The following is a 274,798-nucleotide window of genomic DNA, read 5'->3' on the forward strand; positions in this document are numbered from 1 at the left end:
GGCACCGAGCCCGGCACCGTCTCAGATACGACAGACCCCAGAGGAGCGCCCAGTTGGTGAGGAGTTGCAGGAAGAGGAGGACGCTCAGAAGGCCCTAACCTCTTCCTCCTAACCAGATGAAGCCGTGGCAGGCATGACGGTGTCCGGCCCTCCTCTGATTGACCATCGGGCGCACCAGGAATTGCTCCGCCGAGTAGCCATCAATCTGGGATTGCAGGTGGAGGAGACGGTAGAGCAGGAGGACCCCCTGGTTGATATCCTAAGCCCGGAAGGCCCCTCCAGGATTGCGCTCCCACTCATAAAAACTGTACAATCTAACTATAAGACAGTATGGCAAACACCGGCCTCCAGTGCACCAACCGCGAAAGGAGTAGAGGAAGTACTTCACCCCCTCCAAAGGGTTCTACTTCCTCTTTTCACACCCAACACCCTGTTCGCTGGTCATCTCGGCGGTCAACGAATGAGAGTGGCATGGCCAGCAAGCCCCGGCCCCCAAGGCCAAGGAGGCAAGGCGCTTGGACTTATTTGGTAGGAAGGTCTACTCGCCCGGGGGTCTCCAGTTGAGGATCGCTAACCAACAAGCGATTCTGAACAGACACAATTTCAATTCTTGGGCATCAGTCTCCAAGTTTAAGGACTCCCTGCCCCAGGGTTCACAACCCGAGTTCGCTGCCTTAGTGGACGAAGGGAAGGCAGTAGCCAAGACCTCTCTGCAGGCCTCGCTTGACTCCGCGGACGCAGCTGCTAGGACAATTGCGTCAGGAGTGGTGATGAGGCACTCGGCGTGGCTACAGGCTTCCGGCCTTCCCCCAGAGGTGCAAAACACCCTTTAAGACCTCCCGTTCGAAGGGTCAGGCTTGTTCTCAGACCAGACGGATGCCAGATTACATAGCCTCAAAGACTCTCGAGCAACCCTCAAGTCGTTGGGAATGCACACCCCAGTGACTCAGAGGAAACCCTTTAAGCCCCAGCCACCGCAGAGGCAGTACCATCCTCATCCTAGACAGGAACCGTACCGCAGAAGGGGCCGGGACAACAGGCGTAGACGGAACAACATGCCTAACCAGGGCCAAAGCCAAGGCCAACGCAAGCCGCAGCTGGGAAATAAGCAAGGGTTTTGAAACTGCGATCGAGGACAACGTACCGACCCTTATACCGGATCCTCCCCTATGTTTCAGGGACTGCTTGTCCCATTTCTACCGTGCTTGGTCCCATATAACATCGGACCGCTGGGTCCTTCGCACGGTGGAGGCGGGATACAACCTTCAGTTCTCCTCGCCCCCTCCCTCCCACCCCCCATCCCCATCCCTCTTCAGGGACCCCTCTCATGAGCAACTCCTTATGAAGGAGGTGTTGGGCCCTCCTCGAAGTAGGAGCGGTGGAAGAGGTCCCTTTGGACCTAAGAGGGAAAGGGTTTTACTCCAGATATTTCCTTATTCCCAGAGCAAAAGGGGACCTCCGTCCTATTTTGCACCTACACAAACTAAACAAATTTTTGGTCAAGGCACGTTTTTGTATGGTCTCCCTTGGCGCTATTATCCCATCCCTGGATCCAGGGGATTGGTACGCTGCCCTCAATATGAAAGATGCGTACTTTCACATCGCCATCCGCCCTGCCCACCGGCGGTTCCTGTGCTTCACCATCAACCAACACCATTTCCAGTTCGCGGTCTTACCCTTCGGCCTAGCAACGGCCCCAAGAGTGTTCACGAAATGCATGTTCCTGGTGGCAGCCTTTCTTCGAAAAACGAAGATGCGGGTATACCCATACTTGGACGACTGGCTCCTCGCGGGCAGGTCGGAGAACGAGGTCCGCTCCCATGTGGCGCTGGCATTACAGGTGTTCCGCAAGCTCGGCCTACTGGTCAATGCTCCCAAGTCCTCACTGATCCCCACACAGAGACTGGATTTCATAGGAGCAGTCCTGGACTCGGTGGTGGCACGGGCAAGTCTTCCAGTTTCCAGGTTCCTGGCCATTCAAAAGGTCGTAAGCTCCATCCAACAGTTTCCCACGGCCAGATGCTGTATGCAACTCCTGGGGTACATGGCGGCTTGCACACACGTAGTCAGACATGCCCCCCTGAGACTCAGACCCCGTTACAACTGTGGCTAGCCCAAACGTATCGCCCCAACAGAGACCCCTTGGACCTAGTAGTGACAATCCCAGCTTGGGTATCAAGCTCCCTCCGCTGGTGGCTCGATCAGCAGCAAGTTTGCGAAGGGGTCCCTTTCGCCACACCACAACCCACCCTGACGGTAGTGACAGATGTGTCAGACCTGGGCTGGGGGGCGAACCTAGGGGACCTGCAGACCCAGGGCTTATGGTCCAGGGAAGAAAGGTTGCTGCACATCAATCTGAAGGAGCTGAGGGCGGTTCGCCTCGCCTGCCAGACCTTTCACGCTACCATAGAAGGCCACAGCGTGTCAGTTCTGACGGACAACACTACTGCCATGTTCTACATAAACAAGCAGGGCGGGTCCCGATCCTCTCCCCTCTGTCATGAGGCTCTCCGCCTATGGGACTTCTGTATAGCCCATTCAGTCCAACTACTGGCAGCGTATCTCCCAGGGGTCCAAAACGGGTTAGCGGACTGCCTCAGCAGGTCGTACCACATGCACGAATGGATGCTGAGAAAGGACGTCCTGCATGCAATCTTCCAGAGGTGGGGGTTTCCCCAGGTGGATCTCTTCACCACCAAGGACAACAGCCAATGCCCTCAGTTTTGTTCATTCCAGAACCTCAGCCCGGGCTTGTTGGCAGATGCCTTCGCGATTCAGTGGGGAGGGAGCCTGAGGTATGCCTTCCCACCATTCCCACTCATCCACAGGGTCCTGCTCAAGACCCGCAGAGACAAGGCGACAGTCATCCTCATCGCATCGGCGTGGCTACGCCAGCATTGGTTCACGACCCTGCTGGAACTGTCATTGACTGCTCTGATTACCCATAACAACACATCTCGAAGAACAACAGTTACAGAAGGTGACTGACAAGCTTACCATGGGAGGAGGGTAGGAGCCAAGGAACAATTGATTGAAGCACAGCCCTGCCGACCACTGCGTCCTCTCTGGTCTGGTGATGGATTGCGTAATGGGCTGTGAACGTATGTACCGATGACCAGGTGGCCGCTTTACAGATTTTCTGGAATGGAACCTGCGCCAAGAAAGCCGCCGAGGATGCTTGGGCCCTAGTCGAGTGAGCCCGGATCTCCGGGGCTGGTACGTTGGCAAGCTCATAGCATGTTCCTTGACTCCTACCCTCTTCCAATGGTAAGCTTGTCAGTCACCTAATGTGTAATGGACGTGAACAATCACTCGAAGAAGAAAAAACGGTTACCTATGTTCTGTAACTGTTCTTCGAGATGTGTTGTTCACGTCCATTACTCTCCCCACCCTCCTTCCCCTCTGTCGGAGTCTCCAGCAAGAAGGAACTGAGGGAGAGTCGGGCCCGCAGGGATATATATACGCTAGAGCGGGGCGCTGCTCTGGCGGGAGGGGGGGTCCCTGCCGGCCCGACGGGAGCCACTGAGGGAGGGAAAAAGTTTCCGACATCCGTGCACACGGCGCGCGCACGCCTAATGTGTAATGGCCATGAACAACACATCTCGAAGAACAACAGTTACAGAAGGTAGGTAACCGTTTTTTCCTTTGTCTAGGACACACTGGTTTATTACCTTTGCCTGGGCGTACAGAGGGAATTCAGACCTTTGCATATAATGCTAACGTGTATTTTACACTGATATTAATAATCAGCATGTTATTTAGCTTTCATATGGTACCTGATGGAGGTATCTTTTGAATAAACATTTTTGCAGTAGTGTATGAGGTGTGAATACAAGGGTGGCTAGGGTCACACCTCCTCCCATACAAAACTGCAGGATTAGCCACTGGCTAGTCAGAGCCTTCCTTACTGCACAGGGCATTGGCCACAATATTTTCTTTCCCTTTAATATGTACAGTCACCATGTCCTGTTCTTGGAGTATGATGCTCAAGTGAAGCGGTTTAGAATTAGTACCCTTGGTTTTGTGTAACCGGACTTTAATAGAGAACATTGTTTACAGTGGTGGTGTTGCCATGTGGGTCCTAGGATATTAGAGAGACAAGGTGGGTGAGGGGATTCTCTTATTGGACCCACTTCGGTTGGGGAAAGAGCTTGAAATCTTGTCTCTTTCCCCAACAGAAGTTGGGCCAATGAAGGATATTACCTCACCCACCTTGTCTCTCTAATGGAGAGGGGTCAGTCAGTACCTGGAATTTTTTATTAAAAAGATGGGGCCTCCGTTGCTTGATAGTCCAAGTTATAGCATAAAACTTACTATGGCCGAGTTATTCTGTGCAGCGGGTGTCAGGTTCTCGCTCAGGAACAGAACGGGGTGCTGCTTCTTGCATTCCCCTGCTTGCATCAATACTTGCTCCTAAGCCAGTGTCTGATGCATCAGAACAAAGTTCCGACATTTTGTTAAAGGTGGAGTAGGTAACTCACCACATCAGTGTGATACGTAACTTGGTTGTATCTAAGGTGACCATCTGTCCTGTTTTTAAAGCCCTTTTGCAGGTGTCCAGCTTTTTTCTTCTGTATCTTCTGCCTCCCCCCCCCGATTAGTACTGGCGGGTCCCCGTGGAGGCTGGCTGGATCCCTGCTCGCCAGCTGCCGACCCACCAGCAGTGACCGGGGGGCCTGTGGCCAACAATGGGGGTAGGTGCGCAAGGCTCATGGTGAGAAGGAAGCTGCAGCGTGCGGGGCCGTGTCGCTCCCCGGTCAGCGCAGCCCCAAGCACATGCTGGCTCTCGGCTAGCAGGGCCCAGCCCCCTGTCCTGTTTGCGGCCAGCAGCTGGTGAGCTACCCCCTGCCCACACCCAGCCTTTCGCTACCCCCTCCCTGCACCCCGAGCTACACCCTGAGCTACCTCCTGCCCACACACAGCCTTTCGCTACCCCCTCCCTGCACCCCGAGCTACCCTCTGCCTGCACCCAGAACCTGGCTAGCCCCTGCCTGCACCCAGAGCTACCCCCTGCCCACACACAGAACCTAACCACTCCCTCCCTGCACCCAGAGCTGCACACAGCCCCTCCCTGCCCCCTGAGGTACCCCCTGCCTGCACACAGCCCAAAGCTAGCTCACATTGTTCGTAACTGTCTGCAAACAGCAGCTGACGGTCTTCTGATTGACTTGGAGTCCTTTGGGGTGAAAGTTTATAAATACTGTCACACTGACACAGTTTGTGTCGAAGAACGGAAAGACTTCTGCCGATTTGTTAACCTTGAGCACTTTAAATGGTCAGAGTGCAACAGCAGCACATGATTCCTTTCTCTTGGGCCAGCGCTCGACAGAACGTTGTTGATTTTTGATGGGCTCAAGGCATATTTTCTCTCTCAAGACAAATGCTCAACACTGTTGAAGAAAGTCTTCAATGACCCTTGCACGAAACTGGGGCTTGCTTTTGCTAGTAAATAAACAGCCACCTTTCAGAAGACGGTAGACACAAAAGAGAAAAACGACTCACCGGTGACAGAATTTGTGCTGTATGTTTGTACCCTTCAAGGGAATTGAGCAGAAAGGCTCAGAGGAAGATTTGTCACGTCACACACAAAGCTCCTGTTGCAGGCTTTGGTTGAGGGTGGGGAAATGAAGGAACAGGAATTTTACAATGCAGTTGAGAATTTTTACTCAACATCTCTGAAGTACTTGGAGCACTGGAAACCTGCCCGGAAAAGCTTGAGTGGGCCCTGTTGAGAAACATGCCAGTGGGGAATAATATACAAAGCAGACTTCTCACACGAGAATTCCCACCCAAAGTTTGATAGACGAAAATCATCTTTTTGATGAATGGGCAAATGCAAAACCAATAATATCCCGTCACATGTCTGACTGGAACACTCAGAAAGCCCCTGTTTCGGAAAGGCGGCGGAACGTTTTTCAAGAGATGGCCAATAAGGCGGGAGCATACTCAGATCTGGCATAGGCAGTTGAGTTCGTTTTGTGTTTGCCAAGCACCACAGCCCCTGTTGAACGGGTCTTTTCAGTAACCAACACAGTTTGGTCACCTGAAAAATCATGTCTGTGTTTCTACCACGAAGGCTAGTTTGTTTATGCGAGTGAATTTTGACCTCGACTGAACTGCGTTCTGTGACAAGCTGCTGAAAAACAAGCGGCCCCTTGGAAAAATTGCTTCAAGCGACAAATAGTCCACAAGAAGCATTGCGCGGTGGAGGACAAGAAGAGGAGGACAGGGCAGGCACTTCTAAAGAGCAGTAACCACTTAATTGTAAGCACGTACATAGCATTTTTACTTATTATTTTATTAATGCTATAATAACCCAGTATTTCTTCTTAATGGGGGCTCAGTCAACTTGATGTTAATTTGAACGTTTGTACTACATAGTTCTGAGCAATTGCCATTGAACTCGCTTGAATGAGAGTAATTCAGCCTAGGGAAATATGGTCGCCCTATTTGTTTTGTTGTATAAAAGAGAAATCCGAGGCAGGGCACCTTTGTCCAGCCGAGGAGCAGCAGAAAGTCCTGCTGCTAACTGAGCTGGGCCTTGCCACGGGGCATGAATGTGTTCGTAGACCCATAGCTCCTGTGGGATGCTGCTGTTGGCAGTTGGCTTGTGTGTGGATGCTTCAGTCTCGTTCGCTCCACTACAGCTGGTACTGGGTCTTGAGGGCAATGAACTTGGCCGAGTGCCTTTGCCACTGAACCGAGCCTCTGGTCTTTCTGGGTAGTGCTATCGAGGGCCGCTGCACCAGCCATTGGCGCAGGGCTAAGACAGCACACAGAGAGAACACACGTGCATGCTGACTGACCACGGCATTTTGTAAAGGCTAGGGATGCAGAACTCAAAAGGGGCGATGTAATGGAATGCTAAACTAGTATATTGTTCAGCCACTACATGGTGCTGTGGGTGACATACCTTACTCGCGCTCACCAGAGCCGTGCCTGGCAGTGCATTCAGAGTCCCTGATGAAATCCAGGGGTCTCCTCACCTTTCTTCCATTCCCGTACAGGAGATCAAATGGGGCAAATTTGTGGATTCTTAGGGAAGCTTCCTATAAGTAAACAATAGATAGGATAACATTTCACTCCGGTGACATGCCCTCTAGTTTGTATAAATTCCCAGCATAGATTTCAGTGCCCCATTGAACTTATCAACCAAAGTGGTTGTCTCTGAGTGATATGGGGCAGCCGTCAGCTGTTTTACATCCCACGTCCTCTACAGGACCCTGAGTAACTGGGACAGGAAACGTGACCTATGATCTGACAACAGCTTCTTAGGAAAACCTACTCAGCTGAAAATAGTGAAAAGGGCTTTTGACACTGTATCAGTTTCTCTGTTAGAGCAACTGCTTCTGGATAGCTAGTGGCCTAATCCACCACCACTAAAATATAGGTCTTTCGCCTCTGGGTTGGCTGGGTCATAGTGCCCACGCTAGTCATTGCCACCCTAATAAACACCTCCTTGATTGCAGGTAAGGGGCATAGGGAAGCTTTGTGACACCCTACTGGCCTCTTCTGCATCTAAGGAAGTCGCAATAGCTGCATTCTGACTATCTGGCCAATGAAGAGTCCTTTTTAATCTTTCATAAGTCCTCTGCGGCCCCAGGTCACCTGCAAAAGGACAATCATGGGCTGACATCATTACAATGCTTACCAGCACAACCAGCAGCTTGTAAGGCTGTCTAGGACTTTTATTTTTCCCCATAGGAGCTTCTCTTTTCATCCTTCTCCCCTCTTCAAAAACAAAAAACCTTCCCCCGTTTCCTCTCTCTGGTGTCCACCGAAGCTATGGCCCCTTATGCTTCCTAGGGTAGGGCGTGCTCTCTGTTCTTCTGCAAATTCCTGCCTGCTCTCAGCTCGGATAGTTGCTTCCTCCACTGAGTGTTGCCCCCTCCCCTTTCATCCCTGGAGAGGCACCATCTCCCTCTGCGAAGCACAGCTGGGGATGTCCCCTCCCTTCGGTCCTCACGATTCCCTCCTGGGACCACAGAGTACTATTCCTTTTGACTACGTCACATTCCGGGCTGCAATCCAGACCAGCGAGGGACTCTGTCACCATCTTCCCTGCAACCTTGGGAGCCTCACAATGACTTGGTGCTGTAGCTCCCAACCTACCTGCCAGTGTGCAGGTTACACCCGGAGTGTCTGTATGGTGGGCAGCAGCTCTGACTCCACCAGCCTGACTACAGCCCCACTCTGGCTTCCGCCAGCCTTGGTTACTACGTGCAGGGTGACGCCAGCACACTCCCAGTCCCTAAAACCATCTGCCCTCCAATGTCCAGGTCTCTCCAGGATAGTTCAGAGAAATAATGTGTTTTGTTTGTTCCTTTAAAGACACAAAAACACATCAAAGCCTAACTTAACTGGGGGCAAATACACCCTGCCCTTTAAACACAGCACAGAGTTGGTTTGTGGTAAAAATGAAACAAATGTATTAACAAAATAGATGTAGGATTAAAGGTGAGTTCAAGTACAAGGAATGAAGGAAATAGCTACAAGTAAAACAAAATATGCTTCTAAAAGTAAATCTAGCAAGATACGGGCTTTGTTCAAGATGGTTTTTCTCACCAGTTTTTCTTCTTCCCAGCCTGGCTGACTTTCCCTCAGTCAGCACCTTCCACAGAAGTACAAGGTGCTGGCTTCCCTTGTCGTCTTAGGTGGAAGATCTTTGCCGAAGAAGGTTTCTTACCCATAATTAGATTTCAGTCTCTGGTCTCAGGTGCATGGAGCGCATGTGCACCCCTCAGTGAAATTCTCATATAGCCCCGGGCTCAAAGAACTCTCAGTTTTGCACTGTCCAGGAAAGGGCTGGGCAGTGGATTTAGCATTGAGGTGACATTCTCAGGTGCAGACAATGTCAGGAGGGACAGAATAGGCTGCAGTACTTACTGTCATCGTCAATCCCTCAAGGCCGAGGATGGTGTTCACAGGTTTTATTTTTCATGGGTCCTTTGGTGACTGAAGAGTCTGATCCTTGAGCCACAGGCTTGTTGGCAGACATTGCAGGTGGTGTTGGAAGACAGGGTTGGGTCGTGATTGCTGCGTGACAGTCATCCTTCCTTTCTTTTCTGGTGTTTTTCTGCGACCAGGGCAGAGCGAGCTTCCTCAGAAGTGGAGGTTCCCTCTGACAAGTCTTCACCAGTTATCCCTATCCTGGGATGCTGTCTCCCAGTGTGCGGTGTCATAGGATCATAGAAGATCAGGGTTGGAAGAGACCTCAGGAGATCATTTAGTCCAATCCCGATGCCACATCTCTTGATGTTTATCTTGAGGGTGTCTTTAAAGTGTTTCTTTTGGCCTCCTTGTTTCCTTTCTCCTTTGGTGAGTTGGGCAGACAGCAGTTGTTTTGGTAAGCCCACATCAGGTGTGCGCACACAATGCCCGCTCCACCTCAGCTGGGGCTCATAATCAGGGCCTCAGCACTGAAGATGTTGAGGACACTGACATTAGTGTGATGATCCTCCCACTTTGTTGATGATCTGAAGAAAGTGCTGGTGCTGGAGTTCCAGGTTTTTCAGGTGTTTTCTGTAGATCACCCAAGTCTCACAGCCATAGAGGAGAGTGGGATTACCATCACTTTGTAAACTAAAAGTTTAGTAGGTAGTCTCATGTTGTGATTGTTGAACACCTGGCGAGACAGTCAGCCAAAGGCAAAACTAGCACAGCGAATTCTGTGCTGAATCTTGACGTCTATGTCTGCCCCCTGTAAGACATGGCTGCCAAGATAGGCAAAGAATTCTACATTTTCCAGTTCTTCTTTGTCGATATAGATCGTCCTTGCTGAGTCTGATGATTGACCAGGGACTGGCTGGTGGAGAACTTGTGTTTTGCCGATGTTCAGTGTTAGCCCTAGGCTTTTGTAAGCTTCAGAGAAACAATTAAGGGTTGTTCGAAGATCCTCCCTTGAATCATAGAATCATAGACTATCAGGGTTGGAAGAGACCTCAGGAGGTCATCTAGTCCAACCCCCTGCTCAAAGCAGGACCAATCCCCAACTAAATCAACCCAGCCAAGGCTTTGTCAAGCCTGACCTTAAAAACATCTAAGGAAGGAGATTCCACCACCTCCCTAGGTAACCCATTCCAGTGCTTCACCACCCTCGCAGTGAAAATTTTTTCCTAATATCCAATCTAGACCTCCCACACTGCAACTTGAGACCATTACTCCTTGTTCTGTCATCTGCTACCACTGAGAACAGTCTAGCTCCATTCTCTTTGGAACCTCCTTTCAGGTAGTTGAAAGCAGCTATCAAATCCCCCCTCATTTGTCTCTTCTGCAGACTAAACAATCCCAGTTCCCTCAGCCTCTACTCATAAGTCATGTGCACCACCCCCTAATAATTTTTGTTGCCCTCCGCTGGACTCTTTCCAATTTTTCCACATCCTTCTTGTAGTGCAGGGCCCAAAACTGGACACAGTACTCCATATGAGGCCTCACCAATGCTGAATAGAGGGGAATGATCACATCCCTTGATCTGCTGGCAATGCTCCTACTTATACAGCCCAAAATGCCATTAGCCTTCTTGGCAACAAGGGCACACTGTTGACTAATATCCAGCTTCTCGTCCACTGTAACCCCCAGGTCCTTTTCTGCAGAACTGCTGCCTAGCCATTCGGTCCCTAGTCTGTAGCAGTGAATGGGATTCTTCCGTCCTAAGTGCGGAACTCTGCCCTTGTCCTTGTTGAACCTCATCAGATTTCTTTTGACCCAATCCTCTTATTTGTCTTGGTCCCTCTGTATCCTATCCCTACCCTCCAGCATATCTACCGCTCCTCCCAGTTTAGTGTCATCTGTAAACTTGCTGAGGGTGCAATCCATGCCATCCTCCAGATCATTAATGAAAATATTGAACAGAACCGGCCCCAGGACCGACCCTTTGGGCACTCCGCTTGATACCGGCTGCCAACTAGACATGGAGCCATTGATCACTATCCATTGAGCCCGACGAGCTAGCCAGCTTTCTATCCACCTTATTGTGTTGTAGATGGCTATTATCTTTGAAAACTCATGGTGATTCATCCAGCCCATACTTCTTTAACTTGCCGGCAAGAATACTGTGTATCAAAAGCTTTGCTAAAGTCAAGAAATAACACGTCCACTGCTTTCCCTTTATCCACAGAGCCAGTTATCTCCTCATAGAAGGCAATTAGGTTAGTCAGGCATGACTTGCCCTTGGTGAATCCATGCTGACTGTTCCTGGTCACTTTCCTCTCCTCTAAGTGCTTCAAAATTGATTCCTTGAGGACCTGCTCCATGATTTTTCCAGGGACTGAGGTGAGGCTGACTGGCCTGTAGTTCCCCGGATCCTCCTCCTTCCCTTTTTTTAAAGATGAGCACTACATTAGCCTTTTTCCAGTCATCCGGGACCTCCCCCGATCGCCATGAGTTTTCAAAGATAATGGCCAACTATAACACAATCATCTGCATACTGTTGTTCGGTTATTGTGCTGATATTACGTTAGTTCTGGCATGGAGTGCATGAGTGGGGTACTTACAGAATTCCATTCACGAACCTCTAGTGCCATTCGTGTGACTTCCGGAATGCATGTGTATTGGAGCTAGGCCCTGCAAGTCCCAAGCAACTTTATCACCATTTAGGCCCCATTGTGAAACCCTGTTGCCAGTATAATTATGAATCAAGCAATGAATACCTCCCAAATGAATTCCAGGTGAGCTGCATTTATGCCTCTGGGCTAACGGGTGAGGCAGATGAACAGGCAAAGGTCTGGAAGAGTGACAGACAATAGAAGGACTTAAGGGCACATTTCTACCTTCATGTAAGTGCTAATTTGCACTTGAAACATGTTTGATTGTAGCCAGCCCATTGAATGGTGGGAGCGGTGCTGCTCTGCATTGTAGTGTGACACACCCAGGGTCAAGTCTCCTTTGCGGTCCGTAGTTCTCTGAGCTGGAAGGAGCGGAGAGGGCCATGGAAGCAATGCAATCAGCTTCAGGTACTGTTGGGTAGTTCTTAATCTTAGGCTACGAGTGGGGGAAATGAATACCTCCCCCACTACTGGCAGCCACTCTGCGTCCCTCTGGTCCGTGGGATTTAGCTCCTCACACAACTCTTCCTGGTTACAAAATGGAAGTGTAGTGTTGTGTCTGGGCCAATAGCTACACAACAGCAATGCAACAGTACTAATACAGAGCACAGTATTCTTACCTCAGCCATGGGTAGCCGCAGCCAGAGGGAGGCTCGGATTGTCAGCACGGCGTACCCTTCTGGTGCCTTCAGCCTCACAGAGCCTCTCATTCCAGCCTGGCGCCTTCAAAACTCAACTGCAGCAGATGCTGCTGTTTCCGAGCTGCGATTCTGATGTTACTCAAGGCCAGTTCTGAGGTCATCGCATGACACAGCCTGTTGCTATAACAACCTCTCACACACACTTGCTAATGCTCACAGCACACAACTACTTACAGAAGTGCCTCCAGCTTGAAACTAACTTTCAATGGAGTATTTTCAAACTGTCACGCGTGTGCAATACATATTTTTTTTGGGGGGGGGCGGGGGGAAATATTTTTAGAAACTATTTTGGTGGAAAATAGTTGTCAACAAACACGTTTCAAAAAATTAAATGTATGAAAACACAGGGAAAATACTTTTAACTGGGAGAAATTTAGCTCCTTTAAAAATAATCTTCTTGCTGGAACATAATTCATATTTAGTATAAGCACATTTACTAAAGCCTCTTTGTAGCAAGCTTTGAAATGCTGTGAGCAGCTTTAGAGCTTTTTGGGGGCCGAGACTTGCTACCATTCATCTATTACACACGTCCTGTGCTGTATAAATAATACTGTTTCTCGTGTGTGTGTCTTGTGGGACCCACCTGTTTCCAGGGATTCCTTTCACTGCAGCTTTCTTCCGCTTGGGGCGAGGCACGCCTGAGCTAGGCTTGTTTTGTGGTAGTGACTTGTACTTGATGGAGCTGGGGTGGGGCGGAAAGGGGTTTGAGGCTGGAGCACAAGGCATTGTGGGAAATGTAGCATTTTGCTGAAACAAGGCTTAGAGGGGGCCAGATTCAGGTCTCAGTTACCCCACTGTAAAACCGCAGTAAGTCCACTGACAGCAGTAGCGTTACTACTATTACAGCTGCACCAGTGCAGAACTTGGAACTAGAGCTTTAGAGAGGACGTGCCCCAGAACTAGAGATGTGCTTTTCCCCTCGTGTTCGCTGATGGACAATGCAGTGCGACAGCCAGGAGTGATCATGCTGTCACTTACCGTCTGATTTCATTGGTTTGTGAGTTGTTCTATTCCTGAAAACTAGAGATTGGCTTAAGAGCCCTGAAGCATGAGGCTTAATATCCCTTCCACAACTTTATCGTTAATAATAATAGATATGCTTGTTATCCATATAACGGTCCAATTGCTTTTTTGTAACTTGCTAAGTTCTTGGGTTCAATGCACTCCTGTGGCAATGAGTTCCACAGTCTAATTACACACTATGTAAAACAATCCTTTTATTGGTTTTGAATTTCCCCATCTTGGAATTTCAGTGTTCTTGTGTTATGAGACAGGGAGCAAAGACATTCCCGATCTATATTCTCTAGAGAGCACCCAGCACTACCGCATCTGAGCACCTCCCAGTCATTGACGGGGTTTAGCCTCACAACCCCCATGGTACAGACAGGTAATTTCAGCACCAAGTAGATTAAGCAACTTGCCCGAGGTCACACAGGATGTCTGTGGCTGAACCGAGTCTCAATCCTGTGCCCTACCATCTTTCCTCCCTTAATGAAAAGGACCTAGGGGTTACAGTGGACAAGAAGCTGGATACGAGTCAGCAGTGTGCCCTTGTTGCCAAGAAGGCTAATGGCATATTGGGCTGCATTAGTAGGAGCATTGCCAGCAGATCGAGGGAAGTGATTATTCCCCTCTATTTGGCACTGGTGAGGCCACACCTGGAGTATTGAGTTCAGTTTTGGGTCCCCCACTACACACGGGATGTGGACAAATTGGAGAGAGTCCAGCGGAGGGCAACAAAAATGATCAGGGGGCTGGGGCACATGACTTACGAGTAGATGCTGAGGGAACTGGGCTTATTTAGTCTGCAGAAGAGAAGAGTGAGGGGGGATTTGACAGCTGCTTTCAACTACCTGAAAGGGGGTTCCAAAGAGGATGGAGGTAGGCTGTGCTCAGTGGTGGCAGATGACAGAACAAGGAGCAATGGTTTCAAGTAGCAGTTGGATATTAGGAAATACTATTTCATTAGAAGGGTGGTGAAGCACTGAAAGGGGTTACCTAGGGAGGTGGTGGATTCTCCATCCTTAGAGGTTTTTAAGGCTCCGCTGGGATGATTTAGTTGGGGTTGAACTAGATCACCTCCTGAGGTCTCTTCCAACCCTAATCTTTATGATTCTATGAATTCAGAGGACTTCAATTGCTTGACTGGGCAGCTACCTAAAGCATTTGCAGATTTCAAGTGCATGCTTGCTGATGTGGTTAAAAAAAGATGTGGCCGCCCTTTATACCTGAAGCTCAACAGGAGGGTGAAAGTCCACCAGCTTGTGCATGTGTGTTAGAATAGAGATATTCAGGCCTGCCTGTAAAGGCCTATACTTTAAGAACTTAAGTGTATTTTTATCACTTGGCTAGTTACAGGGGTATAAGAACAAAGAATCAAAACCACAGTCTGCCTATGTCTGGGCCTTGTTTCACTAGGATAGTCTGAGGCCTTGTTCTTAGGCTAAGGCCTTTGGCGAGGCAGCCATAAACTGGGAAGCGACCGGTCACATCCTCACATCCCAAACCAGTCACACTGGAATAAGGTGGTGTCGGGCTGTTAGGAAGCCAATCCTGTCCTGATAGTGCCCATCACCAGCAGATAAACAGATCTTAAGATGGTTGAAGAAAACGTAGTTTGATAGCATCTGTCTGGCAAGAAATCACTTATCAATGGTTGTGAAACCCTCATTTCTGTATGTTTTATCTTTATGGCCCCCACTTTTCTAGTGTCAATCTGTCTGGTTCTCTAATTGTTTCTGTCTGCTGCATAATTAATTTTGCTAGGTGTAAGTTAATTAGGATAGTGGGATATAATTGGTTAGATAATTATGTTAGGATTGGTTAGTTAAATTTCTGTAAAATGATTGGTTAAGGTATAGCTGAGACTATTACTATATAAACGGGGGTCAAACAGGAAGTGGGGGGGGAGAGAAATTGGAATCATGCTTACTAACGGGGGGTGAACGGGGACTAGGGACACGGGGTAAATGCTCTGCGGCATCAGAGCCGGGAAGGGGGACGCGGGGTAAACGCTCGGCGGCGTCAGAGCCGGGAAGGGGGATGTGGGGTAAATGCTCTGCGGCGTCAGAGCTAGGAAGGGGGAACGCGGGGTAAATGCTCGGCGGTGTCAGAGCCGGGAAGGAGGACACGGGGTAAACGCTCTGTGGTGTCGGAGCCGGGAAGGGAACAGACTCTATCGGCGCATAGAGATAAGCCCGATTGGTGTGAAGGGCTTCAGAATATGCTTGCTTGGAAACTAACCCCAATAAATATTGCATTGTTTGCGCTTCAGACTTTTGGTGCCTGTGTGACAAGAACCAGGGAAAGCCCTCTAACATCTTGGTGCCGTGACTCGGATGCATCACGCTGGACAGGTAAGTAGCAGCTAGGTAGGGAGACCAGACAGCAAATGTGAAAAATCAGGATGGGTGTAGGGGGTAATAGGAGCCTATATAAGAAAAAGACCCAAAAATCGGGACTGTCCCTACAACATCGGGACATCTGGTCACCCTACAGCCAGGTAAGTCCCCCTCCCCAACTGTCCACGCAGCTGCTTGGAGGGAGTATGGTAGGCTCTCATGATGGTAGTTGTGGGCCCTTGCAAGCTGGGGTAATGGGCTTTTTGGATAAGTGCATACGGAAGAACCAGGGCCCATTCCAGGTACGGGGGTGCAGTGTTAGGGGACCCAGAGGGATGGGGGCTGGGTGAGGAGCCCACCCTCCTTGGTAAATGGGTAGCGGAAGGAGATCTGTGCCCATGGGGACAGGATGCCTTCCAGGGCAGGAGGCACTCAAGTCCACTGGTAAGAGGTTTGAAATAAAGGCAGCATTATGGGAAGCTGCCAGTAATCTTTCAAGATTGGTGCTACTCCAGCGAAGGCTACCGGAGGATTGTAAATTAAAGTTAGGGGTGGTTAAAAATGATTTGGCACAACAGGGTTTGGAGTCAAAAGCAGAGTTAACAGACCAGCTTAAGAGACAGGAACTGGGACTTGGTCCTAGGGGAGTGGAGGAAAAAAAGTTTCAAAGTGTAAAACAGCAGGTTTGTGGGAGTGGGTACCAACCCCCACTTCTCCCAGAGCCAGAATACAACCTGCGGGGAAGGGTTCCCAACTGATTACACTTAGGGAGCCCTACCCTTTGCTCAGAGCTAACAATATCCTTTTTTCCGCCTCCTAACAGACTAACACGGCTACCCCTCGGAAAAGGGTCACTTCAGGGGATTTTTCAATGTACATTTGGGGATTGTTTTGAATATTCTTTTAACTTTACTGGGACATTTTCCCCCCATCCCTCCCCGCCCATGTTATGGTTCTCAGATTTTTCCAAGCTACCTTCATCCTTTTGTTGGTGACACTTTCAAAAACAGATGCTAATCGGTGATAGTGTTAATGTTTTAATAGAAGGGAGGTGGTTGAAAGGTTAAAGTGACGGACTTGGTGGTCTTTGGATAGTTTCCATTTACAAATTAAGCTTCCGTAATGTAAATGGGTGTGACACATCTCACCAGATAATGGAGGTGTATGCTAGGAAGGGAATGCACCAGAGCGCGCTGCAGGCCCTGAGTCTCTAGGAACAGGCTGATTTATGAAGATGTTTGTGCTGCAATTATTAATAGGAGACAAGAAACAGAAGCCTTGCAGTTCCACTTGTCTTGGTTTGATTGTTGTCACCTGAACTCCGAGGCGAATTGTTGGATCTTCACGCAAACCAGTAGGATGAACTTTCTAGGCTAGTTTGGTGATGGTGCTGGAATATTTTTCACCTTTAAGGGAAACTTTTAAGGAATATTTCTAGTTTTCTTTTTAATTTAATAAAAATTGTTGGGCTACTGTAGACCACTGACAGTCCTTTCTCAATCTTGGGAACTTTCTTGGGATGGTCACTTTTTAGATACATTTTGGACATTTCTGGTAGAATTTTACGACTTTCTAGATAACGGAATATTTTTGGAGGTGCTTCAGGGGACATTTTTTAGTTCTTTCTAAAATGCTTTGAAAAGGATCCCAAAACCAATCACCAAAGAAATGGCCAGAGAAGGTTCCAGTCCTGTTGGACCATTTCAGAATGTTCTTCCATTTTGCAGGAGCAATTTCAGTCATAAAGCTGGAAATACACAGGACCCATACCAGGTCACAGTTATGCACCCAAGTAACAAGCCGTTCAATTAAATTAAATGATATTATCACAAGTGTTCGGAGGGGAGACTTAATATTTTTGGGACAAGGACCAGGTCGTCTTACATTCTCTGGGAAGGGTTTAGCACATTTTCAGGTAATAATATTCAGATCTTTTCAAACACTTTGATTGGGGGGCATGTCAAGACTTTTTTTGGACACTACTGGGACTTCTCTCAGGGTTCGTTTGAGGCCAACATCCAGACCTTTTGGAACAACTCTGAGTTAGGGTTTCGTCTTGTGTCAGAGTCCATTTCTAACGTAAGTTTGGATATTTGTGATTTTTGCGGACCTTTTTGGCCTTGTCTTGAGCACATAGGGAACAATCAGACATTTTTCATACATCGCTGCACAAATTTGGAACTATTTCCTGGCCTTTCTAGGACATCTTAACAGCCAAATTGACATTTCTGGAGTACACTAAGGACATTTTTAGAACTTTATTTTATGGGCCTTTGCTTGGAAATTTGTCACTTTGGAACTTTTTGTCCCTTCCCTGGAAACACTGGCTATTAGCCAATCTTCTTTGATTCTTCAGAGACATCAAAATACATCATTTCTTCCATTATATTGTTGCCCAGAATTTGTTTGTTATTCCAATCCCTGTTGCAGTCTAAATTTTGGTAATTTCTTCACTACCTCAACTTTCTCTTCTGGCCTCTTCCTCAACCATCCCAACCCCTCATCTCTCTCTCGAGCATCTGCACTGACATCTACTTTCCACGTTACATTCAAGCTCATGTTCACTTTCAATTCATTCCATACATACTTAGACTTTTGACCTCATCTCCAGGCCTCTCCCTGCCTCCTTTAGCTCGCTCCTTTGTACTTTCTTCCATAAGCCCCATTTGGTTAAGCCATATTAATGTACACTAAGCCCCCTTTCTTTTCCTCCTAGCCAATATTTCTACCTGTTGAGTGAAGCATTCGAGCTATGACTAATGACCCTGACCTCACTGTTCTGTAATTTTACTGTGCAGTCTTTAGGGCGTGGACTTCTTACCCAAAGTTCACCTTTTGTACAGAACTCAGACACACTGTGCAAATATGGTATGTACTTCTGGAGGGTGGCAAGTACTGGAGGGGGGCGAGGAAGGTCCCTGTGTGGTAGGATGTAGGGCCAGCTCTGAGACCCTGTAATGAGTAGGCCTTAAAGTTTTAATTAAATTGTATTTAATAATCTCAATCAAAAATATATGGCACTACTAGCTTCTTGTTACAAAGGACAGTTGCAGACTTAACAAATCCACAATTTTAACAGAAACCTCACTCTGTGCACTTTCTCCAATACAGTAACAGACGAGAAAAACAAGATATTCCATTTTATATAAGCCTTTATTTACAACTTGTTTAACAACTGTACACTTTTTTGTAGCCTTGGAAGCATTATTGTATTTGACTGGGAAAAACATTATTAAAATGTTTGAATTCTTCTGGCCATTATCTTGTATTTTTGTCTATATACAAATATGTATATTAATGCCACTACCATAACAATCTGGTAGTTACAGGATAAGAATTCATAGGTGAACTGAAAAGGAAAATGAATGCTTGACACTCTAGAAATCCATTCTCTGACAGAAAATATATTATTGGCAATTTCACAAACAGTTATTTTGATAACGTGTCAACACAAATTAGGACAGTCAAACAAGCTGCCACTGAGAAAATAAAAGTCTCTTATGCAGCACACATCAAGTTAGTACATTAGAAACATGCTTGGGATCACCCTCTGGGGGAGAGATGCTAGGATAACTTAGTTAAAAGAAAGACAGCACATTTACTTGAGGTTACTAGCTATCTGACATTTCTTTACTGCACTGAGTAGACTCAAACAGTTATGTCAAGCTAAAAACTTTTCAGGAAGATACAAATGCCTTGGCTTCAGAACAGCTTGAATAGTAAACTACTAATCTACACTGCCAGGCTGGGGGTGTGGAGAACAAATCCAATACACCCAGAGCCACTACTCCAGAAGTCTCAATGTCTAATCCCTCAACAGTCAAATGGCATTGCCAGCCCAAAACTACCAACTCTGGAGACATGGATATCCAGCATGGGTTGGGGAAGACATCACCAGCTGCACTACAGAGTTGGAAAACGCAGCTCAAAGCCACTCATCCAGTTCCCAACAAGGAGAGAAGGCATGTTTATACAGTACCTCCTAGCAAGGGATCGATGGTTATTAAGGCTGAAATGTCACATACCAAGCCCAAGAGGCTCTTCGCTGTGCATTGTTCAAGAATTGCCTGGCCCACCCCGATCAGATCCTAAGGCCTGAACATTCCTCTGTGTGGGACAGCTGAGACACACTTCTGATGCCACCCACATCCTGAGCTCCGCTGGGTGGTGATATCTGTAACTGTGCTGCCCCAGCAGGCTGGGGGGCTGTTAGCGATGAGCCCCCACCTCTCAGATGGCAGTGATGAGGGCCCTTCGTGGTAGAGGACTGGGATCCCATAAGGCTGAAGAGCCTCCTGCACGGCCCTCAAGAGAGGGAACGTGGAGGGATGAGTCACCCTGCCCTCCCGCAGAGAGAGAGAATAAGGAACACAGTTTGGGATTCCATCCCAGTCCTTATTTTCTCCCCTACCTCCTGCAGAGACCCCAGTCCTCATCTCCCTTTAACCCCCGCAGAAGAGTCAGTGATTCAGAAAGAGGGGCAGTGGCAGTGAGCTACATGTTCCTTCCAGATCAGGTACAGATTCCCTCCAGGCTGAGCAAACCCGGTGTGTATCTGACTGGGCGGGCTGCCTGGGACTTGCACATGACAATTAGGGGCAAGGTGAGAGCCCAGGTGCTGAGGAGGCTAGTGGGCCCCAATACTCCTCCAGCCCTGCCCCGCCGATCCCTGTACACTGATGTGAAAGGAGGGTGCCCAGAGCAGGCCTCTTTACCAAGCAAGGGTTGTGCTGCCCCTACCCAGCCTCCCAAGTCCTTTACAGGCACAAAGACAGGGTCAATTTGCCCCTAAGGCCCTGGTGCTTAGTTTGCTCATGAGTAAAGTTAAGGATATGTGTAAGTTTCTGCAGGATTGAGAGCTAGGTGAGGAAGCGTGGGGTTGCTCAAGAACTGGACTGCTAATCAAACCGAACGATGTACAGTACTAATGCTTTCAGATGCTCTTGAGGCTTTTTAGCAAATAGTGTGGCTTACACGGTCTCACCTTTGCCCCACATGTTAAAATGACAGTATCTATACAATAAACACATGAACTTAGAATACTATAAAACAGCATTTCCTCACGGCTTGTATCTTGCCAGTGCTGTCTGGCCGAGTACAAAATGAAAATACAGTGATACAAATGTGTGGATATTTAAGAATTTAAAATTTTAAATAAGCAGCTTTTTAAATTAGTCAATATAGGCAGCACCAAAGCATTTTGAGTTATACCGTCTACATACCGCAAATCTTATAGCAATACTTCAGAATACAAAGTAACAGGCATGCTAGTGCAATTGGAAATGAAATAACTAAACCGGGGATCAGAAAAAGACAACTAAAATAGTACAAGTAAAATATAAACAACCCAAATAAGCTGGCAAGGACATTTTGCATAATACTGTAAGTCAGCAAGTGTAGACTGCTTTTATACTAGTTCTCTCCATTCATGTTCCTGTCTAGAATTGTTTAACATTTGTACACAGATAGGAAAAAAAATGTTACTGAAAGAAACTGACGACACAGCTAAATGTAACAGTCACAAACTACTGTGTATATACATATTAAAGTATGCAAAGTTTGTAAATAAAATATTCCATGTTAGTTTGTCCAGGCTTGGAGCTTAGCAGATATACCTTGCTTATTTTTTAAGGAACATGGGTGGGTCAAACAACCATTCATAATCGGTTTTTCCTGCAAGAAAACTTTCCTGGCTTTACTTTAAATATTAAAAACCTGATTAAAGCAGAGCCTTTAAAGGGGGCAGGAGCTTTAACATATGAATGATCAGAAAGATACATTTATGACCTCATTAAGACTAGCTGTTATCTAGCTTAGCAAATGGAAATGTAGCAGAAGGTTGTGTGTTAATAATCAGAATGAAGTAGTCAAAGGGGATAGACAAAGTAAAACGGAGTGCGGAAAGGGAACTGTGTCAATTCACCAAATACCCTCTCAGGAATTCTGAATACTGGCTTTTCCCCTGCCCCAGTCTCCTGGGGAGACTTTATTTTGCAGGGGAGGGAAAAGGTGCAAGAGGGAGATGGTAAAGCCACTCCCCAAGATGGCAAGCTTCTTTGCGAGTGGATCTCTCTCTTTGCAATCAGATGCCATGAGTCTTAAGTGGCAGAACTGGTTAAGTTTTGGGTTATGCAGTCTGGACAGAAAAGTCATGCACTGAACAGTCCCTGTTTGATAAATAATGCTGCAGGTCATGCAATCACATCACTGCAAATAAAACAAAAATAAAGAAGAAAGTTAAAAAGAAGCCAACATTTCATTACTGTTAAAAATGAAAACAGAACATGTATTTTCTCAGCAGTTTAGTAAAGCTGGGTCAAGTTATAGTTCAGCGAGGTCAAGGGGCTGCAATTGTTATTTTGTTAAGGTGACTAAAAGCATTCACAATATGTTTAATGTGCTCACAGCTGAATGGAGGAACAAAAGCTAGTCTTGGTTTAGACCAGCGCTATCCCCTGGGGTGGGGGGACTAGGAGGGAGGAGGGGTTGTCCCCAGCCTCCCCCAAGCTTTTTGCATTTGGTCAAAAATCCACAGGCCATGGAGCTAGGGATGGCTGTGGCCTGGTCACTTTTCAGCAGCGGTCCTAAGCTAGAACAGTCCGACTGCTGCCAGAGTGGTCCAGAGCATCACTCCAACTTTGTGGTGACAGCGCCACTGAAATCTGAGCAGGCAGCGACTGGGCCAAAGGGTGCTGTGCCTGGCCCATGGGGTGAGAGTTCCTTTACGGCGGAGCTCAGGGGAGTCTGTTGAGAAAGCCAGGCCTGGCAGCATAGGCTTATGCATGGTGTGGGTAAGAGAGAGGGGATACTCCGCAGCTGAGGAAGACCTGGGGTGGAGTGGGGTGGGGGGAAGAGACAAGCAGTGACAGGAACAGGGTCACTGCTGGGGGGGGGGGGGAAGCTGGAATTGCAACCCCCCCCCCAAATATCAGAATTAGGCACCATTGGTTTAAAAGGGAGTCTTGTACAACTCCTAGTAACAGAGCAAGGCCCAGATCCTCAAAGGCATTTAGGCACCTAATTCAAATCAATAGAAGTGGAGCACCTAAATACCTTTGGGGATCTGCACCCAAGTGGCTCTACCCAACACCTTAGTGCAGAATGCCTCGGCAGACACACGCCAAGCTCAAGAAATAGTTATGAAATTGGCCTCCACAAGTTTCACTCATTCTTGCTGCCTGTCAGCACAATCAGTAAAAAAAAACATTTCCAGAAGTAAAAAAGTGCCTCTCTCCCATCATACGTTTTAACCATTGAAAAAGGCAATGGAGTTATAATTTCCATTCTCATCTGTGAGAAATTCCACATTGTGTTACAAGATAAAAACACTGATGATTAAGCATTAGTTTTTGATTAGCTGCACCAAAGCAAGCCTGTGTTTGATGCCTAGCCAACACATCCCGGGTCACGTTCGTTTTACATTAACAAGCTTTAGCCATTTGATGTAAAATAAGTTTTTGATCAAAAGCAAATTTTAGACATTACTGCAGATATATGCAGAATAGGAGAGAGACTTGTTTCTAGTGTCCGCTCATTCTGATTTTCAATAATTCCAGCACAATGTAAACGGCAAATGCTCTCATCTGATAGAAGACATGCTCTGTCTTTGTTTTTTTCCCCTCTAAGAATTGCCCTGTTCAGTAGCTGATTCTAATAATGCTTTTTGTGGCAGGAAAATCTGGACTGAATTTATTAGAGAAAATATTTTTATGACTAAACGTTAAGACATGTCTTTCAAAAGTTATAACTACAGCACAAGTCCTGTAGCTGATGATTTAATTCTGCGGAAGCCAAAAGAATACAGTAACTCAAGTTTGCTGCACGTAATACAAGTGGACTCGTTCAAATTTCTGTAACAACAAAATGACCTTACTGTGCGCCTCCCTTCTCACCTGTTTCCTCCTAACCAGAATACTTTTTATTTGGGAAAGTGAACACAACAGAGAGAACAGACTGTAACAAATCAAGTGAAATAAAATCAAGAATGCACACATTCAAAGCAGAATCCTGATAAAGTGTGTTTTGAATAACACATCCCTTGGATGAGATGCATTGTTATCCACTCAAGCACTGCACACTGGGGTGTGGATGATTGGAAATAATAAAATGAACAAATAATTTTAGTAATGCCATAAAAAGTTAAAATGTTAAAGCTGAGATCAGAGTTTGCTTCTTTAAATGGAAAATCCTGTTTTTTACTCTCATCAGAATGTGAGAATGCCAATCTGCTTGTACAACAGGACTAAGTGAAATATAAAGGTACACAGCTAATGGACATTAACAGAATGGAGATAATGTACTCTTCAAGGCGTTAGTGGGAGTCCTTCGGAAAAAAGGGGTAAAGTCTGGCCAAGGACGCTACAGAATACACTATGGTCCTAGTGCCCTTCCGGCTAGAACAGTGCAGGTTTTATTACTAGACAAGGATCTGCTAACAACTTCTTCGAGGAAACATTTCAACAGCAGGGAATTTTTCAATCATTTTAACAGCAGCTTGGTTTTGCAGCATTGTTTTATAAGACCGGAGAAATCCAAAGATATAAGGGCAGATAATTAGGTGCTGGAATATGTCCTTGTTTCAGCTAGGAAGGAGCTATGATGATTCCCAGCAGTTGAGGACGAAGAGGTTACATCCAATGGGGTTGGGAAAGTTCTCATCAGGCCTTTCCAGAATCAAGTGGTTAGCGAGTGTGCAAAAACAAAGTTGCCCTCCCTAAGGGGATGTGACACACTAACAGCCGCCAAGTGGACTTGCATGGAACTGAGGGACAGGCCCGATGTCTTTAAAAATAGGATATAGTCTAGGATGAGTGGAATACCCATAGTTTTTGGTAGAATGCTGTGTCCAGGATGAGAAGCATTTCCAGTAGATTGGTAAGATTTCCTAGTCGAGTTTTCTTTTATAAGAGAGAATGTCTCGCATGGCCGAGGAGCACACCCATTCTAGGGCTGACAACCATCCAAATACCATGCCCTGAGGTGAATTGTTAGTGGATTGGAGTGTCTGATCCTGACATTGCACTGGCCCAGGAGCACAGGGAATATTGGGAGAGTAATGGGGGAGGGTGTGAGCGACAGGTGCAGGAGGGTTGGGGAACCAAACTGCCTGGGCCAGAAAGGGGTGATCAGGATAACTGTTGCCCTGTCCTGTTGGCTCTTAAGTAACACTCGTGGCAGAAGTGGTAGCAGGACGAAGGCATAGTTGAACTGGTATGACCAGGAAAGGAGAGCGTCACCCTGAGGGTTCCTCTGGAACAATATGTGGCACACTTCTTGTTGGCCTGGGAAGTGAACAGATTCCTGGTTGGGGTCCCCCATTGCGTGAAAATGTTGTGAAGCACAGTGTCGTGAAGTTCCCACTCATGGTCGATTGTGAAGTGTCTGCTGAGGGAGTCTGTGAGCACATTTTGCATCCCCGAAAGGTAGGCTGCAGATAGGGTGATCTGATTCTTGATGCACCAGTTCCAGAGATTGATTGCTTCTGTACACCGGGAGGCAGATCTCGCTCCCCCTTGTTGCTGATGTAGAAGACCACTGTAGTTTTGTCTGACATTATGAAGACATGGTGAAAGGGGATGAAAGGAAAAAGGGACTTGCACACCTTCTGTGCTGCCCGTAGTTCCAGGACATTGATGTGCATTCTGGACTCTCGAGATGTCCACATTCCCTGTGCTATGTAGAGATGCATCCGTAATGATCGTCTTGTCTGGTGGTGAGGGGAGAAAGGGGACCCCTACACATATGTGATGAGGATTTGTCCATCACAGGAGGGAAGACAGCACCTTGGTGGGAACGGTCAGCGTGAGGTTCATGGAACGGTGGCTTGGGGATCAAACCGACTGTAGCCATTCCTGAAGGCAATGAAGGCACAGTCTTGCAAATGGAGTGACATAGGCAGGGCCGGTGCTACCATTTAGGCAAACTAGGCGGTTGCCTAGGGCGCCAAGATTTGGGGGCGCCAAAAAGCGGTGCCCCCAATTTTTTTTTACAGCGTTCCTACGCCCCCTCCCCAAGCACGCGGTCGCCGCTCCACTTCTCCCGCCTCCCAGGCTTGCGGCGTCAATCAGCTGTTTGGCGCCGCAAGCCTGGGAGGGGAGGAGAATTAGAGCGGGGGCGGCGTGCTCGGGGAAGAGGTGGAGCAGAGGTGAGCTGGGGTGGGGACCTGCCACACGGCTCCCCGGGGGGGAGCTGCCGCGGGCGGGGGCACCTCAGGGCGGGGAGCTGCCACAGGTCTGGGGGGGGGAGAGGAAGAGGCACAAAGTGGAAGTTTCGTCTAGTGCACTAAACTTCCTTGAACCGGCCCTGGACATAGGTGCATGAGGCCACGTGGCCAAGAAGGGACTGACATGTTTTGACCTTTACCCTAGGGTTGCTCGTGACGTGAACTATGATATCATTCATGGTCTGGAACTTGTTTGTGGGCAACTACGCCTTTGTAGTGAGAATTCAAGGTTGCCCTGATGAAATTCAAAGATTGCATAGGGGTAAGAACAGATTTTTCGATATTCATGCTGACCCCTAGTGAGAAAAGGAGATTGACACAAAGGCTTCATGGCAAGATTTGACAGCGAAGCATCAGTCATCAACATAAGGGAAGACAAGGAGGCCATAACATCTGACGTGAGCTACTACCATGGAGAAAACCTTGGTAAAGACTCTGGGGGTCGTGGCTATTCCAAAGGGTAGAACTTTGTATTGGAAATGGTCAGAGACCACCGAAAATCTGAGAAATCCTCTGTGGGCCGGATGGACTATTTACGGCTAAAATAATGTTATTTTTCAGAATGATGTCAGAGCTGAGGACAGTAAAGGTTGCAGTGTCAACCAGGAAGAATTGATGGCATACTCTCCCTTTTGGCTTCTGTGTCCCGTTGCAATCTGTCATCCATCACCCCTACCCTATGCCTTTCCCAAGTATTTGCATGCAGCGAGTATGTGCTTTGGATATACACCTCTACCTCAATATAATGCTGTCCTCGGGAGCCAAAAAATCTTACCACGTTATAGGTGAAACCGCGTTATATTGAACTTGCTTTGATCCACCAGAGTGCACAGCCCCGCCCCCCCGGGGCACTATTTACTGCGTTATATCTGAATTCGTGTTATATCGGGTAGCATTATATCGAGGTAGCGGTGTATTTTCTCCAGAATTATTAGGTTGCATGTTTCCATGTTGAATCCCATTTCATTATCTTCCTCGTTCCTACTTCTAATGGGGTTTCCTTCCTCACTGGTGTTTCCAACACTTCCCCACATGTGGTTCTCTACAAATGTATTAATAATACTTTGCATTTATATAGCTACTTCACTCTAAGGATCTTGAGATACTTGACCACTTTATTAATATTCTGCCTCACCACGTTCTTTACTTCCCATCCCAGATTCTCAAAGTTGATAAATAAAAGCAGGCACAACCCCAATCCCATTAAAACTCCACTGGACAGCCCCAGCCCTCATCCAGAAATACATTGATCCACTTCTCTTTGCTTACTAGCCCCTCAGTTTTAGGCTTAAAAAGTCAGTGCTCATACACAAGCCAATTAGAATTGTTTAGTTAAGAGTTCATGAAAATCTATATAAAATGTTTTATTAAAGTCTAGTTAAAACTAAATTGAAATTCTGTTGCTTTCCTTGCATCTAATAATATTGTAATTCCATAAATACATTATCTGATTTCTTTGTGATGATATCTTTTAAACCATGCTTGCTTATTGATCACGGAGCTACTATGATCTCAGTGCTTTGTTCTCTTAAAATTTATGCCATTAGGGGCATTCAAGTTACACTTGCAGGATAGCAATTGTCAGGCAAGAGCTTGCTTTCTTTTGTAAGATGAGTGCCACATTTAGTTTACTCATCTTTTCTATTACTATCTCCCTGTGTAATTATTTCTGTCACAGCAATTCAGATCTTTGGCATTTTTGTTCCCATGCCGTTTTATAACAGTGACAGTGTAGGACAGGCTTTTAATAATGCTGATAAATTAGCAAGACATGGAAGCATAATGGCTGAATAATAAGCAGTTTCTGAACTGTGGGCAGCACTGATTCCTCCAGGGAGAGGTCACCTGAGCAGCTGTGCTGTTAAGGTTAGAAGTCGCTGCAATCTGTAAGTGCGTTTTCAATGGTGGCTCTAAAACTGGCACCACAAAAGCAAAGTTAATTGCCATGAGGATCCACAACTGGAAGTAAAGGCTGAAACTTTCACTTTTTTGAAGATGAAAATAGCCATTTCTCCCTAACCGTAACCTTCAGCTTCTGTTCAAAAATTGTTCCCATGCCTAGCTGCAAAACATGCCAGCACCTAGCAGTAAATAAGGCTGCCACCAAATACAAATGATTTCCCGGTTGTCCCATCTCTTCCCCTATAAATAACACTTTCATTTTGTCTGGACAGTGCTTCAAGCAGCTGTCTCAAATCCACGGCAACAGAACAGCACACAGAGAGAATTCCTGTTATCCCATGAGATGGGGGTTTACTTTAAATTGTGGTATCAACATATAGTACTTCAGGGTATGCCTCCTTTGTCAGGTCTCCAAGTGGCTTCACGTACACAATGAACAGCAGCAGAGAAAATCTCAAATTCTCCATTAGCACCTACCAATGCTCAGAACCACTTTAGAGCAACCCCATTCTCTCAGCTAGTCTCTTCAAATGGGTGGCACTGAGATCAGTGGCAAAATGCCCATACATTTCAAAAGGGTCAGCCTCTCACCCAGACTGTAGGGCATTTGTCATGAACTGTTTCTGATCCATCAGCTGTTTTTCATATCAAACAATTAGATTGCCTTGAATCCACTGTTAGGTGTTAATTTGATGTCCCGTAGGATCGTGCAGTTTGGGAAAAAATACATATTGCTTTTAGCAGAGTTTTTGAGGGCTTTCTAGTCTACTTTTATTTGTTAAATGTCACCATCTGTCCAAATTAATGACTGGATAATTTTAAAAATGACTCTCATGTCTCAATCTCCAATGAAAACATTAAAGTCAAGAATGGAAAAACAAGAGAAGCATTCAAATTCTCCACGTATGGTGCTGGTTGCAGAGTGACTCTCCAGAGATCTATTGTGACAAATGGGAAAAATCTGAGGTTGGCATGGCTGAAAAAGACAATCTTACTCTCCTGGGAAAAAAGCCCTTTTCTAGAGTTTCTTGTTTAGTCACCTGTAACTCAAAACAAACTTAAATCAGTGCCAGGAGTCCAGGTGTTCAGTATTCTACTTCATACGATGCACAAATTGCAGTGAAAATCTTACAAAGAAAAACACACTGCTCCTTGCAGTTCTATACCTTGGAACAGATGCTTGTATCTTCCTTCTTTTTTCAGCTGAGGAAAAAAGTCCTCTTATTTTCACTTAGTATTGGCTGCAGAGTCACTAACAAGCTTCAATTGCCTTCCTATGTTCCATACAGGGAAGAAATGTCAACTGTTCATGCTTGAGGAGTTCCACTGCCGAGAACCCACAAGATCCAACTAGGATCTGAAAGAAAACTGCTGAGAAACCTTCCAATTCCCTGAAAGTGGCAGCCAGTGGCCTATATATTCCAACACTCGTTGCTTGTTTTAGGGGCTTAGTGTCATTAGTAGACATGAGGTCGAGGTGTTTCTGATTCAGTGAGGATTTGCCCCTTGAGATGTGATGGGCTCACATATCCAGGCACACCAGATCGTGCCAAACTGCATCTATTTTTAATGAGAAAAGACAGGTAGGCAGGAGAAGTGATTTTATTCCTAACGGTGAAGTGTGCTGGCAGAACTGTGCAGGGAAGTGGGCAAGAGTAAACTAGGATCGACTTGGCTCAAGCCATCATTAATCTAATTCCTCAGTCGAGTGACCATTAGATTCACCTTTTCAGTTTAAAGTGAAAAATCACATGCAAGCTTCACGCAGTGCAATAATTTTAAGGAAGGGTTGTTTTGCTATCAAGTGCAAGTGAGCTCATTTTAGATCTTGCTGAGAAGAGGCTTCACCAAGAGTAGTCTAGTTCTCTGAAACACTGTAGATCACGGCTCTCACCCTTTTTCTTTGTGATGCCCCCCATACATGCTATGAAAACTCCATGGCCCATCTGTGTCACAGTAACTGTTTTTCTGCATATAAAAGCCAGGTTTGGAATTAGGGGGTGAGCAGGGCAATTGCCTGGGGCCCCATGCCATAGGGTCTCCCACAGGGAAACTACATTGCTCAGGCTTCAGCCCTGGGTGGCAGGGCTCAGGGCCCTGGTCTTAGGGGAGCAGGACTTTCTACCCTGGGCCCCAGTGAGTCTAATGCTGGCCCTGCTTGGTGGCCCAAGGGACCCCGGACCCCTGGTTGAGAACCACTGCTGTAGATGACACCATAGGTATGTGACTGCCTAAGTCCTCATATATAATAATTTTGGGGATACCTAATTATTTGAATGACAGACTTATTGTAAAACATAAAGGGCCAAATTCAATTCAATTTACACCCATGCAAAGCTACCTGAAGTCAGATTTAAGTATTTGGCCCTATGAGCGCAAAAAGATTTTCCTCCCAATCCTCTCCAAGAGTAAAAGTAAAGAGAAAAATGCTCAATCAAAGGCATCAGATCCAGGTGATGTTTTATGTAGGTTTCACAGAAAGTGAAAAATTGGAAAGACACATTCAGGTTAGTCTTCCTCAGAGTCACCGTCTAAAGGGAGTGGTGAGAGAAAGTATCATCTAACTACTACAGCTATGCCAAAGCATCAAAGCCATTAAAAAAGAACCATTACAAATCAAGCAGGAAGCTGCCAAGTGGACAATCTGATGTAGAGTAATATGGGAAATGCGGAAATCATTTGAATGCATCTTAGCCACTTGCACACACCGCTCCATGTTAAGGAGATACTAGAAAGGGCAGGCAGAGCAGTTTTAAACAGGATTTTAAAAATTCACCTTTCGATACATTAATGAATGTGAAGTTGCTAATGGAACCCGTTGGAACAGAAAACCACTAGCAATCTTTGTTGAAGTGAATGTAGAAATAACTTTAGTCATCTGCTGGTGACACTAAAATTGCAAAGGATTCTCAATTGCTTAATATCAAGAAGGATACAGTGAAAAAATAATTGGCAATTTCCTATTTGTATTATTTTCATTTTAAAATGTTTATAAATGTGTATTTCTATATGAGACTTCTCTTTTGTGCTACACTTTGGCTAAAAGTTAACTTTACAATCAGTTTGTTACTGTTTATACAGCACTTTGAAAAATGTAAAGCATTACTCAAGTGCTAAGATATTATTAGGAAAAAATTGGATTGTTAATATTCTTCTTTATTATGTATCAGGGGGTAGCCGTGTTAGTCTGTATCTACAAAAACAACAAAGAGTCTGATGGCACCTTAAAGACTAACAGATTTATTTGGGCATAAGCTTTCGTGAGTAAAAACCTCACTTCTTCGGATGCATAGAGTGAAAGCTACAGATGCAGGCATTATATACAGACACATGGAGAGCAGGGAGTTACTTCACAAGTGGCGAACCAGTGTTGACAAGGCCAATTCAATCAGGGTGGATGTAGTCCACTCCCAATAATAGATGAGGAGGTGTCAATTCCAGGAGAGGAAAAGCTGCTTCTGTAGTGAGCCAGCCACTCCCAATCCCTATTCAAGCCCAGATTAATGGTGTTGAATTTGCAAATGAATTTTAGTTCTGCTGTTTCTCTTTGAAGTCTGTTTCTGAAGTTTTTTTGTTCAATGACAGTGACTTTTAAATCTGTGATAGAATGACCAGGGAGATTGAAGTGTTCACTTACTGGCTTGTGTATGTTACCATTCCTGATGTCCGATTTGTGTCCATTTATTCTTTTGTGGAGGGACTGTCCGGTTTGGCCAATGTACATGGCAGAGGTGCATTGCTGGCACATGATGGCATATATGACATTAGTGGATGTGCAGGTGAATGAGCCCCTGATGGTGTGGCTGATGTGGTTGGGTCCTCTGATGCTGTTGCCAGAGTAGATATGGGGACAGAGTAGGCAACGAGGTTTGCTACAAGGATAGGTTCCTGGGTTGGTGTTTCTGTGGTGTGGTGTGTAGTTGCTGGTGAGTATTTGCTTCAGGTTGGGGGGTTGTCTGTAAGCAAGGACTGGCCTGCCTCCCAAGGTCTGTGAGAGTGAGGGATCATTTTCCAGGATAGGTTGTAGGTCGTGGATAATGCGCTGGAGAGGTTTTAGCTGGGGGCTGTATGTGATGGCCAGTGGTGTTCTGTTATTGTCCTTGTTGGGCCTGTCCTGTAGTAGGTGATTTCTGGGTACCCGTCTTGCTCTGTCAATCTGTTTCCTCACTTCCCCAGGTGGGTATTGTAGTTTTACGAATGCTTGGTAAAGATCTTGTAGGTGTTTGTCTCTGTCTGAGGGGTTGGAGCAAATTCGGTTGTATCTTAGGGCTTGGCTGTAGACAATGGATCGTATGATGTGTCTTGGATGGAAGCTGGAGGCATGTAGGTACGTATAGCGGTCAGTAGGTTTCCGGTATAGGGTGGTGTTTATGTGACCATCACTTATTTGTACTGTAGTGTCCAGGAAGTGGATCTCTTGTGTGGACTGGTCCAGGCTGAGGTTGATGGTGGGGTGGAAATTGTTGAAGTCCAGGTGGAATTCTTCAAGGGCCTCCTTTCCGTGGGTCCATATGATGAAGATGTCATCAATGTAGCGCAAGTAGAGGAGGGGCACTAGGGGACGAGAGCTGAGGAAGCGTTGTTCTAAGTCAGCCATAAAAATGTTGGCATACTGTGGGGCCATGCGGGTACCCATAGCAGTGCCACTGACTTGAAGGTATAAGTTGTCCCCAAATCTGAAGTGGTTGTGGGTGAGGACAAAGTCACAAAGCTCAGCCACCAGGCTTGCTGTGGCCTCATCAGGGATACTGTTCCTGACAGCTTGTAGTCCATCCTCATGTGGAATATTGGTATAAAGTGCTTCTACATCCATGGTGGCCAGGATGGTGTTTTCAGGAAGAACGTCAATGCACTGTAGTTTCCTCAGGAAGTCGGTGGTGTCTCGAAGATAGCTGGGAGTGCTGGTAGCATAGGGTCTGAGGAGAGTGTCCAAATAGCCAGATAATCCTGCTGTCAGAGTACCAATGCCTGAGATGATGGGGCGTCCAGGGTTTCCGGGTTTATGGATCTTTGGTAGTAGATAGAATACCCCTGGTCGGGGTTCTGGGGGTGTGTCCATGTAGATTTGTTCCCGTACTGTAGCTGGGAGTTTCTTGAGCAGATGGTGTAGTTTCTTTTGGTATTCCTCAGTAGGATCAGAGGATAGTGGCCTGTAGAATGTGGTCTTGGAGAGTTGCCTGGCAGCCTCCTGTTCATAATCTGACCTGTTCATTATGACTACAGCACCTCCTTTGTCAGCCCCTTTGATGATAATGTCAGAGTTGTTTCTGAGGCTGTGGATGGCATTGCGTTCTATACGGCTGAGGTTATGGGACAAGTGATGTTGTTTGTCCACAATTTCAGCCTGTGCACGTCTGCGGAAACACTCTATGTAGAGGTCCAGTCTGTCATTTCGACCATCAGGAGGAGTCCACGCAGAGTTCCTCTTCTTGTAGTGTTGGTAGGAAGGTTCCTGTGGGTCAGTGCACTGTTCAGTGGTGCGTTGAAAATATTCCTTGAGTCGGAGACGACGAAAGTAGGCTTCCAAATCACCGCAGAACTGTATCATGTTCGTGGGGATGGTGGGACAGAAAGAGAGTCCCCGAGATAGGACAGACTCTTCTGCTGGGCTAAGTGTGTGGTTGGAAAGATTGACGATGTTGTTAGATGAGTTGAGGGTACCATTGTTATAGCCCCCAGTGGCAGGTATTAGTTTAGATAGCTTACAGTCCTTTTTCCTCTGTAGAGAAGTGAAATGTGCATTGTAAATGGCTTGTCTCATTTTTGTAAAGTCCAGCCACGTTGAAGTTTGTGTAGAAGGCTGGTATTGTATGAGAGTCTCCAGTTCTGAGAGCTCATTCTTGATCTTCTCCTGTCTGCTGTATAGGATGCTGATCAGGTGGTTCCTCAGTTTCTTTGAGAGTGTGTGGCACAGTCTCTCACCATACTCAGTGTAGTATGTTGATTGCAATGGATTTTTTACCTTCAGTCCTTTTGGTATGATGTCCATCTGTTTGCATTTGGAGAGGAAGATGATGTCTGTCTGTATCTGTGCAAGTTTTTTGTTGAGGTTGATGGATTTCCACTCCATACGGCTAAATTTAGTGCCTTGCATGTTGTCAAGTATCAGGGGGTAGCCGTGTTAGTCTGTATCTACAAAAACAACAAAGAGTCTGAACAACCGGACAGTCCCTCCGCAAAAGAATAAATGGACACAAATCGGACATCAGGAATGGTAACATACACAAGCCAGTAAGTGAACACTTCAATCTCCCTGGTCATTCTATCACAGATTTAAAAGTCACTGTCATTGAACAAAAAAACTTCAGAAACAGACTTCAAAGAGAAACAGCAGAACTAAAATTCATTTGCAAATTCAACACCATTAATCTGGGCTTGAATAGGGATTGGGAGTGGCTGGCTCACTACAGAAGCAGCTTTTCCTCTCCTGGAATTGACACCTCCTCATCTATTATTGGGAGTGGACTACATCCACCCTGATTGAATTGGCCTTGTCAACACTGGTTCGCCACTTGTGAAGTAACTCCCTGCTCTCCATGTGTCTGTATATAATGCCTGCATCTGTAGCTTTCACTCTATGCATCCGAAGAAGTGAGGTTTTTACTCACGAAAGCTTATGCCCAAATAAATCTGTTAGTCTTTAAGGTGCCATCAGACTCTTTGTTGCTTCTTTATTATGTATCTAGTATCACATGCACGGCACTTTACAAGCTTGACTCCATCGTGTCCTTGAATAGAAAAGAAGTTAAGTTCCAACCGCTTGACAGCGCTGTAAAGTAGCAGTCTCAGTCTGGAATCTTGTGGACTTGCTTGTGCATTAGACCGTTTGCTTTTATGTTATTTAACACAAAGCTGACAGAAAAAAGGTGCCTGCCTGACATTGCCACAGTTGTTAGGAAGCCCTGAAAGGGCTCGTATGGACTGCTCAGCTCTTCTGTCATTATCAGTTAAAAATGCTGCTGCCAAGAAGGGCTGTTTACCTCTTGCAGGAATGCAAATTAGTTCTCCCATCAGGGAAGTAACGTTTTTAGGTGAGCAGGGCAGTACTGTATGTATACTTGATTCAGTACTAATTTATGGTATTAGAACAGGGGTTCTCAAACTGGGGGTCAGGACCCCTCAGGGGGTCATGAGGTTATTCCAGGGGGGGGGGGGGTGTAACAAGCTGTTAGCCTCCACCCCAAACCCCACTTTGCCTCCAGCATTTATAATGGTGTTAAATATATAAAAAAGTGTTTTTAATGTATAAGGGGGGGGGGGGGTCACACTCAGAGGTTTGCTATGTGAAAGGGGTTACCAGTACAAAAAGTTTGAGAGCCACTGGATTAGAAATAGTGATGGCAGTTTTCATAGAAACTTGTAATTATCCACAACAGCAGCAAAATATAGGCTCAGTGTTAGTCTCCGCTGTTCCTATCTACACAGTGTCCTCTGTAAAAGCAGCATACAACTTAACAGGGAGGCACCTCAGATAGTGTCTGATCTTGTGGGGAAAGGAAGAGAAAGGCCAAAATAAAAAGAGAACGGGCTCAAAAAAAAAAAAAAAAAAAAGGAGACCTGAGGAACGCGAGACAAAAACCCAATGGCAACAAAGAGGGGGAGAAGGAGCCAGAAAAGAGAGAGAGAAAAATAAAAAAACAAAAGCAAGTTGTTTAATTTTAGGATGGAAATTGCATCTGAGTTTCTTCCGGATACACATCTAATGAACAGTAATCTTAAACTGACTTAGTAGCTTGGAGATGTAGCCTCCCCATTACAATTCTGGAATCCCCTTCATTCACAAGTGGATTTTGGCAGATGGTGGTGCAAAGGAAGAGGCTGACAGACAAAAATAAAAATAAAGCCTTAAATATTCTTGGGCTCCTTCCTAGGGGCTGAAAAATGCTGCACATACTTACTCAAGGAGACTGACTAACTCTTGCTCCCTTACACACACAGTACACACAAGAAAGGTTCCTAACGTGACCCGTCTGAACTCCACAAAAGACATGTGTCTGAATAATCATATTGCTAGACGGTGCTTATGAAACTTGTCGCGTTAGCATTGTGTTTCTCAACAAAATACAGGAAGGCAAACATCAGTTTATGCCTGAACTACCTTTACATTGTTAGCTTTACACATACTACAGGAGATATTTTTCGTACCTAACCTAATTTTAGGCACAGTACAGTGGGCAGACAACAGCTATGTAGTCTTTTCAATCTCTACTCTACATATAACACTACTAAACAATTATTTCTAGGTCTTTGGAATAAAAGACAAATGCATTTTGCTCATGGACTTCAGAAGATGTTCTTTGTATTGCTGGGAAAATCAGGGTCAAGATAAATGCTTTCAACATATTTAATGGCCATTAGGTATGAACAGTTGGATGTGCTCTGGAATAAAACAGCACTTACAAATGTAACTGTCTTTGAATCCATGTGTACTGATCCTTCAGGATCCTTTGACCATTTTAAACCAAAAGGTTAGATTAAAATATACCTTGGGATGCTTAAAAAAGCCAACGTGAGCTACTTTTGAAGGGATTTATAGGAAGGAAAGTCCTGCATTGGGCAAGAGATTAAAATAATTTTACAAAATTTAAATTTAGAAACTAGATTGTATGCACACTATATTAGGAGCAAGATTTATGTTGAAGGTGATGTCACAAAACACATACACACACACACACACACAGCTCCCCTACTAGTAAATCCGTAAAGGCTGATCCTACGAGATGCTAGGTGTTGCGCATCTTCAACTCTTCAAGAAGTTATTGGGAGTTTAGGGCATTCAGAACGCTCAGAAATACTCAGCACTTTGTTGGAGGATCTGTCCTAAATTAATATCAGAAGTGAGAACCACTCACTTGTCTTACCAGTCAAAGTGAAGATGCAGCGAAGATGCTACTTATAAATGGACAGGTATGTGTTAAAAGAATTAGACTACAAACAGCCAGTCCTCAATAAAGTAAGCAACAAACTTGCCTAAGGGCATGGCTACCATTATACCTATGGAGATATACCTATCTATCTCACAGAACTGGAAGGGACCCCGAAGGGTCATAGAGTCCAGCCCCCTGCCTTCACTAAGCAGGACCAAGTACTGATTTTTGCCCCAGATCCCTAAGTGGCCCCCTCAAGGATTGAACTCACAACCCTGGGATGCTCAAACCACTGAGCTATCCCTCCTCCCGCCCCCTCTGTCATTAGTAAGGCAATTGATATAATCATCCTCCTAATTAACATATTAAAAATAAGTCTTTCAGTGATTGATGACCATTTGAATACATTAACCTCAACAATATTTAGCTGGGCCTTGATCCTTGATGTATGGTTAGTCCATCATTACAAAGCTTTAAAATAAATGCCTTCTTTTAAACCAACGATGCTGTAAGCACATTAAAGCATTCCAAATAGTTCTTGATTTTTCTTTTTGGATATACTCAACCAACCAGAGTGGGGAGAACAATCTGAAATATTTCACCGGTGGCACCGAACAATAGACAATACCAGTGGAGAAATGAAAGCAGATCTGAAGCCTTTTAAGAGAAAAAGAATGAAAGAATGGTCTCCAAATCATCCTACTTCCCTATTAAATGCCAAATGCCAAGAACAGGAGCAACCTCTACACATGAAAGGAGAAACTCATTTTTGTTCTGTAAACATTCCACAGCAGGTGTCACAGGATGTAGCTAGGTTAGCACCTATACTAATGTCTACGGTGGCGGTGTTTCCCCCCCCCCCTCCCAGGAAATATGTTTTATAACAATTTTATGCAGCAATTTTGCATTTCCTATAAAGGATTTTCAGCAATTTTAAACATTGATTACTACATAGTAAAAAGGAGACTAATTCCCTTTCAATGAAGAGAGTTATAAAGGATAGTAACACGTAGGTACATGTATAGCATTTGTGACAGAAAATTTATGTGCGCTACATAGCCTATGTCAGACATTAGGTAAGAGATGACAACTTCATACAAATTTAAAAAACTCCATTATAATACAGCGCTCCTCTGGATGTTTTCAAAATTTTGGCACATTTAAAGAGAAAGAAAGATGACGACTCCAAAAAAAATAAGAATGAAGGGCATTAAAACAAACAATGAGAAATCATAATAAAACCCCTTCCTGAAATGAGAAATAACAGTGGTAACAAGGAATAAAGATAGAGAAAGGATGCTAGTTGCATTTCCTGAAACGTCACGTGGAACAAAGTATGCCTGGATCACAGGGCTGATTCCTTTCTAAAGGCCAGGCTTCTCTACCTTGCTGTAGCTGGTTGGACATGCCCAGGGTAAGATCTCCTTGTGCTGGTGGCTTGCCTTTGTCTAGCCAGGAAGGACTGTCCGGAGCCTGTACTAGCCAGTCTATCTTCTGCAGCTTTTTTATGCAGAGTCATTCCCTATGAATAAAGACAAACTCATTAGTGAATATTAGTGCATACTACTCAACATGGTGTCCATTTGCCACTTGTCTTTCCTTTGCGTTATCAGCACCATCTAACCTGTTTGAGTCTTTGACATTTTGCCAGAGAATTGTGTGAAAAATGTGTATTTTTGCAAGCGTAAAAAAAGGCTGCTTTACTTTCAAAGTTTGTAGTAATCACGCAAAACGGTTTCAAGGATAGTAAGTTATGCCCTCCCATACTTGGGCATGCTTTTCTGCATGCAGCCATACATTGCCTGGGCACTCTCTTTTTTTTTTTTTTTTTAAGTTATTTTCAAATAAAATTAAGGTGCATCTCAACTTTTAGAAATACATTTCTCCCACATGGAAATATCAGCAAATGATAAACGGCGGGAATTTGTTCTGAGAGAAAACACAGATATGTTTGCTGTTGATGGTTGCAGCAGGAGCTAATTGGCCAGGCTGTCTCCTGACTGCTGATTGGCTGGGAGAGATGAAAAATGAAAATTCCTGACAGCAGGAGCTCAGACAGGCCGAACTGAGAGAAGCAGAAGACAGAGACACTGTCCTGGGCAGTGGAGAAGAACAGAGGCCTAACCTGGAAGGAAGAAGCAGCTGACGCTATAGCCACCCGTCTGGACCTGCAGAATAGAAAGCCAGCTGAACTAGCAGCATTCCCACTTGGGCCTTGTCTGTCCCAGCAAACCATCCCCGGGCAGACTCAGCTTAGACCAGCCGAAGAGTTCTTTTGCCAGTATGCTTTATGACAGTCCCTAAACAAAATAATCCATATCAGCAAAAGCACTTTTTTGCTGGTCTAACTGCATCTCCACTAGGTCTTCTGCTACCATAGTTATACTGGTTAGGAATCGGACTTTTTCACCCTCCCAACAGGCATAGCTATGCCGGCGAAACTTTAAAGTGTAGACAAGGCCTGAGAAACAAGGAGGCTTAAAGGGACCCGGTCATTTCAGAGAAAAAAAGAGCAACAGAAACTTGTGAGTGGAACAGGAAAAGGAGCAATGTTATTTCCATGCTGCTATGTCTATATACAGCCCTTCATAAACTCGTGCCACACAAAATCTCTGGCACATGGAATTTACAAACCAACATATACGATATAACAGGCAACACTTTGAACACAAATGGGGAGGGGAGGTCTAGCAGTTTAAGTACAGGATTTGGAATCAGGGATTCCCGGGTTCAACATCCAGCTGTCACTCACTTGCTGTGTGACTTGGGGCAAGTCAATATCTTTCGGTCTCCGACTCTAAAATGAGAATGGTAATTCCCTCCCTCAGAGGGGTTTTGTGAGGATTAATGGGATGATGTTTTTAAGAACATGAGAATGGCCACACTGGGTCACACCAAAGGTCCATCTACCCCAGCATCTTGTCTTCTGACAGTGACCAATGCCAGGTACCCCAGAGGGAATGAACAGAACAGGGAATCATCCAGTGATCCATCCCCTGTCGGCCGTTCCCAGCTTCTGGCAAACAGAGGCTAGGGACACCATCCCTGCCCATAGGGTGACCAGACAGCAAGTGTGAAAAATAGGGACGGGGGTGGGGGGTAATAGGAGCTTATATAAGAAAAAAAGACCAAAACATCGGGACTGTCCCTATAAAATCAGGACATCTGGTCACCCTCCCTGCCCATCCTGGCTCATAGTCATTGATGGACCTATCCTCCATGAACTTATCTAATTCTTTTTTGAACCCTGTTATAGTCTTGGACGTCACAAATTGCAAATTGTTTTGAATGTGTGAAGTGCTATTCAAGTATGTTGTGAGATGAGAACTCATTTGTTTATCCTTAACCATTGCTGCTGTATCTGAACTATTAACATCATACATATATAGGTAATTGTGAATGCTTGTATGACACAGCTTTCAGGCTCATGTCACATAGAGGAGAAAAGGCCTGTCACTACAACAGACTGAGCATTCCCCTATAGTTTGTTGACTTTGATAATCTGAGGGCATTTGATGTACAGACCCTTTCACTGGTTTGCTGGTCAGCTGCACTGCTCTGGGGGGAGTTTATAGATTCATAGATTCTAGGACTGGAAGGGACCTCGAGAGGTCATCGAGTCCAGTTCACATGCACATTATTCCCCAGGCCTGCAAATAGGGTATTGACAAGTCAGGGAACAAGGGAAGAGGCAACAGGCAAGCATGGGCACAGAAAAGATGGGAAAGTGAGTGGTCTCGAGGATGTTTGGTGCTGTCACTCTCTACAAGAGCCTTCTGAATACTGCAGGCAAGAAAAAAAATCCTTAGAAGTATAAAGAGTGTTTACAAAACTATTTCAGACCACACTATTTAAAACGTGATCTGTTGGGGACTGGAAAAATACAAAATGATTCAATTTGAAAAAATTAAAGTGGTCATTGTCCCTTTAAATGTTAATTGGATGTTTTATCTCCAAGTGAGTAGGCATAACATTAGGAAATTGTGCAAAGTCATCTGAAATTGCTTTCCCATACCAAAGGTTCAAATGATCAAGCTAGGATGTGGTGGAGCACTGTTTCCTCTTTCCTATTAATGAACATAAGAGAGGGAGCATATTGGCCATCAGGCATCTTAAGGGAAGGGACCTGGGAGGGATTCAAGCTCCATTTTGGGACATTGACATATCACAAGGGTCAGAAATTCCATCTGTCAGGAGGGTGGTTCTGAAGGGGCCATGGCCTCTATCATGGGTAACTCTGGTTCACTCAGGGTGCAAAGAGCTGGCAAACGCACGTGGCCCTACTTTATGCTGTACTTTGAGGATGTAAGTGGTGCATCAGCCTTGCGTTTTGTGCATGTTCCCTTGGATGTTCCTTTTATATACTTCGGGGACAGCTTCACGTATTGGAAGGAGGGAGTGTTGTTTTTACCTGTATAACCACCATTACTGTACTCTGGTTAAATTCCCCCTTGGTTTTCTCAAATATGATTCTCTCTGCTATGTTTGGAAAAACTGTCTGTACCATTTCTGATTAACAAAACTAATTATGCATAACTTGGCTAAGTGCCATGGTAGGGGACTATAAGAGTCAATAACCAATGCCTAGAGCCTCTTACAGAGACATTTTAATGAAGTATAAATAAATACACTGAAGGTTGTAAGCAACCAAGGAAGGAAACCCAGCTTGACTTTTATATTGTGAACTCATGTTTAACCTGATTTCTGTTATCAACATGATCTCTTTCAGCATTTTGTGTGTCTACTTTAAATTATGGCAAGCATAGCTAGAAGGTAAAGGTACATGGTTTATTTATTTATATTTTTTAGTGTTGACTTGTTTATAGATTACTAAGACAAATTCACCCATCTGTCTGTGTGCACACAGGGCAGTTTTTTTCCAAACAACTATATTGTAATTAAATGAAAAGGGCTCAGGATAAATGCCACACAAACACCACCAACAAAGACTGACAATTATAACCCTAATACAGTTTGGAGCATCTTACCATATTGTACCAGGCACTCACAATAAATTTCTCCTCCATCTCTCTTTGAGTCTTTGTTTTCTCATATTCTTTCTGGGGGGGGGGGGGGGGGGGGGGGGGGGGAAGAGAGGAGAAGGGGGAAAAACAAAAACAAATTTAAAGCTGTATGACAAGAATGGATAATATGTATTAGACAAACACTGCTTGAACCCCAAACGTCTGGATTCATAGATTCCAAGGCCAAAGGGGACCATTGTGATAATCTAGTCTGACCTCCTGTGTAACATAGGCCCGAGCATTTTCCCAAAACAATTCCTAGAGCATATCTAGCAAACATGGCAAAAATTTGGAAAACCTAGAACCACCAAGAGAAAACGTGCAGATGGTTACCTCTAATGAATGAAACATTCGGTCCCGTTCCTGCAGTTGATTTTTCAGAGCCTGAATCTCAGGAGCTGTGCCCTGGTTTTGTTTAGGATCTAAAGTACGGATAACCTGCAAGATGCAAACACAACAGTTCATTTAAGTGAACATCACAAAGCGATCTCACCAAATACATCTAGATAACATAAAAGGCACCAAGCGCCAAGGGAGTATAACCATCCAAAATAGGTCTTAAGAAACATTAAAGTCCTTTAAAGTAGGTACTTGTGTTAAGTTTCTTAAAACCATCTCATATAGTTACCACACAATGTGAGAAGAACACACTATTCTAAGATGCAGTATCCTTTCATCTAATCACATCCACCCTGCTAGGTCAGTCAGTGGTGGTGAACATCCTGCCACTGCCTGACTTCACCATGTAGGGTGATGTAAACTGAATCCCACTCAAGAGATGCCATAGCATCTGCTCTCTGCTGCTTCTTAAGGGACTCCATCAAAACAAAAATCTGCTGGTGGGAGAGAGAAAGCGCGAAGGCTTGATGTCTTGGACTCAAGAATATAGAGTCAGAGAGAACTAGTTCTTCTCCAGCTTCCAGTGTCAAAGAGTGAGGGTGAAGGTTATCCCTCCCTGAAGCCATTCTCCTCAGTGCTAAGGGATACATGCAGGAAACATTTCCCTCAACTTTCCACTCTGCACTCAAAGACTCCCTCTTCCTGGAAAGAAATGGCTTACGGTGACCATGACTCAGGGACTTGGAGCACCACTGTCAGTTTCTCCTGGTAGCTCTGCTGCAGCCATTAGCAGAAATCCCAGGGGAGTGCCGGGGAGATGAAGAATCCCCATTAAGTTTGATGGGGAGATATCTATCTAGTTTCGTATGCGGCACCTACCACAGTAGCATTTGAACACCTATAAAAATTGAACTAAAGCAAGAGAGAGTCCAGCAAGTGGCCTAGATTTCTAATTCCATCCAAGAAAGTTGCTGGAAACTTTTTAACAGTAAACGTGTGTGGGTGTGTGCTCGTATGTACACAGCCACTTCACTTCCTCTTCCTATCTTCTACCTACTTCAGAACTCTGCACAGGTAATGAGGATGAAGTGATGTCGGACGCTGAAATGTCAACTAGAATATGCTGGAACAAAATCATCATTTAAGTTTTAATAAACCTCCTTTAATAGATGATATTGACGCAAGAATCCTGAAGGAAATTAATAATGAAGTGGCTGAGCTACTAAGAGACTGTGTACTCAGTCATTAAATCTAGCCACTACTCCGGGTATAATCACTGTATCCATTTTTTAAAAAGGCTCTAGGGAAGGCTCATGGAAATATCAGTAAGCCACAAAAAAGCATAAATTAGCTGAAAAATAATTAAAGCTAGTGTTATATAAAACTCTGATTAACATGCTATGAACAGGACAAATCAGCACAGTTTATGCAAAGCGAAAAGCTTGCCTCTCTGACTTGTTAGAATGCTTTGAGAGAGTCAGTAACATAATGGACAAAGGAGAAGTGAAAAATATCATTTATTTGGACTTTCAAAAAGCCTTTGAAATTCTTCACAAGAGACTATTAAGTCACAAAAGAGGAGAGGTAAACTTCTGTCATGGACTAGAAACTCACTGATCGGTCCTAAATTAATTCTTTTCACTTAGGAGAAAGACCTGGGCATCATCACAAACAGCTCAATGAAAACATCTATCAGGGCATGCAAAAACACCAACAAGAGTTAGGGTGTATTCAGAATAGGAAAGAGAATAATAGTGAAAATACCATACTGCCATTATAACATAAGAACGGCCGTACCGGGTCAGACCAAAGGTCCATCTAGCCCAGTATCCTGTCTACCGACAGCGGCCAATGCCAGGTGCCCCAGAGGGAATGGACCAACAGGCAATGATCAAGTGATCTCTCTCCTGCCATCCATCTCCATCCTCTAACAGACAGAAGCTAGGGACACCATTCCTTACCCATCCTGGCTAATAGCCATTAATGGACTTAACCACCATGAATTTATCCGGTTCTCTTTTAAATGCTGTTATAGTCCTAGCCTTCACAACCTCCTCAGGTAAGGAGTTCCACAAGTTGACTGTGCGCTGCGTGAAGAACTTCCTTGTATTTGTTTTAAACCTGCTGCCTATTAATTTCATTTGGTGACCCCTTGTTCTTGTATTATGGGAATAAGTAAATAACTTTTCCTTATCCACTTTCTCCACATCACTCATGATTTTATATACCTCTATCATATCCCCCCTTAGTCTCCTCTTTTCCAAGCTGAAGAGTCCTAGACTCTTTAATCTCTCCTCATATGGGACCCGTTCCAAACCCCTAATCATTTTAGTTGCTCTTTTCTGAACCTTTTCTAGTGTCAGCATATCTTTTTTTAGATGAGACCACATCTGTACGCAGTATTCGAGATGTGGGCGTACCATCAATTTATATAAGGGCAATAATATATTCTCAGTCTTATTCTCTATGCCCTTTTTTATGATCCCTAACATTCTGTTTGCTTTTTTGACTGCCTCTGCACACTGCGCTGACATCTTCAGAGAACTATCCACGATGACTCCAAGATCTTTTTCCTGACTTGTTGTTGCTAAATTAGCCCCCATCATATTGTATGTATAGTTGGGGTTATTTTTTCCAATGTGCATTACTTTACATTTATCCACATTAAATTTCATTTGCCCAATCACTTAGTTTTGTGAGATCTTTTTGAAGTTCTTCACAGTCTGCTTTGGTCTTAACTATTTTGAGCAGTTTAGTATCATCTGCAAACTTTGCCACCTCACTGTTTACCCCTTTCTCCAGATCATTTATAAATAAGTTGAATAGGACTGGTCCGAGCACTGACCCTTGGGGAACACCACTCCTCTCCATTCTGAGAATTTACCATTAATTCCTACCCTTTGTTCCCGGTCTTTTTAACCAGTTCTCAATCCATGAAAGGACCTTCCCTTTTATCCCATGACAACTTAATTTACGTAAGAGCCTTTGGTGAGGGACCTTGTCAAAGGCTTTCTGGAAATCTAAGTACACTATGTCCACTGGATCCCCCTTGTCCACATGTTTGTTGACCCCTTCAAAGAACTCTAATAGATTAGTAAGACACGATTTCCCTTTACAGAAACCATGTTGACTATTGCTCAACAGTTTATGTTTTTCTATGTGTCTGACAATTTTATTCTTAACTACTATAATATAATATAAAACTGATGGCATACCCACACCTTAACAAGGGGTGATGGCCGAGCGACTAAAGTGCTCAATTCCAAAGCCAAAAGTTGTGGGCCCGAGTTTCGCTTGATCTCATTCTGAAGGGCTGCCTCCAGTTCACCCAGGTGCAAAATGGGTACCTGATCTATAGCATTAGGGAAGTAAAAGGCCACAGCAGTCCCTTGTGTACCGTTGGCTATGGAAACTGACATGTCTATAAAACTGTATCAGCCTGATGAGCCATCTGTGGCTTGAGGAAGACACTGATTTTTTTATATCAGTTTTGGACACCCCATCTTGAAAAGGATATAGCAAAATAGAAAAGGGGTATAGAAGGGAAAAGAAGTGATTAGAAGCATGGGACAGCTTGCATATGAGGCTGTACTAAAAATCCTTCGTTTGGAGAAGAGAGAAATAAAAGGTGACCCAATAAAGGGGGATATAAAGGAATCAATGGCATAGAGAATGCAGTTGGGTGCCCCTATTTACCCTCTCAAATCAAGAAGAAGGGGAGACCAAAGAAATTAAAATTGATACATTATTTTTTGACACTGTGCATATATAATTAACCCATAGAACTCACTGAGGCAAAGAGCTTAATAGAATAAGCTATTTCTATGAATAGTAAGAAAATCATCTCAATTATAACTGTCATAATAAACATTAAAAAGGGAAATTAACCCTTGTGCTTCAGACATAAACCAACTCACTGACTAGAGTTGGAAGGAACTTTCCCCATGAGGCAGGTTATCACATAACTGTTATCTTACTAGGTGCCTCTTGGTGCTGGTCACTGTCAAGGGCAGAATACTGGTCTGGGTGAACCACTGGTGTAAATGAATATGGTGCTTCCAATGGGGGGGGGGGGGAGGTGGTGTTTGTATAAAAGACAGATAGGTGAAGACAGGCAGGGGGAAGTTGGTTTGTACAAACATGAATTTGAGGTAGAGGCTTCTGCAGGAAGAGAAACTTAATACTATGTAGCATATTGATATCAAACTGAAAACTACAACAAAACCCATTAATTACCTTCCTCTCCTGTGGTGATTAACATTGTTAGATCTGTTTTATTTATTTTCATTACCACGGAGAGTGGGTAAGCAACATAAACCTCAGCTCAGAGCACCCTGCACTTACACTCTTGGCCTTTTCCAAGTACTTTTTGTATCGTTCCTCCATTTGCTTCATTTCTTCCTCTTTTTTCCGTAAAGCTTCTTGCAATTCTTCAATTTTGAGTGCTTCATGTAGGGAGAAACACATTTAAAAAAAGTCATATTACAAATAAACACTTTAATATTGTTTGTTTAAATATAAATTAAACCCACAGCTAGTACTTATTTTTTAGTGAAGGAGAACACAAGTCAGGATAGCAAAATGTTCTACTAATTCAGCAGACACAGTGGTTAAGTATTCAACAACTCAAACACATGAAGGGGGAGACACAGTGTATTCTACTCCACTGTATACACCAGTTAAATAATTACCCTGTAGACAACATTACTGTCTGAGCATATGGAAAATTAAAGGGATAACTAGTGCCCTACATTAATGCCACTATTGGCCAACTCATTGTTAATTCATAAAAGTGAGGGTTAGCAATGCAGTACACGTTCCAAAACACTGTGGCAGCATAATTCACCTAAGCCAAATATATGTTAAAGAAATCTACGGGAGAAAAAACCCCTGTACATGTTTCCCCAAAGGTAACACTGAAGAATTTCACCAAAAATGTGACAAAAGTAAACAAATAATTATTTTAACGTTTTATAAATAAGTTTTATTGACCAGCAGGACAGTTTCATTGTACAGATACCTGAATGGGTTGATTTATGGGGATAGCTAGCCAACAGTATCTGTATAGATTATCGTTCGTCCAAGGACTTGTCTGAAGAGACTGATTTTGTCATCCCTGATCAAATGGTGCACGACATCAGTGTTTGGTTCTTGGAGAATCCCAGATCAGGCACAACTCCTGATCATCTGTTTTGCAATAGCACTTTGTTGTGGCACTCACTCCCATTTATCTTACTGGCAATGTCCTCTCCAAGTACTGGCCTAATATTGAGCATGTGACCGGACAAAGTAAGATCTACTTTATTGATCATTACTAGAGGCAGAAAGGGATACTCAGAAATGTTACATCTATTTTAAAAACTTTGCTTCTTACTTTACCCAACAATCCTAGATATTTTCAGTTGTTTCCACTCATGCCTGTTAAAAGAACCCAAAGAATTTAATTACAGCCACAGTTTTTACTGGGACGCTTCAGAGTAGGGTAACTCTCAACGTACAAAAACTTGAGAAGGTTCCATAAATGGCATTTAGCCTAAGCTTTTATTTGGATAGGCCTAAGATTTTCAAAAGCTGCTAGTGATTCTGGGTGCTCAACTTGAGACATCTTTATGAAAAAAATTCCAAGTACCTGCCCTCTAAAAATCAGGCCCCTTTAAGGTGTCAGATACTTTAATATTGAGATTCAGGGAGTGGGGAGATGCTGAATCCCCATATTCTTCATTTCCAGACTTTTAATCATTTTTTAAGGTGTGGCATTTTTATAAAGTGTAATATTATTTTGCGGGCTGAAAAACATTTTCTACTTTAACTCTTTTTGAACAAAGTTTTTCTCTTGTATGAATATACTCAATTTGTAATATTGAACAACTCCCAGATTGGCTTTTACTCTAGAAAAATCAGAGAAAACCGTTGCTGAAATGGCAGCTTGACTTTTCTCGGAGTGTGTGCATGATGTAGAGGGAGGGAAGGGGAACCAGTTTAAAAATGTCACTTCCTCCTTCAACTCTTTACTGTCATCTGCCACTCACTCCTACTGCCTATTTTTCCTCCCATTCCCACAGATGCATAAGTGTGCCCTTTCCCTACCAATGTATCCCCCCTCAAACCCAGTGGGCATAAGGATTATGTAGGCTGACAGTTTACAAAGGCCTGACTAGTCAATTCCACATCTTTGAATTATCAGAGTCCCCCAGCTATATGCTTTATATTATAGAAGATAAAAAAATAAGGAACATGTCCCACTCAAACTAATACAGAACAAAACAGTGTGTAGATCTTACAGGACTCTTTCATGAATAAAGCCTGTCTGGTACCTTCAGATAGATGCTGGCGTTGTTGTTTGAAAGATGATGGGGCACTTCTTTTTTTCCAACCTACTCAATGTAATGGCGGTACACATTTGCCTTTTTTTAAAAAGCAATATACCATTTAGAGTCCTTTACAATTGGGCCTTGGTGTGTGGCTGTGAAATCCCAAACTGGCCTACTTGTCCAAAGCCACATTCTCATTGACCAACTAGTGTCCAAAGATTTACTCTAATGATTTTTCTGATCCTCCAACTGTCATCACCATTTCAGTCTACAATCTGAACACATGTTGAGGCAACATGTAGTACATATCAGCATACTGCAGGAGAGCTAATAAGCGTGGAGGGATTTTTAACATAACAGATACCAGGGACATGATCCTATTGCAGATAACAGCAACAGATAACTGAGATTAAGATGACCAATCAAGAACTGTATTAACTTGACATTCCTCTGGACATCAAGATTTTAGTAAACTGGCCTCTGCTTCCTTTCTATAAACATTAGCAGTATCTTTTGGGTCAGTAAATCTTGATGTTCTCCTCTGCAAGAATTAATATCGGCTTACCATTGTCAGACTTCCCTATAATTTTGTATTAATAAAACATTTAAAATTTTACAATTCATTTTTTAAAAACGTTTTACAGTTTTCTCTGTTAATTATTAAAGACCCTCTGTACATATAAGCTTTTTTATGTAAAGACTGTGTGTTCTAATGGAAGAAAACTCACAACTGCTGTTATATCTTGGTTCCAAATCTTCAATAATAGCTCGTTTCCTCTGTATTTCATTGTTAGCCTCATGCAGCTTCTCCCTGTTACAAATTGTGTAAAGATACATTATTGTTCCAACACTCTTCTCCATCTCAAATGAAAATTAAGCAATAAAAAAAGTCCATGTTCTACAATTCTGGGAAATTATAACAAAGCTGACTTTTGGCTGTGAGGCAGTAGGGCATGTTGAGTGATATCAATGAACAAAGAATGGAACTGTTTAAAAAACAGAAGAAAAAACATTACTGTATATGCACAGCTGTAACATCAGAAAGCTCCATTCTTGGTCCAAAATTCTACAATTATTTTATAATTTACAATAAGCTGTACAAAGCCTGCTTGAAATACATAATTTTGACAGCTATGATATTATTAAAGACTGGCTAACCCCCCACAACACCCCAAATAGAGGCTATACACTTCTTGTAAGCCAGTAGGTCATCATATGAGGAGGTTACTTACCTGTAACTGGAGGTTCTTCAAGAAGTGTGGTCCCTATTTGTAGTCCATACGTGGGTGGCATGTGCACCATGCACCTGAGTCCGCACGTATTTCTAGCAGTGTCCACTGACCCGCATGTGTTTGCAGCCGAGGATATAATAGGTTGTGCGGGTCGACGCCTTTCCAGTATCCCCTCTTACCTCTGTGCAGGCCGGTCTGCAGCAGAGGGGATGGTGGGCGGGCATTGGAATACAAATAGGGACCACTTCCTCCTCCTCTTCTTCGAGTGATGGTCCCTACACAGATTTCATATGTGGGTGAGTAGGAAGCAGTGATCAGTGTAGAGGTGGGTGAGAGGATGCGATGGGAAGTGCAGTCTGCAGTACGGCTTGGCCCACAGCAGTGTTCGTAGCCACTGCTTGTGCAATGGTGTAGTGGGACGTGAACGAGTGGACAGAGCACCAGGTTGCTGCACGACAGATGTCTTGCCACAAGATGTCCGTGCGGCAGGCCAGTGTGGCTGCTTGTGCTCGTGTACAGTGGCTGTGACTACATCTAGTGGTGGCATGTTGGATCATACTTAGGATTCGTGGATGCACCCTGAAGACCCATTTGGAGATTCATTGGGAGGAGAGGGCTTGGCCCTTGGATCGGTCGGCAATGGCCACAAATAGCTTTGGCGATGAGTGAAAGGAGCGAGTCCTGTGGAGGTAGACTGGCACTTACACGGCAGACGTCGAGGGAGTGCAGGATCCTGTCCGAGTGGGAGGCATGTGGTTTGGGGCAGAACACAGGTAGGTGGATGCACTGATTTAGGTGGAACTCAAACTACTTTTGGAAGGAATTTAGGGTGTAGCCACAAGGCAACTTTATCCTAGTGGAATATGGTGTGTGTGTGTGTGTGTGTGTGTGTGCGTGCGTGGGGGTGTGTGTGTGTGTGTGTGTCTGAAATCACAGTCACCAGTTCACTGACCCATCTAGCTGAGGTAATGGCTACTAAGAATGTCGCCTTCATGGAAAGGTGGGAGAGGGAGCATGTTGCCAGAGGCTTGAAGGGTGCTTTGTGAGGGCAGAGAGAATGAGATTAAGGTCCCACGGTGGTGGGGGTCTTCAGTACTGGCAGGAAGGTTTTGAGTAAACACTTCATGAAATGGACAGCGGTAAGGTGTGAAACACGGAGGTGCCATCCACGGGGGGCAGTGGGAGGAGAGGAGGAGGAGAAAGGCATTGAGCGCTGCCAGGTGGACCTATAAACAGCTGAGGGCAAGACCTGATGTTTTGAGATCGAGAAGGTGGTTGAGGATGATAGGTATAGATATCGCACTGTTGGGTGGTGGTGACAGTGAGCCCATACGGTGAAGTGTTGTCATTTAGCTTGGAAGCAGGCCCAAGTGGATGCCCTCCCTACTTTGGTTAAGAATGTGTTGCACTGGTGTGCTCTGTCTACAGTTGAGCCCCATCCAAAAACCAGGCCGTAAGGCAAAGAGGGCCCGGATTGGGGTGCCGGCACTGATCTTGTATGAGGAGATCCAGGAGTGTTTGGAGGCAGAGTGGTGTGTGGGTGGAGAGTCTGAGGAGATCCGTGAACCAAAACTGACGGGGCCAGAATGAGGCTATGAGTATTATGGTAGCTCGGTGCCGGTGGATCTTGCGTAACACTTGTGGGAGGAGGGGAATGGGGGGAAAGACGTAGTGGAGGTCGCTTGTCCAGGGGAGGAGAAGAGCGTTGCCGTGCGAGTCCTCTCCCATGGCCCCTTTGGAACAATAAAGGGGTAGCTTTAAGTTCTTACGAGTAGCAAAGAGGTCCCATCACCAGATGTCCCATTTGTGGAAGAAGTATCGGAGTGTGGCCTTATGTAACTCCCATTTGTGGTTGAGAGAGAATCCTGTGAGGGAACTGAAGAGACATCGGCCTGCACACCTTATTATATCCTTGGCTGTGAACACAAGGGGACGCACTACGTACGTGCGGGTCAACGGATACTGCTAGAAACACTTCTGGATTCAGGCACATAGTGTGCATGCGCATATACGTATGGAATACATATAGGGACCACCACTTGAAGAACTTTAGGTAACAACTGCAGTTCAGAAAAGTGTAAAATTAAGACAAGTGCGTAAATGGTAAAACAAAATGATCACATTTATTAAGATGTTATCTTTTATTCTGTTTGTCGTGTTGTAACCCTGTTGGTGCCAGGCGATGGGAGAGACAAGGTAGGAGAGGGTAATATCTTTTATTGGACCAAGTTGCGTTTGTGGTAGGTACAAGCTTTTGAGCTACACAGAGCTCTTCTTCTGCTCTGGAGAAGGAAGCAGAGTATCTGAGCTAAATAGAAGTTGAGACAGACTGTTAAAGCAGATGGGGTAATGACTTTTGGAGGTGGTCACTTGAAATGAAGTAGGCAACTGGGAGTTAGATTGGTTATACGTGAAGGGTAGTAGGCAGTGTGCTATGTTACAGTTTGTTGTCATGAGCCATAAAATCACTGTCCCTGTTAAGTTCATGGTTTTTGGTGTTCAGCAGAGTTCTGATTTTAAGTTCCCAGGCTCACCTTTTGAAGGTGTTGTGCAGGTTTCCTTTGAGGACAAGGATTGAAAGATCAGATATGGAGTGATCACTTTGTGAAAAGTACGCCCACAGATGATAGGTTTTTTTAACATTTTCCTGTGAGAGTCCACTGAAGAGAGTAGTCAACATCTGGTTTCACCCACATACTTATTGGGTATTCGATGCACTGGATGAGGTACACCATCTGTTCTGATAAGCATGCATAGGATCCATGAATCTTGAAAGCTATGTTATGGGGGGTATGATATCTCCCCTGCTGTGTGTCTGCAGGTTTTGCATCTGTTTTTCTGGCAGGGTCTGGTGCCGCTGTTACTTGGTGCGTCCTGGTCTGTGGGGAGCTGCTTCTGATGAAGGGGGTAGTTTGAAGGCCAGAAGAAGGGGTTCAGGAAACATTTCTTTCAGGATGTAGTCCCTATCAAATATGGGTTGTAACTGTTTGAAGATACCCCGTATGGGTTCCAGTATGGTGGTAGGTGACAACTAGGGATGTGCAGTCAGTGTGGTTTTTTCTGGACTAAAGCAGGTTCTCTTGGGATATTTGGGAGGCTCATTCCATTATGTGATCTACTTCTCTGGTGGAATGTATTTGTTTAGAGAAAGCAGATTATAGTGTGTTTAGTTGTGTAGCCCAGACTCTTTCTTCCGAGCAAAGTCAGTGGTATATGAGTGCCTGGCTGCAGATAACAGATATTTTGTTATGTCTGGGTGGTTGCTGGATCTGTGGAGGTAAGTGTGGTGATCAATGAATTTCTTGTATATGGTCATTTGTAGGATTCCATTGTTTGAACTAATTGTGGTGTCCAGAAAGTCAAGAGAGTTTTCTAGAGATAGTTTGATGGTTGGGTGGTGGTGGTTGAAGTTGTGGTGGAAATCTATGAGGAAGTTTAGGACTTCTGTCTAGATGATGGAAATATCATCTATGTATCGCAGTTATATCATTGGTTTCATGGTGCATTTTTCCAGAAATTTTTCCTCGAAATGGCCAATGAAGAGGGTGGCGTATTGGGAAGCCAGTTCTAGTCCCATGGCTGTTCCCATGGTTTGGCCAAAGTGTTCATTGTTAAATGTGGAATTGATGTGGGTGAAGATGACACGGATGTGTTTTGGGTGGATTTCCAAGCATTGTCCATTATTTTGTTTGTATTTGAGGTAGGCAGCGATGCTGTCATGGTGAGGTATGTTGGTGTATAGGGAGGTGACATCCATGGTATTCAGGGGGAGGTTGTTAACGTGGAGTTTCTGGAGGCTAGAGTTCCCTGTAAGCTGCGCGGTCATGGAGCAGCCTATTAAGCGCCGTGTTGATGCTCAGGGCCGCAGCGGGGAGGGATGCCTCTCCCCAGCCCTGGACCTGCCACGGCCGGGAGAGAGGCATCCCCCTCCTGGCACCAACCCAGTCTGGACCTGCCGCAGCTGGGGAAGAGGTACCCCTCCCTTTTCCCCTCCCCCAGCCTAGCCCCAGACCTGCTGCGGCCGGGGGAAAGGCACCTATCCCGTGGCCCCAGTGCCGGAGCTGCTGCAGTGTGGAAAGGCACCTCTCCCTCACAGCCCAGGTGCTGCTGTGGCGAGAGAGTGCTGTGGGGAGTTCTGTCCCCCCGCCATAGCCCCGGGGCAGCCTGTACACCAAATCCCTCATCCCTGGCCCTGCCCCAGAGCCCACAGCCCTCACTCCCCTGCCCTGAACCCCTCATCCTACTTCATTTAAAGTGACCGCTTCCAAATGCATTACCCCTTCTGCTTAACAATCTGTCCCAGCTTGTATTGAGCCCAGACACTCTTCTTCCTTCCCCACACATAAAGAAGAGAACTGTGCTTGAAAGCTTGTACCTTCCACCAACACAAGCTGGTACAATAAAAGCTATTACCTCACCTACCTTATCTTTTATTATATAATGCAGTGGCTCTCAACCTTTCCAGAGTACTGTACCCCTTGCAGGAGTCTGATTTGTCTTATGTACCCACAAGTTTCACCTCACTTAAAAACTACTACAAAATCAGACATAAAAATACAAAAAAGTGTCACAGCACACCGTTACTGAAAAATTGCTAACTTTCTCATTTTTACCATATAATTATAAAATAAATCAACTGGAATATAAATATTGTACTTACATTTCAGTGTATAGTATATAGAGCAGTATAAACAAGTCATCATCTGTATGAAATCTTATTTGTACTGACATCGCTAGTGCTTTTTATGTTTCCTGTTGTAAAACTAGGCAAATATCTAGATGAGTTGATGTACCACCTGGAAGACCTCTGCATTCCCCCAGGGGTACATATGCCCCTGGTTGAGAACCACTGCTATAATGTATACTTCAGAGTGGACAAGTAAATACTGTTTATATTGAAGTGCTTTCTTTAGGGCAACATGAACTATTCCTCTTGATTTAAGCTTTACAAAATTTTAAATCAAATTTTTCTACCACCACAAAATCATTATTCTTCCTTAATTATTTTTCTTTGGCAAAGACTTTCTCTACAAGATGTAAATAATACTTGAATAATGGCTTCCTTAGGTATATTTAGCTGTCTACACTTCTGTTGCTTACATATCTTCCAAATCATTAATGAGTGACTACCTTCCCGCTACTGGCTAAGCATTCTCCAGTGTACAGAAAGTCAGTATTTTTATTTCATTATTACAAAAAAAATGCTGGAAAGTTTTATTACTTACAGATGTTCTTCAAGCTTCTTTTTCAGAAGAACTGACTAAAATAGAAAGTTAAGTGTGTTAATTATTTTAAAACGTGGAACTTGAGATTATATCAGTTATGGTGAAATACATAATTTTACATTTATGCCAAAGCTGCCATATTTTCATTGCATTCTGTTTATACCAAACATTTACAGCAGTTCTCTATGGTACTGTAGTAATTATCCTTCCCTTGACAGTTCTATGATCATACTGAAGTTAGGATGCTTTACAAACATTTCTCTGAAATTGGATCAATACTGAATAGATCAATTTATTAGAAAAACAATTCTATTTCATTTGTTTTCTTTTCTCCATGCTCTGGTATGCTTGCAGGTTAATCCAAACTTCTTTATCTGAAACTAAAAGACAGTGCAGCAAGCTTTCCTGAAGAGCTGCTCTACTAAAGCATTAAAGAAACATCAGATTAAGTCTAAAACCCTGGCCCCACCAAAACTGTGGAAATGTCACCACTGATTTCAGTAGGGCCAGGAATTCAGCCTCAATGGTTTTTCTCCCTGTTCTTTGTTCTCATGTCTTTGTTTGACTACAGATGCACAAATATCTTACACCTGTGGTGTCCTGAGCTATACCTCGTGGTTAAGTCACAGCTGAATAAACATTTTTTTTTTTTAAAGCTTCAAAGTAAGTTTTCATTTGTGACAAAATGTCACTTAACATATTTAAGCATCTCATTTTTTATCAATGCCTAAACCATGATAGTGTTAAGGAAACAGAAAGCCATACTCACAATAGCCTTGAGCAGAAACCCATGCCAAGAGACAGAGAGAACATATTAGTATGAAGCAAAAACAGCAGCCAAGAGAAGAAACTATTTAACTCATGAACAGAAAAAGTTAAAACTATTCATTGGGGGAAAGGGGGAGGGGGGAAATATATGCACATTTTCCCTTCCTCTCTGTACTTAGTCGTTTCATTATCCTGTCTCATTTTCTGGGGACTTTTACAAAGCTAGCACAACTTATCCATACTGCATTCAACTGTGTGGGTATGTCTACACTGCAGTCTGACACCCGGGGCTGACCCATTCCAGCTGCAGCCTGTGTCTGGAAGTCTACACTGCAACGAAACAGCCCCACAGCCCGGGCGCTGCGAGCCTGAGTCAGCTGTCACAGGCCTGCTGTGGGTTTTTATTTGCAGTCTAGACGTACCTGATGAATGCTTTTCTGCCTCCACACTACAAACAAACAATATAAAAGTAGTAAAGAAGCAAATACGTGAACCAGCATACCCAAACTAGAATGTCATAGGAGAGTAGTTGCTGTTTTTAAGAGTCATTTTGAAGGTGTGCCCATGATGTGACAAAACAGTCAAACAAGACTGAGTCTGTTGGATGGGCCTGTGGGCCATGATGTAGAAAACTATTTATTTTGGGGAGGGTGACTGAGCAGAGCATCTCACGTCAAATTAATCTGCATTTCTATTTTCAGTTCACACTGATTATCATTCTATACAAGCCAAACAATGTAAGCTCTTTGGGGAAGAGACCACCTTTTTATTCAAATAATAACCAGCACAGGTACAATGATGAAGTCGCTGCTCTACCTCCAAATTCCCCTCAACAGGGGATTAACTACACAGCCAAGTATGGACCATTTAAGTGCAGTCCAAGAAAAACTCTCAGCTGGGCTAAGCATTTTAAAATACTGTTTTTACACTCACTCTCTTCCTTGTCTCTGAGGATAGGCTCTGATTATTTCAGAGTAGGACTTTCTTGATATACTTCCTATTCTGGCAAAAGGTTGTGTGGGCCAGCTGTTCAAGTGGTACAAATTGGTGAAAATCCAACTTCAATGGCGTTACAACAATTTACACCAACTAAGGATCCAACCCTGTGTGGTTTTTGGTTCCTTCATCCTTGGAATTTTTCCTTTTACTTTCGCAGTCTCTGTACCAACTGTAATGGAAGACAGGCATATGGCTCCTTTAAACAACTGTTACAAACTGTTGTATATATCACCTGGGAAAGGAGATATGGTATAGTCACAAGGTATTTTATCCCTGGACACTTAGGACTCAATTATTCCCATTGATTTCAAAGAGGAAGGATCAAGCCATTAGTAGTGTCTAGTCTCCTTCAGGTCTTGGGAGTAGAAGACTAAACCAAGATTCAAATCTGGGTGTCCCACTTAGTGCTCTGATCAGTTATGTAGAGACCACAAGTGGCCGTTTGACTGAGTTGATTTTGCCTGCATGCACTTGCTTTTATTTTTATTACTTGCGCAACACCAAAGATGTGAATTGTGCTTTAGAAACACAATTAAGATAGGTTCCTACTGTAAAGGACATGTAATCTCATTTGGATAGATACAATATAAACAATAACAAGAAGAGGCACAAAGGTGAGAACTGAGTTATACTTTATCAGTGATGGAAGATTAGGCAAAAGGATGCATTATGCATCCTATGCTTGAGTTCTGTATTGCACTGTAGTGAAGCTGATATTTATATGGCACATTTTACCCATTCTAGATTGCTGCATAAACCTACAGCACCATATAAAGTTTTCAGGGACAGTAACAAATATATTTGAGTTAAATAACTAAGTAAAGAAGTGATGTATAGCAAACCCTTTTAAAGGGCATTGCCAAGTTGAAAAACACATTTCTGTCTCAAAATGTTGTACCTATTGGTGTTACAAGTAACCCTTAGGATTACTATACTGAATAGGAGGAAAAATTCATTTTCTCCTTTTAAAAATAATTGACATTGACATCGTCCTCTTCATTTTTTGAAAGTTTCACAATTGTTTGCCATTAGCCCTGCTCAAAACCTTCATCCACAACAACAGAAATTTCCCTACAGCAGCTAGCAAACTCCCACCAGCTGTTTTGCCTTTTTCTCCCAGGTGGGAAACAGTTTATTCATTTATGATAAATACTCAAAGGTAATTAGAAGTCAGTTTTATCCTACTGTCATTACACAAAAAGCATTTGTAGTCTGAAACACCTGTACACAATCATCATAAAAAAAACGTTGGCAAAAATATTCAGGAGGTGGATTTAAAAAAAACAAAACATTTAATAACTAATTTATCTCTGTCTCAAAAAATATTAGGGAAAGAAAACTGCTTTGCCAATGATTTCTTACCTGTATAAAGAAACAATGGAAAAAAATTCCCAGGTAATTCTGTTTTTGCCCTGCACCCTCAAAATGAACTATTTCTGTCTCCATGTGGATCCCATGTTAGGAGTGCATGTACTGGGTTTGCACAAGTGCCTGACTTCAGAAATAAACAATATTTTTACTGCTTTATGGGACAAGCAATGGAACTACTTAAACTTACAACAAACAACAACAACTAAAAAACATCACACATTTCCGCATGGTTTACAATACTGATCTTCCAATTTTCCAGGTCCACCAAGAAAAATTTTGGCTTTGATCCATGTAACCGAGGGCACAGAGTAGGTCTTCGAATCACATAATGGCACAGACCTACCTTCAAAATAAATTATCTACACTACTTATTTTTAAAAAAAATATTCTATATATGAAACCTATAACTAATAAGTATGGTTTATTTTGGTGTCGTTTACACTTGTAAAAACTAGATTAAGCTAAATTAACATAAGAAATTCAAAGCAAAATAAGCAGCGACATAAAAATTTGCACTGGTTTCACAAAGGGCTTGTCTCCACTTACAGTGGATCGACGCCGCGGCGATTGATCCACTGGGGGTCAATTTAGCAGGTCTAGTGAAGACCTGCTAAATTGACCACCAATTGCTCTCCCGTTGACTCCAGTACTCCACCGGAACGAGAAGCATAAGGTAAGTCGATGGGAGAGTTTCTCCCGTCGACCCACAGCAGTGTAGACGCTGCAATAAGTCGTCTTAAGGTACATATCTGGAGTTGCATAACTTAGGTCTACTTAGCCCCGTGGTGTAGACCTGCCTAAGTCTGCTTTAAAACAACAACAGTGAAGAAGAAAGCAACAGCTTGAAGACTTGTGACTATGGGTTAGAAAGTAATATACATTTGGATATGCAAGAGAGCATACACACAACCCCAAAAGTTACTGCTTTCTAGAGAGCTCTGGCGCTTGTGGCTTTTAAAGCATGTGCTCTCAGAAGTGGGGATCTCCAAAAAGAATTCTCAATGGAGAATTTTAAGCTATGGCGCCACAGCAAATGTACCTTTTCCCCACACTGCATTAAAAAGGCAGTCAGGTTTATCAAGGCATGCACGGAGGGACAATACTGCATTAGTAAGAGTGGGTGATCATTTGAATTTCTTGGCTCTGGCATGTGTAAAATCTCAACCCTAATTTGCACTATGCAGGTACATTTATAACAGCAATTCCTGGGTTTTCTTTGGTAAGGAAGGACTTTGCTTAAGGAAAATAACACAAAACAAACAAAAACCACGGTATATTTTACTAAATGGTACTGAGAGTGGTGAATTCATATAGTGTGGCCTTGATTTTCTAAATCTCACTAATCTACAGAGTACAAACAGAACTGTAATCAATGTTGAATTTACCAAAGGAACAGGGACACTAAAGATGACAAGACAGGGAATGCACTTCACTTCTTTTCTACACGTGATAATTTGTTTACATTTATTTGTTTTAGACAAAAGTCTCACTTTACAAGAAGTAGGCATAGTTTAATTTTAGGCCACGTTGCTGAAATCTAAACTTGGGAGAATGAAAAACTGCCAGAAATCCGTATCTGGACTATTTCCTCATGATATAATATGTAGCTGGTATCACATAAAGGGTAAGTTAGGATAACTGTGGGTACTTTAATATGTACACTTCTACTTACATCTTCAGCTTTTGAACCTTGCTCCTGCAAAGATTTCTGCAATTCTTCAACCTGTGACTGCACCTCCAGAAGTCTCTGATTTACCAGCCTAGAAAACAAGGTACAAATTTTACTTTTCAAAGGGAGTGAATAATTATGTCTATGATTTTTGTCTCTCTTTTAGAGCTTATTTTTCAGAGAGTTTATTTAACTTTAAATATACTGACACTTCAATTCATTCCAAAGTCTGAGACACACATTTTGTGCCCACCAGTATTGGCCCACTTACATAAGAGATGCAAAGCCACATTAATTTATTCAAAGTCTACAACAGCCTTTAGAGAGATTTTGGCCATACTCGTCTGCGGTTTCCTACAGCAGTGGTTCTCAACCTTTCCAGACTACTGTACCCCTTTAAGGGAGTCTAATTTGTCCTGCGTACCCCAAGTTTCACCTCACTTAAAAAAGCTACTTGTTTACAAAAATCAGACAAACATACGGAAGTGTCACAGCACACTATTACTGAAAAATCGCTTGCTTTTACATTTTTACCATATAATTATAAAATACATCAATTGGTGTGTGATACTTGAGCCTCTTTTTCTCTTGTGAACCTTATTTGAAACCTGAGTCCCACTGCCTGGGGCTGAAGCATTTAACTTAGCTTCATGGGGCCCCCAGTTATGTGGGGTTCCAGGCAACTGTCTTGCTTGCCACCCCCTAACGCTGGAGGTGACCATCTTAAACCCATCCGGCATCCCATCCCCAGCTTGAGAAACTCTCATCTAGATGAGTTGAGTACTCCCTGGAAGACCTCTGCGTAACCCCAGGGGTACGTGTATCCCTGGTTGAGAACCACTGTCCTAGAGCATCTCTGTCCATGAACACTTCAGGTATGGATATGCCTCAGATGAGTTTCTTTCCAGTTAGACATCATGGGAAGCTGTAACACTCATTATTAGTGGGTCAAAGATGCCAGCTTTTTCTCTTATGAACCCACATAGTGATGACTTGCCTCCTCTTTCCTATTCCCCCCCAAAAGAATAAATGTAAAAAATATGTCATTTTAAGCTTATGTCTTTTTCTCTCTTTTTTTTTTTTTCTTTCTTTTTTTTAAAGGAGAAAATGACCTAGAAGATTAAAATAGTTCTACCATTTAACAATTATGCAGTATATTTGGTAACTTCAGGTTAACTCATGATTATGAGTAATAGTTTAAAAAAAATCAGAGTAACTAAAACAGTTATTTTTTCTGTAAAATACTGTGAAGCCTTGTGGATGAGCCATGACTGCATAACTTATATGCCAAAAAATGTCTTATCTTTTGGACAAAAAGGACAGTTACCTGTTCTGTAACTGGCGTCCTTAGAGATGTGTTGCTCCTGTCTATTCCACAGTAGGTGTGCGTGCTCGCCACATGCACCGGTGCCGGAAGTTTTTCCCTTAGCAGTACCCGTACTGGGGGACCACCGCTGCGACCCCTAGAGTGGCGCCTGTATATCGCGCTATAAGGGGAGCTACGGGCTCTCCCCACCCTCGGTTCCTTCTTGCTGGACAACTCCGACAGAGGGGAAGGAGGGTGGGGTGTTAGGGTGACCAGACGTCCCAATTTTATCGGGACTGTCCCGATATTTCCTTGTTTGTCCCGCATCCCGACCGACGTGCGGTCGGACACTGGACAAACAAGGAAATGCCCCGGAGCCTGGAAGTGCTCGCACCCGCCCCCCCCGGCCCGACTCCACCCCCTCCTCCCCCGATTGGCTCCCTCCCCGAATCCCCGCCTCTTCCCCGGGCTCACCATTCCCCCTCCCTCCACAAGCGCTGGAAGGAGGTCCGGGAGACTCAGGGGAAGCGCGGGGCTGGGGTGAGTAACAGTCCGGCCTGGCCCCCAGCAGGCAGGACTCAGTCGGGCGGTAGGGAGAGGAGGGGGGCGGCCCGCGGGGCCAGGTGGCGGCTGTTCTCACCCCCGGGCAGCGGGACTCGGGAGCAGCCGCTGCTGCAGCTCCCACTGCCGCGGGGCAGGAAGAGGCCATGGCGCTCCACGGCTGCGGCGCCTCCGAACCCCCCGAGCCGGGGCCTGCTGCGGGGACCCAGCAGCGCGCACGCTGCGCCCAGCCCCTGGCCAGTCGCGTCTGGACTGCTGCCCAGCTGGTGCTATCCCGCGGCGGCCCCGGGGCGGAGGCATCGGCAGCCCAGCCCCGTTCGTTCCCCTGCGGGACCCGAGCGGGACGGGGGGGGCTGGGGCCTGCTGCCCCCACTCCGGGGCCGCCGCGGGATAGCACCAGCTGGGCAGAGCCCAGACGCGACTGGCCAGGGGCTGGGCGCAGCGTGCGCACTGCTGGGTCCCCGCAACAGGCCCCGGCTCGGTGGGTTTGGGGGCGCCAGAGCTGCAGCCGCGGAGCGCCATGGCCGCTTCCTCCCCCGCGGCAGTGGGAGCTGCAGCAGCGGCTGCTCCCGAGTCCCGCTGCCCGGGGGTGAGAACAGCCGCCGCCTGGCCCCGCGGGCCGCCCCCTCCTCTCCCTACCGCCCGACTGAGTCCTGCCTGCTCGGGGCCAGGCCGGACTGTTACTCACCCCGGCCCCGCGCTTCCCCTGAGTCTCCCGGGCCTCCTTCCAGCGCTTGCGGAGGAAGGTTTTGTTTTTGTTTTTTGTTTTGGCCCCGCCCCCCGCGTGTCACCCCCCCTCCCCCCGCGTCCCGATATTTGTCTTGGGTGATCTGGTCACCCTATGGGGTGTGGAATAGACAGGAGCAACACATCTCGAAGAACGTCAGTTACGGAACAAGTAACTGTCCTTCCTTCTTCGAGTGATTGCTCCTGTGTATTCCACAGTAGGTGATTCCAAGCAATATCTGTTGGAGGTGGGTAGGAGTTCACGATGGTTCGGGACGAAGTACCGCCCTGCCGAACCCGGCGTCATCCCTAGACTGGGAGACGATCGCATAATGCGAAGTAAATGTGTGAACAGAGGCCCACATGGCCGCCCTACAAATGTCCTGGATGGGGACATGGGTGAGGTAGGCAGCTGATGAGGCCTGAGCCCTCGTAGAGTGTGCCCTTACAATTGGTGGCGGGGGAATCCCTGCCAAATCATAACACGCGCGTATGCACGAGGTGATCCAGTGGGAAAGCCGCTGGGTGGAGATGGGTTGTCCCTTTGCCCGCTCGGCCGAGTTGAATAAAGAGTTGAGCGGATTTCCGGAACGGCTTAGTCCGATCCAGATAAACAGCCAACGCCCTACACACACGGAGCGTGTGGAGGTGGTGTTCCTCGCTAGAGGGGTGGGGCTTGGGACAGAGCACGGGGAGGAAGATGCTCTGCTCCACATGAAAGGCGGAGACCACCTTTGGGAGGAACGTCGGGTGTGGGCAGAGCTGGACTTTATCCCTATGGAAAACCATATAGGGGCGTTCTGAGGAGGGTGGGAGGAACCCGTAGCTCCCCTTACAGCGCGATATACAGGCGCCACTCCAGGGGTCGCAGCGGTGCTCCCCAGTACTGGTACTGCTAAGGGAAAAACTTCTTGCACCGGTGCACGTGGCGAGCATGCACACCTACTGTGGAATACACAGGAGTAATCACTTGAAAGGAATCACCATTCCCCGTATCCTACCAACTCTTTGTAGCTTATGGGGATGAAACCTTAGATAGAGCATTTTCTACACAGAGACTCTTCAAATGGAACTAGCTCTGCTAGGATCAGACTGGAGTTCCAGTTCCTGAAGGTCTAAGGACATATTCCACATGGTGCATGGCTGCTTCTGCTGGCTTGGTCCGGAGATGCATCTATAGATGAGATCTGCCAGGCTGTGCAGGGGAAATCAATCCATAGAATCACAGACTATTAGGATTGGAAGAGACTGCAGGAGGTCACCTAGTCCAACCACCTGCTCAAAACCAACTAAATCATCCCAGCCAGGGCTTTGTCAAGCCAGGTCTTAAAAACCTCTAAGGATGAAGATTCCAGCATCTCCCTAGGTAACCCATTCCAGTGCTTCATCACCCTCCTAGTGAAATAGTTTTCCCTAAAAGCCAGCCTAGACCTCCCCCACTGCAACTTGAGACAATTGCTCCTTATTCTGTCATCTGCCACCACTGAGAACAGCCGAGCTTCATCCTCTTTGGAACACCCCCTTTCATGTAGTTGAAGGCTGCTATCAAATCCCCCCTCACTCTTCTCTTCTACAGACTAAATATGCCCAGTTCCCTCAGCCTCTCCTCATAAATCATGTGCCCCAGCCCCCTAATCATTTTCATTGCCCTTTGCTGGACTCTCTCCAATTTGTCCACATCCTTTCTGTAGTGGGGGCCCCAAAACTGGATGCAATACTCCAGATGTGGCCTCACCTGTGTTGAACAGAGGGGCATAACCACTCCCTCAATCTGCTGGCAATGCTCCTACTAATGCAGCCCAATATGCCGTTAGCCTTCTCGGCAACAAGGGCACTCTGTTGGACTCATCTGGTTTCTTGTCCGCTGTAATCCCCAGGACCTTTTCTGCAGACCTGCTGCTTAGCCAGTCAGTCCCCAGCCTGTAGCAGTGCATGGGATTCTTCCATCCTAAGTGCAGGACTCTGCACTTGTCTTTGTTGATCCTCAGATTTCTTTTGGCCCAATCCATTTGTCTAGGTCACTTTGGACCCTATCCCTACCTTCCAGTGTATCTACCTCTCCCCCCAGCTTAGTGTGCCCCTTGCTGAGGGTGCAATCAATCCCATCATCCAGATCATTAATGAAGATGTTGAACAAAATCGGCCCCAGGACTGACCCATGGGGCATTCCGCTTGATACCGGCTGCCAGCTAGACATCGAGCTGTTGATCACCACCTGTTGAGCCTGAAGATCTAGCCAGCTTTCTTTTTACCTTCTAGTCCATTCATCCAATCCATACTTCTTTAACTTGCTGGCAAGAATACTGTGGAAGACTGTATCAAAAGCTTTGCTAATGTCAAGGTATAATTTATACATTTATAAAGCACCACCTTCTCAATTCTAGGACTTGATCAGATGCCTGTTCGAAAGGGCAGTTAGTGCTACAGTCTTTACTAAAAATAACTCCTAAGGCCTCCTGTGGGAGTATAATACTACCTGCTAATCAATACCACCTTCTGCCAACCGTGGAGATCTGCAGAGGTAGTTCATTAAGGAGAAATTTTAGTTACCTGTAAATGGACCTCTCTTACTGTACTATTACCTCTGCAGACCCATACTGATCCCTCTTCTTCAGAGTCCTTGATAGGACTGTAGTGGGGCAGCTGCCCCACTCCAGTAAAAAGGAGTTAAAAGCAGTCATGGAGAGGGCTGCAGCTGGGAAAAGCTGGGCTGATTGGGGAAGCAGCCACAGCTGGGGCCACGCCCCAATCAGGCCACAGCTGGCCCTACAAAAGGGCTGTGAGCCAGAAGCTGGAGGACTCTCTCTCCAGTCTTGGAGGGAGAAGGACCGGGCTGCCTGGGAGCTCAGGGTACAGGGAACAGAGCAGGGCTGGGGAAAGGCACGAGGAGCTGGGGAGCTCCAGCCTGGTAAATCCCCAGGCTGTGGGCCTTGCTAAAAGGGCCAAAACAGGTACTGGGGTTGCAGAGGCAGCAGCCCAGAGATAGGCAGAGGCAGCTGGTCCAACCTCCTTGTCAACGATGAGTGGCCATGACAGACGGCAGTTTGCCCCAGGGAGCGGGGGCTAGATGATGACTGGCAGTAGCCACTGAGGCAAGGTCGGTGAGAGGGTTGGGGGTTCCCCTGGGAAACCCAGAGTAGGGGTACTGCGGAGGGCAGAACCCCAGGGTAAGGGGCACCAGGAGGGACATGGGGGCCTGAGGCAAGTGAGACATCGGCCTGCAGAGTGCGCTCCGTGCTGGTATTGAGCTAGTTCCCAGGACAACCAGCAGGAGGTGCCGTGCCGGTGAATCTTGCTTCGCTACATGGACACACTGAGGCAGAGAAGAACTGAGAATGCGTTAGGGAGCAGGACCATATTGCTTTGGTCAAGGAATACTGAGAGGCCAACTAGGCAGGGAAGCGACCAAGTGACTTTAATGCTAGCATCAATACCATGGTGCTCGTCGTATAAATCCAAGATTACTCATGAAAAATGAGTATGTCCAAATATAAGTAAAGAAAGATACTGCTGCAAAATGTCATAACCTACATAGAAAACTTCAGTCTTTAGGATTCTCCTAACTTGGAATCTGAGCCAACTGTGTGGAGCAGATATCTATTTGGTCAAAGGTTTCTTGGCACAACTTTTGAACCACCTGCTTAATCTAGACTCAGGCCTGGCCTAGCAACTCCACTTTGACGTCCATTTCACTGAATGCCTGTTTTGAAAAGGAAAATTTATGACCTCTCAGTTTGGGATTTGAGGCATAACTCACAAAATGCAATACATGCCTCATTATTTAAAGTAGGCCTGACTGACCAGATATAAGCAAATCCAAAGACTCCAGGAACTGCCAGAGTTGCCAAGCTGCAACCTTCTCAATGACCCTTCCTAAAAAAGGCAGATGTCCCATTGGTCAATCATTAGCACGTAGTCATAATCAAAACGGGTTTCTTGAGCACAGACCTCTACCAACAATGGACCCAGTCCAGTTCCCCCTCCATTCAGATTGGATCCCAGTGATTTTATCCTCAAAGTAACATGAAAATTCTCCACAGTGAGAAAAACATGACTGTTTTGCTGACTGGAGGTCACTAGCATTTATCAAGCTATCAACAGCTCAGAATAGTTCCACTGTCAGAGACTGAACAGCCCCTCTTTACCTCCTATATAATAATAGCATACAGTCTTAAAAATCGGTATGTCAGGATCAGTTTGACTCCACATCAGACTCCAACCCACAGCACTCTAGCCATCTCCCTTCTTGCTTCATCAATGAACTATGGTGATCACCGAGGACAAAACTGGGACAGAGAGCGTTAGAAGCCGCTGTACTGATAGTTGAGGACAAGAGATTATTATGAAGTCCTATGTCCTACTAAACTATCGAGAGCATGGTCAGTTGGTAGAACAGTATTTGCTCACAAAGTTACCAGGAAACTCACTGTGTTCCATCAACCTTTAAGGTCGGACCACCAAAAGAGGTCCCACATCTAACCTACACTTTTAAGACAGGTGCACAACCTCACGGTAGGGTGGAAAAGGCGCGTCCCTGATACTAGTACATATTGCAATGTTTGAGCTGCAACTATGGCAGGATAATGTCCAAATTCTAATAATTTCCCTGGAATTATTTAAAAACTCATGAAAACATTTCTATTGCTCTAAACTTATGTAAAATCTTCATTTTACAAAACCTAAATCAACCTGACAATCTCTAACAACGGGCAACAATATTTATCGGTCTTTCCTTTTGGAGATACTTGTAATGTCTTCAAAAAGACAGATGGAAGGAGGAGATGGAAGAATGGGTGGGAAATGAAGAGGGGAAAAGAAGGGTAGTAGAGAGGATGCAGGATCATCTTTTGTTGTAGCAGTACTGGAGAAGGGGATTCTGAAGCAATACAGACTGCCCGTTCTGACCTTGCATGTGTCAATATCCTGAATACTCTACCAAGCTACGCCTATAATAGAAAAGTGATAGAGGCTCCAAATTCTGGAAAGGTTTAGGTATGCTCGTGTGTGGACTGAGTTGCTTTTTGATACAAAATGACTAGATTCTTTGACCTGGGTAATGTAATGCTGACAACAGACTTCACAAGACAAAGGTGTACGAATATTTAGAAAAACAGTTATTAGAACAAAGGAATGTATTTTCCTACCTGTTCTCTGTCTCTAGTTCATTCTTTCGTAGATTTGCATCATCTAGCAGGCTCTGCAACAAGGCAATCTTTTCATTGTCGGAACCTTCTTGGTTAAGCTTCAGCATCTTGTTCTCATGCTGAAGACGAATGAGTTTCTCCCTGGAGAAACAAAATAAAAACTGCTATAAAAATCTTATAGATCGCGACAAGAAGCAAATCACAAGAAGTGTGAATATAATTTTCTCTTTACCAGTTTTAGAGATGATTAGAGATGAAGTAACAGTTACTTCACTTGAACCACCAAAATAGTAACATGTAATAGGATTACTGATTCTGTTTGGAACCTGAAGTTTTAGATGGAGATTAGGTCATTTTCAGAAAATAACTGCTTGGGATTTTATTCAGTATTCGTCAGCCTATATATAATCACTAATATATCTTAAAGACAAATATAATACACACAAAGGAAAATTACTCACCCATAGCTGGCATTCCTTGAGTAACTTGTTACACAGATCCATTCTCATCGAGCGTGTCTATATATTGCACCAACACCTGCATCAGTGGGGAATGAGTGGGCTTTGTCTTGAGATATGAAATATTCCAGGCAAAGCTTTATAAAGAGATGTGCATCCCCTATGTACTTTCATTTGCTTCTACTTCATTGGAATCCAACAGACTTAAAAGAAGTGGGGATAGAAAATGGGGGTGTGGATCTGTACTCCATCTACTGAGGTATAGTTGAACTTGCCTTTTTCTTTTTTTGCACTGTTAGTTCACATACCCACACTTGGAAGACTGACAAGTGGTAAACCCAAGAGAACTGATTTGAGGAGAAGACTAAATGACAGCAGGACTCCCTTCTCAAACTGGATTTTGAGAGTAATGAGGTGAATAAAGCTGTGTAAAAGGTACAGGCTGAGCTCCAGATAGAAGTGCCAATGAGTCTTTATCAGGGACAAGAATATCCATCGATTCAACCTTTCAAAACAGGTTTTAACCCATTTTGACAAAGGAAATTGATTCTTGTTTAACCCACAAATAGTCTGGGGGATTTAAGGATGTATTTCGTACTGTTAAGATAGTGAACAAGGGTCATCTTAGGATCTAAAGTATGCAGCATACCCTTCCTTGGCAGTGAACATTGCTTGGTGAAGAAGTCAGGCAAATTTGGTGACCTCATTCAGATGAAAATCAGTGGCCACTTTAGGGATAAACGTGGGGCAAAGATGCTACTCCACATCCTCCTTTCAAAACACAAGAGTGAACGGGTCAGCCACTGAAAACCAGAGCTCACCATTTCTGCTGGACGATATAAGGGGCACAAGAAGCATAGGAGTCAATCATAAGACCCATTCTGGCATGTAAATGGGTCAGAAAGCTGATGGCCCTGCCCAGCTAGGGATGCATCTTGTGAAGAACAAGTCAGGGATGGTGTAGGCACATTAGCTTCTACGCTACCCCCTGGAGACTCCCAATGGCAAAGGGGGGATACACCAGAGAAGGAGTGTGTACTCTGGCAACACATGGCTGGAAGTTGAGGACTGCCCTTGCATTCGGTCAGTCCTGGATTTCTGATTGCTAAAATAAGATTACTTTTTACAACAGTCCAATGAAAGAAAGAGCTGAGAGGAGCTATGATATCTAAAAGGCGGTGTTTCTCCTGGAAGTTCATTGTTAAAGGAACAGTTTACCTAGAATCTCTTCCTTCTTCTAACAACCTACCTCGGTAGCTGATGGCTCTTTGCTGTCAATTCCTGCTGGAACCACTATCCCTACATCTAACAGAGGAGGAGTGGTTCTCTAGGGAGTGATGGTGCTGCTTTTTCTCATGATCTTGCAATACCAAAGAAGAAACTTTCAGTACCAAATCTGAAGTTACTCTTCAAAACATTCCAGTCCCTCGCAGAGTTGAACTTTGATTTGCCTCAAGGATGGGGCTTGAAAGAAAGGCCCAGAGATGGCTCAGACTCTGCCCTGGAAGTTATATCTTTTTCCATCAGCATCAATCAGAGTAGACACCCAGGTAGCTATGGGCCCAAGTAATAAACTGCAAGCACCCCTCACTAAAGCCCTGAGGATCAAGGTCTGTTATTATGTGTCTATACAGCCCACGACAGTGAGTCTCCCAGCCTGGGTCGACAGATTTGGGCTTGCGCTACCACGCTAAAAGTAGTTGCGTAGACATTGCAGCTTGGGCTGTAGGTTGGGCTCTGAAGCCTAGGGATGGGGGTGGGCATCAGAGCCCAAGCTCCAGCCTGAGCTGCATCTTCAAAGCATTGTCTACACAGCTATTGTTAGTATGGCACCATGAGGCCAAGTCTGTCAATCCAGGCTGGGAGGCTTGCTGGCACGGGGCTGTGTAGACATACCATTACATATTTCCTGCCTCTACAGCAAGGTTAGGTCTTAAAGCTCATCTTTCTTCCTGGCTCTGCCACCATGGCAGAATGACTGTCACACTGAGGATAGGAGAGATTACCATAAAACTGAAACAACTTAATCCCTAAATACTTGTAAACAGAAAAATGAACTCTACCTATTACTATGCTTAGTTGACTGTTTACAATAAAAACTAATTCTTGACCTAGGAGAAATAACAAAGGAAAATGACCAAAGGACTGAAAGTGAAGGATTTCTAATTTGCTGCCTTGGAGACTGGAAGGAACAGAAGGCATGGCTCCTTCTAAAGCCCCATCTCAAACTTTTCATAGCTCAAGGTGAAATCTGCATGGCCCCCAAAGAACAAAGCTTTCCAGAGGGTTCTGGGAATAGTATGGAACATGCAGGTACATCACAAGAGTGTGTATTGCTGACAATATTAGAAGGGAAAGGTCTTTTAAAAAACTTAGCTTGGAACTGACAGCATAGTTTTATCAAAGGGTACATCTACACTACCTACTGGATCGGTGGGTAGTGATCGATCTATCAGGGATCGATTTATCGTGTCTAGTGTAGACGCGATAAATCGATCCCTGATCGCTCTGCCCTCGACTCCTGTATTCCACCGTGGCGAGAGGCGGAAGCAAAGTCGACGGGGGGGCGGCGGCAGTCGCCCCTGCGCCATGAGGATGCGAGATAAGTCAACCTAAGATACATCAACTTCAGGTACGCTATTCTCGTAGCTGAAGTTGCGTATCTTAGGTCGATCCCTCCCACAGTGTAGACCGGGCCAAAGTTATAGTTGATGAACTCTCACTGTATCATAATAATGTGCAGACTGTGTAATATACTGATTAGAGTGTATGCTTACCATTGCCTACCACTGCTAAATGGCACTTTCCCCAAGACCTTTTCTGTCTGGTTTTAAAACATGGTAGCTGCCTATTTACCATAAGTAGCCTATACCAAAGGTATTTTGTACTGCTTTTCCAAAGCTTCTATATGAAAATCTCCTTTTTATTCAGAGTTCTGAATCAATAGAGAAATAAGTGATTCAGAACTGAGGGCACTTAAGGGCCTAGCCCTGCAACTGCTTGCTTGAAAAGCACTTACTGTTGCGTGTAGTTTCCTACACATCACAAGCACTATTTACCATAGTAAGCACTATACCTGGCAGTAAGCATCTGCAGAATTAGAGTCCAGGGGTTTGAACGACAGTGCACACCAAAATGCTGTGCTGTAACTGCCCCCATGTGAATGTTTTGGGTACAAACTAAATGACCCCTACTTTGCATTAATATAGTCCTCTTCAAACAGGACTACTTGATTGTACAATAAGAGTACAATAAGAGTATAGCAGTAGGAATATACTACCAACCACCTGACCAGGGTGGTGAAGGTGACTGTAAAATGCTCAGGGAGATTAGAGAACCTACAAAGGCAGAAAATCCCTTCCAGGTGGCAATGAAGGACCTGTATACTTGTCATACTGCAACATTACAGGGCAAATTAGATGAGAGAGGAGGGGCACTTTTACCTGGAAGCCCATTTTTGACATTGCTATTAATTATTAAATCATGTTTATTATGGTAATGACTGAGGGCCAACCAAGAATTCTGACACAACAAATCCTGCATCTTGGCAGAGGGTTAGACTAAATGACTCTTGTGGTCCCTTGTAACCCTATGATTCTGATTCTATAATGGGGCCCCATTGTGCTAAGCGCTGTCCATCCCCGAAAGAGCTTGCAATCTACTGGTTTCTTATGAATGTAGTCAGCATTCATTCAACTACCCCGACCTGCCTTTAAAGGTAACCTGCAACGGATTTTTTAAAAAAGGACTTATATGCCCCCGTTTGCCTCATCATGACATATAAAGAAGGCCTGAAATGTTTTTTTGTTTTTTATTTTAAAAAGAGGTTCTCCTGCTGCCCTCCGCTTGTCTGTATACCTTAGAAAGTGACAGGAATGTCAACTCCGCTCTTCCTGCATTTTCCTGGAGGATTTGCAGGAGGATCTCACAGGGAGTATATTGTTCTGACATCTTAACTGAAGGGGTGAAGGTGCTGAATCTTTAAGATATTCTTCTCTAAAATCTTAAAGATGGCGTTTTAAAAAAACGCTGAACCGTATGACTGAAAATTCCTTCCTCACTCAATGGCTCAACTTTCACCCTTCTTGTCTCTTGTGATGTACTATTACACTAGCTTTCCTGGCACCAAAAGCCTCATCTAGACTAGGAAACTTGTTTTTTAAATATTGGCTAATATGATTTTATGCATCACTACGCCATAGTCTACATGAGGTGGTTGGTGATGTTTAAAGTCATTTTAATTAACATGCTTAAAAAAATGTTATTTTTTTCTAGTCTAGACAAGACTAGTGTCTTTCAAGCTAGAAGGTATCTGATTTTCAAGTTTAACATTAAATAAAAACCTGTTTCCTCCAGGAAAAAACTACTTTCAGACCTTCTCTATTAATAATAAAGAATCAACCTCGCACAGGTCACAATGAAGGAATGTTCCCTGTGGTGTCCAGATTAGTTATAAATGTTGAAGGCTGTGTGGCCCGGTGGATAGGGCATTGGAACAGGAGTCAGGAGACCTAGGTTCTATTCTCAGCTGTCACTGAGCTGCTGGGTATCCTTGGGCAAGGCATTTCACCACTCTGTGCATGTTTCCCCTCCCACCCTTTGCCTAGGTATGACAAGGCCCAGAGCTCCATTGAGAATGCTGAGGTTTGTTTTCTCTCCTTTGTAGGTCACCTTTAAGGCTCTTGTGATAAATGCCTCTTTGAAAACACTGCTTCAGAAAGCATTAATCCCCTCTTCACTGCATTTTAACTAACCCGGAACCAACTCATGTCACAGCAATGTACAGTAAAATAGACAGAAGGAATCCTTTTTTGTTAGTTGCCATCCAGTACCACCATTAGTACCACCTTCACCACTCCAGAGAAGAGTTCTCAAGCTCATATGCATCTGCCCAATCACTGAAAACAGATGTACTGTCATCTCAAGAGCAAAGAGTAATTCCAAGGGAGTTGCATTGTATTTCTTAGAGATGTGGGTCCCCTAATTACTCCAGTTTCAAGCTGTAGTGATACTAGACTATCTGGACAATATTAAATACACCCTAGATGGTCTTAAACCATAATGATTTTCAATTCTGACTTTATTCTCCTGATTCTCCCTGTTTTCTGATAATTGCATGTCTTTCCCACTTGATAATACAAATGATTTTTAAATCCAGTTTCTAATTTGATATTTTAATTGTTTTCTCTTCAACAACATGAAGTCCCATTGCTACAAATCTTTTTCTTTTTTAACATGCCTAAAAATAGTAATATCATGAACTCTTTTTAAAAACAAAACAAAACAGTATGATATAGGCTGAGGGCAGGTCAAATAAACTTAATTGCAAGTGTAAGAGGAACGGCTTTGTAGAAATCCAAAGGAGGAGAAAAGAACTACTGTGAATCTTAGTGATCAACTTAAAAACTCTGAAAAAGAACTAATTGTGTGTATAGACATCCTAAGCTCTATGGAGACAATAAGCATGATTTCACTTACTTGATTTCAGGAGTAACAATTTCTGCTGCTAGACTGTCTGAAGACTCCTGGCTTCCCAGTGGCATCAATCCTGTTTCAGACATAAACAAAGAAAAGGATGAACAGAAAGTACAATAATTTTTTATTTCAGAAGGCTATGGATAAATATTGTTCAACAGGATTAAATTTTAAGAGAACATTAAAAACAGTATGCTCCTTGTGAATATGTGAGAAATAATACAGAGTCATGCTATAATAGGAAGGAAAGATGAACATAACTCCATTTTTGAACAGGTTTTCTGTTCCCATTTTCCTCCATTTTAGACAAAGGGTTTTTTGTTTGTTTTGTTATTTTTTTAAATAAATTATGGTTTATTCCTTGGCTTATGTAACAATATAAATATTTGCATGATGTGATATATGCAATGATTTATATTCCATATGTACCATATGCACAACATAATTTTAGGAAAACTATGTTACGACATTAATGCTAATTTTTTGGAGATAAGTGAGTTGGTTTCTTACTGCCATTACTTAGAAATCAAACTCCTAAAACTTTTTTAAAATATTACATTTCAGGAGAGACCAAGCATGGAAAATTTCAGCCAAAGGTTCGAAGTTCTGAACGTCTAAAAATGTGATTATAGCAGAAGTTGTTTTGCAATCTCAAGTTAGTGGATGTTACATTGGTCAACTATAAAACAAGGGTAAACCTGTCTACCCTGCACCTATGAAGCCTCTGTGCATGTTCTTTAGAAAAAGGTAACTTCGGTTTCTCCTTCTCCATTACCTGAAGTGGTGAGCTGCCCTTCTTGTGCTTGTACACATCGAAGCTCTTCGATGGTTTCTTTTAGGGAATCTCTTTCCGTTCTTAACCTCTGAGTGATTGGAAGGACAATAAATATTAATCTCAGCTCTACAAATCCATCTTTAACTCTAGGCAAGTTGCCACTATGCACATCGTTGTCAGCACTTTATCAAAGAGTTTCTCATCTTAACGTGCACTGCTAGAAATACCTTTCATAGCAAGGAATCCCAATTCATTCCTTGGGCAGAATTTTTTTTTTTTTTTTTTTTTAAAAGGAGCCACTACTCACCAATAACAGTGGTTCTTTGAGAGTCCTGTGTCTGAATATCTACACTTGTGGGGTCAAGACACCTGCACCATGAACTTCCAGAAATTTAAGGAGAGCAGTATCCCCATCAGGGCCACTCACACTGTCCTTCCTCTCCTCTTGTGCAGGGTTCCTAGCTAGCCAATAGAAGTGGGCCAACAGACTTTCAGTTCCTTCCCCTAATATGGGAATTCTTAACGCTGCTCAGAAATAGTCAGGAAGGCAGGCGTGGAATGGGATATGCAGAAGCAAAACACCTGAGGAACTATGGTTACTGGTGGTGAACTATGGTTACTGGTAAGTAACTTCTCTTTCTTCTTCAAGGGCCTCTGCATACGTCCAGTGGTGGTAGATTAGTGAGCAGCATAACCCCTAAGAAAATCAATGGCCTTGACCTTTAGTTGAGCATTCGGTTGAGACTGGGACATGGATGAAAACTAGCTGCTTGCGGCTCAATCCAGGCAAGATTGAAGTAATGTTGGTTGGAAAATAAAATCATAAAACATGGCAAGGATAATATCTGTCCCTCTGAGTGTTTCTCATCTGTTAGTCTCCTGAACGTTGCAAATATTAACATTTAGATTCCCAGCTTCTTGATCAGGGAGCAGCAACTCCCAGGATGACATTTTATTTAACAGTGGCTTAGAACTGATCAGTCACCAAACAGGTTTTTAAAAATTATTAAGCCCTGTCTCTTCCAGGAGATCGGTGGTATTTAAAAACATTAGACTTAATTGTGTCAGCGAACATATTTCAAAAACACTAATCATTTTTTTGTCAAGACACTGCACAAGATTCTCCAGCCTAATGCTTTTTCTCATTGGCCAGTGTAATTACCTAACAGCTCAGGTTTGTAGGAGTTTAAAAATACTCATGTCCTTCTCAGGAACCTGATATAGATGGTCTGCACCTCCATGGGGGAAGAAATTAAAGTTGGGGTTATTGAGGCCCTCTCAAATGCCAGGCCCAAATGGTCAATTAGATCACAGGAAGGTTCAGTACAAAGGTGTCATAGCTATAAAGGGAAGGGTAACAGCTGTCCTGTGTACAGTACTATAAAACCCCTCCTGGCCAGAGACTCCAAAATCCTTTTCCCTGTAAAGGGTTAAGAAGCTCAGGTAACCTGGCTGACACCTGACCTAAAGGACCAATAAGGGGACAAGATACTTTCAAATCTTGTGGGGGGAAGGCTGTTGTTTGTGTTCTTTGTTTGAGTGTGTGTTCGTTCTCGGGACTGAGAGGGACCAGACATCAATCCAGGTTCTCCACATCTTTCTAAACAAGTCTCTCCTATTTCAAACTTGTAAGTAAATAGCCAGGCAAGGCGTGTTAGTTTTCCTTTGTTTTTCTCAACTTGTAAATGTACCTTTTACTAGAGTGTTTATCTTTGTTTGCTGTACTTTGAACCTGAGACTAGAGGGGAGTCCTCTGAGCTCTTTAAGTTTGATTACCCTGTAAGGTTAATTTCCATACTAATTTTACAGAGATGATTTTTACCTTTTTCTTTAATTAAAAGCCTTCTTTTTAAGAACCTGATTGATTTTTCCTTGTTTTAAGATCCAAGGGGTTTGGATCTTGATTCACCAGGAGTTGGTGGGAGGAAGGAGGGGGGATGGTTAATTTCTCCCTGTTGTAGATCCCAGGGGGGTTGGAACTGATTCACCAGGAGTTGGTGGGAGGAAGGAGGGGAATGGTTAATTTCCCCTTGTTTTAAGATCCAAGGGGTTTGGATCTGTTTTCACCAGGGATTTGGTGAAGGTTTTTCAAGGCTTCCCAGGAAGGGAATCCATTGAAATGGTGGCAGCAGAACCAGAGCTAAGCTGGTAGTTAAGCTTAGAAGTTTTCATGCAGGCCCCTACATTTGTACCTTAAAGTTCAAAGTGGGGATCCAGCCTTGACAAAAGGATGGGAGCTATTCGGTGTCTCTGGCATCAACAGGTCTCACTACAACCAGAAATGGCTATCCCAGACTCCAGGACCATGGGAACTGTGGACTCTTTGACACTGACAGCCCTGGATAGCTGCCCACTCCATACCAGAGTTACATGACAACTAGATCTGCAGGTGGAGTAGAGGATGGTCTAGGGTAAAAATCCAAGTGCAGTCTGCCTCAGAAGAACTAGGATGTGAGTTAAGTGACCAAGAACTCCAGTACAGTCTTCAACCTCCATCCAGGTACAAAGCTAACATTGGTGAGCAACTCTTCGCAGCTGATCTTCATGAATGCTCTCCACCATGCCTTATCGACCCAGGTGCATCTGGGGGTCTCGGGCACTTTGGCAAGCAGTTCTCTGCTGCACCTTTGGTGGTCAGAAGCTATGGAAGGGCAGTTAAGGCTTCTTCTCTTTTTCTGCCCTCTGAGCCCTGGATGGCAGGAGGGGTGAGTGGACCCAATTGAGACTGCCCTCCAGAAGATTCCAAAAGTTAGCAGCACATGCACTTTGATCCCACAAATGGGACTATGTAGAGGCTACATTGAAGATTTTTTACTTTAAAAGAAAACTTCTGAGTTAACTCCAGAGGAATATTCTGAATGTTTCAAACCCAGTTTAAAATTAAATACACTTTACAATTACATTTGAGATTTCTGAGTCTTCCCCTGCTGAATGCTCAAAGCAAAAACTTGTTACACTGTTCACATGAGGAATCTATGTAGGAGGTTAGATAAACACAGCATGGGGAGGGACAGGAGAAAAGGATATTGAGAAGAAAAGACAAAAATGTGTCTTCTTGGCTCTTCATTTTTAAAATCTATTGCACACATTTTCGTAGTTACCTTGAAACCAGATGATTGGTTTATCAAACTCCATAGTTATTACATGTATATAATATTTTATCCAGACAACAGACAATTGGAAGTGAACTAAGAAATATAACAGGTAATTTTGACTGGCAGGTCCAGAGTAATAAGGATACAAATTTGTTTCCACCACCACAAAAAAAAAAAAAGCAACATCTAAACACTTACATCTTTTTCTTTTTGGAGGCTGTCTACTTTTTCTTTCAGCAGTTTGTATTCAAATTCTAATTTATCAGCTTTCTTTGATTCTTCAGATAATCTGTTTTGTAGTTCAACTACCTGTGAGACAAAGAAGGAATTGTTTGTCAGTGTTAAACATAATACGCATGAAATAAAGTTATTAATTACAATGCAATGTGAGATCAGTGTTATAACAAATGGAATATTCATCTCTAGCACAGGCAAAATGGTTTGTTCACCTATCTATTGTTTCAATCATCAACATCATTGAAGGGATCAGAATAGTACCACTTCAATGCAAGTAAAATCTGAGACGACAAAGCTGTGAAGAAGATACAAACTGTTCTCAGATTGCCGAACTATCCAGCTAATTATACTTGAAATTTAAATTTGAATAAAATGTCTAGGTAACCAACGAATCACCATAACTATACAATTGAATGGATCAGAGAGATGAGGAAATTGATAATCGCCCTTCTCCTTCCTCAAAAGTGTGGGGAAATAAATCAGTGAGAAAAAAAAAAAATCAGATGCATTCTCCTATTTTTCCTCTCTCTGTTTTCCAAGCCTCACTTTGAGAAGTCAAGCCCAATCTTATGTGAACAGGGAACTTTTTGCTCATTTGTAAATTTGTTTTCTCATGGTTTTTGAATCCACTAATCTGGAGCTTCACCTCCAAGGAATGATGGCCAAATCCCAAAATCCAAAGGAACAGAGGCACTTTTAATTATTTAACAAGAGGAAGTAATGAGCTATCAAGGTCCAGTCAAAGTTCCCATGGATACTACCATGTAGAAGATCAATGAACAGCTATTTACAACTAGAAGAGGAGAAAACGGAATAAAGCTTTCAGAGTGGGCACGCAAGTCATGAAAAACAAATCAGCAAAAAGTTGACCATTCAAAGCTTTATACCTCTATTAACAAAGGTTCAGTTCTAGGAATGGAATTAGTAGCATGTAACAGAAAGAGCTTGGATAGAACTGCACTGAAGAAAGATCAGCATGCAAACTCTATAGCTGAATGGAAACTCTGATGAAGATACACCCACTTGAAGCTTCTTGTGAAGCAATTTATAAGGAACCAATCAATGTCTGCTTTGTTTTAGAGTTAGAGAAAGACGTGTGTAAATAAAAATATGTTTTAAATAGGTTTGTTGATTAATCGCAGTTAGCTCACGCGATTACCTCAAATAAAGTAATTGCGATTATTCGCAGTTTTAATCGTATTGTTGAACAATAGAATACCAAGTGAAATTTATTAAATATTTTGAATGTTTTTCTACATTTTCAAATTTATTGATTTCAATTACAACACAGAATACGAAGTGTACAGTGCTCACTTTATATTATTATTTTGATTATAAATATTTGCACTGTAAAAATAATAAAATTGTGTTTTTCAATTCACCTCATACAAGTACTGTAGTGTAATCTCTTTATCGTGAAAGTGCAACTTAAAAATGTAGATGTGTGTGTGTTACATAACTGCACTCAAAAACAAAACAATGCAAAATTTTAGAGCCTACATGTCCACCCAATCCTACTTCTTACTAAGACAAGCAAGTTTGTTTACATTTGTGGGAGATAATGCTGCCCACTTTTTATTTACAATGTCACCTGAAAGTGAGAACAGGCATTTGCATGGCACTGTTGTAGCCAGCATCACAAAGTATTTACGTGTCAGGTATGCTAACCATTCATATGCCCCTTCATGCTTTGGCCACCGTTCCAGAAGACATGCTTCCATACTGATCATGCTTGTTAAAAAAATAATGCGTCATTTAAATTTGTGAGGGAGGAGAATTGTATGTCTCCTGCTCTGTTTTACATGCATTCTGCCATATATTTCATGTTACAGGAGTCTCGGATGATGACCCAGCACATGTTCGTTTTAAGAACACTTTCATTGCAGATCTGACAAAACACAAAGAAGGTACCAATGAAAGATTTCTAAAGATAGCTATAGCACTTGATCCAAGGTTTAAGAATCTGAAGTGCCTTCCAAAATCTGAGAGGAACGAGGTGTGGAGCAGGCTTTCAGAAGTCTTAAAAGAGCAACACTCTGATGTGGAAACTACAGAACCCAAACTACCAAAAAAGAAAAATCAACCTCCTGCCGGTGGCATCTGACTCAGATGATGAAAATGAACATGTGTCGATCCGCACTGCTTTGGATCGTTATCGAGCAGAACCCATCATCAGCACGGACATTTGTCCTTTGGAATGGTGATCGAAGCATAAAGGGACATATGAATCTTTAGCGCATCTGGCATGTAAATATCTTGTGCCATGCAAACTGACATTTGTCAGGTGACATTGTAAACAAGAAGCGGGCAGCATTATCTCCTACAAATAAATGTAAACAAACTTGTCTGTCCGAGCAATTGGCTGAACAAGAAGTAGGACTGAGTGGACTTGTAGGCGCTGAAGTTTTACATTTTTTTAATGCAGTTTTATTTTGTACATAAGCTTGTACTTACTTTACATTTGTAAGTTCAACTTTCATGATAAAGTGATTGTACTACAGTACTTGTATTCGGTGAATTGAAATACTATTTTTGTTTTTTACAGTGCAAATATTTGTAATCAAAAATAAATATAAAGTGAGCAATGTACACTTTGTATACTCTGTTGTAACTGAAATCAATATATTTGAAAATGTAGAAAACATCCAAAAATATTTAAATAAATGGTATTCTATTATTAACAGCACAATTAATGGCGATTAATTTTTTTAATCACTTGACAGCCCTAGTTTTAAAATTCTAGTGTGAACAGTAGCAATGCCTAAAGTTAAGGTTGCCTAACGCTTCCTATGTAATCTTTTGTTTCCAATTGTTTGTATCTTTGGCATAAAGAATGAAGTACCCCTGTGGTCAGTTGGCTTGTTTGTGTGTGTTCTTTCCGTGTGCTTGGCACAGACGGCTGGTTCAGCCAATCTCAACAGTACTACCCAGTGTGGTTAAGTGTTGAAGGCTGGAACGTTGTTGCCTCAATAATGCTGTCGAGGCTGCTCAGTGCTTCTGTCCTTGGAGCTCCAAATGTTATCACTACTAGCAGCAGATAAGGCAACCTGCTCATTCAACAGACACTGATGTTACTCAAAGAAAAATCACAGGCACGTTTCGGTGACAAAGGTCTTTGGCCAGGTTTATTGTCAATGAAGCACGGTACTGGCTCCCTGGATCAATATCTAGTTACATTAAAACATGTTTGCTCATTACAATGGACTCAGTTCAGTCAGTGGTCGGACTTGCCGCTGCCCCCGAGGCTGGAAAAAAAGTTAAGGCGAAGTATCCTAACATTTATAGATGAGACAGACAACAGTCTATAAGGACCTAAGTACCACCAGGCTTATTTCCTGACCTATGTTTGTTACCTCTCCTTGTTCCTAATATCTTGGATGAAACATCCCTATTCATTATTTTGTCAAACCATCTTGTCTTGTACTAGATTGGGATGTATCTGTACAAGCTAGAATATATTTACGTAAATATCTAGTGCCCAGTACACTAGCAGCAACTTTGCCAAGTTCATCTACTGGACAGTGAACTCATAAGCATCTGCTTTAATATATGGCCTGACTGGTTCACAGCCTCTGGTTCAGGCCTCAGCCCAGACCCAGAGCTCCAGGCTCTCTCTCTCTCTCTCGCTACTACACCCCTTTCCGTTGCCCAAGGCTCATCCCAGGTTAATGGGGGAACAGGTATGATCAGGTGCAGACACCAGTGCTAATGTGCATGAGGTCCTGGCAAATCAATATAGAGTAGAAGCACAAGCTGCCTCGGGGAGTTATGCACCTTCCTTCCATCCATCTTGAAATAAAGTACTTCACTTCACCTCTGGTAAACTGGAGAATGTACATGCTCTTCATTTCAGAGGGTGCTGGTAACAAGAGGGGTTACTTACCCCTTCCATGGCACATAGGATGAGAAATACATATCCTCTCAACTCGAGGTAAACCTGCCAGGGCTGGCCCTTAGGGGAACTGAAAAACATCCCCAAGAGTCCAGACGCAGAGCAAACACTGCACTGGGGCTGAGAACAACCTCTCACAAGCTAATGGGAGACTACCTATCACAAACTGAGTTTGCCAACGTGTAAACCAGCTCCATGGGATGATCAGAGACTAATAGCTGGAAAAGGGTCACCAGGCAGGGGAAGAATCTCAACAAATCTCCTCTTACCTTCTCTGTTCCTTCTCCTGCAAGGAAGAAGAAAGACGGAAAATGCAGACAGTGCAGAGAGCTGACCTGCTTGCTCCATGGAGCAACAGGACACTGAAGACTGAGGGGAAAAGAGGTGGAGCCTGTGCAGAGCATGAACTGGTGCAACTGCTACTGGAATACTGTGTCCAGCTCTGGTGTTGTTGAACAATTGGAGGTTTCAGAAAGCCATGAGAAGGATTAAAGGATTGGGAAATGTGCCTTATAGTGAGAGATTGAGCTCCTTTAATCTATTTACCTTATCAAAGATAAGGTTAAAGGGTGACTTGACCACAGTCTATAAATACCTACATGGGGGATAGAAATGTAATATGGGCTATTCAATCTAGTGGACAAAAGTATAACAAGATTTAATAGCTGGAAGCTGAAAGACAAATTCAGACTAGCAATAACGTGCACATTTTAAAGTGAGAGTAATTAACCATTGGACCAACTTACCAAGGGTTATGATGGATTCTCCAACACTGGAAATTTTTTAACCAAGACTAGATATTTATTCTAAAAAAATTACTCTAGTTTAACCTCAGCTATTGGACTTGAAGCAGGAATTAATTCAAGTAAGTTCTATGCTTTGCATTACGCAGGCAGTCAGACTAGAAGATCACAGTGGTCCCTTCTGACCTTAAAAATCTGTAATTTTATATATTTTGTCTATCCACGAGAGACAGATCTTGTTGACTTTTTTCCTACTTGGTAGGTGGAGTTACACCAGCTCTATATGAGCTATACGAGCTGGGGGGGGGGGAGGGATATTTACAATAAAGTAGATCCTTTACATAGAACATAAATTAGCTCTTTAATGAACTCATGAATGAGTTCTGGAGGTATTACCCAAATTAATAACAATTATTATTATTATTATTATTAACAACAGAAAAGACTAAGAAATCAACAAATCAATTGCAATCACTATTTCTGTTCTCACCTGTCTCTTGTAAGTTTCCAGCTGGCTACGCGCTGCATTGGCTTTCCTGAGTTCTTCCTCCAAGCTTACAGTGTTTTGCATATACATAGTGTTCTTCTCCTCTAAGAGTTTCACTTGCCGCCGCAGATCACCAAGATCTTCCAGCTTCTTTTTGTATGACTCTACCTGGCTTTCTAACTTAGCCACTTTATCAGAGGAATGCCTGGATGAGAACCGAGAAGGAGAAGCTGCATCAAATCTGTTCAGATTGTAAACTTTGGGGCATGGACCATCTTTTTGATCTTTGTTTGTACAGTGCCTGGCCCATCGCTAGGATTCCTAGGCACTACAGTAATACAATAATAGAGACTAATAGTCAGCATGCTAACATCATAAGTGCTCTGAAGTCTCCTCAGTATTAAACTCAATACAGAAGTGGTTCCCAAAAACCAGGAGGAGCATAAGAAAGCAAACAACTTATCCTCACTGCTGTGTTTCTTGGCTTTCTCTTTGCCAGCCTCGCTGCTTCTCCCCTCACTAACCTATCCAAAATGCTGTAGTTTCCAACGATATCACTTTTCCTGCTTGAATTCATTTATTGTATCCTTGTCTGTTTCCATATCAAGTTCTATTTTCATGCCATCCTCTCTCTCAAGCAATCTCCATCTCAGACTCCTAATCCATCCTCAAATCTCACTTCTTTCAGGCAGCTTTTCAATACTATCCCTACATCTGCTCTTGTTTTCATGCCTACCAACAGATTGATTTGTTTTTAAAACAAACAAATAAATTTGAACTACTTGAGCATCTTTACTGTCAGTGAAGGAAAACAGAGTGGAACACATAGAGAGCTGTTATACCCATTTACAGGGCAGCTTGTGCCCTCTCCGCACAATAGCAGTTCAGTAGATTAGATGAAGAATTTTAGGAACATGGATACAGGAGGGGGCTCAGTTTATAATGCTCACATTTGAATAAACAGCTCTCACTGCTGAATACCACAATTTAGAAACACGACCAAAGAGATTTTTACCAAAATTTTCAAAGAAATTTACCATTTGGTTAAGAACAAGCAAAAGACATTTCAGACCAAAGGATAATTTTTTACAAAAAGTTGTAAATGCCTTAAAACAGGGGCTTATAATGAAGAAGGGCCACTGCAACCATAACACGGATAGTGTTGCAATACCACGCATACAGTGCTTAATGATGTGAGATCAGGTTGCTTGACTGGCAGAAAATTCGCAACCTCATAATTTTGATGGTAACTGGATGCACTTTGGTGCTTGTTGATAAACTACTTTAATGTATGCAAAATTCTGAAACTATATGAATGCTAATGGAGATGAATTGATAGAACAAACTTTGTTTTAGGAATAAAAAGAAACATACACCCTAGTGGTTAGAGTAATATAGTTTACCTAAGTACATCCATCTCATCCTTCAAAGACTGAGCCTCTTCTGCTAAAGTGGTTAGCTCTTCATTCTGCTGTCGCAATTCTGCAATTTCTTTTTCCAGCTCTTCACAACGTATTCGATAATCATCTTTGGCAGCCTCTAGCCTACAGAATTGAAATAAAACAGTAGGAAAGAAAGGGTATGTTCTAACCACAGGCCAGTGTTACCTTCTTCCTTCATAGCAACTTTTTGGGACACTAGAAAAAAAAAAAAGCCAATGAACATCATCATGTTGCCAGTTTCTCTTACATTTTCAAGGAGGTGGAGGGAGCTCCAGCTTTATGGGTATACATGCTTCCAAGTCAATGTCATCAACAACTCTGCTTGCAGTGCAACAAGGAGATGTATACTTCCTATCATCGTTTTATTTGAAAGAAAGAGAAATCCTAAGGCTTTCACTGTGCTACTGAAAATCTTTGCTAAAACACTCCTCTCAGAATGCCTGGGGCACAAAAATATAATCTTTTCTGGTGCACAAAAAGGATTACCTTTACTCTTTTTTTTAACCCCAGCGTAAGCAGGATTCTGTACAATGGTCAACATTTTCCAAATGCAGGTACCTTAAACAACATACTCTATCCATATTTGGGCAGCTAGATAACTAGCCATTTTTTAATGGAAGCTGTGGATGTTCAGCACCTCTGAGAGATCCCATTTTGGCCAACATAAAAAACGTGCTGAACAAACAACAGAGCTTCTGCCCTAAGAAATTATACCATAAATGCGTAAGAGAATATAATAGGATACAACAGAAGTGGGGTGTGCTCTTTAATAGATGGAACACAATGTAAAATATGGTAGATCAGGTTTTTGAAGGAGAGAGGTTGCATGGTGTAGGATAAATATGAAATTAAAGAATTAAAGTTAGCTTAAGTTTGGTTAAGAAAAATGTGCTGTAAAGAAAGGCCCAGACTAGGAAGTAGAAGGAAGGTCTTGAAAATAAATTATAAGGTCAGAAGGAATAAAGCAGAGAGGATGTCTGGTTCAAAGAATAATTAATGAGATAAAAGGAAGTTTCTAAAAAGAAGACCTCTGGCCAATAGGGGTTTTAAATAAAAACATATGGTTTTAAATAAAACAAAGAGAGTCTGTCTTAAAATGAGACAACAAGACCCTTTCCCAACCCACACACCAGTGGTAAAGCCCGTGTGAACCCAAGTGCAATGGGCAAACTGTTGGACAGCAGTTAGGGGAGGAAAGGGCTTGGGAAGAAAGGAGGTTGTAAATCTTATCTGGATTAAGACTGGAAGTAAGAGTGAACTGTCTCAAATTGGTTGTTACCTGAAGTCAGTAATTGGCAATGATATCACTCGATTGTTAAAGGGTATAAAAAGTAAACTCTTACAGGATTCATTGCTTATACCTGCCTGAACACGTTGGAGCTGACCAATGTGGCCTAAGCACCCCTGGCTTTAGCCTGTTTGTAAGTATCTTGATCAAATGCTTATAAATGTTTTGTTACTGTTTGGATGTAATAAATTGTTTATTATTTAGGCTTTTTAGGCATGTTTAGAGCAATTGTATAAATACCATTTGGACTTTGGCTTTAATAAAGGAATTTATGAATAAATTAGTATTTGGTGGTTTACTGTATTAATATTAATTCAAATATTATTAATAATTCCAACACATGGCCAATAGTAACGGGAGTGGTACAAAGCCAAGAGGGCGATGTGAAAGAAGGGATGAAACTGCAAAGGGATGCCGGGAATAATCAAGAGTAATTTTGGTGAAGCATCCTGTTTGGGGGGAGAAGGAGACAACATAGGCAAGGCAAAGCTGTGCAGAGCCTTGGAAGTGAGAAACAAGAGCATGAATTTGATACAAAAAGAGAATGAAAGCCGGCAAAGGGAGCTAAGAAGGGGATGGGTCAGGAAAGATAGAGCAGCAGTTAATTTAATGAGATCAATGAGAAATGGGTTATGAGATCTGAGACAAGACATGGTCAGTGGGAGGGGCAAGAGAAAGAAGACAATCAAAAATGACACAAAGTTTCCAGGACTGACAGACCAAGAAGGCTGATGATGTCATGGACAGAGGAGAGAGGAGAGGAGAGGTTTTGGGTGGGAAGAGAACAGGTTTAGACATGATGCCCTGAATTCAGCCCAGGTGCACTGGGTACTAATGAGGCTTTAGCACTGGGTACTAATGAGTGGGTACCCACTTTAAATCTGATCTACTGGAGTTTGCAGTAGTAATATGTCACACAGGCTTGAGAATTAAACTTGGAAGATATAACATAGAGAATGCAGAAAAGAGGACACTGAGGGCATAGTCCTGGAGGATAGATGGAGAGGTGGCAAAGGAACAGGCCCCAGGGAAACTCTTGAAGGACAGGTCAATATGCTGAAAGGAGAATTAGCAGGGGCAGACCTGAGCAGAAGTGTGCGGAGGAGAATGAATTGATCAACAGAGTGAAAGAAAGTGCAGAAATTGAAAGAGAAAAGAAGAAGCTGATCAACATAACTAGGAAGTGGTCATTAGTGAATGTGGTACGTACAATTTCAGCAGAATGAAGGCAGTGATGTCAAGACTTAAGAGAGTCAAAGCATTAATTAGCAGGAATATGTGTACACTACTCATACATAGTGTGGACGTATGGAGGGAAAAGGACACTAGTTGGAGTAACAGATACAATACAGTGAATTTTTTTAGGATAGTGGAAAATGAGAGCATGTTTGAACACAGATGGGAAGGAGCCAAGACAGAGGGACAACAGCTAAGACAGACGAAGCAGTGGGAAAAGACTGGATCAAAGCCACTGGTGCTGAGGTAAGAAAAGGATAGAAAAAAGACTTCAGAATCAGAGATGGGGCAAAGGAGGAGAGGGTGGGAGTGGCTCGAGAGAATAAGAGAGGGGGTTGTGGATTTTACCCTTATTGAAAGTGGCATGATTTTGAGCAGAAACAGAGGAAGGGGACAGGGTAGGAGGCTTATGTAGTTAAATTTGGTGAAGAGTTGTCAGGTATTAGATGCACAGAACTAGAAGAGGGAAGAGAAAGAAAGAACAAAGCAGAGTTGAGGCAGGATTCTCTAGGTTTTAGTCAGGAGGAGAGGATGGAAGAGGATAAAGTATGGGCCAGATCACACGAGAAACATTCACATAAAAAAAGAATCTGACACATCAGAAAAGGGCAGACAAATAAACAGTGACAAGTTTTTAAAGTGCTTGTACACAAATGCTAGAAGTCTAAATAATAAGATGGGAGAACTAGAGTGCCACGTGTTAAAGGAGAATATTGATATAATAGGCCTCACAGAAACCTGGTGGAGTGAGGACAATCAATGGGACACAATCATTCCGGGGTACAAAATATATCAGAAGGACAGAACAGGTCGTGCGGGAGGCACTATATGTGAAAGAAAATGTAGAATCAAATGAAAAAAATCTTAAATGAATCCACATGTTCCACAGAATCTCTATGGATAGTAACTCCATGCTCTAAGAAGAATACAACAGTAGGGATCTATTATTGACCACCTGATCAGGACAGTGATAGTGACGATGAAATGCTAAGGGAGATTAGAGAGGCTATCAAAATAAAGAACTCAATAATAGTGGGGGATTTCAATTATCCCGATATTGACTGGGTACATGTCACCTCAGGATGAAATGCAGAGACAAAATTTCTCGATACTTTAAATGACTGCTTCTTGGAGCAGCTGGTACAGGAACCCACAAGGGGAAAGGCAATTCTTGATTTAGTTCTGAGTGGAGCGCAGGAGCTGGTCCAAGAGATAACTATAACAGGACTGCTTGGAAATAGTGACCATAATATAACAACATTTAACACTCCTGTGGTGGGAGGCAGCCCAATACTGTGGCATTTAATTTCAGAAAGGGGAACTATGCAAAAATGAGATTAGTTAAACAAAAATTAAAAGGGTGACTAGTGTGAAATCCCTGCAAGCTGCCTGGACACTTTTCAAAGACACCATAATAGAGGCCCAACTTAAATGTATACCCCAAATTAAAAAACACAGTAAAAGAACTAAAAAAGAGCCACTGTGGCTTAACGACCATGTAAAAGAAGCAGTGAGAGATAAAAAGGCATCTTTTAAAAAGTGGAAGTCAAATCCTAGTGAGATAAATAGAAAAGAGCATAAACACTGCCAAATTAAGTGTAAAAATGTAATAAAAGACAAAAAGGAGTTTGAAGAACAGCTAGCCAAAAACTCAAAAGGTAATAAAATATTTTTTAAGTACATCAGAAGCAGGAAGCCTGCTAAACAACCAGTGGGACCCCTGGACGATCGAGATAAAAAAGGAGCACTTAAAGACGATAAAATCATTGCGGAGAAACTAAATGAATTCTTTGCTTCAGTCTTCACGGCTGAGGATGTTAGGGAGATTCCCAAACCTGAGCCGTCCTTCAAATCTGAGGAATTGTCACAGATTGAAGTGTCATTAGAGGAGGTTTTGGAATTAATTGATAAACTTAACAGTAATAAGTCACCGGGACCAGATGGCATTCATCCAAGAGTTCTGAAAGAACTCAAATGTGAAATTGTGGAACTATTAACTAGGGTATTGTAACCTTTAAATTATCTTCTGTACCCAACGACTGGAAGATAGCTAATGTAACACCAATATTTTAAAAGGGCTCTAGAGTTGATCCCGGCAATTACAGACCATTAAGTCTAACGTCAGTATCGGGCAAATTAGTTGAAACAATAGTAAAGAATAAAATTCTCAGACACCTAGAAGAACATAAATTGTTGGGCAAAAGTCAACATGGTTTCTCTAAAGGGAAATAATGTCTTACTAATCTATTAGAGTTCTTTGAAGGGGTCAACAAACATGTGGACAAGGGGGATCCAGTGGATATAGTATACTTAGATTTCCAGAAAGCCTTTGACAAGGTCCCTCACCAAAGGCTCTTATGTAAATTAAGTTGTCATGGGATAAGAGGGAAGATCCTTTCATGGACTGAGAACTGGTTAAAAGACAGGGAACAAAGGGTAGGAATAAATGGTAAATTTTCAGAATGGAGAGGGATAACTAGTGGTGTTCCCCAAGGGTCAGTCCTAGGACCAATCCTATTCAACTTATTCATAAATGATCTGGAGAAAGGGGTAAACGGTGAGGTGGCAAAGTTTGCAGATGATACTAAACTGCTCAAGATAGTTAAGACCAAAGCAGACTGTGAAGAACTTCAAAAAGATCTCACAAAACTAAGTGATTGGGCAACAAAATGGCAAATGAAATTTAATGTGGATAAATGTAAAGTAATGCACATTGGAAAAAATAACCCCAACTATACATACAATATGATGGGGGCTAATTTAGCTACAGCTAATCAGGAAAGAGATCTTGGAGTCATCGTGGATAGTTATCTGAAGACGTCCACGCAGCGTGCAGCGGCAGTCAAAAAAGCAAACAGGATGTTAGGAATCATTAAAAAAGGGACAGAGAATAAGACGGAGACTATCTTATTCCCTTTATATAAATCCATGGTATGCCCACATCTTGAATACTGCATACAGATGTGGTGATCTCATCTCAAAAAATATATACTGGCATTAGAAAAGGTTCAGAGAAGGACAACTAAAATGATTAGGGGTTTGGAACGGGTCCCATATGAGGAGAGATTAAAGAGGCTAGGACTTTTCAGCTTGGAAAAAAGGAGACTAAGGGGGGGGATATGATAGAGGTATATAAAATCATGAGTGGTGTGGAGAAAGTGAATAAGGAAAAGTTATTTACTTGTTCCCATAATATAAGAACTAGGGGCCACCAAATGAAATTAATGGGCAGCAGGTTTAAAACAAAAAAAAGGAAATTCTTCACACAGCGCACAGTCAACCTGTGGAACTCCTTGCCTGAGAAGGTTGTGAAGGCTAGGATTGTAACAGGGTTTAAAAGAGAACCAGATAAATTCATGGAGGTTAAATCCATTAATGGCTATTAGCCAGGATGGGTAAGGAATGGTGTCCCTAGGCTCTGTTTGTCAGAGGGTGGAGATGGATGGCAGGATTACCTGTTAGGTTCACTCCCTCTGGGGCACCTGGCATTGGCCACTGTCGGCAGACAGGATACTGGGCTGGATGGACATTTGGTCTGACCCAGTATGGCCATTCTTATGTTCTTATGAAAGAACAAAGTGGTAGTGGAGGAAATACGAATGGGAGTGGAGCTCTCTCAAGCACTGTTTTTATCTTTGAGAAAATCACAAAAAAATTGTTTTTTCAAGGGGAAACATTATTATTAAGGACACTATCCATACCAACCTTTCAACTGGGAATTTCTTGTCCCAGAACTATGGTTAGAAGTAAGTATATATATTTTATCCTCACTGAGCTAAAAAAATGTTTGCAGGGATTATGTACACATTTTGTAAACTACTACTCTGGGCAGAGAGTAAGCATGGAAAATTTCAGCCTAAAAAGCAAATGTTTATATAATCTAAGCTTATAAAAAGATGGGTCATAATGGCAACTTATCTGTAAACTTAACTACTGTGGTCATTATGGGCACTCACCATAATAATTCAACATAACTGTCAATAGGAACAAAATGTTTACTAGTTAAAACGAAATATCTGCTTTCTGGAATATTTCATAAGGTGTCTGTTAGTTCGAAATGAAATTTACTGACTCTGGATCTCTTTACCTAAATGTTTCCTCCTGGAGCTGTTCTAACTGTGTCTGCAGTTGCAGGTGCCTACGCCCTGCAGGGCTGTTGGGATCTTCTATAGAATCAGATTGGTTCAAACGTTCCATCAGGATCTGGTTCTCAGCTAGTAAACTACTTTTCTCCTCTTGAAGTGCTGCAACCTGTTACAACAAAAGTGCAAAACTGGAACAATGGAATTGTCAGCTTAAAGAGCAAAACTTGTGTGCAAGTGATGGAGCTAGTATGACCCATAACTGGCGATAGATGGACTCCTAATAAACTTATATGAGAGCAATGCATCCTAGCCTTAATATTTGTGATGTACCCAAGATATTATAACAATGGGGGCATAACACCATTAATTTTTTAAAACTTAGATTAAATTATATTTATTAGAGACATTAAAACCAAACACAATTTAGCCAGTTATCCCCCAAACAAAAAACTTTAATACATTAAAGTCTTAGTCTACCTTCAAAACCAAAATGCTAGTATCCTGTAATAAAATCTTAGTAAAGCGCACTTTTACTCTGAAAACTAATTTTGATAAAACAGGATTTCTGAGCTCCAGATTTATTCTCTTCATGTCTTCCAGATCAAGTTTGCTCAATTTACTCAAAAAAGATGACCTAAGATGTGTTTTGCACACAATTTTTGTATTGGTGTAACTATTTTGGTAAGGGGCACAACTTCCCCCACCCCAAATAGTTATATCTAATACAACTCCTAATGCTAGAATACCAGTATAGCATATTCCCTTCCTGTATGAGAATAGCTAAACTAGTATAAAGCACCTTTATACTACAACCACACTCAGGAGGACTGTATTTCTTTAATTAAAGTGGTATAGTTAAAGAAGTACAACTTCGGAGTATACTTTTAAAAAGACCGGTCTCCGAACTGCTTCCTTTCTTCAGCTGCCTTAGAATCGCCATGCCCCTTCTTTCTCAATCTAACTCCACAATTTCCATAAATGTATTGTGCACATATAATAAACTACCTACCTGCATATCTAATTCATGGCACCTCTGGGCAATTTCTTCTTTTGTTGCTAAAGCTTCATTTAATTCTTCTGTTGTTTTCTTCAACTATTTAAAATTAATATAAACATTTTTATTTTCACAATAACATTACTATAATACATGTAATTCTCTGTAACCATAAAGGATGTTGAATGATATCATCACTGTAAAGTCTGTTTTTATGATCATATTAATTTATTTTGAAAAAAGTTATTGACTATTCTACTTTTATAAGACAAAGGGCACCTATTATCATTCAAGAGCTCAGATCATTCATATGTGAGAGATGAACATAGAATCATAGAATAAAATCATAGAATATCAGGGTTTGAAAGGACCTCAGGATGTCATGTAGTACAACCCCCTGCTTAAAGCAGGACCAATCCCCAGACAGATATTTGCCCCAGATCCCTAAATGGCCCCCTCAAGGATCGAACTCACAAACCTGGGTTTAGCAGGCCAACGCTCAAACCACTGAGCTATCCCTCCCCCCAATTCTTTGTTCTGAAGACAATTCTTTGTTCCAAAACAAAGTATTAAGGCAAGCATTTTCATTCTACATGTTGCGCTCAAGAATCCCCACAACCTGAATGTTGTAAAATATACCACTTCTATACATTTAAAAAATCGTCAACACCACTTTTCTTTACAAGAGTGAATAGTTTCAGTTTTCACTATGTTTGCAAATACACAAGGGACTGGGAGATGGATTACAAGGAATAGACAATTAAGGTAAAACCTGTCTAGCCACTGGGTACACTACTTTGCTCACAAAGGGGAAACAAGTGCTGTGGTAGAGGAAAAGTCTAAATCTGAATGACATCATTTAATATATATGTTTGCATTTATTCAGTTATGTCTCTAAAGGATTTTATAATAATGGGAAGCTTTATGGCTTCCAAGTTTCTCTAGGATTGTAAAATTAAGTACATGGAAAGAAAATCAGTCTGAGAAGCAAACACAAAGACACTATGTATTTTTGGAATAAATGTGAAGAATTCTTAGAAGCCTTACAAGGGCCTCCTACTTCTCTCGATCTGATCTATTGTAGAGAATGGCATCCTTTTATGTGACAGCTGATGCATAAAAATTAACTCCATCTCTTAGACAGTATGTACAGCCACACAGATAATTTATGATATAATGATTCAGTAAAAACAGTACCATTCCCCAGGTTATACATCTACCATTTTAGGGACTGTGATTGAGGCTGTAGAAACAACGTAAATGACATTATGTGCTCTCAAAATGCGCACACAATAGCGGACGTACATTTGGTCCAGCCTTTTTCACAAATACTTCAGCCACTGAGGAATTTTCCCAAAATTTCTCAAAGTAGGAAATTCACAACAGTTCCCAGAACTATTGCAAGGATATCTGAGCCTGATCTAGCCCACTAAAGCCAAGTGGGATGTCTTTCTATTGACTTAAAAGAGAGTTGGCTAGAGCAAAAAAGTTTTGTCTACAGCTAATAAATGTCACTAATTCTATTTAGTTTCTTCCTGATTATCCTTTGACTTGTAAGGTCTTCACTTTTTGCTATGTCAGAAATAATGCCAGTTTTGAGCATAACAACTACAAACTATTCATAATGCTTATAATGAATTTTATTTTCCAAAGAAATATTTTTGTTCTGCACATGCATTGTGAACAATCATATTCAGAATTATATATACCAAAGTTCTTTTATGTACTTATTTGTTTAAATGTAGCACGTACTACTGATGGACATAAGCCACAGATAAATATATGTAATTGAAACTTTTGATTAACTGACTTTCTTTTAAAAAATTGTACTTTAACAAAGAAAAAATATTACATTTAAAACTTTGAATGTGTGTTCCTTTGTTTGAATTTTCCCAAAAGATTTTCAAAAAAAGAGAAGAAGAAGATGAGGCAGCCTGCTTACAACATACCATATACCAGACTGACTACACACTGATTTCCTATGATTAAAGAAAAAGAAACATCTGGTCTTAGGTACCTGACGATCAAGGTCAACGTAAGCATCATTTCCAACAGAGACTGGAGATTCTTTACTCATCAACTGCAATTAGATTACACTGGATTAGAAAAAGCAAAAGATTTATTTGTATATTAAAAGCTAAGTTTTCATTTATAAAAAAACCCAGATCAATCTTAAATTTAAGAAAGATTTGTTCTGAAGATAAGGCCTTAAGTTTTCAAGTCCCATTTTTATGTATGGTATATACAGAGAGAATTATAAATCTGTAGGACAAACACTATAAAGGAATATGAAAAAAAAACCCTCTTATCTGGTACATTTCCCTCTGTAAAAGCATGCCTACCTATCATCCATCATGAAAAACTTGGGATGCTTTTTTGCAGAATATTGGCAGCAATCCATATGGTAGTAAAGATTTACTCTGGAATTTTCACTCTAACACTGGTTCTAACCCTTTTTCATACTTTGACCCCATGTAACACCAAAACAAAAAATCTGGGGCTCCTGCTCCTTCCATTTAATTACATATAAAAAAGAGGGGCTGATTATGACTCCCCCTCCTGACTTGTTTGCAATTCCAAGGTTAAGAACCCATGCTCCGGAATGAATATTTTCAAAACTGAAACACTGCAACTTGCATGATATATGAACTGAACTTTATTATTTGGAGAAACATAACCTGTGGATTTTTTTAGGGTTGGTGGAAAGAGCAAATTAGATCTTTTTTAGTTATAGCTTTCTAGGGAGGTTCCAGATTGGCTGACATGCTTCTCCAGAGGAAAAAATTAGCAGATAAGAAAATAAATCCTCTTTCTGGACACACATCCAATCTGTTACAATATCAAAATGGCTAGAGGGGTGTTCAAACATAAAAAAAAAATGCAAAAGGACTCCAGACTGAGGAAAAAGAAAAAGGAAAAAAAAAACCACTATGTTAAGACAGAAGTTAAAATTGAGATACATACTAGTAACATAAAGGTAAAAATAATTAGTTATGTTGTAATTAACCCAAAATCAAGTACGACAGGTTTGTACTGCTTGTTTTGGGGATTATTAGAATATATTCATTTTTGGTTTGTTTTTTCTATTACATGAATAATAGAAATTAGAAATGAAAAAGACTAATCAATCTAACCATACATCTAATCAATCCTGATTCCAATGCAACACTGCTCCCTTCAGTGTAATTCCTCATGCTTCACCCAGCCTGGGGTTAAAAATCTCTCTGCAGCCCACTTCCACTACATTCTGTGGATGCCCACTCTGTAGTCATACAACTCATTGTCATAATTTCTTCGGCTATTTAGCACTCTGTTTTCTTTTGCTTAAATGCCATCCCATAACTTCTGGTTACATTACAATGTACAGTAACAAATTGCTCCCCATCCTCAACATTCATGCCACTCACATATCTGCACACTTTTGCACCCCACTCTCTAGCTGTCATTTAGCCAACCTATAAATATTTAGACATAGTCAATCTTATCTCCAAAGTTCCTCCAGCCCGCGACCATTTTTGTTGCTCTTCACTAAATTCTTTCCAGTTGATCTACAAATTCTGGTGACAAGCCGCTCAGAAATGAAATATTCCATCTACAGAGCCCAAATTCTTATAAGGAGGGATTATAAAGTCCCTGTTCTGTGATTTAGTGTTTCTGAAAAGCCAAGTTAATGGCCTTTTTCATTGCCACAAACCGTAGTGTTGTGAACTTGTATCCAATTTATCGCCTTAGTTTTCTAAGATGAATATCATTTTGTAGTCCCCTGCCAATAATTTCTAACCTTGCTAGGCCCCTTAGTATTGTGTCTTTCTCCTCCACCTTCCGATCACCTGATTTTGTTAGTGGCTGTTTATACCCTCTTCCAGATAATTAATGACTATGTTAAGACTGAACCCAACACTGACCCCTGTGGTGCCCACTTAAGCCATCTCCCCTGCCCAGATGCCATCTAGCATAACCTTTTAACAGACCAGCCATTAGCATCTCTAACCAAGCCAATTTGATTTTTATAAGACTTCACAAGAAGCTATATAAAATGCTTTACTAAGAATTACAGGATTAGAACTTTAATTTCAACCCACCATTCATGATTCAGCCTAGAAAAATCTCTAATATTTTCCTCCAATTAATCTATTCTTTGGTAAATGAGAGGTAACATATCCCGGATCTTAAAAGCACAGGTGAAACAATCTGGACTACAAGTTAATTTAATCAGTTTATATTTTAATATTTTTATAGAAAATATCTGTCATTCCTTTTATTATCGTAATTACACCTTTTTCATTCCCACAGCTATGACAAGCAGCATTATAAAAATAAATATATATAACCATGCTAGGTGTTATTAAAACCTTTATCCAATTTTAACTGGTTTGCTCATGAGGGCTGAGTTATTAGTGTTGTCATGGATACAAGGTTGCAACTAAGATTATCAGGAGATCTGTGTGCATGAATGCCCTAGAAACATGCACTTGATTCTTCTGGTTTATCATACACGACTTACTCTCTCTCTATTCTATAAACATAGTTTGCAGCTTATTTTCTGTCATAACATGAAGATGTTTGATACTCTGTTGCATTATATACAAGGTGCATGATAACTTCATTTCCCTTTGTCAGACTAAGGTCTCTGTTTTCTGGAGATTTTTTATTTTCAAGAGACCCAGTGGTATATCTAACATCTTCTACAATTTCTAGTATGGTATGACTTTTGACTTTTTCCACCTCACTGATTATTCCATAAAGCAGCCTCCACAAAGAATAGTTTTTACATAAGACAAAATGAACCTTGAAAATAATTAGGCTGAAACACAGGAAAATTGATATCTGCTATCTCTGTGAAAACAACATTTTTGGGACCCATCTAAGGAGCAAGTCCTTCTTGCTATGCAACCTCAGACAGGTTTGAAACTGCCTCAAATACTCTGCAGTAAAGGGCATGACCCTGTTTTGATGGTCCGGTGGACATGCTTACTGAAGGGGAAAAGGAACTTGTTATAAAGTCTCTAAATTTAGTTATTAGGAAATGAAGGTGTTTTCCTATTTATTGGTAAAGAACTCTCAACCTTCCAAATGACTGTTTAGATCTGACACTTGGGAAAAGAACAGCATAATTCGCCAGATGCATTATGAAGCAATTGCAAAGCTGTATTGTCACAGAAATAGATTTCATGGGAAATGTTAAATTTTTGTTTGCCATGAAAAATCAATCTGTGTAAAATGTGAAATTGAAAAACTTTATACTAGATTTTTCATTGCTTTGAAATCCATACACTTAGGCCCTCATCCTGCAAACTTATGAGTTCAACGGAACTACTTATGTGCACGAATATTTGCAGGGGCCTTGGAATCTCAATGCTGGAAACACATGAATTCAGCTCCATTGAAATGAACAGGCTATCAAGGCACTGTTTGGTTTACATGGTGTTTGAAATGTTTCAGAATCTACCTGAAGAAAAAGATTTTCCATTTATTTTTTAGCTTGGGGTTTTACTTGAAAAATTCTGATAATCAAAGAATACAGTTGTTCAAAAGCACAGGAAATTCAAATAAAATAAAGGTTCTTTTAAATTCATTTTCTTGTACAAAACTTCACATGTGAAATTACCATTTTGCAATGTGAAAAATGGCATTTTTTTTTCAGTGAAAAAAATACCACGTTAGGTATAGGATATTACAAGTGATAGATGGGCCAGTTCTGCTGGGGTGTGAAACATGTTTCCATGAGCAGTATTACTTATTATGTATAAATTAATAAAGTATCATCTATAAGCATTTGTATATATTTGACTGAAGTATAAAAATAAACTATGCAATACAGTAGAAAGATTTATTTAACAGGTCTTTTTATGTAACTAATACTTAAGACAGGCTAAGTGCATGGAAAGTGTTTTGCAATGCTTGGATGCTGTAGGTATGCAATACCTACACTTCTCACCTGTCTACATGGCTGTCATATCAGCACTTCATTTTGTGACTCCTCCACATACCTGAGTCACTCAAATCCCTCTGCAGAGGTCTGCTCCAAGCAGTCCACCAGACCATGAAAAAGTTCTGAATGTCTTGGATTCAAGAAGGCCCTAAACCTTTTGCACTTTCTAGGACCCATAGAGGCTACCTGCTTTGAGGCACAATAAGAACATAATTATTTGGCACTAACTCTTTAACTGACTTTAGAAGTCTGTTGCCCATCCAGCTCTGCATGGAAACTTTCAAGGAGCTATGCTTTTCTCCAAAGATGGAGATTGCAGCTCTGAAGATTTTCCTGGGATCTGGACTCTTGACTCTGAGAAGGATCTGATGATTTTTGAATAAGCATCTCAGAACTCTCCATTTGGTTCTGAATTTCTTAGTCTTCTAAAGTCTTTGAATGGTAGAGTCAAGCCACTTCGATCTGGAGTATTACTTGGAAAGGAGTTCTTTTGATCAACTGAGTTTCAAAGATTCCTCCAAAGGAGAGCCCTCAGACTGTGGTGTCACTTTTTTCTGGCACAGGTCACAAATACTGAACGAACTCCATAGCCACTGGACAAATGCTTCATTAAGCCATGGACATGGTTATTAATATGGATATCTTACTAGATTAAGAAACATCTCCTGAATATGAATTTATTTTTTGTCCACTGTAGCAGAGTGGAAAGTGCTACTAAAAGCTAGGGACCAATAAAAGACAGCTATCAAAAAGCCTATCAAAACAAATGGGGGAGGGGGACAGAGAAAAGAAGACACACATGCACAAAAACTGCCCCAAAAAAACATGGTCTGGAAACCAGGAACTGACTCCCTGGCAGCACTGGCTTAGGGAAGGACAGGGAATGAAAGATAATTTAAGGGGATGGGGTTTTTTTACCCTCATTTCCAGAATGCTAAATCTGAGAAGCAAGTGTGCTTGCCCCCTACCGGTTTTGGTACTCTAAATGGTTCCATGGTGATCAAACAGTGCATATGACTCCTGAACTGTGGATTGCAGAGACAAGTCATGATGAAGAACTGAGCAACCTTTGTCTCTGTATCATTTATTTCCCTTTATAGGGAACTGTAGGAAAAACACATTTTATATACGGGGTAGACAAATCTGAATTTATCACACTCAAGTCAGCATAGGGTTCAATTGCTGATTTATCAAGATCTAAGTGGAATTAGATGCTTAAACATGGTGATTTTTGCTCACATGCACGCAGTTAAACTGATCATCAGTTATGGATTGGGAACCAAAGACATTGGCAAAGACCTTAGTGAACTTTTGCCTTCTTATGGAGCATGTGCCAAGAAACCATTTGCTTTCGAGGTCAGCAAAATCTCTGCTTTTAGATTTCCTGTTCTTCTCACATCAATTTGTTCTGAGTTACAAACCATCCATGAAATCTGTTTCTGGCCACACAAAAGGCCACTCAGCTGCTTCAATGGCAGTGAAGTTGAGCTACTAAAGTGGTTTGAAGGGAAGTTGCTCCACCTGAATCCGAAAAGTGATTTATTTTGTTGGGCCTCAGCTAACGCCCCATAGGCAAGACCCAGAACTAAGGCACTAAAGTCAGACTGAGCTAAGTATCCCTGTATTAGGCGGGCGCCGGTTTCAACAGCCAAAACTTGGAAGAAGTAATGGCAGACATTAACAGATTTCACTTCCTTTCTGCTCTGCTTCCATCTAGTGTCTCAGCATGACTCATCCGTTACAGCAAGATTGTGAAATCATTCCTTGCTTTTAAAAAAAGTGCATATAGTCAACTTGCTAATCTAAACTAAACATTGCTAAGCTTACCAAGAAAGGTGGCCTTTCCCGACTTCTCATCACTTTAGGAACAAAGGCTCTAGTGAGGTCTCATGTTACTAAAATGATGTTATTTTTACAAAATATACTACAGTCCATTTATTGACTACTATGAAGTATTATCAGGAATAATTAAAACTAAAAGCTAGACTACAGCTAACAAAATAGAAAGTATATTTTGCAATGCGTTTTCCTCTTTTTACTGTATTTGTTCACTTACTTGCCTGTTTACAAAATTTAGTAATTCAGTGAGTCTTCCCATTACTAAAACAACAAGGAGTCTGGTGGCACCTTAAAGACTAACAGATTTATTAGAGCATAAGCTTTCGTGAGTAAAAACCTCACTTCTTCAGTTGCATCCGAAGAAGTGAGGTTTTTACTCACGAAAGCTTATGCTCTAATAAATCTGTTAGTCTTTAAGGTGCCACCAGACTCCTTGTTGTTTTTGTAGATACAGACTAACACGGCTACCCCCTGATACTTCCCATTACTAGGTGCAAATGAATGACATCCTACAGTACTTGTTTTGCTACTTACACAACAAAGTATAGTGTGTTTTTAGGAGCCGTAGGAAAGGAAAGGTAAAGGAAGGCGAGCCCAGTATCAATATCTAGAAGTTTAATCTTCTAGATTTAAAGAAAAGTGGAAATTTGCCTGAATTCTATTACATAAATAAGGCTTGATTAGCAAAACTCTGTTTTCCCTAATCAAAAGAGGAAAACATTCCTTATTCTAACGTTATAAATGTTATATTCCATGCCCATTCTATTAATTACTTTTTTCTACTGAAGTTAACAAAACTGAGAAAAAGTATATTCCGGTACTGAATTGAAAAGCTGAATTGTTACATATTATGGACACTTCAGCATACCTCCTGAATAGCTGTCATGACAACATGTTGAACAGACTCCTCCATCATCATGATGGTCTGGATGTACTCTGAAAACAAGAACATTCTCGCATGTCATTATTTACACTTAAACTTAAGACAGTCAAACAGAACGAAGGGGTAAATAGCCACCTCTCTCCTGCAAATTGTGCTGGTCCCATTCCTGGGACTTGTGCTCAGTCAGTGTCCAGACCCCACCCCAATAAACCCAGGAGCATAGTAACAGAAAGCCATACTTCCAAGTGATGATGCAAGGCTCAGTAAGACATTTCTGAAGGTCCACACGTGTGTACATATGGTGGCAGGCTAAGTGAATGATGGAGACATTTTCAAAAACTCTTGTCATTTCAAGATAGAGCAGTATATATTCTAATATTGATATTTAAGAAAATCATCACGATGTGCAAGGTACTCAGTTGTAATACAAACAAGCTTGTAGGCCAATTGCAATATCAAAAACTGAAAATTATGTACAAGAACAGGGATAATACAGTTATCCCTGGTGCAAGGGCATCTTGTCTGGATACACATTTTCCTTTCTATGCTCTTGCCAAGGGGTGGAGTAGCTGTGGAAAGTTTGTAAGCTAAGGGGGCAATCCATTAACTACTATTGTCCTGACTGATATTGGCAATAGGCAGCTGTAGTGAAACGACTAACAGTTGGGTCAAAGTAATCATTTTTATTTGTCTTTAAATGCACACTAAATAATTCCCACTGGAACTGTCTGTCCTCCAATTGCAGCTCCATTTTTTTTCTGAACTATTCAGACAGAAAGACAAGGGCAAGATACAAGAAAAAGGTCCTGCCCTTCCAAGATTTTCAGGATTCTCATCCTACCTTTCAATAGTGACTCATTTTGTGTACCTTGTGCATCTGGTCAGAGACCCTACTCTTGTCTTTGTGTATTTTCATGAATATATGCCCTCTGTTTTTCCTCTTCCTGGATCTCATATTTGTAAATTCCAATATCAGCTGATGTTACAGTAAAGAGCTGCATACCTGCTAAGGACTCATTTGTTGATGGATATGAGGTGTGAGACCAGTATGCTGGGAAACCACTGAGTGGGTAGCAAATTCTCAAGAGTAGACAAGGCTAGAGAGTTTTAAGTCATGGGCCCAAGGTGGGAGCAAGTGTCAGAGTAGGGAACAGAATCCAGATCCTATAGCATATGGCTCCCAAACCTAGATCATAACCATTCTTTTTGTGTGCAATGTGAATCTTGTCTATGAATTTTGCAATTACCCAGATAAGAATCTGCAACTGAGACTTCCCACAATAATTAATAACTAAAAGCTGGGTTCAGTAATTTTCATCTGTGGAGCCATTTTTCATTTCTATTCATGGAACCAAAAGGAAATATATACATCAGAAGCATACATAACCAGCTCCACAGCTCCAGCTTGCAAACTCAGTGAAGCTTGTAATGTGATGCCAACTATCATCAATAAGACAAAATAAAGTCATGACCCACAGGAAAATAAATCGTGCCTCTGACAACAATCCCAGACACACCATTTTCCCCACATCATTTATGCAGCAAGTTGGACTTCCATTAACTACACAGAGAGCATACTGTATATTCAAAATTGATTACCTTGCTTCTGCTCACAATTCACAGCACATCCCAAAATGAGCTGAAGCATTCTTCCAAGCTCTGCAACATCTGAGTGCTCTCCAATCAGGTTAACATCAGGAAGGGTAAAGTCATTAATCTGCTGCCCTAAAATCTGCACAAAGACACAATATATATATATAAAAAAGAAGCCAGTAGAAAGAGCTCACCTTCCATCTTTGGCACAGTTTTCAAACCCAACTTCGAGTCTCAAGTGAAATAAATAGGATAACCTCAGCCCACTTACCTTTGGACAAGGTTCCACAACACAAATTACATCCACATAATTTGATACAACCAGCATTTCAGAGAATCCAGAGAAGGCTGTCTCAACTAATATCAATAATGAACAACTACTCTCACCACCACATATCTGTTCTTCCAGGTTGAGAAAGGCCAGCAAAGAATCCAGTAACATGAAGTTCAAAAGACAGCTGACCAACAGTACCTGTCTGATGGACTTTTAAAAAATGAAGGTGTTTTCTACAATTCAAATAAAGAATTCTTCAGAAATAAAAAATATGTCATCAGACAGAATAATTTAATTGCATCTGGGAAATACACTGTAAATCACAGAAGTGGAAAGCTAGAATTCCAAATATTCCAATGATATAAAATGTGTGTCTAACCCTGATGGGTAACAAAAGTCTGTAAAACTGTCACTAATCCCTTGGTCTAGTAGTTTTACAGGTCTGGTCTAAAGATATTTAGCAAGTCCCAGATGTAAGAAAACTAACTGTCAGTCTGTGGAAAGGGTCTGAAATAGTGGTACAAGACAAACTGAATAGCAGAAAGGGGTCATAAAAGGAAAAAAATGCTTGACATAGAAGCAGGGAGAAAGAATGGAAAGAAGCGGAAAGAGAAGAGAATCATACCTGACATACAATAATTGTAAGCCAATTTACAATCTAGAAGGATTTACACATTAATGAGCATTAGTTGGGAGAATTAAGCAGTTCTGCTAGATCAGAAAAAAAGCTTTGTACGAGTTGAAAATATTACTATGAAAAGTGGGATGAGTCAAACTTTTAGCACATAAATTGCAGATCGAAAAAAAACAGTCAATTTAACAGATCAAAAATGCAAACAAAGAAAAAAAGACTGACTATGAAAGGAATGTGTAATTTATTTGCTGATTTTTTTAAGACAAAAAACCGCTTTGGAGAAGATATTTACACAATAGCAAATGTATGTATAGAACAGTACATGACTCTCCTGCAAATCAAGTTGTTTTAAAAGGACAACAATAGAGATTTGCTGCCTTAGAAGTCTTGCCCAAAGAATGGGCATTAATATGGCTAAAGCCCCTGTGTACTATGTGGCAAACTGGACCTAAATTCTTCAACAAGGCTCCCTCATTTTTCTGTCACTCCAATGAGCTAGAATGTGAATTCTGGAGCAGACCCAGGTAAATTGAAAAACGAATAATTTTATTAAATAAAATAGAAAATGAGTAATATAATCAATACAGTATTTCTTGAATGGTTATTTTGATATCCAGTTTTTACATTGCCCCAACCTTTAAAATGTGATGCAGATTTTTATATTGCTTTGTAGAAGCTGTTAGGGAAGCTGGGTAGGAGATATGTCATTTGGCACTATGAGGACATGGGTTTGGGATTGTGAAACAAACGTGTTAGCTGGATATTTCTGGTAAAATATATGTTATGTTAAAATTAGGCTCCAGTGTCAATACCCCACTGGGATGAAAAAGGAACGAGTCATAGCTATTTTAGGATTTAGCAGCCTCAGGAAACAACCGCCATATTGGTTTGGACTCTGACAGCTGAAAAGTCTTCTTTGCACAAATACTAGAAACTTCAAGGAAAACAGCGGAAGCTTAGATTTTAGAGCAGAATTCTGTGGGAAGAGGAACAGTCTACGGCAACTTCTGTGGAGACCATAAAGTACACAGGGTCCTGGACAGGATCTTCAACTTGTTCTCCTGCGAGGCTGTAATAGTGCAGGATGCTATATTACAGCCATTAGAATGCCCTTGGATACGCCATAAACTATTGAGTTACTGTAAAATGAAAAAAAAAAAGTGCCCTAATTCTCCCAGGCTTTTGTCTATGCTAGGTAAAAGCCTAATCTTTTCACATCTAGCTTGTGCAGAAGGACTTTGCCAGGATGGGCTCTCAGATGAGAAAAATGTAGGCAGGACAACTGACAAATTTAAGTGGATCTCCATCACTTTTGGAAGCAATCTGGGATGTTTCACAGATGCATCTTATCTTTGAAGAATTTCGTATTTAATGAATCAGTCACTGAAGCGTGAAGCTCAGTCATTTTCTGAAATCAAGCCACTGACTTTCTAAAATAATAAATTTACCATGTCAGAAACAAACTTACACAGTTAGTGGCTTAAAAAGGAGCTGACATCATTTTGCAATGACAACGTTGGTCTTCTAGGATATAAAAAACTTTTATAATGCATCAAGCTCTCACAAACCCAGAGGCTGTAGACTAACTGCTCTTCCTTTAACATGGCCACGAAAGAAATATCTGCCAAATGAAGTGCAAGAGAAGATTTTTTTAAACCCAGATTGACAAGTGAAAGTAGCAAGCAGGGTGTATGCAGGATGTGGGAAAGGATCCATATGGGGTCTTTACATAGCAGATAAACAATTCCCAAGAAAAAGGTATGTATGTCTTTCTGATAGATTCATTCTGAGCAGCTAACAGGACTTGACATGTTTGCTCAGAAACACCAGAGCTCTCAATTCCTACCCTCCTGAGACTTTAACATGAGCTAACTTTAATGTGATACTCAGAACTTTTGAAAATCAATTTATTAAGTTTGGATTTGGGAGACTAACTTTAGGCACCGATTTTTGAAAATGTTGCCCCCCAAAGAGTCTTAGCAAATGTATTATCTTCCTCCTCTCCAGAATATTTATACTGTTCAGACAGAAAACAAGTGCTTGGAGCATGGAGTCTCTCTATGTGAGTATCCCATACTGTGTCTGTTTCACTGCATTCTTAATGCACCAGCTACCTCAGCACATAGCAGGGAACAAATATATCTCGTTTTCCTTCCCATGGAGTGCAGTCTTGGAGACAAGCAGCACAAGAGCTTCTCCATAGAACACACAGGCCACAATAGTAGCTCTCTAACAGTCCGAAATTAAAACTTTTAATAAACTCTTCTCTCCCCACCTCAACTGAGTATTTTCCCCACAGAAAAAATGAAAGAGATAGTCTTTACTACGGGCAGAGGAGAAAGTCAGACAGACCAGCTTTATTTTTTATGCATTCAACTCCACTATGGAGTCACCCAGGGCATCTACTATTTTCATGTCAAGATGCTTAAGACTATTAGGGGTTTTAGTTTCAAGCTGGGTTTGTTCCTTCGTGGAATATTCGATGAAACACACAATAAAGCTTTGGAGAGGTCTAGTACTCAAGGATAGTCCATGATGAGTTGATTACTTTTGGTAGGACAGGTTTAAAGAGTATGGAAGAGCAGATAAGATACAGAATGGCTATTTAGAAAAAATGAACAATATCATTTCATGATGGATGGGTCAGATTTTTTGAAAGAGCTCAGCTACAATGGGAGCTGCTGGGTGCGGAGCGCTTGTGATATATCTGGACCGAATGCTAAACAAATCCATAACCTGTAGCATGTTCAACAAGCATAATGAATAGATTCAGCAAAAGGAAAGCACTGAGAAATAATTCTTACCTCATGATTGTAATCCAATATTCCTTTTAAAATTTTCTTCAGATTGCTTATCTGTTTCATGGAAGAGAGAGAAATTAAAATATATAAAGCCACTGAATTTAAGATACAGTAGAACCTCTAATTTTACAAACTAATTGGGGGTTGAAGTTTATAAAATTGAAATGTTCAAAAAATTGTACATCTCAAAATTACAGTAGGTATGGTGCATAAATTGCAGTATGGTGCACTGCATCGTCATCATCTTGTTCTTTACAGCACTGTAAAAGATACTTCCGATCCACTGAAGAAACTGGAATGTGAAGAGATATCAACTTGTTCATTGACTTTCATTATGTGATTCTCCCCGCCCTGCTTTCTGGAAGAATGATTTATGTTACTGGTCATTTGGTATGGCTGGTTTTAGTAAAATCGAAGTTCTACTGTATTTAGATAAATATATAAAAACAATTGTGTGGGTATACAGCAGGCTAAGAAAATCACAAGTAATACTGTAAGCAGAATCACATACACAATTGTAAGTCTTTTTGAATTTCTAGTGAAAAGTATCTTGTCTGAATCAATAATTCATTATGATCATCAAAAATATTATATATGATCGTCCCATGATGTGGACCTGATCCAAAGTCCACGCCAGTCAATGGAGCACAATGAAGCGAATGACAAAAATTCCTGCTGACTGGAATGGGCTTTGACTCAGCCCATGGTGAAAAATTTTAAGGGTAGCATTGTTTAAGCCAGTGTCATGAAAGTGATGGGTAAGCTGGGGCTCCAAAATGAGAGGGTGAACTATTTCCTGATCTCGGTGAATGGGGGAGGAGGGAGGGGAAAGGGGAAGGCTCTAGGCTAGTCGGAGGGAAAAGGTGCGGCCCAGGCAGGGAAGAAAAGGAGTAGATTTCCGCTAAAGGTAGTGCTGACCTCTGGGGTACTGTCAGTACTGAGAATTTAGACATCAGAGTTAGTGCTAACAGTAAGGTCCTCAGTACAACAATAGTTGGTCTGCCGGATCCATTAGGGCTTTGATTGCCAGTGCCAAGGTATTGGTAGCAGGTACAAGGGTTGTTTTGGTACTGGGCCAGGAATCAATACCATGTCACTTGCCCTGTATTATGAAAGGACTTTCTGCCAAATTCCCAGGAGGAGACTGAAGGCAAATGCTCTTTTCTTAGGCCTCTGAGCTTTTCCCTTTTTACAGGAGGTGAAAGCACCGGTGCTAGGAACCATGACCCGTTTGGTGTTCTGGTCTACCTTGGTTCCAAGTGAAGGATACATCACAGGCTTTTGGTGCTGGAGCACCCATCGGCGATAAGCTGACTTGGACAGTCATGGCCGGCCAATCAATACAGTGTCAGCTGTCTTACTGGAATTTGCCTTAGGAGTCGCATCACAGCTCACAAGGGCTCTAACTAACTGGACTTGGAAGTACAAGGTCTCGTCTTGCAGCCTGTTGCCTATTCTTCTGGGTCCAAAGTGCCCCTCACAGACTGCTCCAACAGAAATAGTTTTAGCCCAGTGTCTCCAGATTTTCTCATTTTTGATGAGAAAGACTGGCAGACAGTGCAATGGTCAGTCATACGGCTTTCACCTAAGCAGAACAGACCATGGTTACCTCTATCTGTGAGGAGAATGTGTCATTTGTGAGATGGACAGGGTTTGAAGTCACCAAGATAGTGGTTGTGGTGAAGAGTACTGAATAATAAATAATTTTTGGGGGTGTCAAGGAAGAAGGTTTGCAAGAAAATTAAAAGAATTTCCTGAAGAGAATTAACCCTAGTGTCCTACCTAGAGTATTTCCTCTCTTTACTTGTTATTAGCTAAAGGGTAGCAGGCATATACAGCCTGGTTCGGTCTTGCTGCCACAGGCAGTAAGAGAGAACTGAAGGATGGTTCTGGCCACTCTGCTGACCTTTATGCCCTTATGGGGGAGTGGGGATGAGGATCGGTGGGGGTGCAGGCATGGCCCAATGGACACTGCTGTTCAAGGATGTGAGATCAGAATCTTTGAGGGGCATGCACATATAGAGTGGGCTCCACACTGACACATACTCGAAGAACAAGAAATTTTATGTCTTACGAAGTGGAGTAAATAGGAGAGAGAGAAAGCCTGGCTGTGGATTTAACACATACTGGAGCTCTAAGGTACATGTTTTGGTTACATCTCTAACTATACCAAACTTAAACTGTGTCCCTTCCTTTTTAGATTTGTGGTAGCAGATGATCTCAACCCTGGAAGGCCCTTCAGCCCTGCCACAAAAAGACCTAACATCACTCCCAACTTGATTTTACTAATTATGAGGGGCCTGGCTCTCACTCAAAGATAGAAGCTCCCTTAGTACCTCAGAAAGTTAGACTGGCCAAAACTGCACGCAAAGATTTTGCATCTGCCCCCTAAAAGGAGTTAATCTGGTCTCAATTCTATTTGTCCATGATGTAGATAGAAAACTATTCATGAGAAACTGAGTGTAGGGAGCTAGGATTCACCAACCTACGCACCAGTCAATAACCACTCACAGATGTCATGGCTTTGTAGACACTATGGGGAGGGAAGGAGGAATAACTCTTCACGTCCTTTAGAGTGAGGGGAGAAGATTATAAACACACTATGTGTAACCCAGTGAAGAGCAATCTAAGCAGTGCCACAAGCCGTCTGTATTCCAACAAGACCTAAGAAGATAATGCAGAGAAAATTTTGGAACCACTGTACTGATATTAAAGGGCACACTATGATGACCTACTTGATCAACAACAGAGTTAGCCAACACAGAGAGCTCTGAAAGCCACTTAGCTCAATCACTCTCCATTGGCTAAACAATGAAACAGACCCTCCATCCCAAAAAGCACAAATGTGAGCTAAAAAACACCTGGGATAGGCTTATGGGTGTCAGGACGACCATGAAATCTCAAATCAGTCTAGAAAAGATGCCGTCTACTTGGATGTTTGAAACCATGATCAGCCTAAGATGAGAAACTGGAGATACTGCAGAGCAAACTGCACACTGCAGCTATTCCAAGCTCTCTAATGATGTGAGACTGAACAAAGAATTGTCATTAATTCCGCAATCCTAAACCACCTCCCACACCTTCTCTGGTGTCAAAAGTTCCAACAGTCTCCTATCCAACTGCCAAGGCATCCAGCCCCCACCACCTCTGGGAAAAAAAGTTCACAGCAGTTATGCATTATCATTACAAAAATCTGCAGCAAATTTAAAATTTATGGGAAAGGTAAATTACTTGATTTTAATATCAAACATTATAAGCAATGCTGTACTGATTGTATTATTCATTTTCATATCTGATTAAAAACCTCCAATTTTGAATTTTACCTGAGGCTGCCGCAGAATTTCCAGCCTGTTGCACCAAAGTGGCATAGAAACCAAGGACCATGCTGCAGAATTAAGTCCAGTTTACCGTGGAGTACATGGGGACCTTGAATATTTCCCAAAAGTGACAAAGAAATAAAATGAAAAATACTACCTTTTCCCCCCATGCAATCCCCGTGTGAATCAAGATCCCCTCATCAAAAAGAAAGTGATCACCTTCCTTCCATACATGGCCGGCTCCAGCATTTCTGCCGCCCCAAGAAAAAAAAAAAAAAGCCGCGATCGGCGGCAGCAGTTCAGCAACAGGTCCTTCACCCCTAGAGGGAGTGAGGGACCTGCCGCCCCCGAATTGCCGCAGGTGCCGCCCCTCTCCCTTGGCCGCCCCAAGCACCTGCTTGTTAAGCTGGTGCCTGGAGCCAGCCCTGCTTCCATACAACTCCAAACCCAGACTTCACCCCTTTTGGAGTAGGATATTGCAGCTCATCTGCTACTAAGACTAGGGTGGTTAGAGGGCGCTTAAGGGAGAGGCGACTGAAAAGACACCCAACATCTGATCTCCATGACCCAATCTTTCTATCTCCACAATAATCAATACCTTGACACATCCTTTTCAAATGTCTGCTGCAACACTACTGTATAAAACACAACCAGCCAATCATAAAACCCACCATAATACAAGTAACTCCAACTTAGACTGGTCTAACATCTAACACTAATCATGAGTCCAGCAGGGAAGGGACATTTTAGTTACAGCACATATGCTGGAATATAGCTGCTGCCAGGGGGCAATCAGCATAGGAAATTAGTGCAACTGTTTTCTATTTGAAATTCGACTCAGTAGCAATACTAACATCAGCTTCCAGTCACAGCACAAATTTTTAAGGAGAAATTCAAATGCAGCAACATGAACACGAAAAACATTTATATCACAATAGAGAAGCAAAGGAAGTACTAAGAGCAACTGATTAATTTGTAAAAGTTAAATACCAGGACTGAGGGGAGAATATAATTATATTGTTTAAGAGCTTTAGAAAACAAAGAGGCATTCAGTCAAGCAATAACAGAAGTAGAAGTAATTCCAAATACAAACTACATGTAGCATACTGCTCTCTGCTGGACAGATTAAACGTGCTCAAGTGTTTGCACTAGAGTCCCTGACCGAAAGGGGAGATACAAGTCCTATTATTACATCTTTGATTCCCACCCATCAGCTCAGCAGCGACAATGAGGCTGACTGAAGTCTTTCTACCACTTTGTCTTGTACCAGCTTCACGTCTCTGTTCATCTTTAAAACTTTTTGTTCTGTGTCATTCTTTACCGTGTCTATCCAATGCACACTCGTTCTTCCTCTATTTCTAGTTTCTTACACTCTGATATGAATTGCCATGTACGGTATCCTCCCTAGGTGCATCACTGGCACATGTCCAAAACACTGCAGTTTTTCTTGAATCTTCTGTAACAGCGTTACTTCTTGCCCTGTTTTCTTATCACTTCATTTATTATTTTCTGCAGTCTTGAAATTCTCAGTATTCCCCTCAGCCAGTTCATTTCTGCAGTCAGTATCTTTCATTTATCAACCTTCCTCATACTCCAACATTCTGACGTATATAGCAGTATTGGCACAACCACCACCTCATTTTCATTTTTACCTAAATCTCTTTAGCCTTAAAGGTCTAGCAAAATTTTTTGAATGCCATGTGGCTAGCCTGATACCTCTTTTTATGTCATCTTCACAATTCCCATTCCTTGATACTAGTCCTTCAAGATACAGAGATTTTTCCATTTCTAATTCTTTGTCTCTGACTTTGATCTTTACCTCTTCCTCTTGACTTTCAGTTGCCATTCAGTCTGAATTTTCTGCTTTCTGGATCTACCTTCTCAGTTACTCTTTGTAAATCCTCCTCAGTCATTGCTATGAGGTCAATATCATCTTTGAATCTAAGCCTATTGACCGTCCTCGCACATGATGCGAGTTCTCTCGTTTTATCTCTCCATGCTACAGCCATTACTGCTTCCAGAACCAAGATGAACAACTCTGGCAATAGCATGCATCGTTATCTCCCTCCTACAGTCATCCTGCACCTTTCCGTCAGCTTCCTGTGTACTCGCACTGCACTCATAGACTTGCTGTAGACGTTTTCTATTTGCTTGATTAATTTCTCAGGGATGCCACACATCCTTAAGACTTGCCATAACCAATAGAAACAGCTCAAGTGGTAACGATCTATTTTAGTAAAAAGCAACAGAGGGTCCTGTGGCACCTTTAAGACTGTTAGTCTTAAAGGTGCCACAGGACCCTCTGTTGCTTTTTACAGATTCAGACTAACACGGCTACCCCTCTGATACTTAATCTATTTTTGGAAGTTCCCGTATTCTATTAATGATCATATGGGCCACTGCAAACATCAGTGGCACTCATGTGATTGCACTGACACTTTGGTTTTGCTCATTTTCCGAGCTTAACTCACCATCTGCCTGTTTGGAGAAGTTAGGTGCCTTCCTAGAATCTCAGTGGTGGGGGATATGATTTACTTACTTAATAATCAAGGCTCAGAGTAAGAGAGACCTTCCCAGGACATGCTCAATTTAGACATAATGACATTAACTTGGTGTACAACAGAATGTCATAAGAAGAGAATGGAATGGATTTTATTAACACTATCGAGTTGTTTGTGATGATTTGGGGATACATATTGGTGATTCTCTGAATGTCACTCTAACCAGCAATGAAAGTCGCTAGATTTGTCACTGGTCACGTTGACACTTATTTCCTTGCTAAGGAAACTAAAAAGTCGCTAAATCTAGTGACAAAGTAGCTAAGTTGGCAACACTTTGGAAACACTTCTGGAATCAGATGCATGGCATGTGTGGAAGAAACGATAGGAACCATCACTCAAAGAAGCAGCACTGGTTCAGAAGCTGGGGCTTAGTGGAAACTAAGATAATTGTGTTAATCACTGATCATCTTCTTGCCATGAAGAGAAGTGTCTGTGCTGGCTTTTTCAGACCAATTGACAGCCTTTCATATGGATGATCACAAGATTCTGCAGTCTTACCTGCCAATCCTAGCAGGAGGTTCTGTTCCTATCTGTCTGAGACAGGGGCAGGCAAACTTTTTGGCCTGAGGGCCACATTGGGTTTCTGAAATTGTATGGAGGGCCGGTTAGGGGAGGCTGTGCCTCCCCAAATAGCCAGGCATGGCCTGGCCCCCCGCCCCCTATCCAACTCCGCCTGTTTCTCGTCCCGACGGACTCCCCGGGACTCCTGCCCCATCCAACCCCCCGTTCCCCATCCCCTGACGGAACCCCCAGGACCCCTGACCCATCCACCCCTCCCTGTCCCCATACCGCCTCTGGAACCCCTGCCCCTGACTGCCCCCCGCCGCACAATGCAACCCCCCCCTCTCCTTCCTGACTGCCCCCCTGGGACCTCTGACCACCCTGCCCCCATTCACACCCCTGTCCACATTCCCAAACTCCCCTGCTCTCTATCCAACCTCCCCTGCTCCCTGCCCCCTTACCACGCTGCCTGGAGCACTGGTGGCACAGCCAGAGCACCAGTACAGGCAGCCGCACTGCCTGGCTGGAGCCAGCCACACCACCCAGCTGGAGCCAGCCACGCCACTGCGCAGCACAGAGCACCGGGTCAGGCCGCAGCTTTGCAGTCTCGCTGCTCAGAGCATTGTGCCAGCGGCGCAGTGAGCTGAGGCGGCAGGAGAGGGGGAACAGCAGGGGAGGGGCCGGGGGTTAGCCTCCCGGGACAGGAGCCCAGGGGCCGAGCAGGAGGTCCTGTGGGCCTGATGTGGCCCGCGGGCTGTAGTTTGCCCACCTCTGGTCTGAGAGAACTGAAAGGGCAATGGGTAAGCAATCACTCCTCCCCCAGAGGACTCTCTTATGTGGGATGATAGTAGACCATGGAAAGGACTATAATGAATGGTGATGGTACCCAGTTCTATGCTTGTTACAGCCAACCCAGCTGGGGCAGTGGAACAAAGAACCCAATGTCTACATGATCTTAGAGCTTGGAAGACAGTTCCAATTTATTCCATGTAAGACAGAGTGCTGGTGGGATGGGACACACCTAACTGAGGTCCAGCAGTCACCATTTTTTAAAACCAAACTTTATTAGTGCTGCTGCACAAACAGAATTAAATAATCAAAGTAACACAAAGTGGTATAAAACTACACTATAACAAGAATCAAAAAATAGTTTTCAAGAGTCCAGGCTTGGTTAGTTGGATTAAACAGTCTATATCATAATTTAATAGATTATTCCATTTTGCCTAAACTGTATCAAACTGAGAGCCATTCATCTTCGAAAACATCCTCCCTTTGCACAAGACATCCAATGATCTGTTCTAGTGGTAGAAAATCTAACAGAAACGATCATTATAAGGTTGGACAATGTTACCCAATATCTCAGCACACCGTCTGCTAGTACTAATGGAAATAAACTATATTTTTTAACAAAAGCTGCAGTGTGATTACCCAGGCAAATATCTAGGACAAAAAGCTTGGGATCAAACAGTAGATAACTGGGAACATATTGTTCAACCTTTCCCCAAAATTTATGAATTTCTGAACACTGCCATAGTGAATGAGAAAAAGAGGACATTATCCAATTTTCTGTTCCCATCCCCCACACATTCAATAATATTCTGCACAGTAATAAAATGTGATGAAATACAACACCTATGGATATTTGCATCTGTCTCAAGTCATTATGCACAGTAATGTTATCAATCGCTTTTCAAAGTACATGACCAGTCCTCCTCAGTTAATGGTATTCCTATATCTTTTGACCACTGAAATATTGTTGAAGTTTGTGGTTTAGGGAAGTTCATAATTGCAAGGCCTTGGTAACAGAAAAATATTTTTTGTGCTGCTTCCCAGTTACAATGATTGGCATTTTGTTTCCAAAATGTGTTTTTAATAGAAAATCTCTGTTCTGTATGCAATTTAAAATATAATTATGCAAAGTGGATTTCTTTTGCACTAAGCAAGGCAAGAGATAATTATCTTTTCATTTTTAGAGATTTTTACAAAAAAATATCATTTCTTAAACCAAAATTGATAAACTGGGTGTTCATTACCAATAGAAAAGATGGATTACCAATGACTGTGGTTATCCAAAATTTTGTACATGAAATTTGGCATCTTTCCTTAATTCTATTACATAGAAGTATAAGGACATAAACAGTGGCATTTAATATAATATTTAAAGAAATCTGGTCCATTTTAAGATACAGCGCATTAGCTAGTTGAATGCATTCTGATATATACTACTCTGCCTGTACCCAGTGTTATAATGTAACCCCGATGGTTTTTTCCTACCCTTTTTCTCTGTCTCTGAAGCTAAAAAGTATGCTCTGCAACTGGGAATGTTAAATTAACCTGCCTGTGCAATTTATGTTCCTTTAGAATTTGAGATGAATCCTTAGTATTCAATCATACAGATAAGTTTGCCACTGGTATAGTGAGAGGACACTACATTTTTAATAGGACAACTCTGTCCTTCATAGTTATTGGTAAATTTGCCCAGTGATTCAAATCACTTTAAAACTGATTGAGTGAGAAGGCTAATAATTCAATATTTGGATTTCAGACCAATTCAAAGAGATTATGATGATCAAATACTTAATCCAAGTGTGCGCTAACGTAGCAGTGAGTCATGCATTTTTGCACAGCTCCAATGTACAATCAAAACTCTTACATGGTTATAAATTGAACCTTAAATCATTTATTGAATTCCTCAATGACAATGGCACCAGGATTAGGAGGATGTCGGTGTGGGGGGTGCATCAAGAAAACAAGATCAGCTGCATAGTATTCTACCTCGTCATCTATTCCCCATACTTGGATCCCTTCACTGTTTTGTACTTCTAGTGCATGTATTTGATTACTACATCATGCAACACTGGAGACAGGGAACAGAGCTCTGTCTCGTGCTTGACAAACAGTCAGAATATTCTTCTATTCACTATAAGAGAACCTTGTGGGATAGTACACAAAATGCTAATCCAATAATCAATGTTTTCACTCTGATCATTAAAAAACATCAGGGAAACACTATTAAGGATATTCACAGATACATGCTACTGACATCTTAAATCTGGAGGTAAGCGATCAAAGTATACATATTGAAGATGTCCCCACTCACCATGTTTCATATGACCAATATATAGAGAGCTGAAGACAAACTACTGTAACTGTGCTACTTGTCAGATATTCATACGCTTTATATCAAGGATCCCTGCAATTGGCCAGGCTACAAAGGAAGAATTAAATATTTTGTTTGTGCCGTTTACTGTTTTTGATGAAGGTCACAAAGGCTGCATTGTTGTTGGAGTTTCGTTTGTTTGTTGGTTTGTTTCCATTAGTACACTCCTTGCATGAAAAGTATTAGCTCTTAACATTCTTATTTATAAAGAGGAGGACTGAAAAATTACTAAGATACTGACATCAACAGACAAACCTCAGCTGCTGCTTTTCCCTCTCTTCATTTAGGAGGGGAAGAGTTTAATATGGCTGCTTTAAACTTTTTTGGGGGAGACAAGGGAGGAATGAGGGGAGTGTTCATGTCAAATTCAAACTCCTCACAAACTGGGAAGAGAAAGTTCCCTTCCCCCAATTTCAACTGAGAGCTGCAAAAGCTGCAGCTGAACTTTCAGCCTATTGTGATGTTATGGACGGTGGTTCTCCAGTCGATCAAGAAAAACAGCAGTCGAGGATTGTTATTTCTAGGAGGAAAAACAAGCAAACAACCTTTTTATGGAAAAAGGTGAAGAGCAATAAAAAGGCACAAACAACTTTTTTGTAGCAGTTTACCTTTCACCTGTGGTTCTACCCTGAAAAGGGATTACAAAGATGGCATGGTAGGATTGCACATCTGATTACATCTCAATGATCTTCAGATCAAATTTGTTCAAATTTACAACTGAAGATATTTTTCCTCAAACCCACACTGGGATCTCAACATCCAGCTGTGTTCTTTCTGGTTTGTGAAGGTCGAAAAGCACCCTCCATTATACCTGTAACTTGAGGATTTATAAAAGTGTAATTGAAGCTATTATTACAAGGTGACTGAGTTGCACAAGTGGCTGTGGAACTAGAAATTAGGTAACAAATCTGATGATTATGCACAATCCAAACCAGCATAGTTTGCTCTTCCACAGCTGAGCTGACACTGTAGTAAAGAGTAGCATCATTTTACCTCTTTATCATAGATATGACTAAATATACCTAAGAAACAGAGTAATGAGATGTCATTTTTCCAGTCATTGTTGAACTGCACTTAAGATTTTTAGGGTAATTTAGTTGGGCATTTCGATACTTAGCAATTAAAAAAAAAAAAAGATACCTTCATTCACATTTCCTACCTGTTAAAATGTTCTTTAAAAAAAAAATTAAAAGTTCGTTTAATGTTTATTTTTCTGATAAGTTTTCTCATAAATTACTGAAATAGATTTACACCATTAACTTGGGTTTTGACATTGAATTAAACTCTACAAGAGCCAACAACTTTAGAAAATAAGAAATCCTTAATTACATTTATTATAGTTAGTTAGATATCTTCTACTGTAAGCTAATATTTTAATTTAGGAATAAGTTAATACTGAAAAAATATTTTATTAAGAACTAAAATACTGACTGTACAAAAGCAAAGCATGAAGAAAATACCTTTAGCCTCCAATTGTCTCCTACTTCTGTTTTGATTCTGCTTAACCAGTTATCATCAAAGTATGCTGGATCTCTGAAAATAAAATAAATAAAATTAGCATATCTATTAAAAACACCAATTTCTAGTACTAACAAGCTAGAGATTCCAGATGAATCCTATACTGATATTCATTTAAATGCATATACGCATATAGATATTAATATAGTCTATATAAATATTTATATCACACATCATAGTGTTATCCAAATACCTTCAATACTTACCTAGTACTTTTGAGGTGACTGTAATACTCTTAAAATGACCCCACCGCACCTAAGCCATGGGGGCCATTGTCTGGTTTATTGTAAAAGGTGTGTACCCCTTTGAGTGGTAGAGAGACAGTGAGTGATTTTTTGCTGTAACGACAAACTAGGTCAGCATGAGGACGCTGACCCATCCCTCCGCCAGTGACCGGAATAGAGGGGGGATTATATAGGTCCATGCCGGTGCAGGAAAAGCCCTCTTTTACCTGGACCAGACAGAGCAGCAGCCACACTCAGACCCACAGAAGTTTTATTAGGATCTGCTGTGGGCATCGCTCTAATCGCTCCTTTCTCAGGGGGCGGAGAAGGATTTTTTCCCTCACCACATTGGCCAAGGTCAAGTGGGGTTTTTTTCACCTTCCCCACAGCAGGATTGGAGGGGCTTAGTTAGGGTGAACATGAAATGGGAGTTAGGCTATGATGTCACAACTCTTTATGTAAACATGGGGTGGATGTCCAAGTGTAGGTATGCCGTAGGGAAGAGATACAGTGATCAGAAAAAAAAGGACTGGGAACAGATTTAAGGGAGGCTTCATTAAAGAGCAGAACTGGAGGGGAGGGGATGGTTCGGGGCTCATATGACTGGTATGGCAGGGAGCCAACCCCCTCCCTCTTTATAACCCAACAAAGGGGGTTATAAAGTGTGCGCCCCCAAGGGAGAGGGATGGTGAAGTCCCAGAAGTGGGTTGGCTGGGGATGAGGATGGGTAAAGGGGAGGGCCCCTCATGTATATATTAAAATGATAAACTGCATTGCACACTTATATCTGTCAGGTACGCCCAGACATTTAAGAATAAAGTTGCGGCCTAATTAAATCACATCCAACCTTTCCTGTCCTTCTTTCAGCATAGCCGGACAAAGCACCTAGCCAATTTGTACCATGTTCTGCAAATGGAAAATTTTCTTTCCAATTCTCACAATCAATCACCTGATGCCTAGAATCATGAAATTTGAATTCTCTTACAATAACCATATTTAGCTTGCATACTTGCATGTGTTATTATTGATACAATTAATAGACTTTTTAAATCCAGCCACAGGTACGTCTTATGAATACTTGGAGCAGTGAGTTCCCACATGCTAACTTTAAATATTCCTTTTAAAATGTAATCCCTTCAATATCAACCATAAATAAATAAATAAACCCAGTCTCATACAGTGAAAAAAGTTGAAAAGGAGCACTTAGTTTATATTTACCTCTGAGCATCTGCTTAATTGTCTTCCCTTCTATCCTAAAAAAATCCCAGCATTTTAAAAGTATTTTCCTTGTAAGCCCCGTCAAACCTTTAATTTTTTTACAGTCACCCTTCTTTCAAGTTTTTTTCCAACTTTGGCTCCAGAGGTGAGGCAACCAAGATAGAAAACAGTACTCGATGAGGGCACACTATTGTTTCTGCCATTATATTTTCTATACACCTCTGTTTTCTATCCCTCTGGCAGACGTCTTTCCTGAGCAACTGCTAGGGCTTTCTCCTCAAGGTTCAGAAACTAGCTAAGAAGAGAGAATGTTTCTTGTTGGTAACTGTTTATTCAAAATTACATTTTCCATTCTCCAACATAGAATTTTGACAGTGTTATGTTCCCAACTACAAAGAGGCCAGGAACTAAAAGTAATGGTCAGTTCCAGTAAAAAGTCTCCAAGATCATGCTTTTTTTTTTTAAACCAGCTTCTAGACACCAAAAAAAGAGAGAAAAGCTTCTGTGCTCACGTTCTCTCTCTCTCTCACACACACACACACACACACAGAGATACAGAGTCCATCCTTCAGAATGAAGCAGAAAGCAAACAGCCAAACAGAATGAAGAAGAGACAAAGAGAATAACAATTAAAAAAATTAGTGATTTAGTAGGTGACACTTCCACATCTTAATCAGTATTAAAGCAATGCCCCCCAGCATAGTATCACGGAGCACTTTGCTATAGAGGATCCCATATTTTTTATGACAAATAAAATCAAAATTTGACCACCAGTTGTCAGAAAACTGATGGCACTTTTTGAATGAGTAAGGCTATTAGGATCTACTTCTCTAGTGAGTCTCCAAAATGGGTAAACATCCAGGCAGTTTCAAGAAGAAAAAGTATTCTTAGATTGTGGACTTAAAAAGTTGTGCTGCCATTGTGCACTGTTATTGCTTTGTTCTATCCAATGGCGTTGAAGTGGAAAATGTATGGAAGAAGTATATCGGTTATTAAGGCTAAGCCATGTTGAGATCTTTTGGGAGGATCCGTTTATTTAAAATCGATCAAATCCACTAATGTGCCTTGTGATCCAAATGAAGCCCGAAACTCGGATACAGCTGGCCAACCAATAGATTAGTACTTTGATGGCTAGACCATACAAATTTTTGTTGTCTTTTTCCTCTGGTACACTAGCTCCCACGTATCCCCTTTCCCTACAATGTCCTCAGAGTTAACAAATGGTCTGTGATAGATTACATGGCAAAGGAGACAGAAGATCACAATGGTGAAAGTGTCTCAACTCAACAGATTCCAGGTGCTATTTTACACATTCCTCTACGGAGACTATGATGAAGGCTAAGGCATATTTCTTTTTCTCTGACACAGCATCTACAAACACGTAGCTGGAAGAATGATTTCAAGTACTAGGCAATCTTATGACTCCAGATTGCTCCCATTCAGATCCGTAGCTCAGATCCGTGACTACAGACACAAGAGTACAAAAGCACGAAACAGCAAATGCAAAATACACGGTACAGTTTCATCTGGTTCTGCTGATAGAGCTCACTAGGTGTGTGAAATAGACTTTGTCCAATTAGCTGTGAAATGAACCCTTATCCCTCATGAACAGATAAATCCAGCAAGAAAAGCTTGGTTCCACTATTGACAAAGATGGTTAATGACTACATGAAAGCAACATGCCAGCCTTTTTTAAAGTAAGTGGTGTTTAACATCTTGCACAAGAAGCCATCCTTTGTTTTACTCTGTTTTCCATTCACTCTCTAATCTCCCCATTCTGGAGATTAGTGAGAAAATATCAGCTGGACAACTGTAGCACTGTATGGACTCCAGTTATATGAGGGCTGGATAAACCTAAAAAAACTACACTAGTATCTTTGGTTGATCTTACTGACCATGCTGAATTGGTTCATATGAGTGACTTATCAAGAGGGCTGTGAATGATCACCTGTGCCTTGCTTTCAAGGAAGCCCTACAGTACTCTCCTGTGTTCTGCCACAAATTTTCCTCCTAGCACCCCAGTCATTTAATGGCTATGGAAAGCCACTTAATGGACATCTTCAATCATTTCAGGCTGCAGTGCCATCCCTTATGCTGATACCTAGTTTTACATTTTCCTTTGAGACACCTGGTTTGAAACTTAAGCCAGACAAGAATGAGGCCATGCTCATGAGAAGGGGGATAATGATTTTGAGGAGCTTGCTGAATGACAGTCATGAAAATTATTAAAGAAGTATGCCAGCCACTAGTGAAAAGGTACAAAATCTGGGTGTCAACCTCAGTTCTGCTCAGCCCGGAGGACCATATTCTGATAGTCAAGAGTAGCTATCATCTATGGCTTCCTCAGATACCACAGCAATGAGTGTGGTATGAGTACCAAACAGACAACTGCCTTCACTGTCTTCTTGGGAAGGGACAAAAACACAGCATGCCCATACCGGATATTTGCCCATCTCTGCATCTGCATTTTAGTCTTAAATGTATCATATTTCATTTTGGGGGGAGAATCCATAAATGAGTGAGTCTTCTTCCACAGCTCCCATTTGTACTTGCCCAGGAATGACACTTCACTCCCAGTGATGGTTCCAATCACTGTAGGCTGTGAGACAAAGTTCTGTTCTTGACTCCGTGGGTCCTGCGTTTCCTGACGGATTTTGCTAACCTCAGAGGCTCACTGTGACCCTCCACATAGCCCTCCTCTCTAGAGGCAAGGCTCACAGTCTACTGAGCCATTTTCATCATAAGCCAGCAAGGGAGGTGAGGAGAAACAACCCTCCCTCGCACAGTCTCTGTGGTCTCCCAGTATCAGTGATTAAATAGGGAGGGGAGGGGGGAGCCCGGGCCCACCCTCTACTCCGGGCTCCAGCCCAGGGACCTAAAATTAGCATCTATGGAAGCTGACTCTTTGGAAACAGGACATGTACAATTCCCTGGGCTACTTCCCCACAGCAGCCCCCACTCTATATCTTCTTCACAATTACCTCAGGGCCTCCTTCCTTGCACCTGATATGGATTCGTACTGCTTCATTCCTCCAACAGCACAGCTCCCTCCTATAGCTCCTGACACCCACCCCGCACTGACTAACTGAGAGGCTTTTAACTAGTTCCAGCCAGTCCTTGATTGGCTTCAGGTGTCCCAATCAATCTAGCTATCTCCACTGGCTTCTAGAAGGATCTTAATTGGTCCCAGGTGTCTTGATTAACCTGGAGCAACTGCCATTTGGTTACCATGGTACCAGGGATTTGTTTAGCCTGGGGCTAACATACCTGTTCCTCACTACTTTACTGTAGCCATCTGGCCTTGCCCCATCACAGCTGGTAAACGCTCCATTCAAAACGTACCCTAGAATCTCTGATGGTCATGGAATGCCAACCAGGAGTTTGGCTAGAGCAGCCTCCAGTAAAAGCCTACTGTGGCAGGAATAGCCAGCACTGTCCCAATACAGAAAATATTGACTTGATTTTGCCTCTCTAATTCTACTGTAATCTGCCCCGATGAACACTTGGTGAGTCCCTTCCATCAAAGCAGAGGTTGATAAACTGACAGGGAAACAGATACTATTGTGTTCAGAACTTGCAACATCATGAGCTTCAGTGACAAGACGTGCCAGCCTTATCCACATACGGAGACGGGCCCAGATCACTAGAGTTATGCAGGAAACTAGCATGTCCACATCTTCAGATTTCTATCCAACACTGTCTGATCCAATTAGCTGTGTTCTTGCTGACTGTATTTCGGTTACTCATGGAAAACTGACACCCTGTCAGGAGTCTACTAGCACCCTAAGTGGAAATCTTCTCTGGTGACAGTCTGCTTTCTTGATGCTCTTTTACAAAATGGTTTGATTTCTCTTGATGAAACTCTTGATGCCATCTAGAAATGGATCTAATTCTCAAGAAATTCAGGCAGGGATAATACAGTTTACCTTTCTCAAAGGGACTGATATGACGTAATAGTCTGTGTCACCTGATTGACTTCAGCTTTCCATGCTAATAAGATGCACTTGTTGAGAGATTTTCACATCAAACTCTCACAACCCTTCAAGTCTTCTGGGGGATTACTGAAGTTAACTAGAGTAAGCACCAGACAGCACGTCTGTGGTACTGGCTCTATAGCACCTATTCGCAGTAAGTGATCTATTGGCTTCTGAAATGAGTTTGCTCTTCACTGAATTCAAGGATGTTGCTGGAGTGCTCAAATCTTTGTTTTAACTTTACCCAACAACTCTTCTGAATAACTTCTAGCACCCACCTGTCTCCTGTCATGCATTTCTACTCCTGCGACAGTTTTTCCCCAATTAGTTGGTTGTCTTGGGACAGGAGTGGGAGTCATGCTGCTGATCTAGAAGGAATGGTGGACTGGAGAAGTCAGCCCTGGACTCCCCCTCCTTTGCTTGAACAGTCCCGCCTGCCTCTGGACTAAGTCCTTTCTGTGGTACCTGTTTGAATTGAAGGAGCAAAAGTAAAACTTTACTGGCTGTTTCAAATTGTGTATATATATATTTTTTAAATAGCTGATGGGAGCCAATGTTTTTCCTCTGTATTTTCTAAAATGGTTTTGCCTGATGGTTCCCAATCACCTTACCAGCTGAGTACTTAGAGGTACTCATAATGTGTTAAGACTTATGGGCAAGCTTTCTGAGACATACGTGATCACTGGCTACTGTGTTTACGGCCATAGATATCTGAGAATCTAAAAGAATCCATCGAGGCATCCACACTACAAAAGAAGAAGCAATTGTAATTTTCTTTTTAAATGATTTAATACCTGATGACTACTCTGAAAAAATTCAAAATCAGCTGTCATTATGACTCTTTTGTTCCAAAGTGTTTCTCAGCAGTAAGACATTCAAAATTACTGTGAACCCTATCTATGTATATCTGTAACTAGAAATTTGGCATCTAGCATGCCTGTGCAATGAAGTTCAATTAACAGGAGCTTTGAAAGCCACAAAGTCTATTTAGATGGGCCCAAATTATTGGACAGGGGTTATCACCTGAACTTACAAATTGCTTAGTTGACCTTCATTACAAACCACTGGTTGCATGGGGAAAGTGAATTGAAGCTAGCATTCACTGAAGTGAGGGGGGGAAAGTGATAACAAAAGCAATCACTAAAGTATCATAGACTCATAGACTTTAAGGTCAGAAAGGACCATTATGATCATCTAGTCTGACCTCCTGCACAACGCAGGCCACAGAATCTCACCCACCCACTCCTGTAACAAACCCCTAACCTATGCCTGAGTTATTGAAGTCCTCAAACACTGGTTTAAAGACCTCAAGGTGCAGAGAATCCTCCAGCAAGCGACCCGTGCCCCACGCTGCAGAGGAAGGCGAAAAACCTCCAGGGCCTCTGCCAATCTGCCCTGGAGGAAAATTCCTTCCCAACCCCAAATATGGCGATCAGTTAAACCCTGAGCATGTGAGCAAGACTCACCAGCCAGCACCCAGGAAAGAATTCTCTGTAGTAACTCAGATCCCACCCCATCTAACATTCCATCACAGACCATTGTTAGATGGGGTATCATTCCATTTCAAATGCTGCTATGGAAACACAAATTTTATACTGTACACATTTCACCTATTATGACCACACACCATAAATAAATATCCCCTGTGCAGCTGGAAACAGTAAGTCAGGGTTGATTTTCTTGGGACACTGCCCCTGGAAGTGTGCAAGATACAACGCCGAACAAAAGGTTAAAAATATGATCAATAAGACTACTGAGCTTTCCCTTCCCATGTCACTCAAGAGTTTTATTTTTGGTATATACAAGACAAGGGGTGAAGGATAGCTCAGTGGTTTGAGCATTGGCCTGCTCAACCCAGGGTTGTGAGTTCGAACCTTGAGGGGGCCATTTAGGGATTGGGGCAAAAATCTGTCTGGGGATTGGTCCTGCTTTGAGTAGGGGGTTGGACTAGATGACCTCCTGAGGTCCCTTCCAAACCCTGATATTCTATGATTCTATGACATAATTCCTAGAGACCCTTATTTTGAACTGTACACACCAATCAGCCAAATGTGTTGGCCAACAGGTGGATACAGAAAATAATCCTATCAACTGCTGATTAGTGATGAAGTTATGGTACATACACAGTATGAAGCAGATGCATCACTTCATGATTAATGACTACCCAAACTATACAATGTACCGCTATGATCTTTCATGTGCATAACTTTATGATTAACAAATATTCAAAGTATATAATGTAACAATATGGTCTCATTTTCATGAATGTTCTGAAACATGATTCAAGAACAGTTAAGCTAAAATCTCAACTTTTTACAACATTTACTAACAAAATCTCTTATCCCAAGTGCTCACCTTCCCTCAGTATATTCTGTCATGTTCTGTCCTGCTTCAGATGATGAGTCCCTTTTTAGATTAATTTTGTTACAGTACCTGATTTATGTTGGGGTTTTCCCATTTTTTAGGCCTAAAACACTGACTTATTCATCTTTCACGATACACAGAACAGTAATGATGATGCTAGTTTAAAATTGGGCATATTATACATGTTTTCTTTTTTGTATCCTCTTTAATGTCCCCTAAGCAACAACATTTGAATATTAGAAAGTTTTTAATCACACTTAGGAGCAGCTAGGACTGTTGACGTATTGTTTGAACATACCAGGATTCCTTTCTGACAAAGCATGAACAGGGTAGCGTAGATTTCATAACTGATGCCTCTGTGTAGGAAGACTTCAACTTATCTGTGGGATATGCGCCAAAGATGTTGCCCTTTGCGGGTTTATTTGTTACTTCAGTAAAACAGCCATGTCTGGAAAATCTCCATGAAATCTGCTTTTTTGCATTACTTTTCTGTTGGGCTTATTTGCATTTCCTAAATTATATTATACAATTTCCTCCAGAGCAGAATGAAACTATACAGCATAGGACCTTCTTAAAAGTTCCAGGGAGGAGGGGAATATTTTCTGCATTTTTAAATCAGGATTATCCTCTTCAGTTCCTAATTTATCTTCCCACATATTAAGTCCTCTTACAAACCGTTTTAAGCATTGCCTCAAAATATTAGGCAAATTCTGAGTTTCCTTCCATTTTCTCCTGTGTACTGCAGGCAGACTGCTACTCCTTCCCTCTCTGGAACAAGGGACTGCTGATGAAAAACTAATACCTATTTTTATTCTTTTTGATTTCCTAATCTTCCTTTTGGAGGATTTGTGCAGAAAACTACTTTTAGATTTATTTGTTTTTGTCAAGCAATTATTTTGGTCGTGTTCTGTGCCTCCTCCATATTAAGGAATAAAATTGGTCCCTTGACTCTTTATAAGAATGTAGGAATTGTCATATTGAATCATGCCTATTGTCCATATTTACTAGATCCCAAGGCCAGAGGGGGTGGGTAGGGCCAGACTCAGCAGCCATCTCCCCCATTTTTGGGAGAATAGGGTTGACCTGCTGGCCCAGGGACTAAGTTGCCAACCAGCTCGCCCCATTGCACGCCAGGGTTGATCTTCGGGCCAGATTTTTTCACCCCAAATGTACCTCAGGGGGTATCAGGCTCCCTGGAAGGAAAAGCCAGAGAGGAAGGCCCTCTTTGGCTGCTGTAAAGTGGGGGACAAGCACCTGACATATCAGATGCTTATTCCTAGTCTCAAAACAGAAGCAGAAATCGCTCTATAAACGATAGGTAAGTATGATACACTTGAAAATAAGCATTGAAAATAAACCTCATTTACCAACAAACTACAGTGATACATTCTGAATCAGTGTATACAGTATCTTAATCCATAACTGGCTCCATCAAAGGCCTATTACAAAAAATCATGACAACCCCAAGTACAGAGAAGTTTTTTCCCCCCACTTAATCTTTTAGGAATTGAACGTCTTTGAATGGTGCTAGATTGGCAGTATTAGAAATAGACCCTCTCTGTTTAACGCAAACCTTGTATTACATGAGCATCAAGTTTCCTTACACTGCCTTGCCAGTTTGACTCAACCATTACCTGAAGGGATTAACTCCAGCAGAAGAAATAATAAGAAGTTACCCATGTCTGTTCAATATGGAACTCCCCACTGACACTACTAAAAAGGATGGCAATATGGTGAGTTATTAAAACTTTTTGACAGTTATAGCAGCCTCAAGATTTATCAGTACAACATATTGTAATTTATGACATAGTATGTATTTAGTACTTTTCATAAATTGTCCTCAACTAATAAGCTATTTTGCATTATTACTCAAATTGAAACCAAAATTTTTAATAGAGGTGTAAAAAGTATTGTTCTTAAGTTTAACCATCTTATTTCTCAATAAAGTTGAAACTTCGTACACGAACTCTTTGACCAGGTACTTCTTTTGCCTTAAATGAGCTGTACTTTTCACATGTTTTTCTCCATTTTCAAATAACTGTTAGTTATGCTTTAGGTGAAAACACCAACTAAGTTTAGCAGGCTGAGTCCTTACTGGATACTGGTCAACTTTTAAGATGGAAACATACTTACATTTAGATAATTGGGCACATTTACAAATGATCTATTCTGCATGCAAAAAATTCACAAACCATTGAACAATTTGTTCTTACATCTTTTGAAGCACCTGGGCCATCACAACCCCATTCGTTAAATCTTCCACAGTCTGGCATGGTGCTTCAACATTAAATGTCTGGATCTGAAGGGGAAGAAAAAAAAAAACATTTTCTTATTAGCCTGCCTTAACTATCTCTTACTAACACATCAAAGAATTTTCAAAAGTAACACAATGGTATTGTTACTACCAAACAGCAGCAAATGGCAGAGAGAAAAACAAAACAAAACAAAACACAAAGGCGCACAAGTTTAATTCTATCAGGGGAGAAATACTGCAAGTGCTAGATTTCATTTAGTGAAACCACAACACTGAGGTTTGTCTTATTGTAGAGCCATGGACACAGCTTCACAGATATGGTTGCAACCAAAATTCTATTACAAGCTCTGACCAGGATATTCAAAACATGAGTTACCAGAGTTACATTCCTAAGGGAGGGATATTCAAAAGCATCTAATAACTCAGGAACACAAATCCCACTGAATGTTAGTGGAACTTGTGCTTTTAAGTCACTCAAGCACCATCCTAAATCCCTATTTAGGCACATACGTAAGACCCCTGATTATTAAAAATGCTGATCACCTAGACCGTCCACCGTCCCATGGTTATATAATTATATACACACACATGCGTGCGCTCTGAACAATTAACTCCTCCCTAGTGTGCGATGAGAGCGAAATCATGCTAGTACTAGCTGGTTTGTACTGGCCAGTGTTAGTTTGCTATTAGTTGTAAGGCGTTCAATTACTACAATAGATGTGGCAAAAAAACTAGACAGAGAAAAGTCTCTGGTATAAATATAGAGGTTAAGATGCAAGATGTTGGTATCTGACTTAGAACTGAAGGATGGAATGTGGCTGATTCCATAGTGCCATATGTGGGGGTGAATGGTGGTTTCCAGTCCATGACAGAAATATACCCCTGAGGTAGGGTGGATGGGTGACAGTCATTTTGGTCAACATGCTGTGCCTAGAGACACATACTGGGGTAGGGTTTCATTTTTGAATGTGCAGTATAATAATATACATTTGAATATTTGTGTAAGAGATTGCAAGAACTTCAGGATCAAAGGAGACTTCCCTGGAACTATGTGCTGAGCTTGCCCCTGACACAGCAGTACCAGACGACGAGAGATCTCCTTCACTATGGAAAAGTGAGCAGCATAACACTGCAGAAGTTGACTAACCTAGTTTTCTACTGTCCAGATGGAAACCCAGTTGGGAAGTCCATTGTGAATGCTGTTGTGCTGGGGGTTTGCACTGTAACAAATACTGTGTGTGTTACAGGGACAAGTAATCAAGACTGCTAACATGCCAGAGACCAAATAATTTAAGTGGCTGGGCTCCCCAAACTGACAGAGCCATTAATGGAATCCGCATGCCCATTCCGTGTCTGAGCACAAGCAGCCAAGAAATACATAACAGGAAGGAAACTGTTTCCATGACAATACAGTCCATAGTGTATCTCCCTGGGAAGCCCTGGGCATGGCCATACAGTAGCCTGGAAAACTGCGTGAAGCCAGGACTTGAAACAAACCACACACGCCCACCACCAAACTCTGGACTTCTCAAAAAACAGAAAAAGTGAAAACTATTTCCACTGAACAATATTGACATTATGGGTGTTTCCATCCGCACTGTGCTCCCAGGTGATCCTGTCTACCCAGTACTGCCGTGGCTCATTAAAACTTCCCCAACTACATAAACAAAGGTAGAAGATTCCACTACACACTGAGCCAATGCAGGATGGTGGTGAAGTGTGCTTCTGGGATACTGAAAGCAAGACGTAGATTGTCTGTTGACTGTTCCATGACTAATATTACCATGATCATATCTGCTTGTTGCATTTTACATAGCATAAGCGAAAACAAAGGAGAGGTGGTCAGTAAAGACTAGAGTGGCTCAGACAGCCTGCCCTCTACTTTTTCACAGCTAGAAAATCATGTAGATGCAGCTGAAGGATGACACTACTACTTCTGGTGAGCATGCGCTACAGATCTGAAACAGAGGGCACCAAGGACTAATGCTTTGTTTCTTTTTATGACTACTTGAAAATACCTTTTTTTATACAGTGAAGAATGAAGGACTAGATAGCACAACACTGTTGTTAACCTAGCACATTTATGCTATATATATTTTTTATTGATTTGTTATAATGGAGACAGTAGCACCTTATATTAAGTATCAACAACATTAAAAAACAATGCCTTTTTTCCAAAAACAAAACTGTGTTTTAATAAGGGAGACCAGCTGCAGAAACAATCTTCTTTCCCTGTGTCAAAAATAGGGGTTGAATGTCTGGAGAATGGCTGGGAGAGAGCCAAAGAGGTAGGTCCCAATCCAAAAAGTTGTATTCTCTGCTTTCGGGAGGGCGTGGTATCGGGCAGCACATGGCAGTGCAGGAGCAGACTCTAGTTGTGGGGACAGAGCAGCAGGCAGTTTCTTGTGTGTCATTCGATAATGGCTGCTGAAACTCTGCCTCACTGTGCATTCTGCTGTCTATATTTTTGCATGAGTTCTGTCCTCCTGCTGGAACTGTTCCTGCCTTCCCGGTGTGTTCAGGGCTGCCACGTCTTTCACTCCTCAAAGTGGTAAATTCATACTAATTCTCTGTTCACATTCCTTTGCGCTTTGATGAATTGGTCCTTTCAACTTTTCAACTGTGCCACCAACATGGAGTCTGGACAATATGCACAGCTGGACAGCAAGCCCTGACAGAGAAAACAAGATATGATCGAATTAACACCCACCGCAATCCCTCACATGTCCCATGAAATGTCAACAAATGAGACAAAAGAAACTTTCTCTTCTCTTTTTTAAATTCCAATAACTAATCCAGAGCCATTCAACACAGAATGTTAAGGACATATGTTCCCAATTCTCACACAACACTTAAAACTATGGAGAGGTGTGGTACTATATTAGATCAGGGGAAGGGAGATATGTAGTGCATAATTCCAAAATGGTATAAAAAAGTTACTTATTACGGAAAAGTAGGATCTTGGAAAATGAGGGGTTTTGGTTTTTTGCAGGTGATATCCAATGAGAAGCTCCATGACTGGTGAGGTTTGGTTAGCTACCTTGGAGATATGCATTAAAAAAATAAAATAAAAAATCTTTATATTAACTTTGGAGAAGTTGCCATACAAACAGTTCATTAGAAAGACAAACGCTAATGTGATTGCAGATTGCCAAGTTGTGCATGCTGTATAGAAATGGCTGGATGCCATATGGGCCAGTCAATACAATGTAAGGTAAATGCTTTGGCAAGCGTCCGCTAATTAACTTATTACAGCAACTTACAGGTCCAGCTGTTTTTATTTTTCCATTGGTGTTTCATGTGACATTTAAAAAAAATCCCCATTTTTGTATGTGGCTAGATGGTGTAGCACAGCCAGCTGCCGTAAGTGCCAAGTCAAGCACTTCCTCTCTTACCATAATTTGCAGGTCATGAAGCTGCAAAGGGTACCACAAGTGAGAGGAATGGAAGGGTGGCTCCAAGAAAGACCAGTTATGGGGGAATAACTATTTTGAGTGGGCTGCTGTGGGGCTGTTACTTGTACTATGGCAGAGAGGATGAAGGGGGGAGTGGTTGAGGGAGTGGGGACTGGCAGAGCAGGGAGAAGGTGAGGTGGACACTTCCATCTTCACATAAAACTATATCTGCCCATTCACAAATATTAAGGATGCATTCATAAGAAGCCAGAAAAATTTCTCTCAGCCCCAGAATCTGAAAAAAAAAATCAGTCCCCATCAGTACTTTATACAATAGTAAGCTGCATACCTGATAAAGCTTTGCTCATCTCCAGATTCCACTTCCTCATGCGGAACCAGCTCCCTCATCTCAGGATCTGGGCCTCCATCCTACAAATGGATCTTGTGATCTGGGCAACTCCTGGTCAGGCTCCCTCACCCTCATTCCTCCTATTTGGAAATGGTGTTCTCGTCTCCCCTGAATAATCATGCTACAAAGTATTTTTTCATTATGTTTGGGAGCATCTCAGGCTGAGCAGAGGAGTGAGTCTTCAGGCTCCTCGCCAGACCGTTGTATAAATGAAAAATTCTATGCCAGGACTTGAGTCTTCTGATGTCATCATTAACTTCAGGCTGTACTTTAGGTTTTTGATTTTATCCCAGCATGGCTTATAAGCCCAGGTTATACCAAGCATGCAGATGACTGGTTCTATGTATGTAAGAGCATTTAACACCACTGGCCAGCTGCTTCTGGATTTACTCATCCCATAAGATGATTTGGGCCCAAATATCTGAGCCAGGCAGTAACACAGTCAATAAAGGTTCTCCTTTAAGACATCCTGGTAATACTTGCAATGTTCACAATCAAAGAAGCTTGCAATTGTGAAAGAAGTTGTTTGCAATGCAAGCTGTCTGCACTGAACTCGATGGTTTGTGTCATGCTATTATACAGGTCGATGGCTTCTAGTCAAGCAGACTCCTGTGCAGTAGGGTGCACAAAGTAGACCAGACAAACAATCTCAGTACTGACTGGAGCACGGTGGGACTTGGGTGGAAGGACAATATGAATTAGTTTACTACTACACTGGCTCCATACTGCCACTAAATTGCTGCAGCTTGAACCAATATGTAGACCTGAAGAACACAAGTCCAATCCAAATGATATTTGGAATACATTTAACTGTATGGAGAAAGTGTATGTAAGATGCTTGACAAGTGTGCTGGGAGATCACAAATGTTTCTTAGAATAGTAAATTTCTCTAGTGCAGACAAGGCCCTTAAAGAGACAGAAAACCAAAACAACATGCAAGCAGAGTGATCAAGGCATGCATCTTATTAGTTCAACTTTTCTCCTTTTTAATAATTAGCTTATAAATGTCCAATGCCTGTTCTAATATTCCAATTCTAAACTTTTCCCTATTACATTATTTGCCTTTGCCTACTCCTTTTTGTTTTTTGACCATTCTCTATTTATTATTTTTCATAAAGTTTCAATTAATTCTTCTGGAGTGTTGCCTGTGCATATTCACATGCAGTCACACATCAACCCCCTTCTCCAAGTGCCAGCGAGCTTCAGGATCTTTCTAGAAAAGGAGTGCCTATTAGGACCATGTAAGTGCCTTCTCATGGCACCAAATGTTCAGATCAGAGGTTTTCAGTGAACCACCTGAGTTTCTTCTGCTGAACCTTAAGATCCTTAAAGTGACAACTCTGGGCAAGAAGAGATGATCAGGCTATGTGAAAATACAGAGTAAACATTCCTGAAGAACTAGTTACTACTAGGTAATCTCTCTCTCTCCTTCTACAAGGCAGCCTGCTTCTGTATACTCTCAGTTATGGAAGTCCAGTTAACAGGACAACCCCAACAAAGGTGAGCTGAGACATTTTAATTAAACAAGGATTATAGAACAGTTCTCCAAAGCAAATATCAGATCTAGATGATAAACCAAGAGAGCAGTGTTCAGTAAACCTTTGAATAGAACCCCAGCTAGGCAGCCCTGTAGATTGCAATGTTTCCATCACAACAGAGAACCCACTGGAAAATTGAGTAACCCTGCAATGTGGGCCCCAAGATCTCAAGGGCTTACATGACAGATAAAGCATACATGCCAGTGCATAATCTAGACAGTCACTCAGTATTCCCCGTATACTGATCCACTAAGGCTACAAAAAAATCTAGGCAATTTCCAAAATACCTTTGTCTTCTCTACACAGGACAAAACTTGATGCACTTAACTTCTAGGACACGGAACGTAGGGTTTGGTTAAAAAAACCCTAGAAGACTAATGCCTCTGTTCAGGTAGAATTCAAGCATTAAAGAAAAAAAAAATGGATGAGCTTGCCTGACAGCTCTGTCGTTAGGGAATGCAGTAATGGAAGGATCAATCATTAAAGGCTGCAATGCACTCATTCCTCTCTTGCAGATGTAACTGTGATGAAAATGCTGCCTTTAGTGATAGGTGAAATAAAGAGCACCCTTCCAAAGGTTCAGAAGGTGAATTTGAGATGTCACATCAGTGAAGTTGTCTGCCCAGTATAAGGACAACCACCAATCCTTCAAAGAAGCCCATGACACTAAGAAGGCTTTTCAGTTTCAACTAGAAGCTAGTATTCAAAAATAGCAGACAGGTGTATTTTGATCAATGACAAGGACAGGATGAGAAACTTAAGTATACTAAATACTCCAAAATGGATGACATGGGTGCAAGGGTATAGGGTCAGGTTATTAGATGCCTATACTGAAACCCTTGTCCATTTCCATTTCGGGAAGTTACATTGCAGGGTGAACAGCTTCTTGAATTGCAGCAAGATGCTGCTTCATGCTTCACCAGAAGTAGTCCAAGTTCCATGACTCAAACAATGAAGTAAAGGGTCTCTGGGTTTGGATGCAGAAGTAAATGTGTTCTTGGGATATCCATGTAACAGTACTGCCTGATCCAAGCTGGAGTGATCAGGATGATCCTTGACCCTAGACTTGTTCTATTTTCCTGATCAGCAGAAGCAATGGAATCAGTGGGAAAGCATAGTCTCTGCTCCAATCCAACAGGACCACATCTTATTGAGTTTCTGTCCACTCCTGTCCTGAAATAAAACTGTGGACTGTTTCTATTGCTAGTCGTGACACAAAGATCTAGGAAATGATAACTCCACCTCCTGAACAACAGCTCTACCATCATCTGTTTCAGAGACCACTTCCTCTGGTCTTCGCTTCTATGATTTTTCTTATCTGACAACACATTTTCTTTGCCAACCAGCTGGAGGTACATCATGTAAATTCGATGAGCCAGATACTAGTCACAAAGACAAGCACCTTCCTGCTTGTTAAAGTAGAACTTTGTTGTCTTGTCTTGCACATGCAGCCATGGAGAACAGACAAAAGACTGAAAAGTCCATCTGATATATGGAATCTACTTTTCCACATCTTCCAGTCACCATGAAGGTCAAGCAAATTTTCCTGGTATAGACACACATGTATACACTGATGCCTGAAGTACGCTATTATCTAACCCAGCGGTTCTCAAACTGTGGGTCGGGACCCCAAATGGGGTCGCCAGGGCTGGCTTAGACTTGCTGGGACCCAGGGCGGAAGCCAAAGGCCCACCGCCCGGGACTGAAGCCCGAGGACTTCAGCCCTGGGCAGTGGGGCTCAGGTTACAGCACACACACCCCCACCCCCAGGGCTGATGCCCTTGAACTTCGGCTTTGCCCCCCTCCACCCGGGGTGGGGGGGGTCTCAGGCAGGCTCAGGCTTCTGTCCCTGCTCCTGGGGTCGTGTAGTAATTTTTGTTGTCAGGTGGTGCAATGAAGTTTGAGAACCCCTGATCTAACCAGATATTTAATGAACACCACTCTATAGAAGCCAGATCCAAGAATGCTATATTGGTCACAACTGTTTCTATACAAAAGCATAATTACTTTCAGGCCAGTTTGAAAGCTACATGAAAATATGTATCTTCTACGTTGAGAGCCCCAAACCAGTCTTACAGGGATATAGGTAGGAATAACAGAAGGACAGGGATAATAGGTAAAATCAGCATGTAAAATCTGAACTCTAATGTAACCATTTAACTTTCTCAAGTCCATGATGAAATGAAGGCAATTTTTTGTATTTTGTTTTTTTAAATGAGAACATAAGAATGGCTATACTGGGTCAGACCGATGGTCCATGTAGCCTGTCTTCCAACAGTAGCCAGTGCCAGATGCTTCAGGGAGAATGAACAAAAATGACAATCATTAAGAGATCCATCCCATCGTCTGCTCCCAGATGTTGGCAGTCATAGGCTAGGGAGACCCAATCGTGGCCCATGTTGGCTAATAGCCATGGATGGACCTATCCTCCATAAACTTATCTAATTGTTTTTTGAACCAAGTTATACTTTTGGATTTCACAACATCCCCTGGCAACAAGTTCCACAGGTGACCTGTACACTGTGTGAAGAAGTATTTCCTTTGGTTTGTTTTAAACATGCTGCCTATTAATTTCATTGAGTGGCCCCTGGTTTTTGTGTTACGGGAAGGAGTAAACAACCTTTATTCACTTTCTCCATCCATTCATGATTTTATAGACCCGCAACATATCCCCCCCCTTAGTCATCTCTTCTCCAAGATGAACAGTCCCAGTCTTTTAAATCTCTCCTCAGAGCTGCACACAGTATTCAAGGTGTGGGTGTACCATGGATTTATATAGTGGCATTATTATATTTACTGTATATTACTATATTTACTACCTCTCTCTTTCCTAATGGTTCCTAACATTGTTAGCTTTTTTACCTGCTGCTGCATGTTGAATGGATGTTTTCAGAGAACCATTCACAATAACTCGTTCTTGAGTTATAACAGCTAATTTAGATCCCATCATTTTGTCCGTATAATTGGAATTATGTTTTCTAATGTGCATTACTTTGCATTAATCAACATTGAATTTCATCTGCCATTTTGTTGCCCAGTCACTCAGTTTTGTGAGATCCATTTGTAACTCTTGGCAGTTTACTTTGGACTTAAATATCTTGAATAGTTTTATATCCTCACTGTTTATCCCCTTTTCCAGATCATGTATGAAAATTCTGAACAGCACTGGTCTCAGTAGAGATCCCCAGGGGACCCTGCTATTCACTTCTCCCCACGGACCTTGTCAAAGGCTTTCTGAAAGTCCAAGTACACTATATCCACTAGATCACCCTTGTTCACATGTTTGTTAAACCCCTCAAAAAATGGCTATGGGGGGCATAATTTCCCTTTACAAAACTGCTGTTAACTCTCCCCTAATAAATCGTGATCATCTAGGTGTCTGATCATTCTGTTCTTTACTATAATTTAAACCAATTTGCCTGGTACCGAAGTTAGGCTTATTAGCCTGCAACTTCCAGGATTGTCTCTGGAGCCTTTTTAAAAAAATTGATGTCACATTAGGTATCCTCCAGTGTTCTGGTACATGTATGCTGAACACAAGGAAATTCAATGCCCTGAAACATCAGGACTCTGTCTGCTGTGCTATGAGTGAGATAGGAAATGGCTCACTGAGAAACCAGTGGCTGATTCTTCTGCCTTTACAGTTTATCATGAGTAAAAGAAAGATAGAGAACACTAAGTCGCCCATGCACAGTGGGAGCGTGAATATCTTTGTACTTAAAATGGAGGTAAGCCCCAATGCCCCATATGTTTGCAAGTCATGACAATGACAAATGAATATCACTTGAAAAATCACCACAGCACCAATCACAAAGCAAATAATGAAATACATACAGGGATAAGCCACTGTGGCTTATCTAAAAGGCAAAGTTTTAAAGCAGCAGAGTTGTTTTGCTAGAGTTACCCCAGTACAAACTTTGGGTGTTACTGCATCATATCTTGCCACTCTTGAGATGGCATGGGCTAGAAAGCCACTGCATGAGAGTGAAAGAGTGAAAGAATGTGCAGTGGAAATGGGAAAGGCGTTTGGTGATGACAAAATGGCAAAAAAAATTCAAAACAGTATCGCTATGTACAGTTTCGTGAAGAGTTTCACGTACCCATGAACACGTAGAAGGAAAGTTAAAGAAAATCATGCCTGATTGTTTCTTCTTTGGCATTAGACGACAGTTCAGCTGTGTCAAATGTAAGTTAGCTATGATATACATATGGACAACTAATAGTAATTTTAACATGCATGTCATGAAGAACTCATGAAATTAGCCTCATTACACAAAATAACAAAGGGTCCAGATATTTTTGGTGTGCTTCAGGAAGCTGTTGCAGGTTTTGGAGATTGTAAAAAGTTGTTGTAACAGATGGAGCACCTGCTATGCATGGCTCAAGGGCTGGGTTTCCAGGTTTATTGAAGCACTGCCCAACTCTGCCCTGCACTATTCATCAAGAGTCGCTGTGTGGAAAATCGCTGTATTTTAATCACATCATAAATGTGGTCATGAAAGTTACAAACATGATACGAGGTGCAAACAGATCACTCAGCCATCACTAATTAGTAGCTTTTCTTGATGAAGTGGATGCATAGTAGGACAATTTGGAGCTATACAGAGAAGTGTGATGGATAAGTCATGGAAAATGCCTAGTGAGATTCTTTCCAACAAAAAACACAAGAGTGTCACCTTTCTGAAAGGCAGAGTTCTGATACTACGAAGTTTCAGGAAAAACTGGAAGATTCAGTTTTTCTGTGCTATACAGCATTTTTGAGAGACATAACCTGAATTGTTTGAATCTGCAACTGCAAGACACCCATTAGATTGCATCAGACCTCGTTGCTCACATGGATGGGTTCTGAAGCAAGCTCGCACTTATTAACACTCACCCGTTACATTTGAATTTGCCCACTTTACAACATGTGATGCACATACATCAGAACTGCAAGAGTGCGAATCAGAGTTTAGCAGGAACAATACTAACAGTGAAATGCTGTTGCTCAATTGTAATGAACATTTTAAGCATTTTGAAAGTTTTCAACCTCATCTGATGCTTTTTAATGATCCACTTGCAGCTGTTGTCAATGACCAGCCTTCTGAACTGCAACTACAACCGTACGAACTGCAAAACCTTTCTTTTTGCAGAGAAGAATAGAAGGGACACTCAGTTTTGGAAACTGCTTACTGAGTCCCATTTCCCAAATCTGAGAAAGTAGGTGTTGAAATTGTGCTCTCTCTTTGGGATTTGTGAAAGTGACTTCTCCAGACTGATTCATATGAAATCAAAGGAAAGGAACCAACTGACAAATGAAATACTCTTCCATCTTATGCAGCTTGGATGCAATAAAATTGATACACATATGCACCTCAGTGTGCATACAGGCTCACTTTAAGTTTCGCACTGACTGACAAGATACTGTCACAATGATAAGCAGCAGAGAAAAAAATGTTAAGATGGGTTTGGTTTTTTGTTATTTTCATTTACTAAACCCTGGCTCTTCTGCACAGTGAATAAAAGGTTAGTGAAAAATGTGTTTAAACTGTTGTAGGGTTTTATTGTTTATTTTCTAATTATTGTATAAAGGTTGTGCTATATGAGACTTTTATATTTAAGACCACTTCAGTTTTATATTGGTAATACACCATTAACTGTATGCTAACATGCTGTAGTGTAGCAAACATTTCTGAGTTATGCAATATGTATCCTCTAAAACAGGGGTGGGCAAACTTTTTGGCCCGAGGGCCACATCTGGGTATGGAAATTGTATGGCGGGCCATGAATGCTCACGAAATTGGGGCTGGGGTGCGGGAGGGGGTGAGGCCACTGGCTGGGGATACAGGCTCTAGGGTGGGGCCAAAAATGAGGAGTTCAGGGTGTGGGAGGGGGCTCTGGGCTGGGGCAGAGGTTTAGGTGCGGGGAGAACTCCGGCTGGGAGTGTGGGCTCTGGGGTGGGGCTGGGGATAAGGTATTGGGGGTGCAGGAGGTTGCTCCAGGATGGGACGGAGGGGTTCAGAGGGCAGGAGGGGGATCAGGGCTGGGGCAGGGGGTTGGGGTGTGGGAGGGGGTCAGGGGTGCAGGCTCCAGGCGGCGCTTACCTCAAGCAGCTCCCAAAAGCAGCGGCATGTCCCCACTCCAGTTCCTATATGGAGGTGCAGCCAGGTGGCTCTGCACATTGCCCTACCCACCGGCACCGCCCCTGCAGCTCCCATTGGCCGCAGTTCCCAGCCAATAGGAGCTGTGGAGGCAGCGTACAGAGCCCCCAGCTGCCCCTACATGTAGGAGCCGAAGGGGGGATATGCTGCTGCTTCTGGGAGCCACACGGAGTGGGGCAAATCCCCGATCCCGCTCTCCGGCTGGAGCACTGGAGCGGGGCAAGCCCTGGACCCTGCTCCCCAGCAGAAGCTCAAGGGCCAGATTAAAATGTCTGGAAGGCCGGATGCGGCCCCTGGGCTGTAGTTTGCCCACCACTGCTCTAAAAAAAAAAAATGTTTGGCCCGGCAAAGGATTTTAGGGGATTTTGTGGCCCTCTACTACCTTAAAGTTACCCATCTCTGCACTACAGAACCAGGATACAGGTATAGGAATAGCTGCTTGAGGCCTGGTTCACACTATCTGCCTCTTTAGTGAGAGCAGGCACAGATGCTGGAATCCACCAAATACCTTGACCAGTGTTCAACAAACTTTAACTGACAGTCGAGGTCACTTTTCCTTTTCCCTTAAACTACAATTTATCAAAAGATAAGTCTTTTCTTGGCTGCTGTTATACCCAGCTCTAAAGAGTCACTCAACCAAACTAGCAACTCCCTGAAAGTTGTTGTCATCAGGAGGTGAGAGATGCAGATTATCAGGAGAAAGAGAAAACACTGCAACTTTGTGGTCAAAGGACTGATTCATATCAGCTATTGGCAAGTCATTGTGGATGCTGGCCAGCAATAACTGAAGTTCCAAAATGGGAGATAACATGGATGGTGGTAGTTGCATCTTAGCCCTGTTACGAGGGGCAGAGGAGTGAGTATAAAGAAGCCGGTTCTCAGCTGGTATGTCTACACTGCAGCTGGAATCATACCTTCCGGCCTGGGTAGACAGACACGCGGTAGCTCTGCCAGAGCTAGCATGCTAAAAATAGCAGTGTGGATGTTGTGACGTGGATTAGCTGTCGGAGAACAAGACTGCCCAACCCCCTGGATCCGTACTCAGACAGACGGACCGTGCTGCCGCCTGTGCCACAATGTCTACACCAGTAATGTGTCTGTCTACCCAGGATGGAAGGCTCAGTCCCAGCTGTCGTGTAGACATACCATTACAGTCCTCCGATGCCAAGGATGTTGAAAGAGATCCTTACCAATCTAAGTTAAATGGGGGGAAACATACAGATCAAGTAGGGCTGTATAAAAAGCAAGGAGTTAATGAAGTGCTTGGGAGGGGAAAGCAGTTTCACCAGTCAGCTCTAGCAGCTTTGACCCCCTTCAGAAAGGGAGCCTACAAAAAATTACACGAAGCAGCCTGAACAACTAGCTTCTAGTGGAACCCAAGTGAACAACATGGAGGAACTAAAGTCCCTATCTCTCAGGAGCTGCGCAGATGAACTTCCAAGCTCATCCCATACGGCCCCAAGACTGACCTGGACAGCCCTGGAACTGAGGCTGAATGAAGAAACCCAGGTATATGGTCTAGATCCATAAAGAAACACTAACATACCTCTCTTTTGAGGAATGGGCACCATGTGGAAGACAGAGGGCATCTGCACTGGGGGAACTACACCATCCACGAAAGAGGAAGAGCCAAACTGGATACTAGGAATTGAGACCAGAAAAATGGCCAGAGGCACCCTCAAAATAGAGGAAGGGAGTACAGAGATCTTGGATCTGTAGTAATGCTTACAGAATGTACATATCACAGAAAAGTGTAATGCCACCACTGAGGTTATAAACACGCAACTCCTCTAACCAGTCCTTAAGGTCCTCTCTACCTACTGAAACACTATTTGTATCTGAGCTACACAGCAGAGTGAAGGAAAGACGGTAAAGTACGTCTCTGTCATGACGTCTCCACACAAACTCCACAGAAGACTAACTAGCACTGACCTTTCTGAGGACTCCTGCTGCTTAAACAGTGACTGCAGCACTGCCTTCCCAAAACCAGCATCTGTTGTTGATACCATGTCGAGAAAATGGTGATTTATGAAATTGTGCTTTGAATATGTAGCAGCCTTAAAAATTTCAGATAAAGGACACTCTGGACATATTTCAGAGTAGAAGCCGTGTTAGTCTGTATCCGCAAAAAGAACAGGAGTACTTGTGGCACCTTAGAGACTAACAAATTTATTAGAGCATAAGCTTTCGTGGACTACAGCCCACTTCTTCGGATGCATATAGAATGGAACATATATTGAGGAGATATATATACACACATACAGAGAGCATGAACAGGTGGGAGTTGTCTTACCAACTCTGAGAGGCCAATTAAGTAAGAGAAAAAAAACAAAAACTTTTGAAGTGATAATCAAGCTAGCCCAGTACAGACAGGTTGATAAGAAGTGTGAGAATACTATTGAATTGAATTGAATCCAGCCCCCTGCCTTCACTAGCAGGACCAAGTACTGATTTTGCCCCCAAATCCCAAAGTGGCCCCCTCAAGGATTGAACTCACAACCCTGGGTTTAGCAGGCCAATGCTCAAACCACTGAGCTATCCCTCCCCCCTATATATCTCCTCAATATATGTTCCATTCTATATGCATCCGAAGAAGTGGGCTGTAGTCCACGAAAGCTTATGCTCTAATAAATTTGTTAGTCTCTAAGGTGCCACAAGTACTCCTGTTCTTTTTTTCTGGACATATGTTACACTGAGACTGCAACTTACATGGGGTAGAGAGCACCCCCAGGTATTGAGTCAAAATTTAATATTATTAATTATATTTATTATGGTAATTCCCAGAGGCCAACCAAGAATGGGGTCCCATTGTGCTAGGTGCTGTATAAACACAGATGACTTCTGCCCCAATCTAAATAGACAAGACAGATACAGGGTGGGGGAAGGGGTATAATACACAACTCTCAATGAGAACATTTGACAATGCTCTCCAATGGAGATAAACAAGAATTTGAGAACAAGGCCCCAGCTTAGAACAGACCCCCGAAGTCTGATGGCAGGTGAGGCTGTGATAGGGAACCCCACGGGAATTTTCAAAGCAGCAAAATTACAAATAAATAACTTTAAAGATTCCACAACTGAGACCCCTGTTTCTGTGGTAAGTAAAAGGCTCAAGGGATATCTCACTATGAAACAGAATAGAGACATGGTGGGTTAGCAGTGGGAGGAGCAGTTTTGGGTTGCTTGCATCCACATTAGCAGACTTATCAGTTTAGTTTGAACAGGTTCTCAAATATGCTGAAATCCAAGTCTTCTCCAACTGCTTCTCAGAACACCAGAAAACCAGTTGAAGCACTTGTGTATGAATGTGACATATTTCACAAGCACTGTAGGAGGTAAAACAAGTTCTTAGAACAGTCAACTTCTCTAGCATAAAACACCTTAGTCTTCTCTAAGAAGTAGCTAATAGCTCTTTTGACAAAGAGGATGAGCAACTTCACCTCCCAAGAATAGCTATGGGGCTTTGGAAAAAAGTCAGACAATGACAGCAACTGACTCAAAGACTTCTAAAAAATTGTTTCACCAGGGGATCAACAATGGTCTGTTTTGAAAACCCATACACCCTTACACAAAATTCTGTTTTTTAAACCAGCTCAACTAAACATATTTTAAAACCAGTTGGGGCCATAATGTAGGTGAGGTACTCTAAATCCTGAGTCAGTTTCAAAACCCCCTTGATACAAAAATATTAAAACTGATAAACAGCATAGAAAACTGCACATCCAACTAAGAATTACAAATATAAACAAAATGTTGTAACTACCATGCTATTTAACCGCTATTTGCAAATAGTTCTGCTAACAAAACAAACTTTTTCCCCCCCTTTCTTGGTTGTGTGACTGCTCCAGCAGGGATATTTATACACTTGGTCCATGAAACGTTTGGCTTGTGGAATACTGTGTTCTCCCTCGACGTGGCCCCCTCATACAATGGGGGGTTAAAGGTCCACCTGCATGGTTGGAGTTGTAGGATCTAGGATTATGACTGTGGACTGTTGCTCAAAAACAGTGGTCAATAGCTCAGGTCACTGTTAGCTGGGGAAACCATGATATCAGACAACTTCCTCTTAGGAAAGAGGAGAGTCATAGCAAGAGTCCTCAGTGGTTTGCTTGTCTCCAAACGCCATTGCTCTTTATAGTTCAATGGCCCTATGCTAGTAGGCATCAATGCTTGAAATGCTCCTCTGTGGCACTGCTGTTTTAGCTCCACCATGCACTATGGTAGCACTGCCAGGGCAGCTGAAGTAGGAGCACAGGGGAGTCCTGAAAGTACAGAAACACTCCGAGACTGGTCTCCATCCACCACCCCATCTCAGGCCCTCCCTTTTTCATAGCACTGGTCTTCTTAACATGGTTCCCACCCCCGCACACAACCTTTCTTTCCCCAAGCTCATGCACATACCTTCTTCCCCCCCAACATTCCAACTAGCTCCTCCTGAATCCCTGCACCCCCTCAGGTCCCCCCAACCACAGAAAACAGCACTGTAGAGAGCCACAGGGAGAAAAAATGGCCATGTGCACTAGCAGAGATGTGAAGAGGTCAATGAAGAAAGATTCCCTAGGCTATCCAATCCAGATTCCTGCCAAGTGTATATCCCTGGTTTTCCAAAAACACAACACTACACTTAACTGTCCTACACCACAGCCCCTGGCCTCCCCCCACTACCATGCCACTAAATCCCTCTGCTCCCTATATATCCCTGCTTATCCACTTTAACTTCATGGGAGAACTCTTTTCTGCCATTTCCCCACATCCCCAGTAATCCCCTCTCACCTGTTTTACACCCCTTTGCTGCCCAGTCTGACTCCATAGTTTCACAACCAACATTTTTAAGAAATGAATAATATCTTCCTTTTCAGCTATGACAGTTTCATATGCTGGAAGTTTACCTTGTAGTTTTGCCTATATATGTGTAAAGAATTAAAATGACAAAATACAAACCAAACAATTAGCCTATAACTCCAGATAACTAAACCAATAAGTCACCTGCAAATTAAAGGTCAGATTCACCAGTGCACTCCTGCTACTTTGTGCTGTTCTGGTTATGCAAAGCACCTGTAAACTCATTTTAAATGAGTGCTACCTGCTTTATGAGGCTCCAGACCAACACCACAATCAGAACATACTGGTGAATCAGGTCACAGAAGTTAAAATAAAAATGCAAGTTTAAGGCTGATATTCAACTCACTGGAGATATCACATGGTAGCATGTGTTTTTGAGTTTCTTATTTAGTGTTCAGGCATGACATCTTTAATCTAAAAACAACAACACTATTTCCAGATAAAAATTATGTTTAATTGCAGTTAAGATTGAGAGTATGTACCCGTAACTAAGGGTAAAACACACATTAAAGGAATATCACAGGTTTCAGAGTAGCAGCCGTGTTAGTCTGTATCCACACAAAGAACAGTACCTTAGAGACTAACAAATTTATTTGAGCATAAGCTTTCATGAGCTACAGCCAACTTCATCAGATGCATCGAATGGAACACCCAGACAGAAGATATTTATATATACAGAGAACATGAAAAGGTGGAAGTAGCTACACCAAAACCAAGCATTACAAACCCAGGAAATCGAGAAATCCAAACACAGAAATGCATAATTAAAACACCGAAACAACCTTAACTTGAACCTTTTAGTATGTGCTGTGCCAAATTAAATTAAAGTGATTTTTAATTATACTATGGGGTATTCTTTGTTTTTCCTCATGGTGTCAATACAGGACACAGTTAAGGTTGGTTAGCTCCATTTCCATATGTTGATAGGATTGGATTTCTTAGCACAGACAGTGAAAACAGAGAGAGGGGGGAGGAGGGGGTGTTGAGTGTTAGTGTTATATTGGAGGGTGTGAGGTCCTGGCACCAATGTGATGCCCCAGTGGGTGGGGAGGGAGAGCACGCACATCAAAATACATCATGGTGGGGTATGACCAAATGGAGAAGAGACACTTCTGTCTGGACAGTGATAGGGGTGGGGGGGAAGAAGTCAGAAGAGAGGACTGGAGGGAGGGGGGAAAATTAAGAGGCAAAGGTAATGTTGGCTCAGAAATACCTTCTAGGCACAACTGGGAAGGAAGACCTAAGGAAGACACTGAGGTCCCAGGCCCAGACACTGGGCCCCCCTTGGGGGTGGGTGGGAGAATCTGGAGAGGAAGACAGGGCACTGACACCCCACTGGGGGATGGGTGGGAATCTGGAGAGGAGATCCAGGCACTGACACCCCACTGGGGGATGGGGGAATCTGGAGAGGAGATCCAGGCACTGACACCCCACTGGGGGATGGGTGGGAATCTGGAGAGGAGATCCAGGCACTGACACCCCACTGGGGGATGGGGTGGGAATCTGGAGAGGAGATCCAGGCACTGACACCCCACTGGGGGATGGGGTGGGAATCTGGAGAGGAGATCCAGGCACTGACACCCCACTGGGGGATGGGTGGGAATCTGGAGAGGAGATCCAGGCACTGACACCCCACTGGGGGATGGGGTGGGAATCTGGAGAGGAGATCCAGGCACTGACACCCCACTGGGGGATGGGTGGGAATCTGGAGAGGAGATCCAGGCACTGACACCCCACTGGGGGATGGGTGGGAATCTGGAGAGGAGATCCAGGCACTGACACCCCACTGGGGCATGGGGGAATCTGAGGCCCGGACACTGAAACCCCACAGGGATGGAGGGAACATGAAGGGGAGGCCCGGACACGGAGGCTGACACCCCCCGGTGGGTGGGTGGGTGGGAGGGGGCCGGACACGGAGGCTGACACCCCCGGTGGGTGGGTGGGTGGGAGGGGGCCGGACACGGAGGCTGCCCCCGGCCCGTGGCGCGGAGCCGGGACACTGGCAGTGCCTGCAGGGCGGTGCCGCAGGCCGCGGGGGCTCGGGGCTCGCCGGGCCGGGCCGGGCTCGCCGGGGACTCACCCAGGTGAGCAGACTCTCCCCGAGCTCGGCGCGCTCCAGGCTCTCCACGTTGAACATGTTGCGGGCGGGCGGGCGCAGCAGGGCGCGGCCGCCGGACGCCGCTGCCGGGGCCGAGTCGCTGGCGCCGCCGCTTCCCCGGGCCGGGCTGTGGCGCAGACACGTCACCGGGGCCGCCGGGAGCCGCCCGCTCCCCCCGCCGCCGCCGCCGCGCATGCGCCAGGGCGCCTCACGCACACGGGGGGAGCGGGCGGGGGCCGGAGTCCGGCCGCGGGGAGGCCTCGGCTGAGCCAGGAGCGGAGAGAGGTACCGACCCCTGCCCCGGGGCGAGCCCGGCCCCCTGGCCACACACCGCCTCAGGCGCCTGGCGAGCCCGGCCACCCCTCCCCCACCAAACACCCCCCCCGGCGAGCCCGGCCACCCCTCCCCCACCAAACACACCCACCCCCCGGCGAGCCCGGCCACCCCTCCCCCACCAAACACCCACCCCCCGGCGAGCCCGGCCACCCCTCCCCCACCGAACACCCACCCCCCGGCGAGCCCGGCCACCCCTCCCCCACCAAACACCCACCCCCCGGCGAGCCCGGCCACCCCTCCCCCACCAAACACCCACCCCCCGGCGAGCCCGGCCACCCCTCCCCCACCAAACACACACACACTCCCGGGGCGCCCGGCCACCCCTTCCCCCCCCAAACACACCCACCCCCCGGGGCGCCCGGCCACCCCTTCCCCCCCCAAACACACACACACTCCCGGGGCGCCTGGCGAGCCCGGCCACCCCTCCCCCACCAAACACCCCCCCCGGCGAGCCCGGCCACCCCTCCCCCACCAAACACCCCCCCCCGGCGAGCCCGGCCACCCCTCCCCCACCAAACACACCCACCCCCCGGGGCGCCCGGCCACCCCTCCCCCACCAAACACACCCACCCCCCGGCGAGCCCGGCCACCCCTCCCCCACCAAACACACCCACCCCCCGGGGCGCCCGGCCACCCCTCCCCCACCAAACACCCACCCCCCGGCGAGCCCGGCCACCCCTCCCCCACCAAACACACCCACCCCCCGGGGCGCCCGGCCACCCCTCCCCCACCAAACACACCCACCCCCCGGGGCGCCCGGCCACCCCTCCCCCACCAAACACACCCACCCCCCGGGGCGCCCGGCCACCCCTCCCCCACCAAACACACACACCCCCCGGGGCGCCCGGCCACCCCTCCCCCACCAAACACCCACCCCCCGGCGAGCCCGGCCACCCCTCCCCCACCAAACACACCCACCCCCCGGGGCGCCCGGCCACCCCTCCCCCACCAAACACCCACCCCCCGGCAAGCCCGGCCACCCCTCCCCCACCAAACACACACACACTCCCGGGGCGCCCGGCCACCCCTTCCCCCCCCAAACACACACACACTCCCGGGGCGCCTGGCGAGCCCGGCCACCCCTCCCCCACCAAACACCCCCCCCCCCGGCGAGCCCGGCCACCCCTCCCCCACCGAACACCCACCCCCCGGCGAGCCCGGCCACCCCTCCCCCACCAAACACACACACACTCCCGGGGCGCCTGGTGAGCCCGGCCACCCCTCCCCCACCAAACACACACACACTCCCGGGGCGCCCGGCCACCCCTCCCCCACCAAACACACACCCCCATCCCGGGGCGCCCGGCCACCCCTCCCCCACCAAACACACACCCCCATCCCGGGGCGCCCGGCCACCCCTCCCCCACCAAACACACACCCCCATCCCGGGGCGCCCGGCCACCCCTCCCCCACCAAACACACACCCCCATCCCGGGGCGCCCGGCCACCCCTCCCCCACCAAACACACACACCCCCATCCCGGGGCGCCCGGCCACCCCTCCCCCACCAAACACACACACCCCCGGGGCGCCCGGCCACCCCTCCCCCACCAAACACACACACCCCCCGGGGCGCCCGGCCACCCCTTCCCCCCCCAAACACACACACACTCCCGGGGCGCCTGGTGAGCCCGGCCACCCCTCCCCCACCAAACACACACACACACTCCCGGGGCGCCCGGCCACCCCTCCCCCACCAAACACACACCCCCATCCCGGGGCGCCCGGCCACCCCTCCCCCACCAAACACACACACCCCCCGGGGCACCTGGCGAGCCCAGCCACCCCTCCCCCACCAAACACCCCTCCCCCGTTGGGTGTCTAGCCCCCGGGGCGAGCCCCACCACACATACCCCCCTCAGGCGCCTGGCCCCCGGATGAGCTTGGCTATCCCTCCCCCGCAAGACACACATTCCTTGGGCGCCTGGTCTCCGGTGTAGCCCTGCCACCAAACACACCCACCTCGGGTGCCTGGCCCTGGGGTGGGCCCTGGCCCTGCCCCACACACACCTCTGTGGCCCTCGTGGGCCCCTGCATTCTAGTGCGAACCCAGGCACTCCCCACCCGCTTTGGGCCCCCAGGTCCTGGTATGAGCCTGGCCTTTATCACCAGTGCATTTACTTGGCCACTCTGCCACCTATTCTTCTCATTTCTCTCCCCCGCATACACTGTATTGTTCTGCTCCCTTCTTGCCTCTTTTCCCTGTTTATGAATGAAATTTGGATCCAAACACACAAGTGGTTGGTTTGTTTTTTTTGAAAAAAGAAAATGTGGTCTGTGGGGTTATTTGTTTTGATCTCTCAGTCCAGTCAATAAACATTAATTAGAGAATGCTGATGCCTAAAATGGTACAGCTCAGAACTCCAGCTTGGATGATTTGGTATGTCAGCTGTTCTGAGAAACTAGGTTCCCAGCCAATGGAGCTCAAAGAGCCAGGGTCCTTGCTCACACTCAACTTTTGACTTTGACAGAGCATGCCCCGTATAACCACTACTGGCTCTTGGCCTTATTAGCCTGTGTATTTCTATTGAGTTCAGCAGAACTACCGTTAATAGTAGTGCTGAATACTATATTGGTAGTGTTCGCAGTTTTTGACCCATGGCTTGTCAAATCAAAGAGATGCTTGACATTTATATAGTCTTTGTATTGCTCATTTCAATAAAGAAATGTTTTCAAAAATGTGGAAGAAATATTTTTACATAAATAGTGGAAATGACCAGTTAAGATAATTTAGGTGCTGAGGGTAGATTCTTGTTTCAGGGAGGCTGAGTTATTGTTCTGTGATAAATGAAAGGGGAGGGAGGGGTAGCTCCCTTTTATGGACATCCAGCCAACCACTTAGCTGTAAAATCCCTCTTAGTAGTTGTTCTTTACTTGCTTTACCTGTAAAGGGTTAAAAAGTCACCCTGCATAGGTAAAAGGAAGGGAGTGGGCACCTGACCAAAAGAGCCAATGGGAAGGCTAGACTTTTTAAAATTGGGAAAAAACTTCCCCTTTGTCTGTCTATTGTTCTCCGAGAGAAGCAGAGACAGGGCTGGAACTATGCTGTAAGAAGCTTGGGGCCAGGTATGAAAAATCATCTGAATCATACCTAGAAACTACTCACTTGAAACCCCCAGATATGTAAGTAAATCAGGAAATGTCTATGAAGACGCGATTAGGGTTATTTCTTTTTATTTCTTTATGGCTTGTGGACTCCTCTGTGCTAACCCCAAATGCTTTTGTTTTGCTTGTAACCTTTAAGCTGGACCTCGAAAAGGTTATTCTTGATGCTTCATTTTTGTAAGTGGGTTTTTTTAAATCTAGCAATAGCCTGAGTTTTCAAATGTATTTTCTTCCTTTTTGTTTTTAATAACATCTGTCTTTTTTTAAGACAGGATTGGATTTTGTATCCTAACATGTATCCATGTTTGTGCACATGCTTTTTAAAGGAGGAATTTGTCAGATATTTTTCTCATTCTTAAAATTGCTTTATATCTTCTTGATAAAGTCTTGTTTATCCACATTGAATTCCTGTTTACCCACAGAATAGGTAATATACAAGCAGTGACTGAGTTCTTCCCCACCCCGTCTACCCAACATACTTCAACTCTGCACTGGGTAGGGCATGGGGGCAGAATGTAGAGGGGCGAGTGGGAAGTTCAGTCTCAGTAACCAGTTGAATTCTTGGCCTGTCTGCTGAGGTAGCCAACAAGGATGTCAGTTACGATGGCTTACGCGATGTGGATGCCCTGTTAGCTAGGAATTGGACTGAAACTAGTTTTGTCTGTCTGCTGCAAGCTATCTGCGGAGTTTCACCCATACAGTGAGAGAGGTGTCTTTCTGTTCTAACAAAATGTTTTAGTTCTGTAGTATCGTCCCTCAGAGATTCAGTTTGAATCCCTGAGAGGTAAGTGCCTTTGAAACTCTTTTGGAGAGGAAGGGGTGTTTGTACCCTGCAACATTTTCACCCTCTGAAGTATCTCTCCCCCAGCAGGAGAGTAATATCTACTTTCTTCTTTCTTCTTTAGGAAAAGATGTTTTCCAGAGACTACTGACCCCAGACTTCCCAAAGACCTGCTTCAGCAGGTAAGTATATGGAACTTCAGTCCTAAGAGTTTTTACATGGAAGCAAAGGACACTTTCCCAGTAAAACTGCTCTTGCAGAGCTGAAGAACCTCAGCTTTTCGGGAAAATTTCCACTTTACTGGAAAAGCTACCGAGACTGTAAAGGTCTCTTTCACAAGTACACTGAGTTCAGGGGTCAGTGGGGATCTGAGACTGGTGGAGGCTCTAAGAACAGTTGCTCATCCCTTGAGTGAGTGTTTCACATGGATCATAGTGACAGCATGGCTGTCAGTGACACCAAAAGTGCTGGGTATAGATTTGATTGCACCAGCTGAGATGACTTATTTAATACTGTAATGTCAGAAGTATTGTAGCTGTACCTCTAAAATAATTAACCAGTAATATTGAACCTATTAATACTCACTGCTTGATCGCTTAACAACACACCATCCAAATAAACAGTATTCTTTTGTTTTATTCTTCCCACAGAATTTATCTTGGCAATTAATAAATTTTATTTTAAAAATTGCTCTCCTTGCTTGTCTGTTTCAGATGTTGTCCTTCCTCCTTTTAGTTTGACTATCTGCAGTTTTTATTAAGTATAACAAAAATTAACAAAATAGTCTTTAATATTGAAGCTTATTTATATTATTTTTACTTAAATATGTAAACACATGCCTTGTATGCAAACATCTCATCATGTTTACATAATCAAAATCAACAAATCCTACTGCCTATGATATAGACAGCATCGGTTGACAACCCTCCATTCTCTAAAAATGCCATTTACCAGAATTCTTGCTCATGGCTTTTAGCTCCTAGACTGGATAGCAGCAGCACTTCCTCAGCTCTTAAAGAACGTTCGCCGTGAAGGAAGTGGCAAAGTGTGAGCCAGGGGTATTAGGCAGCTTATTGACATGTCATGAACTATTGGAAGATAGACCAGCGTCTCTGCAGCCCCTTGGCATCAGATTCATGCAAGGTTTGATACTTTTGAAACTTCCCATTAAAAAGCCCCCTATGTCATGCAGTCTTAATGTAGTTTTGACAAGCTGATGAAAGTTCCTTTTAAATCATTTATTTCTGTGAATTTTAATCTCTAATGTGGAAATTCCTTTGGTAGTAGTGATACCAGCTTGTAAAGTAAGTTTCAGGTCCTAATGATTGATCTGTCTGACCCCAGATTATACAAGCAATAGGTATGCTAGAGTCTCCTCTGAGATTCCTCTGCAAGGTAGTGCTGGAGTTCCTGTCCTGCTAGTGTTTCTCCTATGCCCACGTGCTCATCTATGCATTAATTGTTGAAAGGTCCGTGGAATTCTGCATGAAGCGGACGAAGGGAGCATAGAAATTGTCTGACTGGATCAGACCAGTGGTCTGTCTAGTATCCTACTTTTGACTGTGACCAGTGCTTCACAGGAAGAAACCTTGCAGTAGGAAGATGTGGGATAATTTGGCACCAAGTAAAGTTTCCACCTGTCCCCAATATTTAAAGGGTAGTTTATACCCCCAAAGTTTGAGGGCTTGTCTACATAGTAAAAGGAACCAAAATAACTACATCAGTTGTAAGAAGAACAGGAGTACTTGTGGCACCTTAGAGACTAACAAATTTATTAGAGCATAAGCTTTCCTGGGCTACTGCCCACTTCTTTGGATGCATATAGAGTGGAACATATATTGAGGAGATATATATATACACACATACAGAGAGCATGAACAGGTGGGAGTTGTCTTACCAACTCTGAGAGGCCAATTAAGTAAGAGAGAAATTTTTTTTGAAGTGATAATCAAGCTAGCCCAGTACAGACAGTTTGATAAGAAGAGTGAGAATACTTACAAGGGGAGATAGATTCAATGTTTGTAATGGCTCAGCCATTCCCAGTCCTTATTCAATCCTGAGTTGATTGTATCTAGTTTGCATATCAATTCCAGCTCAGCAGTCTCTCTGGAGTCTGTTTTTGAAGTTTTTCTGTTGTAAGATAGCCACCCGCAGGTCTGTCATTGAATGGCCAGACAGGTTAAAGTGTTCTCCCACTGGTTTTTGAGTATTATGATTCCTGATGTCAGATTTGTGTCCATTAATTCTTTTGCGTAGAGACTGTCCGGTTTGGCCAATGTACATGGCAGAGGGGCATTGCTGGCACATAATGGCATACCTAAATGAATTACCTAAAGAAACTACACCATCTGCTAAAAAAACTCCCTGACAAAGCACAGGAACAAATCTGTACAGACACATGCCTAAAACCCCGACCAGGGGTATTCTATTTGCTACCCAAGATCCATAAACCTGGAAATCCTGGACGCCCCATCATCTCAGGCATTGGCACCCTAACATCAGGCTTGTCTGGTTATGTGGACTCTCTCCTCAGACCCTACGCTACCAGCACTCCCAGCTATCTCCGAGACACCACTGACTTCCTGAGGAAACTACAATCCATCGGTGATCTTCCAGAAAACACCATCCTGGCCACTATGGACGCAGAAGCCCTCTACACCAATATTCCACACAAAGATGGACTACAAGCTATCAGGAACAGTATCCCCGATAATGTCACCGCTAACCTGGTGGCTGAACTTTGTGTCTTTGTCCTCACCCACAACTATTTCACATTTGGGGACAATATATACCTTCAAGTCAGCAACACTGCTATGGGTACTCGCGTGGCCCCACAGTATGCCAACATTTTTATGGCTGACTTAGAACAACGCTTCCTTAGCTCTCGTCCCCTAATGCCCCTACTCTACTTGCGCTACATTGATGACATCATCATCATCTGGACCCATGGAAAAGAAGCCCTTGAGGAATTCCACCATGATTTCAATAATTTCCACCCCACCATCAACCTCAGCCTAGATCAATCCACACAAGCGGTCTATTTCCTGGACACTACCGTGCTAATAAGCGATGGTCACATAAATACCACCCTATACTGGAAGCCTACTGACCGCAACACTTACCTACATGCCTCCAGCTTCCATCCAGGACACACCACATGATCCATTGTCTACAGCCAAGCTCTAAGATATAACCGCATTTGCTCCAATCCCTCAGATAGAGACAAGCACCTACAAGATCTCTATCAAGCATTCTTAAAACTAAAATACCCACCTGCTGAAGTGAAAAAACAGATTGACAGAGCCAGAAGAGTACCCAGAAGTCACCTCCTATAAGACAGGCCCAACAAAGAAAATAACAGAACACCACTAGCTGTCACCTTCAGCCCCCAACTAAAACCTCTCCAGCACATCATCAGAGATCTACAGCCTATCCTGAAAGATGATCCTTTACTCTCACAGATCTTGGGAGACAGACCTGTCCTCGCTTACAGATAACCCCCCAACCTAAAGCAAATACTCACCAGCAACCACACATCGCTGAACAAAACCACTGACCCAGGAACCTATCCTTGTAACAAAGCCCGATGCCAACTCTGTCCACATATCTATTCAAGTGACATCATAATAGGACCTAATCACATCAGCCATACCATCAGGGGCTTGTTCACCTGCACATCTACCAATGTGATATATGCCATTATGTGCCAGCAGTGCCCCTCTGCCATGTACATTGGCCAAACCGGACAGTCTCTACGCAAAAGAATTAATGGACGCAAATCTGACATCAGGAATCATAATACTCAAAAACCAGTGGGAGAACACTTTAACCTGTCTGGCCATTCAATGACAGACCTGCGGGTGGCTATCTTACAACAGAAAAACTTCAAAAACAGACTCCAGAGAGACTGCTGAGCTGGAATTGATATGCAAACTAGATACAATCAACTCAGGATTGAATAAGGACTGGGAATGGCTGAGCCATTACAAACATTGAATCTATCTCCCCTTGTAAGTATTCTCACACTTCTTATCAAACTGTCTGTGCTGGGCTAGCTTGATTATCACTTCAAAAAAAAAATTTCTCTTACTTAATTGGCCTCTCAGAGTTGGTAAGACAACTCCCACCTGTTCATGCTCTCTGTATGTGTGTATATATATCTCCTCAATATATGTTCCACTCTATATGCATCCAAAGAAGTGGGCAGTAGCCCAGGAAAGCTTATGCGCTAATAAATTTGTTAGTCTCTAAGGTGCCACAAGTACTCCTGTTCTTTTTGTGGATACAGACTAACACGGCTGCTACTCCAAAAATACATCAGTTGTAGGTCACATCTTTAATTATATCATGTAAGTCCATATGTGCATATTCTTATTTTGGAAAAAGTGCCCTACTGTCCATAAAAATTGACTTAAATTATGTATAAATAGAAAATAAAAGTATCCATGCACACACTTGCACTGATAAGTAATTATAGTTGTGACTTGAACCTTATTTTCGTTCCATTTACCGTTTAGATAAACCCTGTGGGATTATATTCCTTCCAAAACTCTTGTTTATTTTTTAATCCTATTATGAGGACAACAAGAGTTAATGTCCAGTTCTTTTTTGGATTAGTCAATCTTTCCATTATCCTGGTGCATTTTTCTTTGGGATGTATTTTTTAGTCATGATAAATCATTTTGCATTGGCTTATCCTGGGAGCTTCATCTCCTTTGAAACCAAAGACACTGACTGCACTTTTAGAGGACAGCATTTATACCAGCAGGAGTTGGCATGCAAAAGCCAGGAGGGGCCTGCGCTTGTGCCATGCCCTGCTACTGCTGCCCTCACTTACGTAAATTGTTTAAGAGGCAAAGATATTCCACCAGTCTCACACTAAGAAGCAAAAGCCCAGGAGCAAGAATCCTGTCAGAATATTGTCTTCTGAGAAACAGAATTTCAGGTGAATAATTTCCCCTTATTCACCCTCAACAAATCCTTAAAAGGACACTCTCAATTCAAATCCATCTTTAAGTAAGGGATTTGAGCAAACTGATGAGCCTTGTACTATGCCCTGAAAGTCCACAGATGTATGTGACCTCCTAATTTCTTGGTTACTCATTTTTCATGCCATCTCAATTTGTCATTTCTAGACCACCTAGAGCCATAATAAGGTCCTTCATTTTTCCTATACCTATGTGACCCTTGTGTCTAAGATCTTTGTAATCTCTCTTGGGAGTATAATAGCAGATAAGACATCCCCAGCAGATAAGTAAGAGGCATTCAAATATATGGAAAATGTAGAAAATCATGAATATTCTGGTCTGGCTAGCCAGCAATAATTATTTCATATACTATGGCAAGCACTGGTTCATTTTTAGTGTCCTTCTAAATGATGGTATGTGGGATTGTTCTAACTGTGCCATATGAAACAGAATCTTGATAGTATTTCTGTTGTTAGCTGGCAGTTCGGAAGCATGATGAGGTAATACATCTGCATTAACATGCCCCTTTGTGCCCTTAAATTTCAATGTCCTCTGTGTGCGCTTCCAGGAATAAAAGCCACTGTTGTAATTTAAGATGCTGTTATTTGTGATATTCCTTTATTGGGAAAGAAGCAATGGAGATTAAGTAGATAACTTGTGACCAATGTGAATTTTTAGCCTGACAATAATTAAATCAGCCTTGAAAAATTCTACTTGCCTACGGCAAATAATTCTTTGTTGACAAGAGAGTAAATTATCATTAGTTTTACTATCATCACCATGATAAAGAGCAGGCAAGAATTTGTGCCTGAGATGGTAACTTGAAATGACAATTTTGCCCAGATAAATTACATTTCTTTATACCTTCTACCACCCCCAGTCCCTACCAATCTGTCTGTGTATAGTTCCATTCCTTAGTCATTGAGACTCCAGATGCAAATACATCTGGTGTCTGCTTCTCTGCTATTTAAACAAGTCCTGATAAAACCAACTGTGACATAGTTGGGTCACAGTGCAAAAGATAAGGTAATTCTTTCTTTTCTTTTTCACACTGAAGAGCCCTGATATTTTGTATTAGAAACACCAGGAGATTAAAGAGGACTGGCTATTAAAAATCTGGTTAGTGTCCTTTTTGCTTCTTTTTTGATGTTTAAAGAGGGACTGACATTTTTTGCTATTTTAAAAAAAACAATTGCTCGTTTTTTGTTTTTTTTTGTCTTTTGTAAATTGATTTTACTGGAGGATTGTGAGCTTTCTCATTTCTTAACTGAAAGGCAGTGTGGGAATGAATCTTTGTTAAAGAGAGAGTCTCCCAACTGATTATTCAGTTGGATGGATGTCAAGAAAAAACAAGTTCTTAAAAGTCTGAGCAAAAGTTACCTCTCCTCTGAATTAATATTTCACTTTCTTACAAATAATTTTACCAGTCATCCATAGTCTTCCATGAAAACTAGCATAAAGAAGAACTGAATTTGCAGTATAAAAGAGAAGGAACAAATTAAAAAACTCTTTCTATCCTCCTTTATACATCATAAAGAAACAATGAGCACAAATTTTTAACACAGAGAAGGAAGAATGTCTTTTAAATGGATTATTTGGCATCTGAAAAACACATGGTCTTGCAGTTAGATTGATTCAACTAAAATTGATAAGCTGAAAAGGTTAGGTAAATATAATTAAAAAAAAATTTTGCATAAATAATGGAGCATGACAAGAATTTCATAAAGTAGTTGAATACAAACCTTATTTACTTATGTCAACTCATTGCTGATTCTCTAGGAGAGTCCTGAGACACTTCAGTAAAAATAAATAAGTAGGGAGACAGAAATCCAAATTTAATTCAGTCTCCTACATACCCCTAATCCTTACCCACATCTATCTCCCATAACATACATACGTCACCTCCAAACAACATGTCAGTTTTAACTTGGACCATGTGGAGTTTAGGAATGGATGTTTCTCGGTTCCCTTTGTGTCAGCAAGTTTTCACAATGGGCAAACCCCTTCTGTATGACAACTGGAGGCAACCAAGATCTTTGCTCTGAGCTTGGCTTTAGGGATGCCCCTCCGGAAGATCTCCCCAGAATTTTTGCCCTCCAAACAGTACATACAGCAGAATTCAAGTCTCCCTTTGCAGCAGAGCTTTCACAAGATTGTTGAAGTGTTCTTAACTAAACATCACTGTTTCTTCAGTGGCTTCAAGACTTTGAGGCTCAAAACTGCTGAACTTAGAAAACCTTTTGGCTTTCAGAAGAGGGTCTGAAGGACGTAATCTCTCCTCCCCTCTGAGAAATGGCAGATGGACAGCAGGCCACAGAAACCGAACTCCACAGCAAGACCGTTGAGCACACCTCAGTGAAGCTTCCTTCCCTGACACCTGCCAGAATCAATGGCATGGAACTAGGGGTTAAGATTTTCAAAGCCTCCCTGCTGCTTCCCCTGAATCCCACAGCTTGTAGAGCAAGCAGGAAAGTTTCACTGGAGTCTCCTGAATCTTGGGAGAAGGAATGATTTCCCCTGTAGCAGCCAGGATGAAGAAAAGCCTGCTCCCGGCCAACATGTAGGCAAGGTCCATGCTGAAGTTGTTGAGAAGGCTGTAAAACAAGCCCATCCCTCAAGCTGTTTTACCTGCAAGGCCACAGCTGCCATGAAAGATGCCAGCTACTGCCACCTTTCTGATGCCAGGTAGCCACTAGTGGGTGCAGCTAAACCCTCATTCTGTGCAATTGGTCCCTGCTCAGCCCAGACACAGCAGCAGGGATCATGGAGTGAAATAATTCAGATCCTTTTCCTTGTGAGATGGACTTACCTCCTCTCTTCTTCCAGCTTCTCGGGGTCCCACAGCAAGTCAAAGAATGGCTACTGTTTTCCTTAAGGACGTATGCAGGATACAAGGATACATGTCTGCAGACTGTCCTTTTCGCTTGGGTCCTTTCACATACACCCTAATTTTTCTCTCTGGGTTTTGGCCCAGGGACTGGTGTTAGAGACAGCAGAAAGTTTTAAAACTTCTCATGAGTGAATCTCCTCTCTAGATTCTCAAAAGAGAAGAAGAAATATCTAAAGCTGGGCCTTTGAGCCAGATACCTCATGTTCTCAACTAAGTTTCCAAGAATTATGCACAAATAGGGGCTCTAATTTCTCAGGTGCTTATGTTTCCAGAAAATTAACAACCAAAACCTTGCAAAATTGAACAGCTGTGTAATTCTTCTCACCTGGTTTATGAAGGGGTGATTAAGATAGAGTGGGGATTCCCCATTAAGAGTCACTTGTATATAAGGACTAAAAGATCTTCATTACTCTGCCTAAGGTTAAGCTTGCTGTAGCCTCCTTAGTAAAGGGCATAGTCATACCATCTAAGAGAGTGTTCCTGACAAACCCATAGACAAAAGAATAAGCTAATTGCTCAGACTAAACTTGGATACAGCCACCTTAGCCCTGTGAGTATTGGCTGCAGTCTTATTGGGTGCAGCTCTGTGCTCGACTGAAAGGCCATTGCAAGCATACAGACATACACAAAAAAGGCAAAGTAAATCCTACATAAAACTACTTTAAACTTGATTTCCTTAGCAACATTTTCAGGGCTGCTGTTCCTCCTGACTCTGATTTCCTGTATGTTCAAAACTTCCAAAGACATGGCCCACAGCACCTATGACACCACTTGAAGAAATTGGAATGGCAGGTTAACATCTGATATCCTTCCAAATATCTTGCTGATAAGCTCTTTGGGAAGTATAGAGACAAAGCAGTCACTGAGGCTTTACACAAGGGGAATAAGTTTCTCCATTCTTCCAATGAAGCGTCTCTATTCAAACCACCTTATTTTAGCAGGTGTTCCCTTTGTAGTCACTGCTCTTCCAGCTTCCAGCATAGATATTACACATTAGGCAGAGGCCGTTGCTGCCTTTCCTCAGAGTTGGAAAATCAAGGCTGGGATTCTCTGGGAAATCATCCAACCCACAAAATTTCCCTTGATTTTTGGTTTCCCAAGTCTGGGCCTATCCCAGCCCTTCTACCGGAGTGGAGGGGGCCTCATCCAGGAGTGAGTCATCTCAAAAAATGGGTGCCTGAGAAAATCAGGGGTGGACATATAATAGAACTCACTCATTATCACAGGGGTAAGTTTATCCTTTCCCCAAAGTAAATTAAAATAAACCAGTGCTATCAACAAGACCCTCCGTCACATCAGAAGATATATGAATTAGCCCATCTCTTACGTATTAGAACATTAGAACCAGTTCCATGGAGGGGAAGAGAGAGAGATTTTGAAAAGGTCACAAGAATCTTTGTGGTACAAAGAAACAATAGCATACATCCTATTTCAGATCTTGTGTCTCTTATTAACTCCATAAGGAAATCAATATTACAGGGAGAAATACTGAAATCCTTCATTACAGAGTTATCTTCCCAAAGCTTAGAATATGAAAATAAAATTCCTGAAGGTCTACTGAAGATGTGTTTGGGGAGAATTATCCAGACATACTTCAGCTTCTGCTCTAAGAAGCAGCATTTTATAGAGAGTACTCCCTTTTGGACTCATAACTTTTTCATGAGTGTTCACAACTGACTCCTTTCAAGTATCATCCCTTCTTTCAAGTGAAAGGAATACATGTCTGCCCTGTCAGGTTTACTTCATCATGTTACACTGGGTCCACAAGCCATTTCTAAAAGCCTTCAGAAACATGGCTTGAGCAAACAAGTGAACAGACCAATTACAACCGACACAAAACTTCAGCATCTTAAGTTATCATCAAAGAGAATTTTTATTTCAGAAGAGAGATGGAAAAAGGTAGTGTCAGACATTCCAAAGATTAGCACACCCCATCCAAAGATAAAATCTCTGACTTGGCTTCTTGGGTAGTTGGTCTCATTTGAGGAATTTAAGGAGCGTCTGGCAAAAGACTCAAAAACTAACAGCAACAAATTTAAGTACATCAGAAGCAGGAAGCCTGCCAAACAACTAGTGGAGCCACTGGACTAAAGGAGCACTCAAGGAAGACAAGGGCATTGCGGAGAATCTAAATTCGTTCTTTGCATTGGTCTTCATTGCAGAGGATGTGAGGGACATTCCCACACTTGAACCATTTTTAGGTGACAAATCTGAGGATCTGTCCCAGCCTAGGATGTCAGTAGAGGAGGTTCTGGAACAAACTGATAAACAGTAAGTCAGCAGGACCAGATGGTATTCCCCCAAGAGTTCTCAAGAAACTTAAACATGAAGTTGCAGAACTACTAAGTGCGGTGTGTAACCTATCACTTAAATCAACATCTGTACCAGATGACTGGAGGATGGCTAATGTGACATCAGTTTTTAAGAGGCTCCAGAGGTGATCCTGGTAGTTACAGTCTGGTAAGACTAACTTATAGTAAAGAACAGAATTGTCAGACACATAGATTATCATGATTTGTTGGGGAGGAGTTAACACAGCTTTTATAAAGGGAAATTATGCCTCCCTAATCTATTAGAATTCTTTGAGGGGGTCAACAAACATGTGGACAAGGGTGATCTAATAAAAAGACAGGAAACAAAGGGTAGGAATAAATAGTTAATTTTCAGAAGGGAGAGGTAAATAGGGTCCCCCAGAGATCTATACTGGGACCAGTGCTGTGCAACATATTCATAAATGATCTGGAAAAGGGGGTAAACAGTGAGGTGGAAAAGTTTGCAAAGGATCCAAAATTATTCAAGATAGTTAAGTCCAAAGCAGATTGCCAAGAGTTACAAAGGGATCTCACAAAACTGGGTGACTGGGCAGCAAAATGGCAGATGAAATTCAAAGTTGATAAGTGCAAAGTAATGCACATTGGAAAACATAATTCCAACTATACTATGCTTCAAATGATTCATTCCCTTTGAAGCATCTAGCATTGACCAGTGTAGGAAGACAGGATATTGGGCTAAATGGATCATTGGTCTGGCCCATTATGGCCATTCTTATGATACCCTTCCAGTTCTAGGAGATAGACCTAGCTCCATATATTATAAGGGGGGAGGGATAGCTCAGTAGTATAATTCTTGCTTCACTTCCAGTCAGCAATTGCAACGAATCAGTATAGAAAGATCTTGGTCCAGATCCAGTACTAGAATCTCCTGGTGAATTTGTTCTTAATATTATTTAACAGCTACATGGTATCCCATCCAGAGAAGCTGATCATCCGTACAAGTACCATATTCTGTGTAGGGGGAGGGATAGCTCAGTGGTTTGAGCATTGGCCTGCTAAACCCAGGGTTGTGAGTTCAATCCTTGAGGGGGCCATTTAGGGATCCGGGGCAAAAACCTGACTGGGGATTGGTCCTGCTTTGAGCAGGGGTTTGGACTAGATGACCTGTTGAGGTCCCTTCCAACCCTGATATTCTATGATTCTATAAACACATCTGAACTCCTTTATGACTTGGGGAGAGGAAGGGAAATGTGACCCAAGGAGGAGACATTGAGTATAACCTGTCCCATGCTATGGACCATCAAGTTCACCCCTCCATTTCCAGCAGATGATTTTTCAGAAACACAGTGTGTGTATAACTGCTAAGAAGACAGATAGCAGAGAGGGGAGCCCAGTCCCTCAGCCCCAAGGCATTGGTGCTTGAAAGACTTTCTTAGCACTGCAGCCTCAGAGTTTGTCTACACAGGAAGTTATACAGATAAAATTACACCAGTATAGTTATATCACTGTACTTTATTCTGGTATAACTCCCCATGTGGACATTCTTATTTTGGTGTAAGAGTGGCTTTTTCTGATTTAATTTGTTGCTTTGAAAGAGTTAAGTTAAACTAAAAAAAGGCACTCATACTGGAATAAGTGTGTCCACACAGGACATTATACTGGTATAACTATAGAGTTTTAAATTCACACCCTACCTTATACTAGTATAACTTCCCACATATTCCCTTGACCAGTACTGTCCCTCTTTATCATTCCTGTCCTAAAATCATTATCAAATTGTGTTTGGGGCTGCAAGAGAATTAAGCCTAAGGCACCATAGTCTGCTGAAAGTATTAAAGTGGGGTAGGACACAGGACCTGGACCCGTCTATAAAGAAAGACCTGAGGTTTTTTTATATATTAATATATGTGAAGTCTATTGTGTGAATTCTAACTTTACTTTAGGTGTGATTCTCAGGAGTCCTGGTTTGGTACCATTGGAAAAGATGTTCTGTAAAAATTTAAACAGACTGTGGCACAGTTGTTTGGGAAAAACAATGATGAGTGCAAATTATAGAATCATAGAAATATAGGGGTAGAAGGACTTCAAAGGGTCATCTTATCCATTCCCCCTGCACTGAGGCAGGATCAAGTATATTTAGACCATCCCTGACAGGTGTTTGTCTAACCTGTTCTTAAAACCTCCAATGATAGCGATTCCACAACCTCCTTTGGAAGCCTAGTCCAGTGCTTACCTGTACTTATTATTAGAAAGTTTTTCCTAATATTTCACGTAAATTTCTGTCAGTGCAGAGATTGCAACTCTTGTCCTATCTTCTTGCAACTTCTTGTCCGATCTTCAGTGAACATGGAGAACAATTGATCACCATTCTCTTTACAGCAGCCCATAACATATTTGAAGACACTTACCAGGTCCCCTTAGTCTACTTTTCTCAAGACTAAACATGCCCAGTTTTTTTAACCTTTCCTCATAGGTCTGATTTTCTTAATCTTTTATCATGTTTGTTGCTCTCCTCTGGAATCTTTCCAGTTTGTCCACAACTTTCTTGAAGTGTGCTGTTCAGAACTGGTTACACTCCTCCAGCTGAGGCCTCACCAGTGCCAAGTAGAGCTGGGGGACTGTTACAACCATAGCTACAGAAGTAATGGTCTCTGTTCAGGTTGAGGCATATTTTAGGACTCCTAAGAGCTTGTTTTCACTAAGGGGAGATCGACATTGCTGAAGACCCACTAAATCAATGGCAGAGCGCTCTCCAGTTGACCCTGGTACTCCAGCTCTCCGAGAAGAGTAAGGGAAGTTGACTGGAGAGTGTCTTCCATCGACGCAGCACGGTGAAGACACTGTAGTAAATTGACCTAAGCTACGTTGACTCCAGCTACGTTATTCACGTAGCTGGAGTAGCATAACTTAGGTCGACTTACCCCGGTCATTTCACTTACTTCATGTATGCTTTGTTCCATTTGGTTTTTCACTGTGGAAGGCCAGTATATAGGAACATTGAAAGGAATCGACCCTTCGTTCTGGGTATGTTTTTCCCCATTCTTACAGTCCTTAAAAATATCATCACTCATCCACTTACTGGGATGGCAGAATGCATTGGCTTCTCTTTCTTCACTGCTGCGCAGAAACTGAAGTAGGTCGCTCCCACAAATATAATGGAGGCTAGCGTGTAAATTCCCCACACTGATGGAAGACCAGACCTTCATGATCCACATTGAGTTTTGGTGAAAAGATGTTTTTTGAGACTATCAATAGTAGACTGGTGGAAATTTTGCCAGAATAATGGGTATGCTTTCCTCTAAGTGAAATCATATCATTACTGGTGTACACTAATCTCTGACTTTGGTGTTCTTTCTTTCCATTTAATGTGTATTTAGGGCTAATTAATAACTTCCTCACTGGCATTTTTCAAACATTAAGGGCCAAATTCTGAAATGATTTATTGTATAAGAAGGTATCAGGGAGTCCTAAAATGGTGGTGTGTGTACTGAGAGGAGGTGGAGAGAGAGGTAGAAGATTATATAAATTATACAAGTTTAGATTAGTCTCAGGTTTTGTCTCCAAGAGTCCATATTTATCATCAAGGAAAAATATTTTTAAAACTTTAATTGTGATGGAACACAGCTCCAGCATGATATTTTGTAAACATGTCACTCCTTTCCCAAAGCCAGCTTCATTTTCTCTGGTTGGTTTCATAATGTTCACAGCTGTGGTTCAGAGCCCTTCTTGATTGCCACAGGAGCGGTTTAACAGCTGGTTGCAGCCAATTTTATTTCGTTTACCTCTCCCACTGTAGTTTAGCCAACATTATCTCTAGAAGACAAGTCACTCTGATCTTTGCCAATATGAAGTTAACACAAAAACAAATGTTATGTTAAGGGTTAGAACAGGGGTGGGCAGCCTATGGCATGCGTGCTGATTTTCAGTGGCACTCACACTGCCCGGGTCCTGGCCATTGGTCCAGGGGGCTCTGCATTTTAATTTAATTTTAAATGAAGCTTCTTAAACATTTTAAAAACCTTATTTACTTTACATACAACAATAGTTTAGTTGTTAGCAAGAGACCTTCTAAAAACATTGAAATGTATGACTGGTACGCAAAACCTTAAATCAGAGTGAATAAATGAGGACTCGGCACACCACTTCTGAAAAGTTGTCCACCCCTGGGTTAGAACAAGAAGTAATCTGAAAATGACCTCTTCCTTCAAGGCTTAGCCCAGAGACTTCCAAACTGCTCTAAGGAGCACTTGCTGTTTGTGTGAGGAAAGTGGCTGGGTGTGCTATGCTAAATCTCCATGTTTCTAGCAGATGGAAATAGAACATGTAGGAAGGGCAGATACAGTGAAGAGCAAGAGTAGGAGGCATGATTACCTCCTCCCCCATCCCCCATTAATACTTCTTAAATATTCTTTTGTGTAAGTAAATGCTATGGGGTGGCTTTCTCAAAAACTCCCATTGACTTCAATAGTATCAACATTAGGCTAACATGTATCATTTATGAAAATCCCACCTGTAGTTGCCATAGACAGGGGATGGTCCAAAAGACTGTTCCAATGTGGTCTACACTATGAAAAAGTTTGAGAACCCCTGGCACTCCAGACCGTGGATGCATACTCGATGTAGATAGGCTGTATTTGGAACGTGTGTCAAATCAAGCAGTCTTTCCTATCGAGGATCCCCAGGTAGTATATCTGGCAGATTTAAAAAAAAATCTTGTTTAATTTTAACACTTCCGGCAGCAGCCAATCATTTAAAACTTTTGCTGGTATTATAATGGTATTAGTTCAAACCCCTACAACAAGCTGTGTATATATGGTCAAATTCAACTTCTTTTTCCCACTTTGCTTTTTTTTGGTATATATTCCAAGCAATAAATTATATATAGCTTCAAGAATTGTGTGTGTGTGTGTGTATATATGTGCATACGTATATTTATATATGTGTTCTTTTTACGTTTTAGACCTGGAATGGCCAGTCAACAAGCAGAAGTTCAGAGTTTGAAACTAGATAATGATTCGGTTATAGAAGGAATAAGTGACCAGGTACTGGTGGCTGTTGTGCTCAGTTTCACTTTCATTGCTGCTCTGGTGTATATGCTCTTAAGGTGAGACAATGTTGATAGGAATTGATCAATACATGCATTCCAACGTTACTGTGAAGTTTTAACTTTTTCTATTAAATTGAGTAGTTGCATTAAGGTGCAAAGTAATTATGGTTCCATGCTGTTGAAATAAATTGTTGACATCCCAGTCTAGATATCTTGTTATTTAATTGAAGATTGCTTGACACACTTCGATGTTTAGTCCATAACCATAATGAAATGACAAGTTTTCCAGGGATGATGCCAAACTCTTTTCCGGATCTTCAGCTGGTCAAACTGAATATGGTCCAGCATTAACTGAGAATAGAAATTACTAAATTCATGGCCTGCATAGCTAATATCACAATCACTTGCTATTATGGAGATGTTAATAGTGACTCTGTAGTTAAGGTTGCAGTTACATTTCTGTTATAAATCCTAGTTTTAATTACCTTAAACTTTTGAATGGATTGACTGATTTGTTTGTAAGTAGTTGGTTTATAAATATGTTTCAAATACTATAGGATAGGAGGAGATTTTTTTTTAAAAAGTATCTATAGGTTTAGGATTAAAGAATTTTATGTGCTGGGTAATCAAAATGTATCTGGATTTTCAAAATTGCTCTATTCAACGTAATGAAGTTGTTATTGATTCTTCAGCAAATTAATTGTCTACGCTTCAGATTGCATGCCATTATGCAGGCTTGTAGACATTTGAACATAGCAGATATTTCACAGCCAGGGAAATGTAGGAGAAGAATTTTAAATGAACTTTATCGTGCACTGGATTTCCATCATTGAATTCTGCATGAAAATATGTGCATGCTGGCAAGGGAAGCTGTCCGAGGGGCCAAGCGAGAGGTAGGGACACCTATGGAGCTTGCCTTAGAGGAACCTGGAAGAACTAAGGGAGTAGACTAGAAGCTTAGGTGGGGCTTAGAAGCAGTTCTGCAGTTCAGAAGTAGCACATGGGGCAGAACAGGCACTCTGCAGTCTCCTGTATCAAAGGAATTCTAGAAGATGGGTGCATTTTAGCTCTGTGTCCCTCCTGCAAAGGTTAGCTCTTGCTCCTCAGACCCCTGAAAGACTCTCTTGTCTTCATCCTATGTCTCCTCAGTTTCCTTTTTCCCAGTCCCTCTGGCCTCTTCTGTGACTTGCCCTATTTAAGTTTTTAGTTTTATAAATTAAATGTATAAACCTACAAATATGGTTTCTGTTTGGGGAATTTTTTTTATTTCATTTTTCAAGGTTTATTTTTAGCAATTTTTGAGTTTTATGTAGCTGTCCCAAATTGGGAGGGGAGGGGGGTTTTCTGGGATTTGTCTTTATGTATACTGTAATGAGTAATGTATATTGCAGTATATACATTACTCATTGCAGTAGTATATACTGTAATTAGTATTATTTTTGCAATATTCCTTAGTGCACTTTCACATAGTACTGTTTCAAACAGCACTACTTTAAAGCGCACTAGGGAATATTTAGTGTGTACCAGCAGGGTCTACATGGACCAATTCATGTGTGGCTCATTCGTGTGATTTAAAAGTCTCATCCCGTGGTCCTCATTACTGCTTCATTGGGGATAAGCCCTTAGAGACAAGTATCTATTTCCTGTATTTACTGGATAAACACCATTTTTATTTATTTTTTGTGTGTTTACTGGGTGTTTTTTCAGTGTTTATTGGTTAAAACCTAAAATCAGAAGTCCTACATATAAACAAATATTTAAATGTTTAACACCTAAAAGGTTTATATTTAATAAATTAAACATTTTGATAAGTTTAATTTGGAAATGTTTTTAACTTTAAAAAGGAAGGTAATAGAAGTATGGAGGAGGAAAGAAGAACGGAAGCATAAGGAGGCATGGATAGAATAAGGGGTTTTGATGAGCAATATTAGAGCAGGCAGAGTTTGCTTGGAGTTGGAGCTTCAGGGATACATGGCTACGATGAGGGTTGCTGATGGCCTGAGTAAGGGAGCTAGTCAGCTTGATACCTTGTACAGAGCAAAGGGCTACGTACAGAACGCACACACTGGATCTGCCTTCAGGTCCTAAATGGTTATTTGCTGGAGAAGCAAACTGGATTGAAACATAGAGCAATTCAGTGCTTCTGTGGTTAAGGTTGTCTTTAAGACAACATAACTCTTTAAAGGGTGAATCATAGAACTGGAAGGGACTCCTGGCAAGACTAAGTATTATCTAGACCATCCCAGACAGGTGTTTATCCAACCTGCTCTTAAAAATCTCCAATGATCGAGATTCCACAACCTCCCTAGGCAATTTATTCCAGTGCTTAACCACCCTAACAGTTAGGAAGTTTTTCCTAATGTCCAGCCTAAACCTTCCTTCCTGCAATTTAAGCCCATTGTTTCTTGTCCTATCCTCAGAGGTTACATAAGAAAAACAATTTTTCTCCCTCCTCCTTGTAACAACCTTTTATGTATTTGAAAACTGTTATCATGTCCCCTCTCAGTCTTCTCTTTTCCAGACTAAACAAACCCAATTTTTTCAATCTTCCCTCATAGGTCAAGTTTTCTAGACCTTTAATCATTTTTGTTGCTCTTCTCTGGACTTTCTCCAATTTGTCTACATCTTTCCTGAAATGTGGCACCCAGAACTGGACACAATACTCCAGTTGAGGCCTAATCAGCACGGAGTAGAGTGGAAGAATTACTTCTTGTGTCTTGCTTACAACACTCCTGCTAATACAACCCAGAATGATGGTGGTTTTTTGTTTTTTTGTTTTTTTTGCAACAGCATTACGCTGTTGACTTATATTTAGCTTGAGGTCCAATCTGACCCCCAGATCCCTTTCCGCAGTACTCCTTCCTAGGCAGTCTTTTCCCATTTTGTATATGTGGAAATTGTTCCTTCCTAAGTGAAGTACTTTGCATTTGTCCTTATTGAATTTCCTCCTATTTACTTCAGACCATTTTTCCAGTTTGTCGAGATCATTTTGAATTTTAATCCTATCTTCCAAAGCACTTGCAACCCCTCCCAGGTTGGTATTGTCCGCAAACTTTGTAAGTGTACTCTGTATGCCATTATCTAAATCATTGATGAAGATATTGAACAGAACTGGACCCAGAACTGATCCCTGCGGGATCCCACTCATTATGCCATTCCAGCATGACTGTGAACCACTGATAACTACTCTCTGGGAACTGTTTTCCAACCAGTTATGCACCCACCTCATAATAGCTCCATCTAGGTTGCATTTCCTTAGTTTGTTTATGAGAAGGTCATGTGAGACAGTATCAAAAGCCTTACTAAAGTTAAGTTATCCCATGTCTGCCGCTTCCCCCCCCATCCACAAGGCTTGTTACCCTGTCAAAGAAAGCTAAAAGGTTGATTTGTCACGATTTGTTCTTCACAAATCCATGCTGATTATTACTTATCTTATTATTTTCTAGATGTTTGCAAATTGATGGCTTCATTATTTGCTCCATTATCTTTCCGGATACCGAAGTTAAGCTTATTTCCTTATTGTCCTTATTTCCTTTTTTATAGAGAGGCACTATATTTCCCCATTTCCATGACTTTCCAAAGAGAATCGCTAATGGCTCAAATATCTCTTCAGTCAGCTCCTTGAGGATTCTAGGATGCATTTCATTCAGCAGCATCCTTGGCTCACTCAGCTCCTGAGCTTGAAGGATAGTAGGCATCCTGACTCCCTTCCCCAGACTCCAGCATTGTCCCCACCTAAATCTGTAAACCTCTTGGGTACCACTCTCCTTATCCACCAAACACTGGAGGGGAGGAGGAGCATGAGCCTCAGATTCTTTCACGTGTCTCTCAACACCATACCCCTCCATGTTGCCATACCCTGCATCTGTTCCCCTCCCCACAGTCTCCTTCTCATCCCTACCTCTGTCTCATGCCCCTATCCAGTTTTAGAGATTTTATTTTAAAATATTGAAAACTGGCTACGGGCATGTGGCAAGTATAGAATGGGAAAGAGGAGACGGGGAAGCTTGGAGTGGGGTTCATGATTGTTAAAGAGGGGTGCCAGGGACGAACAGCAGACACTAGGAAGCAGTACAGGATGGGCAGCAACAGTGTGTTTGAGTGGGGCCTTGAGAGCAGAAATGGAGCGTGAAGTGTAATGTGAAGGGGAGGGTCTATTGAACTTAAGGGACGTGGTGATTTTCCTCTTTTTATTAAAGAAAAACAAATTACAGTTCAGAATCAATGCATGAATTCAAAGTCTGAGCTGTTGAAGAAGCTATTAACAGTAAAAGATAAAAAAATTAATCTTCCAAGAGTTGCAGCTATTTAATTCCATCATTAGAATGACACTTTTGTTAAGTCAGTTTGCCTTTATAAGTAACTAAATCTTGACAAATTAGTCAGCTTGCAGCCATCCTCTCTAAAAGCTGAGAGTTAGTTGTCACAATAGACAGAGCTGAGATGGTGAAATCTTAGCTCATCTAACAAGTTAAAAGGAGCCGAACAATCTAGAATATTATATCAGGAACTCCTAATTGTCCCTCATGGCTTATCTACCCTGCTTTCCAGTATCTTTGTTATCTAGTCATTGCATACATCAGTGTTTCCAAAAGAGGTGAAACCTACAAAGAGACTTACTTTTTAACAGGGGAGATTACAGTGTTACCATATAGGTAAATTAGATTCCATATGAGCATTGTCTCATTTTCATTGGAGGAAGTGCATGTTGAATGAAGCCGGAGCTCTTACCTCATTTAGATCCACACTTCATTTTGTGAGTCATGACATTTGATGGTGGCTACTGAATCATTCCAGGTTATGGGGATTTTTTTTAAATGAATAAAATAAGGTTAAAGCTGTTGTGTCATGAAGCACTCAGAATTCAAGAGATTTCAAAGTAAAGATTGCACATCTAATCTTCACTCTGCTTCCTTGTATGCATACATTATAACAGGCTTTAATTTCATAGTCACATATCATTTCTTGTCTATTCCAATATAATAGACGTGATTTTTCCTGTCCTCTTACAAGGCATGCTGTGAACAAAGCAGGCCCCTCAGGAACTCTTGATGTATTTTCTGTGGACATTGCACAGTGAATGTCCTTTTTCTCATTCCCTGAGAACCTTGTGTAAAAGGGACAATAGGCTGTGTATGTATATCTGATGTTGTAAAACAGTACATTATTGTGTATTGCCAAGCATGCAAGTACTCTGCAAGCCATTTTCATTTATTTCTGAAAGAATACATAAGCTATGAAATGCTAAAAACTACACTAAGAAGATGCTAAAATTGCAAAGTCAGGTATGCAAAATTGCAAAAGTTCATAGAGCCATTGGGGAAATGTCCACTTTAAAGAAATATAAAATAAAAATTAGAGTTCCAGAATGAGTATTTCCTGGAAAAAAAATTGGGTATATAATTATGTTGTAAACAATTCATAGATTTCAAGCCCAGAAGGCACCGTTGTGATCGTCTAGTCTGATCTCCTGTGTAACACAGGCCATAGAACTTCCTCAAAATAATTCCTACAGCATATATTTAGGAAAAACAGCCAATCTTGATTTAAAAATGGTCAATGATGGAGAATCCACCACAACCCTTAATAAATTGATTTAATGGTTAATTACCCCCGCTGTTAAAAATGTATGCCTTATTTCCAGTCTGAATTTGTCTAGCTTCAACTTCCAGCTATTGGTTTTCTGTTGGATTGAAGAGTCCGTTATTAAATATTTGTTCCCCATGTAGATATTTATAGATTGTAATCATGTCATCCTCAACCTTATCTTTGTTAACTTAATAAGACAGTGCTCTTTGAGTCTATCACGATAAGGCAGGTTCTCTAATCCTTTAATCATTCTCTTGGCTCTTCTGTGAATCTTCTCCAATTTATCAACATCCTTCTTGAATTGTTGGCATCAGAACTGGACACAGTATTACAGCAGCAGTCACACCAGTAACAAATATAGAGGTAAAGTAATCTCTACTCCCACTTAAGGTTGTCCTGTTTATATGTCCCAGAACATGTTAGCTCTTTTGTCAAGAGTCACACTGGGAGCTCCTATTTAGCTACATAATCATGCCAGATTCAATTATTTTGATAATTTATTTCAAAATACCTGTCAGCAAGTATGTCTGTAACAATACAGAGACACACACAAATTCCCCCAGGAGCAGAGAGTTAAAGAAACCTCTCTGACAACCCAGTTCCTGTTTCTCTTTCCCTTCCCCCCTGTCCCCTCCAGAACCCAGCCGGGGAGCCAGACACCCAGAAAACCTTTCCCAGAGCCCAACCGCAGGGGCTCCCCAGCCCAGATACCTGCATCCCATCCTCCCCCAGAGCCCAGCCGGGGGACCAGACACCCACAACCCCTCCTCCCCGGAGCCCAGCTATGGGACACCCCTTTGCCCAGACACCTGCTCCGTCCCTGCCAGAGCCCAGGGATCCAGAGGGAGAAACAGCCTGATGCTTGCTCCCAGGCTTGCAGGAAGTTTCCTGCGCTGCCCTCTCCTTCCCTCAAGGTAAGCTGGGAACTGCAGCTGCCGGGAACCCTCCAACTCCCCCTCCTCTCACCGACCGTGTCTTTTACATGCAAGTTAGGTTCTGCTGAGTCCAGTGGCCCCTAGTGGCAGCTAGCAGCTAACCCCATTTCTGTGGGGGAAAGGTAATTCTGCACACACAATGTTAATTTCTGCAAGATTCTGCATTGTGCAGTGGTGCAGCATTCCCCAGGAGTATCCTAGGACAATAGTCCTGTCCCTTCCAGCCCATTGTGCGGGGAGAACAGCAGTTCTGCCAGGCCCCTCGGCAGGGTGACGGTGCACTAAGGTGTCAGAGATGGAGTAGCTCTTTGTTAGGCTCAGCTAAAAATCTTAGCAGATTCCCATGTAGCATGCTCACTAGCAATATTTCAGTTGCTTAGATTTTAGTTTGCTTTAATTTTTCATCTTTTTCCAAAACCAAGCAAAGGCACTACTAAAATGGGAAATGTGCGTTGTTTTTCAACATGGCCAAACTTTAAAAAGAAAAAAAAACACACACACAAAATTTTGCTCAAACTTTCAAAAAAAAAAAAAAAAAAATCACCTTTGAGTGAACACCAAACACTGCAGTTTCATCCCAAAAGGTAAATGTTTTAGAAAATACAGAGCAAATGAAAACGGACTCATAATGGAACTTCTTTGCAACTTCAACAATACTCAATATAATACTGAAAATTCTGTTATCTCTTGTAGAAGATTTTTAGCTGAGCTTAATGACACCACATTGATACAGAAAGATTTCCATGTGGCCTGCTGAAGTCTGGGAAAAAGTGATGAATGTTTATCTCCTCCCATTTCTCATCAGTCCTTAGTGCAGCCCTTTCTTCTGATTCTCTTTTTAAGTACTGTATGTACTCAAGCATAAGCTGGTTCGTTTTTAAGCCGACCCTTCCAAGATGGATAAGTAAAAATGGAAAATTTGTATAACCCGTTCATAAGCCGACCCTGTAATACAGAGGTCAGCAAACTTTGGCTCCCGGGCCATCAGTATAAGCTGCCAGTGGGCCGAGATGGTTTGTTTACCTTGAGCGTCCGCAGGCACGGAGGTAAACCTAAGTAAAGTGTCCTGGCGCGCCAGCTGCTTACCCTGACAGGCCGGGACAGCAACTGGTGGGGAAATTTTTTGTGGGGGAGAAGCTGGGAGTCAGGGGAGTAACCCCTGTGACCACCCCCACATGACCCTAGCCCGGGACCCCCACATTCTCCCCATCCCATCCCTTCCCACCTTATCTGGGGAGGGGCAGGGGAGGATGTCTCTGGCCTGGCTGGAGCTGCTCCGGCAGGCTGGGCAGCGCGGCCTCAGCCTGCTCCGATGGGCTGACCGGGTGGCGTGGTCACAGCATGTTCCAGTGGGCCCGGCCGGGCGGCGCAGCCACAGCCTGCTCTGGGGGATGGGGCCAAGCGAAGGAAAAAACAATTGTCATAATTGTTTCCAGCAACAAAGGACTTACCAATGGAAAGAAAAAAATATTATAACTCTTATTTCTGAGTTAACTAACATATTTACAAGTAACTTGATTTTTTACACAATAATGATTTTGTTTTCATTTATTAAAACTGATCATTTTCAGCCAAAGCTGTTCCTGATGATTGGTCATAAGAAGGGTGTTTTCCTTTGATGAAAGGTCACAGTGCCACATGGCTTAGAATATCAGTGAAACCTTTTGAAACATATCGATCATGCAGTTTCTTTAATTACGCTGGAATTTTCTTAAAAATCCATTACACTGAGGGTGAATGATTTTTTCCCCCTTTTTATTTTTTAAATCACTTTGTTTTTAAAACTTTGTTTTTCTGTGTTCTGACAGTCATTGTTCTTTCACTTTTTTCCCCTCTCACAGAAATGAGCACCAGAACATTCATCCAGACAACCAAGAGCTAGTGAGGGCACTTCGGCAGCAGCTTCAAACAGACCAGGTACCATACTAGATGTTGGAAATGTCCATCCCTGTAATAATGTGTGGTGTAGATCTGTTGCTTCTTTACTGCTAAAGTTTACAAAAATTCTGAAACAGGTCATTCTAGAAAAAGAAAATGTATTCATGTCCATTGCATAAACTCCATTCGCTGCAGATAGACTTATCAAAACTAACTTCAGCTATTGGTGAAGTGACAAATTTCTTGTATGGATATCATGCTAACCCCTTACAATTTTAGGTCATAGATAAATTTGAAAGGGCCTGTCAGATCTATCCCCCTGTTTCTCAAACTGGAATCCATAATCTCTTTCAGAAGAGCCTTAAAGAAGCACAGGCAGGACCGGCTCTAGGCACCAGCAAAACAAGCACGTGCTTAGGGCGGCACAATTCCAGGGGCAGCTTTCTGGCCATTCTTTTTTTGCTTGCTTGCTTGGGCAGTTACGCTCTCAGGGCTTGGGGCGACAAAAAACCTAGAGCCGGCCCTGAGAACAGGACAGTTCCAAGTTTTCCCACAAGGGAACGTAAGTTAGATTACAGTGCATGCTCCCTGCACAGTAACATAGAGCCTGGCAGTAGGGGGTCAGGAAGTCAAATGTGGAGTCCAATTTGCAGCTATGGAGCAGGGACCAGAAGCATTTAGACTAACAAGCTAAGCTTCCTAGAAAATAGCACAGCAGCCAAGGCCCTGTGAGCTGGGTGATGAGCCACTCAGGCCAGCTAAAGGCATTGGCCCCTTCCCTGGCACATATGGGAACAGGAGATTCTAGACTGGGATGCCTGTGACAGAACCATGGAAGGAATCCAAGGATTAGCCAATTCCAACATGCTGGAATTGTTAAACTTCAAAGTTAACTATCCACCGTCTGAGCTTGTCAAGAAGAGGTACATAGGCTGCTTCTACAATAGGGCCCGGGCCAAACTTTCTTCTTATAGCTAATGCTGATGCATTGCCTCTTGCCTAGTATAGACAGGCTTTTGTGAGTAGTGAATTGGAAGCTAGTTTTTTTGAGCATCACTTACACTTCAGTGCACCTAAACTAAAGGGTTCTGTTTGTTAAATATAGGATCACAAGGTTTTATTTTCATTGTCCTTAATTAGATTGAAGTGTATGCTATATAGAACAGATGGAAGAAAATAACGTGCTTGTTACACAAGCACCTGCTTACTGAATTAATTTTTCTATTTAAATATTATTCTATTCCTGCTCTTATTTAGTTTTAAGTTTGAGTCATCTGTGTCTGACTTCTAGCAAGTAGAGAATATATTCTGGGTTTGTTAAAACTCAAGTGGTCTTCTAAATTGAAGTAAATTCCTGAACAATTTGTCTCTCTTTTTTGTCCCAACAGGATGCATCTGCTGGTGATAGACATCGTTTCTATACTGACATGTCCTGTCCAGTCTGTTTACAGCAGGCTACGTTTCCCATTGAAACAAACTGTGGACATCTTTTCTGTGGTAAGTAGAAATGATCAGCAGAGAAAATTAAAAATTCTGACATTTAAACTATCATTATCACCACTAGTTTATTGAGTTAACATCCCATTGAGATGATCAGGGCAGATCACACCTCTCTGAGGACAGAACCTCCCCTTTCTTCCTCATTTCAAAGCTCCTGACCCGGAGGTGCTGCCCCTGCAGTTCCTGTTGGCCATGGTTCCCAGCCAGTGGGAGCTGCGGAGCCGGTGCGCAGGGAGGGGGAGAGTGCGGAGCCCCCGTGGCTGTCCCTGCACCTAGGAGCTGGAGGAACATGTTGCAGCTTCCCTGGAGCTGGGTAGGGAGCCTGCCAACTGGACTTTTAACAGGACTGACCGGAGCCACCAGGGGCCCTTTTCAATTGGGTGTTCTGGTCAAAAACTGGACATCTGGCAACCCTATGTGAAATTTTTTACAGCCCTGAGCAACGTATCAAGGTCAACCTAAGTTTTAAGTGTAGACCAGCCCTTAGTCCACAGCAAGCTGGGGAGTTAATTTACCCCTCATTAGTGTGTCACATACTGTCCATCTGGTCACTACTGCCATGCCCTAACAGTTCCCTAGTCTAATGCACACTGATCTACCCCTGTTTCAAAGCAGGGTAGATCAGAAACGCTAGGCAATTGTTAGTGCGCAGCTGCAGCGGCCAGACAGGTACTTAGTGTGCAGCACACTAATACAGGGTAGATTTACACTTCAGCTTGCTGCAGACTTTGTGTCCATGTAGACAAGCCCTAAGGCTTGGTTTTGAGTAGAAGTAGTTGAGTGTAAGTACATTATTCCAGCTATGCTCTTATCAGAGCCACGTAGGGCTTGGCTACACCTAAAACGTAGGTCAATCTAGCTACCTTGTTCATGGCTGTGAAAAATGTCATGCTCTGTGCAATGTAGTGAGGTCGGCCTCCCTCCATGATAGATGCAACCTGGCTGTCAACCTAGCTACCGCCTCTCGAAGAGATGGATTCATTACAGTGACAGCCCCTTCCGTTGCTGTCGTGTCTACGCTACAGCAGCACAGCTTGTAGACATACCCATAGAGAGGGGCTACTGCCATCCTCCTGTGTACCTTGAGGCCTTTGCGTACATATACGTATATAGCACAGACGTATTACACTTTTCCTCCTTAGCACGTTGCAAACTCGTGTCTGATTTGTCAGGGGTCTTGTTTAGTTATGGAGAGGCAGAAGGAAAGAGGCAGTGGGGAAGGGTAACCCAAATGAACATACTCATACGTGGTGCTCCAAAAGTTAATGAAAATTACTCTCCCGATGACTTATTTCTGAAGAATATTTGTAAACTGAGGTTCTTGGGTAACAGTGTAGTGCATGAAGTTGTCTTGTTTACCTTAGTTTATTAAAAACCTTCTACAAAGAGATTGTGATTGAGATTTTATTTGACATGCTTTAGAAGTAAAAGTTTGTCACTCACTATCTCTTCTAAATAGCCTCAGAACCTATGGATTCTTCTTCAAGTAGCGTCCCTGTGGGTGCTCTGCCGTAGGTGTGCTAGCGCCCCCCTGAGCCTTTGATCAGAGATTTCTCATAGCTGTGTCTATTCGGCCTGTGCATGCGTGCTAGTCACCTTGTGCCTTGTTATATAGCACTGCACAGGCGAACTGCCCTCAGTTCCTTCTCAACCGCCTCAGTCTGAGACGAAGCTCTGTCAGTTGTCCCTGTTGAGGTTCCTCAACTTTGTCTTCATTTCTTATTCTAGTAGCTATTTGTAGTAGTTCTTAGCGATAGTGTAATTAGTTAGTAAGTAGTAGTAGCTTTAACTTCCTAGTCAAAAAAATATATTCTTATATATATTTAGATAGATATTGGTTAGTAGATAAGGTAGTTCTTGTGCACTGGGAGCTTATGCCTGGTTCTCCCGCTTTCAGACATGGTCTGTTGTGCCGGGAGGCAATCCCAGTAAGCAACGGGCACGACTGCTGCATCTGTTGCCTAGTGGAATTACTCATCACCCAGAAGTGGAAGTTCTGTCTGGCACTGAAATTCAGAGCCAGAAAAAACAAAGAGAGAAAACTTCGTCTCCTCATGACGGAGAGCTCTCTATGCCCAACTTCTGACCCAGGCCCAGGGGACCCCCAGTCCACCAGTCTCCCAGCAATTCTATTGCCTCCTCTCTGTCTGAGCCACACTCCTCCAGGGCATCTCAGAGGAAGACGCAAGACCCATCATAAGTCCTCCAAGGACCATGCCTGAGGCTCACCAGGTAAAAAGCTGAGGTCGTTGGTGTCTTCAGCCACTTCACCACCATCTGCTCTCCAGTCACGTACCCACGAGGCTTCTGGTTCCTCAGGGCACCACTAGACCAAAAGACAGAAAAGCCTTGGGCCCGGAGAAATCATAGGTACCATTAGCATACCGAGGTGGCAAGAAGAGCTCTTCCTCTGCTTCATTGGAACCGAAGAAGCCCATTCGGGCTCCAACCACACTTCTCTCGGAGTGCCTGAGACCCATGGTACTGTCAGCGGCCTCTGCCACCATCACCTCAGTGCAGATTACAGGCTTGGTACCGACAGCATGCTTGGTGCTGCAGGACTTCCATTTTCCCCAAAACCTGGCTGCATCTGAGATGCCTGATTCTCTGTTGCTCGGCTCCTATGTTCTTTTGGTACCGAGGACATCGAGATTGTCTGAAGTTCGCCCGATACTGTCCGTTTCACCTCAAATTTCTTCAGGCACTCCACCATTCCAGAGTGGGTTTGAGGATGAGGATTCTGATGAAGACCTTGCCTTGGTGTCCCAAATATCAGTTCAGGGCTCTCTCCTCGCTTTTGTAGAGGCCCCTTTCCAGAGGTCTCTGATGAGCCTATAACCACTTGTGGCACAAGATTGCAAGCACCATCTTTCTGGTATGAGCACCCCTGGGTGCCTTCTATGCCTTATGCACCACCTCCTTGGCCACATTGGGACCCTTGGGCAGCCTATCGTCGACAATATTCCAAGACATCAAGCACCACCCGTTGCAGAGAGGCAACCTGCATCGCCCACTCCCTCGTGGAGACCTGATCCTCAAGAAGAAGCCTTTGAGGAGCAGGAAGCTAGAGCCGATGATGAAGTCTCTCCTATGGCCAATTTCTCCTCTTCATGTCCAGATGAAGCGCTCATTCATCGTCCTCCTTCCTTGGCGGATAATTTTAAGCAGTTCCAGGATCTGGTCAAGAGAATTGCTGACTCCTTTAACTTCCTCGAGTTAATTGCAAGAACCTCATCATACGCTGCTTGTTCTCCTTCGTTCGCCCTCATCTGCCCACATAGCTTTGCCTGACAACGAAGCCCTTCTGTATCAGGTGCTCCTTTTCAGCTTGTCATCTGCCCCAACTTCTGAGGTTATAGATCTCTTCAAGTTGGGCCTGCAACTGAACGTTCAAAAATCCATTTTGACCATTGTGCAAAACTGAGAATTCATAGGAGCTTATCTTGATTCAGTAGCAGCAAGAGCCTACATTCCTCTGGATAGGTTTGTGGCCCTTTCCAAAAAAGCCAGTACAGTTCAACTAAGCCCCCATACTGATCAAGTCCCCTGATCAGGAACTGTTTTCAGTTGTTAGGGCACATGGCAGCCAGTACAGTAACTCCCCACTTAATGTCCTCTCGCTTAACGTTGTTTCAATCTTACGTCCCTGCTTAGTTACAGAACATGCTCCGTTTAAAGTTGTGCAATGCTTCGCTATAACGTCGGTTTGGCTGCCAGCTTTGTCCACAGCCGGCAGCCCCCCATCAGCTCCCCTACGCGTCCCCGTCCCCCCCCCGCGCCCACCAGCAGACCCCGCGGATCAGCGCCCTCCTCCTCCTCCCCCCGCCTCCTGCCCGCAGCAATCAGCTGGCTTGCGGCGTTCAGGAGGCAGGGGAGCGAGGGGGAGCCTGCGCCCCGTGTCCTCGCTCCTCCCCCCTCCCTCCTGAACGCTGCAAGCCAGCTGATTGCCGTGGGCAGGAGGCAGGGGAGAGGAGCGAGGATGTGGTGTGCGGAGTAAAGGGAGAGGAGGGGGGGAAGAAGAGGCAGTTAAAGGTGGGGGTTTGGGGGAAGGGGTGGCGTGGGCGGGCCAAGGGTTGAGCCCCCTGCCCCTGGTGCTTTCAGAGTAGGGGAAGCTGCTGCTGCGCAACGTGCTTCTCCTAGCCTACAGCACCTTCAGCCTCCTTGCCTGCCTCATTGTCTGCAGTGCCAGTGGGCTGTGCCTGTGTGGGGTAAGGCGGGGACACCTCCCAACTATAGTACTATACTGAATGGCAAAAAAAAAATTCCCTGGAACCTAACCGCCCCATTTACATTCATTCTTATGGGAAAATTGGACTCACCTAACATCGTTTCACTTAAAGTCGCATTTTTCAGAACTACATAACTACAACGTTAAGTGAGGAGTTACTGTACCTTTGTCAGACCACTGAAGATTCCGAATGCATTGCCATCGGGTGGCTGAGGACTGTTTATTCACCAAACTGACACAGTTTAAACCTGCATCTTTCCATGCCCACCTCCATAAAACAGTCCCTCAACTTTGGTGGAAAGACCATCACAACATGTGTGCAGAAGTCCAATTTGCACATCCTCCCCCAGCGGTTGTCATAAAGACGGACACCTCTTTGCTGTGGTGGAGAGCACATTTAGATCCAGGCCAAGTAGACGTCGCAAGTCAACACGTCAACATCCTGGAACTCAGAGCGGTTAGATACTCCTGTCTCCAGGTTTTGCCACTAATCAGGCAATCACATAATCACCGCAAGGATGCAGGATTTGTTTGGACTACATATCACGCATATTTTATATCGTCAAGGAGGCACAAGATCCCACTGCATCAAGGCGGTCAAGCTTTGGAATTGGTACATACACAACCAGGTCTTCATCGCAGACCAAGGATTCAGCATGTGACCCCGGATGTATTCAGCAGGCACTTCTTCCAAGACAACAAGTGGGAAATAGGCTACAGCATATTATAGCACATATTCTGTCAGTGGGGCACCTCTCCGATAGACTTTTTTCACCACAGTTTTGTGCTCAGTTTTGCTCAAGAGGCAAACTGGGTCACAGATCTCTGGAGGTATTTTTCACCTTCATTGATTGTTGAATCTCTTGTACGCATTCTCACCAATTCCGCTAGTTCTCCTCAAAGTAAAAAAAAAAAAAAAAAAGACAAAACCAGAGTCACCCTAATAGTTCCGACCTGTCCCAGACGAACACGTTTTCCTTGCCCGATACAGTTGGCCATTTGATCTCCGATCACTCTCCATGCTGTTCCTCATCTCCTGTCCCAGGAAGGCAGGATGATCCTTTACCCCAATCTTGCAGTCCTTCATCTCAAAGCGTGGTTGGCTGATGGTTCATGGGACTAGCGACAACCTGCTCAGAGGAAGTAAAAAGAATTCTATAACACAGCAGGAAACAGTCTACCTGCTACACATACTTTCAAAAATGGACAAGATTTCTTTCTTGGTGTGACCATAGACATATTCCACCAATGATTGCCTTCTATGATGAGATAACTGGCTCTGTGGATGAGGGGAAAGCAGTGGATGTGTTATTCCTTGACTTTAGCAAAGCTTTTGATACGGTCTCCCACAGTATTCTTGCCGCCAAGTTAAAGAAGTATGGGCTGGATGAATGGACTGTAAGGTGGATAGAAAGCTGGCTAGATCGTCGGGCTCAACGGGTAGTGATCAATGGCTCCATGTCTAGTTGGCAGCCGGTTTCAAGCGGAGTGCCCCAAGGGTCGGTCCTGGGGCCGGTTTTGTTTAATATCTTCATTAATGATCTGGAGGATGGTGTGGACTGCACTCTCAGCAAGTTTGCAGATGACACTAAACTAGGAGGCGTAGTAGATACACTAGAGGGTAGGGATCGGATACAGAGGGACCTAGACAAATTAGAGGATTGGGCCAAAAAAAACCTGATGAGGTTCAACAAGGACAAGTGCAGAGTCCTGCACTTAGGACGGAAGAATCCCATGCACTGCTACAGACTAGGGACCGAATGGCTAGGTAGCAGTTCTGCAGAAAAGGACCTAGGGGTCACAGTGGACGAGAAGCTGGATATGAGTCAACAGTGTGCTCTTGTTGCCAAGAAGGCTAATGGCATTTTGGGCTATATAAGTAGGGGCATTGCCAGCAGATCGAGGGATGTGATCGTTCCCCTTTATTCGACATTAGTGAGGCCGCATCTGGAATACTGTGTCCAGTTTTGGGCCCCACACTACAAGAAGGATGTGGAAAAATTGGAAAGAGTCCAGCGGAGGGCAACAAAAATGATTAGGGGTCTGGAGCACATGACTTATGAGGAGAGGCTGAGGGAACTGGGATTGTTTAGTCTCCAGAAGAGAAGAATGAGGGGGGATTTGATAGCAGCCTTCAACTACCTGAAGGGGGGTTCCCAAGAGGATGGAGCTCGGCTGTTCTGAGTGGTGGCAGATGACAGAACAAGGAGCAATGGTCTCAAGTTGCAGTGGGGGAGGTCCAGGTTGGATATCAGGAAAAACTATTTCACTAGGAGGGTGGTGAAACACTGGAATGCGTTACCTAGGGAGGTGGTGGAGTCTCCTTCCTTGGAGGTTTTTAAGGCCCGGCTTGACAAAGCCCTGGCTGGGATGATTTAGCTGGGAATTGGTCCTGCTTTGAGCAGGGGGTTGGACTAGATGACCTCTTGAGGTCCCTTCCAACTCTGATATTCTATGATTCTATGAATGACCTCATTGCTGCCAGATTTATTGGACTACATCCTAACACTAAAAAGTTTGGGACTATCGCTGAGCTCCATTAGAGCCCATCTGGTGGCCATCATGGCTTTCCACTGTCCAGTACAGGGTTATTCCATTTTTCCCCATCCCATGACAGCGAGGTTCATCTGGGGACTAGGAAATCTCTATCTGCCAGTCAAACACTCTACTCCTGTTTGAGACCTCCACCTGGTCCTTAAATGCCTCGCAAGACCACTGTTTGAACTGATGGCTATCTGCTCACAGCTCCATTTATCAAGGAAAGCAGTATTCCTGAAAGCCATCACATCAGCGCAACGGGTTTGGGAAATAGGGGTCCTTATGGCATTCCCCCCCTTTCACAGTATTTTTTAAGGACAAAGTCATGCTGTGACCTCATCCAAAATTTTTACCTAAAGTTTCTTCCAAGTTCCATATTAACCAATCCATTCACCTGCCAGTTTTCCACCCTGAATCTCACCTAGATAATCAAGAAGCATTGTTGCACACCCTTGATGTCAGGCCTTCTGTCTGGTTAGGACTAAACCCTTCAGAAAGACCCTCAAATTGTTTGTCTCACTTGCAGATAGATCAAAACAGTCTGCAGTTTGTAGTCAAAGACTTTCTAAGTAGCTATCTGGCTGCAGTAATTCTTGCTACAAATCTTGTAATCATAGAATCATAATATCAGGGTTGGAAGGGACCTCAGGAGGTCATCTAGTCCAACCCCCTGTTCAAAGCAGGACCAATTCCCAACTAAATCATCCCAGCCAGGGCTTTGTCAAGCCTGACCTTAAAAACCTCTAAGGAACACTTTGAACATAGGTACTCACTCAAGGTCCATTTCCATCTCTGCAGCATTCCTCAAAAACGTGCCCATTATTGAAATATGTAATGCTGCTACTTGGGTGTCTATACATATATTTGCTGAACACTACATAGTAACTTACAACTCTGCTTCTAATACTGTTTGGCTCGGCTATACTTTCTTCTGTGCTAAATTTGACTCTGAAGTCCCCCGCCCAACACTGCCTTAGAGGGAACTGCTTGGTAGTCACCTAGAGTGGAGCACCCGTAGGGACACTATTGGAAGAAGAAAAAATGATTATTCTCAGTGTGCAGTAACTGAGGTTCTTCAAGATTTGTATCCCTACAAGTGCTCCAGTACCAGCCCTCCTTCCCCTCTACTTTAGAGTTCTCTGCTGTGGAGCTTGGTGGTAGAGAAGGAACTGAGGGCAGTTCACCCACCCAGTGCTATATAACAATGGCACGGGGCTGAGTAGCACACATGTGCAGGCCAAACAGACACTGCTATGAGAAATCTCTGATCAAAGGCACAGGGGGGCGCTAGTGCACCTCCAGTGGACCACCATAGGGGGACACGCCTCGAAGAACCACAGTTACTATACTGGTTGAGTAACCATTTCTAAAGTATCCTTAACTTGAGCTGAAGAGAGAGACTTTTTTTTTTTTTTTGTAGAATAACACTATTAAAAACCAATAACTTTATGTATAACTTCTTGAGAAAGTGTCTGGTAATAGGTTTCAGAGCAGTAGCCGTGTTAGTCTGTATCAGCAAAAACGACGACAATCAGTGTCTAAAATTACATTCTAAAGTATTTTTTTCTGTGCTACCAGGTTTGAAATCAAAATTTCCACTCATCTGCAAATATATTTGACTCTGTATCCTTAAAGTTTCTAAACTTGGGAAAAACAGAATTAACTGAAAATATTTTTTAAAATAAAATTGGAGGAGCTGAGGTGGCAGTTTTGTAAACACTTGTAAAAAAAAAAGCAAAACTCTGGTTGGTGTCCTCATCAAGGACAACATGTTTACACTGAAAAATCTTGAAGAACTGTGCTAAAACTTGCAACGTTCACATCCTTGGCTTACTTGAGGAATCTGTAGGGGTAAAAGTATGTAATTTTATTTTGTTACATTATGTTTATCATTTTGATTTTCCCTCCTTCAGATTCCCAACATTTGAGATTCTCAAACAGGGATTCTTTATCTGACTTCATCTAGTATCCATGTGGCTATCGTAACTTATACATTATCTGTTCATTGAGAAAAGTTAGTTGGAGCAGACTTGGAAAAGATTAAAAGGATTCAAATTTTTTCAGATATCTGAAAACTTATGCAATTTCAGAGCTTGAAACATTAGGGTGTTTTTACAAACTGAAATTTTATTTCTTGTAGTTTTCCCAGCTAAACTTTACCTTGGTAAAGGCTTTTAAAACTAATCATTTTCCAATTACAATGATGCAGAAGCTTTTTGACTTCTCAATTAATATGTATGGGATGGATTGATTTAAGTCAATGCAATTTAAATCACCCAGTTTAATCAGAATTCGAACCAGTAAGCTGAAAACCTTTATTTAAATAATCTATACTAATTGTGTTCTGCATTTGTACTTTTTAGTTATTTTCCTAAAGAAAAGTTGATTTTTATTAGTTGTTAGCTATTAAAACTTGTGAGGTAACTCCCTTCTCTTCATGTGTTAGTATAACAGTGCCTGCATCTGTAATTTTCACTCCATGCATCTGAAGAAGCGGGTTTTTTACCCATGAAAGCTTATGCCCAAATAAATCTGTTAGTCTTTAAGGTGCCACTGGACTCCTTGTTGTTTTTGTGGATACAGACTAACACGGCTACCCCCAATATTAAAACATGTTAATTTTCAGTTAACCATAGCCTTTGCACTAACGCCTTGTCTACACTGCCACTTTACAGCGGTGAAACTTTCTCGCTCAGGGGTATGAAAAAACACCACCCTGAGCGATGCAAGTTTCAGTGCTGTAAAGTGGCAGTGTAGACAGTGCACCAGCACTGGGAGCTACTCCGCTCGTGGAGGTGGTTTTTTTACAGTGCCGGGAGCAGCGCGACTACACAGCCGCGTTAAAGCACTGTCATGGCTTCCGGGAGCTTCTGGTCCCCAGCCCTGCTCCCCGGCTGGAGCACTGTAGCGGAGCTCAAGGGCTGGCGGACCGGCAGTTCGCCCACCCCGGCTTAGCCGTGACTTCCACAGTTCTGTGGTTTTACTTTCTTCAAAAAGTGGCAGCAAACATGTACTGCTTAATATTATTTTTATGTTTATTTTAAATGATTTTTAAAAGTTTGGAGTTGTCAATTTCAAATTTAGTTTTAAACAGGTTTATTTTTAAAATATAAACTTGTTTTTTTTTATTTGTTTGTCCACCCTGCTATCGAAGATAATGTTGAAATTGAATTGGATCCAGAATTTATTAATTGAATTTGGATAAATTTGGTTTTAGTATCTGAAGTTAATATTCTATAAAAACAGCCAGTTATGCCTAAAGTACTTGAGCCTAATATTTTAATATAATATTACTGTTTTTCTTGCTGAAATAATTGTTTTAAATCAAAAACGTCTAACAATCTAAAATTTAAATCATTACAGCTTTTGATATTTACCTCCATTAGGTGCCTGCATTATTGCATACTGGAGGTATGGCTCATGGCTGGGTGCCATCCGTTGCCCAATCTGCAGACAAACGGTAACACTTTGTATCATCAAAGACCCAATAGTTCTGATTCCAAATATAGGCCTGGAAACACGCACTCTCATGCTTACCTCTAAAAATAAGTAAGGGATGGCAGAGAGGGAAAGTATGAATGGTAAGCCTCTATAAAGGGAAGGGGAGGGATATAGGCAGGCAAGTGAGGGACAAAAGAACTGGTGGTGGGGAGTGTGGAGGGAGAATGTGAGTGGGACAAGAGTCTTAGTGGGGAAGTGAGAGGGAGACCAGGAGGAAGAGGAAGAAAGAGACAGACTAGTTATAAGGGGAACGGAGGAGAGACAGACAGGATAGCAGTAAGGTGGGGGGAAGTGAAAGTATGATTTTAAATGGTTAGGGTTATATTGCATACTTAATGTTAGGCATATAAAGTGTTTAAAAGTTCAGGGCCTTTCATTATTATAGACATGATGCTGTGGTATTTTTTAACATCCTGAGTTTGAGATGGCTGCACTACTCACGAGCTACGAGTGAGTTGTATGGGTCATCCCAAACCAGTGCCAGTAAAATCTTTACAGCATTTCACTATGTATTCTGTTTAGGGTGCATACTTTTCACAAAAATTGTCAGAAATATTTTAGAGAAGTTTTAAAGTATTATTTTGAGTATTTGTTGTATTCCTTCACCTGTAAAGCCAAAATGCCTCCATTATCATGAGTCCAATTACTTACCTTATTAGTGTTTCAGTGCTTCCCAAATACTCAGGTATTTATCCTCACCCCGTGTTTGGGAAGTGATGAGATCCTCACTTCACATGTGGGGAGCTAAAGCACAGACAGGCTTGCTGAAGGTCACATAGGAGGTCTGTGGCAGGGCAGGAATTGAATCCCCAAGTTTCCTGAGTACGAGGCCAGCCAGGACTGGAAGATTTTAACAGATTTGTTTTAAAAAACCTCTAACAGTGCCCTAAAAATGATTTCCCATTTGACTATTTTAAGATACAGTATCGTGAGCCCTTCCAGGGCTAGTAGCAAGTATTACGTTACATCAGAAAACCTGGGAATCTCCTTATCATAGAGCAGCCCCACCTAGAGTTCCCGCCCCCCACGCAAGCCCTGACATGTGTGCCCTGCCTCAGTTTCCCCTCTCGGGTAACCAAATAACTTCACTTCTCAGGCTCTTCTCTCCCAATAACACCCCTCCTTGGGATTGATTTATTATTAAACCATGTGCAAAATAAAATCCATTCATTATTCCCAGTGCAAATAATCATTACGATCACCCGACATCTCATCTCATGATGCCCCATGTACAACACCACGGCACCTTCAGCCATATCCGGACACTGTCCTGTTTTGTCTCTGGACAGCCACTCCAGCCCTGCCCTTCCCAGTGGGAACCCTCACAGCCTGACTGCTGAGAGATGGTTTTTACCAGGAGAGCATCCCTCACTCCTGCTGGCCATCTCACACTTCCTGTGGGTCCAGCTCTCCTCCCCTGGAGATGAAAGTAGATAAGCTCCTCTGGTGCTCCCCTGCCATCAGCCCTCTCTGGCCCTTGGCTATGGCTTTCTGGCTTAGAGGCAACTCCTTCTGCTGTTCCCTGGCCTTCAGGCCCCTCTAGCCCTGGCTCTGACTTGGGGTCACCAGCCAGCTAACCCCTCTTGCTGCTCTTCTGCCTTCAGCCTTCTCCCAGAACCATAATCAGTCTCCTGGCTGTGGCCCTTCATCTCAGGAAGGTCAGCCGGCCAGTCTTCCCAGGTCTCCACCCTTTCAGCCTCCTGGCACTGGCTAACCCCTCTACTTGGCTCCCTGATAATTCCTCCCTTGTTCCAGGGAGGGCTGCAGAGAGCTCTCTCACCAGATCTTTCTTCCCCAGGCATCCTCTTTTATAGCTCAAAGGGCCAGTATTATCTTGTACACTCCTCTTTCCAATGAACTAAAGCACCCATATCTAGCCATGGAAAGTGACGAGCTATTTCATCTTAAGCAGGGGTCTGAAACTCACAGCCTGCGGGCCATTTGTGGTCCGCAAACCTCCCCAATGTGGCCCGTGGGGCTCCAGCAGTTTTGGGGCTGGGTCTCTCCCGTGGCCCCACCTGCCACCTCCGGGTGCTCCCCCCCCCACCCCAAGCGATTTAAAATGGCCTGGGGACCCGGCAGTGCAGCAGAGCAGCACATGGAGGCCCCCTGTCCCGTCCAGCCTTGGAGCCCCAGGTAAGCGCCGCACCCCCCCGACCCCCTTCCAGAGCCTACAGCCCCCCTCCTACCCCCAAACTTCCTCCCAGAGCCTGCGCACCCCCTTTCCCCACACTCCCTCCCACCCCAAACTCTCTCCCAGAGCCTGCACCCCCTTCCCCCATACCCCTTCCCATCCCCAAACTCCCTCCCAGAGCCTGCACCCCCACCCCTTCCCCACATACCTCCTCCAACCCCCAAACTCCCTCCCAGAGCCTGCACCCCAATCCCCTACCCCATAAGAACATAAGAATGGCCATACTGGGTCAGACCAAAGGTTCATTCAGCCCAGTATCCTATCTTACCGACAGTGGCCAATGCCAGGTACCCCAGAGGGACTCAACCACATCATCCACACAATCAAGGGCTCATTCACCTGCACGTCTACTAATATGATATATGCCATCATGTGCCAGCAGTGCCCCTCTGCCGTGTACATTGGCCAAACCGGACTGTCCCTACAAAAAAGAATAAATGGACACAGATCGGACATCAGGAATGGTAACGTACAAAAGCCAGTAGGAGAGCACTTCAATCTTCCTGGACATTCTATAACAGATTTAAAAGTAGCCATACTTGAACTAAAAACCTTCAGAAACAGACTTCAAAGAGAAACAGCAGAACTAAAATTCATTTGCAAATTTAATACCATTAATCTGGGCTTGAATAGGGACTGGGAGTGGCTGGCTCATTACAAAAGCAGCTTTGCCTCTCCTGGAATTGACACCTCCTCATCTGTTATTGGGAGTGGACTACATCCACCCTGATTGAATTGGCCCTGTAAACACTGGTTCTCCACTTGTGAGGTAACTCCCTGCTCTCCATGGGTCAGTATATAATCCCTGCATCTGTCATTTTCACTCCATGCATCTGAAGAAGTGGGCTTTTTACCCACGAAAGCTTATGCCCAAATAAATCTGTTAGTCTTTAAGGTGCCACCGGACTCCTTATTGTTTTCCTAACAACCTGTTTGCTTTTTTGACTGCCGCTGCAAAATGCATTTGTGTCTTCAGAGAACTATCCACAATGACTCCAAGATCTTTTTCCTGATTAGTTGTAGCTAAATTAGCCCCCATCATATTGTGTATATATAGTTGGGGTTATTTTTTTCCAATGTATATTACTTTACATTTATCCACATTAAATTTCATTTGCCATTTTGTTGCCCAGTCACTTAGTTTTGTGAGATCTTTTTGAAGTTCTTCAGTCTGCTTTGGTCTTCTTAACTATCTTTAGCAGTTTAGTATCATCTGCAAACTTTGCCACCTCACTGTTTACCCCTTTCTCCAGATCATTTATGAATAAGTTGAATAGGATTGGTCCTAGGACTGACCTTTGGTGAACACCACTAGTTACCCCTCTCCAGTCTGAAAATTTACCATTTATTCCTACCCGTTGTTCCCTGTCTTTTAACCAGTTCTCAAACCAGACCTCCTCCCCCACCCAAATTCCCTCCCAGAGCCTTAGGCAGGTGGGGGGTGGAGTTTTGGAAGGGCAGAGTTTTGGGGGCTGGGTTCTGGGTGGCATGAGTGATATTATTGGCCCGCTGGAAGGATTTGAGGAATGGCACTGGCCCTAAGGTAAATTGAGTTTCACCTCTGAAAATGGGACTTGAGTTCCTAAGTCACTTATGCAATTTTGAAAACTTTACCCTTGATCTACTTCAAAGACTGGATTCTTGTACTTTGTCCTTAGTGAATATTCTTGAAAATAGCTTTGTATATATCCTTTTTATAATATCTTAAAATGTTAATTCTTTAAGACTTGGGAGCTGTATCTAAGTAAATACAGTGCAAGTATTAAACCCTCGTTTTTAGGTTAATATTTAGAAACAAGGCCACATATATTTAAAGTTGTACCAAGTTTGGTCTACAGTAATGAATTGTACTTAAAGAATGAGGTTTTAGCACTGAATTACTATTGTTTCATTTATGAATTTGCAATTTCATATGCGTAAGAACTGTCAGGCATGAAGGGACTTCTTGCTGTTGTGCACAGGTAACATTGTTTTTACCACTCTTCGGTGAAGATCAGCAGGATGCAGCACAAGTGCTTCGAGATGTTAACGATTACAACCGGAGATTCTCAGGACAGCCCAGATCTGTAAGTAAGATTTGGGGGGGGGGGAGGATCAATAAACTAGCGAAAAACTAACACTGTTTTATAACGTGTGATTTTTCTTGTAGATGTTTATTTTCTGTTCATAATTGATGGGAACTACACAGGTTTTGTTTAGTAAATATAAGTCCCTGCAGCTTAAGCATAAAAACATTTATTTTTAACTACTCCTTTAACCTTGCATTTCTGTTGTAATGACTGATTAAAGCCCTGATTCAGAAGAGCATCCTTTATTCAGGAAGGGTGGTTAAACGTGTACTTAAACACTTTCCTGATTCAGGGCCTAAATTATTCATAATTAACAAGTAAAGAAATATGTGGCTTGTAAAGAAAAATATTTCCCTTTTTGCTCCCAGAACTGATCAGGAGAATTTAGCGTTGCTTTTTTCTGTGTTGATATAGCTCCCTTTCTTTTGTAAATGTATTTTGAGTTCTATGCTTCCTCGATTTCCTAATGATTTTTGTTTGCCTTCTCTATTTTGTTCTCTAAACTTTTCTCTCTGAGAGTGTTATTTCTATAACTGAATGTCATAATTAGAGTTGTAAGAACTTTAGAATGTACACCTTGCAAGCTACTGTTGTCACATTTGCTAGGCACAGTTCGTAAACGCAGATCCTGTTCCTACAAATGAGATGTGTCCAGGCAGATCCCAATGATTTCAGTGGGGTCCTTCCTGCACATATCTCATTTTTTTCTTACTAGGGACCCTACTCCAAAGAGTTTACAATCTAAATAGATGACCCTGACAATATGAGAGAAAGGAAGTATTATCCCCATTTTACAGGTACAGAGACTGAAAGCCTGGTCCAAAGGCCATTGAAATTAAGAGACTCCCATTAACTTCAGTGGGCTTTGGGTTGGGCCCTCAGCGACTTGCCCAAGGTCACACAGGAAGTCCGTGGCGGACCCAGGAGTTGAACCTAGACATCCTGCCTGTGGATGTTGAACACAGTCCATTGCCTTAATCACAAGACTACCCTTACTCTCTAAAGTATTTTTTTAAGCTCAGTCCATGTCTCCGTTTAGTCTTCTGTTCTGTGGCTCTGTCTGTTTTGGGAAAGGAGCCATTATTGAAACAGTGCTAACATTAAAAAATGGCTCCCACTGAACCATGGCTAATTAGTGTGGATGAAGCCACAGAATAAAAAATAAGGAGGAGCTATGGCTGGGTTTATTTTGTTTTCTAATCGTAAAGCTTGAACAGTGCCTTGAAAAGCCTCATTTAGCCACAGCTGGGATATTGCATTCTTCTTTTTCAGAGGAAGTGTCATCTGTTGCAACTTGATGATGGTGTCTCATAGGAATTCCCAGCTTTCTTCCATATTCTTCGATTTTCCATACTTTCTCCCACTGCACCCTACTCACTCGATTAACATTTTGCTTTCCTGAAATCTGTTTTTGTTGATTTACCTTTTCTTAAATATAGACCGCTGCATTCTGTGAACCTTCTCCTTGTTATAATGAGTTCAAGTCCCTTTCTTTATTGTACGGAACTAATCTAACTTGTGAGCATTGAGTCCAAACTTCTCTACTATTGTTATATCCTCAGTCAGTTACTACTTATCTGTAAGAAATGGATCCAGAATAGTTTCTCCACTGCTTGGTACTTGGTGAATCATAAGTTGTCTTCTGTGTCAATTAAGAAGCTCTTTGATGCTAGTTTTGCTGTGTTTCTTACCCAATAGGTGTCTTGGCAGTTAAAATCTTTCATGAATTCATTATACTGTGGTTTCAAGTACCAGGTCTATAAACATTGTCTTGTGACCTAATGGATTCTAAAACTGGTGAATGTGATAGTATCAATATTGTGCTTTTAAAAAAAGAAAAAAAGAAAAGAAATCCCATTTAGGAAGTATTTATGTTGGCATTTTGTATGATGTTGCAAAAGATTAATTATTTCTGTTTTGTTTGTTCGTAGATTATGGAAAGAATTATGGATTTACCCACTTTACTACGGCATGCTTTCAGGGAGATGTTTACTGTAGGGGGCCTTTTCTGGATGTTCCGTATCAGAATATTCCTCTGCCTGCTAGGAGCTCTGCTCTATCTGGCTTCACCTCTGGATTTTCTTCCTGAAGCCCTCTTCGGAATTCTGGGATTTTTAGATGATTTCTTTGTCATCTTTCTGTTGCTAATATACATCTCTATCATGTACCGAGAAGTGATAACGCAGAGACTGAATAGATGAGTGGAAACAATCATGACACAGATGTTTGTGTGGAAAGCTGAACAAAGGGACCCATGACACAGTATGACGTAGTAAAGCACCTGTATAAACTTTCAGTTTTTGCAATTAAATAGCTTGTAGTCAATTATTTTATGCAAATGTGAGGGGTTAAAATGTGGTGATGCTTAACTGGAATCTTTAATTTGTGTGTTACATACGCTTAAATATTGAAGAGGTTAGATTTATGATGTAATAAATTACCTACATCTGCTTACACCCAATGAGCAATTGTATGTAATGCAAGATAATGCTAGTTATAAAACACCTCTTCGTGTGTAGTTTGTGAAAGGGAAGTTCTATTTAAGTGATGTCAGGACTTCAAACAAAAAAGAATTCAGATTAGCTTGACGCATTAAGACACTTCAATATTTAGTTTATCAAATTGCATAATTCTCACTGTGGTGGGTCAAAGTATTTTTAAGTAACAATCGTTTTTCATATCCTTCTATGCAAGAAGAAACCCCCAAAGACAGCATTACAGTTGACATAATGAATTTGACTGCTGGACACAGTTCATATTGCACAAATAGAGGAAAAAACACTTCAGTATTGCTTTAACTGCACTATGTATAATGATATGTATTTCCAATGATTTTACTTTTCAGTTTTGGGGAAAAAAGGCTTTCTATTAGGGTCAAGATGAAGAAACCAGGAATAGTCAACACTTTGGTGACCGGCACTGAGTAATATTTTTTTACATAGGTTTTGTGTACATTAGCAGTATTTGAACGTCGGGTAAGTTGCACTGTTGTAAGCCCTACTTTATATACCCGTGCAACACATTTAAATGGGGGGTTTGCATCAGGGCAGCTACATCAAAGTAATTTACCACTGCAAAAAAACCTTAGGTTTTTAGTAGCAATTTGTTTAAAAGTGGGAATCCAAAGTGTATGTCATAACTGGATAATTTTTACACTTAACATTTTACCTGACTATGGATGATAATTAAAGTATTTAGATAAAACCAGTAACTATTCTTTCTCACAGGTTTGTACCAATAAGTTTAAAACAAAACAAAACAGTAACATGGGGCCATAGAAATCTGCTAGAAAATTAAAAATCGGTACGATTTTTTTTTTACCCCAAATGTTTGGAATTTGTGGGTATTTTTAACACCAGATATCACAAGCTACAAGGTGAATGATTTGAAAATATTTTCATTTTATGAAATCAGTGCTGCTAGAAAACTCAAAATCCTCAAGCCATTCTGTGGGAATTCAGTACTGTCTAACTGGAGGAAAGAAATACTTTTGAAGCAAAATAGCAAACATTCTAACTTTCTGAATACTTGAAAATAAATTTAATAGAATAAGCGATCCTTCGTATGTTTACATAATGTGGGTGGGACATATTTTGAAATGGCCTCCATTAATATAGTCTCCATTTTCTGATCATGCAAATATATGTGCATACAGTTTTGAGTGCTTATACATGTGTAGGAAGAGGATGGGATTTTTTCATTGAATGCTTTTGGTTAATGGGTTTTGCAGAGTCTGTCAGTTTTGTGGTGTTGTATCCGTGCTTAAAGTGCACATCACTGGTTTTGCCTTTATAAATATAAGATGGGGTGGTGGTTGTTGTTTTCTTAAATTTGCCCTTGAATATCCAAAGTCATGTTATGATTTAACTGGATTGTTGAACCTTTCTTCGGACATATTTTTTATTTGAGATGGGTGAAAAGAGAAAATGGAGGTGATAAAAACAAAAAAATTAAAAAAGAAAAAGACATGGTAATAAGTGTATGCTACTGGCTTTGGCTGCCTTTAGTGTTTTTTAGCACCTCGCCTTTTCCCTTCATTTTGTCATCACTAATATACGATGACAACTTGCTGGCTACCTCAGTTAAATGTCAACATGCCGATACTACAGTATGTGAATCTTGCTTGATATTCAAGGAACTTAAATCCTGCCTGTTATATGCACATTTAAGATGACAAAGCAAGATATTATGGAGAGTCAGGTGCACAGATCTGCACATTGTTGCTGTTGGCAAAGCTCTCCAAGAGGTCCCACCTGCTCCTTTTAGCTGGTGGCAATATTGAAAAGATGGTTGTAGGACTGATAAAGTTATCCTCGTACATCGTTTGGGGCTTGGCCATCATGAGTCCTGTGGTCACAAATAACTTCCTCTTTATTTCTCAAGAGAACTGTACAGATTAGTCATTCTGGTAAGGGGAGTCCTTTCCTAACCTTGCTATCCCATTTCTTTGTTCTCCCACAGATGTCTTCACATTTTTACCCGTGCCACTCTTTACAGCTGGAATGCCCTCCCTCCTCTGATCCACAAGACACTCCCTGAATCTCCTCATTCAGAGCCCTCCTTAGACCCACTTCTGCCATGATGCCTATGCAAAATTAGCCAACTAAGGAGTCTGTTCATAAACACTCTCTTTAGTATGTGAGCTCATGCACAAGCTGTCACTGAGTAAGTGCATAATCTTACTGATGTTACTCTGTTTCCTCCCCTGCCCCTTCCTTTCCGTCTTGCCAGGCCATGCCTAATTTTAAGCTCTCTGGGGCCAAGGATCTTGTCATCTTTCTGAGTGGGAGGCACTCAGCTCACCTTTGGGTGCCAATAGAAATAATACAGGCTTTGCTTCAGCAAAGCACTTAAGGATGTGTGTGTAAGTGCTTGGCTGAATTGGGGCTGTCTATCCTACCTGTAAAAACTAGGCCAGTTGATGATATGCTAACCCCATCTTGTATTTGTAGTATGGACATTTTAAGTATGTAGTTTGACTGACAGTTTTCAGCGCTCTGTATGGTTAAGGAGGCGAGTGCTGTGCTCAGCTCGGTTATACAGGAGCAGAGGATGCGGCCAGTATGCTGAATTTGCTCATTTACTTTGCATCCATGCATCCCTGCATAGATATCTTCCTTGTCAAGGAGAAAATTCTTCACCAAACCACTGATTATCAGTATTTATGGAAAGAATGACTGGATCACGCTGCCCTTATTTCAGATGATTCTGTTGTTGTGTGGCAATGTGTGTATATAGAAGCATATGTATTTTTCATGCACTCAACGCTGTGGTATCTGAGCACCTGTATGGATGCTTCTGTAATTCTTCACAGTAAATGTAAATTGCACTTACAAAGCAATGCTCAACAATCCTCCTCCTTTGACTAGATGCAGACCTGTGTTCCACTTAGGTGTGTGCATGCCCAGTGCACAGGAACCAGAGACTTTTGCCTAGCAGTCCCGGTAGAGGGGTGGCTCCTCCTCTGGCGATATAAGATGGTGTCAATCTGAGACACCTCAGTTCCTTCTCACTGCCAGTTGCTGGAGTCTTTGCTCCACTCCCTCTGTCTCCCTGTCCCTTTGGGTGTTGGCTGGTCCACTTTTACAATGCTTGGGACTCAATTACCTCCGACAGCTGAGTCCTAGATACTATCAGATCGGGCAACACAATCCAGTTCCTCTCCATGCTCTGTTCCCACCTCTCTTTCCCCGTCCCGCCTCAGGGACCCGTCTCACAAGACACTGCTCATCAAGTTGGTCAGCTCTCTCTTGAAGTTGGGAGTGGTGGAGAAAGTTCCACAAGAACACTGAGGCGACAGCTTTGACTCCTGGTACTTCCTGATTCCTAAATCCCAGGGCAGGATGAGACCCTTTCTTGACCTTTGTGGCCTCAACAAATTAATCAAGTACATGAGATTCCGCATTGTCACTCTATCGGCAATCCTCCCCACGCTGTCTCAGAATGACTGGTTTGCTGCTCTGGACCTTCAGGGCGCTTACTTTCAGGTGGTGATTCTGCTGGGCCACAGGAAGATTCTGCATTTTGTGGTAGGAGAACACCACTTTCAGTATATGGTTCTCCCATTCGGCCTCTCTTCTGCCCACTGATCTTCACCAAATGCATGGCGATGGTCTTGGCATATTTCAGGAAGAAGGGAATCCAGATTTTCCTGTACCTCAACTGATGTTCCTCAGTCTGCAATCTCAGCCCTCCATGACAGTCCGTGTGTGTCTGAGCCTGTTGAGCCACATGTCCGCTTGCACGCAGGTGGTCCACTTCGCCAGGTTGCGCCTTCTCCCTCTTCTAATGTGGTTCAGAACAGCATACCGCCTTGAATTCTCTGGACAGGTTGGTTCACCTTTCTTCACCAGTCCTAGATGCCTTGTGCTAATGGGAGTCCCCACACAGTGTGTGCCAAGGAATCCCCTTCGCTCAGCCCTCTCGGACCAAGTCAGTGGTTACTGACACTTCCCTTCTGGGTTGGAGGGCACATCTGGACTTGTTGAGGGTGCAGAGCCTGTGGTTGGAACAGGAAGCCTCACTCTATATCAATGAGTTGGAACTTCAGGCCATCCACAGTGCGTGTCATGCCTTCCAAGACTGCATCCAGACAGTCAGTGTTTCACATACTCACCGGCAATACCACCACAGTGTACTCTGTGAACAAGCAAGGAGGAGCACATTCTAGGTTACTCTTCTTGGAGGTGATCAACCTATGTTAATTTTGCATCAAAGACGACATCACCCCCGTAGCAGTCCATTTACTGGGTATGCAAAATCGTCTCATGGACCAGCTCAGCAGAGTTTTCTCCCAGAGCCACAAGTGGTCCCTGAAGGGGAGTGTTCTCTGGGTCATCTTTGCAACATGGGGCATCCCTTCAATTAACCTGTTTGCAATGAGGGAGAACAGGAAATGTCAACTATTCTGCTCTTGAGAGGGCCTTAGCCTGAGATCCCTCTCCAGCACCTTCCACTGCACCTGGCAGTTGACTCTTCTGTATTCCGGTCATTCCACGAGTCATCCTCAAGCTCAAAGTGGATCGAGCCAAGTGCATCCTCGTTGCTCCTGCGAGACACTGCTGGTTCTCAGATCTCCTTGCTCTGTCAATTCAACCTCCCATTTCACTTCCTCTCCATCCCGACCTGCCCATGCAGAACCACAGCCCAACCTTCCATCCTGCAATCAGTTCCCCGCACCTCACCGCATGGCTGCTGCATGGCTGAATGGCAAGGAAGAATGGTGCTCAGAGGCTGTCCAACAAGTCGTACTCAGCAGTCAGAAGTTCTCCACTAGGACGATCTGCTTAGCAAAATGGAAGAGGTTCGATCTGGTCCATGGCCCACGGGACCCAACCAACAGAGGCTTCCATCCAGGACATCTTGGAGTTACCTGCAACATCTTCAGAAATCAGGCCTTGTGCTCAGTTCACTGAGAGCGCATTTGGCAGCGATATCAGGTTCCATCCCCTGATTCGAGGGAAGGTCATTTTTCCCACTGCCACGGTGATGAGATTTCTGAAGGGGCATCTCTCCTTACATCCTCCAGTCTGAGAACCGGTTCCCTGGTGGGACCTGAACTCGGTTGTGACAGCTCTGATGGGCCCTCCGTTTGAGCCCCTTGTGTCCTGTCTGCTGCCTCTCCTGTCTCAGAAAACAGTGTGCTTGATAGTCATCACTTCAGCAAGAAGGATGTGCGAGTTGCAGGCCCTAATGGCTGAGCTGTCTTACGCTCAGTTCTCCAAAGACAAGGTAACGCTGTGACCACACACACAGTTTTTATTCAAGGGGGTGTCTCTGGTTTATCTAAATCAGGCAGTGTATTTACCTGTTTTTTTTCCCTAAACTGCTCTCTTCCCTGGAAGAACACTGCATCCACACTCTGGCTGTCTAGCGATATCTAGCCTTTTTCTAGACAGGACTAAACTTGCATGCTTCACCTCGCCTGTTCAGGTCATATGGGCTGCATGAAGGGGCAGTTGTCTCTGCAAAGACCATCTCTAGATGGGCAATACCCCGTGTCAAGACTGCGTATGAGATAGCTTTGGTTACACACACACGCACCCCCAGCGGATACGGGCTCACTCCATGAGAGTGCAGGTGACTTCAGAAGTGTTCCTCAGGGACATTTCCATACTGGATATTTGCAGGGCTGCCACTTGGTCATCCATACCTACGTTTAGGGACCACTATGCTATTATCGCCTCTTCCAGAGCGGATGCAGGCCTTGGAAAGATGGTCCTGCAGTCCCTATTGCAATAGACTCTGAGCCCCACCTCCGGATTGAGGTACTGCGTGCGAGTCACCGAAGTGCAATATACACGGCTGCATCTACTCGAAGAAGAAACGGTTACTGACTGTAACTGGTTCCTCGACATGTGATGCAGACATGTATTCCACAGCCCACCCTCCCTCAGCATCACAGTCTCCTCTCAGGGGCTTCCAGAGCAAAGGAACTGAGGGGGTCAAGGTGCCACCACCTCATATAGCCAGGGGAGGGGCCACCGCCATGAACCACAAGTACTGCCCCTCTACAGGCAATGATAGACAAGTCTCTGATTCCGGTGCACCGGGCACGCACCCCTAGTGGAATATATGTCTGCATCTCAGTTTGAAGAGACACCATTACAGGTTTGTTTGTTTTTTTTTCCCAGAACCACCACCAGTAGCCCATCAGTAGAGGGGAGTCTTTCTGTGAAGGACACCAGCATGAACAGAGCCCTCACCCCCAAAGAAAGGGATGCACTGTTAACATTATTCACAGGGATTTTTCTCCAAAAAAGTCCTGGGCCCACGTAGTCTAGATAAAAATGTGAAAGACCGACAGCAGCAAAGCACCAATGGAAAAAATGACAAGCTCTGAAAGATTTTCATAGCTTTCCAATCAGCCATGAACATTAACAAGGGAACAGCCAAAACAGTATGTCCTAGCTCCCATAAAATATCCTGCAGCATCCCCAGGCCTCACAATGACCCTTATCACAAGGACTGTATGGAATTGCCTGTTGCTGAGTTGGTTGTGACTTGCGGGATTGATGTCATTGGTAACAAGGGACGGGGCTAGAAGTTGGGATAAGATTATTGCCAAAGGTCTCCCAACAGCTGTTGGTGGCTAGGGTCTGCATGCTGCACTAGATAAAGCCTCTAAAGCAAAAACAATTCTAAGCTGTCTGTTTTTTACTGATAATAAATCACTGTTAAAACAAGAGACTCCTTGCTGATTTTTTTACTGGTTTTGTGGGTTGGACTCTGTTCTGTTCTCTCCCCTCAAGCTTGGTTACAGACACTTTTCTTTAAAAACACAGTTTTCCAGAGTTGTTCTTACTGAGTGTTAGCTCCTTAGGGCAAGACAGCTGGAGCTCGCTCTTATGGGTGGTTTTGTTGTTGTTTTTTAACGTTGGAGGGCAGTAGCAATAGGGTGAAATGTGGACCAGGTCACCCTCACTGAGTATAAACACTGCCTTCTGCATGTTCCAGCCAGTTCCTTCAGTCACACAGGAAGCAAAGCTCCCAGAATAAGCCAATACAGATGGTCAATTCCCCCCCTCTCGCCCCCCCCAAAAATGCCCAAAGTAAAATAGGAAAAAGATGTTAGCACTACACACCTTAAAAGAAGAAAATCCCCAAACTTAGCAGGCAGGCAGGTGACTGAGAATCCTGTTGAGTGACTCAGACAAGTTGAAGAAGGTACTGTCATAGTTTTTGTAGGGAGTCAAGCAGAGGCGACCCCATGGGTGTGATTGTACCACACTGCAGCCCATTTCCACTTGGACTTGTAAGTCATGCTGAGATTTGAGGAGGACATAAACCACCTGCTGAGAGATACCAGGCCTATGACTGCACCCTGTCAGGAGCTCCTGGGCTGGGACAGAGTCAGGTGCCCTGGTTACAGCACCCATCCAGGAGGCGGGAGATAGCCCAGTGGATTTGAACCTATGTGATGTTCTGAGGTGGGACTCTCAGTCTTTCCTGTTGAAGCTGTGTGGATGCCCACCGGCAAACGTTTAGCCACCTAAGGAACTTTAAGAGTAGAAACATAGGCACCGAGGGGCTTTAAGCACCTCCAGTGTTAGGTGGCAGTTGGGGTTTTGAGGATCTATATTTTGGGTGCAGGCATCCTGATTCCTGTGTGAATCTAACCCATAGTTTACAAGAGCAGACATCGAGGGAGTGAAAAAGAGGCAGTTCTTCCCAGAGCTTTGTAGATCAGCATAAAGAGCATGAACTTGACAGAAGGAGGCAGGAGGCCGCTGGAGGGATTTGAGCAGTGGTCTGATGGACAGATCCATCGTCCCCTTTTATCAAGGCTAATGAGTTACAAATTTGGTCCTGCCAAAATGCACTTGACTAATACTGACTAATGCAACCATTGTTTCATTCTGTCACTTGGCATATGAACCAATTAGCCAGTGAAGCTCATTGCCACAAGATATTACTGAGGCCAAGAGCTCAGCAGGATTCGGAAAAGGACTGAATATTTACATGGAGAACAAAAAATAATCTGAGTATAATAGTAGGTGGTAAAATGTAATGAGGTTGTGTAGAGGTATAAATCCTCAAGCTTCAGATATAAGCCAACCTCTGGCTATTGGGGGAGTGGAAAGAAACTTCCCCTGAAGCCGATTCTCTCTTAGCTGCTACTCCAGGGTTTTTTACACCTTCCTCCAAAGCATCCAATGCTGGCTACTGTCGGAGACGTAATACTGGGCGAATGGGCCCGGTCTGATCCAGTCTCTAATGTCCTATATTTCTAATCCATGTTAATGTTATGCACCAGTCAATATTGCTGACTTCTTCCCTCTCCCCAGCATTTTTAACAGATAGCTAAACTGAAAAAAAACCCACCACTAACTTTTTCAGGGCATCTTACTGATTATTTACAATGTTCCATTTTATTACAAAATCTCAATGTTTGTCCCTTGTTTTCCAAGAAGAGGATTTGTTTCTCATGATTAACAGATGCTTAATTGGTGGGAGGAAAGAGAGTAGCAAGTGCTAATATGAAGCCAATTGCTCATTGCTGGCAGGTGACTAATGAGGAGCAGTGGGTATATCAGGTGTTACTAATCGTTTGGCTAGAATATGTGGTGCAGAAAGCTGTTCAGCTTCACACTGACATATGTTGTGCTTCATATTCAAAATCTTATCTCCCCCCTCCCCCCTTCTGGAAATTTACTTGCTCCATTTGCAATAGACGGAGCTAGGAGGGGCTTCCATTTCAACTTGACCATTGTCACATTTTATACTGGAAAGTAACAACCCCTTATTGCAAGCCCTCTTGAGTAAACAGCTTTTGGCTGCCGAAGTGGCTCCTGCGTACCCCGAGGATATGTTCCTAGATGTGGTCGTTCAAAATCGTGGCTCCAGCCTGGGCCCTTGAAATCTGTTGCATTTGTTCCCCGAGTCGTATAGAAAATTTGTGAGATTTTAATGTAGATTTACTCCAAATACATATGAAAAACACCCAATAAACTCTTTAGCAAAGTATCAGAGTAGCAGCCGTGTTAGTCTGTATCAGCAAAAAGAACAGGAGTACTTGTGGCACCTTAGAGACTAACAAATGTATTTAGGCATAAGCTTTTGTGGGCTAAAACCCAAATAAATGTGTTAGTCTCTACGGTGCCACAAGGACTCCTCGTTCTTTTAGCAAAGTATGTGTCACCAATGAGCTGCTTTAAATCAAGTGGATGGTTATATTTTATATAACTTTTTTTTTTTAAACATTCTCCTCAACCAACCTGAAATCTTTCAGTTCCCTGCTTTGATGATTTCTCCAGGGATCTTCCTATTCTGCTCTTTCCCTCACCCCTTCCCGGCCTGAGGACAATGCTGAGGACCAAAAGAAAAATGAATAAAAATCACAACTTTGATAGGATAATTGAAGGTTTACATCTTTCTGAAATTTGCACCCTGATTTCAAGGGAATGTCTTTTCCAGTCAATCCAATTGTCCTGTATAAATACATGAGCCGGAAGTGCCTGTAAAGAGAATCTGCGGTTGCCAGCTAAATTATCAAGTCCCGGAGTTGTTAACCCACTGATGGTAGTTCCTATGCACAGTAAACTGGAAAAACCCTTCAGTGGCTTTATTCCTCTCCTTCCCCTGGTCCTGTATCCCACGGGGATGGGGGCAAACAGTGCTTTGGTGTAGGGTATTGGCTTCCTTGAAGCTAGTGTCTTTGGGTTTGATAATTGTTTATATAGATCAGTGAGAATACCGGGCGTGGAATTCAAGTGGCACAGCCTGACGCACTGGGCTACAAAAGCCATGGTTATATTCACACCAGATTATATTCACATCATAGTCTATTTACACGAAGCTGGAGCCGCACCTGGAGAAGCTGGGCTGGTCAGGGTCACCAGGAGTGCCAGCCACAAGCACCATCTCAAAAACCCTGGGACTTTTAAAATCATCACTGTTGGGTTCTTTTTCATTTGGCTCCTGGCTTTTTGAGCCTTTCAGGTTCATGTTCTCAAGCTTTCCTGCACGACCCCGAGGGCTAGGAGCATCCTTTTAAAAAAATGAAATTTGAGATCCTTACATGAGTCCAGGAGCCAGGGATTCAAAACCACCACCAAGTATCATGAGACCTGCAATAAAACCACCAGAGTTGGCAATACTCAGACGTGGACAATCCCAGTCAGATAGCCTTCGGATTCTGGCAACCCTGCTCTGGCCTGAAATCTCTCCGGATGACTCACTTCATCCTCAGTACTCACAGGAAGCAAGTGAGTCAATAATAATGACACTTTCCGTGTCAGCAGCTGGAAGGGCACACACACAAAGTGAGTAACCTCCTGGGTTTATTTCTGTACCCCATGTCCTGCCTGACCTCATGCTCCCCTGCTGTTTAACTCCTGCTCCTTTAGCGGGTGAGCAGTGTGGGGTGTGGACGGTGTCTTTCTCTTGGTACTGCAAGAACCTGATTTTCAAAAGAGCTCGGTCTTTGTCCTCAATAGGAGATGCTGGATGCTGAGCTATTCTAAAAATCTGGCACTTCTGCTTCTGAGTGCTGTACAAGCCATTGCTAATAGTAACAGGGGATGAGTTCCTGGAGGATCGGTCCCTCAGTGGCTATTAGCCAACATGGTCAGGGAGGCAACCCCATGCTCTGGTGTCCTTAAACGTCCGACAGCCAGAAGCTGGGACTGGACAACAGGGGATGGATCACTTGATGATTTCCCTGTTCTGTTCATTCTCTCTGAAGCACCTGGCATTGGCCACTGTTGGAAGACAGGATACTGGGCTGGATGGACCATTGGTCTGACCCCATATGGCTGTTCTTATGAATATGAGTAAGAGGGGAGCTGTGTTGGAACAAAGGAGCCAAAACTCAAATTAACACTTGTGACAGACCCAGACCAGTGGGGTACAGGAGTCTGGTAGAGGGCAAATATACTGGTCACTGGATGAGTAGTTTTCTGTTCCCTGAGTGACCAGAGCAGGGGCTGCACTAGAGTAATCCGGAACCTGCTAGAATCAGTTAAGGCAGGCAGGCTAATTAGGACACCTGGAGCCAAGTAAGAAGAAGCTACTAGAATCAATTAAGGCAGGCTAATCAGGGCACCTGGGTTTTAAAAAGGAGCTCACTTCAGTTTGTGGTGTGAGTGTGAGGAGCAGGGAGCAAGAGGCGCAAGGAGCTGAGAGTGAGAGGGTGTGCTGCTGGAGGACTGAGGAGCACAAGCGTTATCAGACACCAGGAGGAAGGTCCTGTGGTGAGACTAAGGAAGGTGTTTGGAGGAGGCCATGTGGAAGTAGCCCAGGGAGTTGTAGCGGTCATGCAGCTGTTACAGGAGGCACTATAGACAGCTGCAGTCCACAGGGCCCTGGGCTGGAACCCGGAGTAGAGAGCGGGCCCGGGTTCCCCCCAAACCTCCCAATTGACCTGGACTGTGGGTTCTTCCAGAGGGGAAGGTCTCTGGGCTGTTCCCCAACCCACATGGTGAATCTCTGAGGCAAGAAAATCCGCCAATGAGCGCAGGACCCACCAAGATAGAGGAGGAACTTTGTCACACACTACAGATCCTTAAATGTCTTGCCTTACTCCGGGTCAGACTCTGCGCTGAGACCCACCAGTGTAAATCTGGAATAAAACTATTGATTTTAGAGCTGTTACTCCTGAGTGACACTGGTGTACCTCAGAACAGAATTTGTACAGAATAAGTACTGGAGTAATAAGAAATTAACTGAAATTTCTTTGATATTGTCTGTTGCATTCCTGGTAGTTTATCAACAATTCTGAGTAATCTATGAACAACGGCCTCTCTGTAATGAATAATAACTTATAGCGAGAGCTGGTCAATTGAGAGCATTGTCTGATGAAGGTTTTTAGTTGGAAAATAGGATTGAGTTGAAAATGAATATTTTGGTGGGAAAATAGTTTTTGACTAACTGCCATTTCCCAGAGCTTTTTGAAAACAAATTTTGGGGGGAATAACCATTTTTTTTCTAAATGTAAACATCTGTGGGGGAGCCTGAAAATGTTCAGAATCTTTGAAAATTTTAATTTCAAATCTGTGTACTTCCCTTCCACTATCTGACCGTTTCTCAACTGGCAAAAGGTGGATAATTGGGAGAAAGTTTGGGCAAATTGACTTTTTCCAATTTCCTGACCTTTTTTTTTTTTTTTTTTTCCAGTTGGGAAACAGGAACAAAGTATTGATAGTATACATTTTGGGGAGAAAATAACATTCATACTTTAAAGTTACATTTAACAGTGACACATGGGGGGGGGGGGAACCCACTTTCCCACAGCTTTGAAATTTCCCATGGGAAAAATGGTATTTTCCAACAGTCAAAATTCAAAGGGGGATTTTTCCCATGAAAATTAAAATGGGGGAAAAACCCCAGTTTTTCAGCCAGTTCTATGTATCATTAGAAAAAGAAAAGTGCCATACTGAACCCAAACAGGGCAGTGCTACCTCTCCAGTGCTGCTGTAGCTTTGACACTGGATGAGAATGCCACGGTGCTCAGCTGAACCTCTTCCTCTTAGGCAATTGGATTGCTCAGAGGGTGAAACTGTTGGAAGTGGGAAATGGCCATCTCCTATGGGCAGGAGAGAAGTTCTCTGCAGTGGGAGAAGAAAGAGAGATCATGGGAGTCCAGCCCAGGTCAGGAAAGGCCTGAATAACTAGTCCTGAGTTAAGGAGTCCCAGGACTGGGACAGGCAGTAAGAGAGGGCCTGGGAGAAGGAGCCTGAAAGGGAGCACACCAAGGAAGTCTCTGGGGAATCCTGCTAAGGGCCAGAGGTGGCTAATGAGCTGGGACAAGGCTTGGGCTCAGGATCGCTTGGGGAGTCCAACTTGTGAAGCTGCAGCCTGGGGAATGGGTTCTAGAGAGAGATCCAATTGCCAACAGCCTGAGAGCAGGGAGTTGGAATGACAAGGACCACAGTGGAGACGTGGCTACCTGCCCAGACGAGACCTGGGGGCTTTGGACTCCCACGTGGCATCACCACAGGATGGGAAAGCAGGCAGGTCCCGGAATCACTGCTCGGTGAGAGCAGTGGTGACGAAGTGCAGGATTAGCTCTGCTAGTTGCAGGAGAGGTACCTAAGTGAATTATCCCACATTCTCACCTGCCAGCGAGGTTGTCCAGAATTTGAGGGAAGGACCTTCTCAGGCTGTGAGCCTTGCCTCTGAGCACCGTTCTCCAGGGGCCCCACTGAGAGCTGGACACCCGCCACGTTTGCCTACAGGATTTTGGTGCAGGTGCCCCATCTACCCCCTTTCCCACATTTCTGTGCTGTCTGGGCCCAAGCCTATCTTGGCCAAGAGGGAGCTGGTAGCTCCTCATACTGCTAGTGATGTTGGGAATCAGGTTGATGAAGTTCCTCTCAGACGGCCAGGCTTTCTGGATCATTCTATACTACTGGGTTCTCCTTGGCAGAATCATTCCCGGGTGTGAAGATTTTTGACATCACAACCTCCTTGTGGACATTTACTTTGCCCTACTATCCACTGCTGGAAACTTCACAAAATGAACCCAGTGTACGATCCAACAAGGAAGGTTACCTCACCAGTCTGCAGCACATAACGTACCTACTGTAGGTTATTTTCCTTCTTATTCAGACATTACCTATCATTTCTTTTGCATTTTCTACTTTCTTTTATGCATTATGTTTGTGTGAGTTTCGTCTGTCTATGGTCATAACAAAATCATTTGTCTTTGAGAGCAATGATAATACAAATCTGACTATCAAGATAAAAAAGAATTCCTTCATTTGTGTTCTATCGCCCTGTGCCTTGGGCAATAGACCAGAACCTCAGGAATTGTTTTCACATTTGAGCAATATTTTTGGCACCACCTTAAAGCCAGCCAATGTATATACAATATATTATATGCCCAGCACATGGTCTGCAAATGGTTAACCTGAATTAAATACTAAAATCTGGTGAAAATAAAGTGCTCCGAATGGGAAAGGTGAATCAATTCGGGATTAGTCACCGCTGAGTAGGCTTTACAGAGGAGTAAAACCAATGTGAAAATGTAAACTAGCTTTCCATCCACCCACCATGCCATCAGTAAAGAGAGATGTTTGCTTGCTAGAAACATAAAGCAATAACCAATAGGCAAATCACCAGATTTACTGCAGAGAAGGTCAACAGGTTAGAGTTATCTAATTAACGTGAATATGGATTCTCAGCCTTCACATCATACCAGTTTGAGCTGGGAAAGACTTATTAAAGACCCAGTCTTTCACTGGTCCACCAACCACTGTGTTATATAATGTTTGGTCCAGTGTAATGTTAAATATCACAAGGGATAGGGTGTATGCACATGCCCTTGGGCGAGTATTCCACAGTCTAACAGCTCACGGTCAAAAATACTTTCCTGATATTCAGCCTAAAAATATACCCTTCATTTCATCCCTGTATTCCTGTGCAGACATTCAACACCCATATTCTCCAGTCAGGAGCACGACCCCCCTGGTGCTAGGCACTGTACATACACATAACTCTGCAGTGCAGACATATCTTAACTCAGGAGCCTACTCAGGTGTTATCCCCAATCCCTCCTCACATCCACACACAAAAAGCTCATACCCAAGTTTGGCAGAGTTTTCAGCCCAGACTAGCTGACCCAGCTGGGGGGCTTGGGTTAGAGCCCAGTTGCTGCTCTAACTTCCCCCTGCAGTTAGGATGCAGCTAAATCACTCAAGTGCGGAGCGTCCTTCAATACCTTCTCACAAGTCCTCATGTGCCCAGAAGAACGGACAGATCCTCTGAGAGGGAATGACAGGATGTCAGGTTATTGCAGCAAAAAGGATGTTGGGATGTGCCCCCAGAAGTCTGAGCGACACACATGGGGGAGCGCAGCGCCAGGAAGGAGACAGCGACGTGGGCAGGGCTTTTCAGCATGGCTGCTCCCCAATTACCTGGGTTAGCTCCGCAGTGAAGATGTACCTATAGTGAGAGAGAGTCCCTGACCAGAAGAGCTTTCCATTTAAATGAACAAGATGAAGGGGAATCCTAGGCACGGAGGTGGAAAGTCCTGCCCTGGGTCTCTCAGATGGTCAGTGGCAGAGATGGGAGACTCAGGTCTCCTGAATTCCAGCCCAGTGCCTTGTACATTGGGGCCTCGCTGCCTCTCTTCCATCCTGTTCATGCCTTCAGGAAGCCTGGCTGTTTAGAAGAAGGAGCTTTTGGTGCTGCAGCCCAAGTGGGAAGGGGAAAGCCATGTTAGAAACGGACTGGTTTGGAGGGCTTTTTTAATTAATCTGTAAATTATGCACCCTTAGGAGCTGGCCCTAAAACCTGGGCCATCCCAGAGAAACACAAATCAACCTTCTCCAAGGTGAGACACTTTCTGGGGCTTTATTTTCCTCCTCAGTTTAATTTCCCACTTTAATTCCCCCCATTTGCTGTCTACTGTCATTCCCCCCCTCCCCCCCCCCCCCGACTGGGGCTTTCCTGACCCTGCAAACTCTGTCCTTTCAACCCCAGCTTCTTTCTCCTCCTCCCAATATCTTCTCCTGTCTCTCTCTGCTTGGGGCTTCCCATCCTCTCTAACCCAGATGTGGCCTTGTCTCCATTACAGGGACGATGCCCATTGTTTCCCTCACTCAGTTGAAAAGCATCTTGCATCTCTACCCAAAGGTGCTTCTGTTGACGGTTGAGAGGGGCAGCAATTGTCCCAATATCCCCCACCACTGAATAGAGTAAGGACAGGGCTAACCTGAACCAGTTCAGGTTCAGTAGATGGTGCACTAGAGTGGATGCAGCGCAGTGACACAGCTGGTGCACTGTCACCCTGGACAGTGGTCAGACCTGACAGCTTCCTTGGCTCAGAACATTCTTAATTCACTAACTGGAAGTCCCTTCTCACTTACTCCCTGACCATGCCGCCCCTACACCCCAGCTCTGGTCCCCACCCTCAACATCTTCATCCAGGAGCGCACAGGCCTTGGATTTCTCCTCTGCACAAGGGCAACTTTTGCCTTTAGCTGTTTGTGCCTCTGTGACGGGTTGGACCCCCTCCACCCGGGATGCCACCAGCTGTGCTGGGGTCCCACTGGTTCTTCCCGTTCCACCAGCCTGGGTTTCCTCACCCTGTTATGCTGTGCCAGGCCCTCAAGCTTTCTCCAGCACACACACACACACACAAGTAGAGAGACACCCAACTGCAAATGGACACAGAGACGTGGAGATCAGCTCTGTGTGGGAGAAATCAACTCAGGGATTCACCCAGCACACACATGCACACCCCCTTTGGGGAGAAAACCCAAAATAATATTGTGCTTTATAGAAAGATCTGCACAGCGCAAGCTCATAGAAATTCGCCCTCTCCCTCAATGTGGAGAGAAATATGCACAGCTTTTTGCCCCCCTCCCCCACCCCGATATGAATTGCATAAACTGGGTTTGAAATAAACAAGAAATAAGTTTATTAACTACAAAAGGTAAATGTTCAGTGATTATAAGGGACAGCAAACAGAACAAAGCAGATTACTGAGCAAATAAAACAAAACATGCAAGCTAAGCTTAATACATTCAAGAAACAGGTTACAAAATGTAATTTCTCACCCTCAATGTTGTTTTAGGCAAGTTGCAGAGTTTCTGTAGCTCAGAGTTCCAGTTATTTCTCTTTACAGACTGGACCCCTGTCTCAGCCTGGACTCAACCCTGCCTTTCCCTTCAGGTGTTTTTAGCAGTCTTCCTTCCTGGGCAGGCAATGGAGGAAAGTCCTGACTGCCTTCCTTCCCAGCCTTAAATAGAATGTACATAAGGTGGGAAGCCTTTGTTTCCAGTGGAAAAGTACCAGCAGTGTCCAAGGTGGCATTTTGTACCAGGTGACATTATCACATGACCTTGCAGTGTCAGGGCAGCCAGGAGACAAGGTTTATTTGCAAGATCCACAGGAAGGAACTCCTGGGAAGATGGGGGATCCACATCTTCGAAGACTCATTGTCTTTTCCTATTGGCCCATTAAGGCTGATTGCTTACTGTCGGGTGGGCATTTCCCAAGCACGTACCCACACAGTTATAATTGTTACATAGACAATATTCCTAACTTCAGATACACAAATGATACATGCATACAAACTGGATAAACACATTCAGTAAATCATAACCTTTTCAATGATACCTCACATGACCCATCTTCCATAAAACATATCCCGGTTATGCCATATTATAACATAATATTTCTATGAAGAATATGGAGTGTAACATCACAGCCTCTTCTTCATGCCCTTTTTGTTCAAATATCTTTAGCTTTCTTGACGAGGACGGACTGAAGAAGGGTCTTGAGCCATCATTAATTTCATCCCCTTCCCTTTATGAAAGGACCTAAATTTCTTTGTAGTACATCAGCCTTGTGATTTTATTGCAAATCTCACAATATCTGATTTCTTACGTGAAATCCCAGCACCTGGAGTCATGTGATGATCTAAGAATCTCAGCTTTTATTTAAAATAGTGGCTATGGGAAAAAGCTTGACACTGTGACATCAGTGTGACTGAAAGGCTCAGAAAGCAGAAGGAAAAGAAAAAGAAACCAACATTTATTATTATTTGTTAAGCCTCATGGTTTTAAGCCAGACTCACGATATGTGGGACCTGACTCACAATTTTTGAAGATTTGATGTTGCCAGTACTAGCTCATTTCTCTCCCTCCCTCCCTCCCCTTCCGATATATATGCCCTTGTTATTCTCTGTAGCCCCTTTCGCTAGCAGCACATAATTTTGCTTTAGTGTTGCCTGTGCTTGTATTTTCCTGTGAGCCTTACCTGAGTTTTGGGGCCCCCACTACAGAAAGGATGCGGACAAATTGGAGAGAGTCCAGCAGAGGGCAACAAAAATTATTAGGGGGCTGGGGCACATGACCCTAACCCTCAGCAAGTTTGCAGGGGACACTAAGCTGGGGGGAGCGGTAGATATGCTGGAGGGTAGGGATAGGGCCCAGAGTGACCTAGACGAATGGGAGGACTGGGCCAAAAGAAATCTGATGAGGTTCAACAAGGACAAGTGCAGAGGCGTGCACTTAGGATGCAAGAATCCCATTCACTGCTAAGTGGCAGTTCTGCAGAAAAGGACCTGGAGATTACAGTGAATGAGAAGCTGGATATGAGTCAACAGTGTGCCCTTGTTGCCAAGAAGGCTAACTGCATACTGGGCTGCATTAGTAGGAGCATTGCCAGCAGATCAAGGGAAGTGATTATTCCCCTCTGTTCGGCACTGGTGAGGCCGCATCTGGAGTATTGCGTCCAATTTTGCCCCCCCCCCCCCCCCCCCCCCGACTACAGAAAGGATGTGGACAAATTGGAGACAGTCCAGCGGAGGGCAACGAAAATGATTAGGGGGCTGGGATACATGACTTACGAGTAGAGGCTGAGGGAACTGGGCTTGTTTAGTCTGCGGAAGAGAAGAGTGAGGGGGGATTTGATAGCAGCCTTCAACTACCTGAAGGGGGGTTCCAAAGAGGATGGAGCTCGGCTGTTCTCAGTGTTGGCAGATGACAGAACAAGGAGAAATGGTCTCAAGTTGCAATGGGGGAGGTCTAGGTTGGATATTAGGAAACACTATTTCACTAGGAGGGTGGTGAAGCACTGGAATGCGTTACCTAGGGAGGTGGCGGAATCTCCTTCCTTAGAGGCTTTTATGGCCCAGCTTGACAAAGCCCTGGCTGGGATGATTTAGTTGGGGTTGGTCCTGCTTTGATTGGGGGGGTTGGACTAGATTGGGGGGAGGGATAGCTCAGTGGTTTGAGCATTGGCCTGCTAAACCCAGGGTTGTGAGTTCAATCCTTGAGGGGGCCACTTAGGGATCTGGGGCAAAATCAGTACTTGGCCCTGCTAGTGAAGGCAGGGGGCTGGACTCAATGACCTTTCAAGGTCCCTTCCAGTTCTAGGAGATGGGATATCTCCATTAATTAATTAATTAATTAATTTATTTATAATTTAGATGACCTCCTGAGGTCTCTTCCAACCGTAATCGTCTATGATTCTATGAAATGGGGAGGGGGCCATGGAGAGGATAGAGAGTCCCTCCCTGCAGGTAACATGGGGTGTGGAGAGCATTGTGGCCTTGAGCTGGGTGTGGGGGGGTCACTGGGCAGGGGAGATGTGGGATGGTCATGTGTCCTCCCCTTTAGATTGTGCCCCCCCTCCCAGTATGGGGAGGTACCAGTTGTCTAGCCCAGGACTGTTGAGCTGAGGATCCCTGCCCTGGAACCTGGAGTAGAGGGTGGACCTGTTCTCCCCTCCTGGCCACTGAGGGAGTAGCACTGGGGCAGGGAATGGGCAGACTGCCTAGGACTGTTGGCAGAGGGAACACTGACTGTCCTAGCTGGAAGGCGAAGTCGCAAAGAGGACGCTGCAGTCCTGGAGTGAGAGGGGCTGCAGACTAGAGTCAGAGCACCAGCGTGTGCACTGCAGGCAGGGGTGTTGGCCTCAAGAGCTACTCCCCAGAGTGACCAGGAGGAGGCACCAGCACAGCGGTGAGTCGTGCGCCCTGAGGCAGAGTATTTTTGTTTGATTGCCAAAATTCTGTTCTCTTCAGTCCTTCCTCAGGCAGCCTTTCCCCTGAAGTGTGTGTGTGTGTGTGTGTGTGTGTGTGTAAAGACATCAGCATTTGGTCCCACAAGAGTATAACTGTGGGCCCAGGAAAAGAATGTTAAAGTCTGGATATCTTCTTGTTTTTATTTTAAAAAAGTAATTATGCCGAGCCATCTGTGACTAATGTAAAAAAAGATGTAAATAGATGATGCATAGTGTGCAGTATGTCACATGAGCCCTCCATCTGCCATGGGGAATGTCACCATTCTTTAGCAGCAGTGCTGGAGTCTGAGGAGTAATCTATGGTCTAGAGCAGCATGCCCAAGACTCTTGGTACTGTAACCAGTCGTGCCTCCCTTTGGTGCCCCCTCCACCCTCCCTCCCCCACCCTGTGCTGTTAAGGAGCTGCCCCAAATGAGTGGCCACGCAGAATCAGTGGTGTAGATTTCCACATGATGATGCTTCCTCTCTTTTCTGACCTGTTTTGAAGAGCAGGGAAATAGTTAACAGTGTTGGTACTTAGCCCCCATTGAGATGCACAGGGGCAATTCGAGTCTCAGCTCTTGTTTCAGGCTCTCTTCAAAGTCAGGCAGACATGGCTGAAGTGGTTACACTCAAGTCATGTTTTCAAGCTTTTCTTTGCAAACCTATCAGCTACAAGTTTCCTTTTTTTAATTTGCTGAAAGCTGAGACTCTGGGGAACAATTGAGAGGCCTGTCTGCTTTATCCTCCTTCGTCCTCCATATACCCTGTTTAGAGACACTGGTATAGACTGAAGGACGCACCTGAGTGTGGTATTATAGAGACACCCAAGTGTCCCTCTGGACCCATCAGAAGCCCATGTCCCAAATCATAAAATACGATGTTCTGCTCCATTTAGGAAATGGCTGGTGGGGAGCCCCAACTCCACATGCCCCTGGAGGTAGCCCTACCCCTGCAAGCCCTGATTCATTAGGGTTGGGACAGAAAGGGGAGCGGTCCCCAGAAGCCAGGGAGGATATCCCACCCTGGCTACCTGCTGCCAGCCTGCCTTCCATTGGAGGAAGGGACTGTCACTCCAGAGGACACCTGTTGCTGCTGCTGCTGTGAGAAGCAGCTCGAAATGCAGCGCGGACTTGGGGCTCAGGAAGGCCAGGGAGCAGGCTGGGGCATGGGCAGGTTACCACCAGGCCCTGGAGATGCAGCAGAGTGGGATTCACCACTCCAAGCTCGCACCCCACCCAGCCACCACCGCTCAATGGAAAGGGGGAGCTTTGGGACTCAGGGCTGGGGGGCTGTATGGGCTCTTGGTCAGGTCACTCTGTACACGTGAGTGGTGGGGACTCGGACAGTTGTACTGTTGCTGGGGATCCAGCCATGACTCTCCATAGGGGCCCCAGAATCATCCCTGACACTATCTGAGGTTTTGTGTCTGTATAGCGGACTGTGTTGATTTCTGGGTTTAAGTCTGGCCTCCCCACACGTTGTGGAAGGGAACCAAGGGGTTTGGGCCACGTGGGAGGCAAGCGGGGCTCTCCACTGCCTGGGCATGAGAATTACAATTTGGGGACTACACCACCAGCTGTGGAGAAGGCACCATGGCTTGAACATAATGTTGGGATGGGTCATGACCATGCTACTTTAACAAGCCACGGTAGGGTGCCAATCGTAGGCTACTAATGCGCCTCTTCTCTGCGGTGACAGTTGCCCCATAAAGGCCTCAGGAGCCCGTGTTGTCGGCCTGGCCTGGCTCGGTGCCTGCCATTGCCCGGCCTGGCGTCTAAATATGGACTTTCACAGTAGAAGGATGAGATGCTACATTGTGGTGAGGTCTATGGCAATCAGCCGGGGTAAGGGGTGACTTACAATGGAGTAAAACCTCAAGCTGACTTTATAAAAGAGAGTGAGAATTGAAAGAAGCCAGCAGGCCACAAACTGCAGCAAATTCATGGGGGACCTCCAAACTGCTGCTCCTCCTCCTTCTCTAGCTGCCTTTATCCTCTATCTTCCCCTCCCCACCTCCAAGCTACCTCTTTTGACGGCAGCCTGGGACCTTAAAAGTAATTATCTTAGGAAAGGCTCACAACCAACTGCCAACTCTGCCCAGTTCAGTTAGGATGACTAAATATTGTTCAGGTGCACTGAAGGGGCCTTTTCCTTTGATGCGCTGCCTGGAGTAGTGTTCATGTCAGTGCTTGCAAAAGGAAATTGGCGCTTGTCCTTGTAGTCTGGCCTTAGTGCTAAAGACAACCTGGTGGGTTGGAGAGGGAATAAAGCTGAGGTTTCTGTCTTGTGTTGCTCCTTCATTTTGTGTATAAAGAAGGACTGAGAAGGTTAAAGCCGAAAAGTGCGTAGGTTCTGATTTTTCTTTACATTTGAAATTCGGGATCTGTCAAAATCCTCTCTAGCTTGATTCACATCATAAAAAACCTACCCATTGCTGGCAAAGGGGGGACACAGTTCCTCTGCAAGGGGAGACAAGGACAAACCGTGCTCAGTGCTGTATAAGGAACCTTAGTTAAAACCTTTTCCAGTTTTAAACCCAGTTTCTGAAACTGCGCCAAACATGATTCATCCTTGCCTACACTATTTGCAGCTAACATGTGTTCAGCTACACCCCATGCTGGCACCTGTTGTCAGCAGTGGGTCATTTTTGTCGTGCAGACAAGTCCTTAAGTGTCTGGGGAACTAGTGAAATGGGGACCTCACAAGAGACTGGAAAAAAACCTGAATAAGTGTGAGGAGAAGGGATATTGAGGAATGATGCTTAAATCTCTGATTTTTTTGCTAATATTGATTTAACTCCAAGGCTTAACTAACACATTGGATAAGTGAAGCTTTTGTTAAAGCCTTTCCATTAAGATTTCAGAGCTCAATATGTATCTCTGGCCCCTCCCAGAGCTCCTCCCGCAAAACAAAGTGAGACCCGATTTAACATTCCTAATACAGTATTTCTAAGAGCTTGTCTGTAGTTGAAAATTAATTTGGATGAAGTGTGTGTGAATTTAAAGCACAGTTGCTATTTTTGAGTAACCCCATATGTAGACAAGCCCTAAAGTAAAAGTTAAGCAGGAGAGAAGTGGTTAAAATCATTTCAGGCTTTCTTTGCGAAACATAAATCAGAAAAAAGGGACACGTGCCATTCCTTGAATACCTTTGAAAGTCGCCTCACAGATTAGCTGAGAAGGAACTGGACTGAATTTACCTGAAATATATGGACTAGGGAGCTCCCAATTCAGCCTCTCGTAACAAAGGTGAGTAGTTTAAAGGATCACAACTGGCGGACTAAGGCAGTGGTTCTCAACCAGGGGTATGCAGAGGTCTTCCAGGGATACATCAACTCCTCTAGATGTTTGCTTAGTTTTACAACAGGCTATGTAAAAAGCACTAGTGAAGTCAGTACATTACAGTGACGCGTTTATACTGCTCTGTGCACTGTATCAGTGTTTCTCAACCTGAGGGTTGTGATTTATTTTATAAGTATATGGTAAAAATGAGAGAGTCAGCCATTTGTCAGTAACAGTGCGCTGGGACACTTGTATTTTTATGTCTGTTTTTGTAAGTAAGTTGTTTTGAAGTGAGGTGAAACTTGGGGGTACCCAAGACAAATCAGACTCCCTCAAGGGGTACCATGGTCTGGAAAGGTTGAGAGCCACTGAACTGAGGGACTGGGGGGAAGAGGGAGGGTTATGTCTTTGGGGGTGTGTGGAAAGAGGCCACTTCAGTTCAAAGCAAGTGGCCAGACTGTGGCTTACCTGGGCTAGTGCTAGGGTTGTCCTGGAGTCTCCAGGAATGAAAGGTCTCTCTTTAATTAAAAATTGTCATGTAATGAAACCTCCAGGAATATGTCCAACCAAAACTGGCAGCCCTAGCTAGTGCAGGGGACAGGCGGGTGCAAGACACTTCCCGCCTGATATCGGGTAAAGTTTCTGTCCCTAAACTCTCATGGGCAGAGAGCTTGTTCCCCCCTAGCACTCCTGGGGATAGACCCCACGCTACGGGGGGGAAGCAGAAGAGGGGCCACCTCCTCCCGCTCCAGCGGCCAGCAGAACAGAGAAGGAAGCCCATTGCCGCGTCTCGTGAAATGCAGCCTGTGCACATTGCCTGCTGCAGCGGCATGGGAGCTCCCCACTGCCTTGCACAGCACCGCACCAGCTCCTCCAATGCACAGCAGCAACGCTGGGTGAAGATTTGTATGGATTTCTGTCCAGCTGTTGTGTCCATGTGTCAGTACAACGTAATTCGGGCCTCTGTTTGGAGGGGCTTATTTTAATTTGTGTGGGTTTATGTCTAGGAATTTTTGAGTTGTCCAAAAAGCTGGGGGGTTGGGGGGGCTTTCTCTCTGTATATACTGCAGTGAGTAATCGCTAACGTGCCTTGGTGCGGTTTTCCGACATTAGGGGCAGTAAAGGATGGCAGTGTCTCTAAGTATTAACCCTCCAATCCTGCCACTGGTGGCGCATGGGCAGACTGGCCCCCCCTATTCAGAGTGCTATCGATGTCAGCAGGCCTCGGCTTCGGCACAGCCCTCGGTTGGTCTGCGCACCAGCATGTGCAGGGTTGGCGTCTAAGCACAGTGCTGGAGCTCGATAACCAGCGCGCGTGGTCCAAATTCTACACTGTCCCACTGGCATAACGTTAGAGTCATTCTTTGCTTTTTAAAGGGGACGATCTGTATTTACACTGGTGTGACTGAGAGCAAAACCTGGCCCTGTAGGAGTGTCCTGACCAGAGTGTATAAAACGGTCCTGGCGTGGGGGTTAGTGGGGATCCTGGCATGGCAGACAGCTTTGCAATGTCGAATTTGTAAGCTACTTTATCAGAAAGGCCATGTTGTGTGTGAAGCTGCTAAAAGGACCCAAGTACATTATTTGCAGTTAAATCTCTGTCTGAGGTGGTAATTATTCTATAACAATGAAGTGTCCAGTCTAGAGACCATGCTGGAAGCACGCCTCATTCCAAACGGTGGGTTCAGATAGGTGGGCGTCTTCCTTGTGCCTGAGCCATACTATAACGGAGGGCCACCTCACTTGGGCACTAATTCAGGAAAGCATTTAAGCACATGCTTAAGGCCATCCATGTTCAGGACAACATTTAAGCACATGCTTAAGTCCCATTGATTTCAATAGGACTTAGCCATGTGATTAACTATAAGCGGGTGCTTACATGCGCTCCTGGACAGGAACCATTGCTGGCTGTATCCTGCATCCACGCTGGCTTATCATTCATACTGAAGAAATCACAGCTGTTTCTGAGCACACCAGCCTAGCGATACAGTTTTAGATGCAGTAACCAGACCTGCCCCTGTTCTATGGGACTGTGAGTTTTTGCCGACCGGAAGATTTTGCAGTTCTAAAGGAACAGGGCGATGAGAGTTTGTGTGGCTCGATTTCTAGACGGTGCAGAAAAATCTAGAAGGAAGCACCTGAAAGTCAAGATCTTACCCGGCCACATTTCTATATTGATGTCTGAACACTAGATTTGCCTAGAGCCAATAGGGAGAGCCGGGCTTTAGGCTTTCCTAGAACCATGAGGGAGGGAGCATGAGGACGGAGGGAGAGTGCCAGCTGTTGGTGTCAGAGAGGACCACAACGTGAGAATCGTACGGGGGTGATGCGGAACAATAGGATGGATGGAGAGAGATGGGCCTGATGGAGTGTGGCAAGGGGATTGGGTGAGCCACTTGGAAACCCCACCGTTGTATTTGAACTGGGGAGCCACAGGCCTCAGTGGTGTCGAGAGAGGCAGGAGGAGAAATACCAGCTTTGCCATGAGACAACTGGCTTGCAGGGTGGGAGGAATATTGTTCTACTAGTGCCAACCAAGGCCCACCCTTCCATGCCTTTGTTTTAACCTGTGTCCTTTGTTATGGAGGTGACTCCATAGGTAGGCTGAGTCTTGCACTTGAAGCAGGGATTCAACCTTTCAGTGCATTAGGTCTTCCGACATAGAAGAACTCTGTTGAGATGCAGTCGGGGTTTATAGTGTCTGATGTGCACGTCAGGATAAAAACATCACAGGGATGCTGTCGTCGTCTCTCAAAACAAGCCAGGCAAGAGCATCTCAGAAGCGAGAGGCTTGGCCCAGGAGAAGATACTGAAAGGGTCCTAGAAGGATAAATATTGTGTTCTTGCACATGGCCCTTGGCTGTCGTGTGTCCCAGTTTTCACTCTGGAAGTATGATCGTCCCGCAGATGGGTGTATCTGTGCCAAACTGTGTGCTCCATTCTCTAACATGGCTTCCTTCCCTTTGATTTTCACCTTAGCTATGAAATTGTTCCATTTGTAGAGCTGGTTTTATAGGGCGGGGGGCAGGGGAAAGAGATAATTACAACATCCCTGGAACAGGTGTGATCCTTGCCTTACTGGTATGTGCTCTCAACCTTCTCTCTATGTTAAGAGGTTTCTGGGGGAGGGGGTAGATACACATAATATCATAAGGAGCTAATGGCTTGTCCATTATTTGGTCACTGACATATAAGCCCCCAGGATGGAACTCTACTAATGACAGCCAGGGTCTGGTGGGGGAGCACTCTTCCTTGTTCTGGCCTCTAGCCTTTTCCAAGCTACCTCTTGCGTGGAACAAAAGGGGCAAGGGGCATCACCAGGATTATCTAGCCAGGCCATGTGGCCTCAGCCTTGGGTTAGGGTTTTCCCAGCTGAAAAGTGCAGGGGCTGAGGGAGGAAAAGAGGCAGAGTTTAAGCAATGAGATTTGCATGAAGCCCTGGAGAGAGAGAGAGGCCACACACAGTTGCTTCTGCAGACAAGGCAGCAGTGCCCAGGCTGAGGTTTCTGTAAGAGGGAGCTACGTACATGCTCTTCGTCACCACCCCTGTTCTAGGACACAGCATGTGTGCACCTTTCATAAATGGACAAATTACACTAAGAAAATACCGGAATCCACATCCCTGACATACAGGGCCCCAAATTCTGCTACCACTCAGCAAAGGGACAAGAATAGTAAGTTGCCATCTGACTTTGTCTGTACCCCCCTAAAGTGACGCCATGTCTGACTTGTTCCATCTAATAAAGAGGTTCTCGACTTGCAGGCTACAACCTGCCTGCCGTTTCCATTCCCCTAAATGAGAGAGGTTCCCAGCTAAACAGGATGGGAAAATATGGAGACCCACTGGTCTAACACGATCACCTTACGCACATGAATCCACTGACATGCTTCATTTCAGCCAATAGGATTGCACTGTGCAAATAGCTGATTTTGGGGATGAGGAGAGAAGGGGGAGCATGACTTGTATCTGATGTCACAATCCCCTCCCTCGGCAACGTGCTGTTTGTGTAGCAACAGGAGGGGGATAAGGAGAAGCAAGGAAGCTTCCTCTGCTGCCACAATCTCACAATATTCCGAGTCTTCCAACGTATGTTGATCACAGGCAGATGGCATAAGCACACCTGCTGTGAAAGGGTCACCTGTAGTCTTAGGGTGACTTACACACAAGTAGGACATCACCAAGCAGGCCTGCAGCTGGGGCTCAGATTATCTAAGTGGGATGGTTCTGAAAGAACTCTGTCTAGCAAAGGACTCTTGCAGTACTGGGTTAATTCTCTCCACTGGGATGAGCAAACAGACTGCGCCTTGTCTCTGGTGGACTCCTTCTCCACCCTCTTTTGGCTGCCTTTCGGTTATCTGCCAGAGTGCGTGGCAGACAAATCTCTGTCCTGTGGTCTCAGACGCTACCTCATGCATGTTTGAACAGGCTCTTAATTTAGTACTTTGAATATTGTGCTTATCCCATTCTCACCCTGAGGTGGAAATAAAACTACAGACCTCGCCGTCTATATATTTGGTTCATGTTCTTACCTCTAGCAGTCTTTGCAAAGATGGGGGAGTGAGGGGCGGGAAGGGGCAGGCGATGGCTGAGCCATTAGCCCTGGCTCGGTTCTGAGGTACTTCTGTCTGTCAGAGTTTTGAGATTTTTTTTCTAATAAGTGCAGCCTTGTCTGAAAAGTTCCAACAACTAAACCGCAGGAAATACAGCACTAAGCTGTTTCTGCTGAAGATGGATACACAGGAACCTGCTTATAGTGAGTCTCTGTGTAGCTACATCACTGAATGGAAACCTTAAATTGCTTCAGTCCAACTTCCCGGGGCTTCATGCTGCTGGTAGCCAATGAAAACTAATTTTTTCCCTTTTAGCTGGAGAAGGGTCCCCGTTCTCTGTGTGAATTTTCAGAGAATGCCACTTGCCTGCGGAGAAGACCAGAGTCACCAAAAAGCTACGCTCCAGCTACATTGACGTGGCTTTCAGTGAAAAGACTTCACTAGGAACGGGGTTTGCTGCACAATCCCCCGTTTGGGGGAAACCAGCACTGGGGCTGAAAAGAACTCTGGGCCGGGCATCAGCACACAGCGGTAAACATTAGGCAAAAGCCCCTGGGCAGGAGTTTGACATCAGCCTCCATGAAGGCGCAGCTCCAGCTATATCAACAAGGGCTGTGTTTGTGAAGGCGGGCCCTGCATCTCGCAGGGTTGCTGGCAAGGCATGTGGGTGGAGTGCTGCAAGTGGGGGATTAAGCTACATGGTTTAATAAAGCCAGCATGTGTTTAAGTGAAGTGTGTTACTACAACATGTCAATCGTCTCTCTTTCTAGCTCATCTCCTTTGGGGCAGTGCAGCGACGAAGGGCTTGGCTACACTTGCAGATGTAGAGCGCTGGGAGTGAAACCAGCCTTCGGAGACCGCAGCAGGGAAAGCGCTGCCGTGTGTTCACACTGTCAACTGCAAGCGCAGGGGCGTGGCCACATCAGCAGCTCTTGCAACGCCACAGAGAGCAGTGCATTGTGGTAGCTATCCCAGTGTGCAAGTGGCTGCAGCGTGCTTTTCAAATGGGAGTGTGACAGGGAGTGTGTTGTGTCTATGTGGGGGGAGAGACAGCGTGTTTTGGGGGGCAGACAGTGTCAACATGCTGTCTTGTAAGTTCAGACAGCTGCAGACCCCCCCCCGCCCGCCTCTCTCTCTCATACACAGCATTCCACAATAATGGTTGCTTTGTCCCGAAGCAGATAAGCAGCCAGCTGTCCGAAACAGAGCTTTGACGGGATATCCGCCTGCCTGCAGCCGAGTTCAAAACAATGACCAGAATGGCCACTTGACTTCAGGGGATTATGGGACGTTTCCGGAGGCCAATCAAAGCGCAGTAATGCAACACCTCGTCCACACTGACACCCGGGCATTTCAGCCGGGGCGCAGCAAGCGTTATGCTTCTCGTGGAGGTGGATTACCAGGAGTACTCCAGCTGTGGAGTCCGGGCGCTCTACGTGCCTTGCCAGTGTGGACACCTCAGGAGTTAGGGTGCCCAGGGCTGATTTAATGCGCTCTAACTTGCAAGTGTAGCCACGCCCTAAGACAATCAGAAGGGGTTTCAGCTGTAGAGGGGTATTTATGACAGTGCATTTTCAAAGTAGAGGATAAAGAGCTGTGCAGGGTTTCAGCCAAAGAAACCTGCATATTTACCCCTTCAGAGCTGCTTAGGGCAGACCCTCATTGGGCTGCATCCTGTAACGAAAACACAAAGGTCAGCAACACATGTCCAGGCAAATTCCTCCCTTGCCCTTATTAGTGAGCTACCACCCCATTCCAAGATTCTTGCAGTACCCAAACCTCATACACGTGTCATAAACCAGTACAGACCTAGTTCGAATCCACCCCAGCGATTTCCTCCTTGAGGTCATACCAGTAGGGTACACATGGGGAGCTTTCGTGCACACCGTGTGCTCTTCTGCCACCCCAAAACCTTTGGGTTTGACAGTGGGAGCAGGTCCCGCCACTTACCTTCTCGTTTCTGGAAATGAAAGTGAGTCACATTTGCCTTGTTTACACACTGAATCCTTTCAGCGCTTTTAAGCGTTCGGGAGAAGCTTGGCGTGAGTCACTTGGAGAAGGGACACAAACAAGACATAAGAACCGTTTAAGAAGCAGGTTTATTGTCCATCAGCATCTGCAGAGTTAGATCCCTCTCCTGTAGCGCTACTTGCTGGAGTTGACCTTGCCCTGTTCCCAGCAGGCGCTCTGACAAACCTGAGTTCTCCTCTGCAGTACAGCCATAATATTGGGTGTGTTTGGCAAGGCAAAGATTTCAAAGTAATGGCTGCCACATACTAGGAACAACCCGCACCAAAACCTGACGGCTTGAGAGGATTCCAGGTCTCATGAGAGCAGCCCAGCCAGGCAGTGGCTGGACTTAGAGTCTCCATCTTGTTCCCTGGACTAATGCAATGAAGATAAATGAAGACCTCTCATTTATCGTTTAAAAAAAAGAGTTTACTCAAGGACCACAACCACCAAAATGTCTTAATATGGTTATTGTCTGGCACTGCCACAGGGCAGAGTGAAGGTAGTTTAAGTGCCCGAACTGTGAATTTCCGTATCTTACAGCTGCTTTGCATGACTGGAGTAGTGCTAGCTAGCAGAGACTTACTGGTGAACCTGACCAATCTGTAATTGACTTACTGGTTCAGGTATCTAGGGTTCATGGTAATTTTTAAATTACAATTTAAGAAAAGGGGGATAGGCTATGAGGCTGGAAAGCCCCCCATGATTTGGGAGCCTGGACTCAGCAAAGGGGAGAGCAGAGGGATATGGACAATGGGAGCTAGAGCTGGAGGGTAAAGAAGGGGACCCCCATGCCCGGTAAGGAAGACACACCAGTTGGGGAGGGAACCAGTTGCAGTGGGAGGGAGCAGATGGGGGAGCCATGTTAGGGTCAGGAGAATGGTGAGTTGCAGATCGCAGCAGGAGGAAATGAAAGAAAGAAAAAACAGAAAAAAAAGGGGTGGGGAGAGAAGGGTGGATAAACAACCCAAGGGAGACGGCAAGTTAATATTTAAAATTGTGGTACAGTGAAATACACATGGTTGGGTTTGTGTCTCTTTATCATGTGTGGCTTAAGTGTAGGGCAAGGTGCTACTAGAGGCCTGTGGGTGAGGGGGAGAGGGGGGGAGGCAGAACTGGTGTGTGGAACTAGCTCCTTCCCCCCTCCCCAGCTTTTGGGGTACAATTATACGACTGCTCTCAGCCATCCTCACCCAGCCCAATGGGGTTGCACCAGCCAGTGCTTTGTAGGTTGCAAGTAGCAGGGTTTCATTCTACTGTCAGTTGTATTTGTAACCCTGCTATTTGCTTACGTTTGCGTAAGAAACAGTTATGCAGGATGTAAAGTCTTCTACAAATTAGCATTTAGCATACTTTGGATACCTAAGTGACTAACCGAGAGCAGCTTTTTTCTAAAGATCGAACTCGGCAAGGTATGGCTGTCCAGTGCCATGCTTAGCTGTAAGAGATTTTTCACTCTTTGTAGCCCTTGTAATCATGGTGTTCTGTGGTGATTAGAACTGCCAGAGCAGATCAAACCAGTGGTCCGTGTAGCCCAATATGCGGTCTCTGCCAGCAGCCAGCTGTGGGGTAATCTACTCTCCACGATGGTTTCATCCTGCTCTCTGATCATTAGAATGGTTGAGCCCTGAAGCTTTTATATCCCTTCCAGAACTGTTGTTAACTGTTATAACGGGATAGTCCCGTTTTCTGTACATGTTCAGTCCCTCTGATTTTTGACAAGGGGGTGGCATGCAGGGTAAGTCTCAAGCACTGAAATGTGATCCTTGCAAACTGGAGTCTGGTACTAATCAGGACTGGCCAGATTTGATACAGGTAATCCCCACACTTCGTGCTGACACTTCCCTGAATTTAGAGTGGCAATCCATTAACAGAAAAAAGTCTCATCTTTGCCATGGTCCCTCTGGGACTGAATTTTAAGATTTGCTAACTTTGAGGGGAAAAAATAGGAATTTCAGCAGTTTGTCTCAGGTGGCTCTGATCTCTTGATGAGACTTATGTGTACTTCCCCACCTGGTGTGTGTGTGGCATGGAGAACACCATTACAGCTTCAGCATTGTATACTGGACACCACCTTGTGGTACAGAGAAGCTTTTTTTTTTTTTTTTTAAATAAACATTGACCTGGCTTGCAGTTTAGTTTCAAGGTATCCGTTCTCTCCCACATCGATACCATTGGGAAGGTAACTGACCCAAGCCAGAACACAGGTACGTTCTCCTCAGAACAGGCTTTATACACATCCTCACGTTGAGAACGAATCTGTTCAGTTTATCTCCTGCTAACTGACCTATTGCCAGACCCGGAGCACCATTCCACAATGGCCATCTCCTCCCCAGCTAACCTGCGAGAAGGCTGTCGCCCAACACTCCCTGAGCAGAAGATAGATCAGTTCACATAGTGGGAATAGTATCAAGCTGCTGTGGGGGGGGGGCTGGAGAATTCCTTTCACCATCCTCTCTTCCCCACCCACAGTGAAAGCAATAGGTCTATGAAATGTACCTAAGCAAGCTAAACACTAGCCTCATGTTGCAAGTTAGTGAAATGCTACTCTCAGACAAGAGCTGTCCACCCTGTTTTACAAATGGATGCTAGCACCCACTACTATTTCTCAAAGTAGTGGCCCAGAACTTGGGAATTAACCAGGAGCGCAGGTAAGGGAGATGGCTCAGCTTGGTAATATGTGATTGACTCACGGGGAGGGGAAGAAAGGCATTTTTAAAGAGGCTACAGCTGGGGAAATGTCTGTTCTTTAGGAAACAATCTCCAGTTCAGGGCGGGAATGAGAGGTGGACTACCCACCACGATGTGACCTGGTAGGGATTAGGCCAAGAAGAACATGTGGGCTGTCACCAGGAAGATATCTGATGCAGAACCTGTGTGACCACTGACATGAGCCTTGGGGGTTGGAAGAGATTCTGAAGGAGCAACAAGACCCATTTGACATCTGTTGGGACAGGTAGTCAACCCTCAAAAGTAAACATAAGGCTATTGTCTGTGGGAGTTGGCAGAGAGAATCTGACAGACCTAAAGAGGCATATGTAGATGATCAACCTTCATTTGCCCAGAAGATAATTACCTGTCTCAACTAAATGCCTTCGAATGACTTTTAATGGTAAGTGTACAGTACACCTATATGTATACTCACCCATTATAGGTGGAACTGGTAGCAACACCTATAGGTAAGGTTGCCCAACATTTTGAATTAGACGCTGCTTTCAGTTGCTTATAACTTTGCAAAACTTCCACCATCTGGGCAGAAATTTCCCATGGCAGGTGCCTCCTTCAGGCTGAATTTCTGGATAAAGTTGTAGCTAAAATGGTTGAGCTGCTTTTAGAAATGAGATTAGGGAAAGATTTTGCCCGTTAATTCTTATAACCGCTTAGTTGAGGAGCTCTTGGGCCCCCGTGCTTTAGAGCGGGAACATCTGGTGTTAGGATGTGCTTTTTGGCATCCATGTGAAAACTTGCCCAAAGTTGATTGAGTTATAAGCTTCCAAAAAAGCCCCTCAATCCGCCCATGTTCAATAGACTTGTTCTGAAGCTAAATTCTCTGGAGACTCCATTGATGCTGGGCGTGCTCCATCACTGGGCTGAGAAGGGCTTTCAATGCAATTATTGCTCCTGGCCCCCCAGGGGGTGCTATGGCGCTGGGCACCAAACCTGAAAGCAAGGAGGCTGTCTGCTGGTGTCCAGGCAGTGAGGAAGCAGCAGCCACACTGGAATGCAAAGCAGGGAAGGGTGCGTGTTTGGGAGAAGGAAGGGAAAGAGGGGGACTGCAGCTACCAGAGGGTGTGGGGCAGCAGAAGGGGAAGGGAACAGGAGCTGATGTCAAGGGGGGTACAAACAGGCTAGGGGCAGGGGACTAACCACTTCCCTCCAGAGCCTGGAATTGAAGCTGGGAGTATTGTCTCTACATTCCTCTGCTGCCAACTAATATACTTTGCCAGTGGGTTTTAAAGCTCTCCCCCCCCCCGTACCCCCTCCCCCCCTGTGGCAGGTTCAAAGAGAAGATAACTGTGTAATTGACAGCAATCTTAAGTGGTAAACATGCATGCTGACAAAGCCCTGGCTGGGATGATTTTGTTGGGATTGGCCCTGCTTTGAGCAGGGGGTTGGACTGGATGACCTCCTGAGGTCCCTTCCAACCCTGATATGCTACGATTCTCTCTAAAGTCTGAACCCTGCTCACCACCCACCTTAGAGGATCAACATAGTTCTCTATGATGGAATGTTTGTTCCTTCATTTTGTTTTACACCACCTCTTCCAAATGAACTGAAGGTTGCAAAGTCAAGCACTCAATTTAGGAAATCCCACAGTAAAGCTTGCCCAATGGCAATGCAGAGGGTCCTGCGGGGGGGAAAATGTTTGATCATGTAATTAAAGACTATCATATAATACAGATGCACAAGAGGGCTGAATTAAGGCTACACTAAACCTTAATTGTGGCATTTTCTACCTTTGGAGTGCTCGACTTTGCAACTTTGACGGTGAATAGTTCTTAAAGTTCATATATACACATGAGAAATCAGTGTGTGGAGAGTATTTACACTTTCTCTGACAGACCTATTGAAGATCCATGTTCAGTTACATGCATGTGTGAATGTTTGTTGGGAATCCTCCAGGGACCTGAGAGCCTAAAGACCCAATACTTGAAGCATCTATATTTGCCTTCAAGGCATGTCATTGGCTTTCTTAACGGCTTGGAGATTTTATTATTCTCCTACCATCTTAATTCCACGGGGAGCCTGGCAGTAGGGTGGGGTTGGTTACGAAAAAAGTTCTCCAAGTGGGACTTACGTCTGTCTTCATTGAACAGCTTTCTTCTAGAGAGCATGCACTGGGTTCTCTCCGAGTGCTTACAACTAGTACGCAAACAACGGAAGCAATGGCTGAGTGACGCCGGTCAGTTGTGCCATACTACTATAGCCGGTCACTACTGGGCAGAGCTGGCTGGGAATTTTTCAAAACTGTTTTATCAGAAAATGCAGATTAGCTGAAACGAAACAAGCTTTTCATAGGACGTTTTCTAGTCCAAGGTGAATTTCTGGTCAAAACCAGAGAGAAAAATCCCCCTGAATTAGTCAAGCCTGATGGATAGAGCCCGTTCTGGGAATGGGAAACTTCCGCTTCAAGGCCCTCTTTCAAATAAGGCAGAGCAGGGACTCGAACAACGATTCCCACGTCCCAGGCGAGAGCTCTAACCCCCGGGTTATTAGCAAGCCCAAGGTGAGTTGGTTTGTATCTTTCACCTCAATGCACAATGGGAATTTTTCTGGGATTTTTGGAGGGTGGGAAAACAGTTGTGCCCAGCTTGGCAAATGTACTATGCAGTGGGACACTTCTAAACTATTACATACCACCCAGTATTAAAATGTAGTTAATGGTCAGAGTGACTATGGAGGAAAAAAAACATGCTTTATTCAACAGATCTGCTCCATGGTCATCTTCAGGTCAGACTAGTCTGTGACAAAACACGTTTTTACTAGTTAGCTCTGAGACAATACGAACCTAAATAGTGAGCTAGATTCCAGTCAGCTATTGTCAGCCCTAGTCTGAGACTGATTCACAATACTTGTTCAGATTTCAAGCTAGCGGTAAGAGACAGAACAATCAAGTTAAATAAGGGCTGGAGCTTTTTCAGAAGACTTGCATTTTGAGTTGTGAACTGAGTGGTCAGTGGGAAGTTATTCAGAGAGATGGAATTCCACAACGTTTTTACAAGTGACTTTTCCCCATCATCACTAACTTGGAATGCTAAGAGACGAAGAACAAAGGAAGTGGCTAGCACTGGAAGAAGGAACAACTAGCAAGTCCCAAGCAGGAGTACAACCTATTTAATCCAAGAGATCAAGCTAGGCTTTCGTGTTAGGAATACAGACTATCTAGGCAATGTCCAATGTGTTTAGCTAACCAATTTAACTTGCTTAAGTTTCTGAATTTTCAAAGTAACATAACACAAAGATGAATATAAAGAAATTTTATTTTTTCAGATATTTATATCAAAGCAATAATACTCATGGCCAAGTCCAGTAGAGACCGTATCTCCCTCATAAACTCTTCTTTTAGTTTAAAATGCATGTACAAAATTGCACATTACAAAAATCAAACACGTAATCTCTTTGCATGTAAACAATTCCAGCACAGGGATGAATGTTATACATTCCAAAATGTCGAACCCTCCATGGAAAAAAACCCAAACAAACTGCAATCTCCAGAGAGGTGCTAGTATTGCAAATTGATCAGTGGATTTCTAAATTATATACGACACACAGGGACACAAACCAGAGCACAAGGCAAGTCGCCTTTCTCTCTTAAGCATGTAAAACAAAGACTTAGAATCCAATCTTGCTCCTGTTGAGTCCCTAACAAGGCTCCCAGTGCCATCAGTGGCCGCAGGAGTGAGATCACTATTCCAAGATAGCGGATTGCAGTATGTTTTAACCTCCAGGTTTTGTTAAATTGGCTACCATTAATTGGTAGGAACCAGGAGTATACTTGTAAACATGGATTTTCCACTCAAGTCAATTAAAAAAGATACAGTATCTCCTACACATCACTAAATTAAGATCAACTGTTTTACATTTAATCAAGTGCAAGTTATCAACCAATATTTTCCACTTTGACTAATAATTTTGATTCTAATATTACAATCTGCAATAGCAATGTAAAAATAATCCAATAGACATAATCCACAGCTGCATTTTTATTAAGCCCTGTAGTCTCCGGTTTAAGTATAGAATGTTACCATGTTTGAAAGCCAATCTTTCGAAAATTATCTTGGAAAGGCTGTTCTGACAAAAATAGAGAATTTGGAGTCAGGATGCAACAGAATTAATCCGTTAGCTCTGTGTGAGTATGATGCACTAGCCAGAACAGAAATTTACACACATGCACACAGAATTCCAAAACTCACTAGAAACAGAAACCCTGAAGTAATACTGAACCCAAGCAAATTCGTTTTTACAATGTGAGCGGGCTGTTTGTAGGAATAAATCCCAAATTTCTCATTCAATCAACTCCAAAAAGTACCTGCTCAAATTTCAAAATCCCTCCTGCCGGGGAGGTTCACTCTTCTCAACCTGTTAAGTTAATGAGGCAAGTAGGGAGGGACAAAAACACAATTTAGAATAATTGGGAAAAAATCGATCACCATTATTGCAGCAGCAAAGTGGAATCTGGGATGAGTTGCTTAGGTTTACTAGCTACTTTTCTTTACGTTCGGTCTTGAATGCCTGGTCATTCTAGTTACCTGTCTGAAACCCCTGGAGGAATATAATGGGGGATTCTAGTTTCTAAATGACTGATTTTTGTACACAGTTCTGCTTTTGAGCAACATTGCGGTGGTGGGGCTGCTGGTGGCTATATGGGCGGGGGGGCGGGAGAATGACAGTAGTTACCTCTCCCTTCTGAGAGAGCCCATGTGATCTCCTTTGCTTGCAGGTAAAGCGATACTGCTCCTTGGAATGGAGAATCGGGCCCATAGAACTCAAGTGGTGGCTAACAGAGTTGAAAAGTTGGAGGGTAAGAATAGATTTTGTTCCATTCTATAAAGAAAGGTAATAAACTTAATGAGAACTACGAATGACGACAACTATAGGTGAGAACTTTCAGGGCTCTATCCAGCCTCCCATCACGTCTGTAGCAGCTAGGCCAGTCTACTAGGCTTAGGCAGCCCCCCACACACAACCCAAAGTACTTCCCCTCCCCCTGAAGAAACTGGCATTACACACCAGTGTTGTTGGTATGTGCCTGCCCAAACCGGTTCCCTTCTGTAGAGAGTCACACAGACTCCACCCAGCTCAGCCGCCGTAGGCACGACTCTTGGGAGGACAGCAGGACACCACATTCTAACACAGGAAGCTTTGTCAGCCCAGGAAGAAATTTCAGCGAGAGCACAACCACCAACCTTGGATGGACACCTCTAAAAACAGAGCTTGTCCAGGAGAAGCAGCCGGTTCCTTCCTCCCCCAGCTCCCCATCACAGCCCAAAAAACCTGCAGAGCTGGGAGAGTTCCCACTCCAACGAGCTTTCTCGCTCCCCTGATGAACCCGTGTGGGGAGTTACTGCAAGCTCCCAGTGCCGTAATTCAGAAAACTGGAGCAGTGGAAATGCTCAGACCCAACAGAGAGAGATGCTCAATCACATAAGCTCTGCATCCCCACACAGCCCTACACCAGCATGGTATGGATTTCTCCCCTCCCTTTTTGGCCTCAAAGCTGGTGGGCCTGTTTCTCAATTGAGTCAACTGTGCATTCAGAATACAGAGTGTGATGGGAGGCAGAATTTCAGCTGAATAGTCCCTTAAATTTCATCTCTCATGTCACACTATGCAAACTAGCTCACTTTTAAACATGAAAGCCAATAACTGCACTAACCCTATACTGCACCTTTAACTTAGTTTTTTTTTTTTTAATTCTTCCCCGCACCAACGTAGTTCAAAAATGAGAGTGGTAAAGCTAGTCCAGTGTAAATACAGTACTTAGTACATTGAAACTGGTTGTTCGTATGCCAGAACTACCCTAAACGTGTCTTCATAATACACAGTATTTGCAATTAAGTAGCACTGTTCCCCAGAGCTGATTTTTCAACGGGCGGTATTAATAAGCCAAATACCTCTAATCTTTTAAATACAAGGGAACACCCAAGGGACCAGCAAAAACTTGTTTCCTTCTAGAGCCAATCTTCAACTAGGGCAGGGGTTCTCAACCTTTTTCTTTCTGAGGCCCCCCCAGCATGCTATAAAAACTCCACGGCTCACCTGTGCCACAACTAGTTTTCTGCATAAAAAAGCCAGCGCCAGCATTGGGGGCTAGCAAGCAGGGAACTTGCCTGGGGCCCCGTGCCACGGGGCCCCCCATGAAGCTACATTGCTAAGGCTTCAGCAAGTCTAATCCTGGCCCTGCTTGGAGACCCCCCTGAAACCTGCTCGAGGCCCCCTAGTGGGCCCCAGACCCCTGGTTAAGAACCACTGAACTAGAGATTTGCCTTTTTTTTTTTTGTTAAGTTAGGAAAGTAGCTGCCTTTTGGAGTTTGTCCTTACTGCAGATTTCGCTTAACTACAGATCAAAGCTCTGCATCATCTGGGTCACATTCAAAACTCAGGAACCTTACTTGAGCACATGTGCATGATGGTTACCATGGCTACAGATAAAAAGATTGTGAAGTTACCAGTCACAAGGCTGGGAGGGGCAGAATTTCCAGACTACAAGTTTGGGAAACATTTAAATGAGTAACACAATCTAGTCTTGACTTAATATTTGTAGAAAGTTTGTATTCAGTATAGAAAACTTTTACTAAATGTATCTGTGGAAAGACTACAAAACTGGTCAAAAAGATTTCAAGGCTATTGTTTTAGACTTTCTTCCCCAAAGTGATTTAAAAAATTGGTTGCATTATATTTTCCCAACCTGCAAGGACAAATGGCACCATATTGCTTACCACAGGCATATAGGCTTCTGTTGCTATCTCAGAAACTGGGCCAGGTCAAGTTTTGGGAGCCCAGAAGTACCCTTGAGTGCTGTAGTAGTAATGATGATTCAGGAACTAGCACAAAATGATCCAAGTTAGTAACAATCTAATGCCCCAGGAGTATTTGAGAGCACTGTACAGCTGCAATCTTGCAGAGTGTATGTAAGACAGAGGTCCTGTCTGCTTGTGGTCATGAGATTTCATGACATTGGCTCTAGAACAGTGGGTAGGTAATGACTCTGGTCGTGTTAAACAACCCTACCGGAGTCATTACCTACCCACCATTTTGAAGAGTCTTCCTCTTGTGATGGATATTAAATAGGAAAAGTGGCACAGTGAGAATCTGGAACCTCATTTCTGAGTCTCCTCTGTTTGTTCTTTTTGCACAGATTGCCCTATGTGATCAGCCTGATTCTGAACTCCTGTGAATTAAGTAAGCTATCCCAAGTAAGTGCCAGTAAGTATTTACTACATGCCACACCATTGTATGTTCTATATAGTCTCTGCTACTGAAAAATGGAAGGTTTTTTTAAACCAGAACTTTTATATCCTTTTACCTGTGAAGCCAGGCTCCTTAGACCAACTCTACAGGGCTTAGAAACAGCCATGAAATCTACCTTGTACCTAAAAATCCCAAGCTTACGCTTCAATATCTCTGGCTTTCACAGGTCAGACAGGAGTGCTGTGTTCCCCATTAGGGAATCTCCTCTTTCCACAGGTAAGCTTCTATTTCTAGCTCTATAGCGCTGCAAGATAAATGGACTTTACAGTTATACCATTTTGATGTATACAAAAATTATCCCTGGTTCCAGACTGGATATTGCCCTTGCTGGGCCTCAAGGCTAAAGGTGATTGGGGGGGGGGGGGGAGGGAAGGAATTCCACATAGTTCTGCAAAGTCTCACCTGCTGGTTGCTGACTATCTGAAAAATTGGGCCACTCCATTTTGGTCCCGACATGAGCTCGATTGAAAAAAATCTGGCTTTTAGCATCTTCCAGCTTTCTTCATTTGAGAGCCAGAACACTTACCAGTGCCTACCTCACAGTTGCACTGAGAAGCTTTTATATATAAATAAAATCTTCATTAACTTAAATACGCTCAAATTGGGGAAGGATGAGCAAGATAATCAAGAACTAATCTAAAGACACAAAATCTTAAAATACTACAGTTAGTGTTTGCTCAGCTTTAGAGATCTGACAAACAGCCATTCAGCCAGTGCAAACACTTGGCAATCCACTTCGCACAGGTAGGCGGTCTGTGTAAACCTCTCAATCTTTTACAGACTGTTTTTTATCAGAGCCACACAGTGAACCGCGCCAAAGTATATCTATAGCAACCACTAGGATTTCTCCAGAAGTGGATGTACTAATTAGGTTATTTCATTAGCTACTTCTTTAGCGGTATAACATGCAGTATTCGTAACTGACAGAAATAGCTGTTCAACTGAATTCACAACTATGCACGCTGGGAATATGGATTTTTTTTCATTGTATTTAAAAAAGCAAACACTGGGAGGCAATAATTTTAATGCTAATTCAGAGCAGCTATTATGTACGGTGACCTTCCATTCAGTTTGCAGCCATGACCTGTAATGCTTAAAATGTATCAGTGATAAACGGTATTATAAAATAACCATGTTCTCTGCATCATCAGTTCTGAACTGCCTCTTGGCAGAAATGCTGTTTGGCAGAACTTCTAAAAGTGACCTTGCAATCACAACAAGATTTAGCATAATTATGCAGGGCTTCCACCCTACTATTTGATTGCTGGCATATGGAATGTACAGTTCTGTTACATACTTCGCTGTCATGTTCATTACAGATGAAGAAACTGCAGTTCCTTTAATTTTGTATCCCTGGATGGCTAGATTAGATAAAGGGAAGTATTTAGTTCTTGCTTTGAATTCATAGATATTTGCATGCTTTAATCAGATTTGTTCAGCAAAGCTTTGATTTGTTGGCTACTCTGGCATTGATAGAGGATATCTGAGCTGAAGGGATAATACTGAAACGCACATATCGGGCACAAGAAGCGGCCTGACTTTAGAATTAGTTACGGGTGGAACCACAAAGAGACAAAATTCAGTATTTCTGCATTCGTAGTATTTATGCTTTTGTCAACAACTTAGCGCAGTGGTTCTCAACCTTTCCCGACTACTGTACCCCTTTCAAGAGTCTGATTTGCCTTGTCCCCCCCCCCAAGTTTCACCTCACTTAACTACTTGGTTACAAAATCAGACCTAAAACTACAAAAGTGTCACAGCCACACTGCGACTGAAAAATTGCTGACTTTCTCATTTTTATCGTATAATAAAGTTGACTGGAATATACATATTGTATTTACATTACAGTGTGATACTTGAACCAGTGTTTCACTTGCAAGCCTTATCTGAAGTCCAAGCCTCGCTGCCTGGGGGTTAAGCATGTATCTTAGCTTCACAGGGCCCCCTGGGGCGTGGGCAATGCAGGCCCTGCACTTGCGACCATTCTAACCCCCAGGTTGAGAGACTGATCTAGGTGAGTTAGGTACATCCTGGAAGACCTCTGTGTACACCGGTTGAGAATCATTGACTTAAGCATACATACATTTTCAAAGGACATAGCTAGTACCAAAACATAGATGCCAGCTTGGGTTGCTTCCAGTGTACCAATTCTCATTAGCAATATCCCACTGGAAAGCCATTGGGGATGTGGATTTTGATTCCTTGACATGCACACCCTGTTTGTATGAGTTGTTTCAACATATAAGTGGAGTTCCATCTTAGGCCTCTTTTCTGTCTGCAACGAACTTCAGAAGCAATTTAGAAAGAGCGTCTAGCCAGTAGCCATAAAGTCAAACAGGGACCAGTGGCTAAACAAGGTCAATCCAAAGTGGTTTTGGAAGACAGTCCAAACTGTAAAATTTCAGTTAAAGCTATTTGGATGTTTGTCCCATTAGTACACACTACACAGGATCTTTTTCATGCTCTTTTTTCCTCCTGTTTTCTGAAAACTGTATTACCAGCACTTGCCATCGTAGATCCCACAGTGCAAAAGTAAATTATGTTCCTGCTCTGAGCCAACATCTCTCTCTTCTTTATGTCTGATAAGTCTAACAGCATGAACAGGTTGCAAGTCACTTCACAAAAGGGATGCATAGCATGATAGAAAACATTTGAGTGGCACAAGATTGCTTAGCAGTTTAACACACTTTGCCCTCCACAATAGAATATGGTTTCCATATTAAATGCAACATTTCTCACCCAGAGCATTGAGACTCTCCATAAACTCTGATTTTGTTGACAACCTTCTTCGAAGAGGTAATTGGAACAAAGTTTGCTGAAATACTCTAGTTTCGAGAAGATTTAATTCAACTCGAGAAGTTTCTTCAGTGAATCACAGGAGTAGTTGTCATGTAATTAGTACCACAGAATTAGGACTTATTGTACCCAAGGTTGCATTGTAGCAAGAGATTGGGGCTTTGCAATCAGAATTTGCAGGTTTATCTTCACACACTGAAAGCTGCCCGGTCAAGACTTCACTTTCCCTTGCTCATCTTCCTACATGTTTTCATAAGGGAGGCTGCCTGCCAGATTCTGTATATCTGAATAGCCTATAAAGTCACTGTGCTCAACGCTGACGACAAACAGAATCTGATCACCAAGAAGGAGAGTAAAAGCCAGGTGATTTTGTTCCTGGTCACATCACTATTTAACCAAATAAAAATACTGGGGAAAACGGCAATGTTAGCACACAAATCGAGTATTTGTCAAATGTGTACTTCACATCAATGAAAAAGGGATAAGAGGAAGGAAATCAGAAAACCCTGTGAAGGAAACAGTGAAATTGCTAGAAACAGTAGTTGGAGGGGTAAACAGAGATTATGAAAAAAGTATTACAAACAATAATTATGTAATACTTTTTTCATCATCTTTGTTTACCCCTCCAACTACTGTCTCTAGCAATTTCACTGTAATTATTTTATGTAATTGTATGTAATTATTTTTTGGTACTTCTCCCTCCCCCTCCCCAGGAAGTTTCAGGAACTCTGAAAATAACCTTCAAGAAAAAGTTAATTTGTCACTTAACTTTAAGAATATGAAGTAAAAACCAAGAAACAGTTGGCTTATTAGGCAGGCATCCATACAATACATTCAGGCAGGAATCAATATATAAAATTTAGTTACGTCATGGCAATCCAACTACCATCTGCAGTGTGACTAATGATTAGGACATAAAGGAGATGTAATGTATATTTGAATATCAATGGCCAGAATAATCTTATAGGATAAATGAATAAATAAATAAATACCATTAGTTAAAAATCCCATACCACAGATTAGAAATTGGTTGCCAAATAAGCGAAGTAGCCGTTCATAGCAAGATTGCTATGTTGACAATCACATCATGTAGGATAATTCAGGGTTTAATATTGGGACCTATTCAAACAGCATTTTACGATGAGACAGGATCATTTAATCCAAGATATAAAAGTGATATTTAGAGACTACTCCATCCAAACACTCAAATGCAGCCGCCACAGAGGTGAAATGAGAGCTGCTGTAGCATTGCTCTTCTCTAGTCAATGTTGGTATATGACAGGATAGTCTGTATCATTGAAAATGGAGTAGGAATTTTAGGTATGCAGAATGTAATTGCTCAAGCTGTAATTCGACACCTGTGCCTTGATAAGACACCCCATACTCTGGGGAAAGTGCCATGAGATCTTTACTGACATAGGCCATAGCTACACAACAGGGACTACAGTGAGGCATAGCTACGGCCCTGAAGCTATGCTGGCATAACCCATAGCGTAGATGAAGCCTACAGCACTGAAAGGGGTTTTTCCTGATGCTCTAGGTCCGAACTCTACCTCCCTGAGTGACAGAAGCTAGGCTGACAGAAGGATTCTTCCATTAGCCTGGTTGCGTCTACACTAGAGGTTTGGTTGGCCTAACTAGGAGCACCATATCTATGCCACCTAAATTATAAGTTCCACTCAGGACATTGTCTTTATGCCTCTTCTGGCAGATAGGACCTCCAACAGAACAGCGCATCCCAGAAATGCACTGTGACATTAGTTCAGTACTGAACTAAGAGAGAAGAGTGCCATCTACTTATTTACCAACATCACAATTCAGTTAGTCTTGTCACTCTTTTCCTTTTTAACTAAAGAACAGGGGAAACAGAACTAGAACAAAACACATTTATTAGAATACCAATGGTGTTTGGATTCCACATCTGAGCTTGACGCAGTTTATATCCAGAAGCGGAGGGGAAAAACCCATTACAGGAATCCTGTAACAACCATGCTGATGGTTCAGGCCAGCTGATGAAATTGGGCGATGTCACTACACATTCTGAGCGAGGAGTGAATTAAACAGCTCTTCTAGGAATGGAACCACAAATCACTAGCAGCGGAACATGTTTTCCATACTCCAAGTCAGCGTGGGCAGTAGATCAGTTGCCCATAGCTCCCACCCCAGTGCCCGAGGAGACCACAAGTACTCCTCCCACCATCCATGGGATGTTGGGTTTAACACTAAATCAGAAGAATAAATGTCATCTACTGAACCACCACCACCTTCCTGTAGCACCTAGACACAAAGACATTCCAAACATAAGTACCAATTAAATACTATGGACCAATGCTTTTTAGCACAGAGTAATATTTTTATATTCTAGATCTAAAGGAAGGTTTCAATTCAACTGCAATCAACTTTGCTGATGAGAAACACAAAATAGTAACACACAGGTAGAGTGACCACGAGATATTGGACCTGTCTGGAAAACAGTGCAAGACTGACTGGTAGTGATGATAAATTGCAGATATGAGAATCTTTTGCTTGAACAGTCAGCATCAGGAATGAGTGTGAAGAGATCAGATATAAGTCTACGAGGATGGGTAAAATGTTCAAAGTCCTAGAGTCTCATTAAAAGTCAACTTTTAATGAGAGTTAGGCTTCTAAGTGCCTGTCACTTTTGAAAACAGGATGTAAGCATCCAAGTCACTTAAGTGGTTTTGAAAATTTTACCAGATATCAGGGTCTAAAATGGCCTAATGAGACCATACTTGGTGCATTTGTTGTGTACTTTATTGGTTCTGAAAATTCAGGAACAATGAAGAAAAACTAGGAGAAATACAAAAAGCAACAAAAATGATACAGGATCAGATGACATAAAAGACTGAGGGAAATAAACAGGGTATTATAATATTTTAAAAGATGGTCCGACAAGCAACAATGGACTGAAGTAAAGAAAGCTTAGGCTTAATATTACAAGCTAAAAAGAATGGTAGAACAGACTTAAGAAGGTAGTCATAAAAACAACATTGCAGACATTCAAGATGAGGTCGGATAAGACTTTGGTGAGAATAACGTGCCATGTAGCAATTGTGGAGGTATCACTGGAGAAACCAAGTGATGTTTTGTAGCCCTAATAGTGCTATGCTCCTCACCGGCCCCATATTATAATTCTGCCACCATTTTGGAAGCAAGGTTGTGGTGATTTCTCTTCATGGAGCTCATCCCCTTCTCTAGATATTGGTGAATTATCCCTATCGGAAATGATAGACAGTGCCTTTATTTAAAGCTATATCTTTAAATACTTCTGATGAGCAAAGAGCACCTACAAAATGGACTAGACTGCAGCAAGTGTCAGGTGTTTTTCAGCCTTTTCCTCGGGTACTACTAGAAAGTCTTCAACCACCTCCCCCACTTTCATTTGAAATTACAGGAGTTGACCACTGTGCTGTATCATCAAAATATTTAGTATATTTTCCATGAAGTAGGAACATTGCCAGTGCAGAGCACTCAATGCAAATTTGTTTATTAAGTAGGGTTACCTCCTTCCCTCATTATGTAAAGCTTGTGTTTAAGTGTGAAAAATTAATCGATTCTCTACTTCTGCACCATCAACTTTGCAAACACAGTTTTTCCATGTACTAAGCACTGGTTCATTTTTAAACACATTTGCCAGATATGGCCCATTATTACTGGTTGAATTCTATTAGTGTGGTGAAACTGACTGAATGCTTAGCAAAAGATCTTTACGTTGTATTTACTTCCTAAGAATTAAGCGGCATTGCATTTGTTCGCTAGTATTTCTAATACACAATTCTTAGGACAGAAGAAGGGAGTTTTAGACTATCGTTGAAATCATTCATTTTGGCTCTGACTATGCTATAACTTTACTCAGTTTTTAAATGATTAACGTGGTTTGCATCTCCACGACTCATTGAACTCATCTGTGCTAAGTGTGTCCCAGGCCTGACACGGGGAAGCCTCACACAATTTACATTTCCAGCTATGCTGTTTTAAATTAACCCGCTCACAAGTCTCTCTTTACAAGTAAAAAACATTGTATGCATATCAATTCCCCTTCATGCCTTTGAAAGCATAGCTGAAGTAGCTTTCAGAAGAGGACATGGATGATATAAAACAGTTACGGAATTGGTTTAATTGATCATGCTTATAAAACAAACTATATTAGTTAAAATATTTTAAAAGACTATGCTGGGCCCCATCCTGCAACTGGATCTGCTCATGCTGAACCCCACTGACTTCAGTGGTTTGGAGTATGGGCAGATCCAGGATCAGGGCCTAAGTGAAGACAGGGTTTCTTGTTGAGTGAACCTTAAGAGTTCGTGCTGAAAGTGAACATTTAATTGTACCGAGCCACAAGACTGAATAAAACTTGATTTGCAGAAGTGCTCAGAACATGCATATCAAAGGGTCGTAAAAAAGCAAATCGGCCCATAACATGGTCTTTGCTATTTATCCAGAGAATCCCCAAAAGCAAGGATTAAGTCTAAGCAGAGAAAACCGTTCCTTTTCTATCCCTTATTAGTAAATTCTAGGCAAAAATAAATAAATCACACCGGACTCTTCCGCCCAGAAACTCATCTCACATTCTGACTTTTGACTCTTCCCCTCCCTAGGCAACTAGAAAAATGTCTTTAGAATAAAATAGAACAAGAAAATATTATTTACATATTTCTTCTGAAAAAATAAATCTAGTTCTCCATTATGTTTCTATGATTTATTCAAACATAATACAATGGAGTTACCATAATAACTGTTAGAGCTAAAAAACAAATCTGAGCCCTTTTCTGGGTAGCATTGAATTGCTACTATACCCCATAAAGAGCAAGCAGAACTGGAATGTGCACAGTGAAAGAAAAGGCATAAATGACGCTCTTCTGCCAAATTAATTTCTTCCACTAGTATGCGTTTGCTATAAAAATAAGGTTTAGGTGACATCCAAAAAGTTTCAAGTTTCAATAAATAAATATATATACCAACGCTCCAAGTTTGCACTAGCACAAGAAATAATATGGAGCTTATGATCTATAAGAGTATTTTCTTACAGTTGAATCTGTAATTAAATATGGTTCATTCTAACCTGTTACCTGGCAGAATCTCTATCAGCTAAGGCTAGATTTTAAAACCAGACCCATTCAAGTGCTTTACTTGCATGTCTTAATTGCCAGCTGCAAATTAAAAGCTACTCTGCAGCAAAACAATTTAAAAAAAAAAAATTCCTTTCAATACCAAGAAATACCATTGCCACATTTTGTTTTATATACACACACACTTTTTTTTAAAAAATGTATAATTTTAGCTTCTTTTCAAGCTCTGAATAAACATATTGAACCATCACTACACACTATATTAAGGTGTATTAGGAATTATGCCTTTTGCAGAAAAATAAAGTTGACTTTCTGTAAACGGGGGTTATTTTAGTTCTGAACTCGTTACAGCTCTCTCACGTTCTTCACGGGAACTTTGGAAAACAACCCCCAAACCCCCTTCACTTTGAAGCGTAGGAATTTCTCCTGAAGTCAGCTTTAAAAGTTAAATACCCAATATAAAAAAAAATCTTTTGTACTCACTGCCACATAAATAGACCTGACAAGACATTGAATACCCAACTTCTGTACTGTGCTTCCTTCCCAGGCATCAATAAATAAAGACGGACCTTCAATTAAAATTCTCTATTGGACAATAATCTCTAACCTTTGACTCCCTATTTCCCCCCTGCTAGGCCCTGGGGCTGCCCTCACAATCAAATCCCCCGCCGACTCCGGACTGTTTGAAGCCGACTCTGGAAACGCGAAGTTCTTTCCTTCGCCGCCGCGGCAGCGCGCTGGGGCCGGTGGCCTCTGGCTCCCCCCCGGCAAAGCGCCCGGAGGTTCCGAGGCGCGGTTCCGGGCCCGTCCCCCGGGCAGTGTCTGTCCCGCTCCGGCCCGCGGCTTCAGCAGGCGCTGGTCTGCGGCTCGGCGGGGCCCTCGGGCGGCGGGGCGGGCGGGCCGGCGGCGCTGAGGTGGCAGCCGCTGGAGAGGTGGCTGCGGACGCGGCCCTGCAGCTGGGTGACCTGGGCCCGCAGCAGGCTGGCGGTGGCGGCCAGCTCCGCGTTCTGCCCCTTCAGCGCCTTCACCTTCTCCTCCAGCCGCGCGATCCGCTCCAGCTTCCGCCGCCGGCACTTGGAGGCCGCGATGCGGTTCCGCAGCCGCTTCCGCTCGGCCTTCAGCCGCTCCTGGCTCTCCGCGTCCAGCGGCGACAGCGACGGCGGCGTCGGGGCGCTGCTGCCGGCCTCGCCCGGCGGGGGCGCCTCGGGCACGGTCTGCGGCTCCTCCAGGGCCCTGGCGGCGCCGGGAGCGGGAGCGGGGGCGGGGAAGGGCAGGCCCGGCGGGGCGGCGGAGTAGGCGCCGCCCGCGGGGCTGAGCGGCCCGGCCGGGTGGAAGCTGCCGAGGGTGGTGTAGACGGCGGGCGGGTCGGCGGCGGGCCGGCAGGGCCCCGGGGAGAGCGGCGCCCCCAGCAGCTGGTTCTGCTTGTGCAGGTCGGCCAGGGCCTTGACGAAGCCGTCGGCGAATCCCTCCTGCTCCTGCGTCACCTGCTGGCGGTAGAGGAAGGGCCCGGCCGCGGGGGGCGGGGCGGCGGCGGGGCAGGGGCTGGCGGGGCCCAGGCCGGCGCTGCCTTGGATCAGCAGCTGCTCCAGGTCCGCCGCGGGCGGCAGCTTCAGCAGCGGCAGCTCCGCGGGGGACCCGGCCGCCAGCAGAGCCGCCTCCGGGCCGCCCCTGCCGCCGGCTCCTCCCCCCGCGGCGGGGATGAGCCTCAGCGCCGCGCCGCTCCGGGTGCCGCCGGGCGGCCGCAGGGTGTAGGACCCCGGCAGCGCCGAGGGGGAGGCGGCCGCCCCCGCCGCCATCTCTCGCTTCTTACCGGCCCCGAGCAGCAGCTTGTGCCCCGCCGCCTCCACCCCTGCCCCGGGGCCGAAGCCGGGCAGCGGCACGAAGTCGGGCAGCAGCTCCAGCCCCTCCTCGGGGTAGAACGGGGCCTCCATCTTCACCGCCGCCCGGCCGCTGCGGCCGCCGCTCATCCTGCCCGCCCGGCCGGCCAGGGGGGCCGCCCCGCCTCCGGCCGGAGCGGGAGCAAGGGGACCCCCCGCGGGGACTGCGGGGACTGGTCGCTCGCCCGGGAGGTCGGGGGGCCCCCGCCCGCCTCAGCCCGGCACCCAGGGGAAGGAGATCCAGAGCCGCATGCACGGCCGGGAGGTGGGCTGCCTGCGCCCGGGGCGCCCAGGCTCTGCTCCGCGCGGTGTCCGCGATGGGGCAGGCGGGGGCCGGGCTCACCCCTGGCAGGCGGGTCGGCTCCCACCGGGGGCAGCTGCAGCCTCCTCCGCCGCCCAGGGCTCCGCGCCTTCGGCTTGTGGCATTTACTGAAACTCCTACAGGGGAACTGATGTCAAACCCCCTCCCAGCAGCAGCGCCGCCTTCGCGCCCGCTCTCTCCGCCCCTCCGGCGGCCGCGGCTCTCTCCCGCCCGCCTGGGCATGGAGCGCACACAGCTCCGCGCTGGCAGCTGCCCACACAGCCGCCCACACGCGCTCCCTTGCTGCGGGCTGAACAGCGCTGCCAGCCGGGAAAGGGGCTTGGGCAGAGCGCTGCCGCTTGGTGAGAGCTGTGGGGAGGGAGGGGGTCATTTATTAACGATCGCTCTTCAGCGCCTTCCTTGCACACAGAAACACGGGCTTGTTCTGCTCTTCGCGTTATTCCACTGCCTGTAACGCACAGCTGCCCAACCTAGTCTTTAGCCTGACCTGTGTGCATCCCTCTAGACTAAAGTACTAGGGAGAGGCACAGGGAACAGACTGACCCAATAACGCAGTGGAGGGGATTGCATACAGTGCAGCGTTTCTGGGGGAGGACCACAAGGGATGAAATCATCACCCCGTAATCTGACTTTCTCTTTGCAGACTACTACGCAGAAAGTATGCGAAGGGAATGCGCAGGTTGCATAATTAAGCCCTGAACAATCAGGAAGTACCGAATTGAAAGTTCCACCTGCAACCCTAACTGTGCCTCATTACCCTGCCTTCTGACACGGTCTTTAATTACCTGGTTTATTGTGTCTCAGATAACACAGCAGAACAGCCTTACCGTTTTCTAATGACCTTGTAAAGGGCATCTTGGAAAGTGCAGTGAATGAGGCAGTGCTTGTCCACGGTGTACAGTAACATAGGCTAGGGCAGGGGTTCTCAAACTTTTTTTTTTTTCAATCGCTGAGGCTCTCGGCGGACCACTTAATGATCTTTCCAAATGTTGTTTGTACTGTTAGCTAAGTACTGTAAAGCACTTTGGATAAAAGCACGATATATATATATAATTAATGTTTTTTGTTCTACAAATAAAATCACACACTTCATATTTTAATATCAGTAGTCTCACCTTTCTAATGCGACGGATGTGCCGTCTCTCCCTGGCCGCGGCAGCCCCCGAACTGGGGCTGGGAAGGAGGGGGGGCACCTCTGAGTCTCCCCCCGCGACGGCCGCCCCTGAGCTTGGGCTGGGAAGGACGGGGGTCTCTCCCCAGCAGCCGCAGCCCTGGAGCTGGGGAAAGTTGCCTCTTTTCTCTGGCCACTGCAGCCCTGCACGTCCCAAATTCCCCCCACTCCCTCTTTTCACCCCACTGCCTCCTCCCACCTGCCCCCTATTCCCCCCCAAGGCCATCACGTCCCCTTGCATGTGCATCTCTCTCCAGGGTCCTGCACGGCTCCACTACTTAGGTGGGTGGCCCTTCAGTCTCTCATGTGCGGCCACCCAGGCGCGCACCTTAGCACGGTGGTTTTCAAACCGTGGGTCGCGACCCAGTACTGGGTCGCGGTGGCTCTGGTCAGCACCGCCGACTGGGCCGTTAAAAGTCCCATCGGCGGTGCTGCCCGGCTAAGGCAGCCTAGTCTAGTGCCTACCTGTTCTGATACTGCCCTGCGCCCCAGAAGAGGGCAGCAGCAGGTCTGGCTCCTAGGTCGGGGGGCCACGGGGCTCCATGCACTGCCCCCACCCCGAGCACTGGCTCCGCAATCCCATTGACTGGTTCCTGGCCAATGGGAGCTGGGGGGGGCAGTGCCTGTGGCTGAGTGCCATGCACCCCCAGCCCAAGCCTGCACCCCCAGTCCAGAACCCTGACCCCCTCCTGCACCCCTGCCCCAGCCCAGAGCCCCCTCCCACACCTCAAACCCCTCATTCCCAGTGCCCCCAGAGCCTGCACCCCCAGCCCAGACTCCCTCCCGCACTCCAATCCCCTGCCCCAGCCCAGAGCCCCCTCCCTGAACCCCTCATTCCTAGCCTCACCCCACAGCCCTCACCCCAACCCTCTGCCCCAGCCCTGAGCCCCTCCCAAGCCCCTCATCCCCAGCTCTGTTGGATTGTGAGCATCAACAACTTTCTTCAACTGGGCCCTAGAAAAAAAGTTTGAAAACCATTGTCTTAGAGGGAACTATCTGTGGACCACTTGAATGGAGCTCGTGGATCCACAGTTTGAAAACCTCTGGGCTAGGGCTTTGCAGAATAGCTTGCCTTAGTCAATGTGTATCTTGTATACAACTGACTCATGAATTCTTTATCTACTATACGCAGGGTACAACTGTGACGTTTCCCTCTGGTGTTGTCTGGACCAGTGATCTGCTAGGCCGCTCCAATCCTTGACTCTGGGAGCCAGACTTACCCTGCTCTGCTGTGAGAACCCCACTCCTGTGTATGTTCACACACAGCCTCTGGCATGTAAGCTGCTCCCAGCTACTTGCAAGCGAATGACACTAGCCAATATCGCCGGTCCCAGACACAACCCTAGGAACCTCTATTTTGCAGTGCCAGTTAATGCCCGTCGGACATTGCAAGCTTATATAAGTTTGTCAATTTAACAATGACATTGATATGTACCAGGCTTGTTATCCCAAGGGGAGCCTCTGACACACTTCAAACCAAACGTACTCCTTCAGGTAGAATAAACAAACAGATGTATTAACTATAAAGGTAGATTTTAAGTGATTGTAAGTCAAAGCACAACAAGTCAGATTTGGTCAAATGAAATAAAAGCAAAACACATTCTAAGCTGATCTTAACACTCTCAATGTCCTTACAAACTTAGTTGCTTCTCACCACAGGCTGGCTGGTTACTTTTCAGTCAGGCTCTCCTCTTTGATCAGCATTTCAGTCGCTTGGTGGTGGTGTCTGTAGATGTAGGTGAAGGAGAGAGAGCATGGCAGACGTCTCTCCCTTTTATCATGTTCTTTCTTCCCTCTTGGCTTTGCCCCCCTCCTCAGTGTCAGGTGAGCATTACCTCATTGCAGTCCCAAACTGTCCAAAGGAAGGGGGTGACTCCCTCGAGGGTCTAACAGATTATTTTGTTGGTGCCCAAGCCAGTGTTCATTGTTCCTGTGAGGCTGGGCTGGGTTTGTCCCATCCATGCCCTGATGAGGTGTAAACGGCCTCTCTGTTCTTGGAGAGTATTTGCATGGGCTTGCTTTAAGCCACGAGGACACATTTTCAGTCTCATAACTATATACATGAAATTATAACCTATAACATTACTGTGACAATTACTATAACAACCATGCTCAGTGCATCATGAGCCTTTTGAAGACACCCAACATGACAAACTTTGCATTGGATACCACACAGTCATTTTATAAAGATGAAGATGGGGTGTAGGGTGTTCCCCTTGAGGTACAGAGCATCACAACAACAAAATAGAAAATGCTAAATGTGTTCAAGGTTGTAGGGGGAAAATTATGTATTGTATTTTTGAGCTGTTAGAGAACTGTGTCATCGGTTAACAGGATGGGGGGGATTTACAATTTTTTAAAATCTCTATTTAAAATTCCTTGGGTCAGGGGTATTAATGTGGCCCTGACCAAGCTGATGATAGTTCCTTTTGAGCCACTCCGTGCTTGCCGTCTTGAGCTTGCTGAATGAATGAACCTCAGGTCTTAGTGACCGATCCATTAATATATCAATTCTCCCCCTGCCCCTATTATCCACCAGTTGTCGCCCCAGCCAAGGAATTCCTCTGTCCCTGTTCCCCATCACATTTCATCTACTCAGCCGGCTTCCTGGCACATTTCAGTGCTTCTATCCCTGCACCTCCAAACCAAGCTCCTTTCCCCACAGGGCCTCTATAGGACGCTGGCCTGTTCAGCTTCTCCCTATCCAAATGGCTTAGGGTATATCTACACTGCCCACATTCTGCACTGTGATGTGGGCAGTGTAGACACGCTTTATTGCCAGGAAAGAGCTCTCCCGGTGATTAAAAAAACCCCCACCCCAAATGAGCAGTGGTAGCTTTATCAAGTGCTGTCTGTACTGGTGCTTTTCAGCGCTAACACTTTTGTCACTCAGGAGTGTGTTTTTTCACACCCCTTAATGACTAAAGTTTTAGCGCTGAAAGTGGCAGTGTAGTAGGGTGACCAGATGTCTTGATTTTATAGGGACAGTCCCAATATTTGGGGCTTTTTTTAATATGGGCTCCTACTACCCCCCCCTCCCTTGTCCCGATTTTTCACACTTACTATCTGGTCACCCTACAGCAGTGGTTCCCAAACTGGGGTTCGCACAATGTTACAGGGGGGTTGACAGAAATTTTTCCTTAATGGTGGCCAGAGGACCCCAGGCATGGGACGCAGCAGGTGTGACCCAGTTGTGGAGCAGACAGCCGAGCCCTATGGAGCGCTGAGTGGGTAGCCGAGCTCCAGTCAGCGTGGGGCCGGGCAGTTGGGGCTGGCAGTCCGAGCCCCAGCAGTCAGCACGGGCCAGCAGCCCGAGCCCCGTGGAGTGTGGAGCTGGCAGCCCAGACCCCAGTGTGGGGCCAGCAGCCTCAGCCCCATCGCGGGCAGGGAGGCAGCTGGGACCCCTTGGCAGACGGGAAGTTGGGTGGCATGAGGGACAGATTGAGCAGGGGCCACGCTGTACATGGGGGGGTGGTCCAGGCTAATTTGTCCCTTGCGGGGCTCCCTCCTAGGGATGCCCCTGGTGGTGGAAGAAAAGGTGTTTGCGCGCCAAACCAGCCGGACCCTGGTAGTAGTCAATGTAGCAGTGTTCAGGTGCCTCAGTAATTCGATACTAAGTCATTTTCTCTCGAGTGCTGTTTTGCTTCAGTGAGAGGTGAATGAATGTTAGCATCACACTGAGGAGATTTAAACTTAAATCCCTGGAAATATTCATTTTTAGGAGGGCGTTCACGAGATTTCACATTTTAGTGAAAGGGGTTCCCGGATTGTTAAAGTTTGGAAACCACTGCCCTACAGTGTAGACACAGCCTTAGTTACACTTCCAGGAACACCGCTCTGGCAGTGGCCTATGCTGCTGTTCTGTCCCGAAAAACAGCAGGCAGGAGAGAAGCTAGGAGGCAGGAAGCAGCCCCAGGAGGGAAGGAGCCCAGGCCCACCTGATGTTTCCCACCTCACCCAGGAGAGCAGCCCTCACTCAGCAGCTAGAGGGGACAGAGTTGCTGGCCAAAGGCAGGAGAGTGGGACTCAGCCAAGAGGGTGACCAGACGTCCTGGTTTTATAGGGACAGTCCCGATTTTTGGGTCTTTTTCTTATATAGGCTTAGGGTGACCAGGTGTCCCAATTTTATAGGGACAGTCCCGATATTTGGGGCTTTTTTTTATATGGGCTCCTATTACCCCCCCACCCCCGTCCCGATTTTTCACACTTGCTATCTGGTCACCCTATCAGCAAATGAATCGGTCTGGTAGCCTCAAGCTGGAAGGAGCGCAGGGAGGTACTGCTGGGCTCCTGTCCAGATGTGTGAACAAAGGGGGCGGAGCAAGGGCAAAGAACAGGGAGGGGCGGGGCGATTGGGGCCCGCGCCGCGCTCGGGGTCTCTGCGCCTATTGGTGGGCTGATCGGAAAGACTCCACCCACGCGTAGGGGAACGGCCAATAGAGGAGAGCGATGCGCTGTTCTCGCGAGAGTTGAGCTGAAGCTGGCAGCGCCATCTTGAAGTCGGGAGAGGCCGTGTCCCTTTTCTGCTCCTAGGGGCTAATAGCAAAGGGGATGGGGGCCGGGCAGTGACTGAGTTAGCTGGGTCCCTGCGCTCCTCGTCTGTGGGTGCTGGAGCGGAGCAGGTGGCCGCCGGCGGGGGAGAATGGTGCAGTCCTGCTCCGCCTACCGCTGCCGGAACCGATACGACAAAGAGAAGCCTATCTCCTTCCACAAGTGAGGACGGGGCAGGAGCGCGCCTGCGCGGGGCGGGGGCGCGCCACGGCGGGGGGAGGGGCCATGCCCAGGGTGCGCGCTGGGGGCGCGGGGAGTAACCGTCATTGGCGAGCAGCCCAGAGCGCGTGCGCACCGGCCGTTGGGGGGAGCGCTCACCCAGGGGGAGTCCTGCGCAAGTGGGCCTGTCCCAGCTGCTCCTCCCGCGTGGGGGGAGGGGTTCCTGAGGGGAGGCCGGCTGTGCCCGGCGCTGTACAGACAGCCTGCCCCATTCCTCCTGGGGAGCGGGACGGATCTGCCCTGGCACCCTGGGCCATGTGCCTGTTTGGTGCCTGGAGCAGGCAGCCCTGGTGCCTGGCGTGGGCCAGCCAGCTCAGTGGCACGGCCTAGCCCACAGGGGGATGTAAACACTGGGCAAGTGAGGGGCTGTGCCAGCCTGCCCATCTCCGGGTCTGGCTCCAGGCATCTGCACCACCACTTGGTTGGAGCTTCCTAGGAGAGCTTGCAAAGGAGCCGGAGGCTTCTTCACACTTTGCAGGTGTCCTGTGAACATGCCTGTTTGAGGCCTCGCGCTCTATTGAAATCCTCTTTGCCACTTGCTCGTTGGGCGGCCTGATGTTGGGCGGTCTGGCTTTTTCAGTTCCCCTGAATAAAGCAAAAACCTGCCCCTGGGCTCTGCCCTGTCAGCTGATCCATGAAGGTGACCCCTTGTGCCTCCCCATTGCCCCCCCCCATGCCCAGCAAGGAGATGACTGTGTTTATCAACTTGCAAAATCAGGCCCTAAGCAATGGTGCTGAACATAACAGTAGCAGGGGGGAGGGCTTTTTGTTCCTTGTTTATACTGCAGCTAACACTGGGGGTCCTGGTCCATGACCAGTGTTTCTAGATGTTACACCAATACCTTGTCTTAAATGTCTTATGAATGTCTACAGTGCTATTGCTTTTTTTAGAAAGCCTTGAAATGGAGCTGAAGGTCCATTTCATTTGCAGGTTTCCTCTCACGAGACCTGATCTCTGCAAAAAATGGGAAGCTGCTGTTAAAAGAAAAAACTTCAAACCAACAAAGTATAGCAGCATTTGTTCAGAACACTTTACTCCAGATTGCTTTAAAAGAGAGTGCAACAACAAGCTACTGAAAGAAAATGCTGTGCCCACAATATTTTGTTACACTGAACCCAGTGAGAAGGTAAAGGTAAACATGAAAACTCTTTCTTATAATACATAAATTAAAGTATGTATACATTGTCAAATACTGCAGTATAAGTATATATTTTTTTAAAATGCAAAGAAGGGAGAGAAGCAGTGTTAAGGAGATAGGGATTTAAGTCTGATCTGCTCTCTGCACATGTGCAGAAATAGACGGAGAACTTAGAAGGGTCCCGAGACATATAGAAGAGAGGTATGGTAACAACTAGAAATGCTCAGCTGTTTTTATGAAGCTATATGGAAAGTTTCCATTAAGAGCAAGTGGTCTTGTGGTGCCACACAATCACCACCTGAGAGCTGAGCCAGTTGGCACTCGGGAAAGGGTTATAAATATGTGAATTGGAGTCATCAGCTGATTGATGGAGGGCCAAAGAGCTGTTTCTGATATGAAGGCTGTGTTCCAATACTTGTCTCACTTTGGATACAGGTATAGGTTCCCTATCTTGCTAGAAACCAATGAGTCAAGGTGGGTGAGGTACTATCTTTTATTGGACCAACTTCAGTTGGTGAGAGAGACAAGCTTTCAAGGTGGAACAGGTAGTTTAGCATAAGTAGTTAACCTATAGGTTAAGAGACCATTTAAGGTGAAGTAGCCTGTTAACATATCTCCAGTGCGCTAAATGTCCCAATAACAACTATGTGGGTGAAATGAGACAATCACTGCACACTTGAATTAACCCATACAGAAAACTGATAAATGACAAAGACACCGTATCACCTGTAACACTTTTCACAAAGCGATCACTTTATATCTGACCTCTCGGTCCCCATCCTCAGTGGTCCCTTGAAAATACACCTCTACCCCGATATAATGCGACCCGATAAATATGAATTTGGATATAATGCGGTAAAGCAGTGCTCCGGGGCGGGCAGGGCTGCGCAGTCCGGTGGATCAAAGCAAGTTCGAAATAACCCGGTTTCACCTATAAGGCAGTAAGATTTTTTGGCTCCCGAGGACAGCGTTATATCAGGGTAGAGGTGTATGTGTTAACTACTTATGCTAAACGATCTGTTCCACCTTGTATTTAGCTGTGACAGGGAATGAGTACATTTCCCAGACCTGAAGAAGAGCTCCGTGTAAGCTCAAAACCTAGTCTCTTTCATCAACTGAAGTAGGCCAATAAAAGATATTACCTCACCCACCTTGTCTCTCTAATATCCTGGGACCAATGTGGCTACAACTCCTCTACATAGATACCAATTAAGCAGTCCACTATTAGCTCAGGGACTGGAATTAGCTGCTGACTGCAAGAATCTTGGAACTGCTGTTTTTGCTTAGGAGATTCTCATGTGTTTTGGAGGGAACTGAGAGAGGCTGCCCTTCTCACGCTCTGGAGAATCCAGGTGACACAGGCATATTTTGAAGCCATATTAGAAAGTGAGAAGATGTGAAGGCAGTGTGTATGTGTGTTAAAGTGTACAAGAGTGTACGTTCTGTTGCAGACTTACACTGAAATGTATGTAAAGAAACCAAGGTGTGGGGGAGATAACTCTCGATAGGTATCCTTTTTAGGTGACAGATCTGAAGTACTGTCCCACATTGATGCATCAATAGGATTTTAGAACAAATTGATAAATTAAACAGTAATACGTCACCAGGACCAGATGGTATTCACCCAAAAGTTCTGAAGGAATTAAAATACAAAATTGCAGAACTACTAACTATAGTATGTAACTGATTGCTGAAACAAGCCTCTGTACCAGATGACCCGAGGGTAGCTAATGTAGCACCAATTTTTAAAACTCTCCAAAGACAATCCTGGCACTTATAGGCTGGTGAGCCTAACTTCAGTAACAGGCAAATTGGTAGAAAATCTAGGAAAGAACAGAATTATCAAGTGCACAGATAAACATGTTTTGTTGGGGAACAGTCAATATGGCTTTTGTAGAGGGAAGTTATGCTTCACCAATCTATTAGAATTGTTTGAAGGTGTCAACAAGCATCTGTATAAGGGTGATCCAGGTGATGTAGAGTACTTGGATTTTCAGAAAGTCTTTGACAAGAGCCTTTAGTGAGGGACCTTAAGGAAACACAATAGTCCTGGAATAACAGGACTCTTATGGATCAATAACTAGTTAAAAGATAAGAAATAAAGGGTCCATTTTCACCGTGGCGAGAGGTTCTGCCAGGAGCTGTCCTGTTCAACATATTCATTAATGATGTGGAAAATGGAGTGAACAGTGAAATGGCAACATTTGCAATTGCTATGTATTAATTCAAAATAGCTAAGTCCAAAGCTGACTGCAGTTACAAAGGGATCTCACAAAACTGAACAACAAACGGGCAGATGAAATTCAACACTGATAAGTGCAAAGTAATGCACACTGGAAAAATAATTCCATCTACACATATATAATGGGATATCTAATTGAGCTGTTAGCACTGGAGAAAGAGACCTTGGAATCACCTTGGGAAACCTCTGAAAACTTCAGCTCAACGTGCAGCAGCAGTCAAAAAGGGTAACAGAATGTTAGTAACTATTTGGAAGGGGATAGAAAATAAGACAGAAAATATGATTCCACTATATTAAATCCCTGGTTTATCTGCACCTTGAATTCTGTGTCCAGTTTTGGATTCCCCATCTCAAAAAGGATATAATGGAATGAAAAAGTTTCAGAGAAGGGCAACAAAAATGATCAAGGGTATGGAACAGCTTACATACAAGGAGATACTAAAAAGATTAAGGCTGTTCAGTTTAGAAAAGAGATGACTAAGGGGTGATGTGACAGTGGTCGGTATAATCATGAATGGTGTGGAAAAATGAAGAGAGAGGTTTTATTTACCCTTTCCCACAATACAAAACCCGGGGGTTACCCAATTAAATTAATAGGTAGCAGGTTTAATACAAACAAGGGGAAGTACTTTTTCACACAACACATAATTAACCTGTGGAACTCATTGCCATGGGATGTTGTGATGGCCAAAAGTATAACTGGGTTCAAAAAGAACTAGCCAAGATGGCTGGGGAAGCAACCCCATGCTTGAGATGACCCTAACCCTCAGATTGCCAGAAGCTGGGAGGAAAGGACAGAGATGGATCCCTCTAACTGTTCTGTACACTCCCCCAGAAGCTCTGGTACTGGCCACTGTTGGAGACAGTATACTGGGGTAGATGGCATTGACCTGACCCAGTGTGGCTGTTCTTATGTTTTTAAGTGAGGAAGTCTATATAAGGATCACCAAAAGGTTTACTGCCTAATAGTTTATTTAATAAGTTATTCAAAAGTATTCCTAATACTTTTTGCAAATGTCTGTATGCGTATTAATTGTTCACTTAGGAATTGTAGAGCACTCTCTCTGCTGTTTATTAGGGCTATCGATTAATCAAGTTAACTCGCGTGATTAACTAAAAAAATTTTATCGCAATTAATCATCGTTTTAATCGCACTGTTAAACAATAGAATACCAATTGAAATGTATTAATTTTTTGGCTGTTTTTCTACATTTTCAAATATATTGATTTCACTTTCAACACAGAATACAGAGTGTACAGTGCTCACTTTATTATTTTTATTACAAATATTTGTACTGTAAATGATAAAAGAAATACTGTTTTTCAATTCACCTCATACAAGTACTGTAGTTCAATCTCTCTATCGTGAAAGTGCAACTTACAAATGTAGTTTGGTTTTTTTGGTTGTAGAACTGCACTCAAAAACAAAACAATGTAAAACTTTATAGCTTACAAGTCCATTCAGTCCTACTTCTTGTTCCGCTAAGATGAACAAGTTTGTTTACGTTTATGGGAGATAGTGCTGCCCGCTTCTTATTTGCAATGTCACCAGAAAGTGAGAACAGACGTTCGCATGGCACTTTTGTAGCCGGCATTGCAAGGTATTTGTGTGTCAGATATAGTAAACATTCCTATGCTTCGGCCACCGTGCCAGAGGACATGCTTCCATGCTGATGGATCTCATTAAAAAAAAAGTGCGTTAACTAAATTTGTGAGTGAACTTGGTGCGGGAGAATTGTATGCCTCCTGCTCTATTTTACCCACATTCTGCCATATATTTCATGTAATAGTAGTCTCGGATGATGACCCAGCACGTTTGTTTTAAGAACACTTTCACTGCAGATTTCACAAAACACAAAGAAGCTACCAATGTGAGATTTCTAAAGCTAGCTACAGCACTCGACCCAAGGTTTAAGAATCCGAAGTGCCATCCAAAATCTGAGAGGGATGAGATGTGGAGCATTCTTTCAGACGTCTTAAAAGAGCAACACTCCGACTTATAGGCTCTAAACTTTTAGATTGTTTTACTTTTGAACGCAGTAATTTTTTGGACATAATTCTACATTTGTAAGTTCAACTTTCATGATAAAGAGATTGCACTACAGTACTTGTATTAGGCAAATTGAAAAATACTATTTCTTTTGTTTTTACGGTGCAAATATTTAATAAAAAATAAAGTGAGCACTGTACATTTTATATTGTGTGCTGTAATTGAAATCAATATATTTGAAAATGTAGAAAACAGCCAAAAATATTTAAATAAATGGTATTCTATTATTCTTTAATAGTGTGATTATTGATAGCTCTACTGTTTATTAATTCCTACATTCAGGGTTTTTGATCCCATAGCTCTGAGGTTGAACTCTATCTTTTCAGAAAAGATGAGCCTATGCTGGCCTGTGCTTTAGCAGAGAGGTAAAATGAAGTGCAAGAAAAAGTGGAGTGTAATAGAAGTATACATAATATTACCTCTGCATTTCCTACTCCCCACCCCTCACACACCTTGTCTGTTACATACGCAGTGTTACTGCCTCCAAACATCAAATGTAGCTCCTCCTGACAGAGCACATGTGTTTTTTTCTTCATTGCACCACCGAGTGACATACCCAGGCTCTACCCTTGGGACTAGAGCGGGTTATTCAATTCTTCCCCTTCGGCACACTGAGTGCACGGAACAGGAGTGATTTGGAGGATTCCTAGCTTCTATAAGGGAGATAAAACATGCACCAATAAGTCTCTTTTCTCTCGCTCCTTTGAGAAGGGAACAGAAAGGATGTTGAGAATAGCAGAACAGCAGCAGAAAAAGCTCAAAGAGATATGGGGGGGGGATGACAGAGGGGAAAAAGATGGGGAGAGAGGCACACAGGAGAGTAGGAAAATTAAAGAAAATAGCCTGGAAATAAAGAGGGAATGTAAGTGGAAAATGGAAGGCAGCTAGTAAGAAAGAAAGAAAGACACAGCATGTGCAAGAAAAGATGAGCAACTTTCAGGTAAATACTCTTTATTTATACTTTCTTCTTTGATTGTGTTTCCCTGATAGAAAAGATGAGTATGGTGGGAGCCAAATTAGACACAAGAGAAAGGGTGAGATGGAGAATATTCTAACCAAGTTGCTGCCCATGCCACAGGACAAATATATTAGGATCAGTGGCAGTTCAGATTCCTGCATCTGGCCACTGTGCCTCAACCCATGTGGATGGATCACTTCTAGGGAGCAGAGTGTAATTCTCTCTCTGCTCATTCGTTCCTTGCCCCCTCTTTTTGTACTGTTAGTAAGGATGCCTATTAGTGTCAGTTGTGGAGGTGGATTTGGCGATGTGCACAGCTGTTCACTCCGAGCTGTTTTGATATTACCAGCTCATTTGCAGCAGTTTTAAAATGACCATAGATAGTGGTAACTTATTCTCAGAGCAGGGTTCAGATTGATTATCTTGATGTAAAAAGCTGTGTAATACCATTTATTTTAATACCTGTTGCTGTTTTTCCTGGTAGGATCTTTGGGACAAAAACTTCATTGGGTATAAGAAATGCTTTGAATTCGCCCATAATACGTCAGTGATGGATTACCAAGGGAGAAGGCCACGTATACCGAAAGGGAGATCTTTTATGAAAGATGGCATGTGCCATCAGCCAAAAGGGGGAGACTAGAATTGGAGGATACCAATTTCTGCAAGTCTAGTTGTCTGGCGATTGTCCCGAGTGCTCCTAAGGAGGGTGAATTGCTCACTGAGAGACATGCTTTCCCCTTCCTCTTTCCCTTGCCATCTTCCCCACAAAGGGGGCTCTGAGAATTACGGTTGACTAGTACAAGTTTGACCTGGTCAAAATGCTTGACATCTTCATGTGGGAGGCTAAAAGATACATTGTGACAAAAACATAGGTTCATTTTATCTGAGGCACACAACTGGGATTGTCAGATTGAGGTTGTGCTAATGTATACTGGTTGACTATACATGGGCACCTACAAGAAACTTTAAATCAACACTGGAAGCAAAACTGACTTTCCAGTTACACTCTGCTTAGTATCATAGTCAATGCAGGAGCAATGTCTAGGCAGTAGATTAAAAACAGATACTAAATTGCTTGGCTAGGATGTCTTGGGTAGTGCTGTATTTCCATGTCTTTTACACCTATATATTAGATCTAGCTCGATCGCTCAGGGCGGTGAAAAATTTTGCACCCTGATAGGTAAATCTGATCCTCACTGTAGACAGAGCTAGGTTGACAGAAGAATTCTTTGTGGCTATTACTTCTCGGAGGGATGGATTATCTACATCGATGGCAAAACCTCTTCTGTCGATGTAGGAAGCATCTACGCTACTTATGTAGTCTAAACATGCCAGATCCTCAGAGCACAAGGTTCTAGGGGTAACAGGTTATGTAATTTGCAAGTACTTGGGTGAAGAATATAGCATCTCTGTCTCTGACACGGTTAATGCCATTAAATGCATTGAGACCATCAAAGCAGACCGTTACAAAATTGACTTCTAGGTCAATGCATCTTTCACCGAGAAGTTCTTAGCTGTTTTTGCTAGATACTGGGTATGCTTACTGTTGTGTTTCAAGAGCACTGTTCCATGTGAGTCCAAGCCGATGCAATTCTGAATGCTCTCTATATCTTTGGGACAGAAAGGATTTAAGTCTTCCCTGTGTTCATTACCTGTTTTGGGGGGACTTGGGCTAGGTAAGTACACTAAGTGTATCTAGGTTAAAGTGGGTGAATGAGTTCTTGCAGCTGATAACCCTTCAACCGTGTGGTGGAGTTAAAGACTGGACAGTTCATAATTTTGTAAGTGTTTTGACAAAGTCTTCAGAAGTGACTAGAGATTTTGGTTGCCTCAATTTCTAGGTGTCCAACTTGAGACTTTTAAGAAGGTGGGTGCTCAGCATTTCTGAAAGCTTTTAGGGTGGCTCAAACGGAGCATTGAAAACTGAGGTCCCCCAAATCCCAATCACTTTTGAAAATGTAGGCCATCAAACTTCATGAACAGAATTAATGCTAAAAAGGGGGGTGCTTATCACCTTCATTTACTAATTTCAGCCATGTGTAGTGCATTGTCAGCTGGGTGCTGTAACTGTTGCATACAGATTAATGTGGCAATTAGAATGCTGTTCACAAAACAGATTAAAATGTACTTTCTGTCTTGCTGATTTAGACTGAAGAATTTACAGAGCAACCCGAAGATCTGTCTGCCGCACCACCACCCCCTCCACCACCCCCTACTCTGCTACCACCTGCCCCACCGCAGCCTTCCTTTCCTTTGTCTCAAATAGATGCAAGATTGGTAGATCCAAGTATTGGATTATTAATGCCTCCTCTCCAGACCCCTAATAATCTTGCTGTTTTCTGTGATCACAACTATACTGTAGAGGATACAGTACATCAAAGAAAGAGAATTCAGCAGCTGGAGGAACAAGTTGAAAAACTGCGAAAGAAGCTCAAGACAGCGCAACAGCGATGCAGACGTCAGGAAAGACAGATTGAAAAACTGCGAGAGATCGTTCAGTTTCAGAAGGAAAAAGACATAGTGGCAGGAAAAGGCTATGTGATTCTACCTAATGACTATTTTGAAATCGTGGAAGTACCTGCATAAAAACATTGACATTCATTTTAAAGGGGCAGTGCCAAATAGCCTCTTCAGATTAACACAGAAGTTCAGTTTAAAAAGAATGCTCTCTAATTGTGTGTAAAAACCATTCTAAAAATAATAAAGAAGCTATAAAATACTCAATAGAGCACAGTTTTTGTTCATTGTCATTGCAACTGTTAACACTTTTAATTAGGCTTGGCAGAATTAGACTTTTTTGGTAATATTGATGGAAAATATCAATGTTTGTTTGTTTTTAAGGTTTTTTGTTGATAATTTAAATCAGGCCTGCACAACTCGTAAAGCAGCGAGGGCCATATTACTCCAAAGAAAACAGCTGAGGGCCGAAACCCCCGAGCACTGCCAACCCCCCCCAGCACCACCCAGCCCTCCCCCCCCCCGAAACAACACACACACCCTATGCCACCCGCCCCACGGAAACAACCCCCCCAATACTGCCGAAACACAACACCCCTGCCCCCCCCCCCCTCCAGCGCCACCTGCCCTGCAGAAACAAACCCTCCTTCCCCAGCGCCACCCCACCGAAACAGTATTGAACCTCGGTAATTTGTTATAGCGGGCCCCTAAGGTAGTATAATTAAGGTAAAAGAAAAATGTCTTTGCTAGAAGTAGAATAAGATCTTCCCCCCACTTTGTAATCAATTGCCCTGTTGAATGAATGAGGTGTGAATGAGGAAGGTGTGGAAGGCAGGCACCTCCAGACAGCTGCAACCCTTGGAGAGGGCAGGGCCAGCTCTAGGATTTTTGCCGCCCCAAGCAAAAAAATTTTTGGCCGCCCCCTCCCCCTTTTTTTTCCATGCCCCTCTGCCTCTGGCCCCGCCCCAACTCCACCCCTTCTGAACTCCTTCCCCAAATCCCCAGCCCCGCCTCCTCCCCCGGTATGCCGCATTTCTCCCTCACCATTGCTTCCTGCGGGCCCCCCGCGACCTCCCACCCTAGCTCACTTCCGCTCCGCCTCCTCCCCAGGCGTGCTGCCGCTCCGCTTTCTCCCCCCTCCCTCTCAGACGAGGGAGGGCGGAGAAGCGGAGCAGCGGCGCGTTCCGGGAAGCAGGCAGAGAGGAGGTGAGCTAAGGTCGGGGGGTACAGGAAGTAACGGGGGGTAGAGGAACCCCCTCCTTCACCCGCCGCTTGCCTACTCACCTCCCCCGCGGGCCGCACAGTGAGCCCACCTACTCAACCCCCGCGGGCCGCACAGTGAGCCCACGTGGGCTGCATGTTGTGCAGGCCTGATTTAAATGTTCACTCCTGTGCAAACTTATGGGGCGGGGTCAGATAATTGTTTAATGACAGTAGATAAAGCTTTAATTTTTTTTGAGTTGCAGTAGAACTGTTAAAACACAAATTGTCAAATTACATGTCAAAATATACAAAGTAAATGTCCTTAAATCACTAATAAATTCTCAAGCAGTAATTTTGATTGACGGAAATATTTTTTTCGTTCATTTATATGAAATTGTCATTTACTGACATTTACCAATGAAAATCTAATCCTTCCATGTTTAGTTTTAATAAACTGGAAAAATGTTTTACAAATACATCTCACAATTAGAATCTACATTTGTTTTTTTAAATCTGCCATGCTTTTAATAGGGGGAGGATGCAGGTTAAACAAGTATAAAATGTATAACAGAGTTTTGGCCTGGGAGTTGGGTGGGCAAAGAGTATCTCAGCTGAGAGTGAAGACTATTGGGAGGCAAGATTTTCAAAAACATTTCGTATCTGCCTCACTTTGTTCCCACTTCCAGAGTCTTCAGTGGGAACAGAGGCACTTTTGAAAATCCCACCTGTCATTTATTCTGTGCGTATTGCAGGGTGGGATAACTTTCTAACCTCAAACTAATGATCCTCTGCACGTTCTATTGTCAGAGCATTGTATAAACACCAATCCAACATCACTCCAGTGAGGTAGAGAAAGTGTATAGTCCGCCCCATGAAATGCACCCCAAGTATGTACATCTCTTCCTTTGGAAAACCTCAGGGGAGGATGGAAATATGTCAAAATATCTGACTCTGAAGCTGTAGCTATTGGGAGAGGAAGCAGGTGGAGCGCTGCATTGGAAGTTCCATCCAACCCCTGTTAGGCTGGGTTTCTGCTAAGAATAAATAAATAAATTAATGGAGATATCCCATCTCCTAGAACTGGAAGGGACCTTGAAAGGTCATCAAGTCCAGCCCCCTGCCTTCACTAGCAGGACCAAGTACTGATTTTGCCTCAGATCCCTAAGTGGCCCCCTCAAGGACTGAACTCACAACCCTGTGTTTAGCAGGCCAATGCTCAAACCACTGAGCTATCCCTCCCCCCTGAATGGGGTCAGGAAGGGCAGCATGCTGCTGAGAGTGGCTGTTTCTCAGCACTGCCTCTGATAAGCCACAGTCTCTAATGCAGGGAGCCAGGTGCAGAGGGGTGAGAGCGCTTTGTGGAAGGTGGGACTATACCATGTTGTCTCTGTTCCCTCCTGTGGTGGAGGTGTCGGGTGCTTTGCTCCCATATGGTCTAAAACAGGGGAGCACAGATCTCGGTATTATCCCCTTTTTACAAACGGGTAATCTGAGACAGGTTTCGACTAAAACTTTCAAACTCAGGTGCCGAACACCAGGTACCAAATAAATGGCTTGATTTTTTTCAGGGGTGCTAAGCACTCACAACTTTCATTGCATCCGACTGTGACTTCTGAAATCAATGCAGAATCAGGATGGGGGGGGGGGGGGCTTAGAATGTACAACATTTAGTACAACAACTTTGAATTCGTGTTATGTCTAATAAGACTTGGAAATCACATCATTTAGGTTCATCATCTTAGTTTTTAATGAGAAGCAGCTGGTGCTGACCTTGATTTAGTGGAATAAACACACACACACACACCCTCTCCACGGCTCAAATCTATGAGAGAGTAGGAGAGTGATTTTTTTTGTGTCCACATTTATGCAGTGTGAATTCTAGCTTTGATTAGCAGTTCTAATTCAAGATGGGTTTTAAAAATACGTGTTTCATTTTCTCCTTAGCACTGCTCTTTTGAGCATGGCATTTCAAAATGAGAAATAGTATTTAGAAACAGTTTGATACTCTGGCATCAACCATTCTGTATCTGCTTTCATTACGGTTTGGTAGTGTTCCTGTATTTAAGTATCTGAGAGCATTTTTGTTAAACTCAATTTTTTAAGGTCTCAACTTAATTGTGTACATTCAGTATCTGTTCCAGGTGGAAACTTAGCAAACAGTTTGCTAAAGCAAACTTAGCTTTGGGGTACTTCTATTCTCCCCCACCCCCTTTGCCAAATTGTTTGTCATTTTAATAGTTTTATAAAGGATGTTTTTGTGGTTTCAGATGCGGGGGAAAAAAGCAATCAGAAAATATAAAACAAAAATGTGCAGACCAATACTTGAGGGTTTTTGCTATTACCCTTAAGTACTTAAAATAATCTGGGAAATATATAGGTTCAAAAATGGCTAATACAAAAGCATAGTCAGTTCTAAAGAATTGTTAATGTTCACCTACTGATACCATGTATGGTGATGGGAGGAGGGGGTACAGTACATCAACTTGTTCTTGTTCCTTTTACAAGAATTTTTCTGTAGATTCCTGCTCTTCAAGTCCCCAACTCAGCAAAGTACTCAAGCACGTGCTTAACTTTAAACATGTAAGTACCTTGCTGAGTCGGGGCCTGTACAAGTCTCGGCCAAGGTTCGACCCTCAGCGGGGCTGTGGGGTATCTCACCGCCTCGCTCTGGTCCGCCGTCAGTCCTGGTCCAGCGGTAGTGTGGGACAGCAAACACACGGTTAGGGGCTCAGGCCCTTAAGCAGGGGCTGAGCCAATAGGTCAGGAAAAGCCCCGGGCCCTCGATCAGGGCGGGGCAGCAACCACGCAGTCTGGAGCTCAGGCCCTTAAGCAGGGGCTGAGTCAAGGAGCAAGAGGTCCCAGCCTCCCTAGGCCAGGGAAAGGGGGAGTCTGCCACCCAAGGAGTGGGTGGCAGGGGGGACCCAGCCCCTCCCACTCCACTGCGTCCCAGCCCGGGGCCCTAGCAGCGACGGAAACTCACTGCTGTCAGTGGGGATCCTGGCTGCAACACACTGACATAGGCTCTGGCAGTGCTGCAGCCAGACTGGGGTCAGCTTCCCCCGGGCTACTTCCACATTCCCCCCTCGTAGGGTACCTGGGCCGTACTAGTGTCCTCGGTGATCTCCACCAGCATCGGTTCCTCCGGGTAGGTAGCGAAGGGTAGGTTCGGCTCCTCCTTGAGAAAGGGGCAGGCTCGGCTCCTCCTCGGGGCAGCTGGAAAGGGGCAGGCTCGGCCATCCTCCTCGAGGTAACGGGCGAGAAGTAGGCTCGGCTGGCCTGGTGAGTCAGCAAGCCGGTTGCGGCCTGCTGCTGTCTCCCAAGTAGGACCTCGGCCACAGACATCTGCTCTCTCCGCCGGCTTGTTCTCCACTGAGCTCTGCAGGCATGCTTTTATACTTCCGGGTCGGCGCCGTGACCTCTGAGGGGTGGGTGCCGGACCCGGTGGCTCCGCCCACGTTGGTGTTAGGGGAGGTTTGGCCCTCAGCGGGGCTGTGGGTATCCCACCGCCTCGCTACAGGGCCCAAATGAGTACTGTGATTTTTGGATCCAGAATGCAGTGACTGCTATTCTCTGTGTGCTGCCTTATGCAATCTGACCTCCAGTACAGAGGTAGAGAACTGTGCTCCCAACTGCTTTCACTTCCCCTCGTACCATAGTGAGTAATGAGTTTTCTCATTAGAGAGGCAGCCTGTCATGCTCCTGAAGCATTTTTATTCCCATTGGAAGCTTCTCTTCACTCCCTGCTTTGATTCCTTCCTTACAGCAGCTAATGCAGTAGATGATGATCTTTGCCAGGCCCCTAGCAGCTGTCACTTTACCATGCAGCACTGATGTCTATGGCAAGGCTTTTAGTAAAACCTAACATTCAAAAACCAGAGCTCATCCTGCTAGAGGTGATTCTTGCCTCACTGGAATTTCCTCCACCACCAAGGTACTTGCATGCTGCAGTCGATGCAGTATGTGAAGAAGAGGTGGAGGCTGCCCACTACTGGACCTTGAAGTAAAACCAGTCAACATATGGACTAGTTTTCCAAGCATCTCTTCATTTAAAAAAAGAAAACCTGAGTAAAACAAACTGGGAAAGTTCCTTTTAAAGGGGCTTTGAATGGAATGCACATACCGTTCACACGGTCTGCTGTAAATAACAGCCTGTGTGACTTCCTGTTTTTGCTGGCTGCAGGTCTCCTGTGTGCACGTAGCAGCAGCCTCAAACACCTCCTGAAAAAATGTTTGGGGCTGAAAATAGTGTGGGAATGTAGGCTCTGTGAGAAGGCTTTTAATAGTGTTGTTTATCTGATTGCTAATGAAACAAGTGATTTCTGCTCAAATACATGTAGCTGCAATTCAAAACCTTGACGACGAAGAAGAAAATTCAGGGAAGTTACGAGTTGTTAAAATAGGCAAAAATGAGTGAAAATAAAAAGCTGAGAATCTGGACTCATAGATTACTTCCTAAAGCTTTCTTTTTACAATTGGCTTCACTGCTCTGCTTGTTGTACTGTCACCCCTTTAAACAAAAAATGTCTTCCTGCTGCCCCCAATTTCCCTTTTGCTAGTGTAGGAGGTTCTAGCTCAGTGCAGGATTCCCTGTGTAAATGGCTAATTCTCACTTCATCTTAGAGCTCTGTGAAGTGGTAGGAGTCCATATGTTATTGGGGTATGTAGTGGCTTAATAAAGAGGAATTCCTGCCTCAGTAGCAAATATTCTGTGAAGGTGGGGAATGTTGTATTAACTAGGTGGAATATATGGGCTCAAAGAGTCAAAGGTGTTAACATGACCCTGAAACCATCCAGCATGAAACTGTTTTAAACAAGGTTTGGTATCGGAGACCTTAGCCTGCTTAGTACCATAGCAAACACATCATTAAAAATCCTTTAACCTTTTATTAAAGATACAGAAAAGAAGGGAGAACAGTTAAAGCATTTGAAATGTAAGGTGTTAAAGATGGCTTTCATTGTAACAACACCCCTTTTCCCTTTCAGCCGGAGAGAGTTTTAAGAAGAAAGTTCCTACCTCCCACCATTATTTGACAGTCTCTTAGATGGTATTACAGAGGGAAAGAACTGCCTGTCTGGGGGAAGAGAGAATAAGTTAGTTGAGATGGCCTGGACCTGCTGCTGTTAAATCCGATTCTGTTTCTTAGAAGACAGAACAAACACACATACAAAAGAGAAAAGAAAAGAACAGCAAAGATAGAAAATGCAGCTTCTGTCTCGGGTGTTGACTTTCACTTGCAGTCTTGCTGCTGGAAAAACACAGACACAGCACACAGTCTTACCAGCCACTCAGAGACCTGACAAACTTGTACCACCATCAGGCTGTTTAGGACATTGCATTTAGCTGCCTTTCTGGTCACAGCAGTGCTACAAAATATGCAGTTTTGGCCAGCTAGCCAGACTCTTATTAGCTGGAAGGAGAAAGAGAAGAAATAACACTGGGAAGGAAAAGGACCCATGGCGGATGGGGAGGACCATGGAAATAGTGGTGTGATCTGGGTCCCTTTTTGTGGCCTGATCTGGTCAGGACATCTCAGGCTCTGGATGAAGAAGGTCTGGGGTCCTAGAAGACAGAGGGGATGTCTGCCATGATGGTGAAGCTCACACCTTCTCCTTCTTTCAGTCAGCCAGTGTCACGGTTACCTCTGTCCATTTCCTCCACAAAGTCTTTGTTTTATAAGAACCTCAAAAGGGAGTGATGGGTCTTTTTTCCTCTTCAATTAGGCTTAATTTCTGACACATCCATTTTGGTTCATTGATTTCCGGTCTCACACTGTTCTCATTTAGTAGGCATGATCGTAATAAAGTCCTTGAATTTTACCAGTAAGCCTTTTTGTTTGGACCAATTCAGTCTCTCTCTTTTTGCACCTTTTCCCATCAACATTTGTTGTTATAGGTTGTGACATCTTAGGAGCTTTCACTCCTGAGATTTCACAGTTGAGCTTACAATTAGGGTAAATTTGTCGTCTCAGTTACCACAATGGAACTTTTTTTTTTTTTTTAAATTAAATGCTGGGTCACTGTCCCATTGAATGAAGGAAATCCTCTAGCTTTACCCTTCTTTCTGCTTTCCTGCCCAGTCCTCTGTCTGCCGTCGTCTCATGCTGGCTCCCACTAGCATAGCCCTTTCTGTCATCACAGGAGACTTCATTAAGCCAAGGTCCAGGAAATCATCTTACCTTGCTGGAATTTCATCTGTCTCTGTCCAAGCCCACATAAATAATGGTGCCTCCCCACTCCAGCAGTTTTGGCTTTGAAAGAGATTGGTTGTATCTAAGGCTAAGTGAAACTCATTTTTAACTGGTGTGGGAGGAGGAAAGTCAGGAAGTTGTGTGGATCTGAGATTTTAGTTTTGTCCAATTTCTAATTCTTATCCAAAGAATTTCACCATCACACGTTTCATTTGCAAGCGAGCTAAAATTTGACATGGTTATTGACATTCTGGTTTGGTTCTTTGCTGAGAACTCTTGTAGGGCTTTTCTGCTTCCCTGATGACTTGAACCCTCATCAGATGGCCTTGGTATTAAGGAAGTGATGACTTCATGTTTTGGATCCATGCATATACCAAATAACAGCTGTCAGGTAATTGACATCAGCATATAAAACGATAATAAGTAAGAATATTGAATTATTGTCTGTAACTGGTGCTTTTCCCAAGTTATTCCAAATACCTTCTGACAAGCTGGATTCATATACAAAACAAAAATCTCTGCATCCAGTATTCTTATCGTTCAGAAGAACACTCAGTTTATACTTGCAGCAGATGATGATGTGCTGGTCCTTAGGTCAGAATTCAGTCTCCACCACATGCTACCTACTGATGCCATCTTCTATGTAACAAGATATGGTGGGACTTCTCTGCTTATTCATATAGCCTTTCTAGGCTTAAATGCTGCTTCTGATCTCTTCTCTTTTCCCTTTTGTGCTTAGCCTTATCCTTTTAAAATACCTTGCCTTTCCTCTATTTCCCTCACAATTCTGTTCACCCATTGAATTAATAATTTGTCAGGGTTTAAGCTCCCAAATTATCTACCTCTTCCCCCTCCTCAAACTCCTTGTTTATTTCCCTCTCTGTTCTTCTGTACTTTAGAAACAAAACTGTGCACAGTTCATTGCATTTGTTTCAGATGTACTGGCTCTGGGAGGTGCATGCGGGGTCAATACACATTTACTAATATTGTCTGGTGAAATCTACATTTTATTTTGTTTCTGTGTTTCACAGTTTTTTTTCCCCACCACCTCTGGCACGTTTAAAAACAAATGATACAGCATTAATAGTCATCAGAATACAGCAGATCATAGAATCAGAATACAGCAGATCATAGAATCATAGAATTCTATGATCTGCTGTATTCTGATGACTATTAATGCTGTATCATTTGTTTTTAAACGTGCCAGAGGTGGTGGGGAAAAAAAACTGTGAAACACAGAAACAAAATAAAATGTAGATTTCACCAGACAATATTATATTTCTTAGACCATACAGACATAATCAGACCATGACTAAGGAATGTACTCTAGGTGAGAAAGTTGTTTATAATTTCAATATATTTACTCCTACCATATTGGTCTTGAGTTTGTGTAAGAAAATAGAAATATTTTTACTATCTGTGTAGACTTATAAATGAGACTACCCTCTGCTGTTTTCACAAATGGAAATACCTATTTAGGGAATGCAGGGTTGTTCATCTTGTAACTAAAAATTATAAGGCAGGGTTTTGGGTCTTTGTATCCTACTTGAATCTTGCTGTTCCTATGTATAAAATAATGGGACAGATTAAGAGCTGGGTCTTGTCAGGTTCTGAGCACTCTCGCTTCCCACTGGGAGTCAAAGGGTTGTTTGAGGGCACTCAGGGTGGAATTTTCAACATAGACTTTCATGGAAACAGAGTTCTGTCAATGATTAAAACTCCTGTTGACTTCCCCGGGAGCTGAGTTAAGCCAACACCAAGGGTGAAATCGTGACACCATTGAAGTCAATAACAAAACTCCCATTGACTTCAATGGGGCCAGGATTTCTCCCTGAGGGCTATAGCAAATCCCACCATCAGCAGACCTCCCAGCCCCACTTGTCAGAGTAGTGCAGAATAAGGCCTTAAGAAGGGTAAGATAAAGGTAATAGCATCGCTTGAAATGAATCTAACAATGCTTATTTTCCTGTAACAAGGGCTTGGAACCACATGTGCTTTCAGCTCCGACTGCCTAAATCATAGTAGCGGATGATGTCATAATGGGAGCTCAGTTTTCAGTACATGCATGTCAGTCTCCGGGTGACTGAATGGAAATGGAAATGTGTCCATAGCAGATCTATGGTAAACTAAAATCAAATTATAATTTTAAATGATTATTTAAAGAATCAAATAATCTATAGAATAATATTGATACATAGATGATCATCCCTCTACCAGCACAGGAGTGCAGAATTTAATGCTAAAGGATTTTCTATATTGAATACCCAGTTGTTGTTATGGTTTGATTATTTATTAAACTGTGGGGTGAATTTATCTTGGCCCCTGGTGTAGCCTTCTTCGGGTCTGTTTGAAACACTGATCTACTTGTTGATTGAAAAATTGTTTCAGATGGGCTGGTTATATTGAAAGTAACCGTAGAATTACTGTAGTTACGTTCTTCAGCCCAAGTAAACTAGAAAATAAGGGCTGGGTAGAGGCTTTAGAAATTGTTGCCATGTTCATGGAGGGGTGCTGCAGCAGGTTGCCAGAGAGGGTCTGAGGCTATGTCTACACTGCACTTTTGTCAGTAAAACTTCTGTCGGACAGGGGAGCTGGAGCTAGGGCTACTGCCAGTTCTGACACCTCCTTGGCCCCTCTTGTGCACAGGGTTGTCTGGCTCCCTCCACTCTCCTCTTTGAGCTCAAATACACAAGTGGGGTTGCGACACACGTAAGCACGTGCCTTACCTTAATCACATGAGTAGGCCCATTGAAGTCAATGGGATTCCTCCCTTGCTGAATTGGTACCTATGGCACTGTCAAATTATGGTAGCTCATGTATGAAAAATACTAATTGTCAAAACATATGAAAGTGTAGTTAGGTGCTGAAGTTTATAGTTAAGCATCTAAATCAGTAGCCTGCATTGATTTCCGTGGAAGCTGCTGAAAGGAGCTGATGGTAGCCAACTCCTCTACCGAGTGCCATGATCCACCATGCTCTCCCATGGGCCTGCTGGCATGGCATGTGTACTACAAGCACAAAGGAAGGTGATTTTTGGTGTTTAAAAACCCAAGGCCACTGGCCAGTAGCTAGAGGCTTAGCAGTCAACACTAACACATGTCTAATCTTAAAGGATTCTCCAGTAGGAATAAATAATATCCGTGTACATGTTAAATGGAATAAGCCAAACTAAAATTTGGCTCCTAGCTTGATACCGTTATCTGACACTTCCAGAAAGAAGGACCGAGTCCTATCCCAAGCCATCTCATTGTCTTTCAAACAGCGATAGACCAGATCGAGCCCTCCTACAGGGAAATGGAGAGGAGAGAGGAACACTTTTGAGGACTCTCTTGTGGAGCTTCCCCCAAGTTGTTCCTGTTGTGAAGATGTATCTAAGACTCTCCCCAACTCAGCAACCCCCATGGCTACAATGAACCCCCAGGGGCTGCTCCAGGACCCTCTTTAAAGATGGTTCCCAGCTTTATAGAGTCTATGTTAGAAGGGGTAATAAAGCCCCAAGTTTCTCTTTATGAGCAGTCTGTGCTGGGGGTAAGATGGGCATCCTCCAGCCCACCTGTCCCATGGTGGGCTTGCGCACTGCCCACTCTTGCCCTCCTAATCCCCAGCTGACGACACAGATCCTGATCTCACAGACAGACTTCTGTAGAGTCATGGGAAGGGGTGTCAGGGCTGAGGGGGCTGTGGACAGCCATGTACAGAAGGCCCTTGTGTCTCTATATCACGGGAGCGGGGGAGAGCTATAACCTGTTCCGGAGTTCACATTGTTGTGCAGAACAAGAAGGAAACTGACAGGAAGAGAGTACCCAGCTGCCCTTTCAGCAGGGCAGCCCAGAGGATTCAGGGGGCCTGGGGTCTTTGGCAGCGGGGGTCCTTCCACTCCGGGTCTTCGGGGCACTTTGGCGGCGGGTCCTGGAGTGAGTGAAGGAGCCACCGCAGAATTGCCGCCGAAGACCCGGAGTGGAAGAAGCTCCGGTTCTTCGTTCCGGGTGTGTTTGGCGGCACTGAAGGACCTGCCGCCAAAGACCCGCCAAAAATTCTCATGGGGGGCCCCTGAAAACTCTTGTGGGGGCTTCTGCGGGGCCTGGGGCAAATTGCCCCACTTGCCCCCCTCTCTGGGCGGCCCTACCTTTCAGGATACTGAGAAGAGTTCCCAGATAGCCTTGTAGCGCTGCTTCATTGCTCTCTAGAGAGCATGAAATCTCGTTTTCTATCATACAAGCCAAACCGGGAGCTGCTTAACACTCCTGGCTCCATTTTGAAATGGAAAGAGGCATTGGGTCATACAGTGCTGCTGAAAGGGTGATGGGAATAGGAGGGGATGGAGAGTCTGGCCAGCGCGATGAACCCAAAAACCACAGTAGCAAATAGTCGAAAGAAATAAGAATTGAAACACTTGGCCTCTCAGTTGTGGCTAAGAGGAGTTTTATCACCTTAACTCTTCTTTTTCTGGCACAATCCACTTCATACCACCGAAGGAGATGGCACAGAACATCCCGCCAACAGTCTGAAATTTCTGATTGAGGAGCTGGTCTGAAAGCAATGAACTGCAGCAGGATGTGTCTTCCTTGGTCACTAGTGCCCATAATGCTGAATGTACCGGAGGCATGCACTGCTGGTTCGGGTATACTCATTGCTTGCTCAAGTAGAAGATAGTTTGTTGGCGAAGTTATTTTTAAGTAGCAGGAGAAGGAAGCCCACCTTGACGGCAACATTAGTAAAAGAAACAGAAGGTGGTAGCGGTCAGAAAACAGAACTGTTTGGGGTTAGGCTATGCATCTGGATTTGAGCACAGAAATCTTGCTTCTCCAGTCGTGTAGCCACAAGTGCTGGGGTTACTGATACACTCATTGGAGAGCACACTGCACTTGATGGAGAGATTCCTCTGTAGGGGTAAAGCATGTTGCTGAACGTGATTCTCTTTCTGTAATCCAAGCAGGTTGCAAGGTGGCATGGAACATGAAAGGAACAGATGTAACAGCACTTGGATTTCTTGTTGCTAAAAGATCATGAAAAAAGTCCTAAATGCCAACAAAACATCCAGTCATGTAAAGAGGGATGAGACACCCGAATATGAGCCTTCAGACGTCTCTAACAAATATGTTACGTTTTCACATTACAGACAAGGGGAGCAATATGTTCCATACACAACAGCCAATGTTCCAAAAGGGATACAAGGAATTAACACAACACTGCCAGGCAGGTGTACTGTGCAAACGCACAGACCCCGCTCAGCTATCTTTGAGAAAGTGGATAAAGATGCTGCAAGGCACAGGCTATTGACAATAGGGAGAAGTGAAGATTGTAAAACTAGCCATGCTGCTCATAAGCCAGAGTTTCTAAGTTATGCCAAGTTTTTCCATTCCGACGCTGTGTGCCAAAGTGAGGCGCCATCCCAGCAGCGCAGAATCAGACAAAGAAAAACACGACAGCAACTTCAAAAAGAAAACCAGTCAGCAACAATCATTCAGTCCGCCTGGCGAGGTTATCAGGTCAGAAGGGAGATTGACGGGATGAATAAAGCCGCTGCCAAAATTCAGGCTGTTTTTCGAGGCTACAGGACACGACGGGAATTGCCTCTTGGATTTAACACATATGGCAAGGATGAAGGCCTACAATTAAAAAAAAAAAGGAGAGCAAAAAGCACGAAAAAGCTATTCCCACTCATTCTAAGGTTGGATCAGCAGTGGGATTGGGACTCCAGGACACCAAGCAACATCACTAAAAGTGACAGTTTAAGAAGCCAGCATAAGACTAACAAAAGAGAAGGCACCTTCTTTATCCCCATAGCAATCTTCCCGAAAGTAGAGTCTTCACTCAAGACCAAGAGGAAAGGTTTGGGGTTGCCTAGTGGCTTACCTACACTAAATGTCTTTGAAAGCAGGACACAGCAGCACAGGATCTGTCATGCTGCAATTCAAATCCAGGCTGCATGGAGGGGGTATCAAGCCAGAAAGCAGAGGAGGGAAATAGAAAGGCAAGCTAAGATAAAGGCAGAGGAGAGCCAGCCCTTTTCTAATGGTTGTAAAAACAGTCCTGACAACTGTGAGACACAGCCTGTGTCAGGAGCAGAAATGTCAGGAGCTGTTGCAGAAATTCAGTCTTTGACTCCTGAGCAAAAAGACCCAGTGCAGGAACCTGAACAGGATTCCTCTGTAAAGGAGGAACCTAGTAAGGAAAGCAAAGGCACTAATACAGAGGGCAGTGTGCCATCTGTTAGAAATATTAACATATACACTGTTGTGAAGGGTGTGCCAGCTTCCAGAAGACCCCCCATCACCATACGAGTGTCCAGTCCTAATGCAATAGTGCAGGGATATCACCGAGACATGAGCAGAGGGACGCAGGGGCTCTACACTGTCAAAAATCACCATGATCCAAGGCCTTCTCAAATCATTGTTCAAATACACATGGTGGAGAAGGAAGATAATCCAAGCACTCCTTCTTACTAATGGTAAAGAGGAAATAAAAGCTGGCATCTGACTCACACTGTGCGTTTCTTGGAATGTGAAGGTCTGGTTGTTGAATGACTTCTGGGAAGCTACCATTCCTTTCTGCTAATTTCCTCTACCAGTTGTCCCAACCAGCATCCCAGCTGCTGAACCCTCCTGCTACGTCTCCTGACAAATACCTGCTCACTTCATCATAGAAAAGCATCCCTCTCTAATTCCTCTGCTCCGTCTCAGACACTCCCAGCTGTCACACCCTACCATTAACCCCAAGACAAATGTCTGCTCCCTCTTCCCAGCTGCTACTGTAACCCCAACTAGTGGCTGGCCCACATCAGAGGCTTATGAATCTATTATTGCTTCTAGCTAATTAACTATGTGCTTTAGCTTAAGTGAGAGCATCTCATGCTTTTAGCTCCAAGGTCTGTGGGCTCAAGCCCCATTGTTAGCCCAGTTGGAGTCACACTGCCTTCTAGACAGTTATCTCATTGATGTTATTACAGTAATATCTATAGGTCCCAACTGAGACTGGAGCCCTGAAAAGGCACAGAAAGATTAAGTGATTTGATCAACGTCACTCAGTAAGTCTGTAGCAGAGCCGAGGAGTGAATCCAGGTCACCTGAGTCCCAGGCCCACCTTTCTCTTAAGATATGTATTTTAAAATTTAAACCAGATAGCTTTTGGGGGTAAAACCCTTTAATAAACAAACATAGAATCATAGAATTGTAGGACTGGAAGGGACCTCAAGAGGTCATCTAGTCCAGTGCCCTGTACTAAGGGCAAGACTAAGTATTATCTAGAGCAGTGTTTCTCAAACTGGGGTCTGCGGACACCTGGGGGTCCGTGAGGGTTCTCCAGGGGGTCCACTGGACCCGCTGATCAACTCCTCCTGCTCCCTCCCAGTGCCTCCTGCTTGCCAGGGAACAGCTGTTCAGGAGGTGCTGGAGGGAGTGGGAGGAGTTGATCGGGGGGCCAGCGGACCCCCTGGAGTACCCTTGGTTCCCCAGCATGCAGGAGGTGCTGGGAGGGAGGAGCGGGGATGGGGTGCACTTGGGGGAAGGGCGGAAAGAGGAGGGGCAGGGGTGGAGCGGGGGTAAAAAGGGGTGGGAATAAGGCCTTGGGCGAAGGGCTGGAATAGGGGTGGGGCCTGAGGCTGAGCGGGGGGCTTTGGGGTCTGCAAAAAGTTTTAAATCAAAATGGGGTAAAGGAGTAAGACAGCGAAATACCATTGAATTTCATTCGAAATCCCAGGGTAGGTGCCTAGATTTGGTCTCCCATGTTTGAAAATGTTGGTCTGGATTTACATGAAATTTTGGGGTACATTAGTTAATAATCCTTGTAAAAATAATGCTACTGCAATCTTACATTTTTGATCCCCAAGAAGTCAACTAATTTTGAGTTATTTGTGCTTCTACATGTCTGCCTTATAATGCGGCCTTTCATTTAATAATCATATAATATGGGCCATATCATATACTATATGTGTGGCAAATAATAGAGCAACTTGAGGGAGCATCCCATTTTAAACGTGCATTAATGATCATTTGACAGTCACTGTAATTTCATCTCAAATCCATTAGGTGTCCCCATTTCCCCTTGCAGATCTTGCTGAGCTAGTCTACATGTTCACTTCCCTGCGGAGTCCAATAGTTTGCTTTTCTCACCAGTATACAAGCCATGATAAATCTGTTCGTTACAGCTGACATAACCAGGGCCAAACATTTGTGCAGAGTTCTCAAGCTTTGACAAAATGGAGGATACCCGCGGAATAAATTTTTAGCAGGTTTTGTGGGATCCATCAGCACCGTGGAAAAGTTGCACAAAATGATCATCCTAGGCCCAGATTTTCAAACCTAGGTGCCTAAAGTTAGATTCCTAAATTACACTTCATGTGAATATTCACATGGAGTTGATGGGATCTGTCAGGTGCAGGAAGTTAAACACATCCAGGTTTGCAGACGCAGGGCCTTAGTCTCCTAAGCAAAAGTGTCCTGATCTTTTAAGGATCAAGGCCTGGTCTACACTGCAGAGTTAGGTCGATGCAAGGTACTAACTATGTTACTGTTTACACTAAAATTTCACTCCCACTGATGTAACTCACCTGCTACGGTGATATAAATACTCCATCTCCATGAGCGGCATAGAGTTTAGACTGACGTAATTCGGTTGACGCAGTGTCAGTGTAGATACTGCGTTACTTACATTGGCTGTTAGTGGCATCCAGGAGCTGTCCCACAATACCCCACCTTGACTGCTGTGGTCAATGTTTTGAACTCTGCTGCCCAGCGGCCAGGTACACAGGAAGCCACCCCTCCATTTTAAAGCCCCGCAAATTTGCGAAATTGCATTTCCTATTTGCTCGGCTTGGAGAGCTCACCTAGCAACTCTTGAGTACATCTAGCAACTGCCCAGCTGACCATGCCAGCTCCGCGCTGCAGACACGCTCTTGGCTGGAGAGCACAGGAGGTGTTGGATCTCCTGGGTCTGTGGGGAGAAGAGTCTATGCCGTGCACGCACAGCTCCGATCCAGTCGTAGAAACGTTGACATCTACAAGCAGATCGCTCGGGGCACAGGGGAGAAAGGCTACAAGACTAGGGACCAGCTGCAGTGCTGCTTGAAAGCCAAGCAGCTGCGGCAGGTGTACCAGAAGACAAGGGAGACTAATAAGCATTCAGGTGCAGAGCTGCAGACCTTATTTTACAAAGAGCTGCATGCCATCCTACATGAAGACCTCACCACCACCACATCCAGGGGGCTACTGGATACTTCGGAGGAACCCGAGTCGGAGGCAGTCCAGCCTGAAGAAGCTGTTCCCTTTCAGCCTCCATTGCCCTCAGGAGTGAGATATTGGCTAAAATCACCACCGCCTGTGGAAAACAGTGCCAGTATTTAGTTCAGTTGCCCTATCTGCATAACTCACGCCTGTGAGCTACCCCCTGTCTTATCGTCCCAACTCGCCGCCTCCTCCCCTCTGGGCCATACTCACCAAGGCTGGGACTACTGCTGTGCTCTATAAATCCCAAGGAGAAGTGAGAATGTAGTGCTGGTAACTTGTGTGGATCAAAGGGAGTGAGTTAAGTATACCAAATTTCCTTTTATCTTGTGACTACACTCACTATAGTACCTCTGTGCATTGCATTTTTAGCAGCTGGAAATGTGCCCTGGAGGGTCTCTCCATCCACACCAGCGGAGCGGCTCAGCCAGATAAGGAGGAGAAGGAAGAAGATGCGGGATGACGTGCTCCAAGAGATCCTGCAACCCTCTGCTGCTTCGGATACCGAGCACAGGGCTTGGAGCATCACCCTCGCGGACAGCCTGGCCAGGGATAGAGCGGAGAGGAGAAAGGCACAGGAAAAGGAGAGGGACATGCAGCAGGAGATGGTAGTGCTTCTCAGGCAGCAAACAGACATGCTGGAGACTCTTGCTGACCCTCAGGTTCAACAGTCCTGTGCTCGCCTCCCTCTGCAGCCCATAGAGAACTGCCTCTGGGACCTCCCTACCTCCCCCCACACACACACATTCCATGTGGCATCCAGGGCCACTGCACTACCCCTACCACGCCTCCCCAAGGGAGAGTACAGGCTGTCACAGCTGCTCATACACTGACCTGTGAAAGACACGCTTGGTGTGTTTCTGAAATGGAAACGACTGTTCTTTCCCCTTTAAAAGTTCTTTTCCCTGTATTTATTGCGTTTTATTCAGTTACAAATGTATCTGTTCTTCTTCGAGTGTTTGTTCATGTTGATTCCAATCAGGTGCGTGCACGCGCACGTGCCCAGTAGGTGGAAGATTTTTCCCATAGACGCATCCATCGGGTCAGTCTGGGCGCCCCCTGGAGTCACGCCTTCATGGCGCCTAATATAGAGCCCGGCCGACACGCCACCCCCTCAGTTCCTTCTTACCACCAGTGACGGTTAGCTGGAACTTCCCGTAGCCCTGGCTTTAGTAAGCATGTTCAACTCCAGTTGTTTGTACCTAATTAGTTTATCTTAGTAGTTAGTGATTAGAGTTGTTGGGGGTCTCTACCCCCCCTTTCGACTCCCTGGAGCCGTGGTATGCCATGGTCCCCGGGGTTTAAAAATGGTGTGGTCTGCGCGAAGTGCATGTCAAAGAGCAATCCACACTCCTCGTGTTTACGGTGCCTAGGGGAGGGTGACCAAAAGGATCGCTGTAAGATCTGCCGCGAGTTCCTCCCTAGAACTCTTAAAAAAAGGGAGCAGTTGCTAAAAGTGATCCTCATGGAGGCAGCTCTACACCCCCATTTGGACCCGGGCTCAGAGGACCTGGCTCCTAGCACTTCCTCGTCGATATGGAGCGCTCCGGCACTGTCATCGAGTTCGGTGCTGAGAAAGGACTCGTCCTGGGACACTGGGCACTGGCACGGCACCTCCCGAGGCACAGCGGAGAGCAGGCACTGGTCTCACTCGCCAGTGTCTCAGAAGAAAAAGAAGTTGGACAGGTGGTCAGCACCTGCTAAATCTAAGGAAGGGAGACCCCAGGTGGGCCACAGCTCGGGATCCCCCATTAGCGCCGTGTCGACTCCTGCCCAGCCAAGGCAGTTGAGTCCGGGCCCCCCACGTTCACTAGTCCCTACAGGCCAGCAGCTGCCACATCCTTCGATGCTGGAAGCTTTTGAAGCTGCTCGGGATCTGCTGCACCTTATGGCGCCGTTCTCGCCCCCTACAAGGGAGGAACCAGGTGAAGTCAGGAAGGAAGCTGGCAATGATGTCTAGGCATTCCCCCTCTCCACGTCCTTTGGCACCGGCTCACTTGGACAGAGAGCCTAGTTGCTCTCCAAGCTTTTAATGCTCAAGGCACCAAAGCTCCGCTCCTCTGTGGTCTTCAGTCTTGGAGACCTCGGAGTCAGAGTCTGACTCCTACTGCTCTCGGAGGAGCAGGAGCCGGCAATCAAGGTCAAGGCGAGACAGGTGAGAGCCACTGGCATGGCCACCGCAGTGGCAAAATCCACCACAGTGGCCATTCTGGACCCCCTGGGCCTTTCACCAGAGCCAGGGAGGGATCCAAGGGCACCTCTCCACAGCATCTTCAGTGGCCTCAGCCACATTCGTCCCGCTGTCAACCACGCAGCCCACCTTGGGGCCTACCCACACGCCAACTCCATTGGCTGGGGCACCATTGCTGGTACTGGCCTCAGCACCAACGACTCTTTCAACCTCGGCGCTCACTGCGTTCTTGGCACCGACTACTGTGCCGGTACCAAAAGCATTTTCGGCACTGCAGCACCGACAGCGGCACAGACAATGGCCCCGCCACCTTCGTTGGCTCAGGCAGCTGGTTTGGCACCAGCTCCACCCTCCCCAAAAACCATGGAGGCTAAGCGACTCGACCTTGTCGGGAGAAAGGTCTACTCTACAGGGGATCTGCCGCTCCATATTTCGAACCAGCAAGCCATCATCAGCAGGTACTCTTATAACCCCTGTGCAGTGATGGCCAAATTTTCAGAGCTCCTCCCTTCAGACTCTCGAGCAGAGTTCTCAGCCCTGGTGGAGAAGGGAAAGCTAGTCTCCCAGGCTTCCCTCCAGGCTGCGTTGGATG

The 274,798-nt window shown here is 44.1% G+C and overlaps 4 protein-coding genes across 12 annotated transcripts; 2 read left to right on the forward strand and 2 right to left on the reverse strand.

Annotated features, from left to right (window-relative positions):
• Positions 1–6,965: 6,965 nt before the first annotated feature.
• HOOK3 (hook microtubule tethering protein 3) lies at positions 6,966–145,122 on the reverse strand. Of its 4 annotated transcripts, none has more exons than XM_054031785.1 (23): positions 144,910–145,122; positions 126,465–126,550; positions 116,414–116,486; positions 105,418–105,468; positions 101,712–101,844; positions 100,098–100,165; positions 93,476–93,538; positions 91,474–91,557; positions 90,467–90,630; positions 83,817–83,957; positions 82,417–82,618; positions 77,253–77,363; positions 73,960–74,047; positions 73,188–73,257; positions 67,252–67,392; positions 59,518–59,605; positions 54,708–54,742; positions 48,979–49,061; positions 46,284–46,384; positions 41,934–42,038; positions 41,565–41,636; positions 37,962–38,098; positions 6,966–7,049 (listed from the first exon to the last, which is right to left on the reverse strand). In XM_054031785.1, exons 1-23 carry the CDS (start codon positions 145,120–145,122, stop codon positions 7,037–7,039), a joined length of 2,322 nt encoding a protein of 773 aa, XP_053887760.1. In that variant the 3' UTR covers positions 6,966–7,036. The 4 variants fall into 4 exon arrangements, with proteins under 4 accessions (XP_053887760.1, XP_053887759.1, XP_053887762.1 ...); XM_054031784.1 differs by lacking the exon at positions 6,966–7,049 and adding an exon at positions 18,720–21,792; XM_054031787.1 differs by lacking the exons at positions 6,966–7,049; positions 144,910–145,122 and adding exons at positions 18,720–21,792; positions 122,166–122,352 and having other exon boundaries at positions 126,465–126,530.
• Positions 144,894–197,942, forward strand: RNF170 (ring finger protein 170). Of its 5 annotated transcripts, XM_054031789.1 has the most exons (9): positions 148,246–148,385; positions 149,273–149,330; positions 155,173–155,234; positions 164,239–164,382; positions 172,691–172,766; positions 174,116–174,224; positions 184,380–184,453; positions 188,650–188,754; positions 190,689–197,942. In XM_054031789.1, the coding sequence occupies exons 4-9, from the start codon at positions 164,246–164,248 to the stop codon at positions 190,956–190,958; spliced, it is 771 nt and encodes a 256-aa protein (XP_053887764.1). In that variant the 5' UTR covers positions 148,246–148,385; positions 149,273–149,330; positions 155,173–155,234; positions 164,239–164,245; the 3' UTR covers positions 190,959–197,942. The 5 variants fall into 5 exon arrangements, with proteins under 5 accessions (XP_053887768.1, XP_053887766.1, XP_053887764.1 ...); XM_054031793.1 differs by lacking the exons at positions 148,246–148,385; positions 155,173–155,234 and adding an exon at positions 144,894–144,913; XM_054031791.1 differs by lacking the exons at positions 148,246–148,385; positions 155,173–155,234 and adding an exon at positions 145,130–145,212.
• A 37,257-nt stretch (positions 197,943–235,199) lies between these two features.
• LOC128838944 (transcription factor JunD-like) lies at positions 235,200–241,690 on the reverse strand. Its single transcript, XM_054031497.1, has one exon. The coding sequence runs from the start codon at positions 240,382–240,384 to the stop codon at positions 239,263–239,265; it is 1,122 nt and encodes a 373-aa protein (XP_053887472.1). The 5' UTR covers positions 240,385–241,690; the 3' UTR covers positions 235,200–239,262.
• Positions 241,691–246,292: 4,602 nt separating this feature from the next.
• THAP1 (THAP domain containing 1) lies at positions 246,293–255,665 on the forward strand. Of its 2 annotated transcripts, none has more exons than XM_054032315.1 (3): positions 246,293–246,500; positions 247,489–247,690; positions 255,095–255,665. In XM_054032315.1, exons 1-3 carry the CDS (start codon positions 246,430–246,432, stop codon positions 255,530–255,532), a joined length of 711 nt encoding a protein of 236 aa, XP_053888290.1. In that variant the 5' UTR covers positions 246,293–246,429; the 3' UTR covers positions 255,533–255,665. The 2 variants fall into 2 exon arrangements, with proteins under 2 accessions (XP_053888290.1, XP_053888291.1); XM_054032316.1 differs by having other exon boundaries at positions 247,489–247,684.
• The last annotated feature ends 19,133 nt before the right edge of the window (positions 255,666–274,798 follow it).

The sequence above is a fragment of the Malaclemys terrapin genome, chromosome 6, assembly GCF_027887155.1.
Source record: "Malaclemys terrapin pileata isolate rMalTer1 chromosome 6, rMalTer1.hap1, whole genome shotgun sequence".
Classification (NCBI taxonomy): domain Eukaryota; kingdom Metazoa; phylum Chordata; order Testudines; family Emydidae; genus Malaclemys; species Malaclemys terrapin.

Bases quoted from the DNA above. Each gene is read 5' to 3' on its own strand.
- HOOK3 (XM_054031784.1), bottom strand. From the start codon at position 145,122: ATGCGCGGCGGCGGCGGCGGGGGGAGCGGGCGGCTCCCGGCGGCCCCG. The intron at 82,619-83,816 runs GTAAACTATATT...GTTCTCATCCAG, and splicing joins GATGAGATGGATGTACTTAG to GCATTCCTCTGATAAAGTGG. The intron at 49,062-54,707 runs GTAAGTAATAAA...AATTTGTAACAG, and splicing joins AAGAAGCTTGAAGAACATCT to GGAGAAGCTGCATGAGGCTA.
- RNF170 (XM_054031793.1), top strand. From the start codon at position 164,246: ATGGCCAGTCAACAAGCAGAAGTTCAGAGTTTGAAACTAGATAATGAT. The intron at 164,383-172,690 runs GTGAGACAATGT...CCCCTCTCACAG, and splicing joins CTGGTGTATATGCTCTTAAG to AAATGAGCACCAGAACATTC. The intron at 172,767-174,115 runs GTACCATACTAG...TTGTCCCAACAG, and splicing joins AGCAGCTTCAAACAGACCAG to GATGCATCTGCTGGTGATAG.
- LOC128838944 (XM_054031497.1), bottom strand. From the start codon at position 240,384: ATGAGCGGCGGCCGCAGCGGCCGGGCGGCGGTGAAGATGGAGGCCCCG.
- THAP1 (XM_054032315.1), top strand. From the start codon at position 246,430: ATGGTGCAGTCCTGCTCCGCCTACCGCTGCCGGAACCGATACGACAAA. The intron at 246,501-247,488 runs GTGAGGACGGGG...TTTCATTTGCAG, and splicing joins AAGCCTATCTCCTTCCACAA to GTTTCCTCTCACGAGACCTG. The intron at 247,691-255,094 runs GTAAACATGAAA...TTGCTGATTTAG, and splicing joins AACCCAGTGAGAAGGTAAAG to ACTGAAGAATTTACAGAGCA.